The following is a 243793-nucleotide window of genomic DNA, read 5'->3' as shown; positions in this document are numbered from 1 at the left end:
TAACTTTGGCCACTTAACCTCCCTAATCCTGTTTCATCGCCTGTAAAAGGAGGATACTAATGCCGGACTCCACCGACTTGTGGAAATTAAATGTGACACTTGTATGTAATGCTTCTGGTGGCTCAAAAGTCTTTGTTGAGAGCTTGAAAGAACAGTGGCTTCTACTCAAACAAGGGTATGTGATCTCAGCAAAGACTATGTGTGAGTCTCCATCGAGATTAAAGGAAACTTCCTTTGCCAGAGGCTGCAAATGCTATAAAGTTAGAGTTAAGTAGACGTGTCTACACATCAAGGGAAGGGATGGGTTTTCATTTCCTCTGCATTGTTCGCATTTTTATATGGATTAAAAACACATGAAATTAAAAATAAATACAATTGTTTGAAGGGGAAAAATGTTGGGCTGGCAGGGTTGCTGGCTTATTTGCTGAATCTTTTAGCTTTTTCAGGGACAGCAAGAGGATGAACAGAACACACTAATAATTACCCACATTAATAAGGCTGCCCATTCCCATATGGATCTGCGGGCAGAAAACAAAAAGTATAACAATCCTTTTTAGTTGCACCAAAAGTTTCTTCCCAAGATTTGAAGCTAGCTTCCAGGTATCTTCTAGCTTCCAAGTATTATCTTACCTCCCATCGGTCTTTTGCTCCCCCCAACCCCCACCCCCGCTCCCTGCCCTCAGGCAATTGCGCGGAGGGAGAAACTGAGGCAGGCCCCGGGAGTCGGCCTGGGCGGAAGGAGCGTCCCTCCAGCCCTCAGCCCTGGGCAAGGGCGTCGGGGCGGCTGCCGCGAGGGCTGGGCGGGCCCGGAGCCCCGCGCCGACCCGGCGCCCCGGCCGAGGGGCGGGCCCGAAGCCGCGGCCTCGCCTCCGTCCCGGCCGCGCGGCGCCTGCCGCCTCCCGGCAGCTCGCTGAGGGCGGCCTCGCGGGCCCGGGAGCTCTGCCCGGCCGCGCGCCGCCACCCGCCACCCGCCACCCGCCACCCGCCACCATGCTGCAGAAGCGGGAGAAGGTGCTGCTTCTGAGGACCTTCCAGGGCCGGACGCTGCGCATCGTGCGAGAGCATTACCTGCGGCCCAGCGTGCCCTGCAACAGCCCGCTGTGCCCGCAGCCCGCCACCTGCCGCAACGGTCCGGGCCGCGCGGGAGCGAGGGCGGCGGGGCGCGAACGGGAGCCGAGGCCCGAGCGAGGGGAGCCCGGGCCGGGCGGGAGCGAGGGCGGCCGGGGCGGGAGCGAGGGGAGCCCGGGCCGGGCGGGAGCGGGGCGGCGAGGCGGGAGGCGGGCGGCCCTTGAGGCCGAAGGGCGCGGCCGGAGGCGGAGCGCGAGGCCCGGGACGCGCGGGGTCCTAGGCCCCCCGGCCTCCGACCGCCCCTCGGCTTCGTCTCGGTCCGGGCAGCGCGTCGGGAGCGAGAGGCTGCGGCCCCACAGCCGCGGAGACCGCCGTGGGCTCCCCGACTGCTGCGCCCCATGAAATGGAAGGGCCCTGAGGCAGTTTCCTCCGCCTCCCAGAAGCCTGGTGATTTGGGCTTTCCGAGGGGCCTGGGCGCGGGAACCTGCCCCTCCCCGCCCCCCAGGCTTGCAGGTGGTGAAGTGGGGACGTCCGGGGCTGTAGGCCCTTCAGTGACGGGCGGGACGCGAACCTGTGTCCCGAGCGCGGAGCCCTGCCGCTGCTCAGTTTACTTTTCTTTGCTCCCTATAAATTCTGTGGCCTGGCTGCAGCGGTGCCTCAGGCCTGCACGCAGTGGAGGGCTCTCTGCACCGCTCGGTGTGCGAGTTTTCTGCGCCCTCGCTGTGCGGAGGCCGTGGGGCAGTTGGATCGGGGCCTGCTGTGCGCCAGTAGCACCTTCCCGCACTCAGGCTCTGGGCGGCTCCGTGGCCCGTGGAACGCAGAAGGTTACTACTGGTTCTCTCCCCTCCGGTGGGAAGATGAGTGTGCTGGGCCTTTTCGACGAATATTTGGAGTCCTTAGCTTGGTTAAGGATTGATGGTTAAAGTGAACATTCAGTTCCTGCGTGGCTACCCAGCTCCCTGACACGGTCTGAGTGGAAATCCTGCCACAGCCCTTGCTTGCACTGAGCATCTTTTCTGGCCCTTGGAGACTTTTGCACATGTTCACAATCTAGAGACAGAACTGACTTGAAATTGCTGGATAGAAACAAGTGGCTAACATGAATATTTTTAGTGTGTCTCATTTGAATGTGAAGTTCTCATGAATTAACACACAGATATTCAGGTTGTGCTGAAGATGTGCTTGTTTTAAAAAATCGGTTATCTCCTGCTCCACTGGTAACATTGTAAACCACATTGAACTTTTATTTATCACAGTTTCAGAAAAATGAAGGTGCTGAATTTACTTGAACTTTGGGCCTCTACCAAAGTACATTTGTCTTGTCGTTTAGAAACTTCACGGTGTAGTTAAGGTTGGAAATTATTTTGCACAGGAGGGCACCATGACATTGAAATAGTAATAAACCAGGTTTGCAAGTGTTGTATAATCTCTTACATTTTGAATTATGCTTCAGATGGGAAACTCTTGTCTGGTGATGTGACTCATTACGTGATCCCAGATTGGAAAGTTGTTCAAGATTACCTGGAGATCCTTGAGTTTCCTGAATTGAAGGGAATTATTTTCATGCAAACAGCTTGTCAAGCTGTGCAGCATCAAAGAGGCCGGAGGTATCTGTTTTGCATTATTTATTTATTGGGTTGGTCCCCCCCCTTTTTTTTTTTAGAAAAGAGCCTTTGTTATAGGGGGAGGGGACGAGTTTATTATTTTGTCAGAAAGTAGTTTTTGAACTAATTTAGTCTTTTCTTTGCTGGTAGGAATGCAGTAACATTCTTTTATATTTCTGCTTCAACATCTGTCCAAAAGATCTGACTGTAAATCAATAAGCTGCATTGTCCCCAGTATGTGGGTATTTAAGGTTATTGGCTTTTGGTTTGCATTTTATAGCAGTTATTGCTTATTTCTTGTTGATAATGCATATTATTTAATCTTATTTATAGATATATTGTTTCAGTTGCTTAGTTTTTTTATTCCCTTGGGAAAAAGTACTTTATTTTTAAATTTTAGACTCCTTTATTGTGGATACAAATCATATTTGTAGTGATTTATTCAATGAAACCCGAAATAACTTGTTTTTATTTTTAGGTTACTACTGTAACTACCAACCATAGTAATTGTATTTGCTAAACAAAGGATTTTTGATTGAAATCAGTCTAAAATGCTTGCCTTGTACCTTTTAAGCAAGTGCTCTAAAAATTGGTTTTGTTTCATTTAACATTAGGAAGAGATTTATGATTTGAACTTGAAGACTCATGCTGTATGGAAACAGCATACAGTATTACAAATTATATATCCAAACTCTTAACACCCCAAGTCATTTAAAAAGCAGAAAACTATGCATTTATTCTTTTTTAAATGTTGTAGTTTCTACAGACTTTGATAGTAAAAGATGAACTGTGTTTATTTGTATATGAAAATGATAAGTTGTCCTTATTATGTGCTCAGTTCAAAAAATATGCATTAACTAGATTGTGCACAGATTTTTCAGATAGAACATTTTCAAATGAGCTTGAAGTTGATTTCATTCCGACAGAAATATATAGATGTTTATACACATTCAGATTTAAATGCTGCTCCAGGTGTCGTATTTCAATTTCTGCTACTAAAATCAATTTGTTGTTATCATTTGGATTGCTAACACACTGCAGAGCCTTTTCAGCTTCTGTTTTCTAAAATATTTTTAATATTAAGGATTGTTTTAAAAACCAATTGCTGGGACATTCAAAAACAAAGAATTGGGATTTAAATGTCTTTTCTTCTGAACATTTCAAAAGTAGTTAACTTGATGAAAAACTATTGGTTTTCCATTGCTTTACCATGTCTCTGAATATACTAAATGTAAAAACAAAAGATGAGTTATGAAATAGGCCCATGTTGATAACACCCTGGTTTTCCCATTCAGTAAGCACTTTTTGAGCCCCTAGTTTCAGGCCTTCTGCAGTAGTACAAAGTCTTAGTTCCTTTCTCAACAGGCCTGTTGTCTTGTTGGGGTTAGACACAAGAAGCAAGAAGGTAATTACGACACACCTTGGACACGTGGGATAATTTAATGTGGACAATGCAAAGTGCAGAAGTAAATATGGGGTGTGGGGATTAGGCCACAAAGTCCTCTGAGGGAAATAGGTTAGAGACTGGTCTTAAATAAAGGAGGGATAATGAACATGCTTAATGTAGAGGAAAAAGAGGCAGGAAGGGAATCAGCAAGTTTGGGATTTAGTGCTTTGTTTATCTGTCAAGCAACCAGCTGGTTTATTCAGGTTGAAACAGCTAAATGACCAAAATGACCTAAGCCCTAGAAAGTGTCATATTGAAAGCTAACTTTAGAATTGACGATAGTTCTCAACTATGTAACATCCAGGAGTTTGCTTTATTAATTTGGCGTTCATAAGTGTTGAGTGTAAGTCATTTACCTTTCTATGTTTAACCAAGTGTGGCCTAGCAGAAGCTCCATGGTGTTTTGCTTCATTTAATGCTGGGAAACATTTTGTTTTGTTTTTCATTTCTCCCTTGGAGATTTTTGAGATGTTAGTAAATAGTTCATTCTGTTTGATATGCCTTTAGGAGCATTATTGCTTAGGGAAGCTTTGGCGGTTAAAATACCTACTCTGGTCTAGTGTCTGGTTTAAGGATGCCTTGCTTTCTTCTTTTGACCCCCTTTCTGAATTTCTTCTGTAAAGCTTCAGAGTCTCACTAGTTTGTACCTCAGTTCCTCAATATACTGTATATAACATAAGATAGGGATCATAGAATATGATACTTGGAGAGGATCTAAGAGGCCAACATGATCTATCTAACTCCCCATTCAACACATCAGTGTTACTCAACATGAGTAATGTCACTGACTTTGTTTCTAAAAGAAAAGTTTCTCATAGACACACAGCGTTCATTTAAATTATTTTGTTGTGTTATTTAAATATATTTAAACATAAATCTAGGTGTGAGTCCTCATGCTTAAGTATTTAATACAACACTAAAACCAAATCGAACCTTCAAATTCATAAACAAAACTATAAAAACAGACTACTGCAAATGAACGTTAATTTAATGTGACAGATGACATTGTTTTACTGAAGTGAAATTACCAGAGTTGGGTTTAACAATAGAAAGACATAGCTCTAATCTGCTTCTGTATTTAATGTGATTTTGTTTTCTTATTTCAATAATATTAATGCAGAAAGTGGCCTGTTCTCGTAAGTGTATTGTACAAAACAGTACGAAAAAGTTAAGGTTTTGATTGTTCAGGATAATCACATATTCTGCCATCTAACAATCCTCAAATGCTTATTTAATGTGGGGTCTCTTGATAACTGTAAGACTCTCTTATTGATCACACATTCATTTATCCAGGTGTTTATATTTTTATTCAACAAATGTTTATTGAGAGACTGTATGTTCCAGAAACTTGTGCTAGCACTGAGGTTACAGTAGTGAACAAAAGCAGACATGGTCTTGAGGGGAGACAGGCAATATCAGGTAATCACATGAACTGATGGAGAAAGGCAGCTGTGACAGATGCACTAAAGGACAGGTACAGGGCTCCAGGAGAGCCAAGACTGGTCAGGGAGGCACGAAAGGCTTTCCTGGGGGCAATGCTTATGCTAAGCTCTGAGGGATAAGTAGGCGGAAACCAGAGAAAAGCTTCCCAGGTGAGGAAACTGCTGTGCAGGGTCATAGGGAAGGGAATGCTGCTGGAGGAACTTAAAGGAGGCCCTCGATTGGATGGTAGGCCTCATGGGCCTCAGGGATGTCAGGATGAGATGATACAATCAGATTGCTGTTTTGAAAAGATTACTGGGACAGTGTAGAAAAGTCATGGAGAAAAGAAGACAGGAGGCTATTGTTGGTATGAGAAATGTTGGTAGCTTAGAGATGGAGAGAAATAGATATTTTAAAGAGCTATTTAGTAGGTAAAATCTATAGAATTTCCTAAGTATGTGACCAAGAGAATTGAAAACAAGTCCATGCAAAAACTTGCACATGAGTGTTCATAGCAGCTCAATTTATAATAGCCAAAAAATGGAAACAACCAAATGTCCATCAACTGATGAATGGGTACACAAAATGTGATTTATTCATGCAAGGAAATATTATTCAGCCATAAAGAGAGATGAAGTACTGATACATGCTGCAACATAAATGAACCTTGAAAATATTATGCTAAGTGAAACAAACCAACCACACAGAAAAATTATATAGTGTATTATTCCATTTATATAAAATGACCAGAATAGGTAAATAGAGACAGAAAGTAGATTAGTTAGGATGCCAGGAGCTGGGGGTCAGGGGAAATGGGGAATGACTGCTTAATGGGTATGTTTCTTTTGGAGGTGATGAAATGCTCTGGAATTAGATAGTAAGCATGGTTGTGTAACTCTGTGACTATACTAAAAACCACTGAATTGTACATTTAAAAGGGTGAATTTTATGGTATGTGAATTATATCTCAATAAAGCTGTTACTTTGAAAAATCTATAGAACTTAGTATGGATTTTGATAATAAGTGAGGTGAGTGAGAAGGTGGTGTCAAGGGTAACACTGAGGTTTCTGGCTTACATAAGTGGATAGAGAGGGTGCACCAGAAGAGTTCTAAGGAGGAGGGTAGATAAAGGTCCTGAGTTTGAAGTGTCTGAGGCCTCCAAGAGGGCAGGCATTGACTCTAAATGGCACTGCAGTTAGAAGGCAGTCATCCAGCTGGTCCAAAATATACTCTATTAGAAATGTTCCACCTAATATAAATGGAAACATAAACTTAAAATTCTTGTAGAAAACTCAAGGTCCTCTGAAAGTAGGTCTACGAAATTCTGGGAAAACTGAAGAAACACAACATTGAGTACAGAACTCACCTCCCCACTGGTTGTGGACAACCACTTCTAATCCCCAGAGAGTATAATCAGGAGGGGAAAGGGATGTTGCATCTGTAAGATCACCACTGAATAAAAATAGTAGGGGAAAAAAATCAATTTAAAGAAGGTCAGTTCAACTGTCTTCCTAAGAAATTGTTTGAAATGTTTTGATAATAGAGATTTGGAAAACACTTAAGCCAGTTCAGGGAACCTAGGAGTTTTCTGTAAGACTGGAATTTTTAAAAGTTAAGATAATTTTACTGTTCTTGACAATCTGAAACTATTATTCTCCTATCATTCAGGCCAAACTTGTTCAAGGCACTATGATGTTCTTTGTTGGCTCCATGTAGGATACTCAGTTCCTTCATATGCACCATCAACCCTGACTAGCAAAACAAATTGACGGTATTGCATGTGTTCACTATTGAATTATAACTATAAGCCCACATGCCTACAAGAAAACCCAAATGTCACACTCAGAGTGATTTGTTGTTTGTTTCCCACTTTCCCCATTAATATCCTTGTGCCATTTGTTCATTTGTTTGATCTGGCTGATAGGTAGCTGACAAATGGAAACACACACTAAAAATCTAAGGAAAATAAATGGGGGTGAAACTTAAAATTGAGAAAATTCTTTTTAAGTTATATAATTTTCTAGACATTAGGAAGAATTGTCATTATTCTCATTTAGTGCTAACCCCCCTAGGTCTGGCTATAGAACATCAGTATTTGGGAAGGACAGGATTTGAGAATACCTGGATCTAAAGTACAGATGTGATAACAGATGCAGTGATGTGTACAAAGCCTAGCAAAAGAGTGACTGGGTTCTGAAAATGTCAGTTTCTTCTAAGAAATATCTTGTATTTGGATCACTGTTAGTCACAAAGAGTTGTGAGGTCATTGATTCATTTGGAAAACGTTTATTGAGCACCTACTCTGGTTAAGCCCTGGAGAAGATACAAAGGTCTCTGTGTATTTGATTGCTCAAGTAAACTCATATAAGTGGAATCATAGAGCACTTTTGTGCCAGGCTTATTTCACTCAGCATCATGTCTTCTAGCTTCATCCTTGTTATAGCACGTATCCGAACTTCCTTTTTAAGGCTGAATGATACCCTATGGTACATATATGCCACATTCTGTTTTTCTATTTATCTGTCAATGGACACTTAGGTTGCTTCCACTTTTTGGCTGTTGTGAATAATGCTGCTCTGAGCAGAAGTGTACTAATATCTTTTGAGACCCTGATTTCAGTTCTTCGGGGTCTAATCCAGTGGTAGTTCTGGATTAAAAAAAAATTTTTTTTTACTTAGAGGAATGGGTGGTTGTCTTGTATTCACCATGAGCAGGACTGCTGCAGACAAAGGGCAGCAGTGGGATGTCTGGATAGTAGCTCCTGAGGGCACTCATTGGAGCAAAAGACCTGGCACATAGAAGTAGTGTAGCAAAATTTTGCTGGATGATGGATGTTTAGTAAGGGAGATAATTTGTAAACAAATAATTGCACTAAGTTCAGGTGCTTTATTAGGGGTGTATAAAATGTGATGGTAGATAAAGAGAGCAAAAACTATGGAGGATAAGATCAGGAAAAAATGGGCTATATTTTTTCAGTGTTTTCTCTCAAGTCATAAATTACAGATGTTTATGAAGCCTCTTCTAAAATATTTCTTATTGCTTAACAAATAAATGTTCATTTTTAAAAAACTCATGCATGACAGATGTGAAAGCAGAAAGTAAAAGTCTTCACCTCACCAGTCTGCAGAGATGATCACTGTTAACAGGGTGGTGAAGTCTCTTCTTTGCATAATCTAGGAGGTTTTAAAAGTGATTTTAAGTGTATCTTTGTAAACACGGGAAAATTACCAATTTAATATGTTGTAGGTATTTGGGAGCGGGGCAGCTTTTTTTCCACAGTGGAATTCTGGAAAGCTGCCATTCACAGAAATGAAAATGAATCCCTTTGTTTATTAGGAAATTTTATAAGTTGTATTATTTGATGATTCTTTTTAGAATTACCAAGAAAATAAAAATCAATGTTTCTTATTTTCTAATGAAGTGCTGAGACCACACAGATTATATAATGGTGGTTAGCATTCATTTGGAGAGTTCTGCCTTTGTTTTAATGAAAAGACTAATATCTTAAAAATCCATGGTGGCAGACTGGTGGTGAGAATGGAAGGGCACAATTTTATTATATTAAATGCCAGCCATCTGCCTTGGATAATTTATATGTTAATTTAATATCTGGTTCAATATCAGTCTTTTTAAATAAACATTGTCTTCCTATAAAATAACTGAATATTCTGTAGTTCATATTGCCTAGACTATTGAAAAGCACCTTAGAAATTGACCCATATAAGACTTCATATTTGATTTGTGACTTTGGCTAACATTGCAAGGACCTCCTGGCGGGAAACCTTAAAACTCTCTGTTAGTTCTCTGACAGATGAAGCTGGCCTCATTCATGTAAATGAGGTAGCTGCATAAATAAAATTTACAGGTAAATCCCCATACTTAGTTATCCTACATGTCCTTTTCTAGGGTTGCCAGCAAAATGTACAATGTACTAATGCCTAATGCCATTTATAGAACAAAGTGAGGTATAAAAATAAAGTGCTAGTCTGCTTGCCTCTGTGTCCTCTGTGAGCCTTTAAAGTGGGGGCTATGTGGAGCAGCGTCATATAATTACAACATAATAAATGGCCAGAAGTCTTGGAAGGGGAAAGGGTGTAGAGGAGTTGAATTGATCCACAAACTAATTAATGAGGCCCTGCCCAAGCACATTCTAGCAGACAAAATTGAGAAAGAGCAGCCCAATGATACTGTGCATACTAAGGCCAATACTAAATAAGTGTTTCTCAGGTTTTAAATAATCAATCTTTTTCTCTAAAATACTTCATCTTTTTTGATCCTTAGCAAGAGCTGGCAGTAGATGAGTACCTGCTATGTTAGATTTATTTTTCTCCTCTGTGTTACAGACAGTACAATAAATTGCGAAACCTCCTAAAGGATGCACGTCATGATTGCATTCTCTTTGCTAATGAATTCCAGCAGTACTGCTATCTCCCTCGGGAAAGAGGAGAATCCATGGAAAAGTGGCAGACCAGGTATGGCGCACTGAGTTGCTGTGAGTGTTCACGTGATCATCTGTAATTTCTTTGTCATTGGCTATTTGAGAGTTGATCTAAGTGGTATGCTAAAATCAACAGTTATTTCTGGAACCATGATTAATGCTGAAATGCTTAATGTGTTCATAGTTTAGATATGTCATTTGAATACATAATTGATATATTTAAGAAATTGCAATTAGGGAGGTAAAGTACCCAGAGTAAGTTTGCCCCAGACCCTAATAGCTAGCAGGGCCATTCCAGTGATCCAAAAGTCATAACTTTAATGCTTTTGGGGCATGGGGAGTTCCACTTTTAAGCTAAGATCTCAATTTTTCTGGTAAAGCTCTAATATCCCGACTAGTCTTATTAAACTAGAACTGGTAGATTAATTCTCATAGAGCTGTTTTAGGAAGAGCTGTGTCATAGTTTAGATCCACCTAAAAGCAGAGCCTGAAGCAAGGACTTAGTGTGAGTTGTTTACTTCTGAGGCAATTTCCATAAGCAGGACTGAGGAAGTAGGGAGAGTGAGACAGAAAAGGAGGGAAAGCAGTAAAGGATATGTTACTGCTGTGGGAAACTGAGGCTCAGTACTGCTGGGACCCTCTGAGAAGCCGAGTAGAGTGTGCCTAAGAAGTCACCTCAAAGGATGGAGGCTAGGCCTTTTAGTACCCCCTTTAGCTGGGGGTCATTCCGCAGGGGTATTAACTCTGCTCACTGGGCCTTGAGAGGGGATGGAACTGCTGGCCCAGCTACAGCTGAAGTCAGGTAGGCCTAAGGCACATGTTTTCTTCTGTAGAGAGCAAAAGAAACCTTAAACTTTAAAATGTCTTACCCATATAAAATATTTAAATCACCTTTTTTCTTGTAATTTTTTATCTGTTTAGCCATGAAATATTTAAATTCTCTAGAGCAAAATAAACACTGAGACATAATGAGTCCTTAATTAAAGTCCCCAGGATCCCACAGGGCTCAATACCAGAAAGAGAAAAGCAAGTCTTTCTCTAGATTAGGTCATTTGTTGAGTACTCAGAATGGTCACACTTATGACTACATAGCCTCACACATAGTAGATACTCAGTATACGTTGGCTGAATTTTTTTTAACTTTTAGAACTAAAGGAACCTTATATAGCATCTTAATTTGTAGCAGTGGAAACAGAAGCCCACAGAAATTGTCTGTCCAGGTTATACACTTCATTGGAAACATCCAGTCTTGAACACACATCTCTAGACCCAGACTCTGTTGTTCAATTCAGATTCTTCTGAGGAAGATTTTTAGACAATTCTTGTGGTTCCATATCAGACCTTTTTGGATTATAATCTTTAGCTACTTACAGTCTAGTTTTCCTCTTAGCCAAAGACTTGTTTCTTTATCTTTTAAGCCACACATAGCTTGTCATTCATGCGGTGCTGTGTCACGCAGCCCTCCTCCAATGAAAAAGTGTTAATAGATGTCAGAGCCTCATGGCTTCTAGGCCATCTCAAGAAATGAAAGTGGTTGCGGTGGTGGTTGGATGTCTTAGGGGCGAAGAGATGTCAAGCACTTTTTTATTCATCTTTGTATCCCTCAGAGTACCCAACCCAGGACGTACTCTTATGAGATAGGTGTTAGCATCCCCATTTTATTGGTGAGAAAGGAAACTAATGGGTATTCTGGAAGTATTTGTTGAATGAATGAATGGTTCTCTGTATAAACCAAAGGATAGCAGATTAAAAGTAAGGTATGAGCCCAGCTGATGTGGCTCAATGGTTGAGCATCAACCTATGAACCAGGAGGTCACAGTTCAATTCCCAGTCAGGGCACATGCCCAGGTTGCAGGCTCGATCCCCAGTAGGGGGCATGCAGGAGGCAGCTGATCATTGACTCTCATTGATCTCTCTCCCTCTCTGAAATCAATTTCCCTTTCTTCCTCCGTCTCCCTTCCTCTCTCTCTGAAATCAATTTTTTAAAAATTAAAAAAAAAAAAGTAAGGTATGAAATTCTGAACAATAGCTTGGGTTTGTCTGCCTTGGGAGGGCTCACGTGCCCTTTGCTTTTCTAGGAGCATATACAATGCAGCCGTTTGGTACTATCACCACTGCCAGGATAGGATGCCAATCATTATGGTGACAGAAGATGAAGAGGCAGTTCAGCATTATGGAAGTGAAACAGAAGGAGTGTTTGTGATTTCTTTCAAGGTATTTCCTTCTGGTGTGTGTGTTCATTTCCTAAGTAGTTCTCAGAAGATCCCTTTGGCAATACAAAAAAGGGAAAATAAGGAGTGAAGGAAGACTTAAAGAAGTTCCATGTCTTTATTACTCCCCAGCTAATTAATCTTGACTTCAGCAAATCTGGGCAAACTACCTGTGACTGTAAGTCCTATAGCATCTGAGACTTCAGCCCAACAAACCCCTGTTGATAGTAAATTCACATTTGTAACTACAGCAATAACAATATTAGTAATGATGATGATGATAGGCTGACTCATAAAATTGCCAATATTCTGTTGTTTTTGACTTACAAAATGGCAGTTTTACGTGGTTCCACCAAATAGCAATAGCTGACATATATCTATGCCAAGCATTATTTCGTATAATTCTTGCAGCAACCTTATAAGGTAGGTGTTATCATCCCTATTTTATTGGTAAGGAGGGAAATGAAAGCACAGAAAGGCTAAGCAACTTGCCCAAGGTCACACAGGTAGAAAGTGGTAAAACTGGGATTAGAACCCAGGCAGTCTTGATTCCAAAGCTCTTAACTATCATGCTTTACTGCCTCCCAAATTATTCTTCCGAATACACTCAAAACAGTTTTAAAGGCCAGTGTTATTTTTTCACGGTTCTTCACTCTTCCCCACTTGTGAATGCCCATAGGGGTTGAAAGAATAAAGGAAGGGGTGAGACATAATATTTTTATGTGAAGGCTGTTGGGTCAGTTTGGTGTACCGATCACAGATAGGGGCAGCATTATCAGTGACAGTTTCTTGGGCTGTCTTAGCAACACAGTTCTCCTGTGTCTTAGGTACCTTTTGGGAGAGTAGGATGACTATTAATCTCTCGATCAATTACTGGTCTCTCCTGTCTGCCCAGCTGGTCAATCAAGTTCCAATGGTTTGGTATCTTTTTTTGATTCAGAGGCTAGAATGAGGCCCTCCATTATCCCTGTCAGTTTACAGAAAGTCTAGTTGGGTTTTGAATTGTAGATTCTATAAGCATTCCCAGGTGCATGTATTGCTAAAGATTTGCCAATAGAATTTTCTTGGCCCTGCTATAAAAAAAAGTGTTCTGGTGTGCCAGCGAATTCCAGGGCACTGGATATTAATGGCAGTGTCACTTGTTTTTTCTGTTGCAATACATCATGTCTTGTTCCTGCAGAGGACAGTTGACTAAAATTACATTTTTCTACTTTTTGTGAAAATTACTTTTCTTTGTAGTTCAGTGGTATAGTACAGTTTTATTTTGTATAGCATTTCCTAAGCAAACTGTGACTGAGAGCTTTATAGAGGTGAATGATACAAGGAAAAAAGAGACTATGAAGTTCAGATGTGAAGGAAGCCCAGAATTTTCTGTGGGGACCTGAAGTTAATGGGGACGAATGAAGGCAGTAAATTCTCTGGCAGTTTATGGTAGTAAAAGTTAATCTTGGTTAACTTGTATTCCTTCTCTTTATAAATTCAAACCTTGGATAAAAGTATTGGAAATTTTTCTGCAAAAAATTTCCTTGATTTAGTATTATTTACTAAAGTCCTTAATTTATATAGTATTTGCTGAAATTGATACCTTTGGATGAATTTATCTTATTTTATTCATTTTTTTTTGTTTGTTTAAAGGCTGGTGCTTTTTTATCACTTCTTCTAATCGTTTAATGTATTTAGTTGCTATTTAGTTTAGGGTGTGTTTTTTTTTGCAATTTAGGGGTAAGACTTTTTTATCAGCACTTTTTCTTTGGTGTTTTAGCTACAAATCTGCCTTTTTAATGAACATGTGAAGTTGTATTGTGGCTTATGCAACAGCTATCACTTAAGCAAGCCTTGCTTTCAGTTAGCGCTGTAACAGATCACTCTATATTTACTTCTTACTGAGTTGCCTGTTTTGTTTCATACTAGTCACATTCTTGTTTTAAGTGCCTTTTAATTTTAACAGTTCACTTTACAGTGCTGTTTACAGAAGTTATTTGTTAAATAAAAATGCATAAATTTAAACACACACAGACACACTAGTGCGCCTTTGCAGACAACTTTTACCTGACCCCCCCTTACACAGTTTTCTGAATTATGTTTTCCACCAAAGCAACTGCCACAAATCCTAAGTAAATATTTCCTGTTCTCCTAGAAACAATCAGACTCAGCTTTTACCAAACCGTTGGCATCTGAGGCTCATGTTGGTAGTGCGTAACAGTTGCTTTTTGTCCTTGTAAATTGAGCAGAGACTAATTCTCGGTGCTCATCAGTGATAATTGACCACAGAACTAGGGTACTGATGTTAGCACAGACAGAACTTACGTAAGGACTAGGGAAAGAACAGAAGCAGTTTGAACAGGACCCTGAAATTAGTGGGAGAAATGCTGGAGTTAACAACAAGGATCATTTATTTTCTTTTTAAGTTGAGAAAAGAGAATGTGGTAGACTGTACCTGAGACTTAAAGTTGAGTTAAAATCACATCTGAATTCGATTTTATTTAGTGAGAGTCAACCATTTGAGGCAGTGTTCCCTGGACACACAGAGTAGAAGTGACACAGCCAACCTCACCACACCATTCTCTTGTGGGCAGTCGCTTTGGGGTTTTGTCCCAGGGCCTTTTTGAAAAAATTACTCCAAGATGTGCAATAGTATTCATTAATATTGGCGGGAACTCTGACCACTTGTTTCAAAGTTATGTTTCATACCAGGTCATCACACTAACAGCAACATCGAGTGTACCTACATGAGGAGTTTTACTACATCTGTGGATAGTCATAGAAAAAGGCTCAGTCCTCTGGGAGCTGATGAAGAAGGGGAAAGCCTAACACCATAGAATAATTTGCTTGCTTGACTTTCCCTGCTCTCTGCTCATTTGACATTGTCAGTGGATTAGGTGAAGGGAGACATTTCCTTATACACTTTACTACTTGCCACTTTTATGTGCTTAAGTTTCTTATAAATTTCAAACATTTCAGGGTGGGATAAAAAAGACAAGAATGCACATGTAGGAGCTTTATCTGTCCATACATTGTAGGCCATTACGTGCAGCAATGATGTACATATAAAGACAGGCAGACCGTGTGTGTGCATGTGTGTATGTATGGAGAGAGAGAGAAGGAGATTTGAGAGTTCAGAGTAATCAGGGAAGTGGAAACCTTCCATGGTAGGGACAGCCTCCCTAGGCTTCATTGGCCAGTCTTCAGGTTAATGAGATGGTAGAGAATGAACCAGTAGCATGAGACTTAGGCAGATAATGCTCATTTGGCACATCTTCAAAACTGCATGCCGGCAGTTCCTGTTTGGGAGTTTTTATAATGCTACTATAATGAAGAATTACTCTTCTGACCATGTTTCTCTTGTGCCTCTATTGAATGCAGAATTACCTGGACAATTTTTGGCCTGATTTAAAAGCCGCCCATGAGCTTTGTGATTCTATCCTTCAGTCTCGCCGGGAAAGAGAGAATGAGAGTCAGGAGAGCCACAGGAAGGAGTACCCAGAACATCTTCCCCTGGAAGTGTTAGAAGCTGGCATTAAGTCTGGACGCTATACCCAGGTGAGGTATGAAGAGTAGGCATCAGGACCAGCCAGTATGTTTTCTTCTTTATTTGCCTCCTGTCACAGGTGTCTAATTTCAAAGGCTGTAAACAAGATGGGTGGGTGTGAGTAAGCCAGGGCTGGCGATCTTTAAGGTGCTCTGGGAGCCATTCTTCCTATAGACAGGGCTGTCTGGTTGGAGCTGCTCTATAATGTTCTTAATTGGGTTACATATTGAGCATCACATGAGTAGCCTTATAAATGCCTCCTGTCACTGGGAAAGAGAATGTATTTTTGAATCAAGGTCTGGAGGTTTGGCAAAATTGTAAAATTGGTGAAATTTGGCTTCTTTAATCCATTGCCATTTCATCTGGGGGATGATGAAGGTCCTTCATCATCCTCCAGAACCAAAATGCTGGTCAGGGTCTTGAGAAGAAATTGAATAAAATTATTCAGATTTTAAGTTTTATATGTACGTGTGTGTGTGTGTGTGTGTGTGTGTGTATCCATGCTGTTTTATCACATGTGTAGATTTGTTTATCCCCCTCTGCAATCAGGGTACAGAACTGTTCTGTCTTGGATTTTACATTTTTAACAAGCCACTCAGATGACTTTCATGCAGGCGGAAGTTTGAGAATACCACACTGAAGTCCCTCCCTAAAGTGTGGGCATTTTAAATGATATACCTAGAGGGGCTAATGCTTCCAACTTGGGAGTAAAGTTCACAACATTCCTAGGAGGGCACTCTGAGAATGAAGGTTTTTTAAAGATCACTCATCTCTTAGGTAAGATAGATCCTGGCACTTTCAACACTTGGTATAGCTAAGAGCAGTTCAAAATGATGGTGTATTCTGTAGAGAAAAGAAACCTTGATGATTAATATTATTTCTAAACCAAGGGATCACATGCCTTATAAGAATATTATGGGGATATTTTCATATAGTTCTTTAAATTTTTTCATAGTTTTTGAAAACTGTACCTTTTGGAGGTAAAGCAGGCAGGAAAAAAATTTTCACATTGATTTTTATTATGATTTCAGGGAATTCTGAATGTCAACAAACACAGAGCACAAATAGAAGCTTTTGTGCGACTTCAAGGAGCCAGCAGTAAAGATTCAGGTTCAGTATAAACCTTACATAAATCTCCATGCCAGCTGTTCATTCTGATATTACGCAGTGAAGAAAGCAGAGTTGAAATTGTCACATTGTATATGCCATGTCAGACATCCCGATGTACATTGGGTGTGTGCGATCATGAGTTGATTTTTTCCCCCTAACTTTTTATTGATAGTTTCTGATTTTATTGTCATAAACTTTTAAAATTATAATAGCTAATATTTTATTGAGTAGTTACTATATATCAAGAACTTTTCTTAACACTTAACAGGTATTATTGTTTTCCACCTTTTATACCTGAGGATACACAAGGCTACATGTGGGGAAACTAAAATCCAGAGAAGCACAGTAGCTTGCCCAAGATCAACACCTGCTGAGTGGGGGGCTGAGACCGCCACTAAGGCAATGTGACCATGATTTTAAGACACTGCCCTGAACTGCCTCAATGTGCTATATTGCCTCATTGGAACCACTAAAACAGTAAAAAATGAAAAAAAAGTGTAAATAAGTTGTATGATGGAGTGTACGTCCTACTTCTGCAATGACAAGGTGAAGAAAACCCTGACAGTCAAGGGAGCATGGCTGGGTTGAAGGAGAATGCAAAGCAGTGGCTTTCTCAGGGCTTCTGCACTTCAGAGTCATCCCTGTCAGTTTGGCAGCACCCTTAGTTCATCAGCCTGCTGGCCACGCCCGGCTGTGGGGCCCCTCCAGGTGTGTGACAGAATCCCAGTGTAGGCTTACATGGTCTCACGCAGGGAACTGTTATGTACCTTAAAAGGTGATTGAAAGCACATTATACGCTATGACGTGGTGGCCATGTTTCCTCATTCATAACCTATGGAACAAAAGAAGCTTGACCTATTTTTTGAAAGAAGGAAGCTTTTCTTTGTAGGAAAGCTGATTAGACCTCAGATATATTATGTTTGATGTGCCTCACTGGTGTGGTATCCCCCTTGGCTTTATTGGGTTTCTCTGTGCTGTCCCAAACACAGGTTTAGTTAGTGACATCCTAATCCATGGGATGAAGGCTCGAAACCGCTCGATTCACGGAGACATGGTAGTTGTGGAACTGCTTCCTAAAAGTGAATGGAAAGGAAGAACTGCTGCCTTGTGTGAGAATGACAGCGATGACAAGGCCACCGGAGAGTCCCCAAGTGAGCCCATGCCCACAGGTGAGCCAGTTGGAAAGTCACACAGTTATCCATTTTTCTTGTGAAATGTTTGTTTTTCCTCGCCTTAACCACCCAGAAATATTGCTATTATTAATATGTGATATTGGCTTTTTTCCTACATTATCAGTTTCCCCTCTCTGCAGGTTTTATTTTATTCTCATCAGCACCCATATAGGCTGTAATATCTCCCATCTTAAAGGCAGAACTCCCTTGAGTCCCACATCCCCTATAGCTACCACTCTTTTCTCTGCTTCAGTTTGTGGCAAGACTCAGTGAAACAGTTAACTCTGCACTCTCTCTGCTTCCTCTTTACCTATTTACTCCCAAAGACACTACATTCAGATACACCTCCCTCCACCCCAAAAAGAAAACCTTGACCTCTTGCCAAGGTCACCAGCAATCTCTTTGCCAGTAGTCCTTGGCATCTATAACCTGTGGGCGGCACTTGGCCTGTGGACCACATCCTTATCATTGACTTCTGGGTTCTTCCCTCCCCTGCTGGTTGCTGCTCCTCAGTTTCTTTGCTGGTTCCTCTCATCTTATTGTCTCTCCTCTTGGATGAACCCAGCTCCTCTCTGGATCTCTTTTTTCCTGTGCACTCTCCCTAGGAGAGCTCACTCAGTCCTCTGGCTTTCTATTTCCAGCCCAGAGCCCATTAGGCTCCACTCTTGTTTACTCAGTTATCTATTTGGCATCTTCCCCTGGATATCTAATGGGCATCTCAAACTTAACTTGCCTAATAACACATTTCCAGTTTCTACCCGCAAGCCCACTCCTCTCCTAATCTTCCCCATCTCCATAAATGGCAAGTTCTTTTTTACAGTTGGTTAACCCAAAGACCCTGGAGTCCTTCTTGAACTTTCTTTCACACGTAAGCAAGTCCTGACAGCTCTAACTGAATTCAGCTACTCCATACTGTACCACTTCTCTCCTAATTCAGTCCACTAGAACCCTTGGTGAGATTTTCCCAGCAGCCTCCTTACTGTTCTTCTGCTCCAACCCTTGCTCCCAGATAGTCCTTTCTCCACACAGGAGCCACAGTGATCCTTTTAAAAGTCTAGGTCTTGCTACGTCTCTGCTCAAAACTCTCCAGTGGCTGCTTCCTGTTTTTCTCAGAATAAAATCCTTACTCTGGCCTACAAGGTCCTGCCAGCTTGGGCTGCCTCCTGTCATTGTCCTCTTTATCATTCTGCTCCTGCCACCCCCAGAAACAAGCTGTCCCCAAACATCCTTATACCTCCTTTCCTCACTTCAAGTCTCTGTCAATATCACTTTATTTGAAATAGCTGCTACTTCTGACCCTTTATTACTCTTGGTCACCTTACCCTACTTACTACATCTTTCTTAGCAATCATCATGACCTCACATATATTTATTGTTTACTGTTTCCCACCCCCACAGACGCCCAGGCCAGAATGTATACTCCGGAAAATCAAGTACTTAACTTTGATACTGCTGTAATCCCTGTGCCTAGAACAGGGCGATTCCTAGTAGGGGGTTAATAAATGTCTGTGAAAAGGAAAGATAGCACTTTTAAATCTTAGTTTGTTTTTACAGTCAGTGATTATTAAAAGTGTTGTATATCAGACTTAAATGATTTGTATCCTTTCCTGTGTATCATGTTGGAACAAACAATCTTGGCTAGTAGGAAAATGAAAGAAAAATAGCAAAAATGCACAGTAGAGAGCATGGGTTTAAAAAAGTGAAAATCAGCCTGGCCAGGCGTGGCACAGCAGTTGAGCATCAACCTAGGATCCAGGAGATTTCTGTTCGATTCCCGGTCAGGGCACAAGCCTGAGTTGCCAGCTCAATCCCCATTCAGGGGCGTGCAGGAGGCAGCGGATCAATGATGACTCTCTCATCATTGATGTTTCTCTCTCTCTCTCTCGCCCTTCCTCTCTCTGAAATCAATGAAGACATATTTTTTTAAAAAAATAAAATTTTTAAAAATAAATAAATAAGTGAAAATCAGTCCTGGCCAGTTTGACTCATGGTTAGAGCCCCTGCCTGAGGAGTGAAGAGTTCTGGGTTTGAGTCCGGCCAAGGGCACATACCTGATTACAGGTTCAATCCCCAGCCCCGGTAGGGGCACGTGCAGGAGACAACCAATCAATGCAGTGTTTCTCTCTCTCTCTCTCTCCCCACACACACTCTCCGAAAAAAAGCAATGGAAAAAATATCCTCAGGTGAGGATTTAAAAAAAAAAAAAGTGAAAATCATTGACTTTTCCCAGCATACCTAAACCTGGGGTTGATAAAGACAAAAGAGAAAGTGGGACTAATGGATCTAAGTGTCACATCAGACCCCTCAGAAGAAAGGGCGTACTGACAGTGTCATTAAAAAGTTTTTTGAAATCCATTGTAATAATAAAATTCTAGGAAGGCAAATGTTTAAGCATCTCTCACCATGTGTGGATGTGCTTGAAAAAATGGGACATTGTTTTTCCTGGTCTTTTTCTCACTCACTACTGAACTTGTCAGAGTCCAGATAGGTGAAATCTCCCACTAAGGTTTTGTTTTGTTTTGTTTTGTTCCTCCAAAGGCAGAGTTGTAGGCATCCTTCAGAAGAACTGGCGGGATTATGTGGTGACATTTCCATCCAAAGAAGAGGTCCAATCTCAGGGCAAAAATGCTCAGAAAATACTAGTTACACCTTGGGATTACAGAATCCCTAAAATCCGAATCAGCACTCAGCAAGCAGAAGCCCTCCAGGTAGCTGACATTGTACTTCTACTGTTTTCCCTCCTGTCTCTGCCAGCTTTCGAGCAGTACCAGAAAACATTGTTCATTCCTTTGCATAAGAAGGGATAAATTATTGATGGCATCTGGCATTCGAGATCCTGTTTTTTAAAAATTCTAAATATATAGAACCATCTATTCAGTAGTACTTGGTTAATGAATGAAGGCCAGAGAGAAACCATCCTAGAAAGAGCTGTGTAAGACAACTAGGGAGAACATACATTATCCAGCTGTCCAACACAGAAACTTTGGATAGATACACTGTGCCAACACTAACACACTTTCTTCTAGCAAGCGATACAGAAATACGATCACTCTGCCCTATAGAGATGATATAGTGATACTTCAGAGAATCGATTATCCATAAAGGAATGTAGCACCAGAGAGAAGACATAAACAAGAAAGTTAGAAATTAACCTTCACTGTGGCAAAGACTGGAAGCATCACCCAGTTTGATTTGCCTGATGTTTTGTTGTTTCTAAATGAGACACTGAAGCAGGATGTCCCCAGCCTGGTCCCCAACCTGGTCATTGTGTATCTTTGCATCTGAAGCCTTATACAGGCTTTCTGAGGCCAGTTGGAACTACTGCTTTCCTTATCTGTGGTTTGCTGGAAATTTGAGGCATTGGGGTTCAATCACACTGATACCTTCTTCAGCACCGGAAGATCTGTCTTAAGAAATTAGAAAGTAACTCCCACACACACAAAATTGAGGTTTTTGTTCTGAAATTTAATTTGGACTGTGCATAAATGGGTTTTTCCATGTTGTTGCAAATGTTAACTAAAATGTGTTAGTTGGCTTTCTTTAATAGACTAAAATTTCCAGCCCATTTGCTTGATGTAGAGAGGTGATGCTTCTTTCAAAGCACTGGGCCAAGCATTTATATACCATCTGGAATTTAGTAAAACAGGAAGATCTATTAAAAAATAAAAAAGCACCCACTATTTGCAAATTGGCTACTCTCCTTGGAGCTTGATGCAGTTTATCTCTTACTTGTTTGGTGCTTCTAAGTGATCCATTTAACTCCTGGCGTTGGACTCATGTTTTTTCCCCCCTCCTTTTGGGCAGGACTTCAGGGTGATTGTGCGCATTGATTCCTGGGAGTCGACATCTGTGTATCCAAATGGACATTTTGTGCGTGTTTTAGGAAGAATTGGAGACCTGGAAGGAGAAATTGCAACCATCCTGGTGGAAAACAGTATTTCAGTTGCCCCTTTCTCAGAAGCTCAGGTCAGATTTCCCCAAGAACTTTAGTTGGGTGAAAGACATTGTACATTTTCTTTTTGCCTTTTTTTGTTGTTTGTTTCACCATTAAGAAATAAAAAGATCTTTGCACTATGTCATAATCCACAGATAATGGAAAAATCTCACTCCTCTTTATTCTGTGTTTGGACCAGACTGAAGTCAGCTTCAAGCGCAGAGTTAGTTTCCTATAGTCTCACAGTTAATGTTTTCCATTTTCCAACTGTGCTTAAAAATGGTATGTCAGTGTCTTATAGTCAGTATGCGTCCATCCCCAGCAACTGCAAGGGTACCTAGTTACAGACCCACTGGGCTCCACTCCCTATCATAATTATTCAACTGGAGGCCTGCAGAAAGCTGCAGGAAGCAGCTTGTTGGGTTCCATGCATCTCTGATCCATGGATAAAAAATATCATGCTCATTATGAAACAGTTTTTGTAACCTTTACAGAAGACAAAACTTTCATGAACATAAAATACCAGCTATTTTCATCACTTTGTGATCTTCTAAAGTCCCCATAAATCTCGTTTATTATTCTTGCTTAGCTATATTCATAGTGTGCACACACTATTTTCTGTTCTGCTTCTATCAGTTAAAATTATTTGTATATATTGACATAACCTACTTATTTTTAATAGTTGTGGCAAGTTATTGCATATTGATGCACTCTAGTTTGCTTAAGCATTCCTCAGTTGTTGGGCATTTGTGCTGTTTAATTTTTCAGTATTATAAAAAAATGCTACTTCAAATACTTTTTATAAACATTGCTTTTTTTTTTTCTTTTTAATTATTTTCCTTGGAATGTAATCCTTAAAGTGAGATTACCAAATCAAAGGACATAAAAAATTTAAATAGCTTTTGTTATGTATTGGCAGATTGTTCTCCAGAAAAATTGGACCAGTTTGCATTACCATCAAGAGCATATGGGTGCTCTGATTTTCACTGGAGTTTTTGACAGAAAAGTAGCTATATTAGTAAAACATTTTAGAATATTTTACATTATTAAATTTTTATGTTTAACATTAGTTTCTGGAAATTATTTGTTGACTTGTTTCAGCTCTTAGTGAAAATGTTAGGATAAAATAAAGCATGGATTAGACTTACAGGACTAGAATTCTCTTCCCTTTTAGCCTACTTAACTGCAAATTGATGGTTTAAATGGGCAATGATGGAGGGAAATGCCCTAGATTGGTCCTGCTTAAATTATCTTGGAGGAATATGCTTTTTTTTTTCTGGAATAAGCTTTTAATATTTGGGACATGTTGATTTTTTTTTCAGGGCTTGACTTAAATTAAAAGCTCAACTAAATTTAACTAAACGGATCACTTGAAAATGGGGTAGAGGCTGTACTCTTGATATACCACCCATTCATTTCTTCTGCAGCCCCCATAACTAAAGAGGCTGGTGAAAGTTGTGGCACATTTCTGTCAGACCATAAGGATCCCCAAGGACAGGGGACTATGTCTTTTCTATTGACTCCTGACTTTCCAGAGCCTAGCACAGTTCCTGACACAGATGAGGCACCTAATAAATCATTATTGATCAAAAGAAGCAAACATAGGTTAATTGCAGAGGGTAATGTGTAATTAATGGGATTTCTATGAGGTCACATTGAGATTGTCAGAGAGTAGATTTTTATAGGAAATGGTGCTGGGGAAATTGCTCAGTATTTGGCCTCTCATTGTACAGATGTGTAAGATGCCGGTAAATACACCAGAAAATCCCTGGAAGGTGAGTCCTGAAGAGGAACAAAAACGTAGAGACTTAAGGAAAACCCATCTTGTATTCAGCATTGACCCCAAAGGTTGTGAAGATGTGGATGACACGCTCTCAGTCAGAACCTTAAGTAATGGCAACCTGGAGCTCGGGGTCCACATTGCAGATGTCACACACTTTGTGGCACCAGATTCTTATATTGACATTGAAGCTAAGACAAGGTAATGCTATATGAACTCAGCACTGTGATTATGTATATGTAACTGTAATGTATTTTGTAACTATGCTAGTTTCAGATTTTCAAAAGATAGATTTCACAATTTATTACAGTTCTGAAGATCTCTTCCAGAAAAAAACAACAACTGAGGTCCATGTCCCCTTTTCCTTTAGAAAAATAGTACCTTGATCAGTGTACCTTGCTTTTTGTAACTGAACCTTTTCACACATTGTTTCCTTCTAAATTGAAATGGGTTAAATTTTTCATGTAGCAGTATACTATTTTATATAAATACTGGATCATTACACTCTAATAGTTTTTATACAACTGAAAGTCATGTCACTTTCTCTTTTTATATCAGTGGAAGCATATTCAGCCCAAAGTGGCATCGCTTAGAAAAGTGGGAACATGGGAATAGCTTTATTACCCAGTCGGCTGCTCTTTATGGAAAAACAACAGCCTTGGGGAATTTGTACTGAGATTTTGGCCGTTTGCCTCACAGCAGCCCATGCAGTCAGCTGCTCTGCTTCTTGCTTCTGAAGGTCATGTACCTGTATGTGTGTCATTCACAGGGCCACCACTTACTACTTAGCAGACCGGCGCTATGACATGCTGCCCTCCATCCTCAGCGCTGATCTGTGCTCCCTTCTGGGAGGCGTCGATAGGTGAGTTCATTGTTTTTACCTGTGATACCCGGTGCTCTCGCTTCTGGCCTCTTTCCCCTCCTCTTTCCAATGCGCCCTACCACCTCACGCCCCACCCCTGCTTCCCCATGTCCTCTACACTCCTCTGTACCACTTATTTTCAGACAGCTTTGTTTCTCTAGCCTTCCCTTCCCTTCCCTTCCTCTCCTCTTCTCTCTCTACCTATGAGGCAGTTTCTCCCCGTTTTTTGGCTTTTTAAAGTCAGCTAAAGTCTGGGAACAAATGGGAACAACTTTGTGCATATGCATTCCCTGGTTGAGGCTGCTTTACATGAGGAGCATGAACTTAGGAAGGTTTTTTTGTTGTTAAAGTTTATATCTATTTTTGAATAGGTAATAAAACTATATAGTCCAAAATTTATAGGTTCTAAAACATATTTAGTGAAAGAATCCCTCCTACAACTCTCCCTTAGTTACCAATTTCTTAAATATTTTTCTAGGTATAATACACATAAGCACAGGTATGGACATATGGTCTTTGTTTTTTACACAAATGGTGATACGTTTTATATACTAGGTGGGGCAAAAGTAGGTTTACAGTTGTTTATATGAAAAATAATGCAATAATAAATAATAATATAAGTATAAACTCTGTGTTTAACGTACTCACAACTGTAAACCTACTTTTGCCACACCCTCAATATGCTGTTCAGCACCTTGCTTTTTTTTTTTTAACTTAAGGATGTATCTTGAGGATCATTCCATGTTAATAAAACGTGCTTATCTATGCAAATATGAATTGTTTCCAGTCTTTTGCAATTACAAACCTGTACTGAATTACTTGGAACATAAGTCATTTCATATGTTTAAAAGTACAGTGTGTGTAGAGCATAAATTGCTACAAGTGGAATTTCTGTGTCAAAGGGTATATGTATTTGTGTGACATAGACTTAATCAAATTGCCCTCCAAGAGGTTACAACAATTACATTCTCACCATCAATGTATAAGAATGCTTGTTTCCCACAACCTTTCTAACACAATATATTGTCGCTTTTTATCTTTGCCAATTTGATAGATGAAAATGGTATTTTAGATTGGTTTTAATTTGCATTTTAACTCAGCTACTACCAGTAAAGTTAAACATTTTTTACATGTTTAACAGTTGTTTATGTATCCCTTTCTGTAACTATTTCATGTTTCTTTTTGAGTTTTTGATCTATTAGTAATGGATTTATAAAAGCTTTTTGCATCTTAGGAAAATTAGCCCTTTTTTTTTTATATGAGTTGCAAGTGTTGCAAGTTTTTAAATAGAGTGATTTGGTAGCTAAGTGGTTCTTTACTAAAGGAACTTTTGGCTAATTTACCACTCATCAAGACTGGTATCATAGTTCAGTGTCATCCTATATGACTTGAAAAGCTTTGCTCTTCTTTACTAGAGAGCCAATAGACTTGACTCCATCAGTGCTATACTATTCTAATTAAAATGGAGAACTGTGAGGTAAGGTTTGCAACATTACATGTGAACTCATTTCAGATTTGCTCAGAGCTCAGTGGAACCTAGTCTAACTTTGATTTAGTGGTGGAATGTTTAGGTTGAAACATCAAACCAAAAACCTGTAGCGATGCCATTTATTTCAAGTTATACTTAGGGTTTAGTTCTGCTTGCTTCAAAAATGGAAGAATTAAATAATGATTTCAGTGTTACTGGTTTTGTAGGTATGCTGTAAGTGTCATGTGGGAATTGGATAAAACCTCCTATGAAATTAAGAAAGTGTGGTATGGCAGAACCATTATTCGATCAGCATACAAACTGTTTTATGAAGCAGCCCAGGAACTACTGGACGGGAACTTTAGCATCATTGATGATATTCCGGAATTCAGAGACTTGGATGAGAAGAGCAGACAGGCCAAGTTAGAGGAGCTGGTGTGGGCAATTGGAAAGCTGACTGACATAGCACACCACGTCCGAGCTAAACGAGACCTCTGTGGTGCCCTGGAACTGGAAGGGGTGGAAGTTCGCATACAGCTAGATGAAAAGAAGAACATTCAAGACCTCATCCCCCAGCAGCCCCTGGAAGTCCATGAGACGGTGGCCGAATGCATGATCCTGGCCAACCACTGGGTAGCCAAGAAGATCTGGGAGAGCTTCCCTCATCAAGCCTTGCTGCGCCAACACCCTCCTCCACACCAGGAGTTTTTCTCGGAACTGAGAGAATGTGCTAAAGCAAAAGGCTTCTTCATAGATACACGGTAATTCCTCTTTTGAGGGGGCAGAGGAATGGAAGGGAATGGTGTACATTTATTTATCCTACGGTAGTTCTTAAAATGTGACAGCCAGATCTTTGACCAAAAATAGAAAACTTTCCTTGGCTCTTTCTTCATATACTATAATGTAAGTATAGAGCCTTAAAATTAAAACAAGTTTATTGAGACATAATTTTGACCCACTATAATTTGTAATACAGAAGTAAGGGACCTTGATGTAATTTCATCTAGTCCTTAGGCAAATCCCCCAAAATAATTCTATTTATTTCACTACTTTAAAAATGCAGCATATTGCCGGGCCAGTGTGGCTCCAGGAGATCGCAGTTCGATTCCCAGTCAAGGCACATGCTCAGGTTGCGGGCTCAATCCCTAGCAGGGGGCATGCGGGAGGCAGCCAGTCAATGACTCTCTTTCATCATTGATCTATCTCTCTCTTCCTCTCTCTGAAATCAGTAAAATATATATAATTTTTAAATTTGAAAATGCAGCGTATTGTAAGACACCACACTGATGGTAAATTCATACCAACCCTCCATAGACTGAGACTTTTTACTCCCCACCTCCAGGATAAAGTATTTTCCCTGTTAAAAATGATGTATAAAAAGGATTTTTTAGTATTTTTTGTGAAGTAACAGGTCCTAATTTTATTCACTAATCAAAATGGATTTTTTGCCTCTGTCTTTAGATGATAGTATCTTTTTCTGGTTTGTTCAGTGGCTGAGCTCTGTGTGTGTGCGCCAGGCGTATGTGCTAAGGGCTCTCAGATACCATTTTGTGTCATTCATATTTTAGGGAAATTAAGTCTGGAGAGGTTAAGTAACTTGACTGTAATGTAACAGCTAGCCAGGACTGAGTCAAGATTTGAGTCCAAGTCTGTCAAACTTGAAAGCTCCCAGAAGTGCCCATTGTTACTTTGTTTTTCCGTTCATCATTCTCCACCTTTCTTTTCCCCCTTTTCTCTTAGTGGGCTACACTATAGAACTGAATTATATGCTCTATTATTAAATGTTTAATTCTATATTTCCTGGGGTTTTAAAAATTATTTGAGAGTAAATAAATAGAATGTTTTCTGTCTCTTTAAATAATAATAATAATTTAGGTTTCTTTTCCTTGGGTACCTCAGGTTTAGTTTAGTTTTGTTTTTTAACTCTGGCTCCATAATTATTGATTTAAAAAAAGAGTAAGTCTAACCCTGGCTGGTGTGGCGCAGTTGGTTGGAGCATTGTCCCATGTACCAAAGAGTCATGGGTTCGATTCCCATTCAGGTAACATACACAAGTTTCAGGTTCCATCCCTGGTCGGAGTGTGTACAGGGGCAACCGATCAATGTTTCTTTCTCACATCGATGTTTTTCTATCTCTCCCTCTCCTTCCTCTCGCTCTAGAATCAATGGAAACATATCCTCAGGTGAGGATTAAAAAAGAAAGAAAGAAAAAGTCCATTCTTCAACCTGTACAGTATGTTTAAGGTTAAGGGTGTTAGGAATTCAACAACCTGCTATGTGCTGATCATTAACTTAACCTCATAGGTATTACCACATTACTCTTTCCTACTTAAGAGACATTTAAATTCTGATACACCTTTTTGTTTAAATCTTAAAATAAAAGTAGATTTCTATAGTTGAAAAGAGCTCCTTCTGAAATGTGTCCAAAATAAATTACACTTCTGTCAGATGAACGTCGTATTCAGACTGGTAAGTGAAGTATTCTCCTCAGTGTTGACTTATAAATCATTGCTGGGGACTAAATAAAAGTCCATTTTTTTGTTAGGTCCAATAAGACACTGGCTGATTCTCTGGATAATGCAAATGACCCCAACGATCCCATTGTGAACCGACTGCTCCGCTCTATGGCTACGCAGGCCATGTCTAATGCACTATATTTCTCCACTGGATCCTGTGCGGAGGAGGAGTTCCATCATTATGGTGAATGATAAAAGTTTTCCTTATGTGGCCCTGATCTTGAGCAGGTTGTTTAAAAACCATTTCTTTTTGTTTATTTTGATCTTTTGGCTTCTTTTTGAAGGTCTCGCATTAGATAAATACACCCACTTTACTTCTCCAATAAGAAGATATGCAGATATTATAGTACATCGATTGTTAATGGCAGCCATTTCAAAAGATAAGAAAATGGAAATTCAGGAAAATTTGTTCAGCAACAAAGATCTTGAGGAATTATGCAGACATATCAACAATAGAAACCGAGTAAGAGGGGTTTTAATTTCTCTTACCCAGTATTTCTTTTGCTAAGAGAATATCTGCTTTATTGTGTAATAGAACAAAGTACCATATATTCTAGCAAATTAAATTTTAGAATTATTCTAACCAAAGAAATAACATGAAAAATTATAAATCTTGTTGAGTAGTTCTTGCTACATTTACAAATGTCCTGAAGTAATTTAATGTGGACTTAGAAGATTTAACAATAGATGTTTTCCCCAAAATGTAGAAATATAAAAGATCATCTATCATGTTACCACACAGAGATAACTTTAGATAATGTTTTTTATTTACAAAAATATTGTACCGTATCTGTTGTTTTGAAATCCACCTTTTTCCCCCCCCACTTAACACCTTATTGATTGCACAGCATGTCAATATACTTACATCATTGTTTTAGAAGCTGCTTTGTGTACTATTTCATATTGTTGCTAATGAGTTCAATATTGCATAGCATAGAACTAGATCATTTGGTGACACATAGAATTAGAAACTACCTAAATGTTTAATATACTTTCTATATCCAATCTCTATAGTTCCGTGCTTTGCAATATTATATCCAGCAGCCATGTTGGCCATTTAAATTTTTTTTTTTTAATCCTCACCAGAGGATATTTTTTCCATTGCTTTTTCAGAGAGTGGAAAGGAGAGAGAGGAAAACACATTGATGTGACAGAGACACATCAATTGGTTGCCTCCTGCATGTGCCCCAACTGGGGCCAGGGATTGAGTCTGCAACTGAGGTACATGCTCTTGGCCGGAATCGAATATGGGACCTTTCAGTCCTTGGGCCAACACTCTAACCGCTGAGCCAACTGGCTAGGGCTAAATTGCAATTTTTAGACTGATGTGAGAGAGAAACATCGATCAGTTATCTCCTAAATGCGCTCAGACTGGGTATCGAACCTGCAACCTTCTTGGTGTACAGGATGACACTCCAACCGAGCCACCTGGCTGGGGCAGAATCTAGCCTTTAAAAATGACATCGTTTCTGTGGGATTATGAATTTCATATTTCTTCTGGGAATGTTAGAGAAGTCTGTCATGCTTTGGGATTGTGCTTCTTTTAGGCAGCACAGCATTCTCAGAAGCAGTCTACTGAGCTCTTCCAGTGCATGTATTTTAAAGACAAAGACCAAGAAACTGAGGAGCGTTCCATATCCGATGGGATTATTTATTCAATTAGAACAAATGGTGTGCTCGTATTTATACCAAGGTATGTTATGTTTAACATAAAAATTGTTAAGAAATCATAGTTAAACTAAAAATGTAGAACACAAATAGTACTTTAGATATAATTTATTAAGATATTTATTTTAGCAATTATTTGGTTACCATATGAACGTAACGTAATATACAGTGTAGGGCAAAAGTACGTTTACAGTTGTTCACATGGCAAATAATACAATAATCAATAAATAATAATACAAAAATAAACTCTGTGTTTCCCATACTCACAACTGTAAACTTTTGCCCCACCCTGTATAATTCACTATATACAGATAGGATAGGATTTTACTTATTTATTAGCAAGATATTTTGTTTCTATCTGATCAATGAAATAACTATTTGGAGGTAAATTACAGGAAAAATTGTTTTTAATCTAGAAAAAAAACTAGCATTCTAGCTAAGTATACAAGATCTGCATACTAAGAATACATTATCTCTGGATTTTTATTCTGGCAATAATTCAGGTTTGGGATTAAAGGTGCTGCTTATCTAAAAAATAAAGATGGCTTAGTAATCTCATGTGGCCCAGATAGCCGTTGTGAATGGAAACCAGGATCCCTTCAACGATTTCAGAACAAAATCACCTCTACCACAACAGAAGGGGAGTCTGTCACATTCCATTTGTTTGACCATGTAACAGTAAGTCTGTATTTACATTAAATATTGCTTTCAGTGTAAAGAACAAAGAATGTGATTTAATAACATGCATTTTGTCCTCTGCGATAGGTGAGAGTATCTGTACAGGCCTCCCGTTGCCATTCTGATACCATTAGGCTTGAGATAATGAGCAACACACCATACATGATGCCTGAGACAGAACTTTTTCATCAGAGTCCCCTCTTGCTAAAGAATGACTTAGTCAAAGAAGTAACTAGATCTGTGGAGGAAGCTCAGCTTGCCCAAGAAGACAAAGTAAACGTCATTCAGGAAGATTATCAAAAATATTGCCAAACCAAGGGAAGAAGCCTGTACATACTTCTAGAAGAGATTCGGGACCTAGCTCTCCTGGATGTTTCAAACAGTCATGGAATATGAAATACTTACCTTACTTTAATAAAAGAGTTTTATCTGATGTGGAATGTTTTACTCTCTTCAACATTAACGTTAATCTAATTTTTGTGTCACCCAATGTTCTAGTCGATGCAATTGGGTAGATATTTCATATACCGTAGTCCCCCCCCTTATCTGCAGTTTTGCTGTCCATGATTTCAGTTACCCACAGTCTAAAAATATTAAGAGGAAAATTCCAGAAATAAACAATTCATAAGTTTCAAGTTGCATGCCGTTCAGCATAGCATGATGAAATCTTTCACTGTCCTGCTCCATCCTATGTGGGACATGAATCATCCACTGTGTCCACAGCGTACCAGTGGGTGTGTGCCACCAACCTGTTAGCCACTTAGCCATCTTGGATCACTGACTCTTAGGATCGCAGTGTTGTTTCAAGTAGCCCTTATTTTACTTCATAATGGCCTGAAAGCACAAAGTGATGCTGACAGTTCAAATGTGCCACAGAGAAGCAATAAAGTGCTTCCTTAAGTGAAAAGGTGACAGTTCTCAGTAAGAAAAAAATCATATGCTGAGGTTGCGAAGATCTACAGTAAGAATGAATCTTCTGTCCATGAAATTGTGAAGGAAAAAGGAATTCATGCTGGTTTGCTAAGAGACCACATTCACATAACTTTTATTCCAGCATGTTATAATTCTGTTATTATTGTTAATTTTTTACTGTTCCTAATTTACAAATTAAACTTTATCATAGGTATGCATATATAGGAGAAAACATAGTATAATAGGGTTTGGTACTATCCACAGTTTCAGACATCCACTGCGGGTCTTGGAACGTATCCCCTGAAGATAAGGAGACTGTGTAAAATGTTTTCTCATCATTAAAGTTTCATTAAATAAAGTACAATTAGGTCACTATGGAAACTGATTTTTCAGAAATGAATACTGAATGGTGGTTCTGCAAATCTGGTTGCTAGTTGCTTTTTAATAAACCCAGAATTAATATTTGGTTAGCTTGTCTCAAATCAGTTTTTTCAAATCAAGTCTTTTCCAGTAATTGCTACATTGAGCCATTTGGGTCATAGGCCCCTTTGACATGTCAGATTAACTTTTCAGACACTTTCAGATAGTAAGACTTAGTCCTGCCCACCTGTCCCTTTAAAACTATTTCATATTTGGCTTTAACCTCCCCTGCTGACCCCAGCACCAGTTGGTGATAGGGCATAGGAGTAGAGTGGGTTGCACAGGTAAGCTCTGTTCTCTCAAATCTCCCTTTCTACCCTCTTTTTTTTTTTTTTTAATCTTTATTGATTTCAGAGAGAGGAAGGGAGAGAAACATCAATGATGAGAGAGTCATCAGACTGGCTGCCTCCTGCACATCCCCGACTGGGGATTGAGCCTGCAACCCAAGCATGTGCCCTGACTGGGAATCAAACCGAGATCTGGATCCTAGGTGCTCAACCTCTGAGCCACGCCCAGCCGGGCCCCACCCTCATTTTTGAGTACTCCTAGGATGAGTTACATTGGTCTTGCCCTTGTTGGAGACTTGTCACTTTGCCAGCAAATCCCACCACTGGAAAAATAACTTTGTCATCTCTAGTCCAACTGGTGAGGGTAGAGAATCAAAACAGGCCATCCTGAGAAAGCAGTTTCTCTAGGCATTGGTTGCATCTGAAGGGACTAGGCTTCATCTAGCTGATCCCCTGTTGGCAGCAATGAGCCACAATCCTCAAAAGCTTATGCCTCTTGGCCCCTTACTATGCCAGCCCCCAGCAATCTACAGCCCCCCCCCCCCCCCCATCTCATATGTTCCTGTACTCAACTTCCTGGCCTTTCAACCAAACCATCCTTGTCCCTCTCCATCTCGCCTGAGCAAAATGCTCAGCTTCATGGGTAGAAGCCACTTCAGCACCATCCCCCTGCCAGTCTTTCTCATAAAAAACAACTTTCCCATGTCCTCCTAACTTGTAAAAACTAGCTTTGCCTTTCCTCCTCCCCCACTGGAATCTCCTGCCAAGAACTAGAGACCATCTTTAAACTTAGTTGTCAATGCAGTACTTCCTGTCAATGCCGTACGCCTCCCCAAGCTGATAAACTTCCCAATCCCTGGGATCCCCACTAACAAGGTCTCCTGTGAATCTGCCGTACGTGCTCTATCCTCATAATACTTTGCAAGTTTCTCTCCAACTGGTCAAATGCTCCAAGGAGCATTTGAACCTTCCTAGCACCTATGCAGCCCAGGCAATATATCAACCTTTCATGTGACCCTTTAAATATTAAAGTTACTGCCCGGCCAGGGGTGGCTCAGCAGTTGAGCATCGACCTAGGATCCAGGAGATCGCTATTCGATCCCCAGTTGGGTGTGCAGGAGGCCACCAATCAATGACAACTCTCATCATTGATGTTTCTATCTCTCTCTCCCTTCCTCTCTCTGAAATCGATACATTTAAAAATATTAAAGTTACTCTTCAAAATACATGTAAACACATATAAAAACCTTAAACACATTTTACCAAAAGTGTAAATTGCTGAAATAGCAGTAAGAAACTTATAAAGCCTCTATAGTTTGTAAGATTTTTATTTCTTTTTTAAATGGACATTAATACTCATTATATATTTACATCTTAAAACACCACCTAATTTAGTGAAAACAAGACACTCAATGGCACACTGGCAGAAGCTGCTTATTAACTACCAATCATTATGAAGTCATATCTATACAAAAACACTAAAAAGAATAAATAAGAATTAACTAAAGTTAATAAGAAACAAGTATAATTATAAATAATACCAGATTTTAAGCAGGAATCTGTAAAGGTTTTACTACATAAGGATTTCACTCAAAGTAGGCAAAATACATAGGAATCTCAAACTTGGAGGATACCAAGTTAATTTCCTCTTAGTTGAGGCCTATCCAACTTCAGTAACATTTCTAGATGAAGCATTTTAAAAGGATTGGTCCAGTTGGGTTTTCTCTATTTTTAACTCCTCCTCTTCATTTACAGTATTGGCAGCAGCACCATTATGTGGATTATCTAGAATGTCTTTGTTAAGTCCATCTGATTCCTCCTTGTTTAGATCCTCACCTGTATTAACATCTTCAACTGTCTGTGCCCCGGATGTGTTCATTAACAAGTCTGAAAGGGAAAGCATCATTACACATTACTTAAGCACCTACTCCAATCTTGCCTAACACAACTCTTTACAAGCTTAGGTCAAAAGAAATGATATCTATGATCATTTTAGTTCATGTTAATTACGATTACTTTCTTCCCCCCCAAAAAAGCCATTTTTATACATATATAAAGTTCATTAAAAAACACAAGAGGTCTTGGCCCTCGCCAGGTATTTCAGTTGGTTAGAGCTTAGTCCCAATATGCCAAGGTCACGGTTCGATCCCATCAGGGCACATACAAGGAAAAACCAAATAAGTGGAACAACAAATTGATATTTTTTTCTCTCTTTCTCTCTCCCTTTCTCTAAAATCAATAAATAAAATTAAAAAAAAAAATTTTTTTTTAAATGCAAGAGGTCTTGAAAGACACTGAACTCAAACTCTCAAATCACTGCCAAATGAAACTGTTCTCATTCATAATCACAACTACTGAACAGAAGTCTTAAAGATTAAATGCTCTTAACAGCTGTATGTCAAAGTGATCTATAGTAAAGGAAATTTTAGATACTTATTTCTACTTGGGCAAATTTTAAAGTCGTGTATTATAAATAAAAGATGAGCCTTAAGATGCTTATTGCCTTGATAATAACAGTAAGGAAGACACTGCTATCAACAATAATTTTATCTTCATGTAATTTTTCACATGGAAATAAAAGAGCCATTTGTAAATTTAAAAATTAAATTCATTTGATTTTCAATAATTTTCACTTGAGAATTTTATTATCTTGGGTAAAACTTGTTTTATAACATGATAATTTTTCACTACTTACTATAATTCTTATTTTCCCATTTCAAAAGGAAAAACTGGATTGGAAATTGAGAATGACATGCCATCTTGCTTCACTCAAACCAATTTGCAATTTTATTTATTTTTTATTGATTTGATTGATTGAGTGATTAAGAGAGAAACATCGACTTGTTGTTCCACTTCTTTATGCATTCACTGGTTAATTCTTGTATGTGTCCTGTCTAGGGATGAAACCCACAACCTTGGCATATTGGGTCAATGCTCTAACCAATTGAGCTACCCAGCCAGGGCTGCCATTATTATTTTTAATTTTCACCTGAGGATATTTTTTCCATCGCTTTTCAGAGACAGTAGGAGAGAGAGAGAGAGAAACATCAATGTGAGAGACACATTGATTGGTTGCCTCCCTCACAAGCCCCGACCAGGACCAGGGATTGAGCCTGCAACCCAGGCATGTGCCCTTGGCGGGAATCCAACCCAGGACCCTGCAGTCCAAGGGCCAACACTCCAACCACTGAGCCAAGCTGGCTAGAGGCTGCGATTATTTTTAAATACAGTTTTAACAAACTTGGCTGTCTAATTTTCAAACTGACAGTCTATTTTAAAAACAGCACATTTTGCCATGGCCATTGTGGCTGGGTGGGGCATCATCCCGTACAACAAAATGTTGCTGCTTCGATTCCCAGTCAGGCACATGCCCAGGTTACAGGCTCAATCCCAGGTAGGAAGCATGCAGGAGGCATCAATGTTCTACTTTCACATCGATGTTTCTCCTTCTCTCTCCCTTCCTCTCTCTAAAATAATCAACAAAAATATTGAAAAAAAATAAAAACAGCACAATTTAAGGTAGCTTTACTCGAGAGAAGGGAATGTAATGTAATCAAACTGATAGCTCACAACAAGTGACACAATGCAATTAAAAAAACATTTTAGGACCACCTATTCACATCATAGCAAATGGCTCTAAAATACTCAATGGGTATAAAAGGCATTTTATATGTTTAAGGAAAGTACCATAATAATTAATGTTCCTAATTATAATTCTAAAGATAAAATTATGTGTTACATGCTTTAAGGAGTCAAAGAAGAATATGTTTTTGACAGACTCAGAATCAATTTTAAATGATTAAAATAACTTTTAAAGAGGTACTCAACTATTCAGAAAACCATCTTGCACTCACTTATTCTTTGTGGATTGCAAATAGCTAACACGCTAACACTAACACACACACACACACTGTCTCTTTCTCTCAAGTGTACATAAACTTAATATATACTATGTCATTTTTCTATTCCTAGAGGTATTTTATTTTGGGAGGTAGTAGAGAAGTTAAAATTTCTAACATGCCCTTGCTATATTAATGGCAGCACATAAAAACCAACATAAAATTTACCATTTTCTAGGGACTGACTATTACTCAGTAGCTTTGCCTGCCTTCTTTCCAAGGCCAGCTGTTTATTTCTCTGAATTCTTTGTTGTTGCTCTTCAGTTAGGCTCCTACTTGACTCAGAAGCAAACGTCACATTTTCAGATGAGTTTGTCAAAAAGGGATCTAATTCAGCAGCAGTTACATCATGGCCATCATTTTCCCCTACTTCATCTGCAGTAGAAAAGAAAAAGTGAGTACATCTTTAGTATTAAACTAAGTAGAAAAAGAGCTCATGTAGCTATTAATTTAAAACCAGTTTAAAGTGACGAGGTGCAGACCAGAAGAAACAATTTGTGAGGCATGAGGATGTTACAAACACATGCTTGATTCAAACAAGTGAAAGTAATATTTATAAATCACTTAAAAGGGGCATTTTATGTCAAACACTAATTTAAAAATATGCATGTCCAGAAGGCTTGGCTCTGGCTGAGCGGCAACTAGTCATGCATATTTTTTAATTAGTGTACAGATTCTGTAGGGCCATGCTGGACATTAGAAGGGTTTTGGCTTTTACACTGAATAAAATAAGAAGCCACTAAAGGGCTTTGAGTGGAGGACTGACATGACTACACATTAGTTAAAAATACAAAAATATAACCCCTGCTTAATTTTTAAGAAAACCAATTGATTACAAAAGGGTAAATGAAAATTTTCTAGTAAATTTCCAACAAAAATCTTTGCATTGGTGAATGGGATTAAAAAATGAATATCAAGATTTATTAAGTACAGTTAATGATGATCTACTTCCATTTGGATTTATGTATCGCAGTAAGGTAAAAACCAAGATTTGAGGGGAAAAACAATCTACAACTACACCATCAAATCACTGATCAAGAAGTACTAGCCCAAGATTTTTTTTTTAATTCGGTAGAATACTTATTCATATTGTTCTGACTTTAAAACTGTATGGTTATGTTTTGGTGACAACAAAAATGTACATTATGATCAGCATAGTAGTAAATGTATTAGAAAAATAAGTAAATAAAATGCTCAAAACATTTTTATTTTTGTGGTGTCTGATCCAAAAGGTTTGGAGACTATTCCCTTAGGATACAAAACAAAAAAAAGATGCAACAAACAAGGCTCTCTGATACAGACCTTCTCTGTGTACCCTATATTTTAGCATGCCTGTGATTCTGTGGTCTGTATTCATTTACTCCTCTGCATACATGGCTCCCTGTATCCAAAATCACCTGTCTGACTGTTACTGCTTATATTTCAAAGTTCTTATGATGCCTCCTCTGTGAAGCTTTCCCCTCCCCTAGGTGAAAGTAACCACTCGCCCTTGCATCCTACCCTGTGCCCTGTTCATATCTGTAGTTACAGCATATATCAAATCACTGAAAACGTTATATGTCTCACTTGTTCACCAGCCTGTTAGCCTGTGAGACAAGTGGTCTCATCTTATGTATCTTTATCCCTGACCTTTAGCATACAGTACACAGCCCAAAAAGTGCTGCTGAATAAACTAACCCAGTGGTATATGCTGTGGGATCTAGTACTATAATAACTGATTCCTTTCCATATACAAAATCCTATGCCATTGGTAAATACCATATATTACCAAAAAATTAAATCATGGATTATTTAAATCACAATCTTTTATACTTTTAAAAGTGATTTATAAATAACTTGGGGGAATTCTATATGGAGCATGTATTTTCTACCATATCTACCATTTCTACCACTTCCTTAATGGTGTACATGTATATGAACACTATATTTTTACTAACAAGCACTAAACGAAAACAGCCCAGCCAGTGTGGCTCAGCGGTTGAACACTGACCTATGATCTAGGAGATAGAAGTTGATTCCCTATCAGGGTACATGCCCGGGTTGTGGGTTCCATCCCCAGTAGGGGGTGTGCAGGAGGCAGCCAATCACTGATATTTCTCTCTCTCTCTCTCCCCCCCCCTTCCTTTCTCTGAAATCAATAAAAATATATTTAAAAACAAAAACAAAAACAAACATGTATGGAGCCATCGCACAGAAAATCTGATAACTATACAGACCCTGTCGGCAGGAACCATATGTTTTGATGTGTGTGACTGCCTATGGTTGCACTGTACAGCCAACAAATGCAACCAATACCAGGCACAGTCACGTAGGATCTGCACTCTTAAGTGAAATGTAAACTATTTCTTCATCAAATTATTCTAATTTCCCAGAGCCACTTTCTTAATGGTGTACATGTTAATGACACTACATTTTTACTAACAAGCACTACAAAGGATCTGTGGGTTACCATCAGAGTTCTTAAAAGCTCATGTTCTATGGCTAAATAGATTTTTATATCTCTTAATAGCACTGCAGCCATGTCTTTAAAGAAACAAATGTCATACAAAACATTCTAAATGTACCAAAGCAATTTAACTCATTCTTATTTACTATACTTTAATTATATACTCAAAATAGACTAAGAGCCCAGTCCTGTAGTACTGTCCACACCAACTAAATCCATTTCTAAAGGAAAAATTGTTATAAAAGTAGATAAACCTATATTCTTACCATTATTGCTAATAAAATCTTCATGTAAAATAGGGAGATCAAGTCGAATTCGTTTTAAACAGGTCTGAAAATAAAGAGATATTTTTATACGTATTTTTACTAATGACATTTGGGGGGAAATGGTAATTTATTCCATTCTGAGTTTCAAAAAAGGTGTCATTTAAATAACTACTGTTCATTTTCCTTCTCTAGCAAGACAGATTTCAAAATGAAGACCCCAGCTTTAACTAACTTAGCTTTAACTAAATCTATCCTTGTACTAGTCAACATTGTGAATGATATTCATAATAATCTAAACACATACCTGAACTTCCTTTTTATTTCCCAAGTATTCAACTCTGTCAATAAAATCTTCAAATTGCAGTTTAGGGAATAGCCTATGCGCCCAGTGCTCCATGTGTCTGATTAGCGTCTTCAAGTCTTCAGCCTGGCACATAAAAATAAAAATGCTAAATAGGAAACCCATTCTCAGAACTGATCTTGTCAGCAGATTTTAAAATTGAATAGCAATGGCAAAGTCACTGGTGTCATTTTACATTTATAAGGTAAAGAAACTCTAAAAAGAAAAGTATCTATTAAGGGCTTAGAGGATGCAGTCTAAAAGAGCACTGGATACAATTTTTTTTAATCAGAGGGAAAAATAAAAGATGGAAGCATAATAAAAGTTAAAAGATAGTCGCATTTTTTTCTGGATAGTAAAGTAACACTAAAAAAAAGCTTTAATAAAATATGTCAAGATATCTTTTAGGAGTAACTAAACAAAGTGGCAGTACCCTAAATCATATATAGAGAAGAAAGCACTGAGAATTCAGCATTGTGAAAATACATTCAGAAATCCCAAGGGCAAAGTACTGAAGATCAGCAAGAACAGTTTAAACACTCTCAGACCAGAATACCTGTATTTGAAATTTAAATTTAACAATAAATTTTTTAAAAATTAAATGAAATACAAAGTTTAAATAAATTGGACTAATTAATGAGAAAAGTTCCAAATTCCAGGTTTTACCATAAAATATTTTATTCTTAACAGAATTTTAAAATAGAGTAGTTAAAAGCACAGGCTCTGGCTCAGACTACATAAATTCAAATCTCAATTCTACTACTTAACAGCTGTGACTCTGAACAAAATGCTTCTCTGTGCCTATTTCTTCATGTATAAAATGAGAATGATAATATACATACATCGGGTTATTATGAAGATTAAGTAATATAAGTAAAGCACCTGATACAAAGTGAGCACTCAAATGTTGGCAATTATTGTTGTTATTTAATCTTGTTTAAGCCAATGGTTAAGACAATCATCTCTACCAACAACAAAATATGTAATACTGAGAGTGTAATGTCTTATCATTCTCATTCTGATAATAAAGATAGACATTCTTTTAAAAATTCAATCACCTAAGATCATTTTCCAATTGTTGGGCATAGCTGGCCAGCCACCTCACAATGCCATGTTAGACTCAAGGGACACAAGAAGAGAAATATCTAAATACAATGGGAAGTCCCAAGTCATATATAAAGGAAAAAGTAGTGAGGATTCAACATTGTAATAAAATAGTAAGAATTTTCAAGGGCAAAGTACAGAAGACTAAACTCTTTCACAGCCCACCCTCACCCAGTGAAACCCAAAGTATCAACCCTTCATATAAATTTATCTTACTATGAAAATGATGAAGACTTCATAAATTCAAAGCACCAATTCATCATTACTACCTGAAAATTTCAAGGGCAATGAATTAAGTGAGCTGGTATGGCTTTAATATATCCTGATTTATGTTAGTTTTGTGGCAAAACACGACACAGGCTTATAGTCTCTTCCAGTCCACCGAAGCTGAGCAAATGTACAAGTTTTCACCCTCCCAGATTTGAAATGTTGGGATTATTTTTGACTCCTTTTGCCACCTTCCTAAATCCAATCAACTACTAGTACTGTATGTTGATCTCTACTACTACCCTATCTATCCAAACTATTTTCACCTTGTTCCACTGGTAGTGCACTGGCTTCTGAATTGCTGTCTGCTTCATCTCTTCTCTTTCCACTTATCCTGAATACCGCACCAAGATGGTGCTCACTTTTGTAACATTATTCAAGCTGGGCTATAAAATGGGAAATCTAGGCTCTGCCCTAACTGTTGTCATTGGACACTTAAAACTCTAAAACTCAGTCTCCTTAATTAAATAATGGGAACAACACCTATCCCACAAATTGGGAATTAAAAGAATATATTTGAAAATACTTCATAAACTGCAAAGCTCTATAAAGATATCATCTGCAAAAAAATGTATCTACATGATTCAAAGATAAGAAAAATTTTAAATGTACATTTGTCCAGTGATTCACAATTCTTAAATATCTCCATTTTTCAACAAAACTTAACTGATGCCTATTATGAACCAGGCATGGTGCCATATCTTGGGGACATGTAAGTGATCAATACAGGTAAAGTCCTTGCACTCATAAAGCTTAAGACCACTCTCTGAAGTAGATAAAGTAAACTTTATTCCTCAAAATTATAAAGTACAAACTCACGCTTACTGACTCAGATATGATTTACTAAAGCCATACTGTGCAAAACCAAGACTAGAAGACATGTTTTCTGATTCTTCTAACAATGCCTTTTCCAAATCATAGTTTCTCAAAAGATATGATGATGAGTGACTGTATCTGTGAAACACTCCAAGAATTCCTAACAGGCCCAGTTTTATAGATATATTCATCCCTACATATGAGTGACTTCTGCATACATGGATACAACCAATTGTGGGATAAAAATATTCAGGCAAAAAAAATGTTATTCTGTTGCTAACATGTGCTATGTAGTTAGACCTATGATGGTTGCTGCGTCTGTAGTGAACATGTACAGACTTCTTTTCTTGTCATTATTTCCTAAACAATGTAATATAACAACTATTTACTTAACATTCACATTGTATTAGGCATTACAAGTAATCTAAAGATAACTTAAAGTAGGTTATGTGCAAATACTATGCCATTTTATATAATGAACTTGAGCATCTGTGGATTTTGGCATCCGCCATGGTCCTGGAACCAATCCCCCATGCATGAGGACAACTGTATCTTAAAAAACAAAGGTCTAAAATAAAAACCAGATACTTCTTACCTCATGACCTTTACCTTTGAATTTTGTCTTATCAAACACATGTCTTAATGCTGGAAGCCCTCTTTCTGAAATTAATCTGTGAAAAGAAATATGTTTTTAATTCCAAGTTTTCTAGAGCTTTCAAGGCCAAAACAAGACCATAAGAAAAGACATTATCTGAACTGAAAAAAATCTTTATAAATATCTTATGTCCAAATCATCCCAATCAAAAGGCTGTAACATAAGAAGAAAAAAAAAAAAGTTAAAAAAAAAAGTGCAAATGTTTAAGGAAATAGTAAATATACCTCTGAGCATCCAGCTTGGGTATATTCCTTTTAACTGTTCTCTTTGGAGGTACAAGAACAGGTGCTCCTCTTCCTGACTCTGGTGAAATATAACAAAATTTAATATTACTTGAATAACTTAAACCTCACTTATAAAATGTATCTTTTATTAGCTGACAGACGGATAACTGAACACATTTTTTTGGAACTCTATACAGACCGTCATCAGGTTCAGCTTCTTCAGCATCTCCTCTCTCTGGAGAAGCTGGAGGTGGGAAAGGAGGAAAAGTTTCATCTTCTACATGCTCATAATCTGGTAGGTCAATCAACCCATTCTCCTGTGGTTCCAGCATCTTTTCCTCTGGGGGAAAAAAAGTAAACATGTTTATTCATCCAAGTAGACTTTCTATTACACAGTTAAGATCCACCTACAGCAAAATTCAAGTGTTTGTCAGTTAAACCATATTTCAAACTCACACATGATGAAAAGAAGTGGGGATGATAATTGTTATGGAAAAAAGAACTGGGCTAAAAATGAGAACCCAAGACAAACATCACATGATCTTGCTTATACGTGGAATCTAAAGAACTTAATAAACTGATGAACAGAATAGATTCAATGACATAGAAGCACAGATGAGACTGACGAATGTCAGAGGGATGGAGGAAGGCAGGTGGGTAGAGGGGGAGAGAGTAAAGAATTTATGTGCATATATGCACAACCCAAGGACATGGACAATGGTGGGGAGAGGGACTGGGGAGAGGGATGGGATGGGGTGGAACGGGTCATTGGGGAGAAAAAGGGACATCTGTAATATTTTAAACAAAAATAAAATAAAAAATAAAAATAAAAAAAGAGAACCCAGTTCTAATGTATACCCTACCACTAAATAACAGTATTAATTTTGAACAAGTCATTTTTACCTCAACTGTTGAGCTTTCTTTATCATAAAATGATTTAGGCTTTTCAGAGGGTTTCAAACTATGGTCCAAATGGGTGTGAAATATGCGGAAGATGGGTACCTCACCTGCCACTTTAAAGGTTTCCCTTGAAGAAACAGAAATAATCCTCAGGTTGATAACTTGAAAGAATACTTTTCAGTACCATCTAACTTGAACTCTCAGCAACAGCTGACACTTTTGATCAGTTCCTTTTTCTGGAAAAGCATTTCCACTGACTTTTGAAACATAGTACTCACCTGGTTTGCCTCCCTTTCTGGACATTCCTCTTGTATCTTCTTTGAAGATTCATATTTCTCTAACCTGGTCAGTAAGTATCCAAGACTCCATCCTAGGCTCTCTTCACTCATTTATGCACATGGCTTTAATAAGCATTTACAGATGACTCACTAATTTATCTCCATCCTAGACATCACATCTGAGCTCCAGATCCCCACTTTTCATTTTACAGCTCTTAAATTTCTCAAAGTTGTCTGGCTGGCATGGGTCAGTGGTTAAGCATCAACCTATAACCCAGGAGATCAACGTTCAATTCCCACTCAGGGCACATGCCCCGGTTGCGGGCTCAATCCCCAGTAGGGTGTACAGGTGTGAGAGAGTGACTCTCTCATCACTGATGTTTCTATATCTCTCCCTCTCCCTTCCCCTCTCTGAAATAAAGACACACACACACACACACACACACACACCACCCCCCCACCCCCCCTATGTAAATTTCTCAAAGGCACCTAAAACCAAACAAAACCAAACTTCTAATTTTCCCAATTCACTGAATGACATCTATCCAGCTAAGTAAGTCAGAAACCTACAAGTCATCCTTGACACTTCCTTCCCTCTACATATCCTGTCCATTTTACCTCGTAAATATCCCTTGAATCGGTTCTTCTCCCTATCTCCACAACCACTTCCTAACATTTCTACTTGGATTACTCTGTTACTCCTATCCGCTTTTGCCTTTTCTGAAACATTCTCCATATTACAGCTAAGTTGAACCTATGGAGTGTAAAGCTGATCACTTTACCACTTGCCTTAAATATTTCAATGGCTTCCTTCTGCTCTTAGCATAATGATAAAACTCTAAGGCTCAGCATGGTTTGGCACCCTCCTACTTCAGGTTCACTTCACAACACTCTTCATGCTCTTTTCTTTCAGTTCTTTGAAAGAGCCACTAGACTTTTGCAAAGGACATTTCCTATCTTGAAGGCTCTTCCTTGACTCCTAACCTCTTTCAGATCTCCACTATCACTTCCACAGAAAAGTCCAGCCCAATTTCCCTAAACTAAATCCTCCTATAATAAGCCTTCACAGTGATTATTTAATTAATGTTCGTCTCCCATACTAGGCTGCAGCTCTAAAAGGGCAAAGACCAAGTAGGTCTCTCTGTGCTTCACCATTGCATTCCCAACGCTGGTACACAGCAGATGCTCAACATGTATTTGTTGAATGAAGGAATGAAGAAAAGAATTCCAAAGGTTCCCCCCAAACTGTAAAATTACTGGAGCTAGATGATCTCTAGACTCTCCAATTCCCATGACCATAATACATAAAAACAAAGTAAATATCAACTCTTGATGATGACCCAGTTTCTTCAAATAAGGTTCAAGAACCATAGATTTTCAAAATTGAAAGAAAGGCATAATCTCTCAAGTAGCTTCCTATCTACAAAAAATATATTTAGCCCCCTTCTAGTTAAGCTCTGTAGGAAGAAATGGGGTTCACATCTTTGAGGCCATCAGGGAGCTCTGAGTTTGATGACAGGACACAAACTATATTAAGTGTGGTGAGATGAAATGTAAGGAACTGGCCGAGCAGGGGTGGGGCTGTAAACTGAGAGTGAACAAGTCATCTCTATTCCTCTTCCTTTTTAAATTTAATTTTATATCTTATATCTTTCACTTCTTGATAATGGTTGCATTGTCTCTTTACTGTCTCTGTTTAGACATAGATGAAATTCTCTTAACTTCTTCCTCTAGTCCTCAAACTCCCAGAGGAATTAACGTAACAAAGAAATGTAATGTCCAAACTACAGTTCGTTTCCAGGGCCCTTTAGATGTCCAAGGTCCAACTTTTTCCAAGTTATCAACACAGAAGCCCCGTTAGCAAGGGAGGTTGTACCAGACCGACTCGACATCGCTCTTTGCTAACCATCCCTGGAAACACTGCATTGCCCATCCCATCCATTCCCCAACACCCTCATTCCCGCTCCCGTCTATTCCCTCACTTCAACTTCACTCAACAGTCACCGCACGCCTTTTATGTTCAGAAGCTATTACAGAAGCTGGCCACGTAAAGATGTCTCTGACACACGTTCCCTCCCGCTAAAAGGCTAGGTTTAGTGAGGGGCAGACCCGAAACAGAAACAAAAAGTCAACATGCCCGCCTTTGTCCCCACCGGTCTCCTCTCCCCACAGGTCCAGGCCGGTCAGGCCTCGCCTGTTTGGCTCAGCCCAAGGCCACCTCAGTCCTGTACTCCACCCTCCTCACTCCGGCCTTTGCTACTACTCCCCAGCACCCCGGCTCTTCCGCCCGAGACCCTCGGCCACTTCTCTCCTCAGGGACTTCACTCTCCCGATGCCCACTCTCACCTCACGCAGACAGCAGAGGCCACAGCGCCCGGCTTGGCGCCGTTAGAGAGCCGCGCTTCTCGCGAGACTCTAAAGCTACCGCGAAAAGAGGCCTCCGCACTTGGCGCCAAATCCGCGCACGGCCCGGAAGTAGCTGCCGGACCCTCCTCCCTCAGGTCACGCCCACACGCGTCCGACCCCGCCTTCCTCGGGCCCCGCCCATCCCACCGCTCCCCTCCCCACAGCTTCCTTCCTCCCGCATCCCTCGGAGGGGTTCGGCCTCATCATTTGCATAAAGCTCACCTTTGCTATGCTCTCGGCGTTTAGACTGTAGGAACAGGTCTGTTTTTTAGAAAACTGGATCGTGGATGGAGTAGGAAGGACACAGGCAAACAATTTTATGAGAAACTACTCATTCTTCAGAATTAACAGAATATCTTGAACATGGATTTTTATTAATTGCTTATTGAATGATGAGCTGAGATTAAAAAAGGAGTAAAGAGTTAGTGTTAGGAGTGTAGACACAAAGAAGAATGTCAAAGGTTTGTGACTCTTAATTTTTAAGTGAGTCCAAATGTAATCATATTTGTTTCCATATACACATGCACACTAGCACACAAAACTGGAGGGAAATAGACATGTAACACTTGTGGGGATGGGACCTGGGCATACGGGACAGGGTGGGATGAGGACTTAACTCTACTTTTTTTTGAACATATAATTGTATTAACTATTCAAAAGACCAAAAAAAGTTATCTGCAGCAAATATAGCATCAAGATTTGACAAGCCAGGAACATAAATGTTTGTAACAATATTCTGTTTTTCTGTAGCTTGGAATATTTCATTAAAATTATAAAACAATAAATCAAGGATGTGAAAATATAAAATAAATTATAAGCTTTATCTAAAATTATGTGTGCAAATATGTATATATACCACATTTTCCTTAGTTTTATGGTTTATTTCTATATATGCAAGATAATTATATTAATATTAAGCAATTAACTAAATTAACATTAACTTGAACAGGAACTATGTCATCCTCAAGAGGCAAGAGACTTCTTCTAATTATCCGGATAGTCTATATTCTCTACTGAATGTCTAATAAAGTAGATATAAACACACTTTGAGAAATTAAAAAGTTATATACCACCCTTCTCACCCTACAAAACAAAAAAAGCCCAGAGCAAAAGCTCTGAGAGTTTGAATCTCATTTCTATCATTTAGTACTTGATGAATTTTGACTATGCTTCAGTTTCCTCATTATTAATAATACTACCTACTTTGTAGGGTTATGAGGATTAAATAATAGTATTTAATAAATGTTACCTATTATTATCTATATAATTTTTAGAATGTTTGACCTTTTTAGAAAATGTAAATACCTTGGCAAATAATTGTTTGTGAGCCCATGTGAATATAACTACCACAGTTGTAAGGCATTGACATATTATTGTCAAAGACTAATAATTGTTTCTTTTTTTCATATGTGAGGAATACTAGAATTATATTTTCCTTAGCAATTTCATCAGAGATATAAAAGATAGCTTTCCCATAGTCCATAGCATTAAAACTTTTTAAACAATATTTTAAAAAATGGTGTTAATAAAAAATAAACCATTAAAGACCAAAGATTAAGTATGTAGTGTAAAAGTTATTCTGGCAAGCGGGGAACTGAGTCCAGAGATGAGGTTTGAAAGAAGAGAAATGGCACAAATCTTTCAAAGCAAAAAGACAATGAACTTTCTCTAGCCCACATTTCAAAAGCAAATCTATGAATCTTGTTGATTGGCTGGTGCTATTTGGGGTTATCACTTAGGTAAGCGCTGGACTGGCTGGTGGTAGGAGTCTGCTGTGTACTTGAGGACTCCACCTCAAGATTATGGTATCTACTTGCCCCTCCCTGCCTTGTACTGGCAGCTGGAGTCACATCACCCAGTTAGGTCTGCATCAGCATTAGCAATCAAGGTGGCTAGGCGGGGGATTATGAGTTAGGATCTGGTTCAGCTACAAATACCAGAAAAAGTAAACTAAAATAACAAACAAGATAGAAACTTTGTCTTTCGAAAGTCCACAGTTGTTATGGTGCTCCATGGTGTTAGGAATCCAGTCTCCTGTCTTGCTTTACCATGTGAGTATTACATTCTCAAGATCTCCCATTGTCCATAGCTCCTGGAGCTCCAGCTGCATTCCAGTCAGCAGGAAGGAGGAAAAAGGGAAGGCCCCACATTTTAAGAACATTTCCCAAAAGTCGCATACAACAATTCTGGTTACATCCAGAGTATAATCCTATGACCACACATAGCTGCAAAAGAAGCTAGGAATATAATCTTTATTCTTGATGGTCATGGTCCAATAAAAATTCAGGGTTTCTATTACTGTGGAAGAGGGGTGAAAAGATGTTGAGGGACAACTAACAGACTGCCGCATATAACAACATAGAAAAAAATTAAGCTAATATTAATTTTGCAAACCTACAATTTTAGAGTGTTTCCAAAAGTAAATATTAAGAATGTGAATAGCTAGTACTTTCACAATAATGCACACAAGCAATTCTTAGCACAAGAAAACTGTAATGTCACTGTACATTGTATCATGCCTTTCAGAATCTTTCCCTAGAATATATCTTCAAACTACAATATCGGCTTTACTAAGAACTAAAAGTCTGACCATGATCAAATCACTTTATTGCTCTGTTTTCTCCTTTGTAATACAAGAGGTATAGATTAGATGACCCCAAAGGTACTGTTTTAATGGGGGATAGTGAAGGATAATAAATCAATAGGCACTTATTAAGTGTTATGTGTTTTAGGTATAAAATAATCTTTGAACGCCCTTTCTATGTTTGAGGATTCCCACCATCTTATGAATTCATCCCAAAGACAGAAGAGAAAAACTCAGCTTCTTAGGTTCCATATAGTTGGGTGTATACTGGGTACCCCGGTTCCACAACTGAATGAGATTTCAGGTCAGAAGAGGGCAAAGTGAAGATGGAGGCACCATTTGCAATCCATTCTGAAAAAAAAAATACAAAAACCCACCACCACCACCACCACCAACAAAAACAGCTTCCAAGGGCAGTGGGGCTAGAGGTACCAGTGTCCAATGTCAGTGGTGAGAGTGGAAGTCCACTTTTCCCCAGTGGGGTTACCAGTAGGATCTCCACTAGAGCATCACAACAGCACAATTTCGGTATCAGTCCTCATTTTCTGCTTACTTAGAAATTATAGGAGCCATCTGCATCCTTTAATAAATTTCTGTTTAAGCTAGTAATGAGACTAGATTCTGTTATTTGCAATGAACAACACTAACATACACTGACTAGTTATAAATGATAAGACAATATACAATTAAATGCTGATTTGCTTGGAACCCAAAAGTTGATAAGTGTTAGAGGAAAGAAAGATGAACAAGAGCTGGAGTAGTCAGGGAAGACTTCTGGAAAGATCTGGAACTTGAGCAGAACCTGGGAATTAGGTAAGATTTGGATAGATATAGGAGAAGGTGCCCTAAGATAAGAGAAGTAACAGAAGCATAAAAAATGATTGAGCTTCGATAAGGAGGCTGACCTAATTGACTCAGATTGTGTTGCTGGGAAAAATGAAAAATAATGTTAAGATAGCTACTTCGAACTAAGGGAGATCTCAGCATAGATTCTTTTTTCCCCAGAACCTCTAAAAGGTTTTAAATACCTTTACATATTTGATGTCCACAATATATGTAATACTTATGTATGTTATAAAGCACAACAAAATATACACACCTGAGAACATACCATCCAACCTGAGAACTAGCCAGTATTTTACATCTAGCTATGTGCTTATCAGTTCTCCCATTCCTCTGCATCTGCCATCCTACTGAAATCGCTGCTACCCTGAGTTTTGTATTTGTCATTCCTTTTAAAAGTAGTTTTAGTATATATGTATAGGACTAAACAATATAAGCAACATGTTGTTTAACATTACTTGTTTTTGAGCTTTATAAAAATGCTATCAAACTGTATGCAATCTGCTTGGACTTCCTTTTCTCATTCCATATTTTATTCTGTGATTTTTTCATATTGTTTCATATGGCTGTAGTATAGAAATTTGTCACTGCTGTATACTATTTTATTATTGAATATACCACAGTTTATGTAACCATTCTCTTGTTGATAAACATTTGGAATGGTTTGAGTTTTTTTGCAACTGAGAGCAGTGCTGCTATTAAGCATTCTTACATGTATTTTATACGTGAGTGTTATTTATGTACAGGGTGAGGCAAAAGAAGGTTTACAGTTGTTCGTATGGAAAATAATACAATAATTAATAAATAAAATAAGAATAAACTATTTCATGTACTCACAACTGTAAACCTACTTTTACCCTGTCTTGTATCGATTGTTATATATAAAGCAAAGGAGCAAAGGCCTTGAAAAGACGGGGGAAATGGGATCCAGATCGCAGGTGGAAGGGATAGCCTTTGATGGGAGGATGCAGCACTTCTCTCCACTCTAATATGAAGGATGAGAAGTTTGACTGTAGGTGTATTATTTGGTTTGTGAAAGGAAGGGATCAGAGAAGATGACGGGGTCATTGCAGGGTTGAAGTTTGCCCAAGTAAGTACAATGGAAAGAAAAAGAAACATTATTTGAAGTATTTGCAGGAAGTGATGAACCTTGCAATCTGAACAGGATGACAGGAGGAGACTGAGTGAAGGTGGAGGAGTGAATGAATCTGAGCTTGGATAGGTCCAAGGCTTGTTTCCAGGAGAGCACTTGAGCAAGTAAGCCCATTGTAGTCAAAAGATAGACAGTTAAACTTGTGATACTGGAGGTTGCACCATTTCAGAATCACACAAAGGCCCAAGATAAATACAACTGACTGAACACTTTCACTGACTGTGGAAGTTAAAGGCCCTCCCAAGATTTTGTAAATACTCAGTGAGACCTAGGTCTCCAGGTTCATCTGGGCCTCTGAGCTTCTGAATTTGTCATGTTATTTATGTCTAGGACCACTTTAATTTAGGCCCTTTCTTCAGTTTCAAAAATAAAAGTCACTTATTTAGTAGATGTAGGCACTTTGTGAGGTTCCTGGAGAGAGGGTTACATCATATCTGGCAAAGCCTTCATCTTCAAGCTACCTTCCCCACTCTTCTCTCTTTTTCCCATCTCCTCTGTTACAGAGACCACTTTTCTGTCTTTGTAAGCTTGGAGCAATTGACACCCTCAGGATAGGAGGAGGAGGCAGCGTATGTGGGTGCTCACCAACATTGAGCACTTATTACAATGCAGTATTCTTCCTCACAAGAACATTTCTCTCCCTTGGAGGACTTTAGTGTTATCCATTAAGGTAGTAAAATGTACTTTACCTCCACCCAAATAGAATTTAATGGAAACAAAGGGTGATAAGAAAGTACAGTCTTGCACTTCACAATGACGTTTCACTCAACAATATATGGATGGTGATTCCATAAGACTATAATGAAGCTGAAATATTCCTATTACCTAGTGATGTCCTAAAGTTGTAGCCCCAATAGGACCTGGAGTGTGGCTATGAGGATGATTATAAGTTGGCTTTGTGAATTCTACCTGATTTTCTCATGGGAGTCACCCTCTCTCCTTTCTTTCCTCCCTCCTCCCCTCCTCCTGTCTCTCCCCCAAAGTGCTCAGGTGCAAATGGAGAGGAGCCAGGAACTGCTGGTCCAAAGACACACATTTTCCACACCCACCCCCAACCCCCGGGGCCTTGGACACCTTTTTTGGGAATTTGATAGTCTTAGCACAAGACATCACTCATGTGCTTTGGTGATGCTGGTATAACTGAACCTAACTGTACCACCAGCCATCTAAAAGTACTGTACTTACCATTGTATTATAGTTGCCTACAGTACTCAATACAGTAACATGCTGTCCAGGTTGGTAGCCTAGGAGCAATAGGCTATGCTATATAGCCTATGTGTATAGTAGGCTAATATCATCTAGGTTTGTGTAAGTACATTTTATGATGTTCACACAAGGAGGTAATCACCTAATGACATATTTCTCAGAAAGTATTCTTGTCAGTAAGCAGCGCATGACTGTATTTCCAAGGTAAGGTGGAGTTAGAAGCAAGCACTCAACCATCTAACAGATTGAAACAGGCACTATTTGATTTTCATGTCTCACATTTTCTAATTATTTCTTCTGTGTTCCCAATAGAAAGGAATTTTGCAATTCTGAAAAATACTTTAAAAAAGAAAAACATATTAGGAACTTTTTGGCTCTCATAATTTAAAAATGTTTATGTTCAAATGTTTCCTAAGAGCATTCTCACCAGGTGAGGGAGCTGGGGAGTGGTTCTTTAAGCTTTTCATGACCAAAGAGCATGTTTTAAAGATTTAAAGTTTAAGAGATGTTATTCAAAATATGGAAGAAAATTTCTCTAATGGCATTCAAATGGCAAAAGTTTGTAAACTATAACATAAAAAACATGAACTACAAAAGACAAGATCAATAAATTGGACTTCACCAAAATTAAAAATTGTTCTTCAAAGAAAATTAAAAGACAAGTTACAAGTAGGGAGAATTTAGTTGCAAATCATATATTTGATAAAGGACTTGAACTCTTACAACTCAATAACAAGACAGACAACCCAATTCAAAATGGGCAAAAGATTTAAACATTCACTTCACCAAAGAAGATATATGGATGTCAAATAAGCACATAAAAAGATGCTTGATATCATTAGTAAGGAAGGAAATGCAAATTAAAACCACAATGAGATACCACTATACCTCCACTAGAATGGCTAAAATTTAAAAGACTGATCAGACCAGATATTGGCAAAGATGACAACTGGAACTGTCCTAAACTGCTGATGGAAATGAAAAATAGCTTAAATAGTTTGGAAGTTTCTTTAAAAGTTAAACAATCACCTACCATATGACTAAGCCACTTTACTTGTAGGTATCTACCCAAGAGAAATGAAGACATAGCCATATAAAGATTTGTACACAGATGTAGCTTTATTTGAAATAGCCAAAAAAACCTGGAAATGACAAAAATATCCATCAAAAGATGAACAGATAAACAAATTGTGGTATAACCACAAAATGACATACTACTCAGCAATCAATAGACTATGGAAATACACAGAAAGTGATTACTCATTCAATTCCTATAAAGTAACAGGACCCAAATTCAGTGCTATATACCCTCAATAACTGGGAACTCAATAAATGTAACAAAATTAATTTAAATACAATTGAGACAACTTTATTCTATATTTTAAAAACATTTCTTAGGCCCTAGCTGGTTTGACTTAATGGTTAGAGCATCGACCAGCAGACTGAAGGGTCCTGGGTTTGATTCTGTCCAAAGGGCCCGTAGCTCAGTTGCAGGCTCAATGCTGGGCCCCGGTGGGGTGTGTGTGGGAGGCAACCATCTGATGTTTCTCTCTCACATCGATGTTTCTCTCTCTTTCTCTCCCTTCCACTGTCTTTGAAAAGCAATGAAAAAAATATCATTGGATGACCATTAAAAAAATAAAGACATTTCTTAGATTTTGAATCTTTTTTTTTTAATCCTCACCCAAGGATATGTTTTTTTAAATTTATCTTTATTGTTCAAAGTATTACACATATTCCCTCTTTATTTCCAAATTGATCCCCTCCACCCTGCATCTGCCCTCAGCCCCCCAGGCCTTCACCACACTATTGTCTGTGTTCACAGATTATGCATATAGGCATATCAATTTTTTGATTAATCTCTCTCCATCCCCCCACCCCCACCTTCCCACTGAGATTCATCAGTCTGTTCCATGCTTCTGTGTCTCTGGATCTATTTTGTTCCTCAATCTATTTTGTTTATTAGATTCCACATATGAGTGAGATCATGTAAAACTGAATCAGAAAGAATCAGAAAACCTGAATAGGCTAGTAGCAACTGATGAAATCAAAGCAGTAATAATAAATAAATAAATAACCAGCAAACAAAAGCCCTGGTCTGGATGGGCTTCACAGGGGAGCTTTCTAATTCTTTAAGTTGTAGGGTTAGATAGTTCACTAAAGATTTTTCTTGCTTTTTGAGGTAGGCCTGCAGTGCTATGACCTTCTCTCCTAGGACCGCTTTCGCTGTGTCCCATAGATTTTGGGTTGTTGTGTGGTCATTTTCATTTTTTCCAGGAAGTTTTTTTTTTTTTTTTGGTAATAAATGTCAGGTGTTCATATATTCAAAGAAAAATACTTCGGGCAGGGGAAGGCAGACAAAGGATAACTGTGGGGGGAGGGGGGCTTGGGGGGGAAGGGAGATGTGTGAGTGCTCCCTCATAAAATAATGACATAAAAAGTCTTCCTGGTATGATGACATTTGAACAGAGAACCAAAAGAAGTGACAGAGCAAGCTGAATGGATGGATACACAGAAGAGCATTTCAGGATCAGGGAACAGAGGTCCCTCAATGACAGAATGCTAACTTTCTAAAACCACAATTGAGTATAACACAATCACTACTACATACTGGTTATGACAACTCAAAAGGGTAGAAATAAAAGTCGGCACAGTGTTGATTAAATGGGAATCAGGAACAGCTTTCTATGTAACTCCAAAAAAAATCTAATCCAGATTTACCTCCTCTACCAGCTGGACACCATAGTCCCTTTTATTTGGCTGAATGGTCACACCTCTTCCACTGACAAGCTGCGTTAAGTCAATAGGTTGAGTAGGATCAACTAGACCCAAATCAATAAGATATTGCAGTCTGTTGAGACTCAAAGGTTGATACTGATGTCTGAAGCTATGTCCTTCATTAAACCCATATTTGGGGATTCGGAGGTAAAACGGGGTCTGGCCTCCCTTGAAGCCCAGTCAGGGCCGGGTTTCTTTGAATATATGAACACTTGCCGTTCTCCTTCATGGCCTCTACCACATTTTCTACCTCTTCACTGACCTCTTGGTCGTCTTTCCAGTCTCCTGGAGCCTGGATTTGGCTTTAAGTTGGCCAGACTCACACAGGGCAGGGCCTGGAGCAAGTCCAGAGCCCTGCACCCACCGCCTCGCATGGGACCGGCGAGGCCCAGAACTTCCAAGGGCGCCCCAGCACACCTTGGAGCCCACGTGGTCCACCAGGAAGTTTTTGATTTCTTTCTTGATCTTATTGGTAGCCCATTCATTGTTTAATAACATGTTATTTAGCCTCCATGTGTTTGAAGATTTTTGAATGTTTTTACTGTAGTTGATTTCTTATTTTATGCCTTTGTGATCTGAGATGCTCGATATGATTTCAATCTTCTTGAACTTGTAGAGACTTGTTTTGTGTCCTAACATGTGGGCTGTCTTTGAGAATGACCCATGTGCACTTGAGAGGAATGTATATTCTGCAGCTTTGGGGTGAAATGTTCTGTAAACAATAATTAAATCCATCTTATCTAGTGTGCTATTTAGTCACTGTTTCTGAGTTGACTTTTTGTCTGGAAGATCTATCCAATGAAGTCAGTGGGGTGCCAAAGTCCACCACTATGACTATATTGCTGTTGATCCCCCCCTTAAAGTCCTTAAGGTTATTATTGATAGGTTCTTATTTATTGCCATTTTAATTCTTTATGCCTATGTTCTTTCTCTATTTCTTCTTATTATTACAGCAGTCCCTTTAACATTTCTTGTAATGCTTCCATTTCTACTTCTAATTACAGCAGTCCCTTTAACATTTCCTGCAATGCTGGTTTGATGGTGATAAACTCCTTCAGCCTTTTTTTTGTCTGAGGAGCTCTTTATTTCACCATCTATTCTGAATGATAGCCTTGCTGGATAGAGTAGTCTTGGTTTCAGATCCTTGTTTTGCATTATCTTGAATACTTCATGCCATTCACTTCTGGCCTATAGAGTTTCTGATGAGAAGAAGGCTGACAACCTTATGGGAGGTTCTTTGTAGGTAACAGATTTGCTTTTCTCTTGCTGCCTTTAATACTCTTGCTTTGAATTTTTGGCATTTTAACTATGATGTGTCTGGGCATGGGCTTCTGTGGATTCTTCTCGCTTTAGACTCTCTGTACCCCCTGAACTTGTGTGACTTTTTCCTTTACCAGGTTAGGGAAGTTTTCTGACATTATTTCTTCAAATAGGTTCTCTAACCCTTGCTTACTTTTTTTTTTAAAAATATATCTTTATTGATTTCAGAGAGAGGAAAGGAGAGGGAGAGAGAGAGATAGAAACATCAATGATGAGAGAGCCATTGATTGAGCCCGCAACCCGGGCATGTGCCCTGACCGGGAATCGAACCCCGATCGCCTGGATCCTAGGTCGACACTCAACCGCTGAGCCACGCCCGGCCAGGCCCTTGCTTACTTTTGACCTCTTCTGGCACTCCTATGATGTGAATATTGTTACATATCATGTTGTCCCACAGCTCCCTGAGACTGTCCTCCTGTTTTTAAATTGTTTTTTCTTTCTGGATCTGATTGAGTGATTTTTTTCTACTCTGTCTTCTAATTCACTGATCTGATCCTCAGCTTCCTCTAATCTGCTATTTATTCCTTCCAATGTATTCTTTATTTCCGCTATGTTATTCTTAATTTCCTTCGTAGTTTCCATATCTTTTTTCAGTCTGTTGAGCATCCTTACAATCAGTATTCTGAACTCTATATCTGATAGATTATTTATCTCCATTTCATTTAGCTCTTTATCTGAAGACTTCTCTTGTTCTTTCATTTGGGGCTTGTTTTTTTGTCTCCCCATTTTGGCTGCCTATTTGGGTTTGTTTCTATGTGTTAGGTAGGCCTGCTAGAACTCTCAGTCTTTTCAGGAGGACTCTGGTGCAGACCAATGTCAGATGCTGTTTGTGACTGGCCTTGAGTACCCTGTTTGGAGCTATCAACAACCCACAGCTTGAGGTACCCTCTGTTGGGGCTGGGTGCATTTGAACAGGACCAAGATGCACACCAAAGTCTGCTTTTGCAAGGCCTGGGTCCAGATACAGATCAGGCAAAGACTCAAAGAACTCTGAGGTCTGCCTTTGCCCTCAGGCTGATTAATCTGATTCTCTTAATGAACCTCAGGCTGTAGAAACTCCACAGGGTGAGACAGCTGATGTTATCAGTCTCTTAATGAGCCTCAGACTGTAGAAACTCCATGGGGTAGGGTAGAGCGAGAGGTTTTCCAGCAGGGTGGGGCAATTGCTTCCCCATCAGGCAAATGCTGCTTGGAAGGTAAATGTCTGTCTCTGCAGTATGGGGGAATGACTTGGCACAGGAATCCAGAGGGGTGCCCTCTGAGCTCTATCTCCAGAGCCCACAACCTTAGATTCTCCTCACACAGCTCTAGTCCACTCTGCCTTCCCTCTGCTGGAGCTCAAGGTGAGTGGCTGCATGCAAAACTTTGTACGTTGACCAAAGGTCAGAGGGATGGAGGGGGGCTGGGGGGTGGAGGGGGAGAGAGTAACCAAAGAACTGATGTGCATACACATACAACCCAAGGACACGGACAATGGTGGGGAGAGTGACTGGGGAGGGGGAAGGAACGGGGGGGAAGGGGTCATTGGGGAGAAAAAGGGACATTTGTAATACTTTAAACAAAAATAAAAATTATAAAAAAACAACAACAAATGACAGAAAAAAAAAACTTTGTACGTTGGCCCTTTAAGAAGGTGCCTGCATTTCTGGCTGTCTTTTCCTGGCAGACAGAACCCTGCTGCTTTTCACAGCCAGGTGTTATATGGGCATCTTTCTCAGTTCTGGTGCTCTGGGCTGGGAAGCCCAGGGTTTAGGCTCCAGAGTTCTCAGTGGGAACCCCCCACAGCTCAGATATCCCTTTGCACTTTCAGTGGCTGCCTGTGGGCGCCCAGCCAGCCCTTCCGGGCCTCTGCACTTCCTACCAGTCTCTATGCGGTCTCCACTTTTCCTCCTTGGTTATGAGGGTGTTCTCCAGCTCATCTTCAGTTGCAGTTGACTATTCAGGATGGTTTTTCTATATTTCAGTTGTAGTTTCAGTTTGGTCCTGGGAGAGTGCCAGTGTAGCTTCCACTTAGTCTGCTGCCATCTTTAACCCCCCGGGATATTTTTTCCAATGCTCTTCATAGAGAATGGAAGTGGGGGAGAGAGAGAGAGAGAAATATCAATGTGAGAGAGACACATTGATTGGTTGCCTCCCACTTGCACATGCAGCCTGAGAAGCTGGGACCCTTACAGTCTGTGGGCCAACACTCTAACCACTGAGCCAAACCAGCTAGATCTAGACTTCTAATCTTTTTTAGGCTTTCTTGAAGCCTGACTTAAAAAGAGCACATTGAAGAGTATACAACAGCCTGGCTGGCATGGCTTAGCGGTTGAGCATTGACTTATGATCCAGGAGATCAAGGTTTGATTCCTGGTCAGGGCACATGCCCAGGTTGTGGGCTTGATCCCTGGTGAGGGGCGTGCAGGAGGCAGCCAATCAATGACTCTCTCCCATCATTGATGTTTCTCTCTCTCTCTCCCTCTCTCTTCCTCTCTCTAAAGTCAATAAAGATATATTTAAAAATAAAAATAAAGAGTACACACCATACAATTCCAATTATATACAATTCTAGAAAACGCAAACTATAGTGGGGACAATGGGTAGATGAGAGAAGGATTCTAAAGGGGTCCAGGGAAACTGTTGGGGGATGATAAGTGTGTTCATTATCTTGATTGTGGTAATGGTTTCTCCATATATGTCAAAACTGTTCAAATTTAACAGTTTCAATATATGTCACCCAACTTATGTTATTATGCCTCAAGAAAGCTGTAAAAAAGATTCAAAGTCTAAGAAATGTTTTTAAAATATAGAAGAAAATTCCCTCAATAGTATTTAATTTGATTACATTTATTGAGTTCCCAGTTATTGAGGACATATAGCACTGAATTTGGGACCTGTTACTTTATAGGAATTGAATAAGTAATCACTTTCTGTCTTAACTTTTTTGCATTAAAAAGCAAACAAAAACAACAGAAGTACTATAATTGTAAGGCAGAGGAATTAAAAGGGACATGTGAATTAGCTGATTATTTCATTTTATAGATGTTCTCTCTAGCAGTCTTAACCCTTCAAGGTGAGAATGCTTCTTTTTACCTTTACATTGCAAACTGGTTAAAGGGCTTGAAAGAAAACAAAATAATTTAATGCAAAAAGAAACTATATATATATGTATAATATATATATATATATTAAAATCACCAATAAGGGTGAAAAGCTGTGACAAAGAGTTTTGAGTAAATGCCTTGGAATACTTTTTTATAAGAGGGCATTATAGTACATCACAGCTAGAGTTTTTTCAGAAACTTGCTAAGGATTTTTCCTTCTCTAAAATGGTACAATTCTATTTTTTATTTTATGTATGTATGTATGTATGTATTTATTTATTTTTATTATTTTTTTAATCCTTACCCAAAGATATTTTTTCCATTGCTTTTCAGAGAGAGTGGAATGAAGAGAGAGAGAGAGAGAGAGAGAGAGAGAGAGAGAGAGAAACATTGATGTGATAGAGATACATCAATTGGTTGCCTTCTACACGCAGCTGACCAGCTACATGCCCTTGTCCAGAATCAAACCCGAGACCCTTCAGGCTGTGGGCTGATGCTCTAACCACTGATCCAAACCAGCTAGGGCTGAAATGGTACAATTCTATATTTTCACAAAGAGTACAGGAAAATGCATGGGGAAGATGGATTCTTTGGCTTTAGTAAGTTCTCAGGTAGGTTGCTGTGGAAAGAGCCTGGGGCTGGTGAGACACAAGACCTGGATCCTGTCCAATCTTGGCTACTGATTTATAGTGTAACCCAACATGGTCTGGCAACCAGCATCTTCTATAAAACAGAGATCACACTGGATCATGTTACTTAAATAATGTGCCTCAAGATATTGTTTACGGGATCTGGTCGGAAGGAGAATAAAGAGATATATTCATTTGACAAATATTTATTGTCTATATGCCAGGTGTGGTTCTTGGAGCCAGTGATGAAATGGGGAACAAGGTAGATGAGATCCCTCTCTTCTAACAGGGAACCAGAAAAAAAAAAAAAAGAAAATAAATAAAGAAGATAATAAAAGAAAATGGTAATGTGATAGAGAGTGACTAGAAGAACAATGTAGAAAGGGCGAGGAAGTGACATTCGGGCAAAGTCCTAATGGCAAGAAGTGGGCAGATAAGCAAAGGGTTAAGGAAAGTCTGCTCCAAACTCAGTAAACAGGAAGCCCAAAGGCTCTGAGGTGAGAACTAGCAGGAGTGGTCAGAAGGAGGAAAGAAGGTCACTGTGGTCAGAGTTTGGTGACTAGTGGGGAGAGTAAGATGAGGTGAGGTATGGAGGAGGCAGAGCTGGAAAATTCTGATAAGGGTTTTAAAGATGGATCCACTGGGGGACCTTAAGCAGTCCACTAATGTTTGTTTTTTAAAATCCTCTAACTGCTGTATGGAGAATGGACTATCAGGAGGCCAGCAGGAAAGCAGAGAGCCAGTTAGGATTATATATTTGGGAGATAGAATTTAAAGGCAGGCCCAACCCTGATGGTTGCAGGGTTCAAGGCAAGAGAACATATGGAAGCCCAAATCCAAATGATTATGTATGTAAAAGTTATAAATTAAGCTAAAGACCACTAAATATAATATGTTCTATCCTCCTATCTTGAAAAATACACTTTCATAACAATGTGGAATTCCAGGTTGAAATTTAGATTTCTCAGATTCCTTGGAATGCTGTAATGGAACATGGGGAGAGCTGGCCCCTCGCCTTCCTCCCTCTGTCTCTCTTCTCTTCCCACACTGCAAGGACCTTCATCCACAGGTGGGTGGAAATGCAGCTCACCAGCCAAGTTTTGTCCACACATTCTTCAAATAGGCCCTTGGCCTCCTCTTGGAGCTAAAGGAGTCTATGCCCGAGCGCCGTCTGTCACTCTGCCCTTAGGAGGATGGATCAGGGGAAGAGGCCCCTGCAGGCCCTGGGAGCAAGCTCTAGAGTCTTGGGTGATCAGAGAATGGTCTAGAAGGGAGAGCACAGGCTCCATGCAGGCATGACCCCTTGGCCCCTCGTGAGGAGGGGTGTGGCCAGACAAGGGCCAGAGGGGAGCCTCGGAAACCATGGCCCAGAAATGGGCCTCAAAATTTTGTGGCAGGTTGGATGCGGGTGGTGCTAGATAGAGAAGAATCAAGTGGTTATAGTGGGGAGTGGAATCAAGGGCTCCAGTTTAGATGTTTTGAGTCTGAGATGCCCCTTGATATATCCAAGTAGAAATTCCAAGGAGGCAGTTGCCTATGTGTGTCTGAAGCTTAGGAGGAGAGGTCTAGCCAGAAGTAATAAAATTGGGAGCTCATCGACATGTAGATGGTAGAGGTCAGGTAAGCAGAGAGTGGAGACAAAAAAGGGACTGAGTCTGAGGCACTACCAACTAATAAACATTCCCAACAGATGTGGGAAATGTCAAAAAGCACAAAATAAAAAATAAAATAGTCTCACCTATACTTTCACTTCCTAGAAATAAATACTGTTAACATTTTGAGATGTTTTCTTTGTCTTCTCTCTCTCACTTTCTCTGTCATACATATATATACTGTATTTTAATAATAAAATGGCACTCATGTGTACTACATACTTTTTATAAGTGCTTTGTTCACTTACTATTTTTAGAACACTTTCCCGTGCCATTACCATTACTTTTAAAATGAGAATTTAAAACTGATGTGTTGAATTCCATCATGTAGCTATATCATAAAATCCTCTATTTTTGGATATTAATTTTTAAGATAATATAATTTATTACTTTTTAACATAAAGAACTCCAAAGAAGAAAATAAAAAATTGTCCATAATCTTCTCACCTAGGAAATATCTGTTGATGTTTCTGAAGAAAATAAAGTAGTACATATACATATATGGGCAGAAAAATCTAACTGTACAAAATGAAAAGCGAAAGCCTTTTTTCCCACTCAGCAATTCTTTCTTTCCAAAGGTAATTACTGTTAACAAATTCTTGTAGTTTTTTCCAAAAAAAAAGCAAACACATATCGAGTTCAATAAAAGACAGTAAACAAGTTGAGTATAAAAAAAATTAATTTGTGACAATATCTTACTATGAGTAATGCTGAAACAAACACCCCTATTGCATATAAATCTTTGTGCACATCTCTGATTATTTTCCTAAAATAAATTCCTACCCTTGAACTATATGCGTTATGGACATTATATAATAATTGCTTTTTTTTTTTTTTAATCCTCACCCAAGGATATTTTTTCCATTGCTTTTCAGAGAGAGTGGAAGGGACAGAGAGAGAAAAAAACATTGATGTGAGAGACACACATCAATTAGTTGCCTCCTGCACGCGCCCCCAAACCAAGCCCAGTGACTGAGCCTGCAACTGAGGTAAATGCCCTTGACTGGAATCGAACCCGAGACCCTTCAGTCTGCAGGCCGACGCTCTAACCACTGAGGCAAAATGACTAGGTCACTTTTCTTTTTTTTTAATCAAACAGTTTATAAACTAAATTTAAATGCAATCTAGATCTATCAGTTTCTAAGTTTGGCCCAAATTCATAGAACTCAAAATAACTGTGGACTATGATCTATCCAAATCTACTGAACTTATGCCAAATATGGTTTAATATCACTTGAAATTGATGGTAAATATCAAAATTAGAGAAAAAATGATAAAGAAAAAATAATTATATTATGCCATTACCAAGATCTTTAGTGTCTTTATAATTAAAGATACTTGAAAAGCAAACAAACCTACCTGATGACTAGCAAACAAAATAAAGTTTACCTATTTACTATTTGGAAAGGTACCAAGACTTTTTAAATAATCATTGGCCTGGGAATTGGGATATATGTCCCTGTTCTACCCCTAACTAGCTGTGTAACATCAAAGAACACCACTGAACCTTCTGAGGCTGTTTTCCCATTTATAAAATGGGGTGATTGGACACCATAATCTCTATAGTCCAACTCTAAAATTCTAAAATGAACTCACTTTGTCTTTCTCTATATGCCAAAACCCCACATCAGATGCCATTCCCTGATCTAGTTATAAAGGTCTATCTATTCAGAGAAAGCACACAGGAGCAAGGATAAATAACCATATGGTTCAGTGGTAATTATAAAGACACAACAAAGCCATCATTATCATAACAATATTTTATATTTATGAGGCTATACAATTAAAACAATCTGGCACATTGCAGAGAAAAGATTCCTTGCTTCCCAGAAGTATATAAAACTACAAAACACAAAAATGTATCAATAGTTATAGTTTATAATATCTTAAAGTATACATAAACCCAGAATTATGTATCATTTACAGCTCATTGTTGGAGATGAAACTTTTTAAAGCAAATTCTCAGCTCTCTTTAAGCTGACCTGGCCTCTGAGCAAGAGTGAGAATTATAAAAAAGACTGATAGATTTAAGATAGCTCTGCATGTGTACATCCCATATGCCCTTATCACAGCTCCCAGACCACTACAGTTCAAATGATCATTCTCATTTTAAATTTCCTGCTTGTAATCTTTGCAAAGCACTTGGCAGGAAAAGGATGATGCAGGGGTTTTCCATAGATTAGAAGAAAGCATTAAATTTTTTTTTTAAAGACCAATGATGACAAGCATTCAAATGAATGTTCTGGGAAAGAGATTTGTTTAATCTCAGACCAGTTATGAGAATAAGGATATCCGGGATCCTGGACTGTGATTCAAAAGGAAATCAAGACTTCCTTCCCTACAGCTGCTATCTAGGAAGCTGGTATGTCCAAGTACATATATCTTCTTTCAAGGGTCAAAAACAAAGTACCACATCTCCTCTCTGGAATGCCAAGCCAGGGTGAGGTCCCTCTCCTCCCTCCCCTCCAAAAAAGGCCCCCTATCTGACGTCCTGTCTGGTTGAATGAAGTCACATCCTTAGAGAGTAATTGAAATTGCATGATTCCTCACCTTGTGAAGGCAGCTTTTCCTTTAAATGAAGGGCAAGTGAACATTAAAAGTGGCTCCCAAAATAGCCCAGTGGTTTCACTGCATTCAGAATGTCTGACTTCCAGAAGCAAGGAAGTGGATGTACCTCCTCTGAAGGAGGAGAGGGGTAGTGTTACCTTCACACAGTCACTCAACAGAAACAGCTGCCAGACTCACAGGCACTGAAAAATCTAGGCAAGGGATTCCTTAACTATTAATTTAAACGTTTAAAAAATTAGCCCCACACTGAACAGAATGAATTATCGGCAAAGGGAGTTAATGATAGTAAGGCATTTAATAAAAAGTCAGAGGTCTCTCATGACTAGAGATTTGGAAAATATGGTATTAAAGTGAGAAAAAAATGTAAATGGAATTTCTTCATATGAAATAACTTCTATTTACAATAACTAATTATTTTCAATATCCCAAGTGAATTTTTCATAACAAGAGAGTAAAAGACCTTAATTTGTAAGGGGCAAATGTGGACTTGCCTCTAAAATAAAGCTCATAAACGGATAATATCATAAATTCACTGACCCTATAATATCAACAGTGTGTATGGCTAAGATAAATACAGGTCTCCATAATGTAAACAGAAGTTGTCATTGAGTAGTGTATCAAGAATGATTTTTATGATCTTTTTTATACTTTTCTAGTGTTTCCTCACATAATAAGCTGGTATTAGTTATATATATTTTTTCAAAACCTACAAAATTCTAAACAAAAACAAAATGCTCAGAAGATGCAAATATTTTAATATAAGAAATGCCTATATTATTCTTTCACTTTAAAAAAAGCAGAACAATTAAAAATACATTTTGGTCACTCTGTTCTGTTTTCTGAGGAAAAAACCATAAATTTCTTTTTCTTTTCTATAGAAATTGTTTTATTGAAAGGCTAACACATATCCAGAAAGTTACATAAATCACAAAGGGGACACACCTGTATTTTTTTGTATTGGATTAGTATTTCTTGGTTAATAACATAAATTTCAGGTGTACAACTTTATAATACAACATCTGTATACTCTATTACGTGCTCGCTACCCGAATTCACCTTGTATTTGACCCCTTTTACCCTTTTTGTCTTCCCTCCACTGTTTTGTTTTTTTAATCCTCACTTGAGGATATGCTTTCATTGATTTTTAAAGAGACAGAGAAAGAGAGAGAAACATCAATGTGAGAGAGAAACATGGATCAGTTGTCACCCACATGTACCCCAACTGAGGATCGAACCCACAACCTTTTGGTGTATGGGACAATGCTCCAATTTAAGCCACCTGTCCAGGGCAACACACCTGTATTTTATTGGTATACAAAGTGATAAACTTGTATTACTTTCTTGCATGTAGCTCTTCTACTCAGGATGTTTTGCAGACTCATTCATATTATTGAAGGTGCTAAAAAATTGCCTACTGATTGAAATCTCTGGAGAGAAAAGCCTTTCCTTGCCCAATATTCCATCATATGGATGTATCATAAATGATGTAATTATTTCCCTTTTGTTGAATATTTAGGTGGTTTCAAATTTTAGCTATTAAATAATACCCTTCTTTTACAAAGCTTTCATAATTCCCTTATAAGATATTCATAGAAATGGGATTACTAAGTCAAAGTGTGTGAATATTATTGAAAACCAAACTGTTTTCCAGAAAGCCTCTATCAATTATTTTCCTTCCAGCAGATTATGTTTCTATGAGAAAACTCACCACTGGCACCATTTATTTAGCTCCTATATGTTGGGCAATGTTCTTTTATAATCTGTTACAATGGGCAGTATAATTCTTATTTTATAAGTGAGTTAACTGAGGCTCAGAGAAATAAAGTAATCAGCCCAAAGCAGAACTGGAATTAATCCAGGTCTTTCTCTCTCAAATTCATGCTCTTTTGTTTGTTTGTTTTGTTTGATTTGATTTTGGACCTCATAGAGGATTAAGTTAAATGTAGTTCTCTGTTCATGATACATTTTCATCATCGGTTGACCTTGTATTACTTGGTTCCTCACATTTGTGATCTCACTCTTCTGTGTACTTATGGGATGACCTATATGAAATTGTCAGTATCCAAGAATTTTTTACTTACAAACATGGCAACTTCATATGGCCCAGCCTAATATGAACAGTGTTTATCACATGGTAGTCACTAACTCACACACATATATCTGAGTCTTATTCTTGTCTGTATGGTCAGCACTTATGTTAGGTCCTCAAGAAAAGTAGATAGGACTGATGAATCATTGCCTGCCTGTCTTAAATGGAAATGAAGAAAACTCTCTTATCTTGGACAATTATACTAACTCAAACTACTAGGGCATTTCTTGATCTGAACTTCCCAGGCCACAGTGACGGTTTAGAAACACTATTCAATGGAGACTGAACCTCAGCAGCATTCACAGACTCATAATATTTAGTATTGGAGGAATTTCAAATTTTTTCATAGGGTGAAAATGAAGCCTTGTAAAGTTCAATTAATTGCTAGAAATCCTACAAGTATTCATTTGCACTAGTAATTATAAAACTATATCAGATTCAAATAGCCTGTCTTGTTCCTCAATATACATTGTTCTGAAAAATTAGTTTCAATTAATTTTTTTAAATTGGAGAGAGAGGAATGCACTTATTTATGCATTCCTTGGTTGATCCCTGTATGTGCCCTGATCAGGGATCGAACTTGGAACCTTGGGGTATCAGGATGAAGCTCTAACCAACTGAGCTATTTGGCCAGGGCCTCAATTAATTTTTTTAAATCCTCAATCAAGGATATGTCTTGATTGACTTTAAGAGAGGAAGGGGGGGAAACATCAATGTGAGAGAAACATTGATTGGTTGCCTCCCATATACATCCCGATGGGGTATTGAACCTGCAACCTAGGTATGTGCCTGGACTGGAATCGAACCCATAACCTTTTGGTATACGAGATGATGCTGCAACCAACTGAGCCACCAGGCCAGGATCTCAATTAAATTTTAATGTTTATTATTTTACTCTGATATGAAGAATTTGCATGTTTAATACACATAAATACAGGATTACATCTGCTCATACACATTCACACATTAAATTTTCCTATATATTGAAAACTATGAGTTCACATCAATACCCCAATTCCAATACAACACCGCAGGGTTTTCTTCCTTTCCCTTTCCTTCCTTTCTTCCCACAGTGAGGAACCTGGCTCTATAATCCTGATTATATTTAGGCTCCCACCTAAGCTGCCATGCTTCCCCCTCTTGGATGCTTTGCCCTACCTGCCTGGCTCTAGGGTTACCAGACACAGTGTAGGGTTGCCTCCTTGGTGGGCAAGCCCTCTTCACCCTCCCGGGTTTCTACAGCCTTCTTCCCTGCTGGGTTGCTGAAACCCTGCTCTGGACCACCACGTGCAGATGCTTACTTTGTCCTGCGCAACTAATACCTTTAGGACTGAACGCTTCAGGAACGGCAAAGGGGATGAGGAAAACTGTGCATTTTGAATAGGCATTGCACCTCTTTTATGAAACTCTTTATTCACATCTTAATACTTCAAGTTTCATATAACTGGACTTATTGGATGAAAGGGCTTTTCTCTAAGGCTTTAAAAATACCAATCTTCTCTCAAAAAAGGTTGGCCCAATTTACAATCTCATCAGCACTATCCGTCTCTCTGTACCCTCGTCTGTGAGTAGATCAGTACTATTACCATTACAGGTGCAAGGGGCCTCTGAACAAGTTTTCTATTCCCCCACGCTGCCCTTCCCTTGGACCACAGAAGGGGTCCTTTTCCTTATTTATTTTATTATTTCATTTCCGTCAACATAATTCAGCCCCCAAGGGCTCCAGTCACCACAGAGGGAAAAGCAGACGATACCTGGCCGGGACAAACTCACCTCTCCGCTGCCTGCGGGAGCCGGGATGCTCGGCCTCCTTTCCCGCTGGGTCCACCCGAGTGCCTCCGGCCAGTAGAGGGCTCTGTGGAGTCCTCGTGGGACTCCGCCCTCAGGGCAGCACGCCGCGCCCCGTGACGTATTTCCGCGTCATCTGCCGCCGAGGCTCGCGCGCATAGGCTGCCGGCGAGGCAATGGGGGCGGAGCCGAGTGGGTGTGTGGCAGAGGCGTCGGCCCTGGTGCGGGACGCGCGGCTTTCCCCTTCCCCGCTCCTCCCCCCCCCCCTGCAGTGCCTCCCAGGGACCGCTGCGCGGAGCGACTGGGAGCGCGGCGACGGCGGCGGCTGCACTTTCCCGGGCTGTGGTTGAAGTAGGGTTCTTGTGCGCGCGCTGCGGGGCTGCTCGAGCCCGAGCGACCGGTTGACTGAGGGAGAGAGGGAGGGAATCCTGGGCTGCCGAGCTGCGCCTGCTGGGAAGCCCTTTGGCTCCCTGTGCGCGGAGCCGAGCCCGGGACGAGCAGGGCGGGGGTCCCACGAGACCGCCGCCGCGCCTAGGTGCTGACGGGACCGCGCGGGGCGCGGCGCCCCCCCAAGGCAGTCCCCGGCCCGCGGCCCCGAATTGGCCCCGCGCGCCGGACATAGCAGAGGGAGGAAGCAGAGGGGCCGCTTTCCCCTCGGAGTTGGAAGCGCCTTTCCCAGGTTCAAAATGCCCAAGAAGAAGCCGACGCCCATCCAGCTGAACCCGGCCCCAGACGGCTCCGCGGTTAACGGGACCAGCTCGGCGGAGTAAGTATGGGGTGGGCGCCGAGCTCCGGGCTGGACTGGGGAGGCCCCCGCAGGGGTGCAGGAGCAGAGTCGGGTGTGCGCCTCGCGCTGGGCTCCGCTGGAGTTCGTCACGTACGCCTCGGGCTGGCAGGAGCGAAGAACTCCGGCCGCCGAGCTATCGGTGACTAAGCATTGATTGTGCTCCTGACTCAGAATCAGTCAGTGGACCCAGCACGTCTCGATTTTTCCCCCTTTCCCGACCCTTTCCGTCATCCCTGGCCACAAGAAAATAAAAAAACTGGTTCTTCCACTGCCCCTCGCCAGCTGTTTTCTAAATGCGATCCTCTGAGATTCTGGCCTGCAATAGGGAGAGGGGGACACATGCCTTAGAAAGAATTAAGGTCGCATCTGCTTCTTTGAGACCGGCTCAGAGTATAGAGTTGGGACCAGGCAGCAGCGTTCTCACCTTGGTGCCTGACACCTGTGGGCCAGGAGTGCCGGGTTGCCGGCCCGCTGCCTGGCCAGCGGGGGCGTGTGTACACTGGCATCCCAGTGGCTCTTTCCTTGCTGACTTTGAGGGCTCCTAGTCCTTGCTCTTCTTCCTGGAAACTATCTGGTCTTATAGGGAGCGGTTTTCCTCCTCTTCATCTGACTTAATCCACCTATCCATCCAGTCACTCCTCACCTTGCTTATGAGCCCTAAACTCCTGACCTGAGACATGCACACCATGACCATGGAAACTACACACAAGGCGCTCCATCTTTGCAGCTTCCCGTGTTGCTTAGGAGCCAGCACTTTATTACATTAAATAATGATGAGATTGTTTCATGGGGGATTCTGAGCTCTCAAAACTCTTTTGGGTTTTGAGTTAGAAACAAGAAAGACTGTGAGGGAGAGAGACCCAGCTAGCTGGAGAGAGAACTGGGAAAGATGTGGCTTTTAATCTTTTCCCTGAACACTTTAGTAAACTAGCTGATGAAATGAATAGAGTAGGCCTTCCTCTCTCTGGATTTTAATATTCCAGAGACCTGTTGGCTTGGTGAATGTTCATCCCTGTAATGATCATAAGGCCGTTGGTGGACCTGTAGTGTGAGCTCAGCCAAGTTCTTCACACCTGCTCCCAACCACCCCTCTTTAATACTGTAGTGTCTGTTTTGCATGTTATTGAATTGTACAGGTCAGTGGATTGCTTTGCAAACATTTGTTCAGTTTTAGTTTATAGAATTTTATCTCCTTAAAATAGACTGAAAATCCCCAGAGATGGGGATTCTTTAGTAACCGTCACTGTTTTCAGGTCAAATTTTTGACCTTTTGTTTTGACCATAGTGGATTCTGGCTGAATGTTGTGGCCTGTTGATCTGCTCCTATCTGATTTGGAGGAAGGTACTAAACTAAGTAGAATTACCTGTTGTCATTCTGTTCTTAATTGTGACACCACTGCTGTATTCTTATAAAGGGGAGAAATTTCATTAACAGAAAACAGTTAAGGAAGGAAAAGAAGAAAGTACCCTGGAGCCTGGCAGAAAAATTTGGGTGGGACTGGGAGATTCTAAACAGTGGTTAAGAGGTTGGAGTCTGAAGTTAGGCTAAGTTTGAAGCTTGGCTATGTGGTTTTGTGACTTGAGACAAATCTTTTCAGTCTCTCTAAAGCTTAGGTTTAGTTTTTTCATCTGTGAAAATGAGGCTAATGATAGAACTGGTTTAGGGTAGTTATGAAGATTAAATAAGCTAATACATAGTAAATCTCCCATAGATGTTAGCTGTTGGTGCATTTGTTATTAGGTAAATGTTGAGAAGGCTGAAGGAAACTGGAAGGTAGTTTTCATTCTTTTATTCATTTTGGTGGTGGATATGTGTGTTGCTGGATAAGTGACTCTCCCTTACTTAGTTTTTTGTGCCATATGCACAATTACCTCCATGACACATTGGAGGCATCTTTGTGTAGGCTGCCTGAGACAAACAGGGACTGTCCCACTACATTTCCTGGCACTAACAGGGGCAAAGCTGTGTACACTTCATCTTTCATCTTCGAGAGTGTTTTTCAAGCAAAGCTACTGTTCTCATGAGTTCTCTGATTAGACCAGGTCCAATTCTGAACATTGTCTTACAATGTAAACTAAAGAAGAAAAAAATCCATTGACAGTAAAGAACTCTTGGTACTAAATTGGCAAGGTTGATTCTCCTCTGTGGTTCCCTGGCACCTTGAGATTTACCTCTAATGTAGCACTTACCCCATTTAGATGGAGCTGGGTTATATGGGACCTGAAGTTTGTGCAAGTTCTGGGAGATCCTTGAAGAAAATGAATGCAAAAATACTTTTGCAAGTTTTGCAAAAAAGCATGATCATATTGCAAGAATGTTAAGTATTAGAATGAAATAAATTGGATATAAGATCATATTCCCCTGTTTAAAATGTTTTTCATGGTCCTATTGCAGTTAGAATAAAATTCAGGCGTCTTATATTGGTCTGTGAGATTAGGAGTGATCTGCCTACTGTGTCCCCAACCCCCATCTCTTTAATCACATTTCCTGCTGCTTTTTTTCTTCCGCCACACTAGTTATCTTTCACTTCCTCTATGGGATGATCCATACTCCGACCAAGCCCCTTGCACATGCTGTTCCTTTGGCCTGGACTGAATCATCACGTCCTCTTTGCAAGCTAGGAAGGAAGCAATCTTCACCTCTCTTAAATGTCATTTCCGCAGAGATGTTCACAGACCACTAACTTAAAGTAGATCCCTCTTTCTCATGTCACCTCATTTTTAAATGACACTCATTCATTGACTATAATTCTTTCCTAGGGTATTTTAAATATCTCTCTCTCCTGTACACCATAAATTCTAAGCACAGGGCTGCCATTTTTTGATTCGCTGCTCTGTAAGTAGTACCTAGAATACAGTACTTGGCACATTATAACTGTGCCAATGTTTGTTGAGTGAATCAGTAAAGTTTCTAATATTTGTACAATGTGTTTAGCCTTTTTATACCTTTTCACTTTTTCCTTTTATTTTCCCTTTTACTGTCATCTCCCCATCCCCATTTTCTTTTCTTTCACAGGCACCACTCACCCACTCTAGGGTATTTAATATTTGGTCTTATAATTCCACCCATTTGTTGGGTATATATGTACTTCTGGGAGGTAGATAATATTGTTTTGTGTGTTTCTGTGCTTAGAGTGCTTAATGCTATTGTGCTACTCTTCAGCCTTAAAAAAGAAGGAGGTCTTGCTATTTGTGACAGCATGGATAAACCTGGAGGACATTATGCTAAGTGAAATAAACCAGACACAGAAAGAAAAATACTGCATGTTATCACTTATATATGGAATCTAAAAAAGTGGAATACACAGATGCAGAGATTAGAAAGGTGATTATCAGGGGTGCAGAGGTGGGGGAAATGGAGAGATTGGTCAAAGGGTACAAAGTTGCAGTTATGTGGAATGAATAAGTCTAGAGATCCAACATATAGCATGATGACTATAATTAATACTGTATTGAATACTGTAAATTTGCTAAGAGAGTAGATTTTAGGTGTATTTACCACATTAAGATATGGTAACTATGTGAGGAGATGGATATGTTAATTAGCTTGACTATAGTAATCATTTTACTATATATGCAAATATCAAATCATTGTGTCGAACACCTTAAATATATTCCTTTTTATTAAAAATGCTATTGTACTATAAATCTGCATTAGTCGGGATAAACTAGGTTATGTTGAGGTTAACAACTACAAAATCTTATTAATTTAACACACTTGCAGGTCAGTGGGAAGCTGTGTTGATTGGATTCCATCAGGGACCAGCCTGATGGTGGTACCATCTCTGAAATATGCTTATGTGAGAAGGGAATCTTGTGAACCATGTTTTGGCTCTTAAAGTTTCTGACCACAAGTGACTCATATCACTTCTTCAACGACAGATATTTCATTGGCCAAATCTTCATGTGGGGGTCTTCTTGGAAGAGAACCGGAATATTTGAACAGAAGCAGTGATCACCCCAAATTTTGAGTGTCTTATCTTTTTATTTTAAAAACCAGATTGCATGTTTCTGAGCTCTATTCATGATGCTTTATGTGTATCTGGTTCATTATTTCTCTCAGTTGCAGAGCAGTAGGTCATGTGCATGTACCACATTTTACTTATTCCCCTAGAATTAGACCACTTTGTTGTTTCCAACCCTTTGCTGCCTCAAACAGTGCTGCCATGACTGTCTTTGTACCATAGCTCCTATTGGACCCTTGTGAGAGTCCTCTGTGGAATGTACTCAGAAATGGGATTGCTGGGTCTTAAGGTACCTTGCCGCTCCTTCCAAGATGAGGCACGTACTTATTCTCTCTTTGTTTTTTAAGGAGCACTTTTGATCTCCACAGGGGAAGGCTGAGACCTGAGTAGAAATCTCAGTAGTAACACCGGGTACTTCTTTAAGACCTCACTTTTTCTTTGACCTTAGGCAAGTCCTTCGTACTTTCTGACCTTTAGTTTCCTTGTCTGTGAATCAGAGATAATAATTGTTTACCTTAATGGCTTACAAGGCCCTACCTAATCAGGTTCTTTGTTTTCTTCCAAGGTCCCCTTCAGTCATGTACTCTATCTAGCCACACTGTTCTCTGTGCTGTTTAGCAGTGGGGTTGGCCCATTCCCATCTCAGAGCCTTTGCACTTGCCATTCCCCCTACTTGGAATGCTCTTTTCCCAGATACCCGCATGACTTGCTCCCTTACTTCCTTCAAGACCTCTACTCATGTTTCCACATGGAGGATATCCTGATCACTCTAATGTAACACTTCCTGTAATTTTCTACTCCTTTGTTTTGCTCTATTTTTCTTCGTAGCACTTACCACTAACTAACATTGCATTGTGTACAAGTATTTATCTGCCCCCCCACTAAAACATTAGCTTCATGAGGGTGGGGGCTTGGCTTTGTTTCTTGCTCAGTACGTAGAACAGTGTCTGTCTCCTAGGAGGTACTCAGTAGATATCTGTTGATTAAATACTCATACCTTGAAGGAATATTGTGAAGATTAAATACACTAAACACTTTGAAGGCTAAGGTGCTGAATAAATAGGAGGGTGCGTTGCTTTGCTTTGGTGGCATCCACAGATTTTGGATTTTGATCTTTTTTTTTTAAAATATGTTTTTGTTTTTTTTATTCAGAGAGAGGAAGGGAGAGGGGGGGAGAGAGAGAGATAGAAACATCAATGATGAGAGAGAGTCATTGATCGGCTGCCTCCTGCACGCCCCCTACTGGGGATCGAGCCCGCAACCTGGGCATGTGCCCTGACAGGGAATCAAACCGCGATCTCCTGGATCATAGGTCTATGCTCAACCGCTGAGCCATGCCAGCCCATAACCCTGAAACACTCAGCCTTACTTAATTTTTACATTCAGAGCATAGTTTATAGCATCAGCAGTTCTGCCAGGTTTGTAAGGGACACATTTCTGTTAGCGTTCGAGGCCCTTAAGGAAGGGAATGGAAAGGTTGAGATAGGTTGATGTTCTTTTTTTGAGGGGCTGATGGTCTCTTATGGTCTTTTCAGAGATGTGCACCATGATAACTAAGAGCTTTTGAAGTGGTGGTAACTGATTTTGTAGTTTTGAACTTGGATGTTTCTACTGGCTAGTTGCTGCAATAACTAATGCTGTGTTGTCTTTTGAAAACAGTTTTTGTAAAAAGTAAGGCAAGCTGAGGCCCATGTCCTTAGAAAGAACATCTCTGCTGCTGTTGCAGCAGATACAGAAGTGGGAAAAGATTCATGAAAATGGCTTAGCCCACGGCAGGGAGATGTGTGTGGGGCTCTTGTTTGAACATAAACACACAAAATACTACTTTTACTTTTCACGCATCTTTGAAAGAAAGGGAGAGGATGCTTCAGTAAAGTAGCTGTTGGCCCTTCCTTACCCATCTAGTTTGATTTTCCTCTTTTTCCCACTTCACCTGCTTTGGTCCACTCTGACTCATCCCTTTACTGTCCTCCCCGTGGCCTCCAAATACTGCTTTTTACCTGTCTAGTCTTCTTCACATGATTTTTGTCTGGGATGCCCTCCCCTCCTTTCCTGTGTGATTTTGTTTTTGTTTTGTACTTGCCACCACCTTTCAGCTTCTATGAGGGCAGGGACCATGACTGTTTTGTGTACTGATGTTTCCTCAGCACCTATCAAAGTGCCTGGGATAGATGAATGTGACCCATCTTTCAAGATGTAGCATAAATGTCTTCTGCTATGTACCCTTCTAACTAAACTCCATGCTATTCTAGGGCCTGGGTTCTAGACTTAGTCATACCACTTAATTGTTGACCTTGGGCATGTCATTTAGCTTCACTGAACCTCAGTTTTCCTCATTAGTAAAGTAAGAATGATTATATAATAAAACTGTGAGGGAAGGTGGGAAGGTGAACATCATCTGAAATAATGCTTATGAAAGCACTTTATGAGTGCTGGAGTGGTCTTCTCAGAAACCTGACTCTTAGCCTTTGTTCTTTTTTCTTTTTTAAATTTTCACCCAAGGACAGGCTTGGGAGGGGGGAGAGGGAGAAAAACAGAAACATTGATATGAGAAATACTGATCTGTTGCCTTCCATGTGTGCCCCGACTGGGATTGAATCCACAACCCAGGTATGCACCCTGCCTGGGAGTCAAACCATCAACCTTTCAGTATATAGGATGACGCTCAACTGAGCCACTCTGGCAAGACACCGTTTGTTCTTAATACCAAATTGCAAATGTTGATAAATCATATTGATTTGGACATTTAATATGCTGTCCATCCCTTAAAATCTAACCCAGTCCTGCATCTAATCAAGCCTTGAGACCTAACTTTGTATTTATAGCAAATACCGGGACAGAGGAACAAATTAAATGACACAAAGAAGAAACAGACAAATCCAGGACGTGGAACGTTCTCCAAGACAACTGATCTAGTCTCCTTAAAAAGTCAGTCATAGGGCCCGGCCGGGCGTGGCTCAGTGGTTGAGCTCGACCTAGGATCCAGGCCATTGGGGTTCGATTCCTGGTCAGGGCACATGCCTGGATTGAGGGATTGATCCTCAGTTGGGGGTGTGCAGGAGAAGGCTGATCAGTGACTCTCTCATCATTGATGTTTCTATCTCTCTCCCTCTCCTTTCCTCTCTCTGTAATCAATAAAGATATATTTTTTTTAAAAAAAGTCAGTGATAGGGAAAAAGGGGGTTTGGGGTAGGTGATGGGTAGTGGTATTCTGGAATAAGAGACTAAGGAACATGCTAACTAAATGGAATGCATGAAATTCGATTGGGTACTGAGTAAAAACATGAAATAGCTATAAAATGCATTCTTGGGACAATTAGGGAAATTTGAATAGAGAGTTATTTTTTTTAGGTGTCATAGTGGTAGTATGATTATATAGGAGAGTGCTGTGATTCATAGGTGATGCATGAAACTTATTTTGAAATGGTTAAGCAAAAAATACACATACAGCCCTAGCCGGTTTGGCTCAGTAGTTAGAGTGTTGGCCCTCGGACTGAAGGGTCTCTGGTTCAATTCTGGTCAAGGGCATGTGCCTCGGTTGCAGGCTCAATCCCTGACCCTGGTTGGGGCATGTTCGGGAGGCAACCAATCGATGTGTCTCTCTCACATCAGTGTTCTTCCCTCCCTCCCTCTCTCTCTCTCTCTCTCTCCTTCTCTCTCTCTCTCTCTCTCTCTCTTCCTTCCACTTTCTCTGAAAAGCAGTGGGGGAAAGTATATATGTATTCTCAAGTGAGGATTAAAAAAAAATACACATACACACATAGTGGTAAAGCAAATGGGACAAATGTTCACAATTGTTTAGTTGGAAAGTACCCAAAGAACAAATCCATCCTAATTTTTATGCCTTTTATAATGTTAACTCACATTTCTTTCCTTTTGAACTTCTGGCCTATATTGTGTAATAAATATCACATTAAATGCAATATCACTTTTACTCATAATACTTTCTTGGTTATTAGGGACCATACCATTCTGGACCCCTGGGTCTTATAACACTGTTGATACCAAGTAAATAATTTTTGGTAGAGTGGACAATGCCAAAATAATGTTTAAACAAACAAACAAAAAACTTCTTGCTAGCTTTTGTCTATATGAAGTGGTAGTTATTTCCAGCATATCTACAGGAAGCACAGGTCAAGCAATGGTGAATCTTTCTGACATCTTGAGAAAACAAATCTAGAGAACCCACAGGCTGGAAAGATGAGGTGAGCCTAAGAAAAAAACTTAGGGTTTTGTTTCTGTTGTTCCGTTCCAGAAGCTGCCAATTTTGAAAAATCATCCTGGACTCTTACTGACACTTGATTGTGGTTTTACTTCATGTCCTGTGTCCTGGTTCTGTTGCCTGAAAACCCAGGAGAACTGTTTGGAGGCTCACAAACCTGTTTGCAAAGTTAACACCTCCCACAATGAATAGTATTTTGTTTTAAAGTAGCAGGTGTTCTCTGAATCCTGGTGCAGGGCCGACTGCTAAAAATGCTGATCCTGCCCCTAATTTCTTTGGTGTAAATCCCAGGGGCATCGTGCTTTGATGTCAGCAAGGGAGTAGATTAAGAAGAGGTTACATGGAAGTTGAACAAAAAGTGCATAAGGATAGAGTGACCTCTTTTCCTCTCATCCCGTCTTTGAATGTTTGCCTGCTTAAGCATAAGTTTCAAAAATTTTGAATGTATAAACACCTTTTAAAGAAAGAACCTACCGACTTTAAGTTTTCCAGTTTAACTTTTGGTTTTCTATTATATACATATTTAGATAGTTGTGATTAGTTGATGATTTCCCCCTAACCCCCCCATTTTTACATGGGGACATAATCCTCATGCTTGTGTTTATTTTTGTCTGAAAAATAGAATTTGATAGGTTCTTGTTTCACAAATGACACTTTGTTAATTATTTAAGTGGCTTCCAGATTTTTATTGTTTATTGATATTCCTGTAAATGTTCTGAACCAATTTATTTTGTTCTGCTTTTAGATTACTTCATACACAGAATCAGAGGCAATGAACCATGTTACCTCTGTTGTTACATATTAACAGAATATGTTCCAAAAAAAGATAGAACTAATTTACAATGTATATTTCAACTGTTTCCTCAAGATTGAGGAAGTGTTTTTAAGTTTAGTGATTTTTGATAGTTTAGTAGGCAGTACAAGGGCTTCTTTGAAGGTCAGTCTACTTTACTTTAATAGTTAGCCAGGCTGTATTTTTGAAATGGGATTATTTTTCTGTATTTCACTAATTCAGTTTCCTATGTGTCGACTGCTTACTGAATGTAATTCACTATGCTGGAAGCTGTGGGTAGGTGAGTAAGGCTGTCTTTGCCTCCAAGATCTTAAAATCTCATGTAGGAGGAAGAGGTTGCAGGCGCACAAGAAAGAAAGAAATGGCTGCAGAATAAGAAAAGTGCCCTGAAAGAAGAGGTACAAAGAAAGTACTGTTGGAGCTCATTGAGGGGAGGAAGACACATCCAGTGGAAGAGATTAGTAGAACCTTCATGGAGGAGATGACATTTGAGCTGGGTCTTGAAGGATGGCTAGGATTTCCCTGGGAATGGGGGTGGGGGACGCCGGAAGAGAACGAAGGATGAGCTACTTTACACAAGTGGGAAAGCTTCGGATGCATGAAGGAGCCAACAAGTAGTTTAGTGTGCCTGGTGCATCAGTGCAGGTTGCAGGAGATGAAGCTGGAGAGGTAGGTGGGACTTTTTTTGGTGCTAGCTGGACATTTTGAAGTCATATGCAAACTTTTCTTCCCCTCTATTTTTAAAAATATATCTGAATAGTTTTTATATGCTTTGTATTTTATTTATATTTTTCTTATTTCATGTCTTTTATTAATCCATACACAATTGCTTGTCTTCTGACTTTTGGAAGCAATAGGTCAGTGTGCTTTGTATTTTAAAGTTTTATAAATTACATGGTTTACTACACTGCCCTGTTGTGATTGCCTTTTATGTTGTATTGCTTAAAAAATATATATTTATTTTTTTGTCTGCAAAAACATGTCTTTTTTTATGGAGTAGCTTACTTTTCTTTAGTATTTAGACATCTGTCATCTTTTCATAACTAGCAGGAGTATGTGGCTTCATTTTCTTCCAGTCTTTTCCCTACCTTATATGGTTAACTTTTTGTCCCAGGTAGAATTAATGAATTAATGCGTTTGGCGTGAGGGATGGGTCTAAGTTAATTTTTCTCCACAGTGAGTTCTAATATCTTACTGGAGTTTATTAAATATGATGTATTTATCCATCTGTTACATTTTCAGGTTTACTTTTATTTGGTCTTTAGGGTAATTTGTTGTAGTTCTAAAATTTCCTTTTAAGTCACCCTTACAGTTTTGATAGTCTTTTAAAAAAATTTTTAATTTGGTAAGGTTAAAGAAAACTTTAAAATTTTTCATGGTATACTTTGCATTTATTAATATTTCCTGTGATGGTGTTATAGTTTCTTCTGAATAATTCTCTTGTGTCCTGAGTTAATATTTCAAATACTTAACATTTTGATGCTGTTGTGATTGAACCTTTTAAAATTTGTGTTTCCATCTTAACTATGGGTTGATTTGTATGAATTGTTTATGTCCCGTCCCGCAGCTTTGTTAACTTTACTTACTATATCTAGTCATTTTTTTATTGAATATGTACGCATTTCTAGATTTATTAGTGTCATCTGCCAAACACAGTTTTTTCCTCTCAACACCTTTTTTATTTTATAGCCATCTCATCTTTCATTGCTCTCAATAGCAGTTCTTGTGTCCCAGGGGGACACTATTAAGTATAATGAAGTTTCCCAAGAACCTTCTGGCCCAGGGACTTTTCTACTCTTTCCAAGGAGCCATGAAAATAGGAAGCAGCTGCTTGGCTTTAGAGAAGTAGAGCCTGTTAGGACTGGATGGAATCTTATAGATCCTCTAGCCCAGTGCCTTCATTTGTGAGAGGAGGAAACCATTCCCAGAGAGGGAAAGGAACTTGCTCGGAGTTCACACAGCTGGAGTGGAAAGAGGTGGTTAAGCTTTCATCCCCACTCATTTTCTTATGGTGTAGATATTACATGTTTTCATTTGGGACACTTACTTGGTTTGAAGAATTTTCAAGTTTACCCAACCCTGAATTTTGGTAACTTTATCCAATATCCTAAAAAATTTTTTTAAAACCTGTTTTCTTTTAATCCTCACCTGAGAATATTTTGTTCATTGATTTTTAGAGAGAGTGGAAGGGAGTAAAGAGGGGGAGGAGAGACACATTGATTGGTTGCCTCCTGCACTCTCCCTGACCAGGGTCGGGAATCGAACCCACAACCCTTTTGTCAGAGGGCCGGTGCGCTAACCACTGAGCAAAACTGGCCAGGGCTAAAAATCTCTTTTCAAGTAATAATCTGAAGCTCTGGAGAAGATACCACTCTGTATTACCACTCTCCTAGGTGTTTGAGGGAAAAGGGAAATAAGGAAATGGGTGAAGGAAAGGGTATTTTAGTCCAGGATCCTTAGTAGGAGGGCCTATTTTTAAGCTTCATAATGTCAGTTTTAAAAACAGTGGTTTTCAAAATAACCACAGACAAAAGTCCCCTTGGAATGAATGCTTTTCTAGAGTTGACCTATTTTGAGTTTAACTATTACCAGGAAAGGTTCAGAATCTTGAATGCTCTTCAGTACGTTTACTTTTTTAGACAAAGTGGAACAATTGAGTTGAGTGAATGATGCACTTGGGTTCTAGATTCAAGTTAAAACTTAAAATTTGGGGAGCTGTAGGAAGACATGACTAATTACCCAATCATATTGCTTTATTCACAGATTTGTCTGGATTCAGATTATGTTTCCTTCTTTATTGAGTTATATCCATGTTAGTTTTAAAAAATTAGATGAGACCTTCATTATATTTGAGAGTCCAGAGTCAAAATTATTCATCGTATTTGATTTCATACCATCCTTCAATAAATGATCTTTCAAGAATGTTCTTGTTGAGGGGGGCCTCAGAGTTTACCATGAATTCCATACTAATTGTAAACCTTTGTCTAATGGCTTACTCAAATCCAGATTGAAATCCTACCAAAATACCAGCCTATATTTCAGCACACCTCTCCCTTGGCCCTCTTCTCTGTCCCCTCTCCTCTCCAGTAGGGAAACCAGAGCAGCTTAACATTCCAACAATTGTTAATAATAGAAAATTTATTCTGTTTACCTCAGTCATTTGTATTCCCTTGTATAAACTTGGTCATTTAAACCATGGAAAGGTTCCATTTACCAAAGGATGGACCAGTGGAATGTTTGGGTCAGGCTCGTAACACATTATATTAATTTAGATAGAGATTTTAACACTTTTATTATTTTACTGGAACACTCCTTCTAAAACAGTCTCCTTTGCCTCGTTTTATTCTGGTAACTAAACTAATGCTGGGTTAGACATAAATGTAGTTTGCTGCATTTTTATTTCTGAGTATACAGAAAACAATTATGAAAAGAAAAAGATAATCATAAGCATTTCTAAATTTTAAAGAAGCCATAAAATATTTATTAGGGGAAGTCAAGGGGAGAGTTAGTGCGGAAAGTACCAGAAACCACCAACAGGTGTTTTAGTTGCATTGAACAAAGTTTCAGCTTGAAAGGCAATCACAGGGAGGAGTTTTGTGAATTCCTAAATGCTGGTGTGAGGTGGAGGAGACACCGGGTAAGCGGAAATCAGCAGTTCCGGAGGCACAGAGGACTTGGGTTACAAAAGGCTCGCCCATAGCTGAGGACCTGGAATAATTTCTAAGCAAGTTACTTTCTTGGAAGAAAAGAGCTAGATCTGTAGGACCACAGCTGTTAATCTGTAGGGTAATAATGAAGTTTGGGAACAGTAGAATGAAGTCAGGAGACATGAAATTTTTATCCCTGAAGGACATCATAACTGGAAAAATAACTACTATTTAGGGTCTATCTGGTCTGTTTACATCCATTATCTTGAATTTGCACTAAAATTATGCAAGAAAGGTTATAATATTCTATTGTACAAATGAGGAAAATGAAGTTCAGGGAAGTTAAGTATTTGTACAAAGTTATACAACTAGTAAGCAGTGGAACTAAGTTTAGAACCCAGGTCTGTCCTACTTCAACACCCATTCTTTTCCCATATACCATCCAAAGATTGCAAAAAATGCTAGAGGTCTTTTTAGAGCTTTTCTCTCCAAAAATGTAGCCACTAGCCATTAATTAATTAAAATTAAAGTTTAAAAATCAGTTCCTAAGTTGCATTAGCATACGTCAGGGGCCCGGTGGCCACATGTGGCTAATGGCTGCTGTATTGGAGGGCACAGATTAGAACATTTCCATCACTGCAGAAAATTCTATTAGTGCCTAGAGGTTACATAATTTTACCCTTTTATTAATTTATTTGATTTTTGCTTCTTTATTTTGTGAAGGAGAAAATGAGAGACAAAGGCAGGAAGTAACTTGTTCATTGTCATACATCTAATTAATCCAGGCTTTTGGATTGGTTTCTTATCCATTGTTCCACACTCTCTCTCAAAGAAAAATGAACAGAATGGAGATAATGCAAAAGGAGTGACTCCCCTATTCTCCCAGCTTTGCCTGGCCTTCAAACTAGGTTCTTCCCAAAGTACAGCCCTGTGTTTTCCTAAGTTCAAAGGGCATATCTGGATTGGCTTTCCCTGGGGAAATGAAAGATGTTGTTTAGAAAGAAATTGCACGCTTAATATATGAAATAGCACTTTGATTCCTCTGGTTCTTTCTCTGCCTCCCTACCATGCATTTTGTAATTGAACTTGCAGCTGCTAACCATTTGTCTTCTAAACAAGAAGACAACTTCAAAACAGGTCAAATGACAGAGGTATGTATACTTTGAATGCAAGCAGCTGCTTGTTATTTGCTGTTGACTCGAATGGCATTTGTGTTGAGGTCAAATATATTTAGATTATTACTAAAATTACAATAGATTTCTAACTTGTGTGTTACGAAGATAAAGACGTATTAACATTGATTAAGCTGATATTTAGTACATACCTAATATATATCAGGCACTGGGCTAAGAGATGGACAAAAAGGACTTTTGCTGAAAATTGAAAAAGATGCCAATATTATGGGTGAATTGAATGCATTTTAAAATCTTGTCTGAGTTTTATCAGTATTTGCCATCCATGTATTTACCTATTTAGTCCTGAAATTCAGTAAAAGCTGCAGTTTTGATCATAGCTTTGAGGTAAAGTGAAGAATCATGTGCAAATGTCCTTTTAGTAGGTGCTATTAAAGAGATTTAAATTATACACTGTAGTATCTAAATGACAGTTTAAAGTATGTGTGTGTGTTTGGGAGATGGGCATGTGGGAACAAAAAGGAGGCATTGTGCTGGGGTAATATTTTTAGGAAGCCTAAATGTGATGTTTGATTTCAGTATAATAGACTCATGGTTTAGAAAGTTGTCTTTCAGAAACTGAGAAATTAAAGTTTTGGGTTTTTTCCTAAAGAAATGTTAAAGTCACATGTGTGAATATGCTCAGAGAGATTAAAAACAGAGAAATTAGAACGATGGCAGGGTATCCAGGAAAGTGCCTGTGTTCCCTGCAAGCACAAAGGCAGGGGTGGAGAGGACTTCAAATATGGTGGGGACAGCTGGAAGGGATCTTAAGGAGCTCTGACATGTGTCTGGTCTGTCTAATGGACTGAGATTGTGTAGTGGTGGGGCAGGCAGAGCACTCAGATGACTCCATATATAGTATTGTTTGTAGAGTAGGGTCTGATTTCTAGAAAGTTGGGAATAGGCTATGAGAGTTTTGGAGTGAACAGGCCCAAACGCAGGATGACCTGAGGAGGACATACTGTTCACCTCTCAGAGTGTTACTTGTTTTTGGATGCTAGCAGTGCAGTGAAGAGCCCAGCTTCCTGATCAGATTTTGAATGAATATTTCTGTCTCCCCAAGTGTTTCCTTTGAATCCAGAGACTATCCTCTCTTCCAGGGGTGTCTGAAAGTCTGCAGGCTTCAGAATTTCCAGGCTGCAGTGCTTTTGAATAACAGTGCTTTGTGTAGAGGAAAAGTGTGTGATTTGAGCTCCTTCCCTGGTGCAGCTGTTAACTCACCACATGACCACTCTGTGCCTGCTGCTTCTCTGCAGAGTGGGGGTAATGGCAATGCCTTGCTACCTTTCAGGGTTTGTATAATGAACTCCACATGACTGTATAGGTCACCACTGAGCACACATTCAAGCTCTAAGATATTAAGTAGATTAAATTTTATTGTTGAAAGGGATCTTGGAGATCTTTGTTGCTATCCCATTTTTTGGCAGATAAAAGAACCCAGGGCTACAAAGAAGGGCTAAGAGAAATTGGCTTTATCACACAACAGGTTCTATTTTGAATTGTGAGTGTGACTTTTGAGAAAGCATAGCCTGGAGACACTGTTGCACAGCAGAAGGGCTTTGAAGCCAGCAGACTTGGGTTTGATTCCTGACCCTTTCTCTTACAATCTGAGTGATCTCTTGCTAGTTCTTCCAGGTCCTTGAGTCTATTTCCACATTAATAAAATGGGCATAAAACACCTTCCCAGCAGAAAGGATTCATAGACACTGTGTGAACTCCTTTTTATGGTGAACAGGACTAATGGTAAGGACTAGGACCAGATTCCCAACCCAGGGTTCTTTATTCTCTATCAGGTGAGAAGGAGAGAAAATTCTCACTTCCCAAAGAACTTCCAGTGATGGGGCTCTTCACCTGTTCCTTATCTGCAGAGACTTAGAATGGAGACAATGCCAGGCATACTTGCAATTTTTTGGGTTGTGCAGGAAGCAAAAGAATTATTTTCAGTGAACAGGAGACTGCAAAAGGTGCCTAGGAAACAGTTGTCACATAGTACATCCCAATATAGACTCCTCCCAGCTTCTCTAGGACTGCCATCTGCCTGACAAGCACCACTCAGGAAGCTCAACTTTCTTCTTCAAGAGTTTAAGGAGGATTTCCTGGGCACTCTGTGTGTGTTTATCAAGGAAGGAATAGGGAGGTGTATTACTGTCATAAAGGGAAGGTAACACTCCCTTCCTGTGGCTCTAGCCAGATGTTGGTTCTAGGTAGATCTTGGGTTGAGCTTATCCATGGTTCATTCACACATATTTCCCAGTGGGCTCTGGCCTTCTACTCAAACTGTGTCTTCTTCTGGGATTCCTTTCTCCACACTCAGTGCATGTTGAAATCCTAATTTTAGGTCAGAACTCAATTTGTAGGTCACCACTTCTGTAAATCCCTCACGGACCTCTCCCGCACCCCATTCCAGGCTGTGGTCATCTGCTCCGCCTTTAAGAGGATTCTGTACATATCTCACCACACCTAAGTTGTTTGTGTGACTCTGTCTAGTTGGACTGGACTTGGGAAAGTCTGGGGCTGGGTCTTTTTTTTTTTTTTTTAATCTTCACCTGAGGATTTTTTTTCCATTGCTTTTTTAGAGAGAGTGGAAGGGGGGAAGAGAGAGGGAGAAATATCGATTGGTTGCCTCCCTCTCTCACCCTGACTGGGGCAGAGCCTGCAACCGAAGTATGTGCCCTTGGCTGGAATCAAACCTGGGACCCTTCAGTCCGAAGGCCAACACTCTTAACCACTGAGCCAGACAGGCTAGGGCATGGGACTGGGTCTTATTTATCATTATCTCTGGTGCATAGAATATTCCCTGGCATCTGGTTTGGTAAAATTTTGTTGAATGACTAACCAAGCCTTGAGATGGCAGTAAAGGCAGAGGGCAGAACACGCTCTGCTTCCAAGATCAAGACTCTGCTAATACCTATGAAGGCTTTGACTTTATTGATGGTTGATTATTTTCAGTTTATAGTATCTTGGCACAAGAGGGTCACAGTGTTGGTGGTAATAATAGCATTTGTTCTGCAAGGCTCTGTATACAGTTTGTTGTTTTTACATCCATTTATTTCCTAATTCAACTACATGAGACATGTGGGATGTGTGTTATCTCTACTCTGTAGATAGGAATCTGATTCTGGTTAAGGGTTTTGTGCAAGTCCTACAGGCATCTGAGAGTGCCTGTAGACCTCTGTACTGCCTTTTCAGTCAACAGTCCCTTACTAGCCCAGAGGGGAAGCTGGCAGTGACATTCTATGGTATTCCCTCAGCCACATGCCTGGCACAGAAGAAGGCTCAGGGGATTGTTTGGGGCTGGATGGGTCAACGAGCCTCTTCTGAATGATGAGCTGATTACTTATCCTCAGCAAATGCTGGGCTCCTTGATGGATGTGTGACATCGGTGGCTGAGTATACATGGCACCTGTGGCTTTTCACACTTTCCCCCCACGCCTCTCCAGGGACTCGGATAGGACAGATGGCCAGAGATGGGATTCTCAGCTCTGCATCCTCTCTGCAAATCACATTTAGAGAAAAGTTAAGCTTGTGCAGTAACACAATTTCAGTAACACAGTTTCATGCTGCTGGTAGTTGTTTAACACTCTGGATAAATCACACTTCAGCAGAACTCATTTGGGAACAGAGTTTAATTTCACTGTAGGTGGCTGTGATTCTCACCCACCAGTCCTCCTATACCCCCCCTTCCCAATAAATCTAGGCTGATAGGTGAATGTAGCACTAAGCCAGGCTATTTCTGGACCCAGGATAGCATTACATTATGTTAATCATCATTTTCACCACCAACACCTTTCATTCCTTCTCCCCTGAATATAACTGCCTGTCTATCCTTATATGCTAGGGATGGAAAAGAACTTGATAGTTCAACCTGCTGGAAGTATCACAAAGAGATTAAGACCCAGAGAGGCTAGGCAGTTTCCTCAGTGTTAAGTGGATAGTGAAGGCTGGATTGAGGTGCAGGGCCCCTGACTTTTCTCTAGGCTCCTGTTTTCTGCCCTGCCCTATTGCCTGCCCTTTGATCTGTCTTACAAAAAAGGGAGAATATATGTGTTCAGTTTAAAATGAATAAAGGTGACCAGTTGTTCTTTTTTTGTTTGTTTTATTCAGTTGCTCGTTGCCACGAGCACAGAGTGAATTGATTTTCTGCTAACCCTCACAGCCTGTCTTTGATATATCTTTGATAAGGGCCATTAAAGTCTTGACATGTTTCTGTACAGTCAGCTGCAGCCTAAGGGTAACCCTGTGTGGATTTGACTTATAGGATTTAAATTTTAGGGGGAAAAAAGAAAAAGAGGGAAGGCTAATAAGTATATGTAGAGGGAGAGAAAAAGTATTGTTAAGAAAAAAAATTAACAGCGTATACCTTTGGTTATAAAAAAACAACATATTTTGATGTTTCAAATAAGGCATGTCTCCAGACTGCTGTAGATTATTAAAATGTAACAATAGGCCCAAGTTTGAAGCTTGAAAAAAATAATACTTCTCATTTGCCATAGAAGCTTCAGTGTTCTGCATTCTCTAATGGACTTGGGGAGACTTGGGAGCTCAGCAACTGGTGTGCCATGGACTGTTCTCTGGTCCTCTGCTATTGGGAGTGGGTGCACTCTTTTTTCAGGTGGGAACTTTTGGGAGGAACACACATGCCTGACCAGCCAGAGGGGCCCGATTAACTTGCACTGGGGTGGTGTCTGTAGCAGGAAGTCCAGTTGTAACAGAGCAGATGATAATTCTTTGTACAGGATTTCACAGATAGTAAAATGGTCAGTGTTTACTGATTTCTTGATTTAAAAAAAATCTTCCTTTTCTTTCTTGAATACAAAGATCTCAAATTTCTTAAAGGGGAAAAGAGTAGCTAATTATGCCCTGCTCCTCTTCTAGTATTATGACCAGCTCCCCACATATAAAAACTCTCTTCTGGCTCTCAGTGTTACAGGAGGGGTCCATGGAGGCAAACAGCTGAGGTTGGAGTCCTGGCTTAACCTCTAAACAAGCTGTGTCAATCTGGCTCATTACTAAACGTCTCTCATACCTAGCTTCCTCATTAGTAAATATGAGGGTGATAATACCTAACTTGTAGGGTTGTTTTAAGGTTTAAAGGTCTTCGACATAACACCTAAATCACTCACTGCAAGCACTCAATAAAATGTTACCCGTGACTATTTACATTTCATTTGGGGTTTCTCCTTCAAGTTTGTTGCCAGTTTGGGAGTGTACCTCTCCTTTAAGGTTAAAGTCAGATACTATCTTGATCATGAAACTTTGTGTGGTCTTCCTTGGAAAAACTCCAGTGGAACTGTCCATGAACTACTCAGGAGACAAACCACTTGTGAGTGTATGTGTATGGTGATCGTCATACATATCTGTTGTGTTTCACCACCTACCCTGGAGATCTTCTGGAGATCAAGAATTCAGTCTTTAATGCCCTATCTCTAGTCTATGCCTTGCATGGTTGTTTGTAATTGTGGAATGAATGAATGCTGGTGTTAGTTTACAGAGCTCATGTGGGACAGATTTGTTCTACCAGCATACCTCAGAGATGTAGTGGGTTTGGTTCTATTCAACCACAATAAAGTAAGTATTGCAATAAAGGGAGTCATAATCTTTTTTGCTGGTGGGGGGGTCTTGCCTTCAATTTGTAAAAAAAGCAACATCTGTGAAGTGCAGTAAAGTGAGGTGCAATAAAACAAGGTATGCCTGTATTGGATTTTCACTGATATCATATACAATATCGTGCATTGATTTCCTTGATAACTCGTCTTGAATCATTTCTCTCTCTCTCTCTCTCTCTCTCTCTCTCTCTCTCTCTATATATATATATATATATATATAAATTTTTTTTTTTTTTTTTTTACTGATTAAGCAAAAGCTGGGCTAGTTGGACTTCCAGATAGTACCAAGAGATGTGACTTCTACCTGATTCTGTTGTAGGTAAATACTTAATTCAGTGCTTGGCATGAAGGAAGTTGGAAGTATTATCTGGTCAAATAGAGAAAGCCTAGTTACTAGATGGTATAAGTATGGTGGGTAGGGATGTCATAAATATACTAATGGTCCAGGGCAGCGATTTTCAACCTTTTTCATCTCATGGAACATGTAAATTAATTACTGAAATTCTGTAGCACACCAAAAAAATATATTTTTTACCAATCTGACAAAGAAAAAAATAGGTGCAATTTTGAGTGGTTTACCAAAAAAAAAAAAAAAAAAATCCTTTTTGCTTCAAAGTGACTTTTTAAAAAATTATGTGCCTATACTTGTATATAAGGATTTCTGGAACCAGGAATTAACCAATCAGATGCAACCTTATTATGCAACATGACCAATAAGATGCATTTCTGTTATATGATCTATATATTTATGTTTCAAGACAGGGCATTCACACCAGATGGCTATTGTGTTGGGTCTTGTCATTTTTTTATTTGACAGTCTAAGGGAAAAGAGGTCAGTGCCCCTGACTAAGTAGTCAGATATTGCATGTTTTTAAAATTCTTGTGGCACACCGGTTAAAAATCGCTGGTCTAGGGGCATGAAAGTGTTAAAGCTCCTGAGAATAGCCCAAGCAACTCCTAGGAAATAGCTTCAGAGGCAGGATGTGGCAAACCAGTATATAAATGAGAGCCCTTCTCCTTTGGAAGAAAAGGAAGTGGGTGGGGAGAAGTGAAGAGGAAGAGCTTGGTGGACAAATCTTTTTATCTGCTGCTACAAGACCACGCATCCCTTTTGAATGCCATGCAGAGCCTGTAGAATTTTGACCCAAAGTGACCAACGTCCAACAGACACTTAATAATTCTGGTTTTGCAGTTTTCTTGTTTTTCCTCCACAGTTCATGTTTAATAAACTCATTTAATATGCAATGGAGTATTATCTTGGTAGATTTTGTTTGTAATCTTCATCACTGGTATATTCCTTAATGCTCTTTGAGAACTCACAGTTAATGTGAGGTGTCATCCACAATCACATTCTTTTCTAACCAAGAATGAGTTATAAGAAAGGCTTTTTTTTTTTAAAGGAAAGTATATCTTCAGTGTGTTTACCTGTTTATCTGTTTTAGAACACATTCTCACCCATTCTCTTTCCAGGTGCTCATAACAGTCCCTGTGATAGAGGACCAAGAGTGGGCTTCCATTTTTATTTATTTTCCCAGTATTTCAAAGACAGTTTTTGCTTTATTCATACACCTTCCCCTGATTTTGTGGAATGATCTCAACAAATTTCAGAAGAATCGAGAAGACCAATTTCTGAATCATCTGGAGTAATTAATTCCAGTGACTGGACTTAATTATGATGAGGCAATTCATAAAGTATGCAGTAGGAAAACAGCAACTGATGAGACTTCATCTGCAGTGGGATTTTTTTCAAAGGCATTCTGGCAGTGCCTTTCAAAGTTAAATGTGTGCTTTAATGGTGGGAAAAATAGTTTATGAGGTTATCATTAGGTATGGTATGAATTATGTGCAAGTGGCCCTATGTATATTTTTGCAGCTAGGATATAGGCTTAATAGGTATATAACATGGAAGACTTAATGACTATAGCAGACCTTAACTCCATGGTTTTTTTTAATGTACAATCTATCATATATTTACAAAAAAATCCATTAGTAAAATAGCATGATATGAAAAAATATAAAAATTAACAGGAACATATTGAGTATAAAAATGACAATTTGGGAAGCAGTGTGCTTCCATTTAATGCAGATGAGGGATGTTCAAGGTTAGATGACCAGGTACCAGCAGAGTTGATGGAGGGTTCCAGACCTCTTGACTTCAAGTTCAGGGTTATTTCCATGGACCAGGTAATAGGCAATGAGAGGTTAACTATCTAAAAGAGAAGTCCTCAGTGTGCTTCCAAGGATCTGGAAAGCTGAGCTCAGTAGTTTTTAGACTTCAGATTTCTATACACTCTTTGTCTCAAGGAAGCCAGTCTCTCCTGAGTTGTGCACCTCTTGACTCCATTTCTATGAAGGCTTCAAATAAGAATTTTCTCACTTACCCAAATATCTACCTTGCACAAGCACGTGATGGGTGATTTGACCCCAAAACTGCCTGCTTAAATTGCATCCTAGTCAAATTGTGATATCTTCAATGTATTTTAGATGTTTAAATACAGGGCTGGGCAAAAGTAAGTTTACAGTTATATGTGAAACACAAGAGTTTATCCTTGTATTATTTATTTATCATTGTATTGTTTTCCATATGAACAATTGTAAACCTACTTTTGCCCACCCCTATATTAAAACAAATATCTTATGATATTTTTAGAAGCTAAGATGTCAGGCTGCTGACCATCCTGAGGCATTTTAGGCTGGTGTGCTATGACCATCTTTTTTTTTTTTACTTAAGATTTTAATTAAAAAAAATTTTTTTTAATTAATCCTCACCCAAGGATATTTTTTCCATTGCTTTTCAGAGAGATGGAAGAGGGGGTGGGGAGACAGAGGAGAGAGGGAGTGAGAGAGACAGAGAGAAACATTCATTGGTTGCCTCCTGCATGTGCTCTATCTAACCAGGGCTGGGGATTGAACCTGCAACCCATGTTTGTGCCCTTGACCGGGAATCGGACCCGCAACCCTTCAGTGTGTGGGCTGACGCTCTAAGCACTGGACCACGCCAGCCAGGGCTAATTTATTTTTTATTGAGATGTAATTGATATAAAAATTGCGTGAATTTAAGGTGTACAATGTTGACTTGACACATTTATGTATTGCAGTATGATTACCACCATAGTATTAGCTAATGCCTCGTATCATGTCATATAATTATAATTTCTCTTTTGGGTGAAAACATTTAAGATCTAGTCTCATAGCAACTTTGAAGTATATAATTCAGTATTGTTGACTGTAATCACTGTGCTGTGCATTAGATCTCCAGAACCTACCTATTTATGTTCTAACTGCAAGTTTGTACTCTGACCAACATCTCATCAAAACCTAATTTCTTGGTATGATGTACTGCGTCCTTCATGGTGTAGCCCAACTTACCCTCCAGCCTCAACTGGGCTCTATTCTGGATGTATCTACTTTCTGGCCACTTGGAACTGCTTGTAACTTTCAGTACCTTTTTGTTCATGCTGATGTCCAAGCCTGGGTGCTTTTCTCTCTGCTGCAAAAACTGATATCCTTCAGGTCTAAACTTGGGTGTTACATATTCTGACTTTCACTTTTCCTTCCTCATCTTAGATGGAATTAGGGTCTTTTTTCTGTTCCCATAGCCCACTGTGCCAACCTCACTTTCAGCATTATTATCTACCTGACCCTGCAGTTATTGCTGTACTTGTTTCTCTCTTTCATCTCTATCTCCCTGTCTCCCTGTCTGTTGCACACAAACTGAGATTGCCTGGTGAGGGTAGGGACCTTGTCTTCCTCGTCTGCACCTTCCTAGCCGCCGGCATAGATAGTGCGTCACACAGTGGATGTTCTATAATCTGCATTGCATTTCCACAGCTGTAGGCATAAATGGGTGTAAGCCAGATGTCTGCTCAAGTTCCCTATCCCTTGTCATTCTCTAGTTTGGAGCAGTTTTAGAGGTTTACATTCTCATGGCTACTTCTGCTTCTGTGGGATTCACGTTTCCCTTTCTGTGGTTTTTCTCTTCTTTTTGCTGTGTGTTGAACCAGCTTGAGTTTTACCCCCTTTCCCTAGTTTCCACCAAACAACAGTAAGAACAAAATATACACAAAGCTATTTGTGTGCATGGCAGATTGGATTGAAGGTCTGGGTGGGGAGAATTATTATAGCAATAAAGACAACTTATAATCTAGTATTAGGTATTTTCAGTCTTAAATGACCTTTGCCACTTGGCCATGGTGCATCCTTTTCTTCCTATCTCACTACCTCAGAGCTACTTCTAAAACAAGCTTCTCCCATTTTATTCTGCAACATAATTTAGCTCTCCAGCTCTAACTCTATGTGCTGCTGCTCAGGCCTGCTTCTGTCTATGCCAAGGCTAAGGAGCAAGCCCTTCTTAACTATGTGCAAGCCTTCTGGTCCTCTGGTAGCATCTGCTATGAGGGGGTTGGTTAGTACAAACACTTAGTCTTTCAGAAGACAGAAGCAAGCACTATCAGTTTTGGTTTTAATTATATTTTGTTTTCTCTGGTTCGTGATGTTACTTCTACTAGGTAGGTTTTGACCCAACCAAGTCAACTGCTATCTTTTTTTAATTTTTATTTTTTAATGTCTTTATTGATTTCAGAGAGAGGAAGGGAGAGGGAGAGAGAGAGAGAAACATCAGTGAAGAGAGAGTTATTAATCGGCTGCCTCCTGCACGCCCCCGACTGGGGATCGAGCCCGCAACCTGGGCATGTGCCCTGACCAGGAATCGAACCCCGATCTCCTGGATCCTAGGTCAACACTCAACCACTGAGCCACACCTGCCGGGCTGCTATTTTTTTTTTTTAATCCTCTTTCGAGGATATTTTTCCATTACTTTTAGATGGAGTGGAAGGAAGGGAGGGAGGGGGAAAGAGAAAGAAAGTAAGAGAAACATTGATGTGAGAGACACATCGATTGGTTGCCTGCTGCATGCACTGTGACTGGGGCAGGGGATTGAACCTGCAACTCAGGTACACGCCCTTGACTGGGACTCAGATCCGTGACCCTTCAGTCCTAGGACCAGCGCTCTAACCACTGAGCAACACTGGCCAGGGAAGCCAACTGCTTTTAATTTGAGGGCCTGACTAGTTTTCCACACACTAGATTAAGGAGCTGAGTTGCCCAAGTGAGCACTTCTGTGGATTTCTGGCCCCAATCCTGAGATCAGGATTCCCTGAGCATTGCTACAAAGTGATCTAGGGAATGGGATTTTCCCCAGAGGTGAGGTTTGCTCACCCCTCTTGTGTGTACTTTGGGTAAGAAGAAGGGAGAAACATGGTTTTATATTTAAGGGAGGTAACAGTTTTGGGGAATTAAAATTCCTCAATATGGACTAGAATTGGAGAGGTTTTGAGTGCTGTGATTCTTCTGACTACATTTTCCTGTCTTTAGCTATGCTTCTGGGTACTTACTGGCTGTTGATCTTTTTGTCCTGGGAACTTGATTGTTCTCGTGGTTTTGGGTTATGAGGTCTAAGATTATAGTCACATTGGGTCCTCTACCTCCTCTTTTATTGAAGAACAACCTGCATCTTTGATTCACAGAGCAGTAGGGACCATTATTACATAAGGTGTTTCTAACATGTTATGTTCTCAAGAACAGGGAATGGGTGGGGTCAAATACATATCTTTCTAAGACTACAGTCCACCAGCTTGTTATTTCAGGAATAGCAAGCCATTCTCATTCTGTGGCTACCACCAGACCCAAGACTCCCTTTGTTTTTCTGATCGTCACCACACATTTATTGTATTTTCTCTCTGGGTTTTCCTTGGTTCTTTCTTCCTTTCAACACTCCCTGCTCATCCTCTCTATCCTTCCCTCCCTCAGTAGTGCCTGGTTTTTTATGGCCACCAGAATTATTACTGCTTCTACAAGTGTGTTTTACCTGGGCAGTGTCCTGTCTCTTCCCTTTCTACCCCAATCAAAATATGTCAGCCTTGGATGTTCCTCTGAAGGGAGTTCTTTGGGTAGATTTAATTTGTTGTCCTTACAAGGACTTTGACCTTTTAGCAGAACACAGTCCTTTACCTCAAAAGAATAAGTCACTAATGGGTAAATACCTGGTTTTAGGGTTGAGCTGGTGGGGGATTTATTTGAAGAACATGAGGTCTCCAGCAAGGTGTGGAGAAAAGATCAAGCTTTGGAGTTCCAGTCCTAACCTTGGGTAAATTACTTAATTGCTCCTGGCCTCCATTTGCATATCTGTAAAATGGGAACAACATACCTATTTTTAAAAAATATTTTTTAATATGTTTTTATTGATTTCAGAGAGAGGAAGGGAGAGATGGAAATACCAATGATGAGAGAGAATCATAGATCAGCTGCCTCCTTGTCGCTGCTACTGGGGATTAAGCCCGAAACCCAGGCATGTGCCCTGACCGGGAATTGAACTGTGACCTCCTGATTCATGAGTCGATACTCAACCACTGAGCAACGCCAGCTGGACTTTTTAGAAAAGATTTTAAAATTTATTTTTAGAGAGAGAGGAAGGGAAAAGGAGAGAGGGAGAGAGAGAAACATCAATGAGAGTGAAACATCAGTCGACTGCCTCCTGCTGCCTACCAGGGATCGAGCCTACAACCTGGGCATGTGCCCTGACTGGGAATCAAATCAGCAACCTGCCCAGCTGGCATGGCTCAAGGCTCAGTGGTTTAGCATCACCTATGATCCAGGAGGTCTGGGTTTGATTCCCAGTCAGGGCACATGCCCAGGTTTCTGGCTCTATCCCCAGCAGAGGGCTAGCAGGAGGTAGCCAATCAATGACTCTCTCATTATTGATGTTCCTATCTCTCTCTCTCTCCCTACCTCTCTCTGAAATCAATAAAAATATAAAAATAAAAACAACCCCCTCCCCCCCAGCAACCTTTCAGTGCATGGGATGACACCCAACCAATTGAGCCACACCAGCCAGGGCATAACATACCTATTTTTTAATGTTGTGAGGATTAAATGAGTTAATGGGTGGCATTTAGGAAGCTCACTTCTTAACTATATCTAAATTTCATTCTTTAGCAGACCATTATGTTCTTCTTTGCCCGTCAAATAAATGTGATATTCCATTTTTGTCCTCTATCTTCTGATCTTTTTTCCCCCCTCTCCCTCCAGACTTGATTACTTTTCCTTTTTGTATTTCTGGGAAGTCTGATCCTTTAGGAATTAATTCATAGATGGCTCATATGAAACAAAATATGCCCACTGGGGCAGAAGGAACCATAGGCTGTTGGTTCTTTCAAGCAACAATATGATACCCCTCTCTCTGATTCAGGATGTTGTTCAATATTTAAGAGGAGTCTATGTGAGTGGGTAGTCTTATCACTCCAGAGGTTCTTCTGTGTGTGTGTGTGTGTATGTGTGTGTTTTTCAGTGAGTCTGTCTGCGGAAACATGCCGTGGGAAGGTAATTTATATGATTTCAGAAGCCTGTTTGATTCCAAGGGGTAAGTTGATTTTTATTTTTAAGGCTAGGAATATATGATTGTCATTTGTCTTTTTTTAATTAAACCAGTTTTTTGTTGTTGTTTTTTTACTTTTAAAAACATTTGTTCATTGGCTTGGAAGCCACTTGATTTAAAGTGAAATTAAAGATAAACATCTATCTTAACTCTCATTTTTTTCCTTTACTTTTGTTTTATTCCCCAACACTTATTCTTTGCTTATAATATTTTAATCCTAGTTGTATACCATTGTCTACAGAGTGGACCTTGTTAGAATGCCCCTTTTCCTTTTTGCTAGCAAAAATTTAAAAAAATTTAAACTTTTTGGGGTAACTTTGGTTAATAACATAATTTTCAGCTGTACAAGATTATAACTTGATGTCTATCTAAATTTTATGTATTATTCTAGACCAGTTCAGGTCTCATTTCCCTACAAAACTTACTCTGATTACTTGAGCATATCCTGAACTACAGCGCCATCTGTGTCATGGGTACCTTGTGAGAATTAGGGGAACTGTGGGACAGTCTTTATTCCATAGTCTTTTTTGGGAGTGGTGATGAAATCAATTAAAGGCAATAAAGGTGTAGTATTTAACTAATTTGTACATTTTTTTCAGATTACTTATTTATTGCATGAAAATGTAGGAATTTCATCAGTAAAATGGGGCTAAAAGTGGTAGTCACATCTTGGTGGTGTTAGGAGATTAAAGGAGCTTATCTACATTTAGCAGAATACCTGGCACAGAGCAGGTATGTAATAAATCAATGGTAGGTACTATCAAATGTTATTAACTAATAATTAGCTGACAATAGAATAACAATATTAAATATTTGTTTAGCACTTTAAATGATTCTAACTTGTTTTTTACATTACACTCTCATTTAATCTCTATAACCACCTTTTATTGGTCATCACATCATTGCCTTAACCTGTATTCCTTTCGCTTCACTGAGGGCCTTCTCGTGTCGAAATGCATGCATTCTCAGAGAATATCTGGGAAGATGAAGTAATCGATTTAGTCTCAAAGGAAAGTGCCGTGAGGATGAGTTAACTGTCAGTGGGGTTTATATATGGACAAAAAGTGATGACTAGGGCCTCAAACCATACAACATGGGAAGCTAACTATTAGCTTGCAGAAATGTATGGTACTTAGCTACAGAGTTCTCTCTTTGGAATATTACAGGAGGAATCTGATATTAGGATTAGAGAATTATAGCACTGAAGAGGACCTTAAAGACCACTTAGTTTAAACTAATACCCCTATTTTACCTATGAGAAAAATTGAGGGGAAGTGACTCCTACAAGTTCACAGAGCAAGTAACTATCAAAATTGAATCCAGGTCTTCGGACTTCCAAAGCCTTCACACCTATTTCCCAAGCACAGACTTCTGGCAGCCACATGCATGTTTTTCTACTTTCTAGTAGTTTCATGTGCCATTGTGAAAAACCAGCTCTGTACTGACCCAGAAGCAGCTGATTTCCTGTATATGTCTCTGGCCCTGGAAGTGGGTCTGGGGGCTGCTTTCAAGAACAGTGGCTGTGAGACTCTTCTCACCTACACATCTGTCAGCAGGCAGAGAAGAGTAGGTGGCTGACGTGTGAGCAGCCTGCATAAAGGAAAAGGAAAAAAATAAATCTGCTAAATTCAATGAAGTACATTTTGAACCATGCAAGAGAATGGCTGCACTGAAGCATGGATTCCCACAGCTACTTAAGAAAATAAGCCCAAAAGTGGGCTCAACACCAACAAGCAGATGCTACAAAGGTCTACTATTGCTGGAGGAGGTATAGGAAACTTTCTCCTGCCCAAGAATTGCCACAGATAAGAGGTAGAGTTTGGCTGCCATGGAGAGAAGGGAAATTCATGCTCACAGGGCCTGCTTAAGACTGAGGCGGGACAAGGACTATAGAGAACCTACAACCGTCTACCTATTCCTACTACAAGCCTAGTACCAAATAAATGTAATTTCAGTTTACCTGTGGAGGAGGGACAAGAGCATGGAGAAAGACACCACTCTGTGACCAGGCATTAAGGAATAGTTTAAAGCTGAAGGAAGAGTAGGAACACTGAGAAAAAAACTATGCAGCTCAGGCTCTACTCTTAGCACAAGATAAAACTCACTGCCTGAGAAATTTTCAGCCTGTGGTGTGCGAACATTAACAAGAAAACCTAAACCCAGCCTCAACTCCTAACCAATAGCCTAACACATACTAACAGCATGACAGAAGAGTATGCCCATTACCCAGCATAAAGATGATTTACTTTAGTCTTTGTTCTTCTGTAATAATGTCCAGCATTCAGTAAAAAATTACAAAGTACAAAAATCAAGCGAGAGAGGGGAGAAAAACAACCTATTATCAAGAGAGAAGACAATCAAGAGAACCAGACCAAAGGATGACTCAGCTGTTGGAATTATAGGACAGGGGCTTTAAAATAGTCGTGCTTAATATGTTAAAGGTAGATAACATTGATGAACAAATGAATTTTAGAAGAGATGCAAACTAAAAATAGATTCAAGTGGAAATTCTAGAAATTAAAAACAAAACACATGATATCAAAGGTCAGCAGGCTCATCAGACTAAACAGAACTAAGGAATCAGTGACCCTGTACATAGGTCAATAGAAATTATCCAAACTGAAATACATAAAGGGGAAAAAAAGAATTAAAAGATATCAGAACACCGCATCTAAGATCAGTCTATCTACATCCATCCATCCATTTATCCATCCATCCATAAAGAAATTGAGATTGAGAGAGGAGACAGATAGATACTGACTGGGACTTTTATAAGAATTGGCTTATGTGATTGTGGAAGCCTGGGTAAGTCCAAAATCTCCAGGTTAGGCCGGCAGGTTGGAGACCCATGGAAGAGTTGTAGCTTGAGTCCAAAAGCAACCTGTTGGCAAAGTTCCTCTTCTTCAGGGAGGTCAGTCTTTATTTTATTAAGGCCTTCAAATTATTGGATGAGACCCACTCACACTATGGAGGGTAATCTGCTGCTTTACTTAGTCTACCAATTTGAATAATTTCACATCCCCCTCAAAAGAGACATACTTTCATAGAAACATCCAGAATAATGTTTGACTATATCGGCACTGTGGCTCAGCCAGATTGACACATAAAATTAACCGTCACATACCCCCTTCTAATTACTACCTTTCCCCACAAAAGGTGATCCTTTTCCTACTTTATAGTTGTGTAGATTAGTTTTCCCTTTCTTTGAATTTTATATAGACGGAACATAGTATGTGTTCTTCTGCATCTGGCTCCTTTTACAGAGCCTGTATACATAATCCTGGAATTTTATTGCCCAGTTAGTTGACCAGCCCTTCCCAGAGTGGCCTGCAGGAGTGAGGCATGGGAGGATATAGAGGTGGCAGATCTGCAATCTCTATAACACAGATGGGCTAGCCTAGGGTTCAGTCTAGAAGTCGGTTAGTTGTGCCTTTGGTCTTCTCTGTCATTCTCCTTCAGGACCATTCTCCTTTTTTTTCTTACTATTCTGTAACCACTCTTCCACCCCCTCCCTGCATCCTCAGCTGTCTACGGGTTCACTGTGCCAGTTCTCTTTTTTTCCTCACATTTCCTCCACTGCCTGTTGAAGCTCCTCAGCCCCTCAGCTGAACACGCCTCAGCCTTATTCTGCACCTCCTCAGCTGGCTGTCACATTGACAGGCTTGGATCTTAGGATATTTAGACAACTCTCCCCTCTCTCTTCTCGTCCTCCCCATATACTTTTTTAATGGATGTGGAAACTGAGGACAAGAAAGGGCGGTAACTTGCCAAAGATCTCACAAATGGGGAGTGGTATAGGATGTGAATCAAGGGGTTGCAGCCTTAGTCTCTGAGTGCTCTTAACCTCTTAGCCTGAGTCTTTCTGGCTTTCCTTTCCTCTTCCTATCCCAGGAGCAATCCTCCTTGCCATATGCCACAGGGGAGAAAGAACTTTACAACTCCTTGGGCTCTCTGGTGAGAAGAACCACCTGCACTGGGACCCTTTCTCTCCTTCCTGCACAATGATTGGTTGTCATCCTCTGCTTCTCCCTCTATGCTCCCTCCTGGCAGAGATAGAGCCTGCCACCTAGAGCAGCCTTGCTCTGCCAGGCGAGGGCAAGGCTCAGGTTGGTGACAGTTAGCTGGCTGGTGTTTGGCATGCAGTCGTGGCCCATTTCTGTTTAGTGTGTGGCAGTTTGAGAACCCCATTCCTTCGTCTGTACATCACCTCCCTCTCCCATCATTCCTTTAGTTCAGAGTCCCATTTCAGTGACTGTCAGGATTGGCAGTGGGGACTTGAAAGGATCTCTGTTCTACGAGTTGGAAGACCTGCCACCATTAAGCTGTATGGCCTTGTCCTCTCTGGACGTCAGTTTTCTTACCTGTAAAATGGGTTGGATTAGGTCCTCTTTAATGTTCCTCCCTGTGCTACATTTTATATGGCTTCTTGATTTAAACCACAAGCCACAAATAAAAGATTCCAGTTGTGGTAGTGTAATTAGGCTTAGCAGATGGGCAAGATGAGAGGGAAGGAGATATTCTTGCCCATAGGATTATCTTTTCCCCACCCACTTCCTTGTGCCTCCCTGGTGTTTTCAGAACACAAATGACAACCCTTGTTTTTCTTCATGTTCCTTGTTTTTTTGTGTTCTCATTTTAAACCTATAATCTCCTTGTATCTTGATGAACTTGTGTTTACTGTAAGACAGCATGGTGCACAATTCACATTACTGTGTGTGGTTTTCTCTCTGCTGTGGTGAACTGGGTGGGGGTCAGATATCATCACAGTTGGTCTCTGGAGAGGGCTCTATGTATGTGTCAGAGATTTTTTGTGCTGGGCTCCAGTTTCTTTTCTCAATCCCTAGTTCTGATTTTGCTGTTTTTGAGTTAGAACCAAAAATTATGAAAGAGGCAGGTTCTTGCCCTCTGAGTTTGGGAGATTTGTGGTGTAGTTGAGGGGCCCCCTCTCTTTCGATTTCCTTTGCTTGAGACATTTCACCTTGGGAAGGTAGAAATAAGCCTTGTTGAACATGATTGACTCCCCGTGCCAGAGAGGAAGCAGTACTGAATACTGTTAAATTATTGAGCGATTTCTTTTTAATGAGTACTGAAAGCCATTTGGATTTGAGAATTTTCTTTTCACCTTCCAATAAAATCTTGTCTTTCACTTTCTGAAACAGTTTTTAAAAAACTGGTAGAGGGTTTTAAGAATTATTAAAATAAAGGAAAGGCAGTATTTCTGGGTCCTGCTGTTGCTGCCTTGGCTCCTGCTCCTTATCCTCCAACCTCCCCCATCTGTCCTAACATTAGTGTAGAAATGTGTCAGAACTCCAGTGTTTCTTCCCATTAGTTTTCTGTGTTGATCCTCCACTGGTGCTGTGAGCATGGGGTTTTTGCTTATTTTACATAAGAGAAAATGGAGATGTGTCAAGGTTAAATGACTTGCCCTTAAATGACTTGTCCATGGTCACACAGCTAATTGATGAACACCACTTGGGGTAAGAATCAGGATTCCAGATTACCAATGACTTGTTTATTTGGCAACAGTATCACACCCTTGGTCATTAGGAGAGTCTTCCCACCGCAACTTATGATACAGTCTTTGCCTGTGTCTGCCCTGGGCTCTATCTTCTGAAAGCACAAAGCAGGGGTCAGTTCCTTACCGGTAGGGTAGGTGGTTAGACAGTATGGCATAGGGATAGAGGAGGGAGGAAGCTGGCACGATGCCCAGATTTAGTTTTTTTTTCCCCCCCTGAAGGTAGGCGAATCACTTATTTCTACAGAGAATTGGGAAAAAGAATAGTCAGCATCCTCCCTCCCCCTTTTTATTTAACAAATGGGTGGTGTCCCACAGTGGAGCAAGGGTGTAATGGCCACTGTATTGAGAAGGTATCTTAAGTCTGACAAAACAAGCAAGCAACTCCACAGAATGTAGCGGAATTTATGATAGGGTAATTTACTTACAGGAAGATTGGGTCAGGATGCAGATTATTCCCCACTAGTTACAGTACTTCTTTTTATATGTAACTCTGATGCTAATGCAGTAGTGCCAGGGGTCATCTCTCTTGGTGGTCTTGTGATAGGTGATTGTTTATAATTGATACTATCATTTTGTTGTCTATCCCGGTTGTCATGCCATTCTGGCTATTACTAACAAAAACATTTATGGCTACATCTTAAGGAACACAGATAATCTTCAACTAGAAAGCTTTGATATACTTTACTAAGGACAATGAGTTTGGTCAAAGGTCACATGAAACTTAAAAAATGAAATCGAATCCAGGATACAGAGATGGAGTTGGTTTTGGTCACATCTACATCTATACAGGTGGGATTTTTTGTGGCCACTGTTACTTGCAAGGCAATGTTCAGATTGATGTGAAGGGGAAATATAATTGCATCTGGGGCAACAGGGCTCTTTGTGTGAGTACACCATTTTCATGTCTAATTGAGCCTGGTGTGTTAAATGCCCTACACTAGGATCTTACCTGTGTTTGTAAGTTGCCTCCCTTGAAAGTATATTGAAGAGGATCCTGGCTCTGCCACCTACTTTCTTTGTGACCTTGGACAAGTTACTTCTCCTGCCTGTACTTGAGTGTGTTTGCTATCTGTTGTAATTTTAGGATTGTTTATTAAATGCATGAGTACATGTAAAACAGAAGAATAATACACAGTGTTGTGAGAGGAGTGGTTTTTCTTCCATCCAGCCCTCCTTCCCTCTCTTCCTCATATCCACTCATTGTGCGTGTGTTTGAGAGCACCTTTTGGAGTTGCATTTCCAGCTGGCCTGATGAGCCCTCCAGGCAACTGCAACCAAGTTTTAGCTATGGGGTCTGTCTGCATTTGATATATGTTTCTAAATGTTGTCATCAATGGGCTCCATTGTGGAGAGAGCCGAAAGAAAGGAAACCAGAGTGTGTGTACTGTGCACTCCAATCATACTGTTTTGAGTCTCCATACCTGAGCGTCCGGGAGCAGCTGAAACTTAGTTGAGCCTTTTAGTAGGATGAAAATATTGACTAGCTGTCAGCCTGCTTGGGCTGCATAATAAAGTACTACAGACTGGGTGGCTTAAACAATGGAAATTTGTTTTCTTACAGTTCTGGAGGTTTGAATTCCAATGTAAGGGTGCCAGTATGTGCAGGAGTGCAGGGGAGGATGCCACTTCTTATAAGGCCACCAGTCCTGTCTGATTAGGACTCCACTTATATGACCTTATTTAACCTTAATTACCTCCTAAAAGCTCTATCTCTAAACATAATTACATTTGGGGGTTAGGCCTTCAACATATGAATTGGGGGGGCATACAATTCAGTCCACAGCATCAGCGTTCCTCTCCCCAGAATTACTCAGTGAGGAAAATTGGTAAGTTCAGCCTTGTGTCCTCTTTGGCCTCATGTGCTGTGTTATTTAAGACAGTGTTGGATCTTCCCATATACTGGGGAGACATTAGGTTTTTGTCTTCCTGCTTTCTGAGGATTGGAATAGAGTGTGAATGAAAAGGAGAAGATTATGCTTGCTTCTACCCTCCGAGCTCAGAATTGGTGTGTGTGTTGGGGTGGGCGCACCAACATTCTGGTGTGTGATGATGGCCTGTCTTGTCGCCTGTGATGTTTGTTTAGACTAGGAGCTGAAATAAAGTGAAACACAGTGGAAGCTCTCTCTACCACCCTCCTTACCACCCTCCTCTTAATGAACTCCCAGGAGTAATGAACAGTTTTCAGTTCTTTCTGTAAAACACACTTAGTAATGCCCATAGCATGCTGAACACACAGCGAGGAGGCTGCTCTCTGCCTTGCCCACTCACTTGAGCACCCACTGGTTGAATTATGTGCTTACCAAGAGCCAGTTTGTTCCCAAAACCATTTGTGCAGTTTTAGCTGGTGTTGTAATTAAGTAATATATTTAAATATTAGAAAAACTGATGAAATATGACTGCAAATGAGGTGGTTTTCTTCCCCCCCCCCTCAGTTAACTAGTTAACACTAGTTAAAAATCTGTGGAAAGGCTCAAGTTCAAGTCACTAAAAAACATTACTACTCTCCAGTTAGATGAGTATTAAGATTGGAGAAATCATAAAACTGTTAGAATTTTATTCTGATATCACTCTGTAAGTATTTGCATTTTTATTCCACTTTAAAGAATCAGGAATTAGAAATGTTCGACATTGTATTACGTTCTGGTTCATGTAAGAAAGATGTCAGGCTCTTACCAGTGTACCCTTACTCAAAGAGAGGGCCTTGCCCTATGTTAAAAGATGGGTGAACAAATGTATATATGTATTATGCAAAAATAAAAATTTTTAGGTATATCTTTTTGTGATTTCTTGCTTTATTTTGATTAACCTGGTTTCTGGCCTGATCACATTGGAAAAGAGAGTTTCTACTGCTGTAATTCAGCTTAGAGCCTCTTTTGATGATTTAGTTTGGTTTCAGGAAATAGATTTTACTTTGTATATGGTGTCAACTTAACACAACCAACACTAGTGGGGCTTTTGAAATTGGGGTTTTAAAGGAAATTAAGGTGGCTCATCGTGAAGCCACTTTCCTTTTAGTAGTTTCTTTGGTTCCTCTTATAGACTCACAGCATATTGAGAGAAACCTAAATCTGTCATATTACAAATGAGGAAACCAGGGCCTTCACAATTCAGTGGTAAATTGTGTGGGGTGGCGGAGTGAAGAGGACAGAGCCACAGTGATAGAACCTTCCTCCCTAGCTTCTTCCATTGGGTGGACTTCTCTGGTGACAATATTGACCTGTGCTCCCCCTTTTGGGACAGGACCAACCTGGAGGCTTTGCAGAAGAAACTGGAAGAACTGGAGCTGGATGAGCAACAGCGGAAGCGCCTTGAGGCCTTTCTTACCCAGAAGCAGAAGGTGGGGGAACTGAAGGATGATGACTTTGAGAAGATCAGTGAGCTGGGTGCTGGAAATGGTGGTGTGGTGTTCAAGGTCTCCCACAAGCCGTCCGGCCTGGTTATGGCCAGAAAGGTGAGCGTGCCTTAAAAAAAAAAAAAAAAGACTGAATCAAGTTTGCTTGGAAAACAGGTAAATGGTTTATCTCTTAGAAGACCTGGGGACCTGGGGGCCTAGGGCAAGGGTGGAAGGAAAACTGACTTTTCACTTAGTACCTTTGGTGCTGTTTGAATTTCAAACTCATGTTATCTATCAGATTATAGATAAACACATTAATGATGTGTTAGTGTATTTATCCCATCCCCAGACTGGAAAATAATAGCAAGTGACCCTTTGTTAGCTTTCTGTGTGTTCTGGAAAGAATGCTAGGGTGCATGTTTGTTCTTTATCAAGTACAGGAGAAGCTGCTTTCATTTACCCAGCCCCAGTGATGCACAAAACTCTCACTTCAAGTTGTTTCCCCCTGCTCCAGCCCTGCCAGTGGTTCCCCTCATTTCCCTTCAGTATAACATTTCAGCTCCCCACCGTATGCCATGCAGTCTTTGAGCTGGACTTTCCTTCCTGCCTACCCTGGGTCCTCTTTCTGAACACAGTCTCCTGCTCCGGTGAAGTTTGACTCTTCCATGTTTTTAAAAAGCACATGTTTATTCCTGTCCATATGTTTTGCTTGTGCTATTCCTTTCATCATTTCAGAGTCTGCATCTTGAAGGCCCACCTCTTGTCTAGCTTGCACTAGCTGCTGTGGCCCACACTGATAACCACTGCTTCCATGTCCTCTGGTACTCCTTGCCTGTGGCTCTTTTTACAAGTTCAGCCTTATTCAGAAACCATTTCATGTATCTATCACTTTTCTCCCTGGCTGAAACAAGGGACAGATTAGGGGGATATAAGGTGGTATCTGAGGATCTGACTAAATTTCAACCACATGAGGCTCCTGAGGTCAAAGAGAAATCTCTTGGGCAGCTTCGGTCAGCATACTCAGTTCCTCATTTCTTTCTACTCCTATAAAGCTTGAGTATCAACCAAGTTCTCAAGGCCACTTTCCCTTCATCTCTCAGCTTCACAGGTCCTTTTGGGGGAAACCTGGTGTTCAGCTTTGTTCTTGGGAGGGGTGAGTCCTTATTCCTCAGACTTGGCTCCTAGGAGCAGAGGCACAGCTGGCCCTCCCCTAGTTACAGGCCCTTAAGTGCTTACACCTGCCTTGGTGTGTTGGCAGTCAGTGTTTTGGTTGGGCAGAAACTTGTTTGTTAAAACTTGTCTGTTCCCTCTTATCCTACCTTTAAGAGCTTAAGCATTTAAGAAAGTTCCATCCATCCATTCGTTTATATATTTTTAAAGCCTCTCTTCATCCGACCTTTCTTTCCTTAGCTAATTCACCTGGAGATCAAACCTGCGATCCGGAACCAGATCATAAGGGAGCTGCAGGTTCTACATGAGTGTAACTCCCCATACATCGTGGGCTTCTATGGTGCATTCTACAGCGATGGCGAGATCAGCATCTGCATGGAACACATGGTATGTAGCCACCTGTTGGCCTGTGGAGCCTGGGAGTTGGGTGGCTCTTGTCTAATATTTAGTCTGAAAGGTCACCAGCTTCCTCCTGCTTCTTCCTGGATCCCCATACTGTCTTGGGCATCTGGGGTACCTGACTGTAGAACTTAGAATACCCAAAAGATGAAGGCTTCCTGCCTAGATCCCTGCCTCTCTTCAAGGAGAGGTGGCAGCAACCAGTTATCCCTTGTGTGTGTGCCTAGTGCACATCTCCCAGTTTTCTTGACCCCAAGATTTTGATGTGGGTAAAATCTGGTTAATGTAGTTCAAATCCATTTATTATATGCAATACTATGTGCTAGATATATGGTTCTGAGGTTATAAAGATGAGTGAGATAGTCTCTACTCTCAGAGAGTTTATAATTTACTTTAAGGACAGCCTGAAGGTGTTCTTTGGGTGTGTAGAGAAGTAATCCTACCTGATACACAATAGAGCATGTGAGAGGGCATTTATGTTTCTTATCATATGTTTGTGAGCTGCCAGTCTTTCTTACCATTAGCAGTCTGGAGTTCCTGTTTTCTCTTTCCAGTGACTAACAGTAATAATAACAGTAACAGTAATAATGCTAGCAATACTAATTATGATAAACTAATATTTATTGGGTGTATACTATATCAAGCGCTACCCTAAGCAAATTAATATTTTATTTCATTTTCACAACAATCTTATTGTGTGGGTATGTTATCCCCATTTTACAAATGAGGAAACAAGCTCAGAGAAGTGGAATAATTTACTCAAGGTCATGCAGCTAGTAAGTGGTATTGGTAGAATTTAAACTGATGCAGCCTGACCTCAGTGCCTGTGCTTTGATGAATCTACTGGATAGTGATTGGGGCTTTCTTTCCTTCTTGATGCCTAGAACTTCAAAGAGAGAGAGGCTGGCTTCATGGTTGCTATTTTCTTCTGTCCAAATTAGGCAGCCTGGCACAGGAGACTTTGGAATCTGAGATATTTATTCACATCTTCTTTCTCCACAAAAATCCAATTAGGCACTTTGTTTTGTTTGCCACTGTGCCTCCAAAGCCCAGAATAGTCCTAGCACACAGCAGGTGCTCAGTAATTATTTGCTTACTGGTTGTCAGTGTCTCATCATGACCTTGGGCAAGTTTCTTTATCGTTTTGATTTTCAGTTTCCTCATCTGTAAAATAGTCATTGTTATTACCCCATGCTAACATCCTGTGTTTCTATGGTTTTTGGCACTTGTAGCCTGTCAAGATTTACATTAGTTACACTTATTTATAGTGACTATTTATGTGCAAGGTGCCATGTCAGCTGCTGAGAGATGGAGACATTGAGAGTAGCATCTCTGCCCCCTAGAGCTGAATGGTTAGGGCCTTCTCAAGTAAGGATTGTCAGTGCAGATGTGAGGGCTTTTGAGCACCAGGTGTCTCATTTCATGCCTGCTGTCTTCTGATCCACCAGAGATTCTTTCCTCCAAGACTGCCACCCAGAATTCTCCTGTTTTAATAGGGAAAACAGAAGGCTCTTTCTGGAGTGAGCATGGTTGAACTTCAGGGTACTTGCTTCAGAGGTTAGGATTAGGCCCAAACATTGATAGGCAGTGACCTATTCATTTATTTAGACCTTGCCAGAACCTCTTGTATTAGCTTTACATGGCTTCTTGCCATGTGGAGGACAATCTTTTTCTTTTATTTATTTTTAATTATTATTTTAAATTTATCTTTATTGTTGAAAGCACTACAGGTGTCCCATCCCCCCCCCAATTGACCTCCTCCACCTCGCTCCCACCCCTTCCCCAGGCCTTCACCCCATCATTGTCCATGTCCATGGGTTATGCATATATGCATATAACTTCTTTGGTTAATCTCTTCCCACCCTTCACCCCCCTTCCCTCTTCCCTCTGAAATATGATCATCTGTTGCATGCGTCAATGTCTCTGGATCCATTTAGTTTGTCAGATTCTTTTGTTCATTAGCTTCTTCTCTTAAAGAAGATCCTTTAACATTTCACGTTGTACTGGTCTGGTGGTGATGAACTCCTTTAGCTTTCCCTTGTCTGACAAGCTCTTTATTTGACCATCTGTTCTAAATGATAGCTTTGCTGGGTAGAGTAGTCTTGGTTGTAGGTTCTTGCTTTTCATCACTTTGAATATTTCTTGCCACTCCCTTCTGGCCTGCAAGGTTTCTGTTGAGAAATCAGCTAACAGTCATATGGGAGCTCCCTTGTAGGTAACTAACTGCTTTTCTCTTGCTGCTTTTAAGATTCTCTCTTTGTCTTTAACCTTTGGCATTTTAATTATGATGTGTCTTGCTGTGGGCCTCTTTAGGTTCCTCTTGTTTGGGACCCTCTGTGCTTTCTGGACTTGTAAGTCTATTTCTTTCCCCAGGTAGGGGAAGTTTTCTGTAATTATTTTTTCAAATAGGCTTTCAATTTCTTGCTCTCTTTCTTCTCCTTCTGGCATCCCAATAATACAAACATTGGGCCACTTGAAGTTGTCCCAGAGACTCCTTATACTATCTCATATTTCTGGATTCTTTTTTCTTTTTGCTCTTCTGGTTGGGTGTTTTTTGTTTCCTCATGTTCCAAATTGCTGATTTGATTCTGAGTGTCCTCTACTCTACTGTTGATTCCCTGTAAATTATTCTTCATTTCAGTTTGTGTAGCCTTCATTTCTGATAGGTATTTTATTAGGCCATCGATGATCTCACTTGTTTTCGTAATAGGCTTACTAATATTCTTGAGCATCCTTATAACCAAAATTCTGAACTCTGTATCTGTTAGCTTGCTTGGATCTATTTCATTTAGTTCCTTTTCTGGAGATTTCTTAGGTTCTTTCCTTTGTGACATGTTTCTTTGCCTCTCCATTTTGGCTGCTTCCAGGTGTTTGTTTTTATGTATTAGGTAGAGCTGCTATGTCTCCTGGAATTTGTAGAGTGGCTTTGTGTAGTAGGTGTCCTGTAGGGTCCAGTGGCGCAGCCTCCCCAATCACCTGAGCTGGGCCTTCTAGGTGCTCCCCTATGTGGGCTGTGTGCACTGTCCTGTTGTAGTTGAGCCTTGGTTGCTGTTGTTGTCACTGGGAGGAATTGACCCCAGGCCAATTGGCTGTAAGGACCAGCTGCAACTAAGCCAAAGAGCTGCTGTACTGGAGATACCCCTATGGAGCAGGATTTACTTCAGTGGAGCTTTGATGTTCACCAAGTGTGGACCTTGAGTGTTTCACTTGTGGATGTGGTAGGTTTGTAATCCAGCGTGGTGAGCCTGACCACCGGGTGCACTGTCTGTGAGGCTCCCGGGAGGTGCAAAGTCAGCCTGTGCCAGTGCCTTGCCCAGGGCCACCCAGTATGAGCTACACAGCAAACCGTAGATGGCTGCTACTTGTGCTGGGCTTGGAGGTGTCCAGAAGAGGCCAAGCTATGAACCAATGCAGGCTGCCACTAGTGTCAGGCCTGGGGCCACTTATCAAGACATATGGGGCATGCTGAGATGCTGAGCTCAGCTGCTGCTTGTTTGAGAGGTTTTAGGAAAGTCCTAAGCATGAGGCTTGAGAGGCCACTTGCACAGAAAAGCCACTGGAAATGGCTCGGATGAGCTTGCAGGTAGGGAGGGGTGGGGCCTCTGGGAATCACGGGGGAGGGGGGACAAAGGTGTGAGTCAGGTGTTGGAGATTCAAGTATGGTGCCTGCCTGCTCGCTTTGTAGGGGGAGGGCTCGCCAAAGGAGCAATGGCCTCTGCCAGCTCTTCTGCCTGGGAGAAAGCTGCCCCTCCACCTCCTGCCCCAATTTCAGGCAAGTTAGTTCCTCCCCAAATGTCCCATGTTCCTTTCAAGCGTCCGCCCAGTGCTGGAGCTCAGAGGGTGCATGTCTGAGTCCGTGTAAGAGCCCTTTAAGAGGAAAGCCTGGGGCTCCTGCAGCCTCCGTGTCCCCCAGTGACAGTCCCTCCTGGTTTTTACAGCCCGAAGTTGTGGGGACCTCTCTTCCTGGCCCTGGAGCCCTGGGGTGGGGGCCCGATGTGGGGCTGGAACCCCTTACTCCTCCAGGAAACCTCCATTGCCAAGATGTCCCTCGCAGGTTTAAACCGCGGCAGGAGGTGTGGGCCCGCGGCCTCGTCTCATCTCCAGGATTCAGCCCCGATTCACCCATGTCTCTGTTCCTCCTACCGGTCTCGATGCTTCTTCATTTCCCTGGTTGTAGGGCTTCTGTTCAGCTAGATTTCAGGAGGTTCTGAGTTATGGTTGTTCTGTATTTTAGTTGTAATTTTGATGTGGTTGCGGGAGGTGGCAGGTACAGCTGTTACCTACGCCGCCATCTTGTTTCTCCTCGACAATCTTTTAAATTTATCTTAAATTGACCTGCTCTGAGGCTTCCTCATTCTGGAATAACTTCATTCTTCTAAGGCCCTTGGCCAGGGTCTGCCTTTCCTAGAAATAAGCTGTGTGCGCACTGCCCACTCTGAATTTTGAGTCCCAAGGGATAAATGAGTGCTCCCTGATTAGAACAGGAATGCGCTTGTCTTTGGGGAAGTAGATTTCTGCTCTGCTGGTAGCTGGGAAACCAGAGGACTGGGGACTCAGGGTTGATGGTTCTCATGCAAGAGTAAAAGCTTTTGAGCCCCCCCCCCCCCATAAATCATTTATCTCTCCTATAGAAAACCTTCACAAAAGCACCATTGAGTTGGTTAATAATCGGCTTCTAAAAATAAGCACAGTTTCAGTAGCTTTAGTCAGTGAAGGCAAGTCCTTGGCAACAGTAAAGTAGAATTAAAAGGTTGTGAGGTGAGTTGCAGGCAACTCTGGGTAATCCTGACTTTGGTTCATGCTTCTTAAGTCTTGCTAATTCCACTGTTCATACTGTAACTCTGCTTATACCTCAGAAGGGGGTGAAAGAGAAGAGAGCCAAGGTTTCTTTCTTTTTATTAGAAATATTTACCACAACTCCCAGGGAAAGTGTAAACCAAGACAGTTAGCTGAGCTGCCCTCAGTCCTAGGCTGTGGAACCTGAGCACCACAGGTTCTACTTCATTCCAATTAGATTTTGACAGAGATGTTTTGTTACCTTAAGTCCTCCCTAAGAATTAGGCAGAGCCATTCAAATGAAGGGTCTGAAACCACATTCAGTTGGAAGCAAAATAGAAATGTCTGGGACACTTTCTGCATTGGAGTTCCTCTTCCCGTCCAGTAAAGGAAATTGTGAGGTGCCAGCTGACTTGGGAGTGGTTATCTGGGCTATTGTGTTGTCCTGATTTGGCCACCAGGAGCCTGTGGCATTATGAAGGCAGCCAGGCTTACAGGATGACTCAAACCTCAGCCTGAGTAGGGGCTCTTCCAAGGGCTCTTGGAAAATAAGTGTTTATAGGAGAATTCTGTTTGGTTCTAGATTCGTAAGTCCACTCTTGTATCTGTGTGCAGATTCTGTACGTTTGATTTTTAGGTTGAATTTTACAGTCTTCTACCGTGCTCTTTGGTGGACTTAGCTGACCCACCATAATTAGATAGTTGTGCTAGGGAATTGGTTATGATTTGAAGTCAAATGTATTCAGGGGTGTTAGTATGCTTTTGAGAATCCACACCTGTACTACTTTTTTCATCAGCATCCGTGATCCAGAGTTGACGTGACAGAAAGGGATTGTTCCAAACTATCCTTTTTAAAGTGTAGAATTTTTAAGTTGATAATCTATTTTTAGCAGTTTTAGGTAACATTTTCTGAGGTCTTTGTCCCTGAATGAGTATTACTTTCTTACTTCCTTTAGGAAGAAAGCAGTGTTGTAGCTACCGAACAGTGCTTTTGCACCAAATGGGTGTTCAATTGATTTATAGATTTAGTTTTCCACTTTCATAAATGAGTTCACTACTTTAAAAAGGCAAAGTATTTATTCATTGTAGAAAATTTGTAAACAATATAAAAGCACAAAGAAGAAACTATCATGCAACACAAATCCCTGATAATCTTACTACCTTGATTGTAAGTAACCATTTATAACATTTTTGATGTTCTGGTTTTGTGTGAGTATACACACACTTTTTTACTTCTTTAGTTTATCATGTTATGCATTGTTCTGTGACCTCACAGTCCGTGGCTGCATTGTAGAGGCTGGACGATTTTGGAGGGAACGTCTCTTTGGCTGTGATCACCTCCAGAGCTCAGCTTCCGTGTCACTTCTGTTGTGAGTCCTTCCCTTAGCCTCTTTGTTCAGGAATCACTTCCTCCTCTGAACACCTGTAGCAATGTCTGTTCTTTTCATTCAACTATTTGTTCCTTGCCTTGTTTCAGAGGAGGATTTAAGGTGCTTTGCCTCTTTATGAATATGTCCTGGCTCCCCAAGCAGAGTATCGTTGTTTTTTCTGTCTTTATACTTTTTTTCATCCCTAGTTCCTTACATATCCCTGAGCCTTACACAGAGGTGATTAATAAATGATAGGTGATGACGGTAACTGCTCTGTGTAGACAGGATACTTTAGAAAATAATTCTGAGTTTGCAGGAATAATCTCAACCTCAGGGTAATTTTAAATCATGGTTGATTATTGGCTACACCTGAAGCCATAGGGGCACAAACCTATTTCTGTCTCGACACATCAGCATTCCCTGAGTGAAGCATTCTTCAGGATCTCAGGTTAAAATGTAGAATCCATAAATAGAAAGGTTCTGCTTGGAGTGTGAGCCTTGCAGGGACTGGCTTCATACTGTACTTGTATCCTCTCTTATACTCTCCATTTCTGCCACCTTTGTCCTTAGTCCAGCTCATGTCATCTTCCCATGATCTACTCCTTGCTGATCTCCCTGTCTCTTTCTCTCAGATGCTGTTGTTTCCTTCTTAAAACATCCTGGTGGGATTCCTATCCTTCTGTCTCCGTAAAGTCAAATCTTGGTTCCTTAGTGGGGCTCTGTGATCTGGCCACAGCCGGCCATTTCTAGCCTGATCCATCACTGCATTTCTTTGTGACCCACAGTGAAATGAACCACGTGTCATTCTAGGAGTACTATGCAATTTAATGCTTCTGTGCTTTTGATCTTAATGAAATACTCTGTTCTTTTCTTCCCTTGCTCCTCTCCTATTCCAGGTATAGAAATCACATTTATTCTTTGAGTAAGATTTCAGCTCAAATGCCATTCTTCTAAGTGAAGTCAGAATTCTCCCTTCTTTTGCACGTCTACAACACTTTTCCATATATTTGGTTTTTTATATTTTATTAAGGGATGTATAGTTTTCCTATTGGTCTTTTTCATATTTTTATCTGCCATAGAACCTGATGTGGTCCATGGCACTTGGTAGGATTTTTGGAATGAATTTATTGCTTTCTATGACATTTAAAAAATTTTTATTATGATTTGTTAAGATAATACCAAATGCACATTGTGACTTAAATGATGGTGATAAAATGGCTAACACTGATTGAGCACTTACTATGTGTTAGACATTGTTCTTCATGCTTCCTTTGTATTAGCTTATTTAATACTTAAAATAGCCCTATGATTATTATAATAGCCTTATAATTATTATCATCCCCAATTTATGAGTTGGGTAACTTGGTCAAAGTCCCCTAAATAGTAAGCAGCAGAGTTGGGATTCAGACTTAGATAGTTTGCCTCTAGAGCCTGCACTCCTAATCAGTATACTATACTGTCAGTATAGTGCAAATCAAGCCCTTTGTTGACCACTGAATTTGTCATTTGCTTAATGATTATCATAGGATTTGAGTTACTAGTTATTTGATACCCCCCACAATATTTTGCATTCATATACTATTTGATATCTGGAATAAACCAAAGGGTGCCCTTCCAGGAGGATTTGCCATGTGTGAGATTCACTTTTTTCATGAAGTTTAACATTTGAAAGAATAGGTGGAAACATTGTCACTAAATAGGCTGGTATTCTTATTCTTAGGATGGGGGTTCCTTGGATCAAGTCCTGAAGAAAGCTGGAAGAATTCCTGAACAAATTTTAGGAAAAGTTAGCATTGCTGTGAGTATATTGTGAAGTTTCTCTTCTAAGTTCGTTCTCTCTCTTTCTCTCTCTCATTAAAACTAGAAAAATGGCTTTCCCTATATTAAAATCTGTGTCTTGAAAAATATGATAGAGTATCCAAAAGAATTCCCATTTGTGACATCAGAAAGCCTATTTTTATTTTTATTTTTATTATATTTTGTTAATCCTAACCTGAGGATATTTTTTTCTATTGATTTTTAGAGAGAGTGAAAGGCAGGGAAGGAGGAGGAGGAGGAGAGGGAGGGAGGGAGAGAGAGAGAGAAACATTGATATGAGAGAGACACACTGATTGGTTGCTTCCCGCACCCGTCCTAACCAGGGCCAGGGGATCGATACTACAAGCCCTCGGTGCTTGGATCAATGCTCTAACCACTGGGTAATACTGACCAGGGTGTGAAGTGTTTTTTAATGTAGTTTAAACTTGTAATAATCAATTTTACTTAAAAATAATACTCTATATGCTATGTAAAAAGATGGTTTCTTTCTTTTTTCCCCCCATACTATAAGAGAACATTTATTTGGGAAATCACAGAGGTAGAAGAAGTCATTTGTAGAAGAAATGGGCTTAGGAAACAAGTTGTAAAGGTAAAGGAAGGGCCCTTGGAGCTTGGGAGTGAGGAAGGTAATGGTAATGCGCCTGGGGGGATGGGGAGGGAGGGAAAGGGAAAGGCTCCCGGGAGAGAGCGCCAAAAGATGGTTTCTTGATATAAGGCAGGTTAAAAGACAAAATGAAAGAATAAAAAATAAGAGAAGAAAGCAAATTCGTGATGTTAGATAAAATATTTTCTAGATCATTTTAAAATAGAGACATTATTTTCTAAACACACTATTTCCATTCTCTTTTTATGTTCTCTTTCCTTTAGGTAATAAAAGGCCTGACATATCTGAGGGAGAAGCACAAGATTATGCATAGAGGTAAGAAATTACTTGCTAGTTGTTATCTTTTAAGTTTTAGCTGAAATCTGAAAGTTGTTGCATCCTCTTTTATGTTTTAGTGTAAAAGCCATTTAATAGTATTTTTAACTTTTATTACAAATCTTTGGCTATTTAGGTTGATGGTTGGAACAGAAAGTTCCACTCTCTTCTTGGTCTGTGATATACCGATTACCTGAAGCTATAATAGGCATAGAGGGCAGCAAGCTTATCCTAGAGGCTCTTCTAGAACTCAGTTACCCAGCCCCCAGTGTCACTAACTGCCTGCTCGGCTAGATTGTGCATAGTCCCAAAGCTGTGACTAACCAATCAGATATGAGTTTGACTGCAGTGAGATTGTGGTTTTAATTACATTACAAGGTTCTAAAGACACAGATGACTATATGTTATTGAGGATGTAGAGCAACTGGAACTCAGATGCTGCTGGTAGGAATGTAAAATGGTACAGTTATGTTGGAAAATAGCAATTTCATAAATGTTAAGCATGTACCTACTATGCATTCAGCCATCTCATTCTCAGAGTTTACCCTGAAGAAATGAAAGCATATGTCCAGTCAGGTACTTATACATGAATGTTCATAGTAATTTTATTTGTAATAGTCAAAAACTAGAAACAACCCAAATGTCCATCAACAGTTGAATGGATAAACGAATTGTGTTATATCCATAAACAGGATACTACTTAGCAATAAAAAAGAATAAATCATTGATGCATGAAACAACATGGATGAATCTTAAAAGAATGATGCTGAGTGAAAGAGACAGAAAGCACATACTATGTGATTCCATTTGTATAATTCTAGAAATTGCAAACTAATCTGTAGTGACAATGCAAATCAGTTGCATAGGGAATGAGGGAAAGGGGAAGGAGGGAAGAATTACAAAGGAGCATGAAGAAACTTTTTGGGGTGATACGTTTATAATCTTGATTGTGGTGATGGTCATATATTTTCATCAAATGAAACACTTTAAGTATGTGGATTTATTGTATAAAAATTATATACCAATAAAGCTATTAAAAAACAAAAAGCAAAAAAAAAAAAAAAAAAGTTGCTGAAAACCAGTGATAAAAAGAGATTCTTAAAAGTAGCCAGAGAAAAGGACAACCACTTTCGAAAACAGTTTGGTAGTTTCTTTAAAAATTAAACCATACATTTCCACCCCGCTTTTCAGTATTGACCTAAAGAAATGGAGACATTTGTTCACACAAAGGTTTGTGCACAGATGTTCATAGCGTCTTTATTCCTAATAGCCCTGAACTAGAAACAAAATGTTTGGCACCACGTGAGTGGGTAAGCAAATTTTGATATATTCAAACAACAGAAAGCAACTCAACAATAAAAGTGAACACTGTTGATAAACACAACGTGGATGAGTCTCAATAACATGCTAAGTGAAAGAGGCCTCACACAAAAAAGTACATATTGTATGAATCTGATTACATGAAATTCTGGAACAGACGATTAATCCACAGTAGCCTAAAGTAAATCAGTGATCGCCTGAGGGTCTGTGGGGTAGGGGCTGTAGTTTGGGTATTAACTTACAGGGACATGAGGGAACTTTCTGGAGTAATCAAAATAGTAAATGTTGATTTTGGTGATGGGTTCACAGATATCTACATTTTTTCAAAATGCATTAAATTACACACTTAAAGTGCAGAGACATAGAAAGCTGCCTGCTCTCTGACCGGACGCCAACACTTTGTCCCCTTCTGCTCACCGTTAACAAAGGATCAGGAGGAGGTGTTATGGCTTCAGGGGAAAGCAGTTTTCCAGCAGTTTTTGGCCCTTAATCTGTGATTAAGATGTGAGTTCCATGTTAGAATATTTTAGTGTATTCTAGGAAATAGGAGTAGCTGAAAGGAGAGGAGAACTGAACATTTCTTGAGCATGGACCTGTGTTCTAGGGCAGCAACTGACATATGTAGTCTCACTGAGAGGGACCCATGAGGTCAGTGTTAGAGGGATTTGGTGAAGTAAAGCCATTACATAGTCTGTAAAATGGAATCCTCACGTCCACTCCTAGGTTGCTGTGAGGATTAATATTACAAAAGGAAGCAACTGGAAACGTGTTTTGCATATAGAAGGGCCTAACAGATGCCAATTGCCTTCCTTATTCCTTTATGTAATTTGTGAGGAAACCGAGACCCAGTGAGATGAAATTCCTTTTATGAGCTGTACCTTTGTGTGTGCCTCACCTTTGCTCCTACTACTGCCTTTCCAGGGAGTACTCCACATCCCCACCCTACTCCCTCATACTCATACCTTTGCAGGATTTAGTCTGTTTATACTTTTTTTTTTAAAGATTTTTTTAAAAATTGATTTTTAGCCTGGCTGGTAATGGCTCAGAGGCTGAGTGTCGGCCTAGGATTCAGGAGATCATGGTTTGTTTCCTGATCAGGGCACATGCCCGGGTTGCGGGCTCGATCCCCAGTCGGGGGCATGCAGGAGGCAGCCAATCAATGACTGTCCCATCATTGATGTTTCTATCTCTCTCATTCCCTCTCCCTTCCTCTCTCTGAAATCATTAAAGATATATTTAAAATAAAATATGTGATTTTTAGAGAGAGAGAGTGAGAGCGAGAGAGAAACATCAATGTGAGAGCAAAACATCGATCAGCTGCCTCTTGCACACCCCTTACTGGGGATGGAGCCCGCAGCCTGGGCATGTGCCATGACCTGGTATTGAACCAGCAACCTTTCGGTGCATGGGATTATGCCCAACCAACAGAGCTGCAGCAGCCAGGGCTGCTCATACTTTAAATACAGCACTGAGATTGGGGAATCAGCCAGTTAAAGTTCAAATCCTGACTCATAAATTTTTATAAAAGGGCGTATAAACTCATTGTTATTTATTCATCTGTAAAATGAGGATAATTCATGCCAAAGAGCAATAATTGCAGATTACATACTTATTTCATATAGTTGTGAGAATTAGTCTTCCTCATAAGTCTTTAATACATTTTAGCTAATAGTAATATTATCACTTAGTTCAGACATCTCGTCTTCTAAGAAGCTTTCCCCTGAACCATCCCCGTCCCAGAATACGCTGCCTCTGTATTCCTTTGGCAGTTTCCATTTCTTTCTTGTTGTAATAAATAATGATCATTATTTATTGAGGACCTGTTATGTACCAAGTGCCATATTATATGCTCCATGCTACTTATCTCATTTGTTGTTCACAACAACTTTGTGAAACAGGTATATTTTTCCCATTTTACACTTATGGAAACCAAAGCTCACAGAGTTTATAGGTCTTTCTCACTAGTCTTTGAGTTTCTTTAAATCAGGAAATATGTCTGATTCATATTTGTATCCCTAGTCCCTAACTTAATTGTAGAAAATAGCTTCTTTTAGAGAGTTGTTATGGGTGTTTGTGTGATTGAGTTTTGTTGGAACACACAAGAATCAACAGTGAAACTTGTCCAAGAACCCATGTGTTCTGCTCTTAACACACTCATTAATCTAGTTGTGTGTGTTTTTCTACCCTGTGCCTTCTCTGTGGTTTTGACAAAAAGCTCTAGCTTTATTTCCATTCCAGAGAGAGGAAGGTTTCAGCTCATTCCTGGAATAACCAGTTTGCTTTCCCTTCAGCCTGATGCCGCCCCCACTTTCATAGGAATTTCTTTTCTGGCTTTACCAGTTATTGCTCTTTGACATTAAGAGCTGCTTTGTGAGCCAGATAGGTCTGGGGATAGATGTCTTTGGTGGAGAGTTCACTACTTGCCCAGCCAAAAAGGAGAAGTCACTAGAAGGGCTTCTGCCCCAATGAGCAGCATGTGCGCCTGCTGGCCTGGCTGCTCAGCTCTTCAGACTCCTGCTGTTTGAAAGTGATTTCTCAGTGTACTCTGCTCTAAGTAGAACTAAAATAACTTATAACACAGGTTGCTCCAGGGCTAATTCTTTGCTTTTTTGAAACATTCACCACAGGATCTTTCAAATACAAGTTTTCATAGAATCTTCACAAAGTCAAACAAATCACAATGTGATTCAGACATTTCTTTTTAGGAATATGTCAGTGATACAAACTAGGCACATCTGTACTTATGAATTATTTTGTAAGTGAGAGGAAGTAAATAGTGGTATTTAGGAGGGAAGACAACTGTTTTCAGGTACCATTTAGGTGTAGTGTTGTATCGTTTTTCAACTAGGTGAGTGTGCCTTGATCCTAGTGAGGTATACCATCTTGGGTGTGCACATGCTAGCTTTCCTACCATTCAAATGTCTTTATGCTTGAGGGGAACTTAGAGAAAGAGCTCCACTACTGTCCCCAGCATCCAGATCAGTGCTTGACCACTGATTGGTTCTGACTGAAGTGCCCACCCATTCATGGACCAGTCATTGTGTCTAGGGGACTAGAGTAGCTTGGCTGGCCATCCTAGGTTATAAACCCACCTCAGTGGCCAGATAGATGGGGCCCAATTGACATCCTAACAGAAACACTTGCTGTTGAGGGAGGGGCATATCCCAAATGAAAAAGAGGACTGCCAGAAGATGGGGAGGAAGGATGGATGCTGAAAGCAAGGAAATTAGAAAAAAAGTTTTCCACTATAAGTACTATTAAGCATTGGGTTAGAAAGACAAAAAACTGCTAACAAATCAAAACAATAATTGAGCCTTTAAGGCAGGGGTGGGCAAACTGGCTTCCTGCAGGTCAAATGTAGCCCACTGCACATTTTTGTATGGCCTGCAAGCTAGGAAGTGTTTTTCAGAATTTTGTGACATGTGATAAATTGTGTGAAATTCACATTTTGGTGTTCATAAATTAAGTTTTATTGGAACACAGGCATGTTTATTTGTAAAAGTGTTGCCTATGGCTGCTTTTGTGCTATAATGAGAAAATTTGTGAAAGAGACTGTGCGGCCCTCAAAGCCTAAAATATTTGCTCTCTAGTCATTTACATAAAAAGCTTCCAGACCACTGAGTTAAGGGGAAGAAGAATCCCCTAAGGAAACTTTAGAATTTAATCACAAAACTCAGCTTTAAGTTTATCAGCTTTAGTTTTTGATGAAAACATGATGGATGACATAGGTAGGAAAGCGTTTTTTCCCCTGACCCTGGAGCTCTGAAAAGAATTAGCTACAAAAGTTTCTGTGTAGTCTTTCCTTTTACTGTGACAGGAGGTAGTAGGTTCACTTCATCCAGAGCCGACCCCCAGGTGGTTAGATTCTGAGTTAAACTATGTGTGTTGGGAGGGGGTACTAGGATACAGCTGTTTCCTGCCATTTAAAACAGTGATTTGCATTGTTAGCCTGCCACTCTTCTTAGCCCACTCTAATTACCAAGGTTTTATTTTGATCAAGACCCTGAAGAAGCATTACATGATTTATATCAGCACAGAGTTCATACAGCTTTGTCCATAAGCTATTTCTGCCTTGGAGTTGCTTGCTGATGATCAATAAATGGCCAACAACAGTGTTCAATTATGCCTCAACTTGTTTTTCTTTCCCTTCTATCAGATGAAACAGTGTAACCTGCCTGATCTTTATGTCCAGTATTGAATTAGCAGCCCAAGCCTACCGTATAATTAGAAAGCTAGCCTAGATTTTTGTAATTGGAGCAAGCTAGATGGTTCTTCAGAGCTAGAGTAGTTTGTACCTTGGGGCCATCCTGCTTGAAGCCTGCTCCAAAAGAGTTCCTTATTGCTCAGGATAAAGTTTTTTATAAAAACAGGGGTCTCTTGGGTCAGAATGAAATTTAAAGTTTCTTTGGAGACTTGCTGTATGTTTTTTGGACCCTATAAGTTTCTGGGGACAGATGGGCGTCTCTAAAGTACCTCATGGGTATTCCAGCAGCAGCCTCCAGAGGAACTGGGTCCTCAGCTGCAGACAGGATTTCAGCCTCTGAAGTCCACCCTCCCACTTCAGTCAGACTTGCTATAAGCACTGGTAGCAAGATACTCAGTGGCCTGAGATTTTTTATTTTGTTATTTTTATTTATTTTTTGTTAATCCTCAACTGAGGATATTTTTTCCATTGATTTTTTTTTTTTTAGAGAGAGTGCAAGGGAGGGAAACATGGATGTGAGAGAGACACATCCATTGGTTGCCACCTGTATGCACCCTGACCGGGGCCAGGGATCGATCCTGCAACCGAGGTACATGCCCTTGACCAGAATCGAACCTGCAGCCCTTCAGTCTGCAGGCTGACACTCTAACCACGGAGCATACCGGCTAGGGCATTGTTTTGTTATTGTTTTACAGGCTGTTGGTATCAGTCTCACATGTAATGAGTTTCTGCAACCTTTGCAAGGCACTTTCCTGCCTGCCAGGCTTTTCCTGGTATGTTGCTAGGCTTCCCTGCACAGACACTCAGGGTTGCCTCTGAGGCTGCACACAGGGTTCTCTCCTGAGTACAGTCCCTGTGTGTGTGTGTAGATTCTGTCTGTGTCTTGATCCATAAGTTGGTCTATGGTGTCCAGGAGGTGGTCCTGGCTGCACCTCTTTTTCCTTTCCCACCTGTCTCATCCCCCAGCCACGTGGTGACAGCCTCAAGGCAGCAGTACATCTACAGGGAGACCAATTCCTTTGGACTCTGTCTAGACTTCCCCACCTTACAGATGGACAGAAACAGTGGCTAATTAGTAGTTGGCATCTAGTAAGCTGGTCTCTTGGTTAGAAATGAGAGTCACGTTCACTCTAGAATTATCTCATCTGTTATACACACAGCTATGATTACAGCTCCAGATGAGTTTGTCTTTAGCTCCTCAAGCAAGGCAGATGGGAAGTTGGAGGAGGCAGAGTGCTTCCTCAGGTCCTTTTAGGGGAGCATCATGGAGGAGGTGGTCAGTTTCCACCTGAAGCATTGGCTAGATTGAGGAAGGAGCACTTCTTCCAAAGGAGTGTGTGTGGTGGGGAAAGGATTTTCTCAGTACACTACACATTTGTCCTTAAATTGGAAAACATACTCTTCTAGTGCTTTTCTTTAGGGGCTTATCCCAATCTGAGCTATGAACAACTGGTGAGTAGCCTCTTGACTCCTTTCCAGACTTCTTTTACGAATCATGCTGAGCTGTGACCTAGACACAAATGGTATGCCTTATTTTGGTGGAGCTTGGGTTGCCATAAATACAGTGATGTTACTAGGAATTTTCTCCCACTCCATTTAAAAATGAACAGTTGTCCAGCCTGTCTCTACCTTTTCTTTTCCATTGCTTTTATTTTCCCTCTCCTCCTGCTGAGCCAAATAGGTAATCCTTCAGCAGGTCAAAACAGGTCTTTAGCTAATTTTCCTTTCTTGAATAGCAGATGATGAGTATCCAAGTTAGCCAACACTGTATTCCTGCCCACTGGGGTTGAATGGCTTTGTGATAGATTTTGTGATAGATTAGGTGTCTGTGTGTCTTCTGAAGTAGCTTAGATAGTCTGGAGGGGAAATACACTACTTTAAGGCACATTATTTTAGTGGAAAGGTTATTTTATGATCTTTGACAAGGAACTTCACTTGAGCCTTAATTTCCATATCTGTAAAATGGGGCTGCTTTGCCAAATATCAGGGGTTATTAGAAATGAGATCAGGGGCCCGGCTGGGCATGGCTCAGTGGTTGAGCGTCGACCTAGGATCCAGGCGATCGGGATTCAATTCCCGGTCAGGGCACATGCCCGGGTTGTGGGCTCAATCAATGACTTTCTCATCATTGATGCTTCTATCTCTCTCTTTCCCTCTCCTTTCCTCTCTCTGAAATCAATAAAGATATATTTTAAAAAAAGAAAAAAAGAAATGAGATCAGGGAATCAAGGACCGATAAGCATTTTCCTTTACTGTCCCTCTTTCCTTTTCCTCTTTCTCTCTGTCTCTCTGACTCTCTCTCTAGTGTAACCCCTGTATGTTTTGCTCTGGCTTTTGTTATATCCTATTTTAAAAATTTAGACCATTTCTTAGAGTGGTGTGTGCTAATGAAAACCAGATCCTGACTCTTGTAACATCCTCTCGGAAATGAGTAGTGAATTTACAGAGAGGGGTGCACAGAGGTAGAGAGTGAAAGCATTTCAAAATTATTGAATCTTGGGAGGGAAGAAAAAAATTTTAATGCAGTTACTAGACTTGTTTGCAAAAATATTGAAAGTGGAGAGAGAGAGAGCTACTTGTTAGGACCTGGCATGTGTGCTTGGAAGGCTCCCTGTTGAACTCAATTGTTAATGAGAAGGTGGTGGGAAACAACCTCTAGTTCCTTCTGTTTCTTGCAGTTAGACTTGTCAAGGAGCATAAAGAGCTGGAGCTCAGAAGGAAGCACACATTCACTAAGCCTGAGTAGAGAATTATTTTCTTCTACAACCAGATTTCAAGGATTTCAACCTACCCCAAGTCACACCCTATTCCCAGATAAAGCTTGTTTCATGAGTGACCCTTCTCCAACCAAAACTTGTAAAAAATTGAGATACAGTTGACATAACATTGTATTAGTTTTAAGTGTACAATATAATGATTTGATATATGTATATATTGTGAAATGATTACCACAATAAGTTTAGTTAACATCCATCACCATACATAGTTACAGGTTTTTTTCTTGTGATGAGAACTTTTAAGATGAATTCTCTTAGCAACTTTCAAATATACAATACAGTATTTGTTAACTATAGTCATTGTACTGTGTGTTATATCCCCAGGACTTACTTAACTTATAACGAAGTTTGTACCTTTTGACCACCTTCACCCACAACTTAATAATGACTTCTGAAACTTCGGAGTATAACTCACTATGGTTTACCATTTGATCTGTTGTGTACCCAGATTATCTAGGCTCTGGATAATCAATCAAGAGTCTATGAGTTCTACTGTAGTCTCTGCCATTAGCTCGCTTTGTAATTTTGACAGGTAACTCCTGGACTCTGGACCTCAGTGTTTCTCATCTCCGCACAAGGGTTCTTAATGCTTACTTCCCAGCATTGTTGTGAGAATTAAAGAAGACAATATATTTAAAAGGCCTGGCATAGTAGGTGCCATAGACCCAGAACTATTGTGGCATCTTCCTAGGTCTGCTGGGCTTCCTGGCTTCCCATCCTCCCACCCCAGTCTTACATCTGCATTAATTTTGCTTAGCCTGGGGGAAGGCAGCAAGGGGAGAAAGCTGGAGCCTCTTTTTAATACTCTTGGGGAAGGTGGGATGGGAAAAAGAGGTTACAGGTCACGGCTAATTGAAGAGGTTGGGATTTTCTCTGAATTTTAATTAACTTTGCTGCTTAATTAGCTCTCGAGGCTATGGGTAACTGGAGGTGGCTCTGTGGAGACTGCTGTTTGACTCATCAGGGTCAGCTGCCTTCCCTCCTGCCTTTTCATCTTCAGAGAAGGGTTATTAAGGGTCTGCCAGGGTTGCTAAGAAGAGGTCATTTGAAGCCTAGAGTCACCATTTTAAAATTTCGTCTGCCTTTTTTTCTTTAACCTTTAACTCTCACTTATCCAAGATTATCTTACTTTTGGATTCAGCCGCTGTCACAGATGAGCCAGAGTCTGGTGTCAAGTGTCCTCAGCTTGCTTCTCCGGGGCCCCCATTTCTTCCCTCCATCTCTTCTGTTCCCCGTTGCCTCCCCTGCTCCTCTGCCCTTCCATTCCTCCATGTTCTACCTTCTTCCACTTTCCTCTTCCCCCTCCCCTACAGTAGGTAACTCATCTTGTAGTATTAGCCTAAACCAAACATAATGAGGTTACTCAAAACATAGTACCCTCTGCCTGCTTTGTCTGCCTCATGGGGCCTCGCCACCCAGTCAGGCTGGCCTCGGTCCTGGCTGCTTAGAAGAATTTAGTCTAGCTGAGTCCACAGTGCCCTGACCATTTCTCTCTTCGCTCTTATTGCCACACACGTGCACACGTGTTCTTGTTATTTGTTTGATTCTGTCTCTAGTGGCAGTGGCCTTGAGACAGGGACAGGGACTGTGTCCTTTTTACTCATAGCTCAGTGCAGGCATTCTATAAATGTTTATAGAACAAACAGATGACCTGCTTATTTAATTCAAACTCCTTGTTGTAGAGTAGTAGAAAATGCTTAGAAATTAAGATAAAATAATGTGTTCTTGGGGGGGAAACAGGGGACTTTGGTTATTTCTGGGGCAGAAAATATCAGAGAAGAACATATTTTTGTCACTTAGCTTTTCCTAAAACTTCCTTGTTCATTTTTGAGAAGGGGTGTTTCCCCATCCTCATTGTTGCAGAGGCTGAGCAGGATGGCACTATCAAACCTCAGCGTCTTGTGGGTTTCCTAGGGAGGCTTGTAAGCCTGGGAGCCTGGCACAGTGGTGGATGCTTCCTCCAGACTGCAGCCCAGCCACCAGGTGCTGGGGCTCCTCCTAGCCTTTCCCTCTTGATATTGAAGGGTCAGATAGAGAACCCAAGGCCTGGAGAAGGCCTCAGGAAGTAGGGAGAGACCAGGCCTATGATTTGAACAGTGTTTAAGGTTGCTGCTAGGAAAGATATGGGAGGAAACCAATTAAACCCTGGGCTCCAGAAGCAGGGCAGTATTCCACGTTGGGAAGAGGACACAGAAGAACTAGGCACCTAGAAGTAGAGGTGAGTAGCGTAGTTGGTAACGGAGGATGCTTCAGACATAGGTACCAGTACAAGACAGCACAGTCAGAGAGGCAGGCAAGCCTGAGCCGGGAAGAGATGAACATGGAGACACGGAGAGATAAGGAGGGACAATGGAAGGCTTAGAAAGGCAGGCCAAGGGCCTTGGACTGTACTCTAAAAGCAGATAGGAGACACTGCAGGCTCTGTGCAGGGGCTGTCCCTCTGGAGGGGGAAGATTTGGAGAGCAGGAATAGAGGAGGGAGGTGTGGCGATTGTAGAAAGCAAATGTGGATGCTGATAGTTAGAAGGAACACTCTCTGTGGTGTTGTCTGACATGTACCTCTTTTGTGCCCTCAGAGAAGAGCTCGACTTGGCTGGGGCTGCCAAAGAGGAGCTTGCTCCAGCCTGGCTGCTCCAGCCACATGCTCTGGAGTTGAGGGATTTAGTGTGCCCAGGTCTCCAAGCAACTTCTTGTCAGGCTTCCTGGGTCACCAGGAGGGGCCATGTGCAGTGCCTCTGGCTCCCAGGATGGATGTGGTCCAAGCAGGGAAATGCCCCTCAGGGTTTCCCTCTGCTCCTTTCTGACCCTACCCCCATCATGGATCTTTGCAGCCTCCCAAGCAGTGCTGTTCCCTGGGGCGGGGCGGGGGAAGCTGTTGCTGACAGCCAGGGATGGAGGAAAATGTGTTACATAAGTTTGAAAAAAAGAAGGCTTGCTTGCCATGTGAATAGAAATTAGATACAAGGACAGCTACAAAGGCAGTGCAGTCACTCCTGAGCAGCAGCTACAGCCTGGAGAGAAGTGTCTAAGCCATCAGAGGAAGGAGTCCCAGGCCCTGGGGGAGGAAAGGGGGCTGGTGCTGTCCTGTCTTGGAGGACAACCTGTGAAAGAATCATTCTTTGTGTTCCTGTAGCATTTTCTATGCCTGCATTTCATTAGATTGACCCTGGTCTCCATCTGGTGAGGCGGCAAGAGCCACGATTGCCCCTTTCTGATAAGCAAACCACAGACTGGAGAAGCAAAGTGACTGCTCAAGGCCACATGTACAACAGGTGGCAGGGCCAGGATTTGAATGCAGGTGTCTTGTCTCTTTAGCTACTGCCACTCTTTTGCTTTAAAACAAGGTCTAATAGGCCATTTCTAAATAGGCCATGGGAGCATTTGGAAGGTGAGGGAGCTGAGGGCTTCTTGGTCTAGGCACAGGGATGAAGGGTGTGGCGTTTGGTGGGAGTGGGAGAGAGAGGCTCATGTTGGTGTGCCAACTATGTGCTCTCCACCAGGCCCCAGCAAGCACTGTCACATGCCTAGCTCTTCCAGTTCTGTCCTATTACTCAGCCTCACTTTCCACATACCGAACACTGACTTCTAGGGGTCAGTCATCTGTCTGTCCTCTGTTTGAGAAGGGTCACAGTACTGTGGGGAGGAGGACCTCCTTGGTTGAAAGTGTTAGTCTAGGCTTTTCCTAATATTAGGCTTGCAAAAGAAACAAAAGAAAAGCTAGTCCCCGACCTCCTAAAGTTTATAATCTCGACCCTTGTGCTTGAAGTAACTCTCCAGGAAGTCACACAGCTCCCTCACCTCATCCAGGTTGTTGCTCAAGGATCATCCCACAGCGAGGCTTCCCTCATTGCCCTGTCACAACAGCACCCCACCCCTACTGTCTATGCTTTTTCAAGGTTTTGTTATTTTTATTTTAATGGTATTTGAGAGACTACCTGACGTTACACATTGGTTTGTCAGTTTGTTCCTGTCTCTCCTCACACTAAAATCTAAGCTTCATTTTACACTGGAAACTTGATCAGTTTGTTCACTGTTGTCTTCCTGGTACCTGCGTGGTGCCTGGCATGTAGTTAGGTGCTCAGTGGCAGCAAGGTAGGTGGAAAGAAAACAGGTCTAGGTATTGAAGGTCTGAGTTCTGATTCTGGCTTTACTCAGTTTTTGCTGTGTAACCTCGGACAAGTCCCTGGACTCCTTTGGGCCTTAGACATTTCATCGTCACCATGAAGGAGGGGGAACCAGATGCTGGGACCACTTCTGATGCCTACATTCTGAGTCTATATATAGGAGCCACAGGGTTGCTAAGGGATTTGGAAAGATCTCGTATCCTTTGTTCTCGTATCTTGTGACATTATGAGGGCGGGGTCTTAGAAAGACTGCACAGATGGCTTGGATTGTGTGCATTGTGGGGCACTGTGAGTATAGATCCATGATTCACAGTGTTTTGGAGCACCTGCTCTGTGCCAGGTCTCTTCCTGACTCAGGTTACAGTGGTGAGGCAGCAGCCAGCATTCCCCTTTCTTGGAGCTGATAGTAGGTGGAGAGGGGCTAGAGTTGGCTAGGTGCTGTGGTTATGGCCCCACCCGAGCTGGAGATGCTGAGGGGCTAGGTGGGGGTGGGGTAGGGAAGGACTTACTGGGCTATGAAAGGGTGATTAGTTTTTCAATTTATTCTTGGAAAGATACTAAAATAGAGCTGTTAGAATCTGTTTAAAAATAAATAAATTTATATGAGAGTATTAAAGGGAAAAATAAAATGTTAATAGCAGTTCTGGTAGGTTGGAATTATGGGGATTTGGTTTTTATCCTGATTCTCAGATGTTCTATACAGTGTCTGTATTACTTCTGTCAAAGATTCCCTGTCATAGTTTATGACTTTGTCCCTGGGTGTAGCCTGTTCTTGAGTGGGTCTCATGTTTGCTGATGTCTGTCTACAAAGTTCTGGCCTGGGAACTTTTACTGAATCCCAGCCTCAGTTTTCCCACCTGTAAATGAGAATAATACTTGGCCTTGGTCTGCCCACTTTATAGGTCAGCTGTTTGAATCAGAGGAGATGGTGGAAGAAAACATTTGGAAGTTTACCTCTCTCTGCAAAGGGAAGGGCCAGTGGACTAGCAGTGGAGATGGCAGCTAGGGTGGGAAGCGGGGAAGGTCTGTGTGCAGGGAAGGGGGATGGTGCTGGTCCTGGGGGCACTGCCTTGACCACAGTGAGGAGCAGTTTTCCAGGCCTTTCTAGTTCTCCAGCTCTCCTTGATTAACAGGTAGACGCTACTGTGTAGTCTGTTAGGTAAATTATTTTAGTGAAAGTCATGTCAGCTCCTAATTGCTGCCACACATATTCATAAGACCCACATGCTCTGTGCTTGTAACCAACATCAAGAACAGGAAATCCCACCCCCATTCCATTCCCCTTTAGTGTTTGGTCTGTAGGCTCAGCAAGTGTACAGGTTTTATTATTTGTGTTTTTCTTCCACCCTTATGATCCAACCGTAGATACTTTGTTTTGCCAATAGGGGCAGTTGAAGCAACAGACTTTGAAGTCTTGATTATTCATGGTAATTGACTCCCTTCTTTGGGTCATCTGGCCAAATCTGGATTTTCAGAGTTGAAATTTACTGGCTTTCTGTTCTGCTTCTGCAGCAGCTTGTCATTCCCTCTCCTGACAGTCTTTCCTCAAACTCTGAACAAGGGGGAATTAGGGAGTCTTGGTGTCAAGTGTTTGCAAGCTGAGGGCTAGCTCTGTGTTGGGGGTTGGGGTATGTCCTAAGACTCATGGTCAGGGCTGGTCTGTCTGTAGAATGCTGACTCTTCTCCCCAACCTAGCTGTGTCAATTCCCTATTTAAAAAAAAAAAAAAAGTTTTTATTGATTTTAGAGAGAGAGGAAGGGAGAGGGGGAGAGAAAGAAAAAAACATCAATGTGAGAGAGAAACATTGATCGGTTTCCTCCTGCATGCACCCCAACAAGGAACAAACCTGCAACCTGGGCATGTGCCCTGACCGGAAATTGAGCTAGTGACCTCTTTGCGCTCAGGATGATGCTCAATCAACTGAGCCTCACAAGCCAGGACAATTCCCTACTTTTCAATTTTCTTTTCCCTGCAGATGTCAAGCCTTCCAACATCCTGGTGAACTCCCGTGGGGAGATCAAGCTCTGTGACTTTGGGGTCAGCGGGCAGCTCATTGACTCCATGGCCAACTCCTTCGTGGGCACAAGGTCCTACATGTCGGTATGAGCAACAGGTTCCATTTCTGGAGCTTCTTGTCTAGTCAGGGATATTTGCTAAGTGGGTGCCTATTCCTGTGGAGCCAGAGCCTGGTGATGGGGGAGGGGAGGAAGAAATGATCGGTGGTGAAGCATTGTGGTCCCTGAGGAGATTGCAATCTAATGGGGATATGGTCTCAGCCTTTCATAGGCCTTGGAGCATAATTGGGGTACTGAGCTTTGTCACAAAGGTCTTCCCTCCTGCTTTCAACTCCAGTGGTCCCACTGCCACCAGGGCTCTGTGTGAGGCTGTGCCCACGCCCATGGCAGCACCAGCTTGTTCTCTTCCCTCCTCCATACAGCGAGCTCTTTGGGGCAGGGATAGGCCTGTAGGTGTTTCTGTTGTCCCTAGAGCCTGGCTCAGGGCCTGGCACAGGGTGGGTGCTCAGGGAATGGTTGGTGAGTGGGTGAATGTTTGGTTGAGTAAATGGGTAGGAAGTGGCTAGCATGCTCCTTAAGAGGATTTAGAAAGGGGGAAGCTTGACTGGATGAGTGCTGAGTGGGGCAGAGTAAAGGAGCATTAGAGTGAGTGAGAGGTCCCTATGGAGGTGGACATGAGTGCAGGCCAGGATTGGAGGGGGCCAGGCACAGAGACTCAGGGCATCTTTGCACGTAGAGTGTTTTATGTGTTCCCTTTCAAGCACTTTCACACCTTTGAGTGATCCCATTTGATCTGTGTGGTTGTTCCCATGTTAGAGATGAGGAAATCTAGATTGAGGGAGGTTAAGTGATCTACTCACTTAAACTTGCAGAGCCAGGATTGAAAGCTAGATCTCTTTCCTGCCAGTCTCCCTCCCTTTGCACTGCATGCCCTCGTTTCTTAGGTAGGATTTGTCAGCTGCTCCTGGCCTCCCTGTGTGGAAGTTCACGTTCACATCTTCATTCCTTCTTGCCTGCCCCCTACTCCACTACAACTCCAGTCACTTGACATCACTCAGCCAGCACTGACCCGCATCTCCACACTCCATTCCATAGTCTTAAGAAACGTGAAACCCATGGGTCCTTCAGAACTCCCTTCTACTCTCTCTCCTTGCCATCCCCTCATTGCTTATTCCCTGCATGTCTAAAAACTGGGTCACTCACTGCCAACTCTCAAATTCAAAATTAATTAACAGGCCCTGGGACTTATTGATCCAGGGGTTTGTTTAGTGGTTTGGGTTTTTGTGGTTATGTGGTCAATTCCAAAATAGTCCAGTGTTGGAGTTAGGGGAAAATCCTGTAGGAGAAGTTAATTTGTTGTCTAAATAAATGTATGATGGCCCTGGCTGGTGTGGCTCAGTTGGTTGGGCATTGTTCCGTGCTCTGAAAGGTTGCTGTTTCAATTCTTGGACAGGGCACAGACCCAGGTTGTGGGCTTGATCCCCAATACAGGGCATGCAGGAGGCAGCTGATCGATGTTCTCTCACATTGATCTCTCTCTCCCTCTCCCTTCTTCTCTCTCCAAAAATCAATAAAAAAATTTTTTTAAAATGTTTTTATTGATTTCAGAGAGAGGAAGGGAGGGGGAGAGATAAAAACATCAAGGATGAGAGAGAATCATTGATTGGCTGCCTCCTGCACACCCCCTACTAGGAATAGGGTCTGCAACCCAAGCATGTGCCCTGACTGGGAATCAAACTGTGACCTCCTGGTTCATGGGTCGACACTCAACCACTGAGCCACACTGGCTGAGCTAAAAAAACTCTTAAAAAATAATAAATGTATGATGGTCAGATAAGGAATTTTTTAGGGTTTTGAAATACATGTGCTATTTCAAATAATGCTTTTATATAGCACTATATTCTTACTTCTTTGCTTCTTCCCATGAGTAACAGCTCATATTTGTACAGCATTTTGTAACATGCAACATGTATTTTCATTTGTTTTGATCTTTCTAATAACCCTAGTAAGTAGAGTGGGTATTTTGTTATTACTATTGTTACCATCATCACCAGCCCCATTTTATAGATGAGGAAATGGAGGCTCTGGATCATGTAGCTTATAAGTCCTAGAGTTGGGGTTTGAACCCAGGTCTTCTGATCCTTTGCCTATTCTGCCATTCCATATTATCCAAGAGCAGTGAGTCAGTGGTAGAGCTAGGCTTAGAACTTCTTTCTACTCACTGTACCATCTCATTCATGACCCATGTTCCAGAAGCTTCATGTGAGTCTCTCATGTTGGGCTCTGGACAGGCTGCCCCGCACATGCAAGACAGTGACTAGGCTGGGCAAAGCTGGAACCACAGCTGGGTTGGATTTGGTTCAGGGCAGGTTTCAGGGGAGACAGAGAATTGAGGAGGGGTCAGAGCCATGGGAACCGGCTAGGACTTGGTAAGCACAGTATTTGGGGACAGGCAGAAGGCCAAGTTCAATAGGTTAGTGGAGGTATTAAAATGGGATGTAAACTCTGGAGAGGAAAGGGCAAAAGAAAATGAAATGTATCAGCAGACCCAGGGCCGAACCATGTGGGGAAGCCCACTCTCCTGCAGTGCAAGCAAGTCTCAAAGGGGCAGGAAGTCGTGAGGCTCCCTTTGAGCATCCATGGGGACTCGTCCATCCCTCTTCTGCATGTGCACAGGTTAGCTCACAGGTGATTGTAACTGTTTCGGTCTCTCCTGCAGCCAGAAAGACTCCAGGGGACTCATTACTCGGTGCAGTCGGACATCTGGAGCATGGGGCTCTCTCTGGTTGAGATGGCGGTTGGGAGGTATCCCATCCCTCCTCCAGATGCGAAGGAGCTGGAGCTGATGTTTGGGTGCCAGGTGGAGGGAGATGCGGCTGAGACACCACCCAGGCCAAGGACCCCTGGGAGGCCTCTTAGCTGTGAGTGTCCTGGTGTGCCCCAGCTTGGACTGTGGGGGTCCCTTACTGTTGGGCATTTCTGGAGGGCTGATTCTTTTTATACTCTCCCAAGACTGATTCCCTGTCTCAGGATGCCAGGCTGGGGCCAGGGGAAGCAGAGCAGAAGTCTCCAGGTAGGTGTAGGAAATTACTGTTATAAACAACTTCCTACCATTTGTTTTAAGTGCCTACTATGTTCCAAGCACTGCACTTTGCACTTATGTGCATTATCTAATTTTTAAAAATCAGACATTTTCTTTTTAGGTAGACTTTTTAACTGAGAGAAAATGAATATAACATAAAACACACATTTAAAAGTGTTCAGTTCCGTGGTTTTTAGTATAATCCTCCATGTAGTGCAGCTATTGCCGTTATGTAATGCCAGAACATTTCCATCACTGCAAAAAGAAACCTCATTTCCATTAGCATTCACTCCAGCTCCCCCTAACCCCATCCCCAGCAATCTGCTTTATATCTCCATGGGTTTGCCTATCATTGTCTAATTTTAATAGCAGTTGCGAGCACAATTATAATCTCCATTTTAGATACGGGGAAACTGAGGCATAGAGCACTTGACTTGCCAAGCCACATACACTTATGAGTGGCCAAGTCTGACTCTGCAGTGGTCAACACTGTGCAGCACTGCCTGCCTCTTTGAACATGAACAGTGTGAAGTAAAGCTGGTACTCAGAAGATCCTGGCTCAGCCATCTTCTACTACAGGTCCTGCCAGAACAATCCTGTCTGGCCAGGGAGACCTGGTCTTTACCCTCATGAGGCCCACATGGGAGAGGGTGTGTATGAAGGGAGCAGCACTGGTGGCTGTGGCCCCTGAGACTGGCCCATGACTGGAGTATAAAAGGAAAAAACCCAAGTTCAGGGAGAATTAAAACTAAGTTTTTTAGTCATTTAGTATTACTTCATTTGCTCCTCTCTCAATATAAGGAAGGGGGGACATAATTATTATCTATCTCTACTTTATAAAACTCACAACTACGCTCAATGATTTGCCTAAGGTCACAAACCTTGAATGTGGCAGAACCTAGATTCATACCATGGCTGGCTGACTCTGTGGTCTTTGCTGGTGCCTTCTGTGTTCAGGTTTGATCTGTGGCTGTTCCATCTCTTTTTTGTCCACTGCCCTATTCTGGTCCCCAGTATCCATGCCCACCACTTAACCTCTTATTGGCAAATAACCTCCTGTTTGTTTCTTCTTTTTATAAAATCTGTAGCTTATGGAATGGACAGCCGACCTCCCATGGCAATTTTTGAGTTGTTGGATTACATAGTCAACGAGGTAAGTACTGCATGGCTTCCTTGACCATGGAATCTACTTGCTCCTCTTAAGAAAAAACTCACAGTTGATTTTATTGGGAAGCCCGCGAGTCATTCCCATGGTATGGGCTGCTTGGGTCCCAAGATTCATGGGTTCTGCTTTGTGCATCATGCTTTTGGAATCAAGTTGCTGGTTTAGAGGCTGCAGGAATCCCTTCCCCAGGGAACATCTTCAGGTAAGTCTGAGTCCCTCTTCTTTTCTCAGATTTAGAAGCCTCCACGTTACCCACTTACATTCTCATTTCTTCATTTCTTGTGTACTTCCTATGTGCTAAGTACTGGGGGGGTGTCAGGAATGTGGTGAGGATCCAAAGATAGAAAATCCAAAGTTGCTAGTCTTAAAGACTGTTAGATTGTGTAGGGGAGGCAAGGTAAATGCATTTATAACTGCAATATAAGGTTTTGTCTTGTGCCATTAAAAAGCAATGAAGTGGGGGAGGGAGGAGATCAACCAAAGGATTTAAATGCTATATTGCATAACCCATGGACACAGACAATAGAGGGGTGAAGGCCTGGGGAGGGGACAGGAGTGGGGAGAATGAGGGTCAATGGGAAAAGGGACATTTATAATACTTTTAACAATAACGATAAATTTTTTTAAAAAAAGCAAAAAAGCAATGAACAGCCGAACTGGAATGGCTCAGTTGGTTGAGTGTCATCCAGTGCACCAAAAGGTGGCTGGTTCGATTACCCATCAGGGCACATACCTGGGTTGCTGGTTTGATCCCCCGTTGGAGAGTGTATGGAAGACAACTGATCAGTGTTTCTCTCTCACATCAATAGCTCTCTCCCTCCCTCTTTCCTTCTCACTCTGCCTTCCTCTTTTCCTCTCACTCTCCCTTCCTCTTTCCCTCTCACTCTCCCCCTTCCTTCCTCCCTCCCCTCCTCTCTCCTTTCTCTAAGCATGTCCTCGGGTGAGAATTAAAACAAAATAAAATGAAAAAGCAATGAACATTAAAAAATGACAGTGTAGAAATATGGAGAATATTCACTATAAATTGTTGCATGCAAAAAAACAGATTACAAAATAGTATGTATATTATGATCACTCTCTCTTCTTTCCTCTCTCTAAAAATCAACTAAAAGCCTGGCTGGCATGGCTCAGCGGTTGAGCATCGACCTATGATCCAGGAGATCAAGGTTCAATTCTGGGCCAGGGCACAAGCCTGGGTTTCGGGCTCGATCCCTAGCAGGGGGCGTGCAGGAAGCAGCTGTTCAATGACTCTCTCATCATTGATTTCTATCTCTCTCTCCCTCTCCCTTCCTCTCTCTGAGATCAATTAAAAAAATATATATATATAAAAAATGAAATGAAATAAAAATTAATTAAAAATAGTATGTATACATATATGTGCATATAAAGTCTAGAAAGTAATACAATACAGGTAGAATTACAGGTGATTAAAGGTTTCTTTTTGCTTATTGCTGTTAGCTGACTTTAATACAAGGAACACATGTTATTTGCAAATATGTATACCAGTATGTTTAAATGAGAAAAATGATAGCCCTGGCTGGGTGGGTAGCTCACTTGATTAGAGTGTTGTCTCGATACGCCAAGGTTGTGGGTTCGATCCCCAGTCAGGGCACCTACAAGGGTCAGCCAATGAATGCATAAATAAGTGAAACAACAAATTGATGTTTCTCTCTCTCTCTCCCTCAAAAAAATCAATACATTTTTTAAAGTGCTTAAAAAAGAAAAAGAAAGAAAAGGATCAAGGAACGAAGAGACTGATAAGCATTCATCAAACTTGGGTGGGTTTGGGAGGAACGGAAGCTATAGACTAGCAGCACGGTTGCTCAGAGAGGGTGGGGCAGGGCTGGAGGAGCTGGGCTGGGGCTCAGGACAGGATTTCAGATATAGGGCCAGCACTCCTGGCTTCAGGAGCAGCATGGGTAGTAGACGACAAGGATAAGCTCTGGCATGTTTGGGAGGCAGTTGAAGGCCCCCATTCGGCTGGGGTATATGGTAGAGGGCATCACCCCATTTTCTTCCTGAAGAGTCTAGTGGGATAAATTTTCATACTTTTACTGCTCTCTAAAACCAGATCCAAAAAGGCTCAAAAAGGTCCCCTTATCTATTACAAACTCAACAGGAAAGATCCTGGTACACCCCAGCAGTTAATAAATCAATGTCACTGACTCACAGTCTGCTAGGGAGGTTAATTGACTTCTCTTTCCTGGCTGTCTAAGTGGCTTCAAATTCAGCACTGTGGGACACAGAAAAGAAGTTCATCTGATCTTGGCTGCTTAAGGACTCAGGAAAGGCCATGTGCATTGCATTTGTGGTGGTCAGGAAAGCCGTCCTCTACTGCTGGACCTAAGCTGAGTGGTGCTGGGTGGGAGCCACGTTAAGGGAAAGATGGCCTGAAGTTATGCAGCCGCCAGTCTCCTAGTGTGCGCTTTCTTCCATATTTTCACATTTTCCTAATCCTCCACGCACTGCTCAGGTGGGTCCAGTTGGCTTTGTTATCCTCTTCATACAGGCGAAGAACGTGAGGCTCCAGGATGAAAGGGGATCAGGTTCTTCCCACCTAGTGCTATTCCTTCTTTACCACCTACTCCCCCAACCCCCAGCCCCCCACCCCAACCTCCCAGGAGGCTGGGCTGCATGGTGACAGGTGCGTGCATCTCACACTCTGCTGGTGCACAGTCCCTCCCTTGCCCAGCCCCCTCCTATTCAGGACTGTCTGGCCTCTGGAGGCCAAGCTACTGGTTTCACCCTTGAATGCTCCCTTCATAGTCCCCTCAGCAGCAGAGACCATCTGCAGAGTGGGCCTAAGAGCTGGGTTTTACTCCTAGACCTCAGATCACGCTTATTCACCTGCTGGTCTTACAAGGCCAGGGTGGGGAACCTTTTTTCTGTCACGGTCCATTTGGATATTTATAACATCGTTCACGGGCCATACAGAATTATCAACTTAGAAATTAGCTATGGAAAAAGCTCCTAAATTTATTGAATTTCGAGTTCTGCCTGCGGTTGCCTTGGCACGGCCAGACCAAATGATTTTGCGGCTGTATACAGCCTGGGGGCCGGACGTTCCCCACCCCTGTACAAGGCATTCAGGGAAGAGGGCTAGGCTGGACTTTTTTGGTAGTGTCAATATTTAATTTTTAGTCTCGAACCACCTATTTATTTGGGCGACCCATCAGAGCAATGGCATCCTGGGCAGGGTCTGGGGGGCAGCTTACAAGGAAGCTGCACACAGCCCTAGCACGTCACATGGGTGGGTCACGTTTCCTGAGCTGTGTGGTACACAGGTGCTGCAGGGCCTTGTCCTGTGTAGCCCTGAGTGATGTCTACCATACACCCTCGGAAATGAGCTGTGGCCAGTGTTCTTCCTCTGATGCCTGCAAATAGCTTCATTCCTGGAATGACCGTGCAACTAACATTCTTCCAGACCCAGCCCTCTGCCAGTTAATGTTTTATTAACCTTTCTTTGTTCCTTCGGGGCTTAGAAAGGGTATATATGTTTTATTTAGTTAGCTAGTTAGCCTTCTATGACTTTCACAGGTGCTGTCTGGGCTGGACTATGCCTGGTGGTTTGCATATGCCCCTAGCTGCTGCTACTAGTAATTGCTGGTTGTTTCCTTGCCACACTCCAAGATTTACTGTTTTAGAGTGTGTGCTGGAAAGGGTCATGAGGCCCTCCTCATTTCATAGAAGGGTAATTGAGGCTCAAGAGGAACTGCGGTTTATTCAGTAACTAGACAATGAGTGGTTCTAACTGATTTGAGACCGATGGTTACACCAGAGTGACCCAGGAGCCAGCCATTGGCCTCCGACCCTTGGCCTTTCCTTGCCTGGATAAGGGCAGCACTGCCCAGAGGCAGGGTTGGGGAGGAGACATGGCTGGGGCAGGAAGCCAAACTACCTTTTTAAAAAAAAAGGCATTCATTCATTCATTCCTCACCCGAGGATATGCTTTTTATTGATTTGAGAGAGAAGGAGGGAGGAAGAGAGAGAAACAAACATTGATCGGTTGCCTCCTATATCCACTCTGACCGGGGATTGAACCTGAAACCTGGGTATGTGCCCTGACCGGGAATGGAACCCACCACCTTTCGGTGTGTACAGGACAGCGCTTCAACCAACTAAGCCACACTGGCCAGTGCAGGAAGCCAGACATCTCTTATGTGTTGACATGTATTTGCAGCCTCCTCCAAAACTGCCCAGTGGAGTATTCAGTCTGGAATTTCAAGATTTTGTGAATAAATGGTAAGTTGGCTCCTCGGTATCTGGGAGTACTGTTTTTGTTAGGCTCCCCACCCCACCTGACAGTTGAAGTTGGTAAAATAGCTGCTGCTTTTGCTGCCTGCTCTACAGGGATTGGCATGTTGCCTTGTGACCTTAGTTCAGCATTTATTAGTCTACTGTGGGCTAAGAACAGGAGGGTGAATAAGGCTCAGGCCCTTGGAACCTGTAGGGTGTGGGGACAGGCAGGCAAACATAAGTAACTGGAGTTAGGCACACTCCAGGCAGAAGCTCTCATTGTTATCTTTCTTCCTTTAAGCTTAATAAAAAACCCTGCAGAGAGAGCAGATTTGAAACAACTCATGGTAAGTCCATTTATTTCAGATTCTTACACTGTTTATTCATCTGTTCTCCTGTCATCCATCCAGTCCTTCCTGAACCCATTCCCTGCTCTGCAACTGCAGTCCAGCTGAGCCTGCTGCAGAACACCAGATATCAGTCTCCTCTGTCCTCCTGTCAGTTTAAAGGAGAAACTGGGGTGGCCCTGCAGCCCCAGGAGTCACAGGGACAGGGTCTTTTAGTAATACTGACTGGCTCACCTCACATTCAGCACCCTCCTCAAGCTACTCTCCACTTGCCTCCCCTGTGGTGGTAGAGGGTGGAGTTGGGAAGTAGTAATATAAATATCTGAGCTTACATGCCTTGTGGAGCCTGTACAGTGTAATGTGCACTTCTTTTTTGTTTTTAATATATTTTTATTGATTTCAGGGAGAGGGAGAGATAGAAACATCAGTGATGAGAGTCATTGATCGGTTGCCTCCTGCATGCCCCCTACTGGGGATCGAGCCCAAAACCCAGGCATGTGCCCCAACAGGGAATCGAATCTACATATCCTGGATCGTAAGTCGATGCTCAACTGCTGAGCCACATCAGCTGGGCCATAATGTGCACTCTCAAGCCCATTAGTTCCTTTGTTCCTTCTAACAATCATGTGAGGCACTGAAGGCAGAGCTACTATCCCTATTTCATAGCTCTAGAGAGCAGGCCCAGGGACGTGAGCAAGTTGCCCAAGGCCTCACAGCTGGTATAACTGGCAGAGCTAGGCAGAGCTGGTCTTTTGTCCTGCAGCTGGCCCTGCTTTCCTGGCCCCCACTGCTGCTCAAGGGCAGGCTCCAGGAGCTCCTTCCAGCTTTAGACCTACCAGGACTCTTGAATTTTCCTTCTTGGTGGTTTTTTAACACCATTGTTTCCTCACATGTAGGTTCATGCTTTTATCAAGAGATCTGATGCTGAGGAAGTGGATTTTGCAGGTTGGCTCTGCTCCACCATCGGCCTTAACCAGCCCAGCACACCGACCCATGCAGCTGGTATCTAAGCGTTTGGGAAACAGCAAAGAGCGAGTCCCCTGCCCAGTGGCTTGTCATGTTGCTTGCAGGCCTCTTTCCTATGCCTCTGTCAGACATGCATTTCACCTATGACAAAGGATGAAGAACACAGCATGTGCCAAAATTCTATTCGTGTCATTTTTAATAATTGCTGTCTTTACTCTTACTATTATTATTCCCCTAAGTGGATTGGCTTTGTGCTTGGGGCTATTTTTGTGTGTTGATCAAAACATGAGCAACACTGAATTACAGTGAAACTTTGGTGACTGTGGGTAGTCATTCTTACTGAAAATTGCACTGCTCTCCCCTCACCGTGATTGGCTGGCCACCTGTATTTTGGGGATTCTTTGACACTTGGTACTTCATTCTTGCTGGGCATGCCTTCTTTCTACTTGAGGAAGGAGCCTTGTAAGATCCTTCACAGGCAGTGCATGTGAAGCATGCTTTGCTGCTATGAAAATGAGCATCAGAAAGTGTATGTCATGATATTTTATTATGTTTTTGCTTTTGGTGTAGAACTCAGCGATTTCTATCAAAGTCTAGTCAGAGCCCTTCACTGCCATGATAAATGGGGCTTCACCAGTCTGTCTACTCTGATGATTTGTAGATTTCTGGTTATATTTCTATATTTATTTTTAAATATACTGTGTGGGATATATAGTGGTATATGTCTCTAAGTTTGGATTAGTGTTTCTAAAATGGTTACTTTGAATGTTACAAGTGTATCAAGGCATTAAAATGTATGAGATTTATCTTTCCCCAAATCCAAGTACTGATGCTATTGTAAACAACAGTGTGTATAGTGCCTAAAAATTGTATGAAAATCCTTTTAACCATTTTAATCCAAATGTTTAACAAACCTAATCTCTTATTCTAATAAATATATTATTGAGTTAAAAGGCTGAAATATATTTCTACTTTTGTGTTAGGATATTCAGTGTCTCTAGTACACAAGAAATCAGATGATTTAGCCAAGCGTTATTGTGAGGGGAAAGATAAAGACAGGAAGGGGGCTGGAAGGCGGAAATGCCACCCTGGAGACAAGTTCAGTGCTTTGGACTAATGGGGCTTCCTGAAATTCCAATCTTTGGACTTTGTCCAACTCTTCTCAGCAAACACCATTATCTGTGAATCTTCCAGCCAGCGACCTATCCTGTGGACCTGGGAATGAATCCCATCTGTTCCTTCTATCTCTATAAGGGAAAAACAGTAGGTGGGGATGGCCAGCATGCACACAGGAGCACCTTGCTGGTGGTGAGTGGAGCCTGGCTGGCTTTGGAGCCTCCACCCGGGACGGTCTGTCCATGCTGCTTTGCTCCACTGAGCAATGGTTTCCCTCTTTCACTGGTTACACTTAACTACACCTTTCTGGAGAGGAGGAATGTGCCTGGTGTTGGTTTTGTTATGCCTGTGAGGTGGCAGTGAGGTCACAAAAAACAAAGCCATATCCCAGCTGGCCACTGGTATCCTTTTCTTCTTTGAAAAGTGGACTTTTGGAACTTGAGGTGCATGTGAGGCTGCCTGGTCAGCACCTCTTCAGACCTCTTTTTCTTCTCTGAGAGGGAAGGTTAGAGAAAGCCAAGTAAATATACAGGAGGTGGGCAAAAGTAGGTTTACAGTTGTGAGTATGCAAATACAGCTTATTTTCATATTATTATTTATTCATTATTGTTTTTCTGTATGAACAACTGTAAACCTAACTTTTGTACCACCATGTACATTTTGAAAAGCCTATTTTGTTTTCAAAGTTAAAACAGAATTTGGGTAAGTATCTTGGGCAGGTAGTTCCCCTCTGGATCTACTGGAGCTTGGAATTCAGCCAGGATTCTAAAAGCTGCTCAATGCTGTACACTGCTGCCGCGGCTGGTCAGTAACATTTCTCTTGCTGTGAAGCCAATATCCTAAGTCAACAGTCTGACTTACACATTTCTGACATACAAACATTCACACCTTCCTCATACTGTCTTTTGTTAACAGAAAATGCAACCACTGCTGAGAATGTCTCATTAAAACGAGCAAATTCCATCTGAGAAGGAAGGAATGGTATAACCTGGAGCGTCAAATCTGGAGCAAAACGCTTTCATGCTCAGTATCTTTGGAGGGCTGTTTTTAAAATCTCTATTCACCTCCAAAGGAAGTACATCTTAAGAGGCAAAAGATGCTTTCTCAGTAGTTCCTAAGAAAGATCCCTCGCAAGAATGAGGCTCCCTGCATCAGTCCTACTGTTTTGAGTTTCTCCCCAGACTTCTTACTGAAACACTGACAGTGCTGGGTTTTTCAGCATCTCATTAGCATCCCGCAGTAACCTGTAAAAATGCGAGCAGGAATAGCCTCATTTTACAGATGGGAAAGTGAGACTTGCAAAGAAGTGAGGGCCGCGATCAGATAGTGGTAGGGCTAGAATTTATAGCCAATTTTCTAGCTCCTAAAAACCCATGCTCATATTTTAAATTAGACCCCCAAAATGTATACCTGGAGGCGCGTCATTGCAAAACTATCTTCACATTGTGTTTTCTAAGAAATGCGTTCATTTAAACTTCTTGCTGCTTCCTCTAAGAGTAGCTCAAAATAACTTGAATGAACTGTTGTTAAACATATCCACGTTCTCTCTCCTGGAACAGTTACATAAGAAGTTCTGCTTGAGGAGGTTCTTTGTGTTATGTTTGGCGTTTCTGTTGCATGGGCAGGGCAAATAACTTTTAAAAAGCTAAGTAACTTAACTGTACGTTCAATGGGTAAGGGACAGTATGCAGAAATAAATCTCAACTTCAAATACTAAGTTTTAACAACACCTATTCTGTAACTATCATCTCTTTATTATAAAAATCCAATCTCCCAAGCATAGTGATTCCTTCTTTAATGGCACATTTCCCCCGAAGTCCAGAAATGGGTTTTAAACCATCCTGCTGGCTGTACTGTTTTCCCCAGAGGAGGAACTGATCCATTTTCCTGTTGCTATCTGGAAACCAGCAAGCTGCATGATGGCTATTCATCTACATATTATTTCTATGCACATTTTATCATAGCGATATCTCAACCTAGAAGTGATGACAGCCACACAAAACAGTCTGTAGTGGGCAGTGTGCTGCGATGTCACTGAGAGGTGGCAACAACTGGTGCTCTCAAGTGGTGGTCTGTCCTCCTTGTCATCTTCCTCTCCTGGACTTTGGCTATGCTTACAAGGGTTCAATGGTATGCAAACAGCCTTTAATTGGTTTGCTTAAAAGAGGCATTGTTGATTGAAAAGGCTGGCTTGTACTTACACTCTGCCCTTTTTCAAATGCCAGACTTTCTCAATAGCATTTCAGAGGAAATTTTCTGTTTTGAACACAATCACTGGATCTGACCAGAATACAGACACAGCACCACCCATATTGCTCAATGCTAAGACACTACATCTTTGCTTTTCTATGTGTCACTAATTTTTCTTAAAGCATTCTGAAACTTGAATTGTTGATGGAACCATTTTTTACAAGTACACATCCTCCTAAAGTTCTTGCTTCCTTTTAAAGCAGGCCATAGGGCCCAGGGCAGGAATTCTTTGGAGAGAAAGTTTCTGCAACTTAGAAATTTAATTTGTAGAACTAACCCTGGCTCTTTCCCCACTTCAGGAATCGGATTCTTCCTCTTCCTCCTCCTCCTCCTCCTCTTCTGGCACATGGCTCCTTGTGCTCAACTCCAGCGTAGTTTGGTTGATTGATGCTTCATTGTCTACATGCACCAACATCTGCTTTAGCCAAGGACATTATGGATTAGTAGGAGGGCCTCAAAACAGCAAATTCTTAAAAATGATTTAAAACCAAATCTCAATTGGGTATTCATTCCCAGTATTTACCACTAAGGTATGGCCACTTTCCTATTTCTCCAAATTCATCCCCCACTCCAACCCGCATTGCCAAAATGGGAGGGTAAATGCCCTAAATTTGACAGAACGTTACGTGATTTATAAACATGGTTCTTACATAAGAATTATGCTGGCTTAGATGTATTGCTTCCAAATGGACTTAAATGGCTTCACACAACTGGGAGAGATGCTCAAATATGGTATATTGACAAAGATTCTGATTTTACTGATTTAAGTGAGGGCATATGGTAAGAGGAGGCTACAATGAGGACTAGAACTCACTCTCTAGTACTAAGCTTTGAAGTTGAAGCCACACTACTTTTGAACCCCAAACTTATTCATGGAGCAGCAAGAGGTTTGACATATCCCTGCAAAGATCTCCACTCTCCCTGCATTCATTAGAGTAACCAGAAAGGATAGATGACTAGGATGGTGGAGGCAATATAAGTACCTAATTAATAAATCAATATTAATCAAAGTGTAACCAGCTGGGCTGTTCCCTGACTAAAACAGTAAGATCAAATGGCCAGTTTATCAAACTAGAATATTCTTATTAGTACTTCCCAGAGTCCTTTGGGCTTGATAATTTACAATAATTTTTTGACCTCCAAGCAGCATGACAGCAGAATGGACTTCGCATTCATTCCCTAGGCCCACACTTGATTAAGCTTACATCATGTGACGGTTCATGTGTAGCTTGAGAAGACAGCATCTCATCCCCTCTTCTAGAACTAATCATAGATTGGAGGGCCAATTCTTCAACCTAGAAAAGAATTAAGGACATTTTTCTTACTATTTCACTGGGCTACTGATATGGGAAAATTTACTGTCCATGCTGTAAAAGGTTGGCATCAGGAGAAGATGTGAACATAGTGTAATCTCCCAGCAGTTTCAGAGAAAAGGGTGGGGTTCTTAAGTTTCCCCTGCCTTTTAAGGAAATAAGCAAAGAAAGCCTCTAGCCCTTTCCCTTGAGGTACTCAGGTGTTCTGACTGAGCCAAGGTTTCCACCCCCCAGACCTAGCTGGCACTGGGAAGAAAACACAAGTGAGCCCTTAAAAAAGCCAAGTGTCATCTTCTGATTCCACAGAGGGCAGATTCCTTAGGCTTGAGCTTGTCTACCTAGTAATAAGAAACTGAAGGCAGGAAAAATGGAAAAGGGAAGTGTTTCCAGGAGCATAAAGAAATTTAGGCTTTGGAGGTCATCATCAACACACACTGGTGCTATGAGAACATAAATAACTGTAGGATATCACAACTGTCCTGAGGAAAAGTGCATATTATTTTGATACATGGCACATGTATACACGTGTACAATGTTTTTCAGTTTACAAAGGGCTTTCATAAATCCTCATCTCATTTGGACTTAAAAGACCCTGAAGAATGGTGCTAAGCAGGGATTATCAGGATCATTGCACTGGGGCTGAAGGAAGTGAATTACGCAGAGGTCTGGGAAATGGTCCTGGTGGGCCTAAATCTATATTCCGTGTCAAGGCCGTGGTTTGAGTAACGGCACGGGGAAGAAAAGCTACTGGGAACTCTGCGACTTGTCTCTTCTCTCCGCCTCCTAGTCTTTCTTAGCACAGTGGGAGAATGTGCGAGTCTCTCCTAGCTTTGCAATACTAGAGCTGTTTCAAGCGGTTTATACGAGCCAGGAAACAGCGGCTAGGAAATGTTGTAGGAGCTCAGGAGGAAGAAAGAGGTCGGTGGACGGGGAAGATCGACGCGAGCCTTCGGGAGGTGGCACTTCTTCCCCGCGTGGGAGCCACCTGCATTTCCGGGGTGTCGGGTATTGGAATGAACTCGCCAAGTGTGCAGACTGCTGTGTTTCAACCTAGACCTACAGGATCAAGATTCTGAGATGGGCCCTTAATCTAAAAACAAGCTCCCCAGGGGCTGGTAAGCCACCAGATCAGCGCCCCAGCCTCCAGGTAAGGGAGAGAGCACTAGCAACAGGGAGGCGCTGCAGACACCTGGGGTTCGCGTAGAGCCGGGCTCGGGGCAGTGGGGCGGGTGGGGGCCGCGGGGTCACCTTGAGCCTGTTCAGCTGGTCGTGCAGTGCCGCCTTCAACCGGAGCAGCGTCTCCTCCTCCTTGCGCAGCTCCTGGAGCCGGCTCAGCATCGCGTCTCCACGCGCCCATACGGCCGGGCGCTCGCTGATGACGCCACAGCCTCCGCGTTTCCGGAAACGGAACAGCGAGCTGGTTGCACGTGGGCCGTGGCGCTTCCTGCCAGCTCCACCGAGGGGTTAAGTCGGGGTTTTAAGCCACAAAAACTAGACTCCAATAATGATGATTCTTAAAGCACAGGCCATTGGAGCCGTACAGATTCTGGAGATAAAGTTGCTCAAGTATCGCCCTGGCCCCGGTGGCTCGGTTGGGGCGTTGACCGGTACACCAAAAGGTGGGTTCCTTTCAGGTCAGGGCACATACCTAGGTTGAGGTTTGATCCCTGGTTGGGTCCATGTTCCTCTCAAATGAATAAAATATATCCTCTGGTAAGGACTAACAAAGAAATAATGCTCAAGTATCGAGTTTCAAATGCTTGTGGGGACAGTACTTCCACTTCCAATGTTATGTTGCAGTTAAGTGGTTATTTTAATGCCACAAAACCTGCAAGTGCGTTTTTTAAGGCAGGAACTATTACCAGCATTCAGCACAGGCACAGGTGCCCGTTTTCGTAGGCAGATTCCTGGTTAAATTTTTCCCAGGTCTGTACAAGTTAGAGCACGAAAATAATGCAACGAACAAATTGGGAGAGGGTGCCTTGACATGCTAGGTTAACTCTTGAATCGACAGGTGGGAGTATTATAGATCACCCTTGCTATGGATTTGACCGCCAATGGGAGAAAAATCAAGATCCTGACATGAGACGACTTTAGAGTGGTCAGTGAAATAGCTTTAGAGAAAAATGCTTGTGGGTACATTTTTCTGCACCACACTTGATCAACAGTCATCCCCTTAGTAAAACTGAATACACAAGTAGTTCTGAAAATAATGAGGTGGCAAGCATATCCTCCAACAGTGGTCTATCATAGCAGGTTATAACAAGAGCACTTCAAGGGAACCAAGTTTCTTACTGCTACACCTCAAAACATATTGATTCTGCCCTCTTGTGGTTACTGGTCAAATCTTTATGGAATTTTCCTAAGTGCTTTTCTTTTTTCAGGGGGGGGTAAATTCTAACAGCTTCTGTATTTCTGAGACAAGTCTTTTAACCATCTTTCTCAAGAACATTACTTACAAAGTAGATTTTATTACTGACAAAGTAGATTTTATAGCTGGATTTATGGAGCATCCCTCCTTCCATTCAACAGCATGGATTTTGTATAAAGCCAATGCTCCATTTTAGACCAGACTATAACAAGTGAAAGGCTGAAATCATGGAGAAAGTGTCATCAAAAAAATTCTAATCAAGATTCACACAACACACGCAACAAGTCATGTTTCTCACTGCCTTTGATCACTTTTTTATTCAAAATTAGCTGTCCAAAGTGATTTGACTTTTATGGAATAAACAAATTTAAGTTTATGCCACAGGCTTCTTTTCTTCTGTGGTGGGTTTCTTTTCTGCAGGTTTCTTCTCAGCTGCTGGTTTCTTGGTAGCTGCAGCCTTTTTTCCCACCAAAGGCTTCTTCTGCTTCTTAACGCCAACAGCCTTCTTTCCTTTCTTCCCTACCACAGGCTTCTTGCCTGGAGCCCCCTTCTCATCTGATTTGGCTTTTTGCGCTGCTGCTGCTGCTGCTTTATTCACCCGGAGCTTGTGCTGCAACAAATTAGGAAGAAAATCTAAGAATCAAATTTTCTAAAAAATCATCATATCTGCAAAAGCCGTATCATTATTTACGTTTTTGGCCTGGCGAAGAATGGTGTTCCGGCGCATGGTCTTTGCATATGGGTTTAGCTTCAACATGATTCTCAGGTTTTTCAGTGGATTCTTCTTCAGGACTCTGCGATGAATCTTCTTGCTATAAAAAGGTAGATTCTATCTTAACATTTTAACCAATTATAATGAGGTTGGGGCAAGAATTACTATAAATATCACAACTTTACCGTGGTGCTCGGAGGGCTCTTTGGATCTCTGGGCTTTTCAAGATTCTGCTAAGGTCTGTATTGAGCATCTTGTGCATGGGAAGGCTGAAAGAAAAACCAACAAAATGTTGAAAATAGAAGCCCAATTCTTATTTCTCATGTGTTTAACATGTACCTCAACAGAAGATAAAATTTTAACAATTTAAAGCTTTCCAGAATTCAACTAAAATTTCCAACTACACTATCACTTCTCAGAGTATCTCACCATTTCAGCATATTGCATCTGTACGAGGGGACATAGCAACACAATCCATTATTTAGAAAACATGAAAACCAATTCTGAATGTAAATATCCGTAGTATAAACATCAGTGTTCAGTATATGAATGTAAGAACACTCACTTGTAGTTACTCTTGAGAGAGGCAGCTTTACGCCATGTGCCATACAGCTCATCTAACTTGCGGAAAGCACTTTCAGTCCAAATGCAGAAACGGCCCACATGCCCACCAGGAGCAAGTTTCAAAATGTTCAGTTTGCTTACATTAAGCAGAGTAATTCCTTTTAAAGGGAAAGGAGAATTAGGGAGGGTGTATTTCAACAGAAGAAATGCAAATCATCTTTATGGCTTACGGGCTACATAATATACCTGAGAGCTATCATCAGTTATGAAGTTTCAACCATTAATGGTGCACTCATTCAGCCAAGAATCAGATATTCCACAAAATCATGTGTTTCAGAAACACGGACCATAAGTGGAATCTCATCATAATAAAAGCTGAGTAAGCATGCAGAGCATGGGCAATCAAAACATGTAGACAACACAAGAATTACCAGGGATGTTTCTGAAGGCTTTGATGATACCGTTGTCCTCATTATAGATGATGCAAGGACCCCTGCGCTGGATACGACGACGGTTTCTCATTTTGCCCTTGCCAGCTCTCATTCGCTGTGAGGCATAGACCTACAAAGCGAGAAGGTTTAGTATTCTGATTAAGATGATTCCAGTAGTAGATATTCATAGTTACAAAGCCCCATTTTAGAAATAAAACAGATTAAAATGACTTCCCTAACATTAAAACACAGCTATAAAAATGGCAGTCACAATCCACTCAAGTATTGTTATCCACTGCATAACATTTCCATCAATGATAAATCATACATAGACAGTGGTACACTACAAGTCTAAGTGTGTAATCAGTAGGATACATACCATGTAGGTTTGTGTGAGTACTCTTATAGTTGCATAACCACAAAATCACCTAACAACGCACTTCTCAAACAGTATCCCTGTTAAGTGGTACATGACTATAATATGGTTCCAGAGCCCTTGCTTTCACATCCAAGATGTTAATACTGCCTCCTTGAGCAATCTTTTGAAAAAAAGTTCTGACACATTTGTGAGGGCTACCAAAAACTGTAAATGTGTTCATCAAACCTACCTTTTTAATGTCATTCCAGGCCTTAAGTTTCTTAAGAAGCAAAACAGCCTCCTTGGTTTTCTTGTAGCCTTCAACTTTATTTTCAACCACCAAAGGAAGTTCAGGAACTTCCTCAATACGATGACCTGACAAAGCCAATTAACATAGACCTGGTTACCCTGAACCTTTTGAAAAATTAAGCACTTCATATAATCCACAAAAGCAAAATGGTACACAATTTGCCAAATCAGAACTTCAACAAATATCATGTGTTTCAGAAACACGGACCAATGAAGTGGAATCTCATCATTTTGACAGAAGAATTGGCAACATGATGGGAAATTTTCTAATATGCTAAATGTACCTCCCCAGTTATACAGCATTCACTGATGACTGATTTGTTAGAGGAAAACAGTCAGAATTAGTATTTAATAGAAGGAAATTTAGTCATGCACTCTGGGATGAACATAATTTACATGTTATTAACACAATGAAAAGGGTTCAGGTGAAGGAAGGAAAAAATGGGCATTTTGTTATCAGTCCTACATTACAAAGTATCACGAACCTTTAGACATGACCAGTGCTGGTAAGGCAGAAGCAGCCAAGGCAGAGCAAATGGCATATCGTTTCTGTGTTGTGTTCACCCTGCGGTGCCAACGGCGCCAGGTTTTGGTTGGTGCAAACATGCGGCCCCCACGACACATCTATTTTTCCCAGTTAAGAATCACATTTCTCAAATGTCAGGGGGAAAAAAGGTTATGTTATGTCTCGCTCAGTAAGAATTTTCGTCACCCTTCTGAACCAGCTTACTGACAGCAGGCAACTGTCGCCGAGAACAGAGTAAGACGCAAATTACGACATCATTGCAAGTAAAACTTTCCAATGTCAAGCCCTTATTGTCTTTAGTATTTAACAAAAAATCTACCAGATTCCAGATCTGTCTAGAGTTACCTGGACACTATTTGTATTCTGGACAAAAATATTTTCAAACCACTAACACAAACAAACCAGGCCCAGTCTGCTAAATTCCATGACGGCTGATCAGTCTAGGTAGTGACCACAAAAGATACATTTCCAAAAGCACCCTGGCCAGAACGATGAGTTCCACCACCTCGGACTCTGGGAATTCGAGCCACAGCTCTGCCAGTACCCCAAGACTCGGCACTGGTCTGATGACCTGAAATTGGGAAAGAGAAAAGTTTTAGCTATACAACCATAGCACTGTGACTACTGTGCATGATAGCAAACAGCATCAGAACATCCAGGAAAATCATCTGATTCAGAAACACGGACCAATGGAGTGGAATTTCATCACTGCTGTTAAGCAGCTCTTAAAGTATCAACCCATGAAAGATCTAAGTTCATACCTGCCAGTTCACTGACAGCATAGGGCTGTCTATTGTTTTTGCGCAAATTGGTGTGAACGAAGTTCACAATATCTGGTCGAATGGGAGCCTTGAACACAGCAGGTAAAGTGACATTTTTGCCAGATGTTTCCCCCTTTTCAGAGTACACGGATATCAGTGGACGAGCACACGCCTAGGAAAAAGAGAAGATATTGATATTGACAAGCAATGTAAGAAGCACTCATGTGCCAACAATTCCATTAAATGCTCAGTTACAGTTTGGTGAGGTAGACATTGCTTAAAGCTAAAACAAAGGCTATGTTCACAACACATTAAGTCTATTAGCTTCAATAAGTTCTTACACTGGAAGGACACTTAGAATCAATCAAGTTTTGCCACATAACTTTCTAAGAGAATGGTTTATCGCTAAACTTTCAAACCAGGGCTTACAAAACAAAATGATCAAAACTATGTTTTAAGGTTTGAGAATGCTGTTTTAAGCCACTATCTAAATGCTTTAACCCCAAATGTGAACAATCTTGTCTAACACAGCTCTACTCCTCCCAACTTCCATCCTTGCCCCCTTCATCCCATTCTAAACACTTCTTCCAAAAACTTACTAAAAACACTGGTGGTTACTTTCTGCTCAACCTTCTCCAAAGACTTACCACCTGAAAAGTTCTGAGGTTGGCCTACACAGTATGTTCAACCTCATCTCCCATACTCTCTTCAGGATATGCTCAGGGTAATCATCACCCTCCTACCTCAGAGGTAACAAGTCTTCTCCCAAAAGATACTCTTAGCATGGTTCCTCACCTCCTTCAAAGGAAGGCCACCTTTCTCTAGGTTTCTCAGATCACTGTTTAAAGCTCAACTACTGCCTCCTTCCTAATTTCTTATGTCCGCAGCACTGACTACCATAAACCATTACTGTGTATTTTACACCCAACTCAATCACGATCCAAGCATCATATACTGATATATTTTGCCCATTGAGCTCTCTAGGGCCCAGAACACTACACGGTACATATAAAAACATTCTTTATGGAAACGCAGTACATTTAACATCTGCCGAACTATGAGCAGGTTGAGAGCTAAAAGATTTAAGGGGGCACCAAATAGAAAAATTAATTTTTAAGGTAAGAGAATCAGAAAGCTTTTGATAGAGGCGATTCTTAAGGCGAACAGACGGGAATTCGGAAAAAGGTGTTAAAACAAGTTGTTTTAACAGTCTCTCTCAAAAGACGAGAATATCCTTTACTAATCAGCACATGTATATTTAAGACCTAAAATTGACTCTCTCACCACGATCTATCTTAGGATCCAAGAACTTCCAAGACTTCAGTAGAGCTCATGCTTTCTAAGATCAAGGAAAGCTAGAATTCCAAAAGTCCCTCTGCGTCTGAGAACCATCTGGTGTCCAGCGTTGCTCCCAGGAGCGCCCCGTGCCGGGAAGCCCACGTTGCCTCTAAGATGGCTGCCCTACAGCTGCACCACCCAGCTGTCCGCAACGCACAGACGCAATTGACTTTCATCTCCTTTTGCTTGTTTTCTCTACTGAAGACTTTATGTTCTGAACCCCCAGTGCATTCCTGCCAGGCCGGACAGCAGGGCAAAATCCAGAGGAAAGAACTTTCACTCACCATGGCAGGGAGAGGAGAGAGCCACACTCCTCTCTACCCGGCGGCTCCCACAGGAAAAGGAAGTGCTTACTACTTCCTCGTTCTATATGTAACCTTCAACTCGTCCCCTCGCTGCTCCGCCTCAGAACCAATCCAGAGACACAAAATATCTCTCTACCACTCTAAGAAATTAAAAATAGCTTATTACTTCTTCATCTGCGTCAGATTACAATATCTATTGACTTCCAAAGCCAACAATAACGCTTAGAAACGAGGGACTCCTTTTCGCGGAATAATTCTTAAGTGGGCGTGGCCAACTCTCGCGAGACGTGGTGTCTTCCCTTCAACTACTGTAACGTGTTTTAACTTTTGCTTATGGAAATGAAAAATTGCTGGGAAGGGGAAAACCGCTGTGTGCTTTAAAACAAAGTTTAACTTGTGAACAAACGGGACCTATTGTGGGTGGTGGAAGTAGTCCCGGCGGGGGTGGGGTCATGACGCCGGACGTCAGCGTCCCGCGCGAAGTTTAGTTTGGCTGCGTCGGATCCGCAGAGACTGAGGCGGGATGTGGTCGCGAGTGAACCGAGCAGCTGAGGAGTTTTACAGTCGTCTCCTGCGGTGAGTTGTTGCCCCTGCTGTTGGCTAGGTTGCGAGGACACTCGGGGCATCTCCGTTTCCCCCCAAGCCTTGGGGATTGGCGCCTTGTCAGTTCTCAGTTATACACTAACTTTACTGGGGTCCGGGGGTTGCGAGAGGCCGTTATCTGCTCCAGTGTGGGGTTGGCTCTGTGGGGGCTTGGGTGTAATATAGTTGAGGAGAAAACATCTGTACGTTATCGTTTGCAGTGGAAGGAGACAGATTTCCCAAGAGGCACGTTACTCATTCTGATAATGCACACAACTTACAGTATGTTAGAGGCACCTTCCAATATATGAAAAACTAGATGTTGGCATCCTTCACCTGTTTAAAGACTTGCTGGTGTGAAACGTACTGCCATATAGCCCGTTCAAGATAGTTATCATATGAGCTGCGGTTATGATAACGTGATGGTGTGTTGGCTTTTAAAAGTACCTTTATTTCACTGTGCCCTAAGAGTGCATTTTATTCTTATAGTGAAGTATTAGTACCAAAAGTAGAGTCCGTCTAGTCCTGCATACAACGTAAAAATGGAATCCATTAGTTATCAAATTTGAGCGTGCATCAGAATCACCTGGAGGGTTGTCAAACATAGATTGCTGGGCCCCGTCTCCAGGGTTTCTGATTTAGTAGATCTGGGTGGGGCCAAAGAATTTGCCTTTCTAACGAATTTCAGGTGAAGCAGATGCTGCTGCCCTGACACACTTTGAGAACCGCTGGTGTAATCTAACCCCTTATTTTCTAAATGCTATAAATTTTCATTGTTTATCTTTATTGGTTTTTTCCTGCTTACAAAAGTGGTCATTCTTGTCAATTTTTTGATCGTTATAGAAAGAACACTAGCTTTTTTAAACTAGCAGTGTCTTGGATAGCTTTCAGTATGAGAGCCTATGGATCTGTCTCTTTGTTTTTATTAACTGCTATACAATATTTCATTCTATGGCTTGAGAAATATACACGTGCTTGAGAAATGATTGCTGAATGATGGACTAACATCCCTGAGTTGTACACTGAAGACAAACATCTTTAAGTCACAGTCTTGTCCAAAATGGCAAAAGCAAATTGGTCTAAAGTTTTATCTCCTGTTTTATTTCAGTAAGTCATAGAGTAGATCAAATAATAAATGGTATCATGAAACAATTCCATTGGGTTCCTTTAGGACTCTAAAGATTCTTTTTCTCTTTCAGAGTGTATAGCAGGCTGATGTGCATTTTGGTATGTTAATGGTTTATAGGTTTACATGCTTTGGGATCACTATTTTAAAATTCTCTTGACTGAAATGATAATTATTTGATGATATTCTAGAGTTTTGTGCTTACATTTTTAAAAGGAAATTGTTTAAAATGATTAAATTTACTAATTTTTTAGTAACAGCTCATAAAAGTAGAGGGAGGATGGGTGCTTCCATTTTAGCCATAGAAATCTAAGGCCCGGGACCCTTAATAACTTCTCTGTTGTGGGCCACTGGTTCATTGGCAGGTCAAAATCCAGCCATTTTTGTCCGGCTGGCGTGGTGCAGTGGTTGGGGGCGTGCAGGAGACAGCCGATCAATGACTCTATCTCTCTCTTGTTTCTATCTCTCTCTCCTCTCTCTTCCTCTCTCTGAAATAATTAAAAAAAGAAAATCCAGTCATTTTTACTTCCCAAAAGTCATGTGGTAAATTACCTTTTAATAGTAGCTAGTCATGTGTTTTAAAAGATAAAAGAGTAGAGCTACCTCTTAGAAGCAGGTGTACCCATTTGTGGGCAGCAGTCTATTAATCTCTACATCTCCTTTTTCTTCTTAATACTCTTTTTCTTCTTTTTGCCCCTCTTCCCAGCTATGCCTTAGGGATGTCATGACTACTTTGCATTTTGCTTTTCTCACTGTTGTCACACAGAGATGAAATGGCTGACTAACTCCTGAGTTGAAATGACAGAATACTGTAGCTCTGTTTTTCAGTGTGGTTCTGCATTACAGGGAATTTGATGAAGAAAAGAAGGGAATCTGTAAAGACCCATTTATCTATGAGGTATGAAAAATTTGTTTTTTAAACACAACTCAATAATCTTAAAATTGTGACTTTTAAAAAGTTGGGTTTATTGAAGTTAATTTGCATAAAGTAAATTTCACCCTTTTAGAGTGCAGTTCAATGAGTTCTTACAAATGCATTCAGTCATATAACCACCTCTATCAAGACATAGAACATTTCTATCACCTCCAAAAATCTCATGCCCCTTTATAGTCAACCCTTTTCTGTGTTCCCAGTCCCTAACAACCACTAATCTGTTTTCTATCTCTGTTTTCTGTCTTCTGTTTTGCCTTTTCCAGAATGTCATGTAAATAAAATCATACGGTTTGTAGCCTTTTGGGTCTAGCTTCTATCAATGAGTAATAATGCATTTGAGAGTCATCTGCGTTGTTGAGTGTATTAGTTCATTCCTTTATATTGCTGAACAGGTTTCCATCATGTGCATGCACTACAGTTTGGTTATCGTCTACCAGTTGAGGGACACTTGGATTGTGTCCAGTTTTTGATAGTTCTGAATAAAGCTGCTATAAACATGTATGAATTTATTAAGCATCTAATATATGCCAACTGTTTCATAGGTAAACTCCCCATAGAGTTTAATCCATAAAGTAATTAGTAACCTAAGGTAATTTTATACTAAAAGACAAGCTGGGGAGAAATAGTTGTAAATGATAAGGGTTAATATCCATATATAAAAAACATAAAAAGCTCTCTAAAATTAATAAGAAAAAAGACAACTATAATGGACACAAATAAGTAATCATAGAAGGAAAAATACAAATATCGTTATCTTGCACTATCTGAATTCTTGTCACCTGATACCTATATTAGTTACCTAGGGCTACTGTAACAAAGTACCACAAATTGGTTTGCTTAAAACATCAGAAATTTATTCTCTCACAGTTCTGGAGACTAGGAGTCTGAAATCAAAGTGTCAATAGGACCATGTTCCCACTGAAGGCTCTGGGAAAGTTTCTTTCTTTGTCTCTTCCTAGCTTTGGTGATTTTACTCTCTGAACTTGGTATCTAAATGCTTCAATATCCAAAATAAGAAATTAAACAGATTTAAATAATGAGAGATAATATGTTATAATAAGCATATTAGAGACTATTTATCTTCATTAGTGCTCAAGTAAACGAAAATGAAAACAATCACAAGGTACTATTTTTTTGCTATGAGACCATAAAAATAACGAGAATAGTGTATTGACATAAGTGATGGGAATGCAAATGTGTGTGGTATATGTGAAAGACAATATCAATATGATTTTATATATTTATCTTAAGAAAGTAATTGAAGATGTCCATTATCAATTGTTTTTTATGGAAAATAACTTGAAACTACTTAAATGTCTGACAGTGTGGAATTAGTTATATGATGGTAGAGCCATGACAGTCAAAGAACATCTAATAGCATGGAATTTTATGCTATAAAAACTATTAGAATATCCTATTTTTATTAGACAAAATCATATCTATATCTAAATAATAGATACATTTTTATTTAAATAGATTTATTTATATGCGTGGAAAAAGAGCTAGCAAATATGTACCAATAAGGCTAATAACAGTAATGATTACCCTGGCTAGTAGAATTATATGTGAGTTTTTTAAAATCTCTTTCAGCTTTCTATTTTCAAGCTTTTCTACAATAAATGTGTATTATAATTGGAATGAAAGACTATTTATTTCCTATAAACTGATAAAGTTTTAAATTCCATAGTTCAACCAGAAGAAAGGGTAACATTTTGTAAAGGGCTAATTTTGTGGTACATAACAATAAATACAGTGTGATTAGAGGAAAAGGCTGAAAGTGTGATCCTAATCCAAAGAAGGCTTTACAAGGCAGGGTGCATTTTAGGTGGGCCTTGAAGTATGTGTAGATATAGATATGAGCTACATTTTCTAAACATGAAAAACAACATGAGCAAAAAATAAATCTTTTAAAATATATGTCTTGTTCAAATTCTCCTTTCCAGTTACTTGCATAGAATTGGTCTTTATGTGTTTAAATATTTGTACAAATATTAAATATATAAAGCATTGCTTTACATTATCTGTTTTTAATAGGCTGATGTCCAAGTGCAGTTGATTGCCAAAGGCCAACCAAATCCTTTGAAAAATATTCTAAATGAAAATGATGTTGTATTCATCTTGGAAAAAGTGGTAAGTAGTACTTGGGCTTTGTGGTTGTTCTATTCTTGATAACCAAATTTAGTTTCATGGGAATAATCTCAAGTGTATACATTTTTTTATCAGCATATTTTTAAAAGTGGATTCTAATTCTTTCAGGAATAATTACAGTGTTGTCCAATAGAAATATGATGTGAACCACAGATGTAATTTAAAATTTCCTGGTAGTCCCATTAAAAAAGAAATAAGTGAAATTATCATACAGTAAAATTTACTTTTAAGAATGTTATGAATAGAATTATATAGTGTGTAACCTTTTGAATCTGGCTTCTTTCACTCAGTGTAATCCCTTTGAGAGTCTTCCAAGATGTGTGCATATCAGAGGCTCATTTCTTTTCATTGTTGAGTGGTGTCTCATGGTATGGACATATCACAGTTTATTTACTCTTTCACCCTTTGAAGAACATTGGGTTGTTTTCAGTCTTCAATGATCATGAAAAGAGCTACTATAATTTTTGTACAGATTTTTGTGTGTGCATAACTTTTTAAAAAATATATCTTTATTGATTTCAGAGAGAGGAAGAGAGAGAGAAAGATGGAAACATCAGTGGTGAGACAGTCATTGATCAACTGCCTCCTGCACGCCCCCAACTGGGGATTGAGCCCGCAACCCCGGCATGTGCCCTGACCGGGAATTGAGCCATGATCTGGATCCTAGGTCGATGCTCAACAGCTGGGCCATGCCCAGCAGGGCCACTTTTCTTTATAGTAAATACCCAGGAGTAGAATTGCTGGTCTGAAATTAGGTTTAGTAATGGTTTTTTAAATTTAATCTGATATATCTGAAATTGTAATTTCAATACCTAATTAATACAAAAATCATTAGTGAGATATTGTAAGTTCTTTTTTCCATACTGCATCTTTAAAATGTGATGTGTATTTTACATTTACATCTCAATTTGGTCTGGTCACATTTCAAGTGCTCAATAGCCACATGTGTCTACTGGCTACTGTAGTGAACAACACAGCATAAATAGCTATGACTCATAAAGTTCTACTTTAATTTTGTTTGTTAACTGTAACAAGAGGGAACTTCTTATTTCTTCTATCGCTTTATAATTACATCCTTAAACCTTTTTGTCTTAATTATGGTAACTGTTTTGACAGTTGTGGTTTTTATTGAGTGCTGATAATGCTGTCACATTACAGGATATCTTAGGGCGATCATTTCCTGAAGTAGATAGGAACAGGCTCTAATAGGGGAAAATGGACTTGACTTTACTTATTTATCTATTTTAAAAAATATATCTTGCCCTGCTGGGCGTGGCTCAGTGGTTGAGTATCCACCTAGGATCCAGGAGATCGAGGTTCGATTCCCGGTCAGGGCACATGCCTGGGCTGCAGGCTCGATCCCCAATGACTCTCTCATCATTGATGTTTCTGTCTGTCTCTCTTTCCCTCTCCTTTCCTCTCTCTGAAATCAATAAAGATATATTTAAAAATAAATAAATAAATAAAATAAAAAATATATCTTTATTGATTTCAGAGAGATGAGGGGAGATGGGGAGAGAGAGATAGAATTATCAATGATAAGAGAGTCATTGATCGGCTGCCTCCTGCACACTCTCTGCTGGGATCAAGCCCGCAACCTGGGCATGTGCCCTGACCAGGAATCAAACCACAATCTCCTGGATCATAGGTCGATGCTCAACCACTGAGCCACACTGGTGTGCTTGGATGTTCCTCTAGAACAGGGGTGGGGAACCTTTTTTTCTGACAAGGGTCATTTGCATATTTATAACATCATTTGAGGGCCATACAAAATGATCAACTTAAAAATTAGCTATGAAAGAATGCTCCTAGATTTATTGAATTTTGAGTCCCACCTGTGGTTGCCTTGGCAGGGCAAGACCAAATGATATGGCCTGGGGGCTGGACGTTCTCCATGCCTGCTTTGGAAGGAACATCTCTGTCTGCTTTAGAACCCTTATGCTGTCTTGGACAGGCATTGTGAATGAACAGGGAGCTCTTTAAGTGCACACACACAAAAACTCCTTTCTGAGGAGGGGAGCTACTTTGTCTTTTAAGTTAATGAATGAGTACTTATCTGTGTTGGACAAATGCTTGGAAAATAATTATAGATGAATTATGTGGTTGAATTTAGACTTTTGTTATGGGGAGAAGGGGAAATGTATGTATATAGAAACAAAGCTGAAAAGGTGAGGATGGTCAGATGAAGATAAATTATCCTGGAAATGGTAAAGATGAGCAGAGGGCATTTGTGGAAATCTGGGTTAGGATTCTAGGGAGAATGCAGCTTGGAGTTGTAAGGAGTTATCTGTAATTCAGTGAGGCCCTGGCATTGAACAATTAAAATAGCCTTTGTTTCTGCAAAGATCAGTAGAGCTTAATCATGAGTTTTAGGAGCATGATTATTGAAAAGTAGAACAGAGGAAAAAATGGTATTTCTTGGGTACCTCTAGTACTAGGAACTTTTTGGAAAGCCAGGCCGGCCTGCAAGGAAATGAAATTTGGAATCTGGCAAAAGAAAGTCAAAGTTGAGGAAACAAGCATTTAGTTCTGATACCTATTAAATTGGCAGAGGATTTACCACTAGAAGAGACTGCCTAGATTCATGTGTTGGCTTTGTACTCAGCAGCTATGTTATTATCCTAGGCAAGTTATTTAGCTATTCACTATCTCAGTTTTCCCATCTCTAAAACAGAGTTAATAACACTACCTGTCTCAGGGCTTTTATGAAGAATAAAAGAAAACTTAGAACAGAAGCTTGTACCTGGTAGTGCTTAGTAAATGTTAACTCATAATTGTTGTTGTTATTGGCAATACTAAGCTAGTTAACTAGTTAAACACATAGATATCAGAAATAAATATGCATCAGAACCCTGTAACACAAGTGAGAGTTGATAGCTCTAAGAGGAATAGCTTAAAGGAATCTTTGCACTTTGGGAGTGAAGAATTTGACAAAATCAGGGAGTCTCCTATGGGTTTTCCTTGGTATTTTGTCTATAGCTCATCATTTTGTACATGTTGGAGCACTTTTTTTTCTAATGGCATCAGATGCTTCCTTTATAAGTAGCAACCTAGAACAATATCTTTTGATAGGACAGTGGAAATACTTCTGATAGCTAGATAGGTTGGTACCAAACTGGTTTGTAGCTATGATTCTTGCCATATCCCAACTCTTTGTGTTTAAAGTTTTAGAAATTAGTGCATTATGTTCTAGCATAGTGAACAGTTGACTGTTACCTTATGTTTTCTTTCATTTGGTTAAATAAATTTAAAACATTTTTTAAAGCCTTTAGAGAAGGAAGAAACAAGCCATGTTGAAGAGCTACAATCTGAAGAAACTGCTATTTCTGATTTCTCTGCTGGTGAGAATGTTGGACCACTTGCTTTACCAGTTGGGAGGGCAAGGTAAGTTTTTTCTTAGTATTGAGGTAGGAATAGGGGTGGAGGTTGGGAATTTAAATTGAAGCATTCTTATAAACATTGGGGGGAAAAATATGTATTTAGCACAGATCCCTCCCTCCTTCCTTCCCCCTCCCCCTAAATATGTATACCCAACTCTCTACTGAATGTCCCAGTGGTATCCCAAACATGACCAAGAAGGCCGCAGTGATTGTCCCTTTCTCTATTCTCCTATACCACTTGTTGTTGCTTCTTAAATGTTTTCCTTGTGTCTAATCTGGTTCCCCTCCAATCTTTCTTCCTCACTGCTGCCAGAAAGTCTGATCAAGTTTCTTTCCTGCTTATAAATCCCTCAGCAGTTCTCATTGCCTCATGATAACATCCAAATTCCTTTTGAGTGACACATAGGAACCTTCCTTGTCTAATCCAGTGGTCTTCCACCAGGGATACCATGCCCAGTGGGCATTTGGAAATTGCAGGGGTACTTTTTGGTCATCATGATGACTGAGGGGAGCTATTTGGCTTGGGCCATGGATTGTAAATGTCCTGCAATGCATGGCACTCTCCTGCCCAGTGAGGAATGATCCTACCCTATTAGAAATTCTGCTGCCTCTCTCTGCCTTGCCAGGTTCACTTCCTGCTTCCTCCCTGTGCAGCCATATGCAATTCCTTCTGCCTGGCCTCCCCCACCTCCAGAACCAGACAGGTCCTTGCTATCAAGGAGTTCTGGAGAATAGAATCAGGAGAATAATAACATTTAGAGAATAACAACTGTAACAACATTCACAAAGCAACTTTCCTTCATGGCGGTTTTTGTTCATTTTGCTATGTAGAAGCTTTTAACACTTTTCAGTAGTTAAATTAAGCAACATTTTATTTCATGGCTTCTTGATTTTAAGTCACATTTGGCTTTTTTTCTTTTTCTCTCCCACAACTTAAACATTATTTATTTATATTGTTTTCTCCAGCCAGTGTTTGTTGGGATTCACCCATATGCTTATCATTTCTTTGCTTTCCATTTCTTCTTGCTTTTCAGACCTTCCTTCTGGGATTATTGTATTTCCTTTTTGAAGTATAGTCCCTTAGAAATTCCTTTCCTGAACATCTGTTGGTAATAAATTCAGTTTTCATCTGTTTTAAAAAAAATTTAAGCCACATTTTTGGTAACTTAATTTTGATATGCTTTCAAATTTACAGAACAGTTACAAGAATAATGGAGGAACTTCTGTATGTCCTTAACCCAGATTCAACAATTGTTTATGTTTTGTTGTATCTGCTTTGTCGTTCTTTTATGCCGCCTCCTCCTGTCCCACTACCACCATCTATATCCACATACCACACATGCAACTTTTTTAGTATGTTGGAGACATTGTACTCCTTTACCCATAAGTATTTTACTATATATTTCCTAAGAACAAATACATCTCTTGTATAACCACAGAACAATGATCAGAATCTGGATTTTTAACATTGTTATAATACTATTATCTAATCCACAATCCATATCCTAATTTCCTTAAGTGTCCCAATGACTAATAACTTAGAGCATCTTTTCATCCTACTTATTTCCTTAGCTTAATCTCATACCATACTTCCACTCTCACTGAACCTCTACCCTTGCTGTATTGAACTCCCTGCTTATAGTAGCTCTGTACCTGTCATTGTCACTTTCTGGTGTGTCATTCTTGATCTGCCTTGTGTGCTCATCTCTCACTTCTTCATTGGGTGAAATATTTATGTACATTTTCAGATTTTTGTTTCTGGGAGACCTTTCATGATATCTTTGGAAAAGAAAAATTCTTGACTGTTCACAATCTCTATCTATAATTTATTCTTTCTACTCTTGTTTTCAAGGCAGTTCATTGGACTTTACACCATGGCTCATAATCCTAATATGACCCATTTGAAGATTAATCGGCCAGTTACTGCCCTTCCTCCCCTTTGGGTAAGGTGTGACAGTTCAGATCCTGAAGGGACCTGTTGGCTAGGAGCTGAGCTTATCACGACAAATAACAGCATTACAGGAATTGTCTTATATGTGGTCAGTTGTAAAGGTGAGAGCTCACTCTTACTGCTTTTATGGGTGTATGGGTGTATATTTATTTATTTGATAGTCACTGTTTTGTGGTTTTTACTGAAAGTTGATATCGTTTAGAGGGAAGTGCACTCGGTGGAACTTGTGTTAGCCACCATGAATTTAGTCTAGTGTATAACTTGCAGCATGTAGGTGATATTCCGGAAACAGATCTCCAAAAGCCTGGACAGGAGTTTATGGCTGTTTTGTTTGGGTTTCATCTGATTTGTATGGGTATAATTTTGGAAATTTTCATTAAAGGATCAGAAACGGAATATAATGACAATCACCTGTGATTTAAACCTAAATTTCAACTGTTATTAGTGTTAAGTTGTAGTACCCTCAGAATTTTAATTTTCTAGTGTTAAGATGTAATTTTGAATTGTACATTTAAATTTTTTCCTTCTTTCATGTCCCATAGCTGATAAAAATTATTTTGAAAACCTTGAAGACTTAAAAAATTCACATAAGAAAAGACATCACTTGTCTACTGTAAGTATTTCTCTTCTCATATTATTTTCTTCAAACTGTTACTGACCTCACTTCCTATTTAAAGGTTTTTTTCACTTCTGTGTGAGGACATGCTTTTCTGTGGTATCAAAATGTTTGTTTGTTTCATATCAGCTAATGACTAAAATTAAAATATATGCCTTGCCTTTTAGCTAATCTTTGCGATTAAAAATAATTGTCTTATTTTTCCATTTGGGATGAAAGTATAGTACTGAAAATGGGCCTTTGGTCACATGAAAGCATAGCTGTTAGTATGCTGGATGCCCTCTTTTCAGGTTACAGCCAGGGGCTTTGCCCAGTATGAGCTCTTGAAGTCCACTGCCTTGGATGATACAGTCTCCACATCACAGACTACGATCACTTTGGATATTTCCTGGAGTCCTGTGGATGAGATTCTTCAAATCCCTCCACTCTCTTCAACTGCAACTCTGGTAGGAGCAAGCCCTGTTTTCTGTTGAGTTTACTCAGTGTAGGTTTACTTTTAATTTGCTCGTTGCTGGTGCTGCATGCTTCCAGTCCCAACCCTAGCCCCAGCCCCCCCCGCCACCCAGCTCTTGACAGCTTGTCCCTGAAGTACCCAGAGAGGCCAGTGAAGGTTTTGCCAGGTGGTCTGATCTATAAGTTGCCCACAGCACTGCAGTTATATAACTTAAGAATTTTCCAGTGATTAATAAAGTCTCTTGAGTTGGAACTCAAGTGAAATTATCAAAGTGGCATCATCTCTGCTATTTTTATTATTATTTTTTCAATTGCAGCTGACATTTAATATTATATTAGTTTCAGGTGTACAGCATAGTGTTGGACATTTATATAACTTATGAAGTGATTCCCCTGATAAGTTTAGTAGCCACCTGGCACCATACACAGTTATTATAATATTATTGACTGTGTTCCCTATGTTGTACTTTACATCCCTGTCATCTCTGCTATTCTTTTTTTTGTTGTTAATCCTCACCAGAGAATATTTTTTTCCATTGCTTTTCAGAGAGAGTAGAAGGGAGGGAAGATGGGAGAGAGAGAGAGATTAATATTGATGTGAGAGAGACACATCAACTGGTTGCCTCCCACACATGCCCTGACAAGGGGTGACCGGGGGCAGGAAAAGAACCAGCAACCCAGGTATGTGCCCTTGACCAGGAATCGAACCTATAACCCTTTGGCATGAGGGCTGACGCTTTACCCATTGAATCACACCAGCCAGGACATCTCTGCTATTCTTAAAGGAGTGCATATATTGGCACTACATCAAGAATTATTCTATTGAGCCTTTTCACCCTATAACATTTCTAGGAATCTATCTTAAGAAATTAATCAGAATTGCTAACAAATACATGTACAAAGCTATTCGCAGTGATATAGCTGTGTTTCCAAAATATTAAAAACAAGACCTGAATGTTCAATAGGGAAATGACTAAAATAGATTTCCATCATGATTAAATATTACACCTTCTTGAAAAATCTATATTTAAAGTGTCTTTTATAATAATAGGAAATGCTTATTAAGTAGACAAGTAGAAAGTATAAAATTGAATGTATAGTACAATCTCAACTATGTTTTTTAAAATGTGTACACAGAAGCCTGGATAGCTCTTTATTAAACTAGTGGTTCCTGCAGGGTGGTGGGATTATGGATAATCATATTCTTAATGCTTTTCCTTCAGTAGGAATTTACATACAACAGAATTTAATTTTTTTTTCACCCCCTTTTTAAATAATATCTTAGGGTTGTAAAATTTTACCTCCAGGTAGGACAGCATACTGTTAGGAGTCTAAGGAACATATTTATTCAGGGAGGTGTATTTTTGGTATGTGGTAATGCTAAGTTTATCATTGAGTCTTGAGCTGTATTTATATTTCTCCTACTTGTCCTTTGGAAAGTTGGTGGGAGAGAGCAGGAGAGCATGTAAAGAGAGCAATTGTTCCAGGCAGGTACAATTGTGGTATAGAAATGGGGTGTGATGACCCTAATTTAGGTTACTATATTGGGATGATCTATGGTATCTCTGAGTGAGATGTTCTAAGTGAAGTTTTGCCCTACTTTTTCAATTCATTAGTGCTTTATGAAATGTATTTTGTAATGTGTGGGTAGTTTGAAATGCAAGTAACTGTTATCCTTATGCTGAGAAGATGGGATTACCAGTGAAAACTGACTTTGGGAAATTTTTAGAATATTAAAGTGGAATCGGGAGATCCCAGAAGTCCTTTGAATCATCTTCAGAGAGAACTGAAATTTCTCCTTGTGAGTATCCTTCTGGCATTTGTAACTTGCATTAAATCTCATGTTTTCGTAAAAAATGTTTGCTAATATCATTGTTATTTAGTTTTGTGTTCTTCAGAATTTGTTCCAAATGTTATGTATGCATTGGATACTCTTGGCAATTTGGGCAACTTAATTTTACTATGTGGTAGTTGTCCGTACATTTAAAGTGAGCATTAGTTAGATAATTAATAGCTACAGTTCTGCCTTTTTGACTGGAGTGTTTGGTTTTTATTTATTGATGGATTCCCCTCTTTCCAGGTGAGTTAGCTGCCAATTTATTTCACATGCATATGTAATCTGCTTGTTAATAGCTTGGGTTTTGATTGATGCTAAAGATTAATGAGCATATATTTCAAGAATTTGATATTTCAGTAATTTTAGCTCCACTCTACAAATTGAATCTCAAGGGGGTGCCTCATTTTAATGCAGTAGAAAGTCCAAGTGTCTTAGCTTGTCATACAAAGTCAGTTATATCCAATCACTGCCCTACTTTTTTTTTAAACAGCTTCATTGAGATATGTTACATCCCATAAAATTTGCTTGTTCAATGGTTTTTAGTATACTTACAGAGTTGTATAACCATGACCATCTTTAATTTTAGATCATTTTCATCACCCCCAAAAGAAATCCCATACCCATTAGCAGTCACCTGTCACCCCCATCAGTGGTCGCCCCTGGCAATCACTAATGTGCTTTCTGTAGTACTTTTTCTACCTTTCTCACTTGTCTTCTTGAAAGCTCCTCTTCCAAGACTGCTCCTCTTCCAAGCATGTGGGCTGCCATCATGCTTCTGCCCTCATGTCTCTGCCCTTTTCTCGCCACCCTGGCAGAGCTTACACGTTCAGTGATTTGACTGATGCCTTTATGAGGGAACTCCAGATCCCTTCTTTTTCTTTTTCTTTTTTTAATCCTTACCTGATCAGGGTACATAATATTTTTATGTAAATTTCCAGTTTGTTTTACATTTGTTCCCAATTATTTCATATGTATTACCAGTTCTTTTTTTTCTTTTTTTTAAATATATCTTTACTGATTTCAGAGAGAGGAATGGAGAGGGGGAGAGAGAGAGATAGAAACATCAATGATGAGAGAGTCATTGATCGGCTGCCTCCTGCACGCCCCCAGCTGGGGACTGAGCCCACAACCCAGGCATGTGCCCTGACCGGGAATCAAACCACAATCTCCTGGATCCTAGGTCAATGCTCAACGGCTGAGCCACTGCCATCCGGGCCCAGTTCTTCTTAACCAAAATTAAAAGCATCTTCAGGCCAGGCTCATCAGTTTTGACTCTTGTAGCATCTATGCACATGGCATCATAGTTCAGAACATTGTCTTTGGGTGTATGTCCTAGCACCGTCAGTTACTAATTGTGTGACCTTAAGCAGGTTACTTTAGCCTCTCTTAGCTTCAATAAAATGAAGGTAAATAGTAATATCTGCTTCATAGAGATTTTGTGAAGATTAAATAACATATACTATATATGAAACACTCAGAACAGTCCTGGCATGTGATTAAATACTCAGGAAATAGTAATACTATTAACTATATCCTTACTGATTAAACTGTGTTTTCTGCTAACAAGCTTTTGGGTTTTTTAAATCTCCCATAGGTTTTGGCTGATGGTTTGAGGACTGGTGTAACTGAATGGCCTGCACCTCTGGAAGCAAAATCTGCTGTTGAACTTGTGCAAGAATTTCTGAATGGTGTTTGTTTTCCTAATTCACGCTTCTACATTGTTTATTTTTCTTAATTGGGAATTTATACTTTATTTAAATAGAAGTTGTCTTTTTAGACTTTGTATTGTTTTGGGTTGGGCTATATAAATTATGAAGTCTGTTGTGGTCAGAAGGACGGCTTTCAGTTGGAATTGCTAATGGCAACAGCCTAAGTAATTTTAAGAATAAGAGTTAATTTAAAATTAATATATCACAACCATATTTGAGATTGTAGGAGAAGAGAGATGGAACAGTAATAGTAATGTTCAAGCACCTGCCATGTGCCTAGCATTGTGTGTCGGGCTTTCACTCTACCTCAGTTCACCCCTACCCAGGGTGTATCTATTATGACTTCCATTGGAGAGTTAAAAGTAATTTGCTAAAATCCCCACTTGTACTTTTACTGTCCTCATTTGCTACTTGAAAATAAGATTAGGATGGAAATAATTTCGAAAGCAGAAAAATAAAATCCAGAATTAATAAGTTTTTGCCACTTTTCTAGACTTAAATAAGCTGGATGGATTTGGTGATTCTACAAAAAAAGACACAGAAGTAAGTGATTGTTAGCATTTAGAAATGTACACTGAAATAGCTTTTAAAATGTGATTGTACTGTTGTCCTTCATGCTGTATCATCCATGTCAAATGGATCTGGTACAGCAAAGGCAGTGGAGAGTAATCTTTTCTTGGTCTTTAATGTCAGCACTGGTGATTGTTTTCCTTAAGGGCTGATAAGTAGTTTTACACAGAACTAATACATATGTATTACTAATTCTCAACTGCAGAGATGTAGAAATGAGTATGTTAATATACTATAACATGGTATTACTTTAGTATATTAAAAGACGGCATGTTAATATGCCAGAGGTGATACTATTATTATTATTTTTTAAATATGTTTTTATTGATTTCAGAGAGGAAGGGATAGGGAGAGAGAGATAGAAACATCAGTGATGAGAGGCTCATTGACTGACTGCTTCCTGCACACCCCTGCTAGAGATCAAGCCTGCAACTCAGGCGTGTGCCCCGACCAGGAATCGAACTGCGATCTCCTGGATCAGAGATCAGTGCTCAACTGCTGAGCCACGTTGGGCAGGCCAGAGGTGTTATTATTAAATTAAACTAATTGTGTTGTTATATAATAAACAGGAAAATGGAGACAACAGTAATTTAATTAAATATTTTTACATGAAGGAAAGTTGATGCTTATCTTTGGCATCACAGTTTTAAAACAATTTTAGGGGCCCAATTTTTCACTGTCTGTTGATCTGTGGCTTCTCATTAGTGAATGAAGTTGTAGAACATTCATTCACATCTTTCTCTGTGTGTGTGTGTTCATGGGCCCACATTTTCTCAGAGTAACATTTGAAAGTTTATTGGCCTTAAACTAATTCACTTTAAAAAAAAATTAAACTGCGTATTCTGTGGCACTTCTTTTTCAGACAGTGAAGCATGACAGTGCTGCATTTGATCGTTCCATCGAGTGTCTTTTCACAGTACGGGGAGATCTCGATTTTGCTGAGCAGCTGTGGTGCAAAATGAGTAGTAGTAGGTGTTCATAATGGTTGTAAAATAAAAAAATCTTTTTCTGTTACTTCTTAGGTTTACTTTTAACTTGGTCTTTTGGAAATAATACAGCGTGTCCAAGTCTGGTTCCTGTTTTACAAATTCATTTCTAATAATACACTGGCATATTCTACTCAAGAATTGTACTAATAATATAAGGCAGTTCGTAGAATCTATTCTTCTGCCTAAGTCTTAGGTGGGTTTTAGGCTGTGTTTATATGAATCAAAACATATACCTTAGTGAAATTGCAATGATTAGAGAAAGGAAAATACATTCCTTAATATTCTACTAAGTGTGTTATTTTGTGGCAGTTTAATTTCTTTCTTTAGAAATGCATTGTCTTTTTCTTTTCTCTTCCCCATCCATAAAGTACAGATACTTGTCTTCCTTTTTACTTGTATATGCTTAAGATTAATGACATATTTGATCTGCAGAAATACCATGAAAATAATGTTAGACTGACTTGTTTTTCAAGGTGTGATTTCATATCAAGACTTGGTAAAGTGTTTCACGTTGATCATCCAGAGTCTACTACGTGGTGATATACAGCCATGGGTAGGTTTAGTATTGTGTGTGTTGAATGTTTTTCCAGCAGCATAGCATGATGGTTAAGGACACAGGCTCTGGAACATACTGTCTGAGCTTGAGTTCCAACCCTGTGACTTACTAGCTGTGTAAACTTGGGAAGATTCCTTTTTTCGTCTGTGTGCTGGTTTCCTCATCTGTAAAGTAGGGGTAGGAATAATACCTACCTCATAGGTATTTGTTTAGGATTAATTTAATTAATGTAAAGCTCTTAGCACCAAGCTTATGGGTAAGTGCTCAGTATTTATAAGCTACTAATATTGTCATTGTTACTATCGCTGTGAACGATAATTCTCATGTACTACTGATAAGGGTATAATTTGGAACACTCTCTTAAAAGCAATTTTCATAATGATCCTGAAAATGTGTCATGCCCTTTGAATCAATAATTCTTTTGTTAGGATCCATCCTAAGCTTAGACATGTGTATCAAGATTCTTTATATTAGAATAGTCATTAGAGTTTCATTTATGGTAGCAAAAAATTATAAATAACCTAAATTCCCACTATTAATGAAACGACTAAGTAAATAATAATATAACCACATAATGGCACATGTAATAGTTGCTAAAAAGTGATGCTGACAGATGATGTGGAGAAATGCTTGTAGTGTTGAAAACGTAAATTTTGGAGAGAAAAAGTGGCAGCAAATATGCTAAAATGTTTTAGCAGTACTTCTGGTGTTAGGGTTACAAGTGAGTTTTTCTAACTGCATTATAAATTTCTATACTTCATGAATTTTCCGTAATGAATTTTTGCTTCTATAATCAAGAAAGAGCTATGTAAAAAGCTAGAAACAAAAAGATTCCTTATTTAATAGGAATTACTGTAAGTCATGTGGAGGTTAATTCATTACTATGAAGCTTTGACACTTCAATAGGTGTGAACAGAGGTACATTTCAGAGCAAAGGCATTCAAACTGCCCCTGGTTAATTGGGCATTAATGATTCTGGGTGTTGTTGTCTTGGACATTGAGTTTTTTTCTTGAGAGTTTCTCTGTTTGTGAAATGCTTACAAGTATATCCCTGCTATGTGCAGTGAGTGAAAATGAAGTGAAAATAGTTTTAAAAAAGAAAATTCAAAAGATTGTGATGGAAATTATAGATCATAGAAAGATAGTGGTGAGAAAATGTCAGATAGTTTAGGTATGCTTATAATTAATTGTTTAACATTTGGAACATATATTAGATCTGTAAGTTTATAGCTCTTTTTAATTTGCAAATGATCGAGTTAGTATGTTGGATATCGTAACCAATGAGGAGTTCCTTATGACACATGCATGGACCATTGAGGGAGTTTTCGGCTACAGCAGATTTTCAGTGTAGTTGAAGATGTTTGATTTGGGCATAGATGCTCTATAGCACTTGGCCAGGAGAAGAGATTTTCTGGCTGTAAAGCTTCAAAGGACCAACTCTGCCTTCTTTTTGGTGGAATTGCATCTGGGGTTGATAAGTCTCAACTTTTCTTAATTGCTTTGGACTTGAACAAATGAGGCAGGAAAGGCACTTTAGAAACTATGTTTGTAACTTGGGGGTTTTTATTCAAACAATTTATAGTATCAGGAGACAAAAGATGCAAGCTTACAATTTTTAGCTTGTAGCTAATGCAGTTTGCTTCTCTTTTGCTTCTTGAATTTATTTATGGTTTTATAAAATTTTCTTGATTTCTAGCTCCATAGTGGAAGCAACAGTCTACTAAGTAAGCTCATTCATCAGTCTTACCATGGAGCCATGGACACTGTTTCTCTCAGTGGGACTCTTCCAGTTCAGATGCTTTTGGAAATTGGTTTGGACAAACTAAAGAAAGATTATATCAGTTTTTTCATAGGTGAGTCCCTTTCCAAGCTCAAAAAATTAAAAAGTATATCACAGTTGTATGCTCATAGGTATTCCCAGATTTTATCTTTCTACTTGTCCCTAGTCATTTGTAGTCCTGGCTTTGCCCGTGGTTCACTGTGACCCAAACACTTTCATTCTCTGGGGCTTTAGTTTCTTCCTAGATAAAGATACTTGGGTCCGGCCGGGCATGGCTTAGCGGTTGAGCATCAACCTAGGATCCAGGCGATAGGGGTTTGATTCCCAGTCAGGGCACATGCCCGGGTTGCAGGCTGCAGCCAATCAGTGACTCTCATCATTGATGTTTCTATATCTCTCCATCTCCTTTCCTCTCTCTGAAATCAATAAAGATATATTTAAAAAAAAAAAAAGATACTATAGTGTTTGTTTTTAGTTCGAACATTTTGAGATTCTGTGAGGATAATTTAGTAAATTAGGGCAAGCTGTGATCATTTTTAAAATAAGGACTAGTATGTCTTTATGGTATAATGTGCCAGAAAATTTGACTATTTCTGAGGAACTGTTTAGCTTGAGCATTTCTTTTATATATGAACTATGAAAGTTTTTACTTAGGTTTTTTAACATGTAAAAGATAATACCTAAAGCTTATTTGCATATATGTTTTTTTCATAATAGGTCAGGAACTTGCATCTTTGAATCATTTGGTGAGTTTATTTTTTAATCAAAACTTGGTTTTTCTTTTAGTCATTCATTCTGTATATAATTATTAAGTGCCTAATCTGTGCCTCTCTGTCCTAGGTCCTAGGAAACAGAAATGAGACAGTCAGTGCCTTTAATGCCTACTCTGTAGTAACTAGACAGACAGAAAAAGTAGCCCATTTGGTGTCATTAATCATTTTCTATAAATTTATGATACTGACATACAGTTGTATCCTGCTCAAGCCAGTGTACCCATTTATCTAAAGTAGTTAGGGAATGCCTGTCTTTGATAGACCCTATAAAGGGATTTTTTCTTTATATTCTCTTGACTCTTTTCTGTTACACAGATTCCAAAGAATTTATGATGTTCTTTAATATATGGATTCAAAAGAGACTTCTGGTTTCAGGGTCATGATTACAAACTTTGGTATTTTTCTAGTGTCTTTATTTAGGAAGTTTAGGAGATCGAACTGCATCTCTACTGACCCTTGACATTCGATGGAAGATCCTTTTAGAAATGAATCTATAGTAGCAGCTCATTTGTCATTTGTCTCTTAATAAAAATACAAGGTAGAAAAACTCTAGCTGTGTCTGTTGTGCAAAGTAAGACTCGACTGGATTTTTTGGAGGTTTAATTTTTGCTTTTCAAATTTTAGACATTTTATATATCTTTTTAGTGGAAACATGCTCTGTCTATATCTACCTATATATAAACGTATACATACACATATATACATATACATACACAGAGGGGAATGGTTTGATACATTATTTTAAACTTAGAAAGCCTTTAACATTTTTGAAAGTTAGAATACTGTATAGGGCAAATACACCCTTAATCTCATCACTCAAATGTTAATACTCTAATTTTTATGAATTCCCCTCTAGTCATTTCATATGCCTATTTTTTAAAAAATATGGTTTGACTTCAAACTTTTGACACAATAGTCCTTAAACTTGAGACTCTCCTAGAAGGCTTGTTAAAATGCTAACTCCTAGGCCCCGGTGACTCGGTAGGTCTAGGGCCAGTAATTGTCTTTTTAAACAAGCCATCTCCTACTCCAAATAACACTGATGTTTTCCCTTACTGTATTAGTTTTCTGTTGCTGCATAACAAATGACTACAAACTAAAAAGCTTAAATGAACACAAATTTATCTCACTGTTGCCAAGGGTTGGGAGTTGGGCACATTTTAGCTGGGTCCTCTCTGCTCAGGGTTTTGTCAATCTGCTACATTTTCATCTGAAGGCTTGAGGGAAAGATCTACTTCCAAGTTCCCTCATTTGTTGTTGGCAGAATTCTTTTCCTTGTGGCCTTATGACAGAGATCCCATTTTCTTGCTAACTGTTGGCCCAGGATCAGTCTTAGGTCCTTGAGGTTGCTTGTGGGTCCTTGCCAGTGTGGCCCTCTCCACAACATTACAGGCAGTTTGTTTCTTCAGAGGCAGTAGGAGAACATCTCTAATGTTTCACCTTTTATTTACTTATTTATGTATTCATTCATTCATTCATTCATTCATTATTTTTTTTTGTTAATCCTCACCTGAGGATATTTTTTCCATTGCTTTTCAGGGAAGGAGGGAGGGACGCATTGATTCGTTGCTGTCCTGACCAGGGGTAGGAAGGGAACCTGAAACCCAGGCACATGACCAGGAATTGAACCTGCAACCCTTTGGTGTCTGGGCCAACACTCATTTAGCCACATGGGCCAGGGCATGCTTCACCTTTTAAAGGGCTCACCTGATTAGGTCATAGTAATGACTGTAATCTCTCTCTTGGTTGATTCAAAGTCAATCAGTTAGTAACCTATTCACAAGAGTGACATCCCACCATATTCAGAGGTTCTGGCTCGCTCAAGGGGAAGGGATTATATAAGATGTGTACTCCAGGGGGTAGGAATCCTGGAGACCGTTGTAGAATTCCACCTACTATATTTACCATGGCCTTTTTCCCTAGGATGGCTTCTCAGAAATAGTATTAGAAGGTCTGAGCATTTTATGATGCTTGCTGTACATTGCCAAATTTATTTTCTAGAGGGTTATACCACCTTACCAGTGGTCTATGTGAGCAGAATCTTAGTAGCAGTACACTTGCTTAACTTCTTGGTACTTCAGACTTATTACCTATTTCAGAGGTAGACACTTCTGTCAACCTTGCAAGGGTACTGAAGTTACGAATTATCTGTGGATTTGCCGTTTATTCCATCTGGAGAGGTGGGTGGGTAGCATAGTCATGCACTCAGCCCTCCTTCGTGAAGCAGTTCTGTGATTTGCCTTCACCGAGAATATGTAGAATGGTTTGCTTAGAACATTTTCAGTGAAGATTTTACTTACAGATTAGAGAAATAGTATTGAAAAATGGTATATTCTATCTAGCTGCCTCCTGTCTGCCGCCCCCCCCCCCCCCCCCCCGTGAAGTAAGCCTTCAGACTTAGGTTTAGCAGGCATAGCCATATTCTTTCTAAAGACTCCCCTTAATTTTCTCTCTATTTTGCTTATACTTTTTTATTCTAGGAATATTTTATTTCTCCATCAGCAGATATACAAGAACAAGTGTATCATGTTCAAAAACTCCACCATATTCTAGAAATAATAGTCAGTTGCAAGCTTTTTATTAAACCTCAACATGAGCTCCTCTTTTCTTTAACACAGTAAGTATTTCTCTGTTGTTTTTACTCACATAACAGTATTCTCTTCTGAAATAGTTGCAACCAAAATATATGCCTTTTTTATTATCGCTTAGGATAGAATCTGTGCACCCTGTCTTCACAGTAGCAGAATGGTTCTAAGTCACTGTCATAGGAAGGAAAGGCTTTGAGTTCAGAAGGAATCAGTTTGACACTTGGCTCTAGCATTTCCTAATGTCCAGAGGAAGTTTCCTTTCATTGTATCTTGTTTTCTCATCTATAAAAGGGATCTATAACCTCATGTGTTGTCAGGATTAAATGATATAATGTATATAAAGTACCTGTCACTTAGTAGGTGCTTAATAAATATTAGTTCCTGTCTTTTCTTTACATCCTTATACATACTGGCCAAACTAATTGCCAGCCATCTATATGGTAACTAAATGGATTTAAATATTACCAGACCTCTGTCAACAGTATTGCTGTAATTTTAGAGATTTCTGCAAATCAGTTTGATTAAAATTAGTTTGGAATAATTCTCATACCTGGATTGCTTGTGTCTTGTGTGTATTGGAGGTCTCAAACTGGAAATAAGTGAACCACCCAATGGCAGGGCTCTGTTTCTTTTTCTCTGTGAAAGGAAATGTACCTCTGCCTTTTCCACACTTAGAATTTGCCTCAGTTGTAAAGGGAAAAGTACCAAGTATTGTTTTTTCCGTTAAAGATAAGTAGAATAAACAAATTAATTCTAATTCCCCAATCCCTGAAAACCATGGAGGCAATGGTTTTCTCTTTTGCTTCTTTGTTTATTTCTTTCTGATAGCTCTCTCTCCCCACTTAAGCCTTTATTTGGGCTCACCGTAAATGTATTTTATATTTATAAGAAATATGTCTACTACTAATTTTTAAAACGCAAGTGATATTTCCTTCAAAGAAAAAGAAATATTTGTTTTGTTGGGAGTGGGGGTATTGTATGTTTGTTTTTTATTTTTGTGTCTCTGAAATTATTCTGATGTTGATGTTGTGATTAGTGGTATTCAACAAAATGTTTCCCTTGTGAGTTTTAGACTACCAGAAAGCCTTTATCTCCAAGTGGCATTTTTTTAATTTTCATAGATCCTGCATAAAATATTACAAACAAAATCCTCTTGATGAGCAACACATTTTTCAGCTGCCAGTCAGACCAACTGCTGTAAAAAACTTATACCAAAGGTAAGCAATTCAGTAATTAAATTGTACTTTGTTTGGTTATGATTCTAGGCAGTTTTGGTGTCTGTTCCATGGGGACCTCATAACCCAGAGCTGCTTCTCCTCTGAAAGCTTCATCATCTTACCCCCTCTCTGGACATAGTCTGGTAGAGTTCACCCTCTGCCCCACCTTCTCCCACACCTTTTGCCTACTCTCTTTCCACCAGTGAGCCTCTAGTCTTTCATTTTCTCTCAATTTGTAATTCCTTTGCTGAACAGGATGGAAAGTATAGCCAGAGAGGAAATGGCAGTGGAAAAAGAATGATCAGGGTGCCCAGCAGGGCTTGGCTCAGTGGTTGAGCGTCGACCTAGGATCCAGGCGATCAGGGTTCGATTCCCGGTCAGGGCACATGCCCGTGTTGTGGGCTGCAGCCAATCAATGACTCTCTCATCATTGACATGTCTATCTTTCTCTCTCTCCCTCTCCCTTCCTCTCTCTGAAATCAGTAAAGATATATTAAAAAAAAAAAAAAAAAAAGAATGATCAGGGTAATAACAAAGTCAAAGGTATGGCAGTGGGAGTGAGAGAAGAGTTTGGGATTGGGGAAGTAGAGAACTGTGAGGCTAAGACAACAGATTCGCCGTCCACATGATACTGAGTTTACCTCAAATGATGGTCTCCCCTCAGCATATAATACACTTAAACTTTCTCTCATACTAAAGGCACTCTATTTATACCCTTCCTCAATTTAGTCCCCTTATTGAAACCCTAGCACTCCCATGAAACTGCTCTGGCAGAGGTCATCAGTGGCCTTCTTTTTTAAAGATTTTTTTATTATCGATTTTTTTTTTAGAGGAAAAAAAAATCCATTTGTTGTTCCACTTATTTATGCATTCATTGGTTGCTCCTTGTAAGTGCCCTGACTGGGAATCAAACCTGCAACCTTGGTGTATCGGAATGACACACCAACTGAGCTACCTGGCCAGGGCCTATCAGTGGACTTCTAATAGCCATATCTGGTGGACACTTTCCAGTAAAACAGTGTATTTTAGCTCCTTGTGCAATTAGCTGACCCACCAATTCTTTCTTCTTCAGTAAGCACTTATAAGGCAGTTTGGCATATAACAATTGCTTTCTTGACCTATCCCCTTCTCCATTTCTGTGACATAGCATTCTGTCTTAATTTTAATTTTACCTTTCTGGTCCACCTCCAAGACAGAATAGTTCTCTATCAACTTCTGTCTGCTTTTTATATGTGAGTTTTCACCAGAACTCTGTTTTCTGCCCTCTTTTCTTCTTACTTTCTATCTTTCCCTGGGTGATTACATTCATTCTCAAGGCTTTTCAGTTCCTCTGGGCTAATGCTAATTCAAAACCCTCATCTCCAGCTTCTCCTAAACTTCAGAGGCATATTTCTAAATGCCTATTAGATGTGAATCCCTAACTTCAATGTCCTGTAGGTAGGTAGCTCAGACTCTAAAATCCTGACATTTAGAATTGTGACCTGTTGGTCTCTTCTTCCTTAGTGCTTATCCCATAAGGACTTTACTAAATGACTGTAGAGGGAAGAAAGGAAGGAAATAACTAGTTTTCCCCCCCTTTTGATGTTTTTTATTTCCTTAGCGAGAAGCCACAAAAATGGAGAGTGGAAATAAATAGTGGTCAAAAAAAGGTGAAAACCGTTTGGCAACTGAGTGACAGTCTACCTGTAGACCATCTGAATTCCCACAGACCTGGTAAATATAGTTTGTAATCTATTTAGAGAAATTGAAAATGAAAATAAAATTTTACTGGTAGAGATAATTATTACAGTTCCTGTGCCCAACTTTAAATAATTTTCCTAAACTCTACATGTAAAACATATTTATTCTGAAAAACATCATTATTTCTCATTATCCTGGATAGAGGAGCTTTTATTAAAAGCGATCAAGCAGTAGGGACATAGGAGGAGAAATAGTTTAAAAGATTGAAATGCCATACTTCACACCTTTGTGCACTGTTTAAAATAGTGATATTTCTGCCCAAATGTCTTCTCTGTGTCTGCAATAAGGGTTGAGATTTCTAGTATTCTATCAAAGATGGTTTACATCAGTCAAAGAATATCTTAGCCTCTGGTGTAGTTAACTGCCTCACCAAGTCTTCCTCCTTTGTTAAGCACCTCTAAAAGTGTTATCTTCACATAAGTGGATTGTATGGTGCTGCCATCTTTTACTTGTGTAGGTCTTAAATGGGCTGCATTCAAATATTGTAAAATTATTTCCAGAAAATGTTTATCCTTCTCCCCAAAATATATTTTACTTCAAGCATAAATGGAAACTTCTCTCAACTAGAATGGAAACTTCTCTGTTCATGTGGCTGAACTGTATAAGTCCTAAAGAAAATGAAGGAACTTTCTTGAAAATCATCAGTTAAAATCATGCTGTCTTTTCTAAGTGTGATATAAAACATGGAAGCTTTATAAAAGATTGAAAATCAGCTATATCAAAATAGAAAAATTTCTGCATGGAAAAAATACTGGAGGCAAAACGGACAAATGATAAACTAGGAAGAGAAATTTGTAGCTCAATTTCAGAAAAGGGGCTACATTCCCTAGTAAAGAAATTTTAGATCAGGAAGAAAAATATTAATATCTCAATAGAAAAATAATCAAATGATATGAACAGTTTAACAGGAAGGAAATTCAGATGTCATTTTAAAAATAAAAGTACTCAACTCTACATGTAATCAGACAGATGTGAAATTATGTTATATGTCATGGCACATACCATCTTTCACCTGTCAGTTTAGCAAAGATCAAAACTTTTGGTGTCACAGTGCTGGCAAGGACATGGGGGAACAGGCAGTCAATCTCCAAAGTTGTACAGCTTCTTTGGAGGGTGATATTCACCAAAATTTTACAAGAATACATTTTTTGGCCCAGCAGTTTCTTTAATAGGAATTTATTCCACAAATATAACCAGATGTGCAAAAAGACCTATGAACAAGGTTATTAATTGCAGGTATTATTTACAGAAGCAAACTACTGGATTAAACATGGAGACTGTGGCATAGGAAAAGGTCTGGAAGGATATAACCAAATTCCTGAGGTGTGGAACGGTGATGGCCAGAGTGGCTCTCATCTTTGGCTGAACGTTAGAATCATCTGGGGAGTTTTTAAAGTTGAAAGTTCTTATACCCAGACCAAGTAAATCAGAATCTTTTGAAGTAGACCTGGAAATCAGTAATATTTAAAGTTCTCCAGGTGACTCCCTTATGCACCTTAAGGTTGAGAACCACCAATTTAAACATCTTATTTTATCCACATATGCTGTTTGAGATATGTGTTTTTTTAAGATATATATTTTATGATTAAAAAGTAAGTTTTAAAGATATGAACATATGTGAAGTATTTTTGGAAAATGCCATTTAAAAATCTAGCCCCACCTGGCCGGGCGTGGCTCAGCGGTTGAGCGTCGACCTAGGATCCAGGCGATCAGGGTTCGATTCCCGGTCAGGGCACATGCCCGGGTTGCGGGCTGCAGCCGATCAATGACTTTCATCATTGACGTTTCTGTCTGTCTCCCTCTCCTTTCCTCTCCCTGAAATCAATAAAGATATATTTAAAAAATAAATAAATAAATAAATAAAATAAAAATAAAAATCTAGCCCAGCCGGGTGTGGCTCAGCGGTTGAGCGTCAACCTAGGATCCAGGCGATCGGGGTTCGATTCCCGGTCAGGGCACATGCCCGGGTTGTGGGCTCGATCAATGACTCTCTCATCATTGATGTTTCTATCTCTCTCTCTCCCTCTCCTGTCCTCTCTCTGAAATCAATAAAGATATATTTTTAAAAAAAAAATTTTTTTAATCTTATTACATAAAGATTAAACTTCTGTCATGAGGAAATTCATGCAAGATTAAACACCTTTTTCCAATGATGCTGAATAAGTGAAGTATACGGAACATATGTTTCAGAGTTTTCTTTGACTTAGTTTGCTTCAAAAAAAACAGTGAAAGTGATTTTGAGTGTTAGAGTTAAAATAATTTCCTAATGCATTGGTCTAATGACTCCTATGAAAATAAAATTTTTAAATGAAATTGTATATTTGTGTGCTTAGACACACTCAAATTCCATTTTGGCTTGGATGTTATAACCTCTTCTACCCATCATATATTCTTGATGTGCTTGTCTAGAAATTATTCAGTGAGCTTTGGCCCAAAACAAGGCCCACTGTTGATGGAGGATCTCATTTATATTCAAACAAAGCCCTGATTGTAAATATTAAAGCCCGATAATGATTTTTTTTATTTATTTATTTAGCTAAAGAGCATATGTATTTAAGAAGTTAGACTTTCTATTTCATTGGATTGAACACTTTGGTTGAATACTAGTTTTTCAAGATATCTAGTGGTATGATACTCTTGAGTAAAACAGTTGATATCAAAATCAGAAAAACTTGAGAGAAAAATGTGCCTTTATCTACCATGGGAAGAGATGATATGATATGGAGTTAATGGGGGGAGACAGTGTCCAGTAGAGTGCTGCTCACCCAGTGGGTGTTCAGCAAATGATTGTTGTTAATGGCGAGACTATGGAAACCAAAATATTGACCCACAAGGAAGTGGACATAATCTCATCTAAATGTTAATTGTACCATTTATTTTGAAACACAACAGACTTCTGGAGGAAAAACAGGTATGTGTCTAGCCCCAAGACTACAAATCCTAGGCAGAATATGTTTCTGAGATACATGTCAAGATTGGAAAAAATTGTTTAACTGTAGTGGATGAAGCACAAAAAACTAAAGCAAATTAAAAATACACAATTTTTAAAAAATCTGCTTTATATTTTCATTTGTTTAGTCATATTTTCAATGGACCAAGAGGGTTTACTATTTAAAGGAATTTTCCTTTCTGCTTTTTGTCTTAAATTCTCTTAAAGTAGAAGACACATCATTCAGGCTACCTCTCTGTTATGGTAAAATTCAGCAGTATACATGGTAGAAAAGCCAGCAGGGTGGTAAACAGTTCTGATCTCACTATCTTTCTGGTTACAGATTTTTCTGAATTAACATTAAACAGTAGCCTGGAAGAAAGGACATCCTTTACTAGCATGGTTACCTGCAGCCAGGTGCATTTCAAGTGAAATGTGCTGATGGGTCCTCTGTCAGGTAGTATGTTCACTTTTTGTTCTCTCTAAATACTTTGTAATGTGTTAAATACCTTATGTTTTATATCTTTCCACAACATAAATGCTGACTTAATACATTAGGCATATGGATTACTTATCAGTAATCACATAAAAGGCTTACCAGATGTTACTAAGCAGTGCAAATCTTTAATTTCCCTTCTACCTTCATAATCAGTTTAATCTTTTTATTTATTTTTTATTTTTTATAATCAGTTTAATCTTAAAACCAGAGAAACAAAAACAATTTTTTTTGAGTGGTAATGTCATAGAGTAGAAAGAGAGTTTGATTTCAAAAATATTGCTGGAAAAGAAAAACCCTAAGTGAGCACATTAGTTTGATATTGAAAGCAAAGATTTGTTAAAAGCAATTTTGCCCCAGCCCAATTGTAGGACTAAGCCCCAGGTGTAAATACCATTTTTAAAATGTTTAATTTGAGGTAGTATTAACCAACCAAAAGGATTAATGGAATAGCATTTCCTACTATCTTACTGATTTTACATTTTAGAAACAACATTAAATAGAATCAAATGAGTAAAATGCCTGATGTTTTTCCTTCTAAAGCCATGTTTTGTCCTCAGTTAAATGGTGATTAGTTAATTTTAGCATAGTTAAGAATAAAATGAGCCCTTATTTTAAAAAACAAAATATTTAGTTACAGAAATATAAAGTAATTTTATTTCCCTGAGATATTTCATTGAATGAAGTGAATTGAGATTAGGAAAGTGTGCTCATTTGCTTGGTTCCCACCTGAGCTTTTCCCTAGTTGCCTTATAGGATTTATAAACTGAAAGGATTGTTATCCATAGATGATTGACTATCTATCATGTGTAGGACAGTGCTTAGGTGGCATTCATTTCTACATTAAAGTTATGTTTCTGGACAGATTTAAAAACGAAAAAAATATCAAGTCATAAAACAGTTTGTACTCTGTGATCCTTTTTTGCAAAATGAAAATAGATGCATAATATACCGCAAAATACTAACTTTGGCCCTTGATGGTTTTGCTCAGTGGTTAAGCATTGGCCTGCGGACTGAAGTGTCCTGGGTTTGATTATGGCCAAGGGTACGTACCTTCGTTGCCTTCTCAATTCCCGGTCCAGTGCATGTGGGAGACAACCAACAGATGTATCTCTCACATTCATGTTTTTTCTCTCTCTTCTTCTTCTCTCTCTCTGAAAAGCAATGGAAAAAATATCCTCGGGTGAGGATTTAAAAAACAAAAAATTAACTTTGACTTTGAAAAGGATAAGATGATGGATGACTTTTATTTTACTTATTAAATGCTTATTTTATTTTCTAATTCTTAAATCCCAGCATAGACCCAAAAAAGAAAGAGCCTGAAACAGAGATGTATATAAATCTTTGAAGCAGAAAATGGAGGAAGAGCCGGAAGATTCTCTCTGAAAGATGAAGCTGCAAAATGGGTAACCCTGTCTCAGCTCTGGCTCCGCAGGAGGAGCATTAGGAGAACCGCAGTGATTAGTACACAGAGGGTACAGACTGTAGGTACCACGATCTCTGTCACCATCTGCATATGACTTAGCAAAGGCTCTGAAATGAGAGAGAAAACACAGCCACAAATATGATCATTTTAGCAAGTATAGTTTCATCCTGAAGGCTTTAACTGTATTGGAAAAACTTGGAAAATGGCATCACGCTTTCTAATTATTCTCACTTGCAATAAAAGAATGAAATGTTATAAAAAATTATGTGAGGTCTTTGGAAAATATTTCAGAAAACAGGATAAAGAATGCCTAAATTTGGCTTCTTCTATAGGTACTGTAACAAAGTCTAAATGTGTATTAATACTAGTGCTTACCATAATTATTCTCAGAATATTAGCAACTATATCCCATGGTGTCTGTAATTTTCACTGGGGGGATTTGTGAAAGGAAAATCCTTAGGAAACATTTCCAGCCTTTCAGAGACGTTATTGTGTATTTTAAGAGGTATAGGAGTTTCTATATTGAAACATAGTAACATAGTTAAGTAATAGTCCTGAAGAGTTAAATGTTAAGCGTATTTCATGTGCATGACTGTAGCAGTAGACGTTGATGCAATCAATACCTGCCTTTAGGTTTTGTGCCAGGCACTCTGTAAAGGCAGGTATTGATAAAGTACAGGCCCTACTCTTACGGAGTTCATAAGCTCAACAATAAATTCTCCATCATGTCTGTACATGATAAAAGTTTATTTTAGTTTAATGGAATATACATCCTTAATGTCACCTGGTTATTTCGATGTGGGAAGGGGGATAGTCACAGTGATATATTGGCCTATAAAAATAGCAGAATTGGCAGGGTTTGATCTAGCACTTCCCACCTCTGATACCACATTAAAGATGTGTTTATTAAAACAGGAAGTATACTTTTCTGATTGCCCTTATAGAGAGATAAAGATAAAATTCAAAGAAACAAATGATATGTGTTGGCATTTCTTGTTATTTTATATCTCTGAGCTTTTTAGATCCCATTGCATAAGAAATGATGCCTTCTATGAGGTCAGGGTCCTTGTTTTGTTCATTGCTATATTCCCAGAGCTTAAAACACCCCGTTCCTAAGAGTGAGTGCTTAACAATTACTTGAATATAATATCTCAAGTGTTCTTTGATTTTTCTTTATTTCATTTGGTATAATGGTTGAATTTTCCCCTCCTTCTGCAAAGCCCAGTATAACAAAACTTACAGATTTATAAGTTTACAATATGATTCAGGAAGAATAAGAATAAAGTGGACAAAATATTTCTGTTTCTGATAGGTTTTTAAAATATTATTTTAAATGCTTGTAGAAATTTGAAAATTGCTTCAAAAGAAAAAACTTTTTAATCGTGATTTTGGAAGATTGACATAGGATAGGTCCACATTTTGAGATTTTGGTGATGTCATTATATAATTATATAGTTTAATTATCAAAAGGAAAAATTAAATATACTCAACCTGTGGCAAGCATCTGATTGTTGATAGAGCAAGTTTCCAAGGCTTTGAAGTACCAACTTTCCACCTAATAAGAAGCCACTTGGTAGTTAATGTTGTTTTTAATCTGCTTGTAGATTAAGTTAGTTAACATTTATTGAATACCTCTGTGCATCATTGGGAGGGGGTCGAAAAGCAGTCTTTATTCTTGAGGAGCTTATAATCTAGTGCTTTTCTAGTGATACAAAACTCATGAATGCCTGATAGCTATGTCACTGCTCCCATGTGTAGTCTCAGTGGGGTCACCCTAAAGGAGTGTTGGTAAAGAAGTGAAGTTTAGTTTTAAAAAATATTTTTATTAAGACATTCTAAATTACAGTTTCTATTCTCTGTCATTGGGTTCAGCAACATAGAGAGCTGATAAAATAAATTGTATGTTATTGAAAATCCCATTGCATAAGAAATGATGCCTTCTATGAGGTCAGGGTCCTTGTTTTGTTCATTGCTATATTCCCAGAGCTTAAAACACCCTGTTCCTAAGAGTGAGTGCTTGTTTGGTATGTTTTAAAGGATTATTACATTTAATTCTTCTGAATCTCATTTTGGAACCAGTCCATTTGTGTCTCTGCCACTTGGTGGGAAAGGAAATGAAAACTATATGGTCATTATACATTTGATTTAGTTGACTTCTTTTTTTTTATATAATTTTAAAAAATCTTTATTGATTAGTTAACTTTTTATGTATCTTGTAGAATTTGCAATATTTGTTTACATTAAGATACAACATTTAGAATAACATTTAACTTAAAGCCTTTATTGACTAATATATCCTAAAGCAAACAGGACTCTTGCATTACCATAGTCTGCCCTTAATGTTCTGCATGTTAGGGTTGAACTTTAATGTGTGCTTACCCTGTTCTAAGCAAATGAGCAAAGAGGTTGTACGAGGGCCACGCTCCCATACGCCCCTGTCCTCTTTCATGGAGCACCGGAGAGAGATGCTTGCCGAGCTTGGTGCACCCCAGCTACCTAGCTCTTCTAACATGCAGAATGAGTAACATGGATAACTAGTCCTACCTCTCTTGGATTGGGAAAGCCATTGGCAGTGATAATCTTCTTATAATATTCAACTGAAGCCTTTGGATACCGCGGCTTATTTCTGTTGTTAAATTCGACATAGTAGAGTCCATATCTATCTGTGTATCCTTTCTCCCATTCAAACTTATCCAACAGAGACCACAAAGTATATCCTTTTATGTCAGCACCATCTTTTATAGCTGCAAAGACATTTTATCCCATATTTAATATATTTCATTTACCTGGGAAAATAATATTGTGAAGATACTCTTAAACATTTTCATTTATGAGATTTAGAAACAAGTTTTAGTCCACCATGTGTATTATCAAATTTTGTTCAAGTTAAATAGAAAAATATGTGAAGACAGGCTTGGTTTGCATCTCACCTTTTAACATTTCATTTATATATCCTTTAAGGTATTTAATTCTCCACTCGTCACATAATTGAGTACAGTGTAATTTTTGCGATGCTCCATTTTCCATCACATATATGGGAGGATCACCATATTGAGTCTGAAAGTGAGTTATAGTAATAGATATCTTAAAAAAATCCAACTTACAAGTGGGTTTCTGAGTCTGAGGTACATATGGACACACATGTTCAAGCCTGCTGTATTTTAATCTAGTGTGTTTAGTGTTTAGTAAATGCCAGTTCATACATTTATTTAGAAGTGAATGCAGGCAGGAGGCAAGTTCATATGAAAGAATACATTTCTCAATAAATCAGTATCGTAGAGAGAATGTACTTCAGGTCTTCCTACATATTCCATTTCAGGCGAGAAGGGCAGCAAAATAACTAAATGTGGAATAAGGCTTTTAGCTGCAGTTACACACTTTGAAATGCTTATTTATAACAGGCATTATCTGTAATGTAAGGTCTGTCTAATCTGTTAGCCTCTGAGTACGAGTAACTGGGTTTGTTTGTTTCGTTAATAACTTTAAATGTAAGCAACTGCGCTTAAGCTCTAAGACCATGAATTCAGGTAAAAAATGCCTTTTAAATTGCTTAATGTAATAATCACCTGAGCAAAGTTGAGGAGCCTCCTAAGTCCCCATGGCACAGAATATAGCCACTGAGACCCCAGATCAGGCCAATTTGGGTCAACCAGTTCTACTAAGTCACGATCGTTCTGGTAGCTGGGCCCCTGGCGGGAGGGGTAGTTCCTTTCTGCGATGTACTGAGTTGTAAAATGACCTAATCCTAAGAAATCAGATGTGCCTTTAATGTAGCTCTTTTCCTGGAGGGAGAACACTGGTAATCTCGACATATCCAGGCCTTGCTCTGCACTCTTTCTTCCTATTGAGATAGGAAAATAGAATTTAACAATTTTACCTTCTCACAATCATCTTATGTACCATGATGATACTGACATGTTGACATCAAACCTTTTATCCAAATCCTGGGCTTTGGGATTCATTTGTATGAAAAATGTAACCTTAGCTTTTCAAACTAGAATTTTGACATTTGAATATGATCCTAAAATTTAAAAGTTTATATTGTTCAAAAGTAATACTTCCAGAGATTATTCAGTAAGTTGTATGTGGACAAGTGTGTAGCCATCTGGAAAACGGTTGAGTTGGATTCTATGTTATTCCTTACATCAAAAGTTGGTCATTTTGATTGCCCCTGGGAAGGGGACTGGAAGACCAGTGGGAGGTGGGAGACATATGGTCATGCTCATGCATTGTCGTAGGGTGAATTGTTACAGCTCTGTGTTGAGAAATATTTTTTTATTGATTTTTTTTTTAGAGAAAAACATCGCTTTGTTGTTCCACTTACTTATGCATTCACTGGTCACTTCTTGTATGTGCCCTGGCTAGGGGGGTCTAACCCACAACTTTGGCGTATCAGGACAACAATCTAACCAACCGAGCTACCTGGCCCAGGCAGGAAATTTTGTTCTAGCTTTCAAAATTGTAAAAGTGTATGTCCTTTCACTGATCAGTTACAAATCTGTTCATCCTACGTTTTATTCACACATGTAAAAGGATGTACAAGGATCTTCATTGTAGATTGAGTAGCAAAAGTTAGAAACAATCTAAATGTCTGTCAGGAGACACTGGTTAAATAAATAATGGGGTATTCATCAGTACAACACTGCAGCCATTAGAATGAATGAGGCAGTACTTTGTATACCAGCATGGAAAGAATGCCAAGATAATGCATGTTTAAATGAAACAAAGATGCAGAGTATTACCTGTAATAACAAGTGTGATAACAGGTACCACCTAGAAGCAGTGCTTTTGCTCGTGTGCACAATCCATGCCTGAAAGTGTGATTCCTTCTGGGGAGGATAGGGGGGCAGGGGGAGGGACAGAAGCTTGACTTTTCACTGTGTACTATCTTGTACTTTAAAAGATTTGGAACAACCCTGGCTGGGTAGTTCATTTGGTTAGAGTGTTGTCTTGATACACCAAGGTTGCAGGTTCAATCCCCGGTCAGTACACATACAGGAAGCAACCAATGGCCCTGGCTGGTGTGGCTCAGTTGGCTGAGTGTTGTCCCTTGCACTGAGAGGTCACCCATTTGATTCCTGGTCAAGGCACATGCCCAGATTGCCAGTTCAATCCCCAATAGGGTATGTGCAGGAGGCAGCCAATTGATGGTTCTCTCTCATCCATGTTTCTGTGTCTCTCTCCCTCTTTCTAAAATCAATAAAAACACTTAAAAAATAAAAAGAGGAAGCAACCAATGAATGCTTAAATAAGTGGGACAGCCCTGGCTGGTGTGGTTCAGTGGTTAGGGCATTGACCTGGGCACCAAACGGTTGCGGATTTGATTTCTGGTCAAGAGCACATACCTGGGTTGCAGGTTCAATCTCTGGTCTCATTCAGGGGTGAGCGGGAGGCAACCAATCAATTGCCTCTCTCTCTCATCCTTCCCCCTCCCACTCTTTCTAAAAATAAATAGAAAATAATATCCTCAGGTGAGGATTAACAAAAAATAAGTGGAACAACAAATTGATGTTTCTCTCTTTAAAATCAATAAATAAAATTTTTTTAAAAATTAAAATAAAAAATTTGAAACATGGATATCCTTGTATAATTTATGTAAAAAAGTTTTAAATGCATAAGTAAAAGTAACATTTTTATGAGTTGATATAAAATATAATGATAAAAATGTTTCCACTGAAGCTACTGATTTAAAGAATTGAAAAGTTTGTATTATTAAATGCCTTTAAGTGATTAGCATGTTATTACTTTCAGTTACATTTAGTAACTTGAGAAAAACCACAAGTTATTGCCACTTTACTGTCTAAATATAATAGTCACTCACCACATGTGGCTATTGGAATATGGCTAGTGTGACCTTATCTTTAATTCAGTCACACTGAAGGACTAAGTTTTTAATTTTAGTAGACAAATGGCTATAGGCTGTCATTGGCTAGCACAGATATACATTATATATCTGTATACACACACACACACACAATTCATAATATTTCCATCATCACGAAAAGTTCTGTTGGTCAGCACTGGTCTAGAATTACTTTTGTTCATATGTTTATTGTGACTAAAAGGGTGCTTGAGATGCCTGGAAGTAATTTGTGAACAAGATTTCAAGCAGATGCTTTCACTACTAAAAAAAATATTAACTGCTCAGAGGATCCTTTCCACATTGTGCAAAGGAAAAATTCAGCCCAGTTTCCACTTGGATTATCACAAAGTTAGAGTTGGTAGGGTCTGGGATGATTGGCCTGAAGCCCAAGAACTGTTCTATGACATAATCAGTTTGCCTTTCAGTGCGGTCCTGAGAGTGATTGCACCATGTGAATGATGGGATGTGCCTGCAGGAACATGGGCACTGTCTGGTCATGAGGGCTTTTTCCTTGTGCATCTTGAGGAAATCATTTCCAAGATTTTGAATGTATGTGTGTTGACTTGTCAAAGAACTGGTCATTGCCAAAAGATTTTTAGAGATGATTTTGTCTAATTCTTCATTTTCAGATGATAAAACTGATACCCAAAGAAGCAAAGCACCATGTCCAGTCACTCACTGATTAATGGCAGAGTTGGAATCAGATAAGTCTGATAAATGGTGCTTTAGAAAAGGAAAGTTTTGATATGTTGACAGTTCTCAGACATCCAGGATAGCCTTGTTACATGAGATTGTAACCTATTCAATGCCATCCTTGTCTCTTTTTTTAGTGGGGTGTGAGCTGATACCTCTAAATCACACAGAGATAATACATTTAGATTCCTGTGGCGAGACACTGCTGGCTGCCTGCCCAGTAGTCCCATGCCCGTCTTCTTTGCCCTCTTCCAAGGCACCATATCCTTTATGGGAGTCCTGACCCCACCCCAGCCTCAGAGGTCCTAGTCCTGGTGGTCTAGGGCACTCCAGGGCATGTGGTTCTGTCCCTTAAGGCAGGAAGTGAGGGAAGCTTTGGGTGGAAGCTGTTTCCTGGGAAGATTCTTGTTCTTAAAAACAGATATGACAAAGCTATTTCCTTTTTGTGCCCCTGGGTATTGATGTGTAAAGATGTGATGCCTGGAGCTGCTGCAGCCATCTTGTGGCCATAGTGAGTATTTGATGTTGCCAGAGAAGAAAGATGGAATGAGCCGAGTCCTCAAAGACATCTCTGAGGGCTGGATTAACTTAGCCCTGGATCGTCCTTTTCTGGACTCAGGTGAGATGGTATATCCCCTACTTTCCAAGTGACTTTAGTTTTTCAAAGATGGAGTTTTCTATTATGGGGCTCTTAAAAGCATCCAAACTGGTACAGTCTTGTGAGCTCTACCTGTCTTTATTCTCTTCTCTGACACTGGAAACCAGAGCTTGGAAAGTATTTCTCAAGTGACAGAACTGGCAGTAGAACTGACACCGCCCACAACTCTGCCTTTGATTTCTCTCTCCTACTTCCCCGCAGTTAAAATGGAGTGGAATGGGGAGGAAAAGACAGGACAGCAGGACAGGAGGGAGCGCAGCCCAGAAAACTGCTAAATTTTTCTCCTGGGTTCTGAACCTCTTGGGATTTGTTTCGCTGCCCCCCACTCCCATAATTCAAATAACCAGTTCTCAGTTCTTTGGGGGTAGGTTATCCCTTGAGTGCTTCACCCAAACCCAGTGTGTTCTAGCCCCCTGCCTTTTGGTCATTTCACATGATTTCAGTACTGTTGCTGTGGCATCTGGAGTTTAGAAATGGGTCTTGGCTCACCGATACGCTCCTTCATGACTTGGGGGTAGTCACCGGCATAAATGGGGTTGGCAAACCAGCCCAAGCAGAACTGTAGGTATCTCTCAGCAGCTTCTATGTCCTTGGGATTACTGATGTCCACTGGTTCCCCCCAGTTGCAGTTTAATGTAATCCCCACCAGCCCTTAAAGGAAAAGAAAGAAAAAGGGATGGCAGTTAGAATGATGTCACTCCTCTGGGCACTTCATTCTCAGCATGTGTGTGGTGGTGAGCCTCACCTTGCTGCTTGCTGCGCCATGTGCTGTTGTAAGAATGCCAGGCTTGGGCATGGGCCTGAAACAGGAAGGAATTCATCGGAGAGGTCTGACCATCCATTTCTCTTCCTTTCAGTCTGAGGTGGCCTTTCCTTCCTAACTCCAGAGATCCAGTTGGAGTCCTATCATTTTCATGAGTCTAGCCTTGATTATCCCAATCCATAGTCTCCCATCCTCTGACCTCTAGAGGCACTTACTTACTTTGTACGATACAGGAGACTTGGTCTAAATCTGGCATAAACACATAAAACACCACTTTGTGTGTTTATTTCTAAGATTTTTGCTTAAGTTTCTCATGTTCCTGGTCCTCTGGAATAACTTGGCAGTGCTTTTCCTCTAATGAGCTCAGGAAGCTAGGAAAAGACCAAACATCTGCAGCAATCTTGAGAAATGGGATTTAAGTGTGCCAACCCACCTTTTCGCCATATTCTCTACCAGTGACCCACTGATGTCTTCAGAGTTCTGCCCTTTAAATATTCACAGTTTAAGAAATCATAAGCCAAATGTAGAAAGAAAAAGTTCTGTACCCAACATGAATTTGAGGGTCTGGCATGTCACCCAGTGGCCCCTTCCTACTTCTCAGATGTTCCACTTTCTGCTCAGAGTCCACTGGGGCCTCCCATCATGCCTTGTACCCCTGTTCCCCAGTTCATCACCTTTACCCTCATATATGTCCTGTAATGTGACCCAATTCCCTTCTTTCCCAAGCCTTTCCGGTAGCCTTGTAACCATGGTATGTCACCTTCAGCATCTCTGAATGTCTCCTTCACTTTTGTGCCCTGAGCTTGGTCATCCTGAAAGACTACCTCCCTTGCAGCTCTTTCCAGGAGAGGCCATTTCCCCCCCCTATACCCCACACACCTTAGGGTAGTGTCTGTATTGTTCTTCATTGCTGCTTCTAAGCCATTTTTCCTTCCTCCTCCAAAAACCTTAGGTCTTTTGAAGTCCATGCTATCAGAGGAGCGCTCCTAACTTCTTACTACTGTCCTTCACCACCCTCCAGTTACTTTTCATTCATTGAAGATTTTAGCCCTTAGCTCACTGTCATTCCCCCCCCCCCCCCCCCCGTCACCATTCCACACAAGACAGCTTAGACCTATAGGTGACGAGTTTTCACATGCTCATGCTCCATCCCTTGGCTGGATTGTAAACCCTAGAGAGCAGCCAGCAAGCATCGTCTCAGCTGCAGTGTCTTGTAGAGCACTGGATGACAACACTCCCACATAAGTCCTAATGGAAGGACAGTGGACGGTGTGAAAGTGCTATGGAAGATGCTAGTTCTGAGGTGCAGCTGCAGAGGACTGAGCTCAGGCTCAGACCCCTGGGGCATGTGAGCTGACACGGAACCCAGACACTCCTCCCAGAAGGACCCACCTCACCTTAATGATGTGGTGTGCCGCCTTGTACAGGCCTGTGCCGTGTAGCTTCAGGCCTGGCGCATGATGGCCCGTCTCATAGCCTTTTTCTGCCATTGTCTACAGGGATGGCGAGTGGAAACCAAAGGACCCGTGAGCAGTGGCAGGGTACACTTTGGTTTGGGAAGTGGGTTTTCTCATTGGGAGAGGGGCCCTGCTTACCCGAGGATCACTGAAAGTGACCCAGTGCTTCACCCGGTCCCCAAACACCTCGAAACACAGATTGGCGTAGTCACTGAAGTAGTTGGTCATGCTCACGTTCTGCCACCCACCATACTTGACCTGAAGCAGCTGTGAGCAGAGGAGTGGAGAGAAAAGCAGGTGCCCCAAGGGTCTGTCTTCAGAAAAGACTTTTGGAGGTGGTTGGCCAAGTGTGTGGGAAAAACGGATGATTACAGTTACAGAGGATTTTCGGAGAAGAGCAAAGATGCAGGGTGTTGAGCATTAAGACTTGAAGGTGGTGGCAGTGATGAACCATGAAACATAAATATGGAGATGAACTGTGGGACATATCTTATACAAACAAGACAGAACAAGGAGGGTTTGACACATGCTTAAAAGGAACTTGATTGAATATTTAAGAATATTTGGCAAGGGAAAGAGATCCAATCATGGGAAAGAATCTTGAATATAAATTCTGAAGAAATAAGATACTGGGCATGAAAGCTCTGATTAGAATTTTGAGGGCCGTGCTGATGTCAGAAACCTCAGAGAAGCCTCTTATGAGAGTGGGCTCTGCTGTCCTCAGCAGAGGGCTCTCTCCCACCCAAAGGCATCTGCTTATGAGGGCAGGCTTTCCCAAGATTCATCATCCTGCCAATATTACCTACCAAGCTCTCCTTGGCGGGTTTGAGGGGATGCTAAAGGGGCTGGTAAGTGAAGGCAATCAAGGAAGGAGCTGGGGGGTCGTTTCCAGTTCATCTGCCTAAAGCCTTCTCTCTGCCCCTAGCCCCAGCTTAGCAGCCTCTGGTGACTTTCCTTCCCACAGAACAAACCCCTGTTACCTTAGCTTGGCAGTTGAGGCCTTCCAAGTTACCCCTCCAATCTCTCCAGCCTGCTCCCCATACTTTAACCCAATTACTTGCCCAGCCCCTCCTTGCCACACTCCCTCTAGCCAGAACACCCCTTCCACCGCATACCCCAACCTTTCAAAGCACTGATCAGACTCCATCTCCTCCCAACACCTCCCTGAAGCCATGTCTCTATGCTCTGATCTCCCGCCACCCTGTGTCACACACAGCTACACACGTGGTTCCTCTCCTGGGTAGGCTGTGGTCTCTGTGTGGCCTTGTTGAGTGAATGAAAAAAAATCCCCTGAATAGTGATGTCTAACAGTGATGTTTTTTAGCATGCTGAGACTTCATGGAAACTGCTTGGGGAGGTGGTGGGCCTCACATATGAGCACAGATGGTGCTGGCTCAAGCAAACTGGGAAGAAAAGGCTAAACAAACTTGTTAATTATACCATGTCATCAGATCTTACTCAAAAGATGTTTTTTTCTTTATAGTTTGATTTGTTGTTTTTAGGACAAATGTTCTGGAAAACCTCAAAATCCACAGTTAATCACTTATTACAAACATCAGTTAAACCAGTGTGACCCCCTGCCATGGGTGTCACTCCTTCCTATCTTTTTGTCCAAACCCAGTCTTTGTCTCTACCTTGCCTACCCCAGGTCCCAGATCAGTCTCCCTCCTGCTGAGCTGAGCTGAGCTGAGCTCCCTGTGGGCCTCAAGCCTGCACAGTCCTCACCTGCGGTAGATCCCAGTGGTGCAAGGTCACGATTGGGGTAATGTTGCTCTTCAGAAGGGCATCGATGAAGTCGCTGTAGAATTTGATTCCCTTCTCGTTCACCTGGTCACCTGAAGGTGAGATAAAAGAGGGCTTGACAAGAAAAGATCATGGCCTTGGCCTTCTGAAATGCAGCATTTACAGGCATGAAGGTACCTCAGCCCACCAGCACTTGAGCCTCAGAGGAGTGGAATAGATACTTCTGGGAGTTCAGCTACCTGCAGAGCCTGTGAGAGCTGCTGCCAGAAGAAACCATGTCCGTGGTCTCCCTCCCCAGGATTTTGTGGTGTCCCCCCAAAACCAACATGGCCTAAAGGGGCGACACTTGGACTGGGGAGGGACTGCCCTAGCTTACCTCGGACACCAGTGGGTAGGAGCCGGGGCCAAGACAGGGAGAGTCGGTAGTGGTTCACGTGCAGCTCCCTTAGCAGAATGATGTCTTCCTGTGCAGACAGAGCAGGAGGCAGGTCAGGGTCACCCAGGGCCCTGGGGTAGGCAGATAGGGGTCTTGCTGGGGATCCCAGGCCAAGGCTTATTCATGTCCAGACCCCTAGAGGGTGAGGAAGCATCTGTTTCCTCATCTGTACAATAGGTGTGATACCACCCACCCCTGCTTCCTCCTAAGGATAGAGTCAAATAAAATGGGGGCGCTTTGAGAAGGCCATCAGGGTATCCCTAATAAACTTGGGTAATGAATTCCCCAAACAGTCAATCCTGAGAGAAAAAGTGAGTGCTGAGCAGATGGATTGAGGATGAGCTGATCCCACTCCCTCCACAGGGACTGATTCACATGCAGGGATCAGGGATTCAGGCCACTGTGGCCTGTAAGCTCTGGGCCATTAGCATCAGCCTTTCAGCTACCCATCACTTGGGTACCTCACCAAGGCCCTGGTTCAGGTGGGTCCTGCTTTCCTTTCCTCCTACATCTACCTTCCCACATTCTGCACACACTGCCAGTCCCCAGTCTCCACTGGCCCTGCTCCCTTTGGTGGGGAGTGTTTAGCAGAGCACTGGGTTAATTTTGTCACCTGGGCTCCCCTAGCATGTCACTGCCCACCTCTCAGCTAGCTTCATGCTTAAACACCACAGACAAACCCTTCACTCACCTGGACCTTGTAGTAGCCGTTACAGGCCACGTCTGCTGTCTCATCCGCAAGCACCTTCCGTTTCCTGCTGTGTGTGAAGACATCCCAGATGCTGGGCCCCTTCCCATCCTGGTCCCAGGCCCCTTCTGTCTGGAAGGCGGAACTGCCCACACCCCAGGAGAATCCTGCAAGTAGAGACCCCAAGCTGTGCTCTGGGCCCTCCCACTTCCTGCCCAGTGCTGGGACTGTGGGCTACGTTCCCAGGCCACAGGGCAAGGCCCCTCCCCAGCAACTGCCCCTGTCTCTCTAGGAGTGGGAGCCTGTGGGGTGGGATGGGGGAAGACATAATGCATTAAAAACATTTTTTTGCACAATGTTAGCTCTGATTAGCATACTACCTGTTTAGTAACTTTAGACAAATCTGTTAGGGACTTCTCTTTTATTTTAGAACAACTACATGGAGTTATTTTCCACATTCTACCTGTCAGAAAGCTAAAACACTGAACTCCTTGGCAAGTCAGTCAAGGTGGGTAAGCTGACAGGCAAACGGACAGACCAACAGAGGAATGGACATACCAAGTGGGAAGGTTCCGTAGTAGAAGGCCTCTTCTGGGGATCCCTTTCTGGTGGCCCCCAGTCTGGACACCAGAAGTAGCATCCACCAAAGGGTGACACATGGCACTGGCTTCATGGCACCTGGCCCTCCCCCATTCCTGGAAAAACACACCTGGGCAGGTGTAGGCCCAGGCAGCCAGGGCTGGGGGGGGCCCAGATCCCAGCTTGGGCCAAAGGCCAGGAGGGGAGGACGGGAGGAGGTGGGGACGCTCTATCTAGAGAAGCACTGGCTCTGCTGGCAGCAGCTAAACCATGGTTCTGCTGAACCAGATAGAATTTCTGTGTGAAACACTAAGGAGAAGATGAGCACTGGGTGTGGAGAGCTCTGGGTCTGATGGGTAAGGCTTCAAACCAGCCCCACTCCCTGTGTGACAGGGTGACCCAGCCCATACCCTGTGAGAGATCCCAGTCTAATGGGGAAACCACCTCTGCCTTAGAGAAGCTCCAGTTTGATGGGGGAGGTGAGACAACCACAGAGCCACTGTAGCACCCCCACCTACACACTGGTATGTGCAGAGAGACAGACGCCCTCAAGTCGGGGGCCTTGAGTAGGGTCACCATCCCAGGGCCTCCTGTCCTGAGGGTCAGGTCAATTCCCTCCCACTAGGATCCCGTCTCTGATGCCAGCCTAGCCAGCTTACCTAGGATTGTTCCTGGTCCCAGACTGCCCCAGAGCAGTACTTGGTGGCCACAGGGCTCTCAGACTGGCCCCAATGGTTTATGTTGCCCCCTCACAGCCAAGCCCACAGCCCTCCCGAAAGCTCTGGTTGGGGGTGTGGTCAGTGGCCTAACCCCTGTACAAAGAGCTTCAATAGCCCCATTCAGTAGGGGTCAGGAATGCTGAGCTGGCCAGTGGGACCTGAGTCAGCAGCTGTGCAGCTTAGCCCTGGGTCCAGGGGCATCCAGTCAGCCTCTTCCCAGGGAAGAGGATCAGTGACCCAGTCCCCTTGACATTTCTGGGCCTGACGTGCCACACTTGAGCCTGCTAAGCTTAAAGTAGGGGTATGGGAGTGGGGAGCAGCATGTGTGGGTACTGTCTCTGTGTCTACCCCTTCCTGCTACAAGAGAGCATTCACGGTAGAAGGTAAAGTTGGTTTTCCACCTTGCATTCCTCTCTTTAGACCCCTCGTTTATTTCTTTACTCACTTATTCAACCAGGACTGCCTGCTCCCTTCACCTCACTCAACCTGCATTCTTCTTGCCTTTAGCTGAGCCTTCATTGTGGTTATCTCAACTTTGTAGTTGATTAATTTCTTTCTATGCATCCTTCAACTCTTCTATGGGCAGCAGCACCTCCTCCAGGAAGCCTTCCCTGACCCCCCCATCCCCAGGTCAGTTTAGGTGCTTTGGGTTTATCCCTCCAGCCCTGCACTTCCATGTGTACTGTTTATGTATCTGTGCCCCTTGCCCATTTGTAGGCTCCTGGGAGGCAGGGGCGTGCCTACCTTGTTCACCCAGCATTTCCAGAGCCAGTACTTAGTTGGCACTCAGTCACCTGAGTTGAATCTAAATAGCACAATAATTATCCTAAAATGGCCTAACACTTATTGGGCGCTTCCTGCAGGCCAGGTGTTTCCAAATAGTGATTCATTTAATCCTCCCAGCATCCCCTGCAGCAGAAGCAGCCTCATCCTTGGTGGGGGGAGAGGGTGTGGATTTCCTGGCCCCCTGCAAGGGTAGGATTGTACTGCTGTACAGACAGAAGCAGCCCCTCTGGGCTTGACACCAGCCTGGAGGTAGCCCTACTCTGAGGCTGGTACCACCACTGGACCCATTCTGAGCTCCTCCACCATTTCCCACCTGAGTTCCTTCAGGCTGCCTTGCCACCCTAGCAATTGTCCAGAGATTTGCTGCGAGAGGCCTGGGGGCAGGTGCCTGGACATAGGCGTGGGCTGCTTTCCCTTAGGCTTTCCCCACCCCCACCCCTGGGGCCCAGCTAGGGGCTCGAGCTGGCTCCCTTGAGCTTCCACTGCCAAAGACTGTGATAAGGGATTAAGGTTCTCTCCTCCTAGACTCCGAGGCTCCCCAGGCACATTCATGGGACAGAGACTGCTTCTTGGAATGGATGCCAGGGCTGGTAGCTATCTCCCCGCCACTCTCCATGGTTTCCTTCACAAGCACTTCCTGAGTTCCCACCAAGTACTACAAGAGGCCCTGGGGACCAGAGTGAAATGGGACTTGACCTGTGCCCTCCAGGGTCTCTGGTCTGATGGGGGAAGGGGAGGGGTAGAGGGGGAGGCGGGTGGGTAGTTGTAAACATGGCTCAGAGCTATCAGGCCTCTAGTGGGAGGATAGGACACTGGAGGCGTGGGGAGGTGGGGCTGGCTTCACAGGAGAGGGAACACTGGACATGGTACTTGAAGGATGGGGAGGCTTTTGCTAGATGGCAGGGGAAGTGATAAAGGGAACAGTGTGAGCAAAGGCCTGAGGCATGTCTGGGGACCTGGGAGATGTCTCCTCTGGCCTCTGGCCTCCAGAGGCAGGGCTGTGTCCTCAGGGTGAGCAGGCTGCTGGATAGCCACCGTCCTGGCCATCTCTCCTGTGGATGGATTGCTGCGAGTGTCCATGGCCGGTGACGTGCCATTTGCCCTGGAGCTGGTGCCTGCCTCTCTAGGCTCATGGGCTTTGGGGACTCCACTCTCTGGGCTGAAGTAGGCAGGAAACATAAAACTTTAAGAGCTGATGTCACCTCTGAAAAATGCCCCCTTCTCGCAGAGCCAGGGGCCCAGTGTTTGTGTTGGAGGGTCTGCTGGTTGGCCTGGCATGGCCAGGGCTGCCTGGGGTGTCTGTGGACTGGGTCTCTGCTGTCTGATCCTGTTCTTCCATGGCGCAGAGCCTGACTCTGGCTGGTGACCCCCCTACAGACTCCCTCCCCCACATATACACACTCCAGGGGCTGCTTGGGCCCTGAGGCCTGGAGCAAGCAGGGCAGGACCCTTCTCTTGAGTTGGGGTCTGAAGTCCCTGGACCAGGGCTGGCTGAAGAGCAGGTGTGTTACTGGAGGTGCGGCTCAGCCCCTGTAGCTTCCTTCTCTTCCCTCCTTGCCAGGGGCTGCAGAGGCAGGGCTCCCACTCTCAACAGTTCCAAAGGGACTTGGTAAAAGCCAAAGGTCTGGTCTTAGGTCCTGGGGAGTACTGATGGGTCCCAGGCATGCAAGTATGAACATGGGAGGCACAGCTCAAGGACTTGCTGGGCAACCCGAGCCCACTCTGTGCCTCAGGATCCTTCAGAGAGAATCAAGGGGCAAAGGACTCTGGGGATTCAGGAAAATGGATTTCTGCCTCCATGTAGCTAGGAACTGGCTGTGGGATCCAGGGACAGGCACTTCCTTTCTCTGGAACTGAACCATCCCATCTATGAAATGAAAGTTGCTCTTTCAGTGTCTGACATTGCAGGGCCCAACAATGCTCTTCCCTGGCCTTAGGAGCTGGTCTTTCTATTTCCAAGAGGGTTTCTAGGCCCCATCTACTGCCTTCCCCCACTCTGAACCCCTCCCCACAACAGCCCTGCAGCCCAACTCAGCCCTGCCCAGCCCTGAGCTAAGGAGACAAGCCCCAGGAGATAAAGCTCAGTCCTGGTGTGCTGTGTGACATTGGGCCGACCGCTGCCCCTTTCTGGGCTTTCTTTTCCTTCTCTGCAAAAACTATGGAACCTAGCTCTATCAGCTGAAGCCTTCCTTAGCTTTGGGATTCTATTAAAGGGGACAGGCTATTTTCAAGTGTCTAGGTTTTGATTTTGTGGTAGGCAGGGAAGCTGGTCAGAGCAGCTTCCTGGGGAGCAGAAGTTCAGGGGGAGGAATGAAGTGTTTGGTTTATAAGGAGCACTCTGGGCCTGACCCTGACTTTCTCCCAAGCTTTCTTCTGAGGCCAGAGCAGAGACAAGTCTGTGACAGGCCTTTGGGGAAGGCGGTGGGAAAGAAAGTGGAAGGGATGGGGACAGCCGCTTGTGCAGCAGAAGAGGCAGGGTTAGGATCGAAGCCTCTGGAGTCAAACAGACCTTCAAATCCCACCTCAGCATTTGCTAGGTGAGTGTTACATACAAGTTACTGAACTTTTCCCAATCATTTCTCACATATATGGGAATGACAGTAGTCCCTGCATCCTAACATCACTTAAACATTAAACAATGTAAATGTAAATGCTTAATGCAGCACCAACAGAGAGAAAAGCCCCATTAAATGATCCCCGTCATCAACGCCATCATACTGTCAAGGCTGAAATCCAACTCTGCTCTTTATGCGGGCACTCTGCGCAAGGCACAGTGCCTCCTTGATGGCCTGACAACAGGTTTCCACGACCTGAGTGCTCTGTCTGGGAGATGCCAAAGTCCCGCCATGCTTTGGGCTCTAGAGGAGCCAGGCCTCTCTGTCCCTGTTGAGGCCAGAGCTTTGCACCCGAGAGCCACCAGCTCTGGTCATGGGCCAGGTGACCGGGTGGGGCAGGGGAGGGGGGTCATCTGCTAGCTCTGGCTCTGTGCACAAAACTCAGGGCCTTTCACTTTCTGGATGTTGATTGTAACTTCCAAAGTCCACTTCATTTCTTTTTTTTTCTCTTTATTTTATTTTTTCCATCACCATTTATCCCCCCTTTACCCTTCTCCACCTCCACTTATCTCCCTACCCCTGCAATCACCATACTGAGTCCACTTCATTTCTTAGAGCCTCCAACCTTTTATTACAAAAATGCTCAAATACAGAAAAGTTGGAAGAATCATACAGTCCACAGCGTATGTCCACCACTGAGAATCCCTTTTAGTACAATTGTTTCATTGCATGTTAATCTCTCTATTTTCCCTTCCTTCCACCCAGCAATTCATCTTACTTTTTTGATGCATTTCAAAGTAAGCTGTGATGTCAGTTCACCCCTAAACACGTCAGTGGGCCTATCATTAACTACATTTGTGTATAATTCTTTTCTTTTTGAGGTAAAGTTTGCTGACAGTAAAGTGCACAAATCTTAAGTGTACTATTCTGTGAGTTTTGACAAATGCAGTCATTTTGTAACAAAACCGCTATTAAGATACGGAACACGCATTGGTTCCTTTCTAACTCTGAGTCACACTGGGTCTTTCTGAGGACTTTGAGGGGAAGCTCCAGCAGGTCTCAACGGCAGGAGTCCATGCTGACTTGTTTCCCTCTTAGCTCTGGCTGCTTGGAATTTCCGAGATACTTTTGTGGCTTGCCTCCAGCATACACTCAGGACTTGAATTAAGCATTTCTGTGTGTCATCTTTCTCTTTTCCCTGATTCCCTTGTCTGTTATTTTTAAGTCCTCTGAAGTATATACAACTCTGCAAGCTGGTTCTCAAATCCTTTTTTTGGAACAAGACCGAAGGAGTGCTGCATAAATAATAATATTGGAATTTGCAGGATATTTCAATGGTTTGTGGTGTCCAAATATGTGAAAATTGAAGCTGTTCCAGTAAGTCTGGAATGAATTGACACCCTATGCACAGAGTACGGACCTGTGTGTAGAGTATGCAGTGTACGCTTGCATACACACACACACACACACACACACACACGATTTCTTTTCTCAGTCTAGAAACAGGCATTGGTAGTGAAACCATCAATTCCAAACTGAAAGAACTCACTCAGCAGTGGTCTTGCTGCCCAGGATCCCTGATGGTGGAAGCTGGGGAGGGGATGGTGGTTTGAGCGGTGGCCTTGAATGGCCTCAGGCTGGCACTTGTGAACAAGAGATGATGATGGTGACAGGTCTGGACCAGCCTGCCATGGTGGACCGCACATCCCCACCAGGCTCTTTGGTCTGAGTTCATCTGCTGTGGTTTTCTGAGTCCTGTCTTGCATTTCTCCTCCTCATCTCCACTCGTGGGGAATTTTGGGAGCAGCTGCTGAAGACCCCAGCCAAGTCTTCAGGTTCCAGTTCCTGAAAGGTGGAAAGGGGAAGACATAGCTGGGGAGAAGGAGAGTCTCAGTAAAAGCAGCGGGGGGGGGGGGAGCTCCACAGCTTTTCTCTCCTCAGGACATTCTCTGGGTCTGTCTTCCAGAGTATCCATCACAGACCTCTTTGATTTAGGATGCTGTTGGATTTGAGTCTGTCTCCTCACTGGATTCTAATCTCTGTTGTTATTCACCATCGAATCTCTGTGGCTTCAGGGCAATACTATTTACTTAAGGAATGAAAGAATTAAGGGTGTGTTTTTCTCTCTCATCCCTCCACGGATGATGTAAGAACAAGCTCAAGGGATCATCCTTGGGCAGGAAGCAGGCCTGGGGCAGGGGTTCTGGGGTCCTGGCCTGACAACCCTCATTGGTGCATATAGCACCTCATCTGGTAAGGGGCACCATCTTGGAAGAGGGGAGCCTGGGTCCTTCTACAGAGAGGTGCTGGCTCCATCCTCAGACACAAGTGTCTGTGGATCCAATGATGATCTCAGAAGTTTTCTGAAGCAATAGGTAGGGACTTAAAATTTTTATTGATTGATTTTTAGAGAAAGAGAGGAAAGGAAAAAGAGAAAGAGAGATGAATTTGTTGTTCCACTTATTTATGCATTCATTGGTTGATTCTTGTATGTGCCCTGACTGGGGATCTAACCTACAATCTTGGCGTATCAGAACGACACTCTAACCAACTAAGCTACCCGGCCAAGGCCAAGGATTTAAAATTTTAAAGACAGTGAAAGATTTTATATAATTATATAAAATCCAACTGTAACTAAAAAATACAAATATAAAAATAAAATTAAAATATAAAAATTAAAAATATATAAATTTTAATTTTTACAAAATTACACAGAAAATATATGAATATATTCACATCACATAGAAATGGTAACCCCTTTCCATGCTACCCAGAGAGGTTGTCCATAACGTGTCTTTCTGCTTTTCTGTCGTAACTTTCACAGTGACTGGAGCCCTTGAGCTCCTGAAAACAAAGTAGGAGGATGTCCTCAAATGTCTTGCAACAGGACCTCACTTAGGTGGCACCAACCTTGATTTTAAAATGGAACAATTATCTACAAGAGGAAAACTGAGGGCACCTACATCATAAACATGAAGAGAACCCGGCAGAAGCTTCTGCCATTGTTGCCATAGAAAACCACTGATGTGAGAGCCCTATCCTCCAGCAACGCCTGCCAGCTGCCAGGGGCTGTGCTAAGGTTTGCTGCTGCCGTCCAGCCGCTCCTATTGCTGGTGGTTTCACCCCCGGAACCTGCACTACCAGCTCTAGACAGCCTTCTGGGAGACAGGAGACGCTCCATCTGGTGGTTACTGATTCCCTGGGCTGACCACCAGCTTCCCACAGCGGCCTCTTATGTTACCCTGCCCTCCATTGCCCCGTGTGACACACTCTCCTCCACGCCTTGGGCACTTCGCCAGCCCCGTGCAACAGGGGAACGCCCTCAGCGGGGCCCAGGAAGCTCTGCGCATGCGTGGCACCATCTCCCGTGAGCACCCGCGGGCCGTCCTGCCCGGTCTCTACTTCTACGGAGATCCTGAGGAGACTGAGGAGAAAGAGCGGGCAGGCCGCTGCTGAAAAGGCTGTGACTGGGGGGAAATTTCAGGGCGAATGGACCTCTCCAGACTCAGATTTACTGCTACTCAACCTGAGGTCTCAGACCGGCCTGGAGGCACGAAGGTGCTCTTGGCGGTGCCCGTCCAGCTGTTCCCTGCTGACTGGGTAGGAAGGGCCCCTGAGTGGTCGTAAGCCCTTTTCCACACACTCTTGAACACACGTGAAAATAATGTTGACAGAAACTAAACAGTTTCTTAAAAAAAAAGAAAGAACGAAAGAAAAGGAAGAAATAGCAACCGTCCCTGATGTATATGGAATAAAAAAGGGTAAGGCCCTTGTGCCTCTCCTCACCTACCCTTCCCCAGATGCCACTTCTGACAGCTGGCTATATCCTTCCCTGACTTTCCTCTGTGGTTTCATACAAATCAGGTAATATACATATATGTAGTTTGGTTTGATTTTCTACATTAGTGGGGATAGATATGTGATAGTGTTTGGCAACTTGCTTTTTTTTCACTTATAATATATGTTAGAGATCTTTCTGGATCTGTTCACCCAGAGCTGCCTCATTCATTTTAATGGCTTCACAGCATTTATTGTGTGGATGCTCCATAATTGGCCTAACCAGTCTCTTGTGAAGGGACACTTTTTTTTTTTTTTTTACAATGCTTTGCTCTCACAAAGAATGCTGCAGTGCTGTGTCTGTACATGTAATCTCATACCTGTGTGTGTATATCTATTTCTTTTTAAAAGTGGAATTGCTGAGTCCATTGTGATTTTAATGGATGTTACCAAACCATCTTTCATTAGAGTTAACTTCGTAAGTAGTTAGAAATGATAATGGAACTATGGCTCAGGATGTGGGAGTCAACAGGACCACAGGCCGGTGGTTGAGGAAAGGATTAACTCCTGCTGGGAGCTCAGTAGTAAGAGGGAGGTACAATTGCTCTGGTTAATCCCCAAAGAAACCCACACTGGTCCAGAGCTTTATAGTTTACAGGGTGCATTTCTGTGCATAATCAATCTCATTTAACCCTATTGAATGAGGAAGGGCAATATTACTTATTTTCATTCCATTCTATGGATGAAGAAACTGAGCCTTGAATGAGTCTCACACTCAAGTGATTGGCAGGCCCAGACTTCAACTTTCAGGCATTTTTCCACCATGTCAACTGCTCTTCCCTTTCTCTCTGGGTCACATCCTCTGTCTCTCCCCTCACTCCTTGCCACCTCCTCTATAACCAAATCCTCCCCAAACAGTGCTGACCTCAGGGTCACCCCCAAAGCCCACTCTTCAGGCTACAATAAACCCAGGAATGTACAGTGAGATTAGAGGTGGTTCAGATTTGCCTGGAACACATCCATCCCCCAAGGCTGTCCCAGTAGAATTTGTAGCTTCCTGTTGTTCCACAGGCTCAGAGACCGAAGGTGGGGCCCAGACTCCTTCCTACACGGCCCCTTAGCACCCAGGGCCAGAAAAATAGTTACTTAAGTTTGGAAAATAAATAATTGGTGGGGGGTGCATAAAGGAGTACATGTGTGGAAAAGTAAAAGACCCAATTTATAAAGGTGCTGTATCATCCAATCCCTGTTTGATTTTGGTATCTTTGAGGGTCTTAGAACCAACCCCCACAGATACCAAGTGACGACAGTACAGCAAAAGTGAGGGGGGGTCACTTCCAAAATCAGGTTACAGAAGGACTGTGTACCTTCAGGTTGCTCACCTGCTCTGAGGGAAGCCAGCTGCTATGTTGTGGCTGCTCTACAGAGGAGCCATCAAGATGAGGACCTGACTCTCTCAAGAGCTAGCAAGGACCTGGGACTGCCAACAGCCCAGTGAGTGAACTTAGAAGTGGATCCCCTCCCATCAAACTTTGAGATGTCTGCAGCCCCAGGCCACACCCAGATTGCAGGCTCCTGAGAGACCTTCAGCCAGAGGCACCCAGCCAAGCTGTACCTGGCTTCCTGACCCACAGAAACTGGGAGATAATAATAAATACTTGCTAAGCCACTAAGTTTGAGGGTAATTTATTACTCAGAAATAGGTAGCTAAAACACATTCTATGGTCTACATTTTCCTATTGCTGAATGTCTGGACTGTGTTTAACTTTTCATTAATACAAAATTATTTAGTGAACATCTTCTGTCCAACAAGCCTATCAACATAAGAAACATTCAAACCTGTGAAGAATTTTGGTGAGTTTATTTGAGCCAAACTGTAGACAATTATTGGGAAGCAAAATCTCAATGGATAGAGATAATGCTCGGGAGAATGGCAGTTTTTCTCCTTATTTTATACATTACAATTAAAAGAGGAGACGTAAGTGGGTTACATAAAATCCACTGGTGACAGATTAGGGAGGTGGGAGAAAGCAAAGTGGGAAAACCTCTCGGACTGGATAAAAAGTAAAATGATAGACACATACTTCTTTATATAGGTGGGTACAGGATAGTTAACAGTCAACAATTAACAATAACAATGAGGGGATTTGTGATTTCCACAGAGGAGGTACCTGTGCTTTGAGGGGTTCGGAAAAAGGAAAATTACTTTGGCATTCCAAAGGTATGTCATCATAGAGGCAAAAAGACAATATTCAGGCTCAGTTAAGGTAAAGATTGAACTATGTCAGGGAAGATACTGGCCTAGCACATGACTGCCCACCATAAACTGCTTTTAGTTAAAAAGTTTTAATTTCAGACCATCCTTTGTGGTTATTTTAGGTCTCTGAGTTTGTAAGGCCTCCATGCAGGCCTCCCCTGAGCTTGACAGATTTTAGTATATGGCCCCTGTTCATCCACAAGGATCATTTCTGAATTTAGGATCATTTCCTGAGGGTGACCCAAGCAGGGAGATGATTGAGGCCAAGTTTCAAGCATGTAAGATTTTTCATAAACTTCTCCAAATTGCTGTCCTCCAAGGATGGGTGTGACCAAGTTGGGTCACCAGGAGTGTCCAGGCCCCCATTTTCACATACCCTTGGCCAGCACTTTTCTTAGTCTTCCTGATTATTAATGTCCCCAATAGCAATCAGGTAATTATAGTACTTTCCTTGACTACCTCTCAGGGTTATTGTTAGACTTGAAATCAAAATCAAGTAAATGAAGTTCCCTAGAGGCTGCACTGTGTTCTGTAAGGCTGTGAGAGGTTAGAGTTTTTCTTACCATCCGAAGGGCTTCTCAGAGCTCAGTTTATTCCAGTGCGTCGCTATGTCATAGTAGAGGAAGAAGGGGCTCAGAGATGAGCAGGGGCTTACTCGGGGCTTACACGGTAATGCGTGGCAGGGCTTGGACAAGGTAACAAGGGCCTTTGGCCTCCAGCGTGGAGCTCCTCTCTCTGACACTCATAGCCTCCCAGCTTGCCAGCTTTGCCTGAACCTAATATCCAGGTGGAACTACAGGTCTCTACTTCAACCTGAGAACTCAGAAAATCCCTACATTTCAAGAAAAGCTGGCCCCAAATCCTCCCTCCCTTTACTGACCTGGCCACTCAACAAACCACCCTCATCTCCACCAACCAAGGCCAGTAAACCACCCTGTGTATCTTTGCCTAGCTCACTCCTCCTGCATCTCTGGGCAGGCTGGCCTTACCACTGAGCCTCCTCTCACCAGGGCCCCTCTCTTAGGCCATGAACCCAAACCCATGCTCTTTCCATTCCCCTGTCTCTGTGGCCAAGAAAACAGGAAGCATCTGAGTCACCCATTGTCCCCTGGGTCTTGGCTGTCTGGGCCCGAGTTTTAGAGTCAGGGAAGGACAAGGAAGGAAGAGGTTGGCCTCACAGAAGCCAGGACTGTCTGTGGAGCCCACTCTTCCAACACTATCTTCCAGCTTGTGGGACCCCCAAATCCTTCTTGGGATAAAAGGAAGAGCACTGTCTTAAGATTTGGAATTCTGGAGTTGGCTCTGCTTCCCACTGGCTTTGGGCCTTGAGCTTGTCCGATGGTTCTCAAGTGTTGGTTATGTATTAGAATTGCCTGGAGAGCTTTAAAAAATACTGACATCTGGGCTCTACCCCAAATGATTCGGACTTAATTTTTAAAAGCTCCCAGGTGATTCCAAAGTACATCCAGGCTTGAGAACCATTGTGCTAGTCACTCCCAAGCCTCAGACTCTCCCCTGTCAAATAGGGCTAATGATGCCTACTCTCCACAGCTGCTGAGAAACAACTGCAACCCTGGGTGTGTTCAGGCACATTGAAAACGTAGCACTAGTGTAATAAGTCTTTACATGTCCACCATGGTAGGGCTTGGGTGGAAGTGGGGTACCCTGAGGGTTCCCTTGGCATTTAGAACCATGGCCAAGATGACAGTGGTAGGACATTAACAGGATATTGATGAGCATGATGAGCAAGCCTGTCTACTGCCCCCTGTGGTTGTCCTCCAAAATGCCCAGCACTGAGCAGAGGAAGTGCAAGGTGAAAACCACAGGGACACCCAAGGCCCAGGCCCTAAAGAGCTCTTGGTCCAGTGGGGAGAGAGGCAGGAATATAACGGCTCAAAATATAAGGCGGAGGGATAAAGGGTACCAGACTGGAGGGAGTAGGGAAGGCTTCTTGTAGGAAATGGCATTCATCCTGGGGGCTCCCTGGAACAAAGGCATAAAGGAAGGGATGAAAGAGTAATTGAGACTTCCCAGGGCCAGCTGGGGGTGTGAATTGTGAATGGAGAGGATGGGACAGGCAGGAGGCTGAAGTGCAGAGGCCAACATTCTCTTCCAGCCCTTTCCTCTTGGGAACATGTATATGAGGACATACTGTATGATTACTTTTATGAAAAATTGCAAACACATTTGTCTTACAGCATGATTATTCCATATCTCATAGATCTTTTTTTTATATTTATTGTTTGAGCTGACCCTTGGTATTGTCTTGTCACCTTGTGTGCCTGGTTATCTTTGATTATAAAAAAGACATTTGTTTGAAACATTACTTCTAGAAATTACTAGAGGCCTAAATTCCTTCAGTTAGGAGTTTAATTAGCTTCTGCCAGGCATATGGGGTACTAGCAATTCAAGATCACCTTGGTCCAATTTCAAGGTTTGTGGATTACCCAGACAATTCAAAGCTAGAGCATAGACCTTGTAAGAGCCAATTTGCTTCTTGGTTCACCTTTAGTCTTAGAATGTAGCCTCTTGGATTTCCCAGTCCCATGTGTGGTGTGACTTCCCAGTACTGTGCCCTAAGTTCTGTTCCTTGACTCCCTTAAGGCTCTCAGAGGTTCAGCTTCTCAGCTTCCTCACCCTGATCAGCCAACTCCATCACTGCAGAAGTGCCTCCCAGTGCCGGGCTTGCTAGCCAGGCAATTTTTTTTGTTTCCTATTAGCTTTTTGATGCTTTTAAGAGTATTAAAATATTGTGGCCAGTTTTTAAAAGTTGCCTTCAGTAATAAGGTTGGTATGAGTCATCTAAGTCTGCCTTTACTGAAAGTAGAGGTCCTCTCCAATTCTAACATGATAGTGTTCCTACTTAATTTTTTTCCTCACCCAAGGATATGCTTTTTATTGACTTTAGAGAGAGGAAGTGGGGAGAGAGAAACATTGATTAGTTGCCTCCCTTACACGCCCTGACCGGGGATGGAACCTGCAACCTGAGTATGTGCCCTGACTGGGAGTGGAACCCACAACCCTTCAGTACATGGGACAACGTTCCAACCAACTGCGCCATACCAGCTAAGGCTTTATTTTTTATCTTAAAAACTATACCTCTTTTTCTTTTAAATTGAAAATATATCAAAAAATACTTATTTGCTTTTTCTGACAACATACAAAAAAGTTCAAAACAACAATACCAATATGAACAATAAAATCCACAGCATCCATCCAGATGTGATTTGTCTTGGGTCTGTGCAGTTCTCTGGGACCTCACTCCAGGCTTTCCTCAGGCTGCTGTGGTGGCCCCAGGGTAACACCTTTCCCTTCTAGGCTAACACTACCAGGGAAGTAAAACCAGGTGTTCCCTTCCAGACTTTAAATTCAGCTTGAAAATCTTACTATTCAATTTATGTACCAAAACTTTAACAATCTCCTTTCACAGCTCTTTGAATAATGTTTGGTCCAGTTTATAAACTTAGTTAATCAAATATCTTAAAATAGTTTAAACTTTATTTAAAAATTAGACTTCCTGCCCTGGCTGGTGTGGCTCAGTTGGTTGGAGTGTCATCTTGTACACTGAAAGGTCACAGGTTAGATTCCCAGTCAGGGCACATACCCAGGTAGCAGGTTCAATCCCAGGTCGGGGCACGTGCAGGAGGCAACTGATCAATGCTTAACTCTCATATTGATGTTTCCTTCTCTCTCCCTCTTTCTTCCTCTCTCTCTAAAATCAATAAAAGCATGTCCTTGGGTGAGGATTAAAAAATAGTGAAAATTAATAATGGTGAATTTAAAGTTCTCTTATATGTTCTAATATTGTGTATAAATTCAGTAAGAGTTCAATTTAAAATCCTCAGTTTAAATTATTCAATTATACACTTTCAATTATTAGTTAAAAAGCCATCACTCTGCCCTGCTGGGCATGGCTCAATGGTTGAGCGTCGACCTAGGATCCAGGCCATTGAGGTTTGATTCCCAGTCAGAGCACATGCCCAGGTTGTGGGCTTGATCCCCAGTCAGGGGCATGCAGGAGGCGGCCGATCAATGACTCTCTCATCATTGATGTTTCTATCTCTCTCCCTCTCCTTTCCTCTCTCTGAAATCAATAAAGATATATTTTAAAAAATATGTGGATCGAGCCCACAACCCAGGCATGTGCCCTGACTGGGAATGAAACCCCAATCACCTGGATCCTAGGTCGACGCTCAGCTGAGCCACACCCGGCTGGGCAATAAAGATATATTTTTTAAAAAAGCCATCACTCTAAAAGACCAAAGTATCTTATACATTACAAGTATTACAGAGTACCAAATATGTATAGATTGTCTCTTAATACAGAAATATCAGGGTCACACAATACAATATGCAGATGATGTACTGTAGAATTGTACACCTGAAACCTACATAATTTTATTAACCAATATCACCTCAATAAAGTAATTAAATTTTAAAAATGGAAAAAAAAATCAGGGTCAAGTAGCCCACAACCTTGGTGCCAAATTTTCTACACACTTCCCAGTTCTTCTGGTGCAGCTCCCTCTCAGGCTGATAACCTGATTGGATTTTGAATCTTAAACTAGGTGTGAATAACACCCACCCACCCCCAAAGATGTGCACATCCTAGTTACTGGAACCTGTGAATATGTTTGTTGCCTTACTTGGCAAAGTGACTTTGCAAATGTGATCAAGTTAAGGGTCTGGAGATGGGGAGAGTATCTTGCATTATCCAGGTGGGCACGATAGAAGTACAAGGTTCTTATACGGGAAAGAGGGAGGCAGGAGAGTCACAAAGAGAGATGTGATAGTAGAAGCAGAGGCCAGAGTGCTGTGATTACTGACTGAAAGGGAGCCACGAGTCAAGAAACGAGAGCAGCTTCTAGAAGCTGCAGAAGGTAAGGAAGCTGATCCCCCCTAGAGCCACTAGCAGGAATTCAGCCCTGCTCACACCTTGATTTTTGCCAAGTGAGACCCATTTGGGACTTATGTTCTCCGGGACTGTAAGATAATAAATTTGTGTTGTGTTAAGCCACTAAGTTTGTGGTAATTTGTTACAGCAGCAATAGGAAATTAATACACTATATGAATACATTTTTTTACTTAACCCTAAGGATTCTGAATTCCCATGTGATCCTAAGATATGTAAATATCTATTCCATTGAACTTTAAGGACTTTTGAATGACTGCAACAATAAAATTACTGAATAAATGGAAACTCCATGTTTTCTACACTGCTGTGTTTGCCCAGCACCCTGCACTGAAGACTTGAGTTAGATTCCTCACACTTCCTCCTTCCGTGTGGCTATGTAAGCTCTTACTGATGGGAGTGTTTTGGTTCATTTCTAATCGGCCAGTATTCACTTTCTACAGCTGACAGTCCTGGGTTCTTAGAAGGTGGTGTCTGCAGCTACTTGTGCTTCCTGATGATATTCGGGCAACTGAGGACAGTTGTGGAAGTTGGTTCTGTAGGCTACTTATGAGACAGCTCCCCCCATCAATTCTTCAAGAACTCCCAGAACAAAGAAGCGAATGGGATGGGTCTGCACCCTCAGAGCGCTCACCTGTAGGGGGGAGGCACAGATAATCATGATATGGTGCAGTAACAGGAGGACCAGCAGTGGTGCTGAACATCTGTCCAGCAGAGAGGAGAGGGTGGGGAGGAGGGTGTGGTCAGGAACTTGGGCTGAGAAGGGATAGCACACAGACTGTTCGAAATTGGACATGGCCAGGCTGGGAAACATGAATGAATAGTTGCCATGCCTGAGGGCCCTTGGTGGGGAGGCAAGGAGACCTGGGCTGGTGCTGGCTGGAAGGCATCCTCTGGAGACTGTCAGCCTGGGCTCAGGCTGGCTGGGTTCCAGTCCCAGCCCTGTCTTATAACTTCAGTTTCTTCATCTGAACACTGTCATTCATACTAGTATCTTCCTCTTCACAGGAAGGCAGGAGACCTCTGGGAGAGCAGGGAAGAAGGACTATGTCCAGGAGGATGAACCGCTGATATCAAAAGGTAAGCTGGGCTCCAGCCAGTGTATGCACTACTTATCTGAGCTCTCTCACTTTCTAGGAAGGCCCCTGCCTGTTCCCCACTCCTTGAGGCTCAGATCTGGGCTTTAAATTGCACTGATGACATGACTGTCAACCAACAGTGAAGGGTGTTTGAGAAACAGGAGCCAGGTTCTAGCCTACACCAAATGAACCAGAATCTGTGATTATGTATGTGTGGAGAGTTAGTTCTGGGAATCTGAAGCCCAGGGGACCCTGGAGCCCCTCTAGGATTGAGAATTGCTGGGTTATAGGTCCAGGACTCAAGGCTGGGTCCACATGGGCTATTCCTGACCACCCCCCTTTCCTTAATAAGTGCATGCCTCAGGCCTGGCATTCATTGTAGTATCATTCTCTAGGTCCACCTTCCCATGGTGCCTTTGGGTTTGTACACAGCCCCTACACAGTGTCCCCATACTCATTCACTCATACTGACAATGTTGGGTCATACACAGATATGTAGACTTGATTCCTGAGTAGGGCTGCCAGATTTAGCAAATAAAAATACAAAAGCCCTGTTAAATGTCGATTTCAGATGAGCAACTTACACTTTTTTAGTATAAGTATGTTCCAGGTATTGCAAGGACATACTTATACTAAAATTATTATATGTTGTTTATCTGAAATCCAATGAACTGGGCATCCTGTATTTTACCAGTTAACCCTGCTGCTTAATCCCCAGGAGTAAAAGGCAATAAAACCTGAAGAGGGAGCCCTCCCCCCACAGGTTTCAGAGCCCACCTGCCCAGTGTTGGTGGTATATTGGATGGAGACAGGTCAGGCCCCAAAGGAAGACACTCACCCAGGTCAGAGGTTCTTAAAGTGTCAGACCTATCACCCTCCTTCTAATATAAAATATTGTGGATGCCCCTTTTACCATCATGAAATAAAATTCACAAATATTACCACCAATCAAGAGAGAGAATGAAAAAACAAATATAATACTTTAATTGTAATACTGAAGGAGAAATTGAGAAAGTAAATGAGAATAAAATACAATGTATTTCAACCTGTAAATGTTTAAGCATTGGCACACTAGGAAAACCTTGTAATTTTTCAGTACCCCTGGCTTTAGCTATAAATAGAAGCACTGAGCATGTGACTGGTGAAATGCAGGTGGATACAGGGGTGTTGTTCTGGTGAATCAAATACCTGAGATAATTTTATGAAAGAGGAATTTTTCTTGATAAAATTCCAAACTAAATTAAGTACCTGTCTTTCCTTGATTTACAGAGTGGTTGCATTCCAGCGTATGCTTTTAAAGCCATAAAACAAAATACTTGTGTTTATATGTAAAATAGAGTTACCTTCTAGACTTGGGGATTTATAAACAAGTTTTTCACCAATATGGCACCTGGGGCAATTTTCTCACCACCAATGATGCCCTATCCTCTACATAAAACATGTTCTGGGGCCAGTATCTGCTCTCTGAGGATCAGCATCAGCATTGGGAGGACATAGTTCCCTCTCTGAGCTCAGGAATGCAAAGTAATGGCAGCGGCAGCATCTTTACCATCAGCTCCATCCAGGGATTCAGAGAATTCGTTCACAGATGTCTCCTAGGACATTTAAGGAAATTAAGAAAAATATTTATTGACTGCCCACTCTGTGCTGGTTCTACTTCCTCCAGGCAGCCTTTCCTTACTGCCTGTACCAGTGCATAATCCTTGCAGGCATCCACAATCTGAACTGCCTTTCTCTTGCAGCACTTTTCCCCCCTATCCCACCCCACAGTGGGGTTTGTAGCTTATCTCCACTTCTGCTCCCAGGCTGGGAGGGCTGGGAGGGAAAAGTTGCCTGAGGAGGCAACTGATTGAAGTCCTGCAAATTCCAGCCTTGACCCCTGTACCCCCCAAACACTAAAGGAAACAGAGGTCAAAATAGAGGCTTCTATTTTGGAGTTGTGGTTCTAAGGCCTTAAGCTCTTCTTTTTCTCTCCCTGATACTCCAGTCAAAATGAGTTCTTAATCCACATCTACCTCCCTCTCCCCAGATCCATTTTCTTTCTGGAATCGCCCATCCCAGTCCTATTACACTACCTGCTATCACACAAACTCAAAGACCCTCTCCATTTTCCCAATCCTAAAAATTCCTCCCTCTACCCCACTTCACCAATGTCTAATTGAATACTTGATGGTAGCTGATAAGCCCTGTGGGCTTTTGCACCACCTGGCTGTGTGACTGTGGGGGAATCAGTCACTCTTTGAGCCTGTTTCCTTATGAATAAAATGGGAAAGGTTGTATTCATTGTGGTGGGATCCCTAGAATGAACTGGTACAATGCTGTGATGCAGATGAGGTGGTGGAGAGGGCACTGGGTACTACTTACGTAAGGTCAGAGAAGGCTCCTGGACAGGAGTCAGGCTTAGGAACGTGGCCCAGGACAAAGCTTAGCTCTCAGAGAGGAGCGGTCATTTAGGCACAGTGAGACTCACTGGTGAGGGGGCTTCTTAATTCTGGCCAATGGAGGTCATGGAAAAAGAAAAGTTTTAAAAAGGATAGAAAACTCTTTCAAAAAGGGATGCCTGGAGAGATGTATAGTAGCTACTTCAGGAAAGAAACAAAGCCCTGCCCTACATGCTTCTACCCTTTTTCCACTACAAAACAAAAGCTTTAAGCCACTTTGAAAAGAAAGGACAGTGTTCAGGGCACAGGGATAGACTTAGTGCAGCTGGGGGAAGGGAATAGAAAACGCACACACCATATCCATGGGGGAGAGACAGAAAAAGGAGTGGGTCCAGATCTTTAGAGAGCCCTTATCCTGAGAGAGGGACAGGATTACAATAATAAAAAATATGAATACCTCCACCCCTCATCACCAAGCTAGCAAGCAATGAATAAACAATGTCAGCAGTATAGTGCTGGAGGAGAGACAGTCTGAGATGAAGCACAAAGGCAAGACCTAAAACAAGGCTATCCACTCTTGCCATTCTCTTCAACATTATAATGCAACTTTCAGGCAATACAGTAAGGCAAGTGGAAAAAAGGCTCATAAATTGGGAAGGGAGAAGTAACACAATTCACATACAAGATTGTCTACTTAGGAAATTCCCCCAAAATCTACAAAAAAAGCTAATAGTAGTATTAAGTAAATTTAGTAAGATCATAGGATACAGGGTCACTATAAAAAAAAAAAAAAAATCCATCCTAATGCTGTATAGTAACAATAAACAATTGGAAATTGAAGTAAATTTTTAAAAAGCACCATCTATAACAGCACTAAAAACCATGAGATGCTTTGGTGCCAGATCTGTATGCGGAAAACTACAAACTTATGAAGGAACTCAAAGAAGACCTAAACAAATGGAGAGATATACTATGTTCAGGGATTAGTTGCCTCAAGGTTGGCAAGATGTCACATTTTCCCAAACTAATCTATAGATTAAATAAAATTCCAATTAAAGTTCCAACAGGATATTTTCAGTAGAGATGGACAAACTGATTCTAAAATTTATACAGAAAATCAAGGAAACTAGAAAAGCTAGAACAATTTCATAAAAGAAGATAAAGTTGGAAGATTCACACTGTTTTCAAAACTTACTATAAAGCTACAATAGAAAAAAAGGTAGAAAACTCATGTTTATTAACTGTTCTGTCCTGTGAAATCACACAGAATATGCTTTGGGAACCTAAGACATAGGAGAACTTAGCAGGGCTTTGACAGGTGGGGACCACAACATGTGAAGCATGCATGGGGTATACACAGACTTGAGCTGTAAATGACATGATGTCACCAATACTCCGGAGAGTAGGGGCTACTGCTGCTCTCTGTTCATGGGTTCTGTAAGATCCAGCTAAACATGTAGCCCATAGCGGACATGAATTATAGATAAAGGGTATATATGTACATGCGTACTGTGTGTGTATGCTCATCACCTCTTTGGAGACTGTTTCTGCCACTTTTCCTTTTGCCTAGAGAGTAGAGAGAGCTGACCCAGCAGAATAGATCACTGAGTATGTATAGGTTCTCTGTGACTGCCCAGAGTGAGAGGCTGCTGACTTCAGGGAGGAGGAATGCAAGCTGTCTGAAAGCACAGTGATGATGGATGAAAGGGAAAAGGCTGCATTCTTTCCTAGCAGAGAGCTGCCAGGCGTGAGCATGTGTGTGTGTGTGCGCGCACGCGCACGTATGTGTGTATGTGTGTGTTTCGGGAACCCAGCAACTCCCAAGAATTTTTTATTTTTTTTATTTTTTAATTTTTAAAAATATATCTTTATTGATTTCAGAGAGAGGAAAGGAGAGGGAGAGAGAGAGATAGAAACATCAATGATGAGAGAGTCATTGATTGAGCCCGCCGCCCGGGCATGTGCCCTGACCAGGAATCGAACCCTGATCGCCTGGATCCTAGGTTGATGCTCAACTGCTGAGCCATGCCCGGCCGGGCCCAAGAATTTTTTAAATCAAAAGACACTTAGGGTCTTGCTTCCTGCCCTATCCCTGCTGTCTGTCTGTCTGGCTGGATCTTGGGTACTGAAGCAGGGTGGACAGTGCTGCTGGTATGTCAGCCAGGGCTCTTGTTTGCAGTGTCCCTGTCAGGTGCCCTGACCTTTGCCCAGAGGCTTCCGGAGGCTCCTTCTAGGTGTCTCTGATACCCTCAGTGCCAAGCCTTTATCTCAGGTATAAGTTAACTGTTGTGTGTCAGCAGTGGGAAGGGTAGAGGGGGATGGAAAGTGTGCCTTTCCCCTTTAAGGGCAGATGCAAGCCCTACTTTTCACAAGTGCTCACCCCGGAAGCCAGAGCTCAGTCACGTGGTCCCACCTAGCCATGAAGCAGGCAGGGAAAGGTGCCCAGCCAAAACACAGGGGTTCTGTTAATAAAGAAGAGGAGAATGGATATTGGGGAACAGTTAGCAGTTTTATCCATAGAGCAAGATATGTGGAGAGTGGATTGGAAAGCCTGAGTGTGGAGGCAGGGAGACCAGGTAAGAGGCCATTGGAATACTCCATGTGAGAAATTATGATGGTCTGGACTGGACAGGGCAGCTGGGATGAGACAGGTGGAAGGATGCAAAAACTATTGAAGAGGGAGAACCAATAGAATTTGGTATTAAATATTGAGGGTGAGGAGATGGAGGAATCAGGGACAACTTCCATCTACCTGGCACCAAAATTGGGCTCATTTATTCAGCAAACATTTACTGAATCCATCCCACATGGCAAGTACCAGGCCTGAAGATGTGTGGCATCGCCTCTGTCCTCAGGGGCATTGAAGGGGAAGAAGTAACCCCCAGGACACAAGGAGAGACTGACAGTGGGTAGACAGGATTTCAGGGGAAGCAGAGTCACCTTCAGGCATGGGGGCATTTGATAGGACTGAGCTCTCCTAGAGGAGGAGCTTGACAGTCCTGGTGAATAAGCAGGAGGACCCAAAACTTAGAGGTGGCCTAAGTTATACAAAAATTTTTTCTCGTGATGGCATTGATGGTCACGGTGCAGCAGAACAAGCACTGGCTTTAGAACCAGATAGACCTGAATTCAGATCTGGACTCTGTGCTCACCTGTTGCTGTTGGAATTGAAATTGGATCAATTTCTATTGCAGATTATTTGACATTATCTATCAAAACTAAATATACACATACCCCTTAACCCATCAATTCAACTTCTGGAATTTATCTATAAGTATACTCATACATATATGAAGCAACAAATATATAAGGCTGTTCACTGCAGTATTACTTTTGTAACTGCAAAGGATTGGAAACAAGTCAACTGTCCATCATTATAGGATTGGGTAAATAAATTGATATATTTATGCAATGGAATGCTATGTGAAACAGAATGAAATTACTCTCTGTGTATTAATATGGAAAGATCTCTAAGATATGTTGTAGGTGGTAGAAGCAATACACAGATCAGTGTATATAGTTTATTACCATTTGGGTAAAAAACAAAAATGGGGAGGGAAGGATATCTATATTCATCTATCTATCTAAATATGTATGTGTGTATTTTTTCATATTTGCTTGTGTATGCATAGAATATCTTTGGAAGGACACACAAGGCCAGTTGCTTCCAGAACAGAGAACTTGGTGGCTGGGAGTCAGGGTTGGGGGGTCAGATTTTTTACTGTATTCCCTTCTATATTTAGAATTTCAAATTATGTGAATGTTACATATATATTTCCCAGTCCTGCCATTTTGTAGCTGTGTTGGGCAAGTCATGTGCTTCTCTCAGCCTTAGTTTACTTTTCTGTAAAATAGCGATACCACCACTGGCCATGTAAGGTTCATCAGTGTTGCCTGGGACAAGAGCAGTGCCACATACATCCCTCTGATCTCTTCTTTCCTTCATCATCTGGCTGCTAAGCCTTGCCTGGCTCACCTGCTTGCAGGTGTGCGCTGCCTGCCCTAGACTTACTTGTGTTTGGGAGTCAAAGTGCAGAGCACTTGACAGCTGTCCTCGTGATTCCCAGCATCAGCCAAGACCGGAGGTGCTCAGGAAGAGGAGCAGGTTTGGAGGTGCTGAGTGTCAGGCTGAGTGTGGTATATCCTAAGGGACTCAATGTCTGGGATGGGGATGAAGATTTGAGAGTCTTCAGACTCTTTGACTCAAAAGGAATCGTAATTGTAGTAATAACAATTGCTAACATTTATTGAGCATGTACATGCACTAGCTCACTTAAACCTCTTCAGGGTTGACTATTATTATCTCCAAAGTTACCCCATCAGACTGGATTTCAACCCAGGTCTGTCTGACCAGAACCTGGGACCGAGACTTACAGCAGATCCTTAAAATCGGTAACTTTTGGGTTGGCAACTGTTTTCTGTAAAAGGCCAGAAAGTAAATATTTTAGGCTTTGCAGGCCACACATTGTCATAACTGCTCAACTCTGTGATTATATTGTGAAAGTATCCATAGACAAGCCATAAACAAATGAGCATGGCTGTGTCCCAATAAAACTTTATTTAGGGACACTGAAATTTGAATTTGATATAATTTTCATGTGTCATGAAATATTATTCATCTTATGATTTTTTTTTTTTCCCCAACCGCCAAAACTTGTAAAACTATTCTTAGCTCATAGGCTCTACAACCCCCCCCCCCAAATCCTCTGATAACCAGAAAATGTACCACTGGCACCAGTGCCTTCTTCAGTCTGGTTTTTGCCTCCCAGAGGCCAGTGGCCATGATGATAATACCTGCCCCACTGTCTGGATGCTTGTCTCCAGAATAGAGGAGGAAGGAGCAGGGCCTGCGCCCTGTTCCCTATTAAATCCAGCTCCTTCTTAAAAGAGAAACAGGTTTTCTCAAGGGCCTGACCCTGCCATGTCTGACATCTATCTTGGGGAAGAAAGCAGGGGCAAAGGTTGGCCCCAAATGCCCCTCTTCTGCCCTGTTCTAGTTCCAAGCCTGCCTCTGGGCTAGTGTGGGACAGGGCCAGCTCTGGTGGTGTCAGGGGGCTGCAGGCTCAGAGTGGGCCAGGGAGAGAGCTGGCCAGGGCTGTTGGGAGAGGCCAGTGGTGTCACCTGGGGCCTTCCTTCCTCTGGAAGACAGCGGATTCGGAGATTTTCTTTGAAAACCTACGGCAGAGTGTGGAGGACTCCAGTGAGCAAGACTGTACTGACTACTCTTTCAAAGTTAGCTACTCTTCTCTGTTCTCTGTTCTCTACTTTTGGCTGATCTCCTCTTCCCAACCCTCTTTTCTTCCTCTCCTCTCTTGACCTCTGTTCGGTCCCTTCTCTCTGGTCCCTCCCAACATGCCCTGATTCTGCTGCCACAGAGCCTTTGTTCAGACAGCTGCCTCCTCCTGGAAGTCCTGTTCCCCTTTCCTCTCCTTTCAGGTACACCTTCTCCTCTTCCTAGCAGGCCAGGGGTTTGGGCTGGGAGTCTACCTTCCTGGATGATGGGTATATGGAGCTGGCCTTAAGAGAACCACTTCCCAGGTTTAGTGCTCCCCAGTACTGAGAGGGCAACTCCAGATCCCTCTGCCTGGTGTGCAAGGCCTTTCATGATCTGTATCTGGCTTTTTCTCCTACCCCCAACCCCACCCCCAGCCACTTGCTGCCCTTGATGCCTTCAGAGAGCTCACAGTCTAGTAGGGAGGAAATACTCAACCCAATGCCATGCAATAGAAATATAATGTGAGCCACAAGCGTAATTTAATTATTTTAGTAGCCACATTAAAAAAGTAGAGAGCCCTGGCCAGTGAAGCTCAGTGGTTAGAGCGCCAGCCTGTGCTCTGGAGGGTTTTGGATTTGATTCCCACGTACCTGGGTTGCAGGTTCGATCCCTGAGCATGCGGGAGGCAACCAACCAATGTGTCTCTCTCACATCAATGTCCTCTTTCCCCATCCCTTCTGTCTTCCCTTCCACTCTCTCTTAAAATCAATGGAAAATATCCTCAGGTGAGGATTAACAAAACAACAACAAAACAAAAAACAAAAAAAAAGGGAAAGAAAGAGAAAAAGTAGAGAGAAACAGGTAGAACTAATTTTTATACCCATTATATCCAAAATGTTATCATCTTGACATGTAATCAATATAAAAATTAATGAGATTTTTATATTCTTTCTTTTTTACTAAGTCTTCGAGATCCCATGAGCATTTTACACTAACAGCATATCTCACCTCAGACTGGCCACAGTTTAGGTTCACATGTGGCAGGTGGCCTCCATGTTGGACAGCTTAGGCCTAACCTAACCCAAACCCCCAACTGTTAGCTGTAAAAACTGCGTAAGTAATTACAAAGCAAGTGTAATAGAAGGCTCTGTTGGAAATTAAACCTGTGGGTTTTCTTTTATTTTTTGCTTTGATTTCTCTGGGAAGAGTAAGTGGTGCCTATTGGAAGCTTTGTGTGCATCTTAGAGTTGTTGTTCCCATAGGAGACAACCAAGTCTTGCCCAGAAAGTGGGGAATGGGCAGCCCTTTGGGTGTGAAGGTAAAAAATGAGCAGCTGTGACCTGGGTCCCCAGAAGAGAACTAGGTGGCTGTGCTGGGGTGGGGTTGGGTTGGCTAGGGCAGTGGGCTCTTGTCAGTACCAAGCTCTGGACCTCTGTGGAGTCCCAGCTGGGGCAGCCACTTCCTGTTTTGGGTAGCAGGGAGTGTTTGTAGAAGAGGTCAGTGATCTCTTCCCTTCTCCTTTTAGCACCTTATTCCATTCTCTTCTTTCATGTCCCCTTCCTCTCTTTGCCCCAGAGCTAATGAGGTAGGTACCCAGTGAAAAGGTGGTATCTACCTGTTCATTCTTTGAATGCCCAGGCTTTGTTGGCTCTAGAGGAGCATGCTGGGAAAAGAGGCTGGCAGATGCTGGATTCTGTCCACCTGGAGGCTTGACCTCACCTGTGGGTGGTCTCTTCCCATCTGTGCATTGTGACTGAGAAGGCAACCCAGCCACCTGTCTGTAGCTTCAAACACTAGCCCCTTCCACTCGGAGTCATTTATAAAATGTATGTGAGTGTGTTAAGGAGGACTCCCAGACAGAGATGAGGCAGGAGGCTGTCTGGGGCACAGGGTTGATTGCTGGGGTCCGTAGACAGCTCTGGTATAAAGGATCATTCATTCCTGACAGGTGTGTGCTGGGTCCTGAGCCTGGCCAGGGCCAACCAGAGCTTTCAGCAGAATTTAATCACGCTAAGGTGGGCCCCTCCCTCCTGAAAGCTGGAGCTGTGCTCTGGCAGAGGCCACTGTTTCATGCTGGAACCCTCTGTGGATAACAGAAAGCCACCTGACCCTAGAGCCAGAAGGCCCCCTGGGTGACCAGCTGGTGCAGCCTGCTTGTGTTACAGGTGGGCAAAGGCCCCAGGTAGAAGGAGGAAATGAGTACCAATTCAGGGTCACCCTGTGGGAGTTAACTTGTTCATAAGTCCCTTATGTGTGGCTTATTATCCCTATTTTATAGGTGGGGAAATCAAGGTTCAGAAGCTTTAGGAGTTTGGCAGAGGCTCGTGGCTGGTAAGTGGCAGAGCAGGTACTTGAACCCCAGTACAATTATGTGTCTGTGCCTTCTGCTGGGTTCATCTTTCCCTCAGCTTCTCTATCCTTCCTTGGGGGCTTTGTTTGAGGGGATTTGGGCACAGGGAGGGAGGACCTCAGGGCTTGAACTGGGCAGTGACTCAGGTGAGCAAGAAATAAAAATGAATTTTTCAATCATTCCACTTACATCGTTTTAAGCCCTCCTTAGGGAGGGGAAGCAGAAGGAGGAAGTGGTACAAAGTTAATCTTCGGCTGTTTGGGTTCTTTCCCTTTATCCCAAAGGGTAGTCTCAATTCTATGGGGCAGCTCTCCCCTGACTTAGTGCCACTGTTGTGGACCTGAGAATCATCCTGACCCTTCTGAGGCCTCATTGGGACCCAGAAACTTCTGGGGTGTGCTCAGAGCCCTGAATGCTTTCCCAGAGGCTCCCCTCCTAAGGGAGGCTTCCTTGGTGCCTGGACCCTCAAACGTACCTCGGGCTCAGCTATTTCTCAGGATACCTCAGAGTTCAATGGATTCCATCATCTATCTACCCTGCAATCCAGGGGCTGGGGACTGGGTCCTGGGTCGGCAGCAAGGGAGGTGGTCCTCTGGGCTCCTGGGGACTGACCCACCCTGGTCCCTGGCAGCTCTGCTGATGGGAGCAATGCAGAAGTGTTCTGAGGGTCCCTGAAGGTCAAGGTGGCCTTCCACTCTCTTTCTTGGGGAGCAGGTTGCATACTGCTCTGACATCATTAATCAACTGTGAGTTCCCAGGGCCGTGGGGTTCTGTGGCCCAGCTAGGCTCTGAAAGCCCTCTGGGCTTCATTTCCCTGACCAAACCAAGGGAGCAGGTGCAGGTGCTCCTGGTTTGTCTGTTCCTGGTTTGTAGTTCCTGGGACTGAGAAAACTGGGAAACTAGGAGTCTTAGGTACACTGAGTTGAGCTATCACCCTATCTTTTCCCTCCCTCCCTCCCTCCCTCCCTCCCTCCCTCCCTCCCTCCCAGTATGGCTGGTCTTGGGAGGGGATAACAGAATCAAAGCCCCTTCATTTCTATGTTCTTCTATATTCTATGCTTGGGTCAGGATGTCAGACAGACCAGGCCTTAGAAGTTGATTTGGGAAGACAAGACTCCTTGGTGCAACTAGCTCCAGCCCTTCCCACTGTCCTCACCCCTGTTGGAGGAGTAAGGGTTATTTTTGGTGCTCCTTGCCTCCATGCTAGGCCACTGCCAAGCTGGCCTCCTGTTGAAAAGTGTCCCAGGGGCTTTTGAATCAGTAGGGCCAGGAAGCAGAGCCCCTGGGCCCATCCTGTCACACTCTGTGACTTTGAGCAGGCCACCACGCTTCCCTCTGGCCCCTAGTCTCCTTGGCTGTGAAATTGAGGATTGGATTTAAAGGATCCAGTGAGCCCCCTCTGGCTCTCACAAGTTATTTGAGCCCACACAGATGAGAACCTTGACACTTCTTCCCATATTTATAGCCCTGGAAAATCCAATGGGAGGCCAAAGGCTTGCACTATCAGGCTTTGGGCAGTGCAGGCCAAGGACACTGCCCCGTAGATCTGGACAAAGAACTACATTAGTCCTGCAGCAAGTGGCTAGAGCCGGGGCTCCCATAGGACTTGGACCCATCCAGTAAGTCCAACTCTCCCCACTTTTGGAAGCAAACAGGCCCAGAGAGGGAATGTGAATTGTCCAAGGTAACAAAGCAAGTGTGTGACTGAGTGGGCATTAGATACCTGGTCTCTTGGCTACTCACCAGGGCTGTCTTGGGCCCGTCTCAGGATCACTAATATTACTAAGTGCCCTTCACATGGAGTGTCTCCTCCTCCTTGCCCCCATTTTGCCCAGAACATCCTATCCTTCAGCTTCCTGAACCTTAGAGATGGATCCCACAGACATGGGGCTGTGGTTCACCTCTGAGCTGCTGGAGGAGCTGTGTTGGAACTGGTGCCCTGATAGAATGGGGGAACTAGGAAGTAGGGAGCAGCTGGGAGAGTTGGGGTGTGTGGAGCCTGGGTTCCTAATGGGTGTGGGGTCTGAAGCTGGGTCCTTTTTTTTAACAGGAGCTTGGCTCCAGCAGAGGTTCTTAGACTTTAACATCGTTAATAATAATAACAAAAATAGTAACAGTCATAAAATATGCCATTTATTGGGCACTAGATCTGTTCCAGGCTCTGTTCTGAGTGCTTTACATGCATTTAACCCTCACAGCAGTCTTGTGGTAGAGGGAATATTATTATGACCATTTTACAGATGAGAAAACTTGGCAGAAAGAGGTAGATACTATCACATGGTCACACCACTGAAGACGGGAAGACAAGTTCCTATTCCCAAGAGACTGAAGCAGCTTGAAAGGTCTTGTCCTACATTTAAAGCAGAGTTTGCCTTTTAATACCCCTCTGTGACAAGTTTAATTTAAAAACAGTGTTTTACATGACAAGTTTTATTAACCAAATCTTGACATCAAATTAAACACCAGTAGGGAAGTGAATGGCTTCATATTTCCTGGGACACTTGGACTAGTTGCCCCCAGGGGGCACTCACATCCCATCTGGGTAGCACAGTCTGGCCAGAGATACCTCCCAGGACTGGCTGTAGGCCCCTCAATTAATGATGCTCTGGAGGGGCAGGAAATATTGGGGGAGGGGGACTGAACTTTCAGCTCCATGATATGATTGTCCCCATTAGGAGAGCTCCACTGGGGTCTGCCCTTCCCAGAGTGGTGCAAGCATGGGCTTCAGGGAATTTGTGTGCAAAATGATGTGAGGGAGACATTATAGGATATTTCTAGGGAGAGGGCCCATGGTTTTCATTAAGCATCACAAAAAAGGCTGGTACCCCCTCATGGTTAAGAGCTCTGTTGTGGGTGCCAGAGTCCCAGGACAGGGGTGCTACCTCCTGAACCATGTCCAGTCACTTTGGTATGCCCCTCAGGCAACTCGAACTTCTCTGAGCACCCTGAAAAATGCCAACAGAGCCCTCGCCCCCCACTCTCCTCTCCAAAAATGGGAACCTGACAGAAAACTCTGTCTGTTACCCCTGCAGATCTGGGCCACTCCTGGATGACGATCCTTCTCTAGGAACATAGCCCTCTGTCCTGCAGAGCAAAGAAACTGGCAGAGCGTTTTGTTTTTGTTTTTTTGCTGACCAGGCTTTCCTGCTGCACCCTCCCCAAAAGGTAACAAGTAGGTGGTATAATTATGCTAGAATTAAACTCCACGAGGGTAGGAGTTTTGTTTTGTTTACTGCTGTATCTTGGGACCTAGAACACTATTTGGCACATAGCAGGTGCTCAGTAAGTATTTGTTGAATAACAGATAGAGCCATGGAGAAGGGCAGCCTGACAAACCCAGAAAAGTGTAGGGAGGGGCTGTGACATTCTTACTCAAAGGCCCAATTTCAGCCGCCAACTTTCTGAATCACCTTGGGGAAGTCTCTTCTCCTCTTTGGGCCTGTTTTCCCATCTATAAAATGAGGGAATTGTCCCAAGGAGTCTTCAGGCTCTATCCAGTTCTAACACCTGTGGGAAGCATGACCCCTGCCCCTCCCTGCCCTCCATCTTAGGATTTGATACAGGGAAGAGGGGTGGGCATGAGAAGTCCAGGTGGTCTGAAGGAGAGAGGGAGGGAGGGGCTGCCATGTAATGGGGGTGTGGCAGGTGGGCACTCTTTCTACGGAGAGGCCTAGATCCAGACCTTGGCAGTTGGGGACTGTGGACAACTTTCTACTGCCACCCACAAGGGGCAAGTGCTCCCTCCCCACCTCTCCCCCTTGCCCCAGCCCTTCACCTGCTCAGTAGAAGGAGCTACAGGCACCTGCTTCTCAGTTTGCAAAATAGGCAAACACTAAGATGCTGTCCTGTTCCCAGCTCTGGGGAAAAGACGTCCTGTCTCTAGCTGGGATCCTACTCCACTCCTTGGGCCCTTCATATTTCCCTGTCCTGGAGAGACAGAGTTGACTCAGTGGAACTTTCATTTAGCTTAGTGTTATCATAAGCCATTAAATACTAATCCCTACCACCATTCCCCTTTCTCTGTATTCTCTCCCTGAATTTCTTCTTCGAGTTAGCTGATATTACTTTTATCCTATTGCCAGATATAAAGACATATCCAGGCATATACTTAGACATACTTTATCACTTAAACAATGGACTGATGACTATTAAAATGAGATTTCCATGTGTCCTGAGAAAGTTCTAGTATGTTGCCCCCTCCTCAAACCAGCATTATCTTCAGCAGCCACTGAACTGGTGCTAAGTATAACCCAATTGCATTAAAAATTACTTATAACAAAAATGGTATGTTCTTTTGGGTGAACATTACATAATTATGAGGTTTTTTTTAAAAGTGAAAATTCCCACCCCATCTCACTTTAATATTAACAGCTTAGAGTACCAATTCAGACATTTCTATGCATATATGCACTCTGCAAATACTTATATCATTTTTTGTGCAAACAAAAAGCATAGCCTACATGCTATTCTGCAGCATACATACCCTTCCAAGTCGGAACACGTGCGTGTCCTTTATTTTTTGAATATCCACATTAATGGGCATTTGGGTCATTTCCAATTTTCTATTATTGCAAACAATGCTGATACCTAATCTTTGTGCACATGTATGAATTTATCTGCAAGGCAACTTTTCAGAAGAGGAATTACTGAGTCAAAGAATATACAATTTTATTATTATTATTTTAATATATCTTTATTGATTTCAGAGAGAGGAAAGGAGAGGGAGAGAGAGAGATAGAAACATCAATGATGAGTCATTGATCGAGCCCACAACCTGGGCATGTGCCCTGACTGGGAATCAAACCCCGATCGCCTGGATCCTAGGTCGACGACGCTCAACCACTGAGCCACGCCCGGCCGGGCAAGAATGTACAACTTTAAAATGTTCATAGATGTCACCAAACTGCAAAAATCAAATTTTGTACATTTATAGACTGTGTGTGCAGTTGTCTATTTCCCCATGCCATCACCAAGTCATTTAAAATCTTTATTTACATGATGGGTGAAGATTGTATCTCAGTGTTTTAATTCGCATTTCTTAAACTCTAAGTGAAATTGAACACCTCTTCTTAATTTATGGGCCTTTTATAACTTTTCTGATATCCATTGCTCACTTTTGAGTTGTCTGTTTCTTATTAATTGTAAAGTGCTTTTTACATACGAAGGACATCATCAAATTAATCTTTGGCTTGTCATAATTATTGGCAAATATCTTTCTTAATTTTTTTATTTGTTTATTTCCAAAATCTATATAATATCAGTTACCAGTATTCCCTGAATGGAGTCCTGGTTTCTTGCCGAATTACATTTTTAATACTACAACCCCAGTGAGTGTGAAGGTCCTTAATCCACATATTGAGATTTAGGGGAGAATGGATTTTGCCATTTGTGGCTGAAGAGCGAGAGATGCAGAGGGACCTATCCTTTGCCTGATCTGGAATCTGATATTTGAAGGGAAACAAGGGCAACCAAGAGACAGCATGGTGTGATGAAGAGAAGTTCTAGGCCTTAGTGCCCTGTCATCCCTTAGTCTCAGTTTCTCTGAATGCAAAAAGGAGTTGAATTGGTTGAACATTTGATGAGTCTGTTCATACACGGTGTGCCCTCAGACAGGTCATTGCTCTTCTTGGGAACCATTTCTTATGTTCCATAAAAGGCAGAGGTAGAACAGAGTGATGGGACAGGACCTTTCCAGCACTGAGAACTCGTGGCTGCACGGGTGAGCTTCCCAACCTTCACCAGGCCTCAGAGGTACTTCTGGTATTCTTTCCCAAAGCGAACAGTCAAGAATACGAAGGCCCTGGCCCCACCCCAGGACGATTAGATGAGTACCCTTGGAGGTGGGGCCTCACTAGCTTTTAATGCTCAAAGCTGGTTGGTATGTCTGGGGTCGGCCTGAGATTCTGCATTTCCAACAAACCCCAGGGCACCCTGATGCTGCATGTTCGTGTTCAGCTCCCCACTGTCAGTAGGAGGCTGGCAGCACCAGTACCACTGGGCAGCTCCTTAGAAGTGCAATTGCTCTGAGTCCCAGATTGACCCTTCACTTTGGCTTCCCCTAGTGCTTCTGTGCTGCTTGGATGAACAGACTTATTTTCAAAAGCTGGGCTTTGGAGGTTACACTGGTGGATTCACTTTTTGATGATTCGTTGAGCTGAACACTTCTTATCTAGCCAAAGAAAAAGGGACAGGACCAGGTCCTCTTAGACCCCAAAAGGATGAAGAACCCCTATATAGCTGCTCTTTGCGGTACAGGCCACACACAGGGGCATTATTGGGGAGTCAAGAGGATAATGCTGTTGGGTGCTTTTGTTCTCTTTCCAACATGAAAGGAAAAAGGTCTAGCTCAGCTACTAAAGAGTTCCCTGGGCCTATGGATATTTGAAGTGGATTTTGTGTGAGTCTCAGTTTTCTCATCTGTACAGTGGGGCTAGTGATGCCTCATTCTCTAAGTTATTGAACTTTAAGTCAAATAGCATTTAAGCAGGGCAGCTAGCCTGGCTTGATAGGTAACCAAGTCTATGCAAACCAGCCTTTGGTGGGGGCTTGCTATGAAACAAGTTATGGTCAGATCTTGGTGCTGGGGCCATACATGCGCTGTGCCTACTGGGGTCAGACAGACCTGGTTTGCTCCTCATTAGCAGTGGGACCATAGGTGAGTCATTTCATCCTTGTACCTCCGTTTGCTTGTCTGTTCAATGCAAATAATCAAACCACTTTGGCAGGGTTGTCATAGGATTAAATGAGGTCATGCATGTGAAACAGGGAGGCCTGTGCCAGGCCTAAAGCCGGCAACTCTGTCGGACTGAGTTTAGGCTGTGGGTAGCTGTCTCCTTTCTGCCCCGGGGGGAGTCCTGGCTTTACAGAACACAGTCCCCTTTGACTCTGCTGGCCACCAAGGTCATTACACCACAATCACTGGTCAGCAAATATCCCCTGGTCAGCAAATATCCCCTGTCAGGTCCAGCCTTTTTCTTGGCTACAGCCCCTCCAGCCAGCCAGCTTTGGGTTTGGCCAGGTAAGTGGCTGGGCTTTGATGTGAGTGGTGCTGAAGCTGGGAGATGGAGGCATGGGCTCCCAGCCTGCTTCGGTGGCTCAGGGCCAGCTTCTACTTGGCACCGGTAGGTCCTCACACCATACCCCGAGGACATGATTGTTATTCCCATTTTATAGATGGAGAAAGTAAGGAAATTGCTCTCTAGTCCTGGTGACCACCAGAACACATGGGAAGGCAGATGTGCTTCCTGATTTGGTCCTGCTGTGGGTCTGAAGGTCCAACCTGTTCCCTGGGAGGGGCCTCCTCTCCAGAAGAGCCCCATTTAAATGGCACGTAAGACCCTAGAAGGGCTAATGCACATCCACACAGGTTCATTGGGCATTTGGTTTGTTCCTGGCCTGGAGCCCATGCCAAGAGCAGGGAGATGAGTCAGACACAGCCCCTGCACAGGCACAGGTTGAAATCCCAGCTCTGCCACTGGCCAGCTACAGGAGCAGCCCTTCTGAGGGGCCTCAGTTTCTTCATCTGTAAAATGGGGTGTAGGGAAAATTAAATGAAGTGTGTGTGAAATTATTGTGTGTGAAAGTGATTTAAAATCTGTACTGGTATATGCAAGCGAGGGACTGTTACCATTGCTGAGCTATACCCAAGTCTCTGTCACTGACACAGAAAAAGCACAGGAAAGGATGGCCGAGGAGCTTTGATGAGTCCCACAGGAGAGAGGATGGGTGGGTTTGTTGGGCGAGGGAAAACGCACTTTCAGTCAGAAGGCTGGAAGGGGCAGGGGCTTGCTTGTCCAACCCTCTCTGCTCATTTCTCAGAGGAGAAAAAAGAGGCCCAGAGGAGGGTTTTGATCAAAGACAGTGAAGAAGCAGGAGCCAGTCCCAGCTCTTGGCAGGTGTACCCTCTGGACTTCTGGGCAGCCCTGGAAAACTGTTTTAACCTCTCTGGGCCTCAGTTTCACCCTCTGTCAGTCACAGTGAGGGCTGCTGGGGGTGCCATGCTTCTGAAGCACCTGGGCATCATTTGTACAATGTGGCCCCCTTGTCTCATGGGATAACCCAAAGGTCCACTGAGGTGGCGCCCCAGGACCAGGCTTAGGCTGGACCAGTTATCATGGACAGGGTCCAAGTTGGGGAACCTCCCCAGTGGGGTGCTAGGACTCTAGGGGAGGAGGTGGCCTTGTAGAGGACAACAGCTTCATCTCTGACTGCTGAAGACAAGGTGGTCCTGGGTCCTTAGGAGGGAGAAGGAGGTGAGGGTCCCGGGTGACCCACAGGCATTCCAATCCCAGGGTGGTTCTTGAGGCAAGGAGAGAAGCCAGTCTGGAGCCAGGCTTGCGGGCCGGTGGGGAGGAGGAGGAAGAGGCAGGGGATTTAGGCAGGAAATGTCTGCCGGCTGGCATCAGGCGTTCTTGAGCTAGCATGCTTCCTGTAAGCTGCTTGCACAAGCCCAGTGACCTCACCACTCAGACATTCCAGGACAGCCCCCTAGTCGAAATAGGCCATCCCATTGTCCCCTGGAGCGGCAAATGGGTGGCGGCAGGAACCTTTCGGCATCCAAACAACATCCATCCATTCAACAGTGTTTCCAATCACCCACTTTGTGTGGGCACTGTGCTGGGCACCGGCACACGGAGAGAAACCTTGGAGCTCAGCTGTGAAGCAGTCTGTGTTTTCCAGCCGGGCCCCTATACCTGGAGCTGGTGCTAAACCCCTCACTATTCTTTTGGTTGGGACAGAGGTCATCATTGATGAGGGAGATTCCCTAAAGTGGGTGAACCCCAGGGGTGGGTTTGGGGCTGGGGGGGAGGCCCACAAACATTAATTTGGCCCCATGAGTGCCAAGTGCTCCATTGAGGTCTGCATCTATTGTGTCACTTAATTTCTTAACAACCAATAAAATGTTATCGTCCTCATTTACAGAGAATCTCAGGCGAGTGAACTTACTCTAGGCCACACAGTTCATAAGAGTTGGGGTCAGAATTCAGACCCAGGCCTTTCCTCATCACCAAGACCTCAGATACCGAAACTGGTACAATTGAGCCCCTGCCCTCAGTTTGAAACCACCTACTAGCCTTAGTGGCTTTGGGCAAGTCACTTAGCCTCTCTGAGCCTTACTTTTCTCATCTGTAAAATGGGGCTCATGGTGTCTAATCAGTAGGATTGATGTGAAGTTAAGTGGAATAATGGATATAAAAATCCCTGCCCACTGGCTGAGGCAAGGATACCTTGTTCAGTGGGGTTTTGTCTCTGGAATTCTCTGGTCAGACAGGACCTGGAGAAGTCCTGAGTCCATTCCTCTGCCTCCAGGTCTAATCACTTTGGTCATCAGCAAGAATTGATAGGGTACATGCCATTTTGCTTGGCATAATGGGCAAGAGGTAGGGAGAAACACTAGGAGAAAGTACAGATAAAGAATAGGACATGGCACCCCTGTCACCCTTCCTGTCTTCCCTCAGGTCCTTTACGATGTTATGTGAAATAATGGGACCAGTGCAGGCCACCATCTCTTTGCTTACACTTTGCTTTATGAAAATATCTTGTGTCTTAACTCATTTTATCCCAAAGACAGCTCTGTGAATTACTAATACTGTCCCCATTTTGCAGATGAACAGATAAGGAAACTGACCCTTGAACAGATTTACCAGAGGCCCCTGAACTAGTAAGTAAGTGGGATTTAAGTCTCGGCTGGTAAACCCAATCCTCTGGGAGAGGCTTCCAGAGCCAGGCAGTGGAAGGAGTAGGTTCCCATTGAGAAAAGGAGAAGGCCTTCCTTTTTACAGCTGTGCAGGACTCCTGTGAAAGCCGTGAGGCAAGTAAAATAGAAGCCACTATAATAAAATCCCTTCAGATGTTTGCCCCATGTCCTCCATGATAAGAAAGCCCTGCATCACATCTACCCTAAAGCCCTCTCACTACAGGTCCCACAGCCTCATCTGAGCTGACAATCATTCTGCCCAGGTGCCCCTGGCCATCAGGCTGACTTTTCCATGGAATTGTACCAACCCCAGGATGTCCAAACAGTGGTAGGGACCTGGTAAGGGTCCTGGGTGTCATCACCAGCTTGATGACTTTGAGCCTATCCCAACCTCTCCAAGCCTCAATTTTGCCCTCTGTTAAATGGGGATATTGATAAATGGAGTGACAAGAAGACTGCACTGGGCATAGTCTGGAACAGTTTGCCTAACAAGCTTTTGGACTTGGCTTTCATTCTTCCCTCCCTCTAAGGCAGGGGTGGGGAACGTCCTGCCTGAGGGCCATATACAGCCTGTGAAATTGTTTGGCCTGGCCCTGCCAAGGAAACCACAGGCAAGACTCAAAATTCAATAAATCTAGAAGCTTTTTTCATAGCTAATTTTTAAGTTGATAATTTTGTATGGCCCATGAATGATGTTATAAATATCCAAATGCCCTTGGCAGAAAAAAGGTTCCCCACCCTTGCTTTAAGGAGAAGTAGCTTTTCCCTGGTCCTTCCTGCTTGAAGATGGCATCCGATAAAGGAGAGGCAGTTCGACTCTCTGAAGAATCCCAGTCATTGACTGTAGAGAGTTGAGCTCAAAACCTGATTATCCCTTGTATCAGCTCTGCTAAGTGTGTCAGTTCTCTAAGCCACAGTTTTCTCATCTGTAAAATGGGGATACAATGTCAACCACCCAGAGTGAGCTCCCTTCATTCACCCAGAGGTGCTACCCACCAAAGGAGAGATTTACCATTAGATCGATGACTCTGTGGAGAGGAGGCAACACTCAAGTCAGAAGAATGCCTTGAAGTTGGTGACATCTCAGAGCAGTGGGAAGATGTTTCAGGGTGAGGCAAGGCCAGGTGAGGGTTTCTAGCACTTCCTAAAATCAAGTCACCTGTCTATTCAGATAGAAAGTTGGTTCAGATATTCATAAAGGGAAACCAAGTTGCTCCAAGAAGGAATATGGCCCCCAGGTCACAGAACGCCAACGCAGGTAGGGACAGAGGCCCTGAAAGGGGAGTAGGCTGGGCTTCTTCTCGTTTGCCTGCTCTAGTTTAATCCAGATCAATGCAACAGAACCTTCCCAAGCTTCTATGTGTGGGTACCATGCTGGGCACTTTGTAGGGTCAGATGAATCATGAATCAGACACTAACTCTGCCCTTAAGAAGCTTATGGTCGAGTGAAAAGAATTGATGATGAAATGAATAAGGTATCTCCATGTTCCCCCTGCCTCAAGGGCTGGTACCTAATAGGTGCTCAGTACATGTTCACCAGAGGTACCTAGTAGGTGCTCAGTACATGTTCACTGAATGTAACTAAGCTGTGAACTATAATAGGGAGCAGACCCAGGGTTGGGTGGTTTCCCAGAGGTAATTTATACTGGGCTTTGACAGCCACCTAAGAGTCCTCTGCTCCTCCATTTGTCTATTGATCTTCTATCAAGGCTAATGAAGACCACAGAGGGCAAAACCACAGCTTCTCCTTGCTCCTGCCCAAGAGCCCTCATCTGAACTCTGAGGAGTCTCCGGATGTGAGGAGGAAGTAGCAGGGCTGCGGAAGGCAGGCTCATTTCCAGCGTGGGGCCGGGCCGCCATCCCCAGGTCCTGTTTACACAGCAAGGCGGACAGGCCGACAGGACTTCTGCCTCTGAGAACAGAAGGGGCTGGCAGAGCCTTGCTAGACCCGGCATGGAGAGGCCTGTGCCAAAGGGAAAGAATGTAAAGAGTGTTTCCTCCTGGCCAGGCGGCCCCAGACTTTTGTCTCCAGTCTGCAAGCAGTTCCTCCAGTGATTCATAATCAGCGGGAACTTATAAATAAACCCCACCTCTGCCTTGCACCACAGCCTGGCTGGGACCTGGGCGGGAGTGAGGGGGTGGTTCTGGGCGACAGGGAGGCTGAGGAGAGGCCCTGAGGAAACTTGGGGACGTGGGTGATGCTGGCTGCTGGGCAGGGCGCCTCTGGCTTTCCAAGAAGAGGTTGCATGGCTGTTGCCAGCAGTCACGTTTTCCACCAGAGGATTGCGGAATTGGGCCACTGGTCTGGAGCAAAGAACTCTGAGAGGCCTGGATTTTTATTTGCACCCTAGGAATGCGTAGAGAAAACTAGGTAGAATTTTGAAACAGCTGTGCTTTAAAACATTTTTTGATATAATTTTAAATTTATGAAAAAGTTGCAGAGCTAAAGCAGAGAGCTGCCATATAACCTGCATAGCCAGATTGATAGATTGTTTACATTCTGTCCCATTTCGCTTCTCTTTTGCCCATATTATTTCTTTTCTCAGAGCCAGCTAAAACTAGTCTTCTAGCATTGCACTTCTATGCCCCTTCTGTCTTCAGTGTGCATTTCCTGAAACAGCCAGGGTTTGAATTCCTGACTGACCACTTACTAAGTGTATTCCAGAGCAAGCTGTTCAAGCCCTGTGTCCTCCGTGAAGTGATGCTAGGAGGGCCCCTCAGTGTAGAGAGGATGAGAAGTAACAGTGGAAATATCTGCTGGAATAATAACGATAAGCACAGCTCATTATCATGTGCAAAGCAACTTGCACAATGTGCGATCTGCACAGCATCCCTCCTTTTCTAATGAAACAGGCTCAGAGATGGTGTGTCATTTTTATAGAGTCACACAGCAAGGTAGGCTTTGCTGTATACATTAAGCGCTGAATTACTCCTGGGTCCTGTCCTCTTACCTATTAACTGTGTGATTGCAACCAAGGACAGGGCTTTCTAGCACCTCAGCCACCCCATCATGCTGTGGGCACAGGGATCTCTGGAGTGGGATGAGAGATGCTTCCACAGCAGCCTGGCACTCTGGATCCCTGGAGACCAGGTAGGAAGAAGCCCTTCCTGTGTCAGAGCCAGAGTAGAAGCTGCTCCAGCAGCCAAACCAGCTTCCTCTGAATTCCGGCTGCATCATGATCTGGGCTAAAAATTCTTGCAGATTGTTTCTGGAAACTCTGGGAAATCTGACCAGAAAATCCTGAGCCTCCCAGCCTTTGGAGCTCCTGCAGTGATGATGTCTGGCCACCAGATGGCGTCATGCAGGCCATTGTACTCTCAAGGAAGAGGAGCCTGGTTTATCCTGTGTCTGTTTTACACCGGCCTCTGTCTCCTGAGAATGTGTCCGCACAACTATCCCATTAACCTCAGGTTGCAGACAGGAAAACTGAGCCCAGGAAGGCAGCGACCTGCCATGGTCACTCAGCTTGCAGTTTGTTCTTCCCAGGGATTGTTACCCTGGTTGAGAAAGGCCCCAGGACCATGAAAAGAGTTGAATTTCTCTAGGCCAAGAGATTTTTCAACCTTTTTCATCTCATGGCACATATAAACTAATGACTAAAATTCTGAAGCACACAAAAAATGTATTTTTTGCCAATCTGACAAAAATAAAATAGGTATAATTTTGATTCATTCACACTGGACAGCTATTGTTGAGTCGGCTGTTGTTTTTTAATGTGATAATCTAAGGGAAAAGAGGTCAGTGCCTCTGACTAAATAGTCAAGTATTGCATGTTTTAAAAATCCTTGTGGCACATTGGTTGAAAATCACTGCTCTAGACCTCAGTTTCCAAATTTACAGAAAGGTATGAGTCACTTCTGCTTGGCTTTCTTCACAGCGCCTAGGTGTCAGTACTGCGCCTCAGTTTCCGTCTCTGTGACATTGGTATAATGGTAGAGGCTGTTTGGTGGTGTCACGAGGATACAGCCCACATCTGAAGTGATTTGAGGCATTAAGCCTGTAGGTCAAAGTCCAGCCACCTACAGGTGAGCTCTGGGTCTGCCTTCAGCTCCCAAAAGAGCCTCTGAACTGCAGCACAGGACTTCAGAGTGGGAGGAGACCCCAAGGCTCATCTCACCTGCACTTTCCGTTCCTCAGATGGAGGCAAGTCCAGAGAGGGCAGTGATCTTACTACACCAGAACTCAGGTCCACTATGCCTGGAGATAGCTATCATTAACTCTTCTCTCACCTCTGCCCAGATCCCAGCAAAGAAGCCCATATAGGAAAAGGCTGGTATAGCTGGGCAGGAAGGAGCACACAGAGAGGGCCACTATGAGCTGGAGGCCAAACTGCAAAAGGGCCCACCTCAGAGCCCAAGGAAGTCCCTTCTCCTAAAGGACAGCTACTTCCCCCCAACCCCCAAGGTCTTCCATGGAAAAATCCCTCAGGACTCACCTACCCAGACCCTTGGGGGAATATTTTTAAAAGTTTAAACACTCTCCAGGGAACATTTTGCATTTCTACTCATACAGTGTATCTATGTTTTTATTTATGAAATAAAAAGGCTTCTGTTCTCTGTTAATTAGTGGGCTCATATAAACCCTCTTTCCCAGCTCAGGATGTGGAGGGAGGGCAGGGGGGAAAAAACCCCAATAAAAATATAAAAATATGGAATTCCAGATGCACTGGTCAGGACCAGCCTTCCTGCTTGGGGAGAGGGAGGGGCCTACTACCCCAAATTAGTAACTGTCCAGAATCCCAGGCTGATAACATGTATGTTTTGGGAAGAGCTTGCTAATAACTTGAACTCATTCATGCTGGACTGCCTGTAACTGACTGATGGAGGGGCTTATCATTGAGCAAGCTTGGGGGAAGAGAGAGGGAGCAGGGCCTGAGAGTCTGGGGGAGGAGAGGAGGGAGGAACAGGAGTGTGCACAGAAATGGAAGCCAAGGGCCCAGAGACTGATGGTGTTGCCTTGCCCATGTGCCAGAAGGAAATGGGAGACTTGTTTCCCGGAGAGGCCTGCCTGGGTTGCAGGGGGCACAGATTACTCATTTCCATGAGTCAGTGCTTATAACCTAGGGGGGAAGGAGCATACCTATAAACCAGATTTCTCCAGGAGAAAGGGCTGGCTTGTGTGCCCACATCCCTCTCTCTGCAGAGCCCCACAACTACCCTGGGAAGGGGGCACTCTCATCATCTCCATTTCTCTCCCAGGAGACTGAGGGCCAGAGAAAGGGAGAGACTTGTCCAAGAGTAGTCACACCGAGTTAGTACCAGAATACCTAGGAGATCAAAGGTCTTGTAGTCAGTTGCTTTTTACTCATGTTCTGCCTGATTCTGGAATTAGGCCAACCCAAATCCTGGCTCTGTGACCCTGGACAAGCTAAAGAACCAGTTTTCCTCATATGTAAATAGGAGTGATATCACCTATCTCCTGGGGTGATTAAGATTTGATACTGTATGAAAGGGCCTGGTGCACAGTAGGCATGCAATCAACCATAGCTGTGTTACAGAGGGTATGATTCTTACGGCAGTTTAATGCAAAAAACCAAAAACTGGCACCATGAAGAGTTAAACCCTTATGGGGGTGAGTAGGGAAGGAAGAGGAGGCTTTAGGGTCACCAAGGAACCAAGAGGGCAAGCGAGACATTGCAGCAGACAAATTGTGTACAGGGGAAGGGGTGCTCTGGCGGCCTGGTAGGGACGCGAGGGTCAGTGCCAGGATGGGCAAGGACTTGAATGCCAGGCAGAGAAGTTCAGGACCGTTTGTTGTTGTCTCGAGATGCTCGGTTTGGGCAGTGGAGTGATTAAAGGGAGGTTCCCTGTGTGTGTGTGAATTTCCACCCACCCCCAAAGTTGTCTCTGTGTAGAGGGCTGGGCCCGTTTATGGCTCCTGGCTGCCCCTGTGCGCCTCTCCCATCCCTCCTCCTCCCTGGCTGTCTGGCAGCCAGCTGAATTTTATGTGGGGAATTTAAGGAATTTGAAAAGGCAGAATGCAAATGCCACTGTTGGAGATTTCCCACCAGCCTTTAAGCGGGAGAAGCCCTCTCTGTGGGACAGTGGAAGAGAAGTATGGCACTCGGGGTTCTGGACCCAGTCCCGATCTAACCCCCCTCCGCGGAAAGGGGGTAACGCTACCACCACCTTCCTCTGGAGCCCTTGGAGGGCCAAGCTCGGTAGCAGAGAGGGGTCCTTGCACTCTGCAAAGCGCCTGCCACGCGCCCTGTGTTGAGCGGTTATCGACGATTCCCCAATGCCCCCCCCCCGTACCCCCGTTTTACAAAGCAGACAACTGAAGTCCAAGGAGTAAACTTCTGTCTGGGGTCACTGGGGCAGCCCTGGGCCGGGGCCAGGATCCCGGCGCTGATGGGGGCTTGCTGGGGGCCGGCCCGGGGGCTGCAGGCGAGCGGGCTGAGGCCGCGGGGTGGCCTCGGACGTGCGCGTCCCGGAGCCTCCTGGCCGTGGGCGCGCCCGCCGCCCCGGGTCTGCCGGTTGCGGCCCCGGCGGCCGGGGGCCCCTCCCGGGCCACGGCGACTCTATCTCCCGGGGCCGCGGCGTCTCCGAGTCTCGGCGGCCCGAGCTCCGGGCGCGTTATCTCCTCTGGCCCGGCCGGGCCCCTTCCCGCTCTCCCGCCGGCCGGGCCTCCGCGGGGACGGGCCGCTCCCCACTTATCAGCCTCCCCCGCCTGGGGCTAGGCCCGCGGGCGCCGGCATGGGAGAGCCGGGCCCACGCCCTCCCGCACCCGCCACCCCTTCCCCGACCCACCCGGGCCCTCTGATGGAAGCGCTTTCCCCTGGGTACCGACAGCATCAGCAAAGGGTTTTTTTGTTGGTGGTGGTGTTTTTTGGCGTGTGTGTGCGAGTGTTTCAGATTTGCCCTTTCTTTAAAAGACAGGCTTATCCACCAGATCTCTCTAAAATGCTTCTGCTCTGGGTTTAATAGGTTAAATGTGGCACCTTTTTCGAAGCTTAGTTTCCCACCTGAATATTTGAAACTGTAGCACCTGAAGGTCCCCATAGTGCTGGTGGCAGAGAAGGCGGGTGCAGCTAGCTCTTTGTAACAACAATTTGGCAGTATAGATGGAAAGCCGTTAAAGTATTCACACTCTTTGACTCATTCTGGGAATGTATCCCAAGGAAATAGTCCAGCAGCAGCAAAAGAAAAAACAACTATGGGTTCATCCATGTGTTTGTTGTTTGTAAAGCTAGTGAACATCTTTCTAAGTGAAAAACTGGAAGACATGAGTCGTATGGAACTGGGATTGAACTCACCATAGTGGCCTACAAAGCTCGGTTGAGTGGCTAACTTTGCCGAGTTTCCATTTTAAAGTGGATAACCGACCACTTAGAGGACTTTTTTGGTGAGAATCCCAGGAGACAACCTGTGAAAGCCTCTAATACAAGGTTTGAGGTAGAAGAAGAACATAAGAAATGTTTGTTTTCCCCCTTTCTCTGTCCTTACAGAAACAAGAGCATGGGATATTTCAGGTCATATTTGTAAATACTAGAGAAAGTGCATATGGTAGTTAAGAAGGGGACTTTTGAGTCTTTTCACTGTGGATTGGGTCAGAATCCTAGCTTTACCACTTATTTCCCAGCTGTGTGATCTTGACAAAATGTATTTCCTCATTTATAAAAGGAGATAGTAGAGCTGTAGCTGGTTTGGCTCAGTGGTTAGAGTGTCGTCCTGCAGACTGAAGGGCCCCGGTTTCGATTCCGGCCAAGGGCACATACCTTGATTGCAGGCTTGATCCCCTGGCCCAGGTGGAGCAGCGTGTAGGAAGCGACCAATCGATATGTCTCTCTCACATCGATGTTTGTGTCTCTCTTTCTCCCTTCCAGTCTCTCTGAAAAGCAATGGAAAAAATATCCTTGGGAGAGGATTAAATAAATAAATAAAAATAAGAGATAGTAGACTCTACCCCATAACTGTTGTGAGGGTTAAATGAACGAATAAGTGCAATGTGGTTATGTCTGTGCCTGGTATGTAATAAGCACTCGATAATGATAGTTATTATTAAAGAGTATTTAAAACTGGAAATAACTTCAATATCCAAAAAGACTCCCAGTTATATAAGTTAGTGTATCTTTCAGTGGAATACATATGATGCAGCATTTAAAAAGTGAGATAATCAGTGTAAGCTAATTAGGAAGGGCGCACATGATATGTAAAGACAGAAACTTGTATCATTCTGGATAAATGACCTAAATATGAAAAATTAGAAGTATAATACAAGGTAAATATTTAGGAAAAGTCTTGTATAATCTTGGGGATAGGGAGGATCTTCTCAAGCAAGCCAGGAAACCAGGACTGTAAAGGAAAAGACAGATTAGATCATATAAAATGTTTAAAGGTCAACATGGTAAGAGACTCCACAAACAAGTCTAGAGACAATAGTAGATGGGGAGAAATATTTGTTGTGTAGAGGGTAGATAAAGTGTTCATGCCTCATATCCCTCATAATACCTCATACAAAATTCTTACAGATTAATTAGAAAAGTCAAACAATAGAAAAATGGACAAAACACTCAACAGAAGAGGAAATGCAAGCATGAGAAAAAACACACGACTACCTCAATTGTTGGGGAAATGCAAATAAATAAACAAAATACCGTTTTCCACCAAGCACTGTTAAAATAGAAATGGGAATGTCCTTTGCCCCACCAATCCCACTTTCAGAGCTTTATCCATAAAAAGATTTTTTAAATTGCAGTCTTCTTCATAGCGACAATCTCAGTGTCCACCTCCAGGGGTATGGGTGGATACATTTGGTTACATCCATACTGGGGAGTATCGTGGACCACTAAGAATGAGCTTGTTGAATCTACATGCAGTGACTTTTGGGGTTGTGTGATGTTCTGTTAGGTGACAAAAGGTGGTTATGCAGTAAAGTATAATCCCATTTTGAGTTAAGAAAATTGGGGGGGTGGGAGGGGAGAGAGAAAAGCAAACCTCCAAGCTTTCACCAGGGTAAATATGTTGGTTATGTTTGTATGAGCCTAAAGAAAAGTGGGTGCATATGTTGAAAAAAGTGGCAGGTGATTTTTTCCCCCTCATATAGTTACAATTCTCTTTTCTATGGTAAGAACATTTTAGCTATACTCTCTTAGCAACTTTCAAATATACAATACAATATTGTTAACTATAGTCACCATGCTCTGCATTGCATCCCCAGGACTTATTTATCTTATAATGGAAGTTTGTACATTTGGATCTCCTTCACCCACTTCTCCCACCACCTCTGGTGAACACCGGTCTGTTTGCCCATTTTTTGATAGTTTGACTTTTTCCATTTCGTTTGTAGGAATGTCATATACGAGGGATGTGAACCCTTCCTTCCCTGCATATGAACCTGAGGAAAGGTTTCTGCCAGCCTGTTCTGTGTAGTTGCCTGTGGTGGGAAGAGAGAGGGGTGGCATTTTCTTGGTTCCCACCTCTGTGACTTTTGGCTTGTTGAAGCGTATGCATTGTTGTTATAGTTTAGAGAATTGCAGTTAAGTACATTTGATCACATACAACAAAAGGAAAAAAGTTGCAAGGCAACAAGTAAACCCTGTGGTTCCATTGTGTGAAACGGAAGAGCCTGTGATTGTAAGTATGTAGAAGAAGGCTGGGAAAGGACATGGCTGGCTATGGGAGGTCACTTCTGAGCCGTGGGCTGTGCTGAAGTGGGTTTTTATTTTTACATGTCACTATTGTTTGCATTTTTCACAATGAGCATTATTACTTTTGCAGTGACAAAACAATAGAGTATTTTCCCCTGAATTATACAGAGGTGTTTGTGTACTGTAATTGCAAGGAGGAAATGTGGACAAGGACCAGAAATTGGGTTAGGATGGTGGGACTCATTCCCTAGTATTTTTTTTTAGATTTGTGCTTTCTATTTTTCTATTGTGGTAAGGAACACATAACCATAAAATTTACCATCCTAATGATTTAAATGTACAGTACATAGTGTTAGCTATATGCATATTGTTGTACAACAGATCTCTAGAACTTTTTCATCTTATATGACTGAAACTCTGTACTCACTGAACAACTCCTCCACTCCCCCTCCCCTCAGCCCCTGGAAACCATATTCTACTTTCTGTTTCTATGAGTTTGACTACCTTAGATACCTCATATAAAAGGAATCATGTAGTGTTTGTATTTTTGTGATTGACATTTCACTTAACATAATGTTCTCAGGGTTCATCCATGTTATCACTTATGACAAATTTCCTTTTTTAAAAAAAAAAGTTTTAAAATTGATTTTAGAGAGGAAGGGAGAGGGGGAGAGAGAGAAACATTCATATGAGAGAGAAACATCTGTTGGCTGCCTCCTGTCAGGGATTGAGCCTGAAACCTGGGCATGTGCTCTGACCATGAATCAAATCGGTGACTTTTTGGTGCACAGGACGACACAACCAACTGAGCCACACCAGCCAGGGCAAATTTCCTTCTTTTATAAAGATGGAATAACATTCCACTGCGTGGGAATACTGCATTTTGATGATCCATTCATCCTTCGATGCACATTTAGGCTGCTTTCACCTCTTGGTGATTATGAATAATTCTGCAGTGAACGTGGATGTGGCAATATAGCTTCGAGATCCTGTTTTTAAGTTTGTATTCTCTAAATTCATATGTTGAAACCCTAATCTTAATGTGATGATACTTGGAGGTGGGACCTTTGGGTAGTAATTAGCCATGAGTGTGGAGCCCTTATCAGTGTTATTAGTGCCCTTATAAAAAAAGACGAGAGCACTAGGTAGCTCTCTGTTTTCCACTAGGTGAGGATATATTGAGAAGTCAATGGTCTGCAACCCAGAAACGGCTCTCTCTAGGACCTGATTATGCTGGGCCCTGATCTCAGATACTCAGCCTTTAGAACTGTGAGAAATAAACTTCTGTTGTTTATAAGCCCCCCCCCCCAAGTCTATAATGCTTTCTTATTGCAGCCTGTATATAGACAAAGACATATACCAAGAAGTGGAATCCCTGGATCATATGTAATTTTATTTTTAATATTTGAGGATCCACCATACTGTTTTCCTATAGCTGCCTATAGCAGCTATAGGCTTTTGCATTCCCACCAACAGTGCACAAGGGTTCCAGTTTCTCCACAGCCTCGCAAACACTTGTCATTTTCTGTTTCTTTGATAGTGACCATCCTAACAGGTGTGAGGTGATGTGTCATTGTGGTTTTTGATTTGCCTCTCTCTGATGATTGGTGATATTGAGCATCTTTTCATATGCTTGTTGGCCATGTGTATCTCTTCTTTGGAGAAATGTTTATTCAAGTCCTTTGACCATTTTTAAATTGGGTTATTTTTTTTATGCTATTGAGTTATAGAAGTTCTTTATATATTCTGGATATTAACCCCTTATTAGATATATGGTTTGCAAACATTTTCTCCCACTCTCTAGGTTGTCTTTTCACTTGTTGATTGTTTCCTTTGCTGTGGGAAAGTTTTGAAGTTTGATGTAGTCCCCTTTGTTTATTTTTGCTTCTGTTGCCTGTGTCATATCCAAGAAATCATTGCCAAATTCAGTGTTGTGAAGCGTCTTCCCTATGTTTTGTATCAGTAGTTTTATATTTTCAGGTCTTACATAGGTCTTCAATCCACTGTGAATTGATTTTTGCATATGGTGTAAGCTGAACTCTAACTTCATCCTTTTGCATGTAGCTACCCTGTTTTTCCAGCACCATTCGTTGAAGTCATGTAGCTTTGGCATCCTTGTCCAAGATCATCTGACCGTACACACGAGGGTTTGCTTTGGGGCTCTCTATTCCGTTCCATGGTTGTATATATCTGTCTTTAGCTAGTAGCATATTGTTTTGATTAGTGCAGTTTTGTAATATATTTTGAAATCAGGAAGTGCGAGGCCTCCAACTTTGTTCCTTTTTCTCCCCCATATTTTAATGTGGCAGATTTCCATCAAGTAAATTTTGAACTGGTATCCCTGGGTAGCTGGCTGGGAAGATCCAGGGAAAGAAGATGGAGTTGGATTCCCACCTTGAGAAGCTCCTGTTAGTACAGATTGAGCAGATAACATTGTTTGCCCACCCAGCCCTCCACCACTGTATCTCTTGGTCGACTGGGCCTGTGGCAGCCCGGTATTGGCTGGCTGATGGGGGTGATATTACTTTCTGTTTTTCTTCCTTCATTACTTTCTTTTCTTCCCTTCTCCCTCCTCCCCCATCTCTTCCTTACTCTTTCCTCACTCCCTTATTTCTTTCCCTCTCCCCCCCACCCCCTTCCAATCCAGCTGATCCGGGTGGCTTGCCTAAAGCAATTTAGGAGTGACACATAACCCTGTCCTCTCTACCTGTGTCCCTCCTCTCAGGGAGGAGAGGAAAGGAAGGAGGGAAGCACCTTGTCTGCAACACCTACCATTGTCCAGACTCCCTGGTAGGTACTTTGCTCTCAGCCATGGTGTGAGCTAGGTTTATTGTCTCCATTTCCTCATGGAAATCTGTAGATCTGTAGGTGAGGAAACTGATGCTTAGAGGGCTAGTACCTGCCTGAAGACATACAGCTGCACATATCAGGGTCATTCATGGTCCTGGGGAAGTGCCTCCCATGGATTACCTAAATGCATCTTCCTAACAGCACTGTGAGGACAGGGCCTGTTCCATTTTCCAGATGAGGAACAGGAGGCTCAGGGTGCAGGGTCACACAGTGTGCTAATAAAGGAGCTGGAATCTAATTCCTGACCATGGGGGCTCCTAATCACCACACCGCCCCAGGCCTGCTCAGCTCCCCTTCCCCACTTGTGCCCCAAGTCTCCTGACAGAAGCTGCTCAGTCAGCTCTCCACAATCCTGTGACTGTGTTTGTGGTGGCTGGTTTATTGTAACTGATTAGGTTAACGTCTGATTGTGTTACTTGTTGTTCATTTTTTGTTGTTGTTTTTTACTACAAATGGTAGATGAGTCTGTAGCTTCCAAGGTGCTGGGTGGTCCCTGATCTCAGACACACAAGGGCAGGTGTGAATAACAGGAACAGGAAAGCCTTGAAAAGCGTTGGATTTCACCATGTTGTGGGATTTCACTTCCTGGATTTCACTCCAGGAAGAAGGCACAGCATAAACTTGGAATAAATCAGTCACTACTTACCAAGCATTTACTCTGCATCACGACTCTTCTAAGGACTTTATATACATTAATTCATTGAATTCACAAACAAATTTATGAGGATGGCATTATTATTCTCACTTTACAGGTGAGGAAAGAGACTCAGAGAGGTTCAGGAATCTGCCCAAGGACACACAGACACACAGACAGAATAAAAAGAAAGCTGAGCCAAGGCTGAGGCCTCAGGCCTCCCTCCCTCCCTGCCTCCCTCCCTCCCTCCCTCCTTCCCTCCCTGCCTCCCTCCCTCCCTCCCTCCTTTCCTTCCTTCCCTTCTTTTTCTTTCTTTCCTTCTCCTGCCTTCTAACCTCCTGCTCCTCCTGCTCCTGCTTCTCTTGCTCCTCCTCCTCCTGCTCCTCCTCCTCCTGCTCCTGCTCCTCCTGCTCCTCCTCCTCCTGCTCCTCCTGCTCCTCCTGCTCCTGCTCCTGCTCCTCCTGCTCCTGCTCCACCTGCTCCTGCTCCTGCTCCTCCTTCTCTTGCTCCTCCTCCTGCTCCTCCTCCTCCTGCTCCTCCTGCTCCTCCTGCTCCTGCTCCACCTGCTCCTGCTCCACCTGCTCCTGCTCCTGCTCCTCCTGCTCCTGCTCCTCTTCCTCCTGCTCCTCCTCCTGCTCCTTCTTTTTTAGCAAAAGGGGTCCTTTGTTGAAGGGGCAGCTTTGCGGAGCTCCTAGGCCTTTAGAAACCAGGTAATTGGCCCTCTGTGAGTATGCCAGTAAAATGGGGACAATGATTATTGTTCCCCTAATTTCCCTTGCCGAGACTGCCACCTCTGCTGACAGCAGAGAGAATTATCAGCTGCGTAGCACAGCTCTGGGGCATTAAGGGTGAAGGAGCTGTTCCCAGGAGGCCCCCACTCCAGCAGCACAGGTCTAAAGCAAGGTTTCTCCTTAGGTCCCGGCCAGTCCTGTGTCCCTGGCAGTACTGCGCACTGCAGGGCTGTGGGA

The 243793-nt window shown here is 41.7% G+C and overlaps 7 protein-coding genes and 5 non-coding genes across 21 annotated transcripts; 3 read left to right on the top strand and 9 right to left on the bottom strand.

Moving 5' to 3' along the window:
* Positions 1-959: 959 nt before the first annotated feature.
* Positions 960-31340, top strand: DIS3L (DIS3 like exosome 3'-5' exoribonuclease). Of its 3 annotated transcripts, none has more exons than XM_087820800.1 (17): positions 960-1129; positions 2522-2675; positions 9886-10014; positions 12059-12194; positions 15554-15730; positions 16751-16829; positions 17819-17998; positions 20540-20709; positions 21806-21967; positions 23669-23916; positions 24485-24577; positions 26273-26806; positions 28591-28745; positions 28846-29024; positions 30109-30254; positions 30733-30907; positions 30995-31340. In XM_087820800.1, the coding sequence occupies exons 1-17, from the start codon at positions 991-993 to the stop codon at positions 31301-31303; spliced, it is 3165 nt and encodes a 1054-aa protein (XP_087676926.1). In that variant the 5' UTR covers positions 960-990; the 3' UTR covers positions 31304-31340. The 3 variants fall into 3 exon arrangements, with proteins under 3 accessions (XP_087676926.1, XP_016064124.2, XP_087676935.1); XM_016208638.2 differs by lacking the exon at positions 960-1129 and adding an exon at positions 1427-1515; XM_087820809.1 differs by lacking the exons at positions 960-1129; positions 2522-2675; positions 9886-10014; ... (2 more) ...; positions 16751-16829; positions 20540-20709 and having other exon boundaries at positions 17849-17998.
* A 2498-nt stretch (positions 31341-33838) lies between these two features.
* On the bottom strand, positions 33839-46486 carry TIPIN (TIMELESS interacting protein). Of its 4 annotated transcripts, none has more exons than XM_016208641.2 (8): positions 46350-46486; positions 42743-42883; positions 42544-42622; positions 42260-42335; positions 39442-39564; positions 39138-39201; positions 36594-36800; positions 33839-34413 (listed from the first exon to the last, which is right to left on the bottom strand). In XM_016208641.2, the coding sequence occupies exons 2-8, from the start codon at positions 42873-42875 to the stop codon at positions 34223-34225; spliced, it is 873 nt and encodes a 290-aa protein (XP_016064127.2). In that variant the 5' UTR covers positions 42876-42883; positions 46350-46486; the 3' UTR covers positions 33839-34222. The 4 variants fall into 4 exon arrangements, with proteins under 4 accessions (XP_016064127.2, XP_016064130.2, XP_016064126.2 ...); XM_016208644.2 differs by lacking the exon at positions 46350-46486 and adding an exon at positions 46068-46090; XM_016208640.2 differs by lacking the exon at positions 46350-46486 and adding an exon at positions 43722-44081.
* Positions 38598-38733, bottom strand: LOC148094103 (small Cajal body-specific RNA 14). Its single transcript, XR_015716526.1, has one exon.
* Positions 46487-68120: 21634 nt separating the features above from the next.
* Positions 68121-139942, top strand: MAP2K1 (mitogen-activated protein kinase kinase 1). 2 transcript variants are annotated; one of them, XM_087820769.1, is made up of 11 exons: positions 68121-68589; positions 104209-104419; positions 105713-105859; positions 113738-113815; positions 114703-114754; positions 129154-129278; positions 131913-132114; positions 133364-133428; positions 137621-137682; positions 137978-138023; positions 138920-139942. In XM_087820769.1, exons 1-11 carry the CDS (start codon positions 68510-68512, stop codon positions 139031-139033), a joined length of 1182 nt encoding a protein of 393 aa, XP_087676895.1. In that variant the 5' UTR covers positions 68121-68509; the 3' UTR covers positions 139034-139942. The 2 variants fall into 2 exon arrangements, with proteins under 2 accessions (XP_087676895.1, XP_087676902.1); XM_087820776.1 differs by lacking the exons at positions 137978-138023; positions 138920-139942 and adding an exon at positions 133594-133642 and having other exon boundaries at positions 68366-68589; positions 137621-137670.
* Positions 139943-141855: 1913 nt separating this feature from the next.
* On the bottom strand, positions 141856-146053 carry SNAPC5 (small nuclear RNA activating complex polypeptide 5). 3 transcript variants are annotated; one of them, XM_016208519.2, is made up of 3 exons: positions 144917-146053; positions 143561-143650; positions 141856-142773 (listed from the first exon to the last, which is right to left on the bottom strand). In XM_016208519.2, the coding sequence occupies exons 1-3, from the start codon at positions 145004-145006 to the stop codon at positions 142651-142653; spliced, it is 303 nt and encodes a 100-aa protein (XP_016064005.2). In that variant the 5' UTR covers positions 145007-146053; the 3' UTR covers positions 141856-142650. The 3 variants fall into 3 exon arrangements, with proteins under 3 accessions (XP_016064005.2, XP_087676885.1, XP_016064007.2); XM_016208521.2 differs by having other exon boundaries at positions 141864-142770; positions 144917-146047; XM_087820759.1 differs by lacking the exon at positions 143561-143650 and having other exon boundaries at positions 141856-142770.
* Positions 146054-146324: 271 nt separating this feature from the next.
* On the bottom strand, positions 146325-151426 carry RPL4 (ribosomal protein L4). The gene is made up of 10 exons (XM_016208646.2): positions 151323-151426; positions 149701-149872; positions 149404-149510; positions 148899-149037; positions 148355-148479; positions 147747-147876; positions 147317-147473; positions 146937-147020; positions 146731-146851; positions 146325-146649 (listed from the first exon to the last, which is right to left on the bottom strand). Exons 1-10 carry the CDS (start codon positions 151323-151325, stop codon positions 146413-146415), a joined length of 1275 nt encoding a protein of 424 aa, XP_016064132.2. The 5' UTR covers positions 151326-151426; the 3' UTR covers positions 146325-146412.
* Positions 147619-147687, bottom strand: LOC148094102 (small nucleolar RNA SNORD18). Its single transcript, XR_015716478.1, has one exon. It is a non-coding gene; the product is annotated as a small nucleolar RNA SNORD18 (small nucleolar RNA).
* LOC148094101 (small nucleolar RNA SNORD18) lies at positions 148577-148648 on the bottom strand. Its single transcript, XR_015716477.1, has one exon. It is a non-coding gene; the product is annotated as a small nucleolar RNA SNORD18 (small nucleolar RNA).
* On the bottom strand, positions 149103-149201 carry LOC148094100 (small nucleolar RNA SNORD16). The gene has a single exon (XR_015716482.1). It is a non-coding gene; the product is annotated as a small nucleolar RNA SNORD16 (small nucleolar RNA).
* On the bottom strand, positions 149582-149652 carry LOC148094099 (small nucleolar RNA SNORD18). Its single transcript, XR_015716480.1, has one exon. It is a non-coding gene; the product is annotated as a small nucleolar RNA SNORD18 (small nucleolar RNA).
* A 425-nt stretch (positions 151427-151851) lies between the features above and the next one.
* Positions 151852-184095, top strand: ZWILCH (zwilch kinetochore protein). Of its 2 annotated transcripts, XM_016208647.2 has the most exons (19): positions 151852-151919; positions 153898-153949; positions 156020-156115; positions 159399-159517; positions 161366-161565; positions 162007-162077; positions 162371-162526; positions 164263-164334; positions 165965-166058; positions 166573-166622; positions 167512-167617; positions 168112-168191; positions 169891-170047; positions 170692-170720; positions 173228-173364; positions 174457-174552; positions 176153-176265; positions 179565-179678; positions 181014-184094. In XM_016208647.2, the coding sequence occupies exons 1-18, from the start codon at positions 151867-151869 to the stop codon at positions 179651-179653; spliced, it is 1770 nt and encodes a 589-aa protein (XP_016064133.2). In that variant the 5' UTR covers positions 151852-151866; the 3' UTR covers positions 179654-179678; positions 181014-184094. The 2 variants fall into 2 exon arrangements, with proteins under 2 accessions (XP_016064133.2, XP_016064134.2); XM_016208648.2 differs by lacking the exons at positions 151852-151919; positions 153898-153949; positions 156020-156115 and having other exon boundaries at positions 159435-159517; positions 179565-179681; positions 181014-184095.
* On the bottom strand, positions 181135-194117 carry LCTL (lactase like). The gene is made up of 13 exons (XM_016208650.2): positions 194003-194117; positions 193448-193611; positions 192697-192784; positions 192303-192412; positions 190716-190844; positions 190518-190613; positions 189103-189157; positions 188847-189008; positions 184710-184984; positions 184074-184200; positions 183688-183887; positions 182635-182698; positions 181135-181250 (listed from the first exon to the last, which is right to left on the bottom strand). The coding sequence occupies exons 1-13, from the start codon at positions 194115-194117 to the stop codon at positions 181135-181137; spliced, it is 1701 nt and encodes a 566-aa protein (XP_016064136.2).
* Positions 194118-243793: the final 49676 nt, after the last annotated feature.

This window comes from Miniopterus natalensis, chromosome 1 (genome assembly GCF_054644295.1).
Source record: "Miniopterus natalensis isolate mMinNat1 chromosome 1, mMinNat1.hap1, whole genome shotgun sequence".
NCBI classification, from domain to species: Eukaryota; Metazoa; Chordata; class Mammalia; order Chiroptera; family Miniopteridae; genus Miniopterus; species Miniopterus natalensis.
Note: the sequence above shows the minus strand (reverse complement) of the source record. Positions and strands in the feature narration are given on the sequence as shown.

Excerpts from the sequence above, each read along its gene's own strand:
- DIS3L (XM_087820800.1), top strand. The coding sequence starts at position 991 with ATGCTGCAGAAGCGGGAGAAGGTGCTGCTTCTGAGGACCTTCCAGGGC. Across the intron at positions 21,968-23,668 it reads CCCCTTTCTCAGAAGCTCAG|ATGTGTAAGATGCCGGTAAA; the intron begins GTCAGATTTCCC and ends CTCATTGTACAG. Across the intron at positions 29,025-30,108 it reads ATATCAACAATAGAAACCGA|GCAGCACAGCATTCTCAGAA; the intron begins GTAAGAGGGGTT and ends TGCTTCTTTTAG.
- TIPIN (XM_016208640.2), bottom strand. The coding sequence starts at position 43,746 with ATGTCCAGAAAGGGAGGCAAACCAG. Across the intron at positions 39,565-42,259 it reads TCAAAGGTAAAGGTCATGAG|GCTGAAGACTTGAAGACGCT; the intron begins GTAAGAAGTATC and ends TTTATGTGCCAG. Across the intron at positions 39,202-39,441 it reads GAAATAAAAAGGAAGTTCAG|ACCTGTTTAAAACGAATTCG; the intron begins GTATGTGTTTAG and ends CTTTATTTTCAG.
- MAP2K1 (XM_087820769.1), top strand. The coding sequence starts at position 68,510 with ATGCCCAAGAAGAAGCCGACGCCCATCCAGCTGAACCCGGCCCCAGAC. Across the intron at positions 113,816-114,702 it reads TAGGAAAAGTTAGCATTGCT|GTAATAAAAGGCCTGACATA; the intron begins GTGAGTATATTG and ends TCTTTCCTTTAG. Across the intron at positions 137,683-137,977 it reads CAAGATTTTGTGAATAAATG|CTTAATAAAAAACCCTGCAG; the intron begins GTAAGTTGGCTC and ends TCTTCCTTTAAG.
- SNAPC5 (XM_016208519.2), bottom strand. The coding sequence starts at position 145,006 with ATGCTGAGCCGGCTCCAGGAGCTGCGCAAGGAGGAGGAGACGCTGCTC. Across the intron at positions 143,651-144,916 it reads ACCAGCTGAACAGGCTCAAG|GTTGAAGAATTGGCCCTCCA; the intron begins GTGACCCCGCGG and ends ATTCTTTTCTAG. Across the intron at positions 142,774-143,560 it reads CACATGAACCGTCACATGAT|CAGATGTTGGTGCATGTAGA; the intron begins GTAAGCTTAATC and ends CCTTGGCTAAAG.
- RPL4 (XM_016208646.2), bottom strand. Across the intron at positions 149,038-149,403 it reads GCCAGGGTGCTTTTGGAAAT|ATGTGTCGTGGGGGCCGCAT; the intron begins GTATCTTTTGTG and ends TGGGAAAAATAG. Across the intron at positions 148,480-148,898 it reads AGCACTGGTCATGTCTAAAG|GTCATCGTATTGAGGAAGTT; the intron begins GTTCGTGATACT and ends TGGCTTTGTCAG.
- ZWILCH (XM_016208647.2), top strand. The coding sequence starts at position 151,867 with ATGTGGTCGCGAGTGAACCGAGCAGCTGAGGAGTTTTACAGTCGTCTC. Across the intron at positions 151,920-153,897 it reads TTTTACAGTCGTCTCCTGCG|GGAATTTGATGAAGAAAAGA; the intron begins GTGAGTTGTTGC and ends TCTGCATTACAG. Across the intron at positions 162,078-162,370 it reads AAAGACATCACTTGTCTACT|GTTACAGCCAGGGGCTTTGC; the intron begins GTAAGTATTTCT and ends CCCTCTTTTCAG.
- LCTL (XM_016208650.2), bottom strand. The coding sequence starts at position 194,117 with ATGAAGCCAGTGCCATGTGTCACCCTTTGGTGGATGCTACTTCTGGTG. Across the intron at positions 192,785-193,447 it reads ACGGCTACTACAAGGTCCAG|GAAGACATCATTCTGCTAAG; the intron begins GTGAGTGAAGGG and ends CTGTCTGCACAG. Across the intron at positions 184,985-188,846 it reads AGTCATGAAGGAGCGTATCG|GAAGAAAGAGTGCAGAGCAA; the intron begins GTGAGCCAAGAC and ends CTATCTCAATAG.